Source organism: Myotis yumanensis, unplaced genomic scaffold, assembly GCF_028538775.1.
Source record: "Myotis yumanensis isolate MYYU_CA2020_CCGP unplaced genomic scaffold, mMyoYum1.0.hap1 SCAF_24, whole genome shotgun sequence".
Taxonomy (NCBI): Eukaryota; Metazoa; Chordata; class Mammalia; order Chiroptera; family Vespertilionidae; genus Myotis; species Myotis yumanensis.
The window spans coordinates 7271214-7559571 of record NW_027223775.1 but is presented as its reverse complement, the minus strand read 5'-3'; positions in this window follow the sequence as shown (position 1 = coordinate 7559571).

Genomic DNA, 288358 nt, shown 5'->3' with positions numbered 1-288358 from the left:
GAAAAGCAATTCCTGTGAGGAAACCCTTATTGAAACTGGGGGAAAAGCACTTTCCTGTAGGCGGACCTACCAGCCTGTGATGGAATCAAAACTTTTTGAATAAAAACAGAACTACCGATCGGGGTACATTTCTCTGTGTTGGAAATGTCTCTTTCTGTGTAGAAACCTATCTCCCTGTGGAGAATTGTCCCTTCCGCTGTAGGAACACTTCTTCCTTGGGGCACATCCATTTTACTGTGTGTGGACGTATCTTCCTGTGAGGGCAACTCACCTTCCTGTGGGGGAAATGCCCTTTCTATATGGACATATCTTCCTGTGAGGGAAGGTCACCTTGCTGTGGGGGAATTGATACTTCCTGTGGGAGAACACCTCTTCCTGTTGGGGAAAAGCACTTCCTGTGAGGCAACCCGTCTGCCACTGGGGGAAATGCACTTTCCTGTAGGCGGACCAATCACCCTGTGACCGAATCGACACTTGTTGAAAGAAAACAGAACTACCTGTGGGGTACCCTCCTCTCTGTGGGAGTAATGTCTCCCTGTGTTTGGACCCATAATCCTGTGACGGAATTGCCCCTTCAGGTGTAGGAACCCTACTTTCTTTGTGCAAAATGCATGTTACTGTGTGTAGAACTATCTATCTGTGATGGAATCTCACCTTCCTGAGGGGGGGGAGGGGGGGAATGCACTTTCCTATGTGTTGACTGAACGTCCTGTGAGGGAAGCTCACTTTCCTGTGGGGGAATTGACACTTCCTGTGGGAGAACGCCTCTTTTGTTAGGGAAACGAACTTCCTGTGAGGAAACCCGTCTTCCACTGGGGAAAATGCACTTTCCAGTAAGCGGACCTATCATCCTGTGATGGAATCACAGCTTCTGGAATAAAAACAGAACTCCCTGCGTGGTACATTTCTCTTTGTGGGGGAAATGTCTCTTTCTGTATAGGAACCTATCTTCCTGTGGAGAATTGTCCCTTCCGTTGTAGGAACACTTCATCTTGTGGAGCAAATGCGTTTTACTGTGTGTGGACCTATCTTCCTGTGAGGGCATCTCACCATCCTGTGGGGGAAATGCCCTTTCCTTTTTGTGGACCATACTTCCTGTGAGGGAAGCTCACCTTCCTGTTTGGGAATTGAAACTTCCTGTGAGAGAACGCCGTTTGCTGTGGGGAAAATTCAATTCCTGTGAGGAAACCCGTCTTAAAACTGCGGAAATGCACTTTCCTTTAAGCGGACCTATCATCCTGTGATGGAATCGCAACTTATGGAAGAAAAACAGAACTACCTGTGGGGGTACAATTCTCTCTTTTGGGTAATGTCTCTTTCTGTGTAGGAACCTATCTTCCTGTGGAGAATTGCCCCTTTTGCTGTAGGAACACTTCTTCCTGTGGGGCACATGCATTTTACTGTGTGTGGACCTATCTTGCTGTGAGGGCAACTCACCTTCCTGTGGGGGAAATGCCCTTTCTATGTGGACCTAACTTCCTGTGAGGGAAGGTCACCTTGCTGTGGGGGAATTGATACTTCCTGAGGGAGAACACCTCTTCTTGTGGGGGAAAAGCACTTCCTCTGAGGCAACCCGTCTGCCACTGGAGGAAATGCACTTTCCTGTAGGCGGACCAATCACCCTGTGATCAAATCGACACTTGTTGAAGGGAAACAGAACTACCTGTGGGGGTACAAACCTCTCTGTGGGAGAAATGTCTCTACCTGTGTTGGAATCTATATTCCTGTGACGGAATTGCGCCTTCAGGTGTAGGAACCCTACTTTCTTTGTGCAAAATGCATGTTACGGTGTGCGGAAGTATCTATCTGTGAAGGCATCGCTCCTTCCTGGGGGGGAAATGCACTTTCCTATGTGTTGACTAAACTTTCTGTGAGGGAAGCTCACTTTCCTGTGGGCGAATTGAAACTTCCTGTGGGAGAACGACACTTCTTGTTAGGGAAAAGCGCTTCCTGTTGAGGAAATCCGTCTTCCACTGGGAATAATGCACTTTCCTGTAGGTGGACCTATCATCCTGTGATGGAATCACAACTTATTGAAAAAAAGAGTACTAACGGTGTATTTTTCTCTTTGTGGGGATAATGTCTCTTTCTGTTTAGGAACCTATCTTCATGTGGAGAATTGTCCCTTCCTCTGTAGAAACATTTCTTCCTTGGGGCACAAGCGTTTTACTGTGTGTGGAGCTATCTTCCTGTGAGGGAATCTCACCTTCCTGTGCCAGAAATGCCCTTCCTGTGTGGACCTAACTTCCTGTGAGGGAAGCTCACCTTCCTGTGGGGGAATTGAAACTTCCTGTGGGAGCACGATATTTCTAATGGGGAAAAACACTTCCTGTGAGGCAACCCGTCTCCCACAGGGGGAAATGCAGTTTCCTTTACGCGGAACAATAATACTGTGATCGAATCGACAATTGTTGAAAGGAAATAGAAGGACATGTGGGGGTACCCTCCTCTCTGTGGGGCAAATGTCTCTACCTGTGTTGGAACCCATATTCGTGTGAAGGAATTTTCCCTTCAGATGTAGGAACCCTTCTCCTTTTTGCAAAATGCATGTTACTGTGTGTGGACCTATCTTCCTGTGGTGGTAACTCACCTTCCTGTGGGGGAAATGCCCTTTCCTGTGTCTTCACCTAAATTCCTGTGAGGGAAGCTCACTTTCCTATGGGGGAATTGAGACTTCCTGTGGGAGAACGCCTCTTCCTGTTGGGGAAAACACTTCCTGTAAGGAAACCCGTCTTCGACTGCGGAACATGCACTTTCCAGTAAGCGGACCTATCATCCTGTGATGGAATCACAGCTTGTGGAATAAAAAGAGAACTCCCTGGGTGGTACATTTCTCTTTGTGGGGTAATGTCTCTTTCTGTGTTGGACCCTATCTTCCCGTGGAGAATTGTCCCTTCGGTTGTAGGAACACTTCTTCTTGAGGGGCAAATGCGTTTTACTGTGTGTGGACCTATCTTCCTGTGAGGGCATCTCACCTTCCTGTGGGGGAAATGCCCTTTCCTTTTTGTGGACCTTACTTCCTGTGAGGGCATCTCACCTTCCTGTGGGGGAAATGCCCTTTCTATGTGGACCTAATTTCCTGTAAGGGAAGGTCACCTTCCTGTGGGGGAATTGATACTTCCTGTGCAGAACACCTCTTCCGGTTGGGGAAAAGCACTTCCGGTGAGGCAACACGTCTGCTACTGGGGGAAATGCAATTTCCTGTAGGCTGACCAATCATCCTGTGATCGAATCGACACTTGTTGAAGGGAAACAGAACTACCTGTGTGGGTACCCTCCTCTCTGTGGGAGAAATGTCTCTACCTGTGTTGGAATCCATATTCCTGTGACGGAATTGCGTCTTCAGGTGTAGGAACCCTACTTTCTTTGTGCAAAATGCATGTTACTGTGTGTGGAACTATCTATCTGTGATGGCATCGCTCCTTCCTGGGGGGGGGGAATGCACTTTCCTATGTGTTGACTAAACTTTCTGTGAAGGAAGCTCACTTTCCTGTGGGGGAATAGAAACTTCCTGTGGGAGAACGACACTTCCTGTTAGGGAAAAGCGCTTCCTGTGAGGAAACCCGTCTTCCACTGGGGATAATGCACTTTCCTGTAGGTGGACCTATCATCCTGTGATGGAATCACAACTTATTGAAAAAAAGAGTACTAACGGTGTATTTTTCTCTTTGTGGGGAAAATGTCTCTTTCTGTTTAGGAACCTATATCATGTGGAGAATTGTCCCTTCCGCTGTAGAAACACTTCTTCCTTGGGGCACAAGCATTTTACTGTGTGTGGAGCTATCTTCCTGTGAGGGCATCTCACCTTCCTGTGCCAGAAATGCCCTTTCTGTGTGGACCTAACTTCCTGTGAGGGAAGCTCTCTTTCCTGTGGGGTAATTGTAACTTCCTGTGGGAGAACGCCTTTTGCTGTTGGGGAAAAGCAATTCCTGTGAGGAAACCCTTATTGAAACTGGGGGAAAAGCACTTTCCTGTAGGCGGACCTACCAGCCTGTGATGGAATCAAAACTTTTTGAATAAAAACAGAACTACCGATCGGGGTACATTTCTCTGTGTTGGAAATGTCTCTTTCTGTGTAGAAACCTATCTCCCTGTGGAGAATTGTCCCTTCCGCTGTAGGAACACTTCTTCCTTGGGGCACATCCATTTTACTGTGTGTGGACGTATCTTCCTGTGAGGGCAACTCACCTTCCTGTGGGGGAAATGCCCTTTCTATATGGACATATCTTCCTGTGAGGGAAGGTCACCTTGCTGTGGGGGAATTGATACTTCCTGTGGGAGAACACCTCTTCCTGTTGGGGAAAAGCACTTCCTGTGAGGCAACCCGTCTGCCACTGGGGGAAATGCACTTTCCTGTAGGCGGACCAATCACCCTGTGACCGAATCGACACTTGTTGAAAGAAAACAGAACTACCTGTGGGGTACCCTCCTCTCTGTGGGAGTAATGTCTCCCTGTGTTTGGACCCATATTCCTGTGACGGAATTGCCCCTTCAGGTGTAGGAACCCTACTTTCTTTGTGCAAAATGCATGTTACTGTGTGTAGAACTATCTATCTGTGATGGAATCTCACCTTCCTGAGGGGGGGGAGGGGGGGAATGCACTTTCCTATGTGTTGACTGAACGTCCTGTGAGGGAAGCTCACTTTCCTGTGGGGGAATTGACACTTCCTGTGGGAGAACGCCTCTTTTGTTAGGGAAACGAACTTCCTGTGAGGAAACCCGTCTTCCACTGGGGAAAATGCACTTTCCAGTAAGCGGACCTATCATCCTGTGATGGAATCACAGCTTCTGGAATAAAAACAGAACTCCCTGCATGGTACATTTCTCTTTGTGGGGGAAATGTCTCTTTCTGTATAGGAACCTATCTTCCTGTGGAGAATTGTCCCTTCCGTTGTAGGAACACTTCATCTTGTGGAGCAAATGCGTTTTACTGTGTGTGGACCTATCTTCCTGTGAGGGCATCTCACCATCCTGTGGGGGAAATGCCCTTTCCTTTTTGTGGACCATACTTCCTGTGAGGGAAGCTCACCTTCCTGTTTGGGAATTGAAACTTCCTGTGAGAGAACGCCGTTTGCTGTGGGGAAAATTCAATTCCTGTGAGGAAACCCGTCTTAAAACTGCGGAAATGCACTTTCCTTTAAGCGGACCTATCATCCTGTGATGGAATCGCAACTTATGGAAGAAAAACAGAACTACCTGTGGGGGTACAATTCTCTCTTTTGGGTAATGTCTCTTTCTGTGTAGGAACCTATCTTCCTGTGGAGAATTGCCCCTTTTGCTGTAGGAACACTTCTTCCTGTGGGGCACATGCATTTTACTGTGTGTGGACCTATCTTGCTGTGAGGGCAACTCACCTTCCTGTGGGGGAAATGCCCTTTCTATGTGGACCTAACTTCCTGTGAGGGAAGGTCACCTTGCTGTGGGGGAATTGATACTTCCTGAGGGAGAACACCTCTTCTTGTGGGGGAAAAGCACTTCCTCTGAGGCAACCCGTCTGCCACTGGAGGAAATGCACTTTCCTGTAGGCGGACCAATCACCCTGTGATCAAATCGACACTTGTTGAAGGGAAACAGAACTACCTGTGGGGGTACAAACCTCTCTGTGGGAGAAATGTCTCTACCTGTGTTGGAATCTATATTCCTGTGACGGAATTGCGCCTTCAGGTGTAGGAACCCTACTTTCTTTGTGCAAAATGCATGTTACGGTGTGCGGAAGTATCTATCTGTGAAGGCATCGCTCCTTCCTGGGGGGGAAATGCACTTTCCTATGTGTTGACTAAACTTTCTGTGAGGGAAGCTCACTTTCCTGTGGGCGAATTGAAACTTCCTGTGGGAGAACGACACTTCCTGTTAGGGAAAAGCGCTTCCTGTTGAGGAAATCCGTCTTCCACTGGGAATAATGCACTTTCCTGTAGGTGGACCTATCATCCTGTGATGGAATCACAACTTATTGAAAAAAAGAGTACTAACGGTGTATTTTTCTCTTTGTGGGGATAATGTCTCTTTCTGTTTAGGAACCTATCTTCATGTGGAGAATTGTCCCTTCCTCTGTAGAAACATTTCTTCCTTGGGGCACAAGCGTTTTACTGTGTGTGGAGCTATCTTCCTGTGAGGGAATCTCACCTTGCTGTGCCAGAAATGCCCTTCCTGTGTGGACCTAACTTCCTGTGAGGGAAGCTCACCTTCCTGTGGGGGAATTGAAACTTCCTGTGGGAGCACGATATTTCTAATGGGGAAAAACACTTCCTGTGAGGCAACCCGTCTCCCACAGGGGGAAATGCAGTTTCCTTTACGCGGAACAATAATACTGTGATCGAATCGACAATTGTTGAAAGGAAATAGAAGGACATGTGGGGGTACCCTCCTCTCTGTGGGGCAAATGTCTCTACCTGTGTTGGAACCCATATTCGTGTGAAGGAATTTTCCCTTCAGATGTAGGAACCCTTCTCCTTTTTGCAAAATGCATGTTACTGTGTGTGGACCTATCTTCCTGTGGTGGTAACTCACCTTCCTGTGGGGGAAATGCCCTTTCCTGTGTCTTCACCTAAATTCCTGTGAGGGAAGCTCACTTTCCTATGGGGGAATTGAGACTTCCTGTGGGAGAACGCCTCTTCCTGTTGGGGAAAACACTTCCTGTAAGGAAACCCGTCTTCGACTGCGGAACATGCACTTTCCAGTAAGCGGACCTATCATCCTGTGATGGAATCACAGCTTGTGGAATAAAAAGAGAACTCCCTGGGTGGTACATTTCTCTTTGTGGGGTAATGTCTCTTTCTGTGTTGGACCCTATCTTCCCGTGGAGAATTGTCCCTTCGGTTGTAGGAACACTTCTTCTTGAGGGGCAAATGCGTTTTACTGTGTGTGGACCTATCTTCCTGTGAGGGCATCTCACCTTCCTGTGGGGGAAATGCCCTTTCCTTTTTGTGGACCTTACTTCCTGTGAGGCCATCTCACCTTCCTGTGGGGGAAATGCCCTTTCTATGTGGACCTAATTTCCTGTAAGGGAAGGTCACCTTCCTGTGGGGGAATTGATACTTCCTGTGCAGAACACCTCTTCCGGTTGGGGAAAAGCACTTCCGGTGAGGCAACACGTCTGCTACTGGGGGAAATGCAATTTCCTGTAGGCTGACCAATCATCCTGTGATCGAATCGACACTTGTTGAAGGGAAACAGAACTACCTGTGTGGGTACCCTCCTCTCTGTGGGAGAAATGTCTCTACCTGTGTTGGAATCCATATTCCTGTGACGGAATTGCGCCTTCAGGTGTAGGAACCCTACTTTCTTTGTGCAAAATGCATGTTACTGTGTGTGGAACTATCTATCTGTGATGGCATCGCTCCTTCCTGGGGGGGGAATGCACTTTCCTATGTGTTGACTAAACTTTCTGTGAAGGAAGCTCACTTTCCTGTGGGGGAATAGAAACTTCCTGTGGGAGAACGACACTTCCTGTTAGGGAAAAGCGCTTCCTGTGAGGAAACCCGTCTTCCACTGGGGATAATGCACTTTCCTGTAGGTGGACCTATCATCCTGTGATGGAATCACAACTTATTGAAAAAAAGAGTACTAACGGTGTATTTTTCTCTTTGTGGGGAAAATGTCTCTTTCTGTTTAGGAACCTATATCATGTGGAGAATTGTCCCTTCCGCTGTAGAAACACTTCTTCCTTGGGGCACAAGCATTTTACTGTGTGTGGAGCTATCTTCCTGTGAGGGCATCTCACCTTCCTGTGCCAGAAATGCCCTTTCTGTGTGGACCTAACTTCCTGTGAGGGAAGCTCTCTTTCCTGTGGGGTAATTGTAACTTCCTGTGGGAGAACGCCTTTTGCTGTTGGGGAAAAGCAATTCCTGTGAGGAAACCCTTATTGAAACTGGGGGAAAAGCACTTTCCTGTAGGCGGACCTACCAGCCTGTGATGGAATCAAAACTTTTTGAATAAAAACAGAACTACCGATCGGGGTACATTTCTCTGTGTTGGAAATGTCTCTTTCTGTGTAGAAACCTATCTCCCTGTGGAGAATTGTCCCTTCCGCTGTAGGAACACTTCTTCCTTGGGGCACATCCATTTTACTGTGTGTGGACCTATCTTCCTGTGAGGGCAACTCACCTTCCTGTGGGGGAAATGCCCTTTCTATATGGACATATCTTCCTGTGAGGGAAGGTCACCTTGCTGTGGGGGAATTGATACTTCCTGTGGGAGAACACCTCTTCCTGTTGGGGAAAAGCACTTCCTGTGAGGCAACCCGTCTGCCACTGGGGGAAATGCACTTTCCTGTAGGCGGACCAATCACCCTGTGACCGAATCGACACTTGTTGAAAGAAAACTGAACTACCTGTGGGGTACCCTCCTCTCTGTGGGAGTAATGTCTCCCTGTGTTTGGACCCATAATCCTGTGACGGAATTGCCCCTTCAGGTGTAGGAACCCTACTTTCTTTGTGCAAAATGCATGTTACTGTGTGTAGAACTATCTATCTGTGATGGAATCTCACCTTCCTGAGGGGGGCGAGGGGGGGAATGCACTTTCCTATGTGTTGACTGAACGTCCTGTGAGGGAAGCTCACTTTCCTGTGGGGGAATTGACACTTCCTGTGGGAGAACGCCTCTTTTGTTAGGGAAACGAACTTCCTGTGAGGAAACCCGTCTTCCACTGGGGAAAATGCACTTTCCAGTAAGCGGACCTATCATCCTGTGATGGAATCACAGCTTCTGGAATAAAAACAGAACTCCCTGCGTGGTACATTTCTCTTTGTGGGGGAAATGTCTCTTTCTGTATAGGAACCTATCTTCCTGTGGAGAATTGTCCCTTCCGTTGTAGGAACACTTCATCTTGTGGAGCAAATGCGTTTTACTGTGTGTGGACCTATCTTCCTGTGAGGGCATCTCACCATCCTGTGGGGGAAATGCCCTTTCCTTTTTGTGGACCATACTTCCTGTGAGGGAAGCTCACCTTCCTGTTTGGGAATTGAAACTTCCTGTGAGAGAACGCCGTTTGCTGTGGGGAAAATTCAATTCCTGTGAGGAAACCCGTCTTAAAACTGCGGAAATGCACTTTCCTTTAAGCGGACCTATCATCCTGTGATGGAATCGCAACTTATGGAAGAAAAACAGAACTACCTGTGGGGGTACAATTCTCTCTTTTGGGTAATGTCTCTTTCTGTGTAGGAACCTATCTTCCTGTGGAGAATTGCCCCTTTTGCTGTAGGAACACTTCTTCCTGTGGGGCACATGCATTTTACTGTGTGTGGACCTATCTTGCTGTGAGGGCAACTCACCTTCCTGTGGGGGAAATGCCCTTTCTATGTGGACCTAACTTCCTGTGAGGGAAGGTCACCTTGCTGTGGGGGAATTGATACTTCCTGAGGGAGAACACCTCTTCTTGTGGGGGAAAAGCACTTCCTCTGAGGCAACCCGTCTGCCACTGGAGGAAATGCACTTTCCTGTAGGCGGACCAATCACCCTGTGATCAAATCGACACTTGTTGAAAGAAAACAGAACTACCTGTGGGGGTACAAACCTCTCTGTGGGAGAAATGTCTCTACCTGTGTTGGAATCTATATTCCTGTGACGGAATTGCGCCTTCAGGTGTAGGAACCCTACTTTCTTTGTGCAAAATGCATGTTACGGTGTGCGGAAGTATCTATCTGTGAAGGCATCGCTCCTTCCTGGGGGGGAAATGCACTTTCCTATGTGTTGACTAAACTTTCTGTGAGGGAAGCTCACTTTCCTGTGGGCGAATTGAAACTTCCTGTGGGAGAACGACACTTCCTGTTAGGGAAAAGCGCTTCCTGTTGAGGAAATCCGTCTTCCACTGGGAATAATGCACTTTCCTGTAGGTGGACCTATCATCCTGTGATGGAATCACAACTTATTGAAAAAAAGAGTACTAACGGTGTATTTTTCTCTTTGTGGGGATAATGTCTCTTTCTGTTTAGGAACCTATCTTCATGTGGAGAATTGTCCGTTCCTCTGTAGAAACATTTCTTCCTTGGGGCACAAGCGTTTTACTGTGTGTGGAGCTATCTTCCTGTGAGGGAATCTCACCTTCCTGTGCCAGAAATGCCCTTCCTGTGTGGACCTAACTTCCTGTGAGGGAAGCTCACCTTCCTGTGGGGGAATTGAAACTTCCTGTGGGAGCACGATATTTCTAATGGGGAAAAACACTTCCTGTGAGGCAACCCGTCTCCCACAGGGGGAAATGCAGTTTCCTTTACGCGGAACAATAATACTGTGATCGAATCCACAATTGTTGAAAGGAAATAGAAGGACATGTGGGGGTACCCTCCTCTCTGTGGGGCAAATGTCTCTACCTGTGTTGGAACCCATATTCGTGTGAAGGAATTTTCCCTTCAGATGTAGGAACCCTTCTCCTTTTTGCAAAATGCATGTTACTGTGTGTGGACCTATCTTCCTGTGGTGGTAACTCACCTTCCTGTGGGGGAAATGCTCTTTCCTGTGTCTTCACCTAAATTCCTGTGAGGGAAGCTCACTTTCCTATGGGGGAATTGAGACTTCCTGTGGGAGAACGCCTCTTCCTGTTGGGGAAAACACTTCCTGTAAGGAAACCCGTCTTCGACTGCGGAACATGCACTTTCCAGTAAGCGGACCTATCATCCTGTGATGGAATCACAGCTTGTGGAATAAAAACAGAACTCCCTGGGTGGTACATTTCTCTTTGTGGGGTAATGTCTCTTTCTGTGTTGGACCCTATCTTCCCGTGGAGAATTGTCCCTTCGGTTGTAGGAACACTTCTTCTTGAGGGGCAAATGCGTTTTACTGTGTGTGGACCTATCTTCCTGTGAGGGCATCTCACCTTCCTGTGGGGTAAATGCCCTTTCCTTTTTGTGGACCATACTTCCTGTGAGGGCATCTCACCTTCCTGTGGGGGAAATGCCCTTTCTATGTGGACCTAATTTCCTGTAAGGGAAGGTCACCTTCCTGTGGGGGAATTGATACTTCCTGTGCAGAACACCTCTTCCGGTTGGGGAAAAGCACTTCCGGTGAGGCAACACGTCTGCTACTGGGGGAAATGCAATTTCCTGTAGGCTGACCAATCATCCTGTGATCGAATCGACACTTGTTGAAGGGAAACAGAACTACCTGTGTGGGTACCCTCCTCTCTGTGGGAGAAATGTCTCTACCTGTGTTGGAATCCATATTCCTGTGACGGAATTGCGCCTTCAGGTGTAGGAACCCTACTTTCTTTGTGCAAAATGCATGTTACTGTGTGTGGAACTATCTATCTGTGATGGCATCGCTCCTTCCTGGGGGGGGAATGCACTTTCCTATGTGTTGACTAAACTTTCTGTGAAGGAAGCTCACTTTCCTGTGGGGGAATAGAAACTTCCTGTGGGAGAACGACACTTCCTGTTAGGGAAAAGCGCTTCCTGTGAGGAAACCCGTCTTCCACTGCGGATAATGCACTTTCCTGTAGGTGGACCTATCATCCTGTGATGGAATCACAACTTATTGAAAAAAAGAGTACTAACGGTGTATTTTTCTCTTTGTGGGGAAAATGTCTCTTTCTGTTTAGGAACCTATATCATGTGGAGAATTGTCCCTTCCGCTGTAGAAACACTTCTTCCTTGGGGCACAAGCATTTTACTGTGTGTGGAGCTATCTTCCTGTGAGGGCATCTCACCTTCCTGTGCCAGAAATGCCCTTTCTGTGTGGACCTAACTTCCTGTGAGGGAAGCTCTCTTTCCTGTGGGGTAATTGTAACTTCCTGTGGGAGAACGCCTTTTGCTGTTGGGGAAAAGCAATTCCTGTGAGGAAACCCTTATTGAAACTGGGGGAAAAGCACTTTCCTGTAGGCGGACCTACCAGCCTGTGATGGAATCAAAACTTTTTGAATAAAAACAGAACTACCGATCGGGGTACATTTCTCTGTGTTGGAAATGTCTCTTTCTGTGTAGAAACCTATCTCCCTGTGGAGAATTGTCCCTTCCGCTGTAGGAACACTTCTTCCTTGGGGCACATCCATTTTACTGTGTGTGGACGTATCTTCCTGTGAGGGCAACTCACCTTCCTGTGGGGGAAATGCCCTTTCTATATGGACATATCTTCCTGTGAGGGAAGGTCACCTTGCTGTGGGGGAATTGATACTTCCTGTGGGAGAACACCTCTTCCTGTTGGGGAAAAGCACTTCCTGTGAGGCAACCCGTCTGCCACTGGGGGAAATGCACTTTCCTGTAGGCGGACCAATCACCCTGTGACCGAATCGACACTTGTTGAAAGAAAACAGAACTACCTGTGGGGTACCCTCCTCTCTGTGGGAGTAATGTCTCCCTGTGTTTGGACCCATATTCCTGTGACGGAATTGCCCCTTCAGGTGTAGGAACCCTACTTTCTTTGTGCAAAATGCATGTTACTGTGTGTAGAACTATCTATCTGTGATGGAATCTCACCTTCCTGAGGGGGGGGAGGGGGGGAATGCACTTTCCTATGTGTTGACTGAACGTCCTGTGAGGGAAGCTCACTTTCCTGTGGGGGAATTGACACTTCCTGTGGGAGAACGCCTCTTTTGTTAGGGAAACGAACTTCCTGTGAGGAAACCCGTCTTCCACTGGGGAAAATGCACTTTCCAGTAAGCGGACCTATCATCCTGTGATGGAATCACAGCTTCTGGAATAAAAACAGAACTCCCTGCGTGGTACATTTCTCTTTGTGGGGGAAATGTCTCTTTCTGTATAGGAACCTATCTTCCTGTGGAGAATTGTCCCTTCCGTTGTAGGAACACTTCATCTTGTGGAGCAAATGCGTTTTACTGTGTGTGGACCTATCTTCCTGTGAGGGCATCTCACCATCCTGTGGGGGAAATGCCCTTTCCTTTTTGTGGACCATACTTCCTGTGAGGGAAGCTCACCTTCCTGTTTGGGAATTGAAACTTCCTGTGAGAGAACGCCGTTTGCTGTGGGGAAAATTCAATTCCTGTGAGGAAACCCGTCTTAAAACTGCGGAAATGCACTTTCCTTTAAGCGGACCTATCATCCTGTGATGGAATCGCAACTTATGGAAGAAAAACAGAACTACCTGTGGGGGTACAATTCTCTCTTTTGGGTAATGTCTCTTTCTGTGTAGGAACCTATCTTCCTGTGGAGAATTGCCCCTTTTGCTGTAGGAACACTTCTTCCTGTGGGGCACATGCATTTTACTGTGTGTGGACCTATCTTGCTGTGAGGGCAACTCACCTTCCTGTGGGGGAAATGCCCTTTCTATGTGGACCTAACTTCCTGTGAGGGAAGGTCACCTTGCTGTGGGGGAATTGATACTTCCTGAGGGAGAACACCTCTTCTTGTGGGGGAAAAGCACTTCCTCTGAGGCAACCCGTCTGCCACTGGAGGAAATGCACTTTCCTGTAGGCGGACCAATCACCCTGTGATCAAATCGACACTTGTTGAAGGGAAACAGAACTACCTGTGGGGGTACAAACCTCTCTGTGGGAGAAATGTCTCTACCTGTGTTGGAATCTATATTCCTGTGACGGAATTGCGCCTTCAGGTGTAGGAACCCTACTTTCTTTGTGCAAAATGCATGTTACGGTGTGCGGAAGTATCTATCTGTGAAGGCATCGCTCCTTCCTGGGGGGGAAATGCACTTTCCTATGTGTTGACTAAACTTTCTGTGAGGGAAGCTCACTTTCCTGTGGGCGAATTGAAACTTCCTGTGGGAGAACGACACTTCCTGTTAGGGAAAAGCGCTTCCTGTTGAGGAAATCCGTCTTCCACTGGGAATAATGCACTTTCCTGTAGGTGGACCTATCATCCTGTGATGGAATCACAACTTATTGAAAAAAAGAGTACTAACGGTGTATTTTTCTCTTTGTGGGGATAATGTCTCTTTCTGTTTAGGAACCTATCTTCATGTGGAGAATTGTCCGTTCCTCTGTAGAAACATTTCTTCCTTGGGGCACAAGCGTTTTACTGTGTGTGGAGCTATCTTCCTGTGAGGGAATCTCACCTTCCTGTGCCAGAAATGCCCTTCCTGTGTGGACCTAACTTCCTGTGAGGGAAGCTCACCTTCCTGTGGGGGAATTGAAACTTCCTGTGGGAGCACGATATTTCTAATGGGGAAAAACACTTCCTGTGAGGCAACCCGTCTCCCACAGGGGGAAATGCAGTTTCCTTTACGCGGAACAATAATACTGTGATCGAATCGACAATTGTTGAAAGGAAATAGAAGGACATGTGGGGGTACCCTCCTCTCTGTGGGGCAAATGTCTCTACCTGTGTTGGAACCCATATTCGTGTGAAGGAATTTTCCCTTCAGATGTAGGAACCCTTCTCCTTTTTGCAAAATGCATGTTACTGTGTGTGGACCTATCTTCCTGTGGTGGTAACTCACCTTCCTGTGGGGGAAATGCTCTTTCCTGTGTCTTCACCTAAATTCCTGTGAGGGAAGCTCACTTTCCTATGGGGGAATTGAGACTTCCTGTGGGAGAACGCCTCTTCCTGTTGGGGAAAACACTTCCTGTAAGGAAACCCGTCTTCGACTGCGGAACATGCACTTTCCAGTAAGCGGACCTATCATCCTGTGATGGAATCACAGCTTGTGGAATAAAAACAGAACTCCCTGGGTGGTACATTTCTCTTTGTGGGGTAATGTCTCTTTCTGTGTTGGACCCTATCTTCCCGTGGAGAATTGTCCCTTCGGTTGTAGGAACACTTCTTCTTGAGGGGCAAATGCGTTTTACTGTGTGTGGACCTATCTTCCTGTGAGGGCATCTCACCTTCCTGTGGGGGAAATGCCCTTTCCTTTTTGTGGACCATACTTCCTGTGAGGGCATCTCACCTTCCTGTGGGGGAAATGCCCTTTCTATGTGGACCTAATTTCCTGTAAGGGAAGGTCACCTTCCTGTGGGGGAATTGATACTTCCTGTGCAGAACACCTCTTCCGGTTGGGGAAAAGCACTTCCGGTGAGGCAACACGTCTGCTACTGGGGGAAATGCAATTTCCTGTAGGCAGACCAATCATCCTGTGATCGTATCGACACTTGTTGAAGGGAAACAGAACTACCTGTGTGGGTACCCTCCTCTCTGTGGGAGAAATGTCTCTACCTGTGTTGGAATCCATATTCCTGTGACGGAATTGCGCCTTCAGGTGTAGGAACCCTACTTTCTTTGTGCAAAATGCATGTTACTGTGTGTGGAACTATCTATCTGTGATGGCATCGCTCCTTCCTGGGGGGGGAATGCACTTTCCTATGTGTTGACTAAACTTTCTGTGAGGGAAGCTCACTTTCCTGTGGGGGAATAGAAACTTCCTGTGGGAGAACGACACTTCCTGTTAGGGAAAAGCGCTTCCTGTGAGGAAACCCGTCTTCCACTGGGGATAATGCACTTTCCTCTAGGTGGACCTATCATCCTGTGATGGAATCACAACTTATTGAAAAAAAGAGTACTAACGGTGTATTTTTCTCTTTGTGGGGAAAATGTCTCTTTCTGTTTAGGAACCTATATCATGTGGAGAATTGTCCCTTCCGCTGTAGAAACACTTCTTCCTTGGGGCACAAGCATTTTACTGTGTGTGGAGCTATCTTCCTGTGAGGGCATCTCACCTTCCTGTGCAAGAAATGCCCTTTCTGTGTGGACCTAACTTCCTGTGAGGGAAGCTCTCCTTCCTGTGGGGTAATTGGAACTTCCTGTGGGAGAACGCCTTTTGCTGTTGGGGAAAAGCAATTCCTGTGAGGAAACCCGTATTGAAACTGTGGAAAAGCACTTTCCTGTAGGCGGACCTACCAGCCTGTGATGGAATCAAAACTTTTTGAATAAAAACAGAACTACCGATCGGGGTACATTTCTCTGTGTTGGAAATGTCTCTTTCTGTGTAGAAACCTATCTCCCTGTGGAGAATTGTCCCTTCCGCTGTAGGAACACTTCTTCCTTGGGGCACATCCATTTTACTGTGTGTGGACCTATCTTCCTGTGAGGGCAACTCACCCTCCTGTGGGGGAAATGCCCTTTCTATATGGACATATCTTCCTGTGAGGGAAGGTCACCTTGCTGTGGGGGAATTGATACTTCCTGTGGGAGAACACCTCTTCCTGTTGGGGAAAAGCACTTCCTGTGAGGCAACCCGTCTGCCACTGGGGGAAATGCACTTTCCTGTAGGCGGACCAATCACCCTGTGACCGAATCGACACTTGTTGAAAGAAAACAGAACTACCTGTGGGGTACCCTCCTCTCTGTGGGAGTAATGTCTCCCTGTGTTTGGACCCATATTCCTGTGACGGAATTGCCCCTTCAGGTGTAGGAACCCTACTTTCTTTGTGCAAAATGCATGTTACTGTGTGTAGAACTATCTATCTGTGATGGAATCTCACCTTCCTGAGGGGGGGGAGGGGGGGAATGCACTTTCCTATGTGTTGACTGAACGTCCTGTGAGGGAAGCTCACTTTCCTGTGGGGGAATTGACACTTCCTGTGGGAGAACGCCTCTTTTGTTAGGGAAACGAACTTCCTGTGAGGAAACCCGTCTTCCACTGGGGAAAATGCACTTTCCAGTAAGCGGACCTATCATCCTGTGATGGAATCACAGCTTCTGGAATAAAAACAGAACTCCCTGCGTGGTACATTTCTCTTTGTGGGGGAAATGTCTCTTTCTGTATAGGAACCTATCTTCCTGTGGAGAATTGTCCCTTCCGTTGTAGGAACACTTCATCTTGTGGAGCAAATGCGTTTTACTGTGTGTGGACCTATCTTCCTGTGAGGGCATCTCACCATCCTGTGGGGGAAATGCCCTTTCCTTTTTGTGGACCATACTTCCTGTGAGGGAAGCTCACCTTCCTGTTTGGGAATTGAAACTTCCTGTGAGAGAACGCCGTTTGCTGTGGGGAAAATTCAATTCCTGTGAGGAAACCCGTCTTAAAACTGCGGAAATGCACTTTCCTTTAAGCGGACCTATCATCCTGTGATGGAATCGCAACTTATGGAAGAAAAACAGAACTACCTGTGGGGGTACAATTCTCTCTTTTGGGTAATGTCTCTTTCTGTGTAGGAACCTATCTTCCTGTGGAGAATTGCCCCTTTTGCTGTAGGAACACTTCTTCCTGTGGGGCACATGCATTTTACTGTGTGTGGACCTATCTTGCTGTGAGGGCAACTCACCTTCCTGTGGGGGAAATGCCCTTTCTATGTGGACCTAACTTCCTGTGAGGGAAGGTCACCTTGCTGTGGGGGAATTGATACTTCCTGAGGGAGAACACCTCTTCTTGTGGGGGAAAAGCACTTCCTCTGAGGCAACCCGTCTGCCACTGGAGGAAATGCACTTTCCTGTAGGCGGACCAATCACCCTGTGATCAAATCGACACTTGTTGAAGGGAAACAGAACTACCTGTGGGGGTACAAACCTCTCTGTGGGAGAAATGTCTCTACCTGTGTTGGAATCTATATTCCTGTGACGGAATTGCGCCTTCAGGTGTAGGAACCCTACTTTCTTTGTGCAAAATGCATGTTACGGTGTGCGGAAGTATCTATCTGTGAAGGAATCCTCCTTCCTGGGGGGGAAATGCACTTTCCTATGTGTTGACTAAACTTTCTGTGAGGGAAGCTCACTTTCCTGTGGGCGAATTGAAACTTCCTGTGGGAGAACGACACTTCCTGTTAGGGAAAAGCGCTTCCTGTTGAGGAAATCCGTCTTCCACTGGGAATAATGCACTTTCCTGTAGGTGGACCTATCATCCTGTGATGGAATCACAACTTATTGAAAAAAAGAGTACTAACGGTGTATTTTTCTCTTTGTGGGGATAATGTCTCTTTCTGTTTAGGAACCTATCTTCATGTGGAGAATTGTCCGTTCCTCTGTAGAAACATTTCTTCCTTGGGGCACAAGCGTTTTACTGTGTGTGGAGCTATCTTCCTGTGAGGGAATCTCACCTTCCTGTGCCAGAAATGCCCTTCCTGTGTGGACCTAACTTCCTGTGAGGGAAGCTCACCTTCCTGTGGGGGAATTGAAATTCCTGTGGGAGCACGATATTTCTAATGGGGAAAAACACTTCCTGTGAGGCAACCCGTCTCCCACAGGGGGAAATGCAGTTTCCTTTACGCGGAACAATAATACTGTGATCGAATCGACAATTGTTGAAAGGAAATAGAAGGACATGTGGGGGTACCCTCCTCTCTGAGGGGCAAATGTCTCTACCTGTGTTGGAACCCATATTCGTGTGAAGGAATTTTCCCTTCAGATGTAGGAACCCTTCTCCTTTTTGCAAAATGCATGTTACTGTGTGTGGACCTATCTTCCTGTGGTGGTAACTCACCTTCCTGTGGGGGAAATGCTCTTTCCTGTGTCTTCACCTAAATTCCTGTGAGGGAAGCTCACTTTCCTATGGGGGAATTGAGACTTCCTGTGGGAGAACGCCTCTTCCTGTTGGGGAAAACACTTCCTGTAAGGAAACCCGTCTTCGACTGCGGAACATGCACTTTCCAGTAAGCGGACCTATCATCCTGTGATGGAATCACAGCTTGTGGAATAAAAAGAGAACTCCCTGGGTGGTACATTTCTCTTTGTGGGGTAATGTCTCTTTCTGTGTTGGACCCTATCTTCCCGTGGAGAATTGTCCCTTCGGTTGTAGGAACACTTCTTCTTGAGGGGCAAATGCGTTTTACTGTGTGTGGACCTATCTTCCTGTGAGGGCATCTCACCTTCCTGTGGGGGAAATGCCCTTTCCTTTTTGTGGACCATACTTCCTGTGAGGGCATCTCACCTTCCTGTGGGGGAAATGCCCTTTCTATGTGGACCTAATTTCCTGTAAGGGAAGGTCACCTTCCTGTGGGGGAATTGATACTTCCTGTGCAGAACACCTCTTCCGGTTGGGGAAAAGCACTTCCGGTGAGGCAACACGTCTGCTACTGGGGGAAATGCAATTTCCTGTAGGCTGACCAATCATCCTGTGATCGAATCGACACTTGTTGTAGGGAAACAGAACTACCTGTGTGGGTACCCTCCTCTCTGTGGGAGAAATGTCTCTACCTGTGTTGGAATCCATATTCCTGTGACGGAATTGCGCCTTCAGGTGTAGGAACCCTACTTTCTTTGTGCAAAATGCATGTTACTGTGTGTGGAACTATCTATCTGTGATGGCATCGCTCCTTCCTGGGGGGGGAATGCACTTTCCTATGTGTTGACTAAACTTTCTGTGAAGGAAGCTCACTGTCCTGTGGGGGAATAGAAACTTCCTGTGGGAGAACGACACTTCCTGTTAGGGAAAAGCGCTTCCTGTGAGGAAACCCGTCTTCCACTGGGGATAATGCACTTTCCTGTAGGTGGACCTATCATCCTGTGATGGAATCACAACTTATTGAAAAAAAGAGTACTAACGGTGTATTTTTCTCTTTGTGGGGAAAATGTCTCTTTCTGTTTAGGAACCTATATCATGTGGAGAATTGTCCCTTCCGCTGTAGAAACACTTCTTCCTTGGGGCACAAGCATTTTACTGTGTGTGGAGCTATCTTCCTGTGAGGGCATCTCACCTTCCTGTGCCAGAAATGCCCTTTCTGTGTGGACCTAACTTCCTGTGAGGGAAGCTCTCTTTCCTGTGGGGTAATTGTAACTTCCTGTGGGAGAACGCCTTTTGCTGTTGGGGAAAAGCAATTCCTGTGAGGAAACCCTTATTGAAACTGGGGGAAAAGCACTTTCCTGTAGGCGGACCTACCAGCCTGTGATGGAATCAAAACTTTTTGAATAAAAACAGAACTACCGATCGGGGTACATTTCTCTGTGTTGGAAATGTCTCTTTCTGTGTAGAAACCTATCTCCCTGTGGAGAATTGTCCCTTCCGCTGTAGGAACACTTCTTCCATTTTACTGTGTGTGGACCTATCTTCCTGTGAGGGCAACTCACCTTCCTGTGGGGGAAATGCCCTTTCTATATGGACATATCTTCCTGTGAGGGAAGGTCACCTTGCTGTGGGGGAATTGATACTTCCTGTGGGAGAACACCTCTTCCTGTTGGGGAAAAGCACTTCCTGTGAGGCAACCCGTCTGCCACTGGGGGAAATGCACTTTCCTGTAGGCGGACCAATCACCCTGTGACCGAATCGACACTTGTTGAAAGAAAACAGAACTACCTGTGGGGTACCCTCCTCTCTGTGGGAGTAATGTCTCCCTGTGTTTGGACCCATAATCCTGTGACGGAATTGCCCCTTCAGGTGTAGGAACCCTACTTTCTTTGTGCAAAATGCATGTTACTGTGTGTAGAACTATCTATCTGTGATGGAATCTCACCTTCCTGAGGGGGGGGAGGGGGGGAATGCACTTTCCTATGTGTTGACTGAACGTCCTGTGAGGGAAGCTCACTTTCCTGTGGGGGAATTGACACTTCCTGTGGGAGAACGCCTCTTTTGTTAGGGAAACGAACTTCCTGTGAGGAAACCCGTCTTCCACTGGGGAAAATGCACTTTCCAGTAAGCGGACCTATCATCCTGTGATGGAATCACAGCTTCTGGAATAAAAACAGAACTCCCTGCGTGGTACATTTCTCTTTGTGGGGGAAATGTCTCTTTCTGTATAGGAACCTATCTTCCTGTGGAGAATTGTCCCTTCCGTTGTAGGAACACTTCATCTTGTGGAGCAAATGCGTTTTACTGTGTGTGGACCTATCTTCCTGTGAGGGCATCTCACCATCCTGTGGGGGAAATGCCCTTTCCTTTTTGTGGACCATACTTCCTGTGAGGGAAGCTCACCTTCCTGTTTGGGAATTGAAACTTCCTGTGAGAGAACGCCGTTTGCTGTGGGGAAAATTCAATTCCTGTGAGGAAACCCGTCTTAAAACTGCGGAAATGCACTTTCCTTTAAGCGGACCTATCATCCTGTGATGGAATCGCAACTTATGGAAGAAAAACAGAACTACCTGTGGGGGTACAATTCTCTCTTTTGGGTAATGTCTCTTTCTGTGTAGGAACCTATCTTCCTGTGGAGAATTGCCCCTTTTGCTGTAGGAACACTTCTTCCTGTGGGGCACATGCATTTTACTGTGTGTGGACCTATCTTGCTGTGAGGGCAACTCACCTTCCTGTGGGGGAAATGCCCTTTCTATGTGGACCTAACTTCCTGTGAGGGAAGGTCACCTTGCTGTGGGGGAATTGATACTTCCTGAGGGAGAATACCTCTTCTTGTGGGGGAAAAGCACTTCCTCTGAGGCAACCCGTCTGCCACTGGAGGAAATGCACTTTCCTGTAGGCGGACCAATCACCCTGTGATCAAATCGACACTTGTTGAAGGGAAACAGAACTACCTGTGGGGGTACAAACCTCTCTGTGGGAGAAATGTCTCTACCTGTGTTGGAATCTATATTCCTGTGACGGAATTGCGCCTTCAGGTGTAGGAACCCTACTTTCTTTGTGCAAAATGCATGTTACGGTGTGCGGAAGTATCTATCTGTGAAGGCATCGCTCCTTCCTGGGGGGGAAATGCACTTTCCTATGTGTTGACTAAACTTTCTGTGAGGGAAGCTCACTTTCCTGTGGGCGAATTGAAACTTCCTGTGGGAGAACGACACTTCCTGTTAGGGAAAAGCGCTTCCTGTTGAGGAAATCCGTCTTCCACTGGGAATAATGCACTTTCCTGTAGGTGGACCTATCATCCTGTGATGGAATCACAACTTATTGAAAAAAAGAGTACTAACGGTGTATTTTTCTCTTTGTGGGGATAATGTCTCTTTCTGTTTAGGAACCTATCTTCATGTGGAGAATTGTCCGTTCCTCTGTAGAAACATTTCTTCCTTGGGGCACAAGCGTTTTACTGTGTGTGGAGCTATCTTCCTGTGAGGGAATCTCACCTTCCTGTGCCAGAAATGCCCTTCCTGTGTGGACCTAACTTCCTGTGAGGGAAGCTCACCTTCCTGTGGGGGAATTGAAACTTCCTGTGGGAGCACGATATTTCTAATGGGGAAAAACACTTCCTGTGAGGCAACCCGTCTCCCACAGGGGGAAATGCAGTTTCCTTTACGCGGAACAATAATACTGTGATCGAATCGACAATTGTTGAAAGGAAATAGAAGGACATGTGGGGGTACCCTCCTCTCTGTGGGGCAAATGTCTCTACCTGTGTTGGAACCCATATTCGTGTGAAGGAATTTTCCCTTCAGATGTAGGAACCCTTCTCCTTTTTGCAAAATGCATGTTACTGTGTGTGGACCTATCTTCCTGTGGTGGTAACTCACCTTCCTGTGGGGGAAATGCTCTTTCCTGTGTCTTCACCTAAATTCCTGTGAGGGAAGCTCACTTTCCTATGGGGGAATTGAGACTTCCTGTGGGAGAACGCCTCTTCCTGTTGGGGAAAACACTTCCTGTAAGGAAACCCGTCTTCGACTGCGGAAAATGCACTTTCCAGTAAGCGGACCTATCATCCTGTGATGGAATCACAGCTTGTGGAATAAAAACAGAACTCCCTGGGTGGTACATTTCTCTTTGTGGGGTAATGTCTCTTTCTGTGTTGGACCCTATCTTCCCGTGGAGAATTGTCCCTTCGGTTGTAGGAACACTTCTTCTTGAGGGGCAAATGCGTTTTACTGTGTGTGGACCTATCTTCCTGTGAGGGCATCTCACCTTCCTGTGGGGGAAATGCCCTTTCCTTTTTGTGGACCATACTTCCTGTGAGGGCATCTCACCTTCCTGTGGGGGAAATGCCCTTTCTATGTGGACCTAATTTCCTGTAAGGGAAGGTCACCTTCCTGTGGGGGAATTGATACTTCCTGTGCAGAACACCTCTTCCGGTTGGGGAAAAGCACTTCCGGTGAGGCAACACGTCTGCTACTGGGGGAAATGCAATTTCCTGTAGGCAGACCAATCATCCTGTGATCGAATCGACACTTGTTGTAGGGAAACAGAACTACCTGTGTGGGTACCCTCCTCTCTGTGGGAGAAATGTCTCTACCTGTGTTGGAATCCATATTCCTGTGACGGAATTGCGCCTTCAGGTGTAGGAACCCTACTTTCTTTGTGCAAAATGCATGTTACTGTGTGTGGAACTATCTATCTGTGATGGCATCGCTCCTTCCTGGGGGGGGAATGCACTTTCCTATGTGTTGACTAAACTTTCTGTGAAGGAAGCTCACTGTCCTGTGGGGGAATAGAAACTTCCTGTGGGAGAACGACACTTCCTGTTAGGGAAAAGCGCTTCCTGTGAGGAAACCCGTCTTCCACTGGGGATAATGCACTTTCCTGTAGGTGGACCTATCATCCTGTGATGGAATCACAACTTATTGAAAAAAAGAGTACTAACGGTGTATTTTTCTCTTTGTGGGGAAAATGTCTCTTTCTGTTTAGGAACCTATATCATGTGGAGAATTGTCCCTTCCGCTGTAGAAACACTTCTTCCTTGGGGCACAAGCATTTTACTGTGTGTGGAGCTATCTTCCTGTGAGGGCATCTCACCTTCCTGTGCCAGAAATGCCCTTTCTGTGTGGACCTAACTTCCTGTGAGGGAAGCTCTCTTTCCTGTGGGGTAATTGTAACTTCCTGTGGGAGAACGCCTTTTGCTGTTGGGGAAAAGCAATTCCTGTGAGGAAACCCTTATTGAAACTGGGGGAAAAGCACTTTCCTGTAGGCGGACCTACCAGCCTGTGATGGAATCAAAACTTTTTGAATAAAAACAGAACTACCGATCGGGGTACATTTCTCTGTGTTGGAAATGTCTCTTTCTGTGTAGAAACCTATCTCCCTGTGGAGAATTGTCCCTTCCGCTGTAGGAACACTTCTTCCATTTTACTGTGTGTGGACCTATCTTCCTGTGAGGGCAACTCACCTTCCTGTGGGGGAAATGCCCTTTCTATATGGACATATCTTCCTGTGAGGGAAGGTCACCTTGCTGTGGGGGAATTGATACTTCCTGTGGGAGAACACCTCTTCCTGTTGGGGAAAAGCACTTCCTGTGAGGCAACCCGTCTGCCACTGGGGGAAATGCACTTTCCTGTAGGCGGACCAATCACCCTGTGACCGAATCGACACTTGTTGAAAGAAAACAGAACTACCTGTGGGGTACCCTCCTCTCTGTGGGAGTAATGTCTCCCTGTGTTTGGACCCATATTCCTGTGACGGAATTGCCCCTTCAGGTGTAGGAACCCTACTTTCTTTGTGCAAAATGCATGTTACTGTGTGTAGAACTATCTATCTGTGATGGAATCTCACCTTCCTGAGGGGGGGGAGGGGGGGAATGCACTTTCCTATGTGTTGACTGAACGTCCTGTGAGGGAAGCTCACTTTCCTGTGGGGGAATTGACACTTCCTGTGGGAGAACGCCTCTTTTGTTAGGGAAACGAACTTCCTGTGAGGAAACCCGTCTTCCACTGGGGAAAATGCACTTTCCAGTAAGCGGACCTATCATCCTGTGATGGAATCACAGCTTCTGGAATAAAAACAGAACTCCCTGCGTGGTACATTTCTCTTTGTGGGGGAAATGTCTCTTTCTGTATAGGAACCTATCTTCCTGTGGAGAATTGTCCCTTCCGTTGTAGGAACACTTCATCTTGTGGAGCAAATGCGTTTTACTGTGTGTGGACCTATCTTCCTGTGAGGGCATCTCACCATCCTGTGGGGGAAATGCCCTTTCCTTTTTGTGGACCATACTTCCTGTGAGGGAAGCTCACCTTCCTGTTTGGGAATTGAAACTTCCTGTGAGAGAACGCCGTTTGCTGTGGGGAAAATTCAATTCCTGTGAGGAAACCCGTCTTAAAACTGCGGAAATGCACTTTCCTTTAAGCGGACCTATCATCCTGTGATGGAATCGCAACTTATGGAAGAAAAACAGAACTACCTGTGGGGGTACAATTCTCTCTTTTGGGTAATGTCTCTTTCTGTGTAGGAACCTATCTTCCTGTGGAGAATTGCCCCTTTTGCTGTAGGAACACTTCTTCCTGTGGGGCACATGCATTTTACTGTGTGTGGACCTATCTTGCTGTGAGGGCAACTCACCTTCCTGTGGGGGAAATGCCCTTTCTATGTGGACCTAACTTCCTGTGAGGGAAGGTCACCTTGCTGTGGGGGAATTGATACTTCCTGAGGGAGAACACCTCTTCTTGTGGGGGAAAAGCACTTCCTCTGAGGCAACCCGTCTGCCACTGGAGGAAATGCACTTTCCTGTAGGCGGACCAATCACCCTGTGATCAAATCGACACTTGTTGAAGGGAAACAGAACTACCTGTGGGGGTACAAACCTCTCTGTGGGAGAAATGTCTCTACCTGTGTTGGAATCTATATTCCTGTGACGGAATTGCGCCTTCAGGTGTAGGAACCCTACTTTCTTTGTGCAAAATGCATGTTACGGTGTGCGGAAGTATCTATCTGTGAAGGCATCGCTCCTTCCTGGGGGGGAAATGCACTTTCCTATGTGTTGACTAAACTTTCTGTGAGGGAAGCTCACTTTCCTGTGGGCGAATTGAAACTTCCTGTGGGAGAACGACACTTCCTGTTAGGGAAAAGCGCTTCCTGTTGAGGAAATCCGTCTTCCACTGGGAATAATGCACTTTCCTGTAGGTGGACCTATCATCCTGTGATGGAATCACAACTTATTGAAAAAAAGAGTACTAACGGTGTATTTTTCTCTTTGTGGGGATAATGTCTCTTTCTGTTTAGGAACCTATCTTCATGTGGAGAATTGTCCGTTCCTCTGTAGAAACATTTCTTCCTTGGGGCACAAGCGTTTTACTGTGTGTGGAGCTATCTTCCTGTGAGGGAATCTCACCTTCCTGTGCCAGAAATGCCCTTCCTGTGTGGACCTAACTTCCTGTGAGGGAAGCTCACCTTCCTGTGGGGGAATTGAAACTTCCTGTGGGAGCACGATATTTCTAATGGGGAAAAACACTTCCTGTGAGGCAACCCGTCTCCCACAGGGGGAAATGCAGTTTCCTTTACGCGGAACAATAATACTGTGATCGAATCGACAATTGTTGAAAGGAAATAGAAGGACATGTGGGGGTACCCTCCTCTCTGTGGGGCAAATGTCTCTACCTGTGTTGGAACCCATATTCGTGTGAAGGAATTTTCCCTTCAGATGTAGGAACCCTTCTCCTTTTTGCAAAATGCATGTTACTGTGTGTGGACCTATCTTCCTGTGGTGGTAACTCACCTTCCTGTGGGGGAAATGCTCTTTCCTGTGTCTTCACCTAAATTCCTGTGAGGGAAGCTCACTTTCCTATGGGGGAATTGAGACTTCCTGTGGGAGAACGCCTCTTCCTGTTGGGGAAAACACTTCCTGTAAGGAAACCCGTCTTCGACTGCGGAACATGCACTTTCCAGTAAGCGGACCTATCATCCTGTGATGGAATCACAGCTTGTGGAATAAAAAGAGAACTCCCTGGGTGGTACATTTCTCTTTGTGGGGTAATGTCTCTTTCTGTGTTGGACCCTATCTTCCCGTGGAGAATTGTCCCTTCGGTTGTAGGAACACTTCTTCTTGAGGGGCAAATGCGTTTTACTGTGTGTGGACCTATCTTCCTGTGAGGGCATCTCACCTTCCTGTGGGGGAAATGCCCTTTCCTTTTTGTGGACCATACTTCCTGTGAGGGCATCTCACCTTCCTGTGGGGGAAATGCCCTTTCTATGTGGACCTAATTTCCTGTAAGGGAAGGTCACCTTCCTGTGGGGGAATTGATACTTCCTGTGCAGAACACCTCTTCCGGTTGGGGAAAAGCACTTCCGGTGAGGCAACACGTCTGCTACTGGGGGAAATGCAATTTCCTGTAGGCAGACCAATCATCCTGTGATCGTATCGACACTTGTTGAAGGGAAACAGAACTACCTGTGTGGGTACCCTCCTCTCTGTGGGAGAAATGTCTCTACCTGTGTTGGAATCCATATTCCTGTGACGGAATTGCGCCTTCAGGTGTAGGAACCCTACTTTCTTTGTGCAAAATGCATGTTACTGTGTGTGGAACTATCTATCTGTGATGGCATCGCTCCTTCCTGGGGGGGGAATGCACTTTCCTATGTGTTGACTAAACTTTCTGTGAGGGAAGCTCACTTTCCTGTGGGGGAATAGAAACTTCCTGTGGGAGAACGACACTTCCTGTTAGGGAAAAGCGCTTCCTGTGAGGAAACCCGTCTTCCACTGGGGATAATGCACTTTCCTCTAGGTGGACCTATCATCCTGTGATGGAATCACAACTTATTGAAAAAAAGAGTACTAACGGTGTATTTTTCTCTTTGTGGGGAAAATGTCTCTTTCTGTTTAGGAACCTATATCATGTGGAGAATTGTCCCTTCCGCTGTAGAAACACTTCTTCCTTGGGGCACAAGCATTTTACTGTGTGTGGAGCTATCTTCCTGTGAGGGCATCTCACCTTCCTGTGCAAGAAATGCCCTTTCTGTGTGGACCTAACTTCCTGTGAGGGAAGCTCTCCTTCCTGTGGGGTAATTGGAACTTCCTGTGGGAGAACGCCTTTTGCTGTTGGGGAAAAGCAATTCCTGTGAGGAAACCCGTATTGAAACTGTGGAAAAGCACTTTCCTGTAGGCGGACCTACCAGCCTGTGATGGAATCAAAACTTTTTGAATAAAAACAGAACTACCGATCGGGGTACATTTCTCTGTGTTGGAAATGTCTCTTTCTGTGTAGAAACCTATCTCCCTGTGGAGAATTGTCCCTTCCGCTGTAGGAACACTTCTTCCTTGGGGCACATCCATTTTACTGTGTGTGGACCTATCTTCCTGTGAGGGCAACTCACCTTCCTGTGGGGGAAATGCCCTTTCTATATGGACATATCTTCCTGTGAGGGAAGGTCACCTTGCTGTGGGGGAATTGATACTTCCTGTGGGAGAACACCTCTTCCTGTTGGGGAAAAGCACTTCCTGTGAGGCAACCCGTCTGCCACTGGGGGAAATGCACTTTCCTGTAGGCGGACCAATCACCCTGTGACCGAATCGACACTTGTTGAAAGAAAACAGAACTACCTGTGGGGTACCCTCCTCTCTGTGGGAGTAATGTCTCCCTGTGTTTGGACCCATATTCCTGTGACGGAATTGCCCCTTCAGGTGTAGGAACCCTACTTTCTTTGTGCAAAATGCATGTTACTGTGTGTAGAACTATCTATCTGTGATGGAATCTCACCTTCCTGAGGGGGGGGAGGGGGGGAATGCACTTTCCTATGTGTTGACTGAACGTCCTGTGAGGGAAGCTCACTTTCCTGTGGGGGAATTGACACTTCCTGTGGGAGAACGCCTCTTTTGTTAGGGAAACGAACTTCCTGTGAGGAAACCCGTCTTCCACTGGGGAAAATGCACTTTCCAGTAAGCGGACCTATCATCCTGTGATGGAATCACAGCTTCTGGAATAAAAACAGAACTCCCTGCGTGGTACATTTCTCTTTGTGGGGGAAATGTCTCTTTCTGTATAGGAACCTATCTTCCTGTGGAGAATTGTCCCTTCCGTTGTAGGAACACTTCATCTTGTGGAGCAAATGCGTTTTACTGTGTGTGGACCTATCTTCCTGTGAGGGCATCTCACCATCCTGTGGGGGAAATGCCCTTTCCTTTTTGTGGACCATACTTCCTGTGAGGGAAGCTCACCTTCCTGTTTGGGAATTGAAACTTCCTGTGAGAGAACGCCGTTTGCTGTGGGGAAAATTCAATTCCTGTGAGGAAACCCGTCTTAAAACTGCGGAAATGCACTTTCCTTTAAGCGGACCTATCATCCTGTGATGGAATCGCAACTTATGGAAGAAAAACAGAACTACCTGTGGGGGTACAATTCTCTCTTTTGGGTAATGTCTCTTTCTGTGTAGGAACCTATCTTCCTGTGGAGAATTGCCCCTTTTGCTGTAGGAACACTTCTTCCTGTGGGGCACATGCATTTTACTGTGTGTGGACCTATCTTGCTGTGAGGGCAACTCACCTTCCTGTGGGGGAAATGCCCTTTCTATGTGGACCTAACTTCCTGTGAGGGAAGGTCACCTTGCTGTGGGGGAATTGATACTTCCTGAGGGAGAACACCTCTTCTTGTGGGGGAAAAGCACTTCCTCTGAGGCAACCCGTCTGCCACTGGAGGAAATGCACTTTCCTGTAGGCGGACCAATCACCCTGTGATCAAATCGACACTTGTTGAAGGGAAACAGAACTACCTGTGGGGGTACAAACCTCTCTGTGGGAGAAATGTCTCTACCTGTGTTGGAATCTATATTCCTGTGACGGAATTGCGCCTTCAGGTGTAGGAACCCTACTTTCTTTGTGCAAAATGCATGTTACGGTGTGCGGAAGTATCTATCTGTGAAGGCATCGCTCCTTCCTGGGGGGGAAATGCACTTTCCTATGTGTTGACTAAACTTTCTGTGAGGGAAGCTCACTTTCCTGTGGGCGAATTGAAACTTCCTGTGGGAGAACGACACTTCCTGTTAGGGAAAAGCGCTTCCTGTTGAGGAAATCCGTCTTCCACTGGGAATAATGCACTTTCCTGTAGGTGGACCTATCATCCTGTGATGGAATCACAACTTATTGAAAAAAAGAGTACTAACGGTGTATTTTTCTCTTTGTGGGGATAATGTCTCTTTCTGTTTAGGAACCTATCTTCATGTGGAGAATTGTCCGTTCCTCTGTAGAAACATTTCTTCCTTGGGGCACAAGCGTTTTACTGTGTGTGGAGCTATCTTCCTGTGAGGGAATCTCACCTTCCTGTGCCAGAAATGCCCTTCCTGTGTGGACCTAACTTCCTGTGAGGGAAGCTCACCTTCCTGTGGGGGAATTGAAACTTCCTGTGGGAGCACGATATTTCTAATGGGGAAAAACACTTCCTGTGAGGCAACCCGTCTCCCACAGGGGGAAATGCAGTTTCCTTTACGCGGAACAATAATACTGTGATCGAATCGACAATTGTTGAAAGGAAATAGAAGGACATGTGGGGGTACCCTCCTCTCTGTGGGGCAAATGTCTCTACCTGTGTTGGAACCCATATTCGTGTGAAGGAATTTTCCCTTCAGATGTAGGAACCCTTCTCCTTTTTGCAAAATGCATGTTACTGTGTGTGGACCTATCTTCCTGTGGTGGTAACTCACCTTCCTGTGGGGGAAATGCTCTTTCCTGTGTCTTCACCTAAATTCCTGTGAGGGAAGCTCACTTTCCTATGGGGGAATTGAGACTTCCTGTGGGAGAACGCCTCTTCCTGTTGGGGAAAACACTTCCTGTAAGGAAACCCGTCTTCGACTGCGGAAAATGCACTTTCCAGTAAGCGGACCTATCATCCTGTGATGGAATCACAGCTTGTGGAATAAAAACAGAACTCCCTGGGTGGTACATTTCTCTTTGTGGGGTAATGTCTCTTTCTGTGTTGGACCCTATCTTCCCGTGGAGAATTGTCCCTTCGGTTGTAGGAACACTTCTTCTTGAGGGGCAAATGCGTTTTACTGTGTGTGGACCTATCTTCCTGTGAGGGCATCTCACCTTCCTGTGGGGGAAATGCCCTTTCCTTTTTGTGGACCATACTTCCTGTGAGGGCATCTCACCTTCCTGTGGGGGAAATGCCCTTTCTATGTGGACCTAATTTCCTGTAAGGGAAGGTCACCTTCCTGTGGGGGAATTGATACTTCCTGTGCAGAACACCTCTTCCGGTTGGGGAAAAGCACTTCCGGTGAGGCAACACGTCTGCTACTGGGGGAAATGCAATTTCCTGTAGGCAGACCAATCATCCTGTGATCGAATCGACACTTGTTGTAGGGAAACAGAACTACCTGTGTGGGTACCCTCCTCTCTGTGGGAGAAATGTCTCTACCTGTGTTGGAATCCATATTCCTGTGACGGAATTGCGCCTTCAGGTGTAGGAACCCTACTTTCTTTGTGCAAAATGCATGTTACTGTGTGTGGAACTATCTATCTGTGATGGCATCGCTCCTTCCTGGGGGGGGAATGCACTTTCCTATGTGTTGACTAAACTTTCTGTGAAGGAAGCTCACTGTCCTGTGGGGGAATAGAAACTTCCTGTGGGAGAACGACACTTCCTGTTAGGGAAAAGCGCTTCCTGTGAGGAAACCCGTCTTCCACTGGGGATAATGCACTTTCCTGTAGGTGGACCTATCATCCTGTGATGGAATCACAACTTATTGAAAAAAAGAGTACTAACGGTGTATTTTTCTCTTTGTGGGGAAAATGTCTCTTTCTGTTTAGGAACCTATATCATGTGGAGAATTGTCCCTTCCGCTGTAGAAACACTTCTTCCTTGGGGCACAAGCATTTTACTGTGTGTGGAGCTATCTTCCTGTGAGGGCATCTCACCTTCCTGTGCCAGAAATGCCCTTTCTGTGTGGACCTAACTTCCTGTGAGGGAAGCTCTCTTTCCTGTGGGGTAATTGTAACTTCCTGTGGGAGAACGCCTTTTGCTGTTGGGGAAAAGCAATTCCTGTGAGGAAACCCTTATTGAAACTGGGGGAAAAGCACTTTCCTGTAGGCGGACCTACCAGCCTGTGATGGAATCAAAACTTTTTGAATAAAAACAGAACTACCGATCGGGGTACATTTCTCTGTGTTGGAAATGTCTCTTTCTGTGTAGAAACCTATCTCCCTGTGGAGAATTGTCCCTTCCGCTGTAGGAACACTTCTTCCATTTTACTGTGTGTGGACCTATCTTCCTGTGAGGGCAACTCACCTTCCTGTGGGGGAAATGCCCTTTCTATATGGACATATCTTCCTGTGAGGGAAGGTCACCTTGCTGTGGGGGAATTGATACTTCCTGTGGGAGAACACCTCTTCCTGTTGGGGAAAAGCACTTCCTGTGAGGCAACCCGTCTGCCACTGGGGGAAATGCACTTTCCTGTAGGCGGACCAATCACCCTGTGACCGAATCGACACTTGTTGAAAGAAAACAGAACTACCTGTGGGGTACCCTCCTCTCTGTGGGAGTAATGTCTCCCTGTGTTTGGACCCATATTCCTGTGACGGAATTGCCCCTTCAGGTGTATTAACCCTACTTTCTTTGTGCAAAATGCATGTTACTGTGTGTAGAACTATCTATCTGTGATGGAATCTCACCTTCCTGAGGGGGGGGAGGGGGGGAATGCACTTTCCTATGTGTTGACTGAACGTCCTGTGAGGGAAGCTCACTTTCCTGTGGGGGAATTGACACTTCCTGTGGGAGAACGCCTCTTTTGTTAGGGAAACGAACTTCCTGTGAGGAAACCCGTCTTCCACTGGGGAAAATGCACTTTCCAGTAAGCGGACCTATCATCCTGTGATGGAATCACAGCTTCTGGAATAAAAACAGAACTCCCTGCGTGGTACATTTCTCTTTGTGGGGGAAATGTCTCTTTCTGTATAGGAACCTATCTTCCTGTGGAGAATTGTCCCTTCCGTTGTAGGAACACTTCATCTTGTGGAGCAAATGCGTTTTACTGTGTGTGGACCTATCTTCCTGTGAGGGCATCTCACCATCCTGTGGGGGAAATGCCCTTTCCTTTTTGTGGACCATACTTCCTGTGAGGGAAGCTCACCTTCCTGTTTGGGAATTGAAACTTCCTGTGAGAGAACGCCGTTTGCTGTGGGGAAAATTCAATTCCTGTGAGGAAACCCGTCTTAAAACTGCGGAAATGCACTTTCCTTTAAGCGGACCTATCATCCTGTGATGGAATCGCAACTTATGGAAGAAAAACAGAACTACCTGTGGGGGTACAATTCTCTCTTTTGGGTAATGTCTCTTTCTGTGTAGGAACCTATCTTCCTGTGGAGAATTGCCCCTTTTGCTGTAGGAACACTTCTTCCTGTGGGGCACATGCATTTTACTGTGTGTGGACCTATCTTGCTGTGAGGGCAACTCACCTTCCTGTGGGGGAAATGCCCTTTCTATGTGGACCTAACTTCCTGTGAGGGAAGGTCACCTTGCTGTGGGGGAATTGATACTTCCTGAGGGAGAACACCTCTTCTTGTGGGGGAAAAGCACTTCCTCTGAGGCAACCCGTCTGCCACTGGAGGAAATGCACTTTCCTGTAGGCGGACCAATCACCCTGTGATCAAATCGACACTTGTTGAAGGGAAACAGAACTACCTGTGGGGGTACAAACCTCTCTGTGGGAGAAATGTCTCTACCTGTGTTGGAATCTATATTCCTGTGACGGAATTGCGCCTTCAGGTGTAGGAACCCTACTTTCTTTGTGCAAAATGCATGTTACGGTGTGCGGAAGTATCTATCTGTGAAGGCATCGCTCCTTCCTGGGGGGGAAATGCACTTTCCTATGTGTTGACTAAACTTTCTGTGAGGGAAGCTCACTTTCCTGTGGGCGAATTGAAACTTCCTGTGGGAGAACGACACTTCCTGTTAGGGAAAAGCGCTTCCTGTTGAGGAAATCCGTCTTCCACTGGGAATAATGCACTTTCCTGTAGGTGGACCTATCATCCTGTGATGGAATCACAACTTATTGAAAAAAAGAGTACTAACGGTGTATTTTTCTCTTTGTGGGGATAATGTCTCTTTCTGTTTAGGAACCTATCTTCATGTGGAGAATTGTCCGTTCCTCTGTAGAAACATTTCTTCCTTGGGGCACAAGCGTTTTACTGTGTGTGGAGCTATCTTCCTGTGAGGGAATCTCACCTTCCTGTGCCAGAAATGCCCTTCCTGTGTGGACCTAACTTCCTGTGAGGGAAGCTCACCTTCCTGTGGGGGAATTGAAACTTCCTGTGGGAGCACGATATTTCTAATGGGGAAAAACACTTCCTGTGAGGCAACCCGTCTCCCACAGGGGGAAATGCAGTTTCCTTTACGCGGAACAATAATACTGTGATCGAATCGACAATTGTTGAAAGGAAATAGAAGGACATGTGGGGGTACCCTCCTCTCTGTGGGGCAAATGTCTCTACCTGTGTTGGAACCCATATTCGTGTGAAGGAATTTTCCCTTCAGATGTAGGAACCCTTCTCCTTTTTGCAAAATGCATGTTACTGTGTGTGGACCTATCTTCCTGTGGTGGTAACTCACCTTCCTGTGGGGGAAATGCTCTTTCCTGTGTCTTCACCTAAATTCCTGTGAGGGAAGCTCACTTTCCTATGGGGGAATTGAGACTTCCTGTGGGAGAACGCCTCTTCCTGTTGGGGAAAACACTTCCTGTAAGGAAACCCGTCTTCGACTGCGGAACATGCACTTTCCAGTAAGCGGACCTATCATCCTGTGATGGAATCACAGCTTGTGGAATAAAAAGAGAACTCCCTGGGTGGTACATTTCTCTTTGTGGGGTAATGTCTCTTTCTGTGTTGGACCCTATCTTCCCGTGGAGAATTGTCCCTTCGGTTGTAGGAACACTTCTTCTTGAGGGGCAAATGCGTTTTACTGTGTGTGGACCTATCTTCCTGTGAGGGCATCTCACCTTCCTGTGGGGGAAATGCCCTTTCCTTTTTGTGGACCATACTTCCTGTGAGGGCATCTCACCTTCCTGTGGGGGAAATGCCCTTTCTATGTGGACCTAATTTCCTGTAAGGGAAGGTCACCTTCCTGTGGGGGAATTGATACTTCCTGTGCAGAACACCTCTTCCGGTTGGGGAAAAGCACTTCCGGTGAGGCAACACGTCTGCTACTGGGGGAAATGCAATTTCCTGTAGGCAGACCAATCATCCTGTGATCGTATCGACACTTGTTGAAGGGAAACAGAACTACCTGTGTGGGTACCCTCCTCTCTGTGGGAGAAATGTCTCTACCTGTGTTGGAATCCATATTCCTGTGACGGAATTGCGCCTTCAGGTGTAGGAACCCTACTTTCTTTGTGCAAAATGCATGTTACTGTGTGTGGAACTATCTATCTGTGATGGCATCGCTCCTTCCTGGGGGGGGAATGCACTTTCCTATGTGTTGACTAAACTTTCTGTGAGGGAAGCTCACTTTCCTGTGGGGGAATAGAAACTTCCTGTGGGAGAACGACACTTCCTGTTAGGGAAAAGCGCTTCCTGTGAGGAAACCCGTCTTCCACTGGGGATAATGCACTTTCCTCTAGGTGGACCTATCATCCTGTGATGGAATCACAACTTATTGAAAAAAAGAGTACTAACGGTGTATTTTTCTCTTTGTGGGGAAAATGTCTCTTTCTGTTTAGGAACCTATATCATGTGGAGAATTGTCCCTTCCGCTGTAGAAACACTTCTTCCTTGGGGCACAAGCATTTTACTGTGTGTGGAGCTATCTTCCTGTGAGGGCATCTCACCTTCCTGTGCAAGAAATGCCCTTTCTGTGTGGACCTAACTTCCTGTGAGGGAAGCTCTCCTTCCTGTGGGGTAATTGGAACTTCCTGTGGGAGAACGCCTTTTGCTGTTGGGGAAAAGCAATTCCTGTGAGGAAACCCGTATTGAAACTGTGGAAAAGCACTTTCCTGTAGGCGGACCTACCAGCCTGTGATGGAATCAAAACTTTTTGAATAAAAACAGAACTACCGATCGGGGTACATTTCTCTGTGTTGGAAATGTCTCTTTCTGTGTAGAAACCTATCTCCCTGTGGAGAATTGTCCCTTCCGCTGTAGGAACACTTCTTCCTTGGGGCACATCCATTTTACTGTGTGTGGACCTATCTTCCTGTGAGGGCAACTCACCTTCCTGTGGGGGAAATGCCCTTTCTATATGGACATATCTTCCTGTGAGGGAAGGTCACCTTGCTGTGGGGGAATTGATACTTCCTGTGGGAGAACACCTCTTCCTGTTGGGGAAAAGCACTTCCTGTGAGGCAACCCGTCTGCCACTGGGGGAAATGCACTTTCCTGTAGGCGGACCAATCACCCTGTGACCGAATCGACACTTGTTGAAAGAAAACAGAACTACCTGTGGGGTACCCTCCTCTCTGTGGGAGTAATGTCTCCCTGTGTTTGGACCCATATTCCTGTGACGGAATTGCCCCTTCAGGTGTAGGAACCCTACTTTCTTTGTGCAAAATGCATGTTACTGTGTGTAGAACTATCTATCTGTGATGGAATCTCACCTTCCTGAGGGGGGGGAGGGGGGGAATGCACTTTCCTATGTGTTGACTGAACGTCCTGTGAGGGAAGCTCACTTTCCTGTGGGGGAATTGACACTTCCTGTGGGAGAACGCCTCTTTTGTTAGGGAAACGAACTTCCTGTGAGGAAACCCGTCTTCCACTGGGGAAAATGCACTTTCCAGTAAGCGGACCTATCATCCTGTGATGGAATCACAGCTTCTGGAATAAAAACAGAACTCCCTGCGTGGTACATTTCTCTTTGTGGGGGAAATGTCTCTTTCTGTATAGGAACCTATCTTCCTGTGGAGAATTGTCCCTTCCGTTGTAGGAACACTTCATCTTGTGGAGCAAATGCGTTTTACTGTGTGTGGACCTATCTTCCTGTGAGGGCATCTCACCATCCTGTGGGGGAAATGCCCTTTCCTTTTTGTGGACCATACTTCCTGTGAGGGAAGCTCACCTTCCTGTTTGGGAATTGAAACTTCCTGTGAGAGAACGCCGTTTGCTGTGGGGAAAATTCAATTCCTGTGAGGAAACCCGTCTTAAAACTGCGGAAATGCACTTTCCTTTAAGCGGACCTATCATCCTGTGATGGAATCGCAACTTATGGAAGAAAAACAGAACTTCCTGTGGGGGTACAATTCTCTCTTTTGGGTAATGTCTCTTTCTGTGTAGGAACCTATCTTCCTGTGGAGAATTGCCCCTTTTGCTGTAGGAACACTTCTTCCTGTGGGGCACATGCATTTTACTGTGTGTGGACCTATCTTGCTGTGAGGGCAACTCACCTTCCTGTGGGGGAAATGCCCTTTCTATGTGGACCTAACTTCCTGTGAGGGAAGGTCACCTTGCTGTGGGGGAATTGATACTTCCTGAGGGAGAACACCTCTTCTTGTGGGGGAAAAGCACTTCCTCTGAGGCAACCCGTCTGCCACTGGAGGAAATGCACTTTCCTGTAGGCGGACCAATCACCCTGTGATCAAATCGACACTTGTTGAAGGGAAACAGAACTACCTGTGGGGGTACAAACCTCTCTGTGGGAGAAATGTCTCTACCTGTGTTGGAATCTATATTCCTGTGACGGAATTGCGCCTTCAGGTGTAGGAACCCTACTTTCTTTGTGCAAAATGCATGTTACGGTGTGCGGAAGTATCTATCTGTGAAGGCATCGCTCCTTCCTGGGGGGGAAATGCACTTTCCTATGTGTTGACTAAACTTTCTGTGAGGGAAGCTCACTTTCCTGTGGGCGAATTGAAACTTCCTGTGGGAGAACGACACTTCCTGTTAGGGAAAAGCGCTTCCTGTTGAGGAAATCCGTCTTCCACTGGGAATAATGCACTTTCCTGTAGGTGGACCTATCATCCTGTGATGGAATCACAACTTATTGAAAAAAAGAGTACTAACGGTGTATTTTTCTCTTTGTGGGGATAATGTCTCTTTCTGTTTAGGAACCTATCTTCATGTGGAGAATTGTCCGTTCCTCTGTAGAAACATTTCTTCCTTGGGGCACAAGCGTTTTACTGTGTGTGGAGCTATCTTCCTGTGAGGGAATCTCACCTTCCTGTGCCAGAAATGCCCTTCCTGTGTGGACCTAACTTCCTGTGAGGGAAGCTCACCTTCCTGTGGGGGAATTGAAACTTCCTGTGGGAGCACGATATTTCTAATGGGGAAAAACACTTCCTGTGAGGCAACCCGTCTCCCACAGGGGGAAATGCAGTTTCCTTTACGCGGAACAATAATACTGTGATCGAATCGACAATTGTTGAAAGGAAATAGAAGGACATGTGGGGGTACCCTCCTCTCTGTGGGGCAAATGTCTCTACCTGTGTTGGAACCCATATTCGTGTGAAGGAATTTTCCCTTCAGATGTAGGAACCCTTCTCCTTTTTGCAAAATGCATGTTACTGTGTGTGGACCTATCTTCCTGTGGTGGTAACTCACCTTCCTGTGGGGGAAATGCTCTTTCCTGTGTCTTCACCTAAATTCCTGTGAGGGAAGCTCACTTTCCTATGGGGGAATTGAAACTTCCTGTGGGAGAACGCCTCTTCCTGTTGGGGAAAACACTTCCTGTAAGGAAACCCGTCTTCGACTGCGGAACATGCACTTTCCAGTAAGCGGACCTATCATCCTGTGATGGAATCACAGCTTGTGGAATAAAAACAGAACTCCCTGGGTGGTACATTTCTCTTTGTGGGGTAATGTCTCTTTCTGTGTTGGACCCTATCTTCCCGTGGAGAATTGTCCCTTCGGTTGTAGGAACACTTCTTCTTGAGGGGCAAATGCGTTTTACTGTGTGTGGACCTATCTTCCTGTGAGGGCATCTCACCTTCCTGTGGGGGAAATGCCCTTTCCTTTTTGTGGACCATACTTCCTGTGAGGGCATCTCACCTTCCTGTGGGGGAAATGCCCTTTCTATGTGGACCTAATTTCCTGTAAGGGAAGGTCACCTTCCTGTGGGGGAATTGATACTTCCTGTGCAGAACACCTCTTCCGGTTGGGGAAAAGCACTTCCGGTGAGGCAACACGTCTGCTACTGGGGGAAATGCAATTTCCTGTAGGCTGACCAATCATCCTGTGATCGAATCGACACTTGTTGTAGGGAAACAGAACTACCTGTGTGGGTACCCTCCTCTCTGTGGGAGAAATGTCTCTACCTGTGTTGGAATCCATATTCCTGTGACGGAATTGCGCCTTCAGGTGTAGGAACCCTACTTTCTTTGTGCAAAATGCATGTTACTGTGTGTGGAACTATCTATCTGTGATGGCATCGCTCCTTCCTGGGGGGGGAATGCACTTTCCTATGTGTTGACTAAACTTTCTGTGAAGGAAGCTCACTGTCCTGTGGGGGAATAGAAACTTCCTGTGGGAGAACGACACTTCCTGTTAGGGAAAAGCGCTTCCTGTGAGGAAACCCGTCTTCCACTGGGGATAATGCACTTTCCTGTAGGTGGACCTATCATCCTGTGATGGAATCACAACTTATTGAAAAAAAGAGTACTAACGGTGTATTTTTCTCTTTGTGGGGAAAATGTCTCTTTCTGTTTAGGAACCTATATCATGTGGAGAATTGTCCCTTCCGCTGTAGAAACACTTCTTCCTTGGGGCACAAGCATTTTACTGTGTGTGGAGCTATCTTCCTGTGAGGGCATCTCACCTTCCTGTGCCAGAAATGCCCTTTCTGTGTGGACCTAACTTCCTGTGAGGGAAGCTCTCTTTCCTGTGGGGTAATTGTAACTTCCTGTGGGAGAACGCCTTTTGCTGTTGGGGAAAAGCAATTCCTGTGAGGAAACCCTTATTGAAACTGGGGGAAAAGCACTTTCCTGTAGGCGGACCTACCAGCCTGTGATGGAATCAAAACTTTTTGAATAAAAACAGAACTACCGATCGGGGTACATTTCTCTGTGTTGGAAATGTCTCTTTCTGTGTAGAAACCTATCTCCCTGTGGAGAATTGTCCCTTCCGCTGTAGGAACACTTCTTCCATTTTACTGTGTGTGGACCTATCTTCCTGTGAGGGCAACTCACCTTCCTGTGGGGGAAATGCCCTTTCTATATGGACATATCTTCCTGTGAGGGAAGGTCACCTTGCTGTGGGGGAATTGATACTTCCTGTGGGAGAACACCTCTTCCTGTTGGGGAAAAGCACTTCCTGTGAGGCAACCCGTCTGCCACTGGGGGAAATGCACTTTCCTGTAGGCGGACCAATCACCCTGTGACCGAATCGACACTTGTTGAAAGAAAACAGAACTACCTGTGGGGTACCCTCCTCTCTGTGGGAGTAATGTCTCCCTGTGTTTGGACCCATAATCCTGTGACGGAATTGCCCCTTCAGGTGTAGGAACCCTACTTTCTTTGTGCAAAATGCATGTTACTGTGTGTAGAACTATCTATCTGTGATGGAATCTCACCTTCCTGAGGGGGGGGAGGGGGGGAATGCACTTTCCTATGTGTTGACTGAACGTCCTGTGAGGGAAGCTCACTTTCCTGTGGGGGAATTGACACTTCCTGTGGGAGAACGCCTCTTTTGTTAGGGAAACGAACTTCCTGTGAGGAAACCCGTCTTCCACTGGGGAAAATGCACTTTCCAGTAAGCGGACCTATCATCCTGTGATGGAATCACAGCTTCTGGAATAAAAACAGAACTCCCTGCGTGGTACATTTCTCTTTGTGGGGGAAATGTCTCTTTCTGTATAGGAACCTATCTTCCTGTGGAGAATTGTCCCTTCCGTTGTAGGAACACTTCATCTTGTGGAGCAAATGCGTTTTACTGTGTGTGGACCTATCTTCCTGTGAGGGCATCTCACCATCCTGTGGGGGAAATGCCCTTTCCTTTTTGTGGACCATACTTCCTGTGAGGGAAGCTCACCTTCCTGTTTGGGAATTGAAACTTCCTGTGAGAGAACGCCGTTTGCTGTGGGGAAAATTCAATTCCTGTGAGGAAACCCGTCTTAAAACTGCGGAAATGCACTTTCCTTTAAGCGGACCTATCATCCTGTGATGGAATCGCAACTTATGGAAGAAAAACAGAACTACCTGTGGGGGTACAATTCTCTCTTTTGGGTAATGTCTCTTTCTGTGTAGGAACCTATCTTCCTGTGGAGAATTGCCCCTTTTGCTGTAGGAACACTTCTTCCTGTGGGGCACATGCATTTTACTGTGTGTGGACCTATCTTGCTGTGAGGGCAACTCACCTTCCTGTGGGGGAAATGCCCTTTCTATGTGGACCTAACTTCCTGTGAGGGAAGGTCACCTTGCTGTGGGGGAATTGATACTTCCTGAGGGAGAATACCTCTTCTTGTGGGGGAAAAGCACTTCCTCTGAGGCAACCCGTCTGCCACTGGAGGAAATGCACTTTCCTGTAGGCGGACCAATCACCCTGTGATCAAATCAACACTTGTTGAAGGGAAACAGAACTACCTGTGGGGGTACAAACCTCTCTGTGGGAGAAATGTCTCTACCTGTGTTGGAATCTATATTCCTGTGACGGAATTGCGCCTTCAGGTGTAGGAACCCTACTTTCTTTGTGCAAAATGCATGTTACGGTGTGCGGAAGTATCTATCTGTGAAGGCATCGCTCCTTCCTGGGGGGGAAATGCACTTTCCTATGTGTTGACTAAACTTTCTGTGAGGGAAGCTCACTTTCCTGTGGGCGAATTGAAACTTCCTGTGGGAGAACGACACTTCCTGTTAAGGAAAAGCGCTTCCTGTTGAGGAAATCCGTCTTCCACTGGGAATAATGCACTTTCCTGTAGGTGGACCTATCATCCTGTGATGGAATCACAACTTATTGAAAAAAAGAGTACTAACGGTGTATTTTTCTCTTTGTGGGGATAATGTCTCTTTCTGTTTAGGAACCTATCTTCATGTGGAGAATTGTCCGTTCCTCTGTAGAAACATTTCTTCCTTGGGGCACAAGCGTTTTACTGTGTGTGGAGCTATCTTCCTGTGAGGGAATCTCACCTTCCTGTGCCAGAAATGCCCTTCCTGTGTGGACCTAACTTCCTGTGAGGGAAGCTCACCTTCCTGTGGGGGAATTGAAACTTCCTGTGGGAGCACGATATTTCTAATGGGGAAAAACACTTCCTGTGAGGCAACCCGTCTCCCACAGGGGGAAATGCAGTTTCCTTTACGCGGAACAATAATACTGTGATCGAATCGACAATTGTTGAAAGGAAATAGAAGGACATGTGGGGGTACCCTCCTCTCTGTGGGGCAAATGTCTCTACCTGTGTTGGAACCCATATTCGTGTGAAGGAATTTTCCCTTCAGATGTAGGAACCCTTCTCCTTTTTGCAAAATGCATGTTACTGTGTGTGGACCTATCTTCCTGTGGTGGTAACTCACCTTCCTGTGGGGGAAATGCTCTTTCCTGTGTCTTCACCTAAATTCCTGTGAGGGAAGCTCACTTTCCTATGGGGGAATTGAGACTTCCTGTGGGAGAACGCCTCTTCCTGTTGGGGAAAACACTTCCTGTAAGGAAACCCGTCTTCGACTGCGGAAAATGCACTTTCCAGTAAGCGGACCTATCATCCTGTGATGGAATCACAGCTTGTGGAATAAAAACAGAACTCCCTGGGTGGTACATTTCTCTTTGTGGGGTAATGTCTCTTTCTGTGTTGGACCCTATCTTCCCGTGGAGAATTGTCCCTTCGGTTGTAGGAACACTTCTTCTTGAGGGGCAAATGCGTTTTACTGTGTGTGGACCTATCTTCCTGTGAGGGCATCTCACCTTCCTGTGGGGGAAATGCCCTTTCCTTTTTGTGGACCATACTTCCTGTGAGGGCATCTCACCTTCCTGTGGGGGAAATGCCCTTTCTATGTGGACCTAATTTCCTGTAAGGGAAGGTCACCTTCCTGTGGGGGAATTGATACTTCCTGTGCAGAACACCTCTTCCGGTTGGGGAAAAGCACTTCCGGTGAGGCAACACGTCTGCTACTGGGGGAAATGCAATTTCCTGTAGGCAGACCAATCATCCTGTGATCGAATCGACACTTGTTGTAGGGAAACAGAACTACCTGTGTGGGTACCCTCCTCTCTGTGGGAGAAATGTCTCTACCTGTGTTGGAATCCATATTCCTGTGACGGAATTGCGCCTTCAGGTGTAGGAACCCTACTTTCTTTGTGCAAAATGCATGTTACTGTGTGTGGAACTATCTATCTGTGATGGCATCGCTCCTTCCTGGGGGGGGGATGCACTTTCCTATGTGTTGACTAAACTTTCTGTGAAGGAAGCTCACTGTCCTGTGGGGGAATAGAAACTTCCTGTGGGAGAACGACACTTCCTGTTAGGGAAAAGCGCTTCCTGTGAGGAAACCCGTCTTCCACTGGGGATAATGCACTTTCCTGTAGGTGGACCTATCATCCTGTGATGGAATCACAACTTATTGAAAAAAAGAGTACTAACGGTGTATTTTTCTCTTTGTGGGGAAAATGTCTCTTTCTGTTTAGGAACCTATATCATGTGGAGAATTGTCCCTTCCGCTGTAGAAACACTTCTTCCTTGGGGCACAAGCATTTTACTGTGTGTGGAGCTATCTTCCTGTGAGGGCATCTCACCTTCCTGTGCCAGAAATGCCCTTTCTGTGTGGACCTAACTTCCTGTGAGGGAAGCTCTCTTTCCTGTGGGGTAATTGTAACTTCCTGTGGGAGAACGCCTTTTGCTGTTGGGGAAAAGCAATTCCTGTGAGGAAACCCTTATTGAAACTGGGGGAAAAGCACTTTCCTGTAGGCGGACCTACCAGCCTGTGATGGAATCAAAACTTTTTGAATAAAAACAGAACTACCGATCGGGGTACATTTCTCTGTGTTGGAAATGTCTCTTTCTGTGTAGAAACCTATCTCCCTGTGGAGAATTGTCCCTTCCGCTGTAGGAACACTTCTTCCATTTTACTGTGTGTGGACCTATCTTCCTGTGAGGGCAACTCACCTTCCTGTGGGGGAAATGCCCTTTCTATATGGACATATCTTCCTGTGAGGGAAGGTCACCTTGCTGTGGGGGAATTGATACTTCCTGTGGGAGAACACCTCTTCCTGTTGGGGAAAAGCACTTCCTGTGAGGCAACCCGTCTGCCACTGGGGGAAATGCACTTTCCTGTAGGCGGACCAATCACCCTGTGACCGAATCGACACTTGTTGAAAGAAAACAGAACTACCTGTGGGGTACCCTCCTCTCTGTGGGAGTAATGTCTCCCTGTGTTTGGACCCATATTCCTGTGACGGAATTGCCCCTTCAGGTGTAGGAACCCTACTTTCTTTGTGCAAAATGCATGTTACTGTGTCTAGAACTATCTATCTGTGATGGAATCTCACCTTCCTGAGGGGGGGGAGGGGGGGAATGCACTTTCCTATGTGTTGACTGAACGTCCTGTGAGGGAAGCTCACTTTCCTGTGGGGGAATTGACACTTCCTGTGGGAGAACGCCTCTTTTGTTAGGGAAACGAACTTCCTGTGAGGAAACCCGTCTTCCACTGGGGAAAATGCACTTTCCAGTAAGCGGACCTATCATCCTGTGATGGAATCACAGCTTCTGGAATAAAAACAGAACTCCCTGCGTGGTACATTTCTCTTTGTGGGGGAAATGTCTCTTTCTGTATAGGAACCTATCTTCCTGTGGAGAATTGTCCCTTCCGTTGTAGGAACACTTCATCTTGTGGAGCAAATGCGTTTTACTGTGTGTGGACCTATCTTCCTGTGAGGGCATCTCACCATCCTGTGGGGGAAATGCCCTTTCCTTTTTGTGGACCATACTTCCTGTGAGGGAAGCTCACCTTCCTGTTTGGGAATTGAAACTTCCTGTGAGAGAACGCCGTTTGCTGTGGGGAAAATTCAATTCCTGTGAGGAAACCCGTCTTAAAACTGCGGAAATGCACTTTCCTTTAAGCGGACCTATCATCCTGTGATGGAATCGCAACTTATGGAAGAAAAACAGAACTACCTGTGGGGGTACAATTCTCTCTTTTGGGTAATGTCTCTTTCTGTGTAGGAACCTATCTTCCTGTGGAGAATTGCCCCTTTTGCTGTAGGAACACTTCTTCCTGTGGGGCACATGCATTTTACTGTGTGTGGACCTATCTTGCTGTGAGGGCAACTCACCTTCCTGTGGGGGAAATGCCCTTTCTATGTGGACCTAACTTCCTGTGAGGGAAGGTCACCTTGCTGTGGGGGAATTGATACTTCCTGAGGGAGAACACCTCTTCTTGTGGGGGAAAAGCACTTCCTCTGAGGCAACCCGTCTGCCACTGGAGGAAATGCACTTTCCTGTAGGCGGACCAATCACCCTGTGATCAAATCGACACTTGTTGAAAGAAAACAGAACTACCTGTGGGGGTACAAACCTCTCTGTGGGAGAAATGTCTCTACCTGTGTTGGAATCTATATTCCTGTGACGGAATTGCGCCTTCAGGTGTAGGAACCCTACTTTCTTTGTGCAAAATGCATGTTACTGTGTGCGGAAGTATCTATCTGTGAAGGCATCGCTCCTTCCTGGGGGGGAAATGCACTTTCCTATGTGTTGACTAAACTTTCTGTGAGGGAAGCTCACTTTCCTGTGGGGGAATTGAAACTTCCTGTGGGAGAACGACACTTCCTGTTAGGGAAAAGCGCTTCCTGTTGAGGAAATCCGTCTTCCACTGGGAATAATGCACTTTCCTGTAGGTGGACCTATCATCCTGTGATGGAATCACAACTTATTGAAAAAAAGAGTACTAACGGTGTATTTTTCTCTTTGTGGGGATAATGTCTCTTTCTGTTTAGGAACCTATCTTCATGTGGAGAATTGTCCGTTCCTCTGTAGAAACATTTCTTCCTTGGGGCACAAGCGTTTTACTGTGTGTGGAGCTATCTTCCTGTGAGGGAATCTCACCTTCCTGTGCCAGAAATGCCCTTCCTGTGTGGACCTAACTTCCTGTGAGGGAAGCTCACCTTCCTGTGGGGGAATTGAAACTTCCTGTGGGAGCACGATATTTCTAATGGGGAAAAACACTTCCTGTGAGGCAACCCGTCTCCCACAGGGGGAAATGCAGTTTCCTTTACGCGGAACAATAATACTGTGATCGAATCGACAATTGTTGAAAGGAAATAGAAGGACATGTGGGGGTACCCTCCTCTCTGTGGGGCAAATGTCTCTACCTGTGTTGGAACCCATATTCGTGTGAAGGAATTTTCCCTTCAGATGTAGGAACCCTTCTCCTTTTTGCAAAATGCATGTTACTGTGTGTGGACCTATCTTCCTGTGGTGGTAACTCACCTTCCTGTGGGGGAAATGCTCTTTCCTGTGTCTTCACCTAAATTCCTGTGAGGGAAGCTCACTTTCCTATGGGGGAATTGAGACTTCCTGTGGGAGAACGCCTCTTCCTGTTGGGGAAAACACTTCCTGTAAGGAAACCCGTCTTCGACTGCGGAACATGCACTTTCCAGTAAGCGGACCTATCATCCTGTGATGGAATCACAGCTTGTGGAATAAAAACAGAACTCCCTGGGTGGTACATTTCTCTTTGTGGGGTAATGTCTCTTTCTGTGTTGGACCCTATCTTCCCGTGGAGAATTGTCCCTTCGGTTGTAGGAACACTTCTTCTTGAGGGGCAAATGCGTTTTACTGTGTGTGGACCTATCTTCCTGTGAGGGCATCTCACCTTCCTGTGGGGGAAATGCCCTTTCCTTTTTGTGGACCATACTTCCTGTGAGGGCATCTCACCTTCCTGTGGGGGAAATGCCCTTTCTATGTGGACCTAATTTCCTGTAAGGGAAGGTCACCTTCCTGTGGGGGAATTGATACTTCCTGTGCAGAACACCTCTTCCGGTTGGGGAAAAGCACTTCCGGTGAGGCAACACGTCTGCTACTGGGGGAAATGCAATTTCCTGTAGGCAGACCAATCATCCTGTGATCGAATCGACACTTGTTGTAGGGAAACAGAACTACCTGTGTGGGTACCCTCCTCTCTGTGGGAGAAATGTCTCTACCTGTGTTGGAATCCATATTCCTGTGACGGAATTGCGCCTTCAGGTGTAGGAACCCTACTTTCTTTGTGCAAAATGCATGTTACTGTGTGTGGAACTATCTATCTGTGATGGCATCGCTCCTTCCTGGGGGGGGAATGCACTTTCCTATGTGTTGACTAAACTTTCTGTGAAGGAAGCTCACTGTCCTGTGGGGGAATAGAAACTTCCTGTGGGAGAACGACACTTCCTGTTAGGGAAAAGCGCTTCCTGTGAGGAAACCCGTCTTCCACTGGGGATAATGCACTTTCCTGTAGGTGGACCTATCATCCTGTGATGGAATCACAACTTATTGAAAAAAAGAGTACTAACGGTGTATTTTTCTCTTTGTGGGGAAAATGTCTCTTTCTGTTTAGGAACCTATATCATGTGGAGAATTGTCCCTTCCGCTGTAGAAACACTTCTTCCTTGGGGCACAAGCATTTTACTGTGTGTGGAGCTATCTTCCTGTGAGGGCATCTCACCTTCCTGTGCCAGAAATGCCCTTTCTGTGTGGACCTAACTTCCTGTGAGGGAAGCTCTCTTTCCTGTGGGGTAATTGTAACTTCCTGTGGGAGAACGCCTTTTGCTGTTGGGGAAAAGCAATTCCTGTGAGGAAACCCTTATTGAAACTGGGGGAAAAGCACTTTCCTGTAGGCGGACCTACCAGCCTGTGATGGAATCAAAACTTTTTGAATAAAAACAGAACTACCGATCGGGGTACATTTCTCTGTGTTGGAAATGTCTCTTTCTGTGTAGAAACCTATCTCCCTGTGGAGAATTGTCCCTTCCGCTGTAGGAACACTTCTTCCATTTTACTGTGTGTGGACCTATCTTCCTGTGAGGGCAACTCACCTTCCTGTGGGGGAAATGCCCTTTCTATATGGACATATCTTCCTGTGAGGGAAGGTCACCTTGCTGTGGGGGAATTGATACTTCCTGTGGGAGAACACCTCTTCCTGTTGGGGAAAAGCACTTCCTGTGAGGCAACCCGTCTGCCACTGGGGGAAATGCACTTTCCTGTAGGCGGACCAATCACCCTGTGACCGAATCGACACTTGTTGAAAGAAAACAGAACTACCTGTGGGGTACCCTCCTCTCTGTGGGAGTAATGTCTCCCTGTGTTTGGACCCATATTCCTGTGACGGAATTGCCCCTTCAGGTGTAGGAACCCTACTTTCTTTGTGCAAAATGCATGTTACTGTGTCTAGAACTATCTATCTGTGATGGAATCTCACCTTCCTGAGGGGGGGGAGGGGGGGAATGCACTTTCCTATGTGTTGACTGAACGTCCTGTGAGGGAAGCTCACTTTCCTGTGGGGGAATTGACACTTCCTGTGGGAGAACGCCTCTTTTGTTAGGGAAACGAACTTCCTGTGAGGAAACCCGTCTTCCACTGGGGAAAATGCACTTTCCAGTAAGCGGACCTATCATCCTGTGATGGAATCACAGCTTCTGGAATAAAAACAGAACTCCCTGCGTGGTACATTTCTCTTTGTGGGGGAAATGTCTCTTTCTGTATAGGAACCTATCTTCCTGTGGAGAATTGTCCCTTCCGTTGTAGGAACACTTCATCTTGTGGAGCAAATGCGTTTTACTGTGTGTGGACCTATCTTCCTGTGAGGGCATCTCACCATCCTGTGGGGGAAATGCCCTTTCCTTTTTGTGGACCATACTTCCTGTGAGGGAAGCTCACCTTCCTGTTTGGGAATTGAAACTTCCTGTGAGAGAACGCCGTTTGCTGTGGGGAAAATTCAATTCCTGTGAGGAAACCCGTCTTAAAACTGCGGAAATGCACTTTCCTTTAAGCGGACCTATCATCCTGTGATGGAATCGCAACTTATGGAAGAAAAACAGAACTACCTGTGGGGGTACAATTCTCTCTTTTGGGTAATGTCTCTTTCTGTGTAGGAACCTATCTTCCTGTGGAGAATTGCCCCTTTTGCTGTAGGAACACTTCTTCCTGTGGGGCACATGCATTTTACTGTGTGTGGACCTATCTTGCTGTGAGGGCAACTCACCTTCCTGTGGGGGAAATGCCCTTTCTATGTGGACCTAACTTCCTGTGAGGGAAGGTCACCTTGCTGTGGGGGAATTGATACTTCCTGAGGGAGAACACCTCTTCTTGTGGGGGAAAAGCACTTCCTCTGAGGCAACCCGTCTGCCACTGGAGGAAATGCACTTTCCTGTAGGCGGACCAATCACCCTGTGATCAAATCGACACTTGTTGAAAGAAAACAGAACTACCTGTGGGGGTACAAACCTCTCTGTGGGAGAAATGTCTCTACCTGTGTTGGAATCTATATTCCTGTGACGGAATTGCGCCTTCAGGTTTAGGAACCCTACTTTCTTTGTGCAAAATGCATGTTACTGTGTGCGGAAGTATCTATCTGTGAAGGCATCGCTCCTTCCTGGGGGGGAAATGCACTTTCCTATGTGTTGACTAAACTTTCTGTGAGGGAAGCTCACTTTCCTGTGGGGGAATTGAAACTTCCTGTGGGAGAACGACACTTCCTGTTAGGGAAAAGCGCTTCCTGTTGAGGAAATCCGTCTTCCACTGGGAATAATGCACTTTCCTGTAGGTGGACCTATCATCCTGTGATGGAATCACAACTTATTGAAAAAAAGAGTACTAACGGTGTATTTTTCTCTTTGTGGGGATAATGTCTCTTTCTGTTTAGGAACCTATCTTCATGTGGAGAATTGTCCGTTCCTCTGTAGAAACATTTCTTCCTTGGGGCACAAGCGTTTTACTGTGTGTGGAGCTATCTTCCTGTGAGGGAATCTCACCTTCCTGTGCCAGAAATGCCCTTCCTGTGTGGACCTAACTTCCTGTGAGGGAAGCTCACCTTCCTGTGGGGGAATTGAAACTTCCTGTGGGAGCACGATATTTCTAATGGGGAAAAACACTTCCTGTGAGGCAACCCGTCTCCCACAGGGGGAAATGCAGTTTCCTTTACGCGGAACAATAATACTGTGATCGAATCGACAATTGTTGAAAGGAAATAGAAGGACATGTGGGGGTACCCTCCTCTCTGTGGGGCAAATGTCTCTACCTGTGTTGGAACCCATATTCGTGTGAAGGAATTTTCCCTTCAGATGTAGGAACCCTTCTCCTTTTTGCAAAATGCATGTTACTGTGTGTGGACCTATCTTCCTGTGGTGGTAACTCACCTTCCTGTGGGGGAAATGCTCTTTCCTGTGTCTTCACCTAAATTCCTGTGAGGGAAGCTCACTTTCCTATGGGGGAATTGAGACTTCCTGTGGGAGAACGCCTCTTCCTGTTGGGGAAAACACTTCCTGTAAGGAAACCCGTCTTCGACTGCGGAACATGCACTTTCCAGTAAGCGGACCTATCATCCTGTGATGGAATCACAGCTTGTGGAATAAAAACAGAACTCCCTGGGTGGTACATTTCTCTTTGTGGGGTAATGTCTCTTTCTGTGTTGGACCCTATCTTCCCGTGGAGAATTGTCCCTTCGGTTGTAGGAACACTTCTTCTTGAGGGGCAAATGCGTTTTACTGTGTGTGGACCTATCTTCCTGTGAGGGCATCTCACCTTCCTGTGGGGGAAATGCCCTTTCCTTTTTGTGGACCATACTTCCTGTGAGGGCATCTCACCTTCCTGTGGGGGAAATGCCCTTTCTATGTGGACCTAATTTCCTGTAAGGGAAGGTCACCTTCCTGTGGGGGAATTGATACTTCCTGTGCAGAACACCTCTTCCGGTTGGGGAAAAGCACTTCCGGTGAGGCAACACGTCTGCTACTGGGGGAAATGCAATTTCCTGTAGGCAGACCAATCATCCTGTGATCGAATCGACACTTGTTGTAGGGAAACAGAACTACCTGTGTGGGTACCCTCCTCTCTGTGGGAGAAATGTCTCTACCTGTGTTGGAATCCATATTCCTGTGACGGAATTGCGCCTTCAGGTGTAGGAACCCTACTTTCTTTGTGCAAAATGCATGTTACTGTGTGTGGAACTATCTATCTGTGATGGCATCGCTCCTTCCTGGGGGGGGGGAATGCACTTTCCTATGTGTTGACTAAACTTTCTGTGAAGGAAGCTCACTTTCCTGTGGGGGAATAGAAACTTCCTGTGGGAGAACGACACTTCCTGTTAGGGAAAAGCGCTTCCTGTGAGGAAACCCGTCTTCCACTGGGGATAATGCACTTTCCTGTAGGTGGACCTATCATCCTGTGATGGAATCACAACTTATTGAAAAAAAGAGTACTAACGGTGTATTTTTCTCTTTGTGGGGAAAATGTCTCTTTCTGTTTAGGAACCTATATCATGTGGAGAATTGTCCCTTCCGCTGTAGAAACACTTCTTCCTTGGGGCACAAGCATTTTACTGTGTGTGGAGCTATCTTCCTGTGAGGGCATCTCACCTTCCTGTGCCAGAAATGCCCTTTCTGTGTGGACCTAACTTCCTGTGAGGGAAGCTCTCTTTCCTGTGGGGTAATTGTAACTTCCTGTGGGAGAACGCCATTTGCTGTTGGGGAAAAGCAATTCCTGTGAGGAAACCCTTATTGAAACTGGGGGAAAAGCACTTTCCTGTAGGCGGACCTACCAGCCTGTGATGGAATCAAAGCTTTTTGAATAAAAACAGAACTACCGATCGGGGTACATTTCTCTGTGTTGGAAATGTCTCTTTCTGTGTAGAAACCTATCTCCCTGTGGAGAATTGTCCCTTCCGCTGTAGGAACACTTCTTCCTTGGGGCACATCCATTTTACTGTGTGTGGACGTATCTTCCTGTGAGGGCAACTCACCTTCCTGTGGGGGAAATGCCCTTTCTATATGGACATATCTTCCTGTGAGGGAAGGTCACCTTGCTGTGGGGGAATTGATACTTCCTGTGGGAGAACACCTCTTCCTGTTGGGGAAAAGCACTTCCTGTGAGGCAACCCGTCTGCCACTGGGGGAAATGCACTTTCCTGTAGGCGGACCAATCACCCTGTGACCGAATCGACACTTGTTGAAAGAAAACAGAACTACCTGTGGGGTACCCTCCTCTCTGTGGGAGTAATGTCTCCCTGTGTTTGGACCCATATTCCTGTGACGGAATTGCCCCTTCAGGTGTAGGAACCCTACTTTCTTTGTGCAAAATGCATGTTACTGTGTGTAGAACTATCTATCTGTGATGGAATCTCACCTTCCTGAGGGGGGGGAGGGGGGGGAATGCACTTTCCTATGTGTTGACTGAACGTCCTGTGAGGGAAGCTCACTTTCCTGTGGGGGAATTGACACTTCCTGTGGGAGAACGCCTCTTTTGTTAGGGAAACGAACTTCCTGTGAGGAAACCCGTCTTCCACTGGGGAAAATGCACTTTCCAGTAAGCGGACCTATCATCCTGTGATGGAATCACAGCTTCTGGAATAAAAACAGAACTCCCTGCGTGGTACATTTCTCTTTGTGGGGGAAATGTCTCTTTCTGTATAGGAACCTATCTTCCTGTGGAGAATTGTCCCTTCCGTTGTAGGAACACTTCATCTTGTGGAGCAAATGCGTTTTACTGTGTGTGGACCTATCTTCCTGTGAGGGCATCTCACCATCCTGTGGGGGAAATGCCCTTTCCTTTTTGTGGACCATACTTCCTGTGAGGGAAGCTCACCTTCCTGTTTGGGAATTGAAACTTCCTGTGAGAGAACGCCGTTTGCTGTGGGGAAAATTCAATTCCTGTGAGGAAACCCGTCTTAAAACTGCGGAAATGCACTTTCCTTTAAGCGGACCTATCATCCTGTGATGGAATCGCAACTTATGGAAGAAAAACAGAACTACCTGTGGGGGTACAATTCTCTCTTTTGGGTAATGTCTCTTTCTGTGTAGGAACCTATCTTCCTGTGGAGAATTGCCCCTTTTGCTGTAGGAACACTTCTTCCTGTGGGGCACATGCATTTTACTGTGTGTGGACCTATCTTGCTGTGAGGGCAACTCACCTTCCTGTGGGGGAAATGCCCTTTCTATGTGGACCTAACTTCCTGTGAGGAAGGTCACCTTGCTGTGGGGGAATTGATACTTCCTGAGGGAGAATACCTCTTCTTGTGGGGGAAAAGCACTTCCTCTGAGGCAACCCGTCTGCCACTGGAGGAAATGCACTTTCCTGTAGGCGGACCAATCACCCTGTGATCAAATCGACACTTGTTGAAGGGAAACAGAACTACCTGTGGGGGTACAAACCTCTCTGTGGGAGAAATGTCTCTACCTGTGTTGGAATCTATATTCCTGTGACGGAATTGCGCCTTCAGGTGTAGGAACCCTACTTTCTTTGTGCAAAATGCATGTTACGGTGTGCGGAAGTATCTATCTGTGAAGGCATCGCTCCTTCCTGGGGGGGAAATGCACTTTCCTATGTGTTGACTAAACTTTCTGTGAGGGAAGCTCACTTTCCTGTGGGCGAATTGAAACTTCCTGTGGGAGAACGACACTTCCTGTTAGGGAAAAGCGCTTCCTGTTGAGGAAATCCGTCTTCCACTGGGAATAATGCACTTTCCTGTAGGTGGACCTATCATCCTGTGATGGAATCACAACTTATTGAAAAAAAGAGTACTAACGGTGTATTTTTCTCTTTGTGGGGATAATGTCTCTTTCTGTTTAGGAACCTATCTTCATGTGGAGAATTGTCCGTTCCTCTGTAGAAACATTTCTTCCTTGGGGCACAAGCGTTTTACTGTGTGTGGAGCTATCTTCCTGTGAGGGAATCTCACCTTCCTGTGCCAGAAATGCCCTTCCTGTGTGGACCTAACTTCCTGTGAGGGAAGCTCACCTTCCTGTGGGGGAATTGAAACTTCCTGTGGGAGCACGATATTTCTAATGGGGAAAAACACTTCCTGTGAGGCAACCCGTCTCCCACAGGGGGAAATGCAGTTTCCTTTACGCGGAACAATAATACTGTGATCGAATCGACAATTGTTGAAAGGAAATAGAAGGACATGTGGGGGTACCCTCCTCTCTGTGGGGCAAATGTCTCTACCTGTGTTGGAACCCATATTCGTGTGAAGGAATTTTCCCTTCAGATGTAGGAACCCTTCTCCTTTTTGCAAAATGCATGTTACTGTGTGTGGACCTATCTTCCTGTGGTGGTAACTCACCTTCCTGTGGGGGAAATGCTCTTTCCTGTGTCTTCACCTAAATTCCTGTGAGGGAAGCTCACTTTCCTATGGGGGAATTGAGACTTCCTGTGGGAGAACGCCTCTTCCTGTTGGGGAAAACACTTCCTGTAAGGAAACCCGTCTTCGACTGCGGAAAATGCACTTTCCAGTAAGCGGACCTATCATCCTGTGATGGAATCACAGCTTGTGGAATAAAAACAGAACTCCCTGGGTGGTACATTTCTCTTTGTGGGGTAATGTCTCTTTCTGTGTTGGACCCTATCTTCCCGTGGAGAATTGTCCCTTCGGTTGTAGGAACACTTCTTCTTGAGGGGCAAATGCGTTTTACTGTGTGTGGACCTATCTTCCTGTGAGGGCATCTCACCTTCCTGTGGGGGAAATGCCCTTTCCTTTTTGTGGACCATACTTCCTGTGAGGGCATCTCACCTTCCTGTGGGGGAAATGCCCTTTCTATGTGGACCTAATTTCCTGTAAGGGAAGGTCACCTTCCTGTGGGGGAATTGATACTTCCTGTGCAGAACACCTCTTCCGGTTGGGGAAAAGCACTTCCGGTGAGGCAACACGTCTGCTACTGGGGGAAATGCAATTTCCTGTAGGCAGACCAATCATCCTGTGATCGAATCGACACTTGTTGTAGGGAAACAGAACTACCTGTGTGGGTACCCTCCTCTCTGTGGGAGAAATGTCTCTACCTGTGTTGGAATCCATATTCCTGTGACGGAATTGCGCCTTCAGGTGTAGGAACCCTACTTTCTTTGTGCAAAATGCATGTTACTGTGTGTGGAACTATCTATCTGTGATGGCATCGCTCCTTCCTGGGGGGGGAATGCACTTTCCTATGTGTTGACTAAACTTTCTGTGAAGGAAGCTCACTGTCCTGTGGGGGAATAGAAACTTCCTGTGGGAGAACGACACTTCCTGTTAGGGAAAAGCGCTTCCTGTGAGGAAACCCGTCTTCCACTGGGGATAATGCACTTTCCTGTAGGTGGACCTATCATCCTGTGATGGAATCACAACTTATTGAAAAAAAGAGTACTAACGGTGTATTTTTCTCTTTGTGGGGAAAATGTCTCTTTCTGTTTAGGAACCTATATCATGTGGAGAATTGTCCCTTCCGCTGTAGAAACACTTCTTCCTTGGGGCACAAGCATTTTACTGTGTGTGGAGCTATCTTCCTGTGAGGGCATCTCACCTTCCTGTGCCAGAAATGCCCTTTCTGTGTGGACCTAACTTCCTGTGAGGGAAGCTCTCTTTCCTGTGGGGTAATTGTAACTTCCTGTGGGAGAACGCCTTTTGCTGTTGGGGAAAAGCAATTCCTGTGAGGAAACCCTTATTGAAACTGGGGGAAAAGCACTTTCCTGTAGGCGGACCTACCAGCCTGTGATGGAATCAAAACTTTTTGAATAAAAACAGAACTACCGATCGGGGTACATTTCTCTGTGTTGGAAATGTCTCTTTCTGTGTAGAAACCTATCTCCCTGTGGAGAATTGTCCCTTCCGCTGTAGGAACACTTCTTCCATTTTACTGTGTGTGGACCTATCTTCCTGTGAGGGCAACTCACCTTCCTGTGGGGGAAATGCCCTTTCTATATGGACATATCTTCCTGTGAGGGAAGGTCACCTTGCTGTGGGGGAATTGATACTTCCTGTGGGAGAACACCTCTTCCTGTTGGGGAAAAGCACTTCCTGTGAGGCAACCCGTCTGCCACTGGGGGAAATGCACTTTCCTGTAGGCGGACCAATCACCCTGTGACCGAATCGACACTTGTTGAAAGAAAACAGAACTACCTGTGGGGTACCCTCCTCTCTGTGGGAGTAATGTCTCCCTGTGTTTGGACCCATATTCCTGTGACGGAATTGCCCCTTCAGGTGTATTAACCCTACTTTCTTTGTGCAAAATGCATGTTACTGTGTGTAGAACTATCTATCTGTGATGGAATCTCACCTTCCTGAGGGGGGGGAGGGGGGGAATGCACTTTCCTATGTGTTGACTGAACGTCCTGTGAGGGAAGCTCACTTTCCTGTGGGGGAATTGACACTTCCTGTGGGAGAACGCCTCTTTTGTTAGGGAAACGAACTTCCTGTGAGGAAACCCGTCTTCCACTGGGGAAAATGCACTTTCCAGTAAGCGGACCTATCATCCTGTGATGGAATCACAGCTTCTGGAATAAAAACAGAACTCCCTGCGTGGTACATTTCTCTTTGTGGGGGAAATGTCTCTTTCTGTATAGGAACCTATCTTCCTGTGGAGAATTGTCCCTTCCGTTGTAGGAACACTTCATCTTGTGGAGCAAATGCGTTTTACTGTGTGTGGACCTATCTTCCTGTGAGGGCATCTCACCATCCTGTGGGGGAAATGCCCTTTCCTTTTTGTGGACCATACTTCCTGTGAGGGAAGCTCACCTTCCTGTTTGGGAATTGAAACTTCCTGTGAGAGAACGCCGTTTGCTGTGGGGAAAATTCAATTCCTGTGAGGAAACCCGTCTTAAAACTGCGGAAATGCACTTTCCTTTAAGCGGACCTATCATCCTGTGATGGAATCGCAACTTATGGAAGAAAAACAGAACTACCTGTGGGGGTACAATTCTCTCTTTTGGGTAATGTCTCTTTCTGTGTAGGAACCTATCTTCCTGTGGAGAATTGCCCCTTTTGCTGTAGGAACACTTCTTCCTGTGGGGCACATGCATTTTACTGTGTGTGGACCTATCTTGCTGTGAGGGCAACTCACCTTCCTGTGGGGGAAATGCCCTTTCTATGTGGACCTAACTTCCTGTGAGGGAAGGTCACCTTGCTGTGGGGGAATTGATACTTCCTGAGGGAGAACACCTCTTCTTGTGGGGGAAAAGCACTTCCTCTGAGGCAACCCGTCTGCCACTGGAGGAAATGCACTTTCCTGTAGGCGGACCAATCACCCTGTGATCAAATCGACACTTGTTGAAGGGAAACAGAACTACCTGTGGGGGTACAAACCTCTCTGTGGGAGAAATGTCTCTACCTGTGTTGGAATCTATATTCCTGTGACGGAATTGCGCCTTCAGGTGTAGGAACCCTACTTTCTTTGTGCAAAATGCATGTTACGGTGTGCGGAAGTATCTATCTGTGAAGGCATCGCTCCTTCCTGGGGGGGAAATGCACTTTCCTATGTGTTGACTAAACTTTCTGTGAGGGAAGCTCACTTTCCTGTGGGCGAATTGAAACTTCCTGTGGGAGAACGACACTTCCTGTTAGGGAAAAGCGCTTCCTGTTGAGGAAATCCGTCTTCCACTGGGAATAATGCACTTTCCTGTAGGTGGACCTATCATCCTGTGATGGAATCACAACTTATTGAAAAAAAGAGTACTAACGGTGTATTTTTCTCTTTGTGGGGATAATGTCTCTTTCTGTTTAGGAACCTATCTTCATGTGGAGAATTGTCCGTTCCTCTGTAGAAACATTTCTTCCTTGGGGCACAAGCGTTTTACTGTGTGTGGAGCTATCTTCCTGTGAGGGAATCTCACCTTCCTGTGCCAGAAATGCCCTTCCTGTGTGGACCTAACTTCCTGTGAGGGAAGCTCACCTTCCTGTGGGGGAATTGAAACTTCCTGTGGGAGCACGATATTTCTAATGGGGAAAAACACTTCCTGTGAGGCAACCCGTCTCCCACAGGGGGAAATGCAGTTTCCTTTACGCGGAACAATAATACTGTGATCGAATCGACAATTGTTGAAAGGAAATAGAAGGACATGTGGGGGTACCCTCCTCTCTGTGGGGCAAATGTCTCTACCTGTGTTGGAACCCATATTCGTGTGAAGGAATTTTCCCTTCAGATGTAGGAACCCTTCTCCTTTTTGCAAAATGCATGTTACTGTGTGTGGACCTATCTTCCTGTGGTGGTAACTCACCTTCCTGTGGGGGAAATGCTCTTTCCTGTGTCTTCACCTAAATTCCTGTGAGGGAAGCTCACTTTCCTATGGGGGAATTGAGACTTCCTGTGGGAGAACGCCTCTTCCTGTTGGGGAAAACACTTCCTGTAAGGAAACCCGTCTTCGACTGCGGAACATGCACTTTCCAGTAAGCGGACCTATCATCCTGTGATGGAATCACAGCTTGTGGAATAAAAAGAGAACTCCCTGGGTGGTACATTTCTCTTTGTGGGGTAATGTCTCTTTCTGTGTTGGACCCTATCTTCCCGTGGAGAATTGTCCCTTCGGTTGTAGGAACACTTCTTCTTGAGGGGCAAATGCGTTTTACTGTGTGTGGACCTATCTTCCTGTGAGGGCATCTCACCTTCCTGTGGGGGAAATGCCCTTTCCTTTTTGTGGACCATACTTCCTGTGAGGGCATCTCACCTTCCTGTGGGGGAAATGCCCTTTCTATGTGGACCTAATTTCCTGTAAGGGAAGGTCACCTTCCTGTGGGGGAATTGATACTTCCTGTGCAGAACACCTCTTCCGGTTGGGGAAAAGCACTTCCGGTGAGGCAACACGTCTGCTACTGGGGGAAATGCAATTTCCTGTAGGCAGACCAATCATCCTGTGATCGTATCGACACTTGTTGAAGGGAAACAGAACTACCTGTGTGGGTACCCTCCTCTCTGTGGGAGAAATGTCTCTACCTGTGTTGGAATCCATATTCCTGTGACGGAATTGCGCCTTCAGGTGTAGGAACCCTACTTTCTTTGTGCAAAATGCATGTTACTGTGTGTGGAACTATCTATCTGTGATGGCATCGCTCCTTCCTGGGGGGGGAATGCACTTTCCTATGTGTTGACTAAACTTTCTGTGAGGGAAGCTCACTTTCCTGTGGGGGAATAGAAACTTCCTGTGGGAGAACGACACTTCCTGTTAGGGAAAAGCGCTTCCTGTGAGGAAACCCGTCTTCCACTGGGGATAATGCACTTTCCTCTAGGTGGACCTATCATCCTGTGATGGAATCACAACTTATTGAAAAAAAGAGTACTAACGGTGTATTTTTCTCTTTGTGGGGAAAATGTCTCTTTCTGTTTAGGAACCTATATCATGTGGAGAATTGTCCCTTCCGCTGTAGAAACACTTCTTCCTTGGGGCACAAGCATTTTACTGTGTGTGGAGCTATCTTCCTGTGAGGGCATCTCACCTTCCTGTGCAAGAAATGCCCTTTCTGTGTGGACCTAACTTCCTGTGAGGGAAGCTCTCCTTCCTGTGGGGTAATTGGAACTTCCTGTGGGAGAACGCCTTTTGCTGTTGGGGAAAAGCAATTCCTGTGAGGAAACCCGTATTGAAACTGTGGAAAAGCACTTTCCTGTAGGCGGACCTACCAGCCTGTGATGGAATCAAAACTTTTTGAATAAAAACAGAACTACCGATCGGGGTACATTTCTCTGTGTTGGAAATGTCTCTTTCTGTGTAGAAACCTATCTCCCTGTGGAGAATTGTCCCTTCCGCTGTAGGAACACTTCTTCCTTGGGGCACATCCATTTTACTGTGTGTGGACCTATCTTCCTGTGAGGGCAACTCACCTTCCTGTGGGGGAAATGCCCTTTCTATATGGACATATCTTCCTGTGAGGGAAGGTCACCTTGCTGTGGGGGAATTGATACTTCCTGTGGGAGAACACCTCTTCCTGTTGGGGAAAAGCACTTCCTGTGAGGCAACCCGTCTGCCACTGGGGGAAATGCACTTTCCTGTAGGCGGACCAATCACCCTGTGACCGAATCGACACTTGTTGAAAGAAAACAGAACTACCTGTGGGGTACCCTCCTCTCTGTGGGAGTAATGTCTCCCTGTGTTTGGACCCATATTCCTGTGACGGAATTGCCCCTTCAGGTGTAGGAACCCTACTTTCTTTGTGCAAAATGCATGTTACTGTGTGTAGAACTATCTATCTGTGATGGAATCTCACCTTCCTGAGGGGGGGGAGGGGGGGAATGCACTTTCCTATGTGTTGACTGAACGTCCTGTGAGGGAAGCTCACTTTCCTGTGGGGGAATTGACACTTCCTGTGGGAGAACGCCTCTTTTGTTAGGGAAACGAACTTCCTGTGAGGAAACCCGTCTTCCACTGGGGAAAATGCACTTTCCAGTAAGCGGACCTATCATCCTGTGATGGAATCACAGCTTCTGGAATAAAAACAGAACTCCCTGCGTGGTACATTTCTCTTTGTGGGGGAAATGTCTCTTTCTGTATAGGAACCTATCTTCCTGTGGAGAATTGTCCCTTCCGTTGTAGGAACACTTCATCTTGTGGAGCAAATGCGTTTTACTGTGTGTGGACCTATCTTCCTGTGAGGGCATCTCACCATCCTGTGGGGGAAATGCCCTTTCCTTTTTGTGGACCATACTTCCTGTGAGGGAAGCTCACCTTCCTGTTTGGGAATTGAAACTTCCTGTGAGAGAACGCCGTTTGCTGTGGGGAAAATTCAATTCCTGTGAGGAAACCCGTCTTAAAACTGCGGAAATGCACTTTCCTTTAAGCGGACCTATCATCCTGTGATGGAATCGCAACTTATGGAAGAAAAACAGAACTTCCTGTGGGGGTACAATTCTCTCTTTTGGGTAATGTCTCTTTCTGTGTAGGAACCTATCTTCCTGTGGAGAATTGCCCCTTTTGCTGTAGGAACACTTCTTCCTGTGGGGCACATGCATTTTACTGTGTGTGGACCTATCTTGCTGTGAGGGCAACTCACCTTCCTGTGGGGGAAATGCCCTTTCTATGTGGACCTAACTTCCTGTGAGGGAAGGTCACCTTGCTGTGGGGGAATTGATACTTCCTGAGGGAGAACACCTCTTCTTGTGGGGGAAAAGCACTTCCTCTGAGGCAACCCGTCTGCCACTGGAGGAAATGCACTTTCCTGTAGGCGGACCAATCACCCTGTGATCAAATCGACACTTGTTGAAGGGAAACAGAACTACCTGTGGGGGTACAAACCTCTCTGTGGGAGAAATGTCTCTACCTGTGTTGGAATCTATATTCCTGTGACGGAATTGCGCCTTCAGGTGTAGGAACCCTACTTTCTTTGTGCAAAATGCATGTTACGGTGTGCGGAAGTATCTATCTGTGAAGGCATCGCTCCTTCCTGGGGGGGAAATGCACTTTCCTATGTGTTGACTAAACTTTCTGTGAGGGAAGCTCACTTTCCTGTGGGCGAATTGAAACTTCCTGTGGGAGAACGACACTTCCTGTTAGGGAAAAGCGCTTCCTGTTGAGGAAATCCGTCTTCCACTGGGAATAATGCACTTTCCTGTAGGTGGACCTATCATCCTGTGATGGAATCACAACTTATTGAAAAAAAGAGTACTAACGGTGTATTTTTCTCTTTGTGGGGATAATGTCTCTTTCTGTTTAGGAACCTATCTTCATGTGGAGAATTGTCCGTTCCTCTGTAGAAACATTTCTTCCTTGGGGCACAAGCGTTTTACTGTGTGTGGAGCTATCTTCCTGTGAGGGAATCTCACCTTCCTGTGCCAGAAATGCCCTTCCTGTGTGGACCTAACTTCCTGTGAGGGAAGCTCACCTTCCTGTGGGGGAATTGAAACTTCCTGTGGGAGCACGATATTTCTAATGGGGAAAAACACTTCCTGTGAGGCAACCCGTCTCCCACAGGGGGAAATGCAGTTTCCTTTACGCGGAACAATAATACTGTGATCGAATCGACAATTGTTGAAAGGAAATAGAAGGACATGTGGGGGTACCCTCCTCTCTGTGGGGCAAATGTCTCTACCTGTGTTGGAACCCATATTCGTGTGAAGGAATTTTCCCTTCAGATGTAGGAACCCTTCTCCTTTTTGCAAAATGCATGTTACTGTGTGTGGACCTATCTTCCTGTGGTGGTAACTCACCTTCCTGTGGGGGAAATGCTCTTTCCTGTGTCTTCACCTAAATTCCTGTGAGGGAAGCTCACTTTCCTATGGGGGAATTGAAACTTCCTGTGGGAGAACGCCTCTTCCTGTTGGGGAAAACACTTCCTGTAAGGAAACCCGTCTTCGACTGCGGAACATGCACTTTCCAGTAAGCGGACCTATCATCCTGTGATGGAATCACAGCTTGTGGAATAAAAACAGAACTCCCTGGGTGGTACATTTCTCTTTGTGGGGTAATGTCTCTTTCTGTGTTGGACCCTATCTTCCCGTGGAGAATTGTCCCTTCGGTTGTAGGAACACTTCTTCTTGAGGGGCAAATGCGTTTTACTGTGTGTGGACCTATCTTCCTGTGAGGGCATCTCACCTTCCTGTGGGGGAAATGCCCTTTCCTTTTTGTGGACCATACTTCCTGTGAGGGCATCTCACCTTCCTGTGGGGGAAATGCCCTTTCTATGTGGACCTAATTTCCTGTAAGGGAAGGTCACCTTCCTGTGGGGGAATTGATACTTCCTGTGCAGAACACCTCTTCCGGTTGGGGAAAAGCACTTCCGGTGAGGCAACACGTCTGCTACTGGGGGAAATGCAATTTCCTGTAGGCTGACCAATCATCCTGTGATCGAATCGACACTTGTTGTAGGGAAACAGAACTACCTGTGTGGGTACCCTCCTCTCTGTGGGAGAAATGTCTCTACCTGTGTTGGAATCCATATTCCTGTGACGGAATTGCGCCTTCAGGTGTAGGAACCCTACTTTCTTTGTGCAAAATGCATGTTACTGTGTGTGGAACTATCTATCTGTGATGGCATCGCTCCTTCCTGGGGGGGGAATGCACTTTCCTATGTGTTGACTAAACTTTCTGTGAAGGAAGCTCACTGTCCTGTGGGGGAATAGAAACTTCCTGTGGGAGAACGACACTTCCTGTTAGGGAAAAGCGCTTCCTGTGAGGAAACCCGTCTTCCACTGGGGATAATGCACTTTCCTGTAGGTGGACCTATCATCCTGTGATGGAATCACAACTTATTGAAAAAAAGAGTACTAACGGTGTATTTTTCTCTTTGTGGGGAAAATGTCTCTTTCTGTTTAGGAACCTATATCATGTGGAGAATTGTCCCTTCCGCTGTAGAAACACTTCTTCCTTGGGGCACAAGCATTTTACTGTGTGTGGAGCTATCTTCCTGTGAGGGCATCTCACCTTCCTGTGCCAGAAATGCCCTTTCTGTGTGGACCTAACTTCCTGTGAGGGAAGCTCTCTTTCCTGTGGGGTAATTGTAACTTCCTGTGGGAGAACGCCTTTTGCTGTTGGGGAAAAGCAATTCCTGTGAGGAAACCCTTATTGAAACTGGGGGAAAAGCACTTTCCTGTAGGCGGACCTACCAGCCTGTGATGGAATCAAAACTTTTTGAATAAAAACAGAACTACCGATCGGGGTACATTTCTCTGTGTTGGAAATGTCTCTTTCTGTGTAGAAACCTATCTCCCTGTGGAGAATTGTCCCTTCCGCTGTAGGAACACTTCTTCCATTTTACTGTGTGTGGACCTATCTTCCTGTGAGGGCAACTCACCTTCCTGTGGGGGAAATGCCCTTTCTATATGGACATATCTTCCTGTGAGGGAAGGTCACCTTGCTGTGGGGGAATTGATACTTCCTGTGGGAGAACACCTCTTCCTGTTGGGGAAAAGCACTTCCTGTGAGGCAACCCGTCTGCCACTGGGGGAAATGCACTTTCCTGTAGGCGGACCAATCACCCTGTGACCGAATCGACACTTGTTGAAAGAAAACAGAACTACCTGTGGGGTACCCTCCTCTCTGTGGGAGTAATGTCTCCCTGTGTTTGGACCCATAATCCTGTGACGGAATTGCCCCTTCAGGTGTAGGAACCCTACTTTCTTTGTGCAAAATGCATGTTACTGTGTGTAGAACTATCTATCTGTGATGGAATCTCACCTTCCTGAGGGGGGGGAGGGGGGGAATGCACTTTCCTATGTGTTGACTGAACGTCCTGTGAGGGAAGCTCACTTTCCTGTGGGGGAATTGACACTTCCTGTGGGAGAACGCCTCTTTTGTTAGGGAAACGAACTTCCTGTGAGGAAACCCGTCTTCCACTGGGGAAAATGCACTTTCCAGTAAGCGGACCTATCATCCTGTGATGGAATCACAGCTTCTGGAATAAAAACAGAACTCCCTGCGTGGTACATTTCTCTTTGTGGGGGAAATGTCTCTTTCTGTATAGGAACCTATCTTCCTGTGGAGAATTGTCCCTTCCGTTGTAGGAACACTTCATCTTGTGGAGCAAATGCGTTTTACTGTGTGTGGACCTATCTTCCTGTGAGGGCATCTCACCATCCTGTGGGGGAAATGCCCTTTCCTTTTTGTGGACCATACTTCCTGTGAGGGAAGCTCACCTTCCTGTTTGGGAATTGAAACTTCCTGTGAGAGAACGCCGTTTGCTGTGGGGAAAATTCAATTCCTGTGAGGAAACCCGTCTTAAAACTGCGGAAATGCACTTTCCTTTAAGCGGACCTATCATCCTGTGATGGAATCGCAACTTATGGAAGAAAAACAGAACTACCTGTGGGGGTACAATTCTCTCTTTTGGGTAATGTCTCTTTCTGTGTAGGAACCTATCTTCCTGTGGAGAATTGCCCCTTTTGCTGTAGGAACACTTCTTCCTGTGGGGCACATGCATTTTACTGTGTGTGGACCTATCTTGCTGTGAGGGCAACTCACCTTCCTGTGGGGGAAATGCCCTTTCTATGTGGACCTAACTTCCTGTGAGGGAAGGTCACCTTGCTGTGGGGGAATTGATACTTCCTGAGGGAGAATACCTCTTCTTGTGGGGGAAAAGCACTTCCTCTGAGGCAACCCGTCTGCCACTGGAGGAAATGCACTTTCCTGTAGGCGGACCAATCACCCTGTGATCAAATCAACACTTGTTGAAGGGAAACAGAACTACCTGTGGGGGTACAAACCTCTCTGTGGGAGAAATGTCTCTACCTGTGTTGGAATCTATATTCCTGTGACGGAATTGCGCCTTCAGGTGTAGGAACCCTACTTTCTTTGTGCAAAATGCATGTTACGGTGTGCGGAAGTATCTATCTGTGAAGGCATCGCTCCTTCCTGGGGGGGAAATGCACTTTCCTATGTGTTGACTAAACTTTCTGTGAGGGAAGCTCACTTTCCTGTGGGCGAATTGAAACTTCCTGTGGGAGAACGACACTTCCTGTTAAGGAAAAGCGCTTCCTGTTGAGGAAATCCGTCTTCCACTGGGAATAATGCACTTTCCTGTAGGTGGACCTATCATCCTGTGATGGAATCACAACTTATTGAAAAAAAGAGTACTAACGGTGTATTTTTCTCTTTGTGGGGATAATGTCTCTTTCTGTTTAGGAACCTATCTTCATGTGGAGAATTGTCCGTTCCTCTGTAGAAACATTTCTTCCTTGGGGCACAAGCGTTTTACTGTGTGTGGAGCTATCTTCCTGTGAGGGAATCTCACCTTCCTGTGCCAGAAATGCCCTTCCTGTGTGGACCTAACTTCCTGTGAGGGAAGCTCACCTTCCTGTGGGGGAATTGAAACTTCCTGTGGGAGCACGATATTTCTAATGGGGAAAAACACTTCCTGTGAGGCAACCCGTCTCCCACAGGGGGAAATGCAGTTTCCTTTACGCGGAACAATAATACTGTGATCGAATCGACAATTGTTGAAAGGAAATAGAAGGACATGTGGGGGTACCCTCCTCTCTGTGGGGCAAATGTCTCTACCTGTGTTGGAACCCATATTCGTGTGAAGGAATTTTCCCTTCAGATGTAGGAACCCTTCTCCTTTTTGCAAAATGCATGTTACTGTGTGTGGACCTATCTTCCTGTGGTGGTAACTCACCTTCCTGTGGGGGAAATGCTCTTTCCTGTGTCTTCACCTAAATTCCTGTGAGGGAAGCTCACTTTCCTATGGGGGAATTGAGACTTCCTGTGGGAGAACGCCTCTTCCTGTTGGGGAAAACACTTCCTGTAAGGAAACCCGTCTTCGACTGCGGAAAATGCACTTTCCAGTAAGCGGACCTATCATCCTGTGATGGAATCACAGCTTGTGGAATAAAAACAGAACTCCCTGGGTGGTACATTTCTCTTTGTGGGGTAATGTCTCTTTCTGTGTTGGACCCTATCTTCCCGTGGAGAATTGTCCCTTCGGTTGTAGGAACACTTCTTCTTGAGGGGCAAATGCGTTTTACTGTGTGTGGACCTATCTTCCTGTGAGGGCATCTCACCTTCCTGTGGGGGAAATGCCCTTTCCTTTTTGTGGACCATACTTCCTGTGAGGGCATCTCACCTTCCTGTGGGGGAAATGCCCTTTCTATGTGGACCTAATTTCCTGTAAGGGAAGGTCACCTTCCTGTGGGGGAATTGATACTTCCTGTGCAGAACACCTCTTCCGGTTGGGGAAAAGCACTTCCGGTGAGGCAACACGTCTGCTACTGGGGGAAATGCAATTTCCTGTAGGCAGACCAATCATCCTGTGATCGAATCGACACTTGTTGTAGGGAAACAGAACTACCTGTGTGGGTACCCTCCTCTCTGTGGGAGAAATGTCTCTACCTGTGTTGGAATCCATATTCCTGTGACGGAATTGCGCCTTCAGGTGTAGGAACCCTACTTTCTTTGTGCAAAATGCATGTTACTGTGTGTGGAACTATCTATCTGTGATGGCATCGCTCCTTCCTGGGGGGGGGATGCACTTTCCTATGTGTTGACTAAACTTTCTGTGAAGGAAGCTCACTGTCCTGTGGGGGAATAGAAACTTCCTGTGGGAGAACGACACTTCCTGTTAGGGAAAAGCGCTTCCTGTGAGGAAACCCGTCTTCCACTGGGGATAATGCACTTTCCTGTAGGTGGACCTATCATCCTGTGATGGAATCACAACTTATTGAAAAAAAGAGTACTAACGGTGTATTTTTCTCTTTGTGGGGAAAATGTCTCTTTCTGTTTAGGAACCTATATCATGTGGAGAATTGTCCCTTCCGCTGTAGAAACACTTCTTCCTTGGGGCACAAGCATTTTACTGTGTGTGGAGCTATCTTCCTGTGAGGGCATCTCACCTTCCTGTGCCAGAAATGCCCTTTCTGTGTGGACCTAACTTCCTGTGAGGGAAGCTCTCTTTCCTGTGGGGTAATTGTAACTTCCTGTGGGAGAACGCCTTTTGCTGTTGGGGAAAAGCAATTCCTGTGAGGAAACCCTTATTGAAACTGGGGGAAAAGCACTTTCCTGTAGGCGGACCTACCAGCCTGTGATGGAATCAAAACTTTTTGAATAAAAACAGAACTACCGATCGGGGTACATTTCTCTGTGTTGGAAATGTCTCTTTCTGTGTAGAAACCTATCTCCCTGTGGAGAATTGTCCCTTCCGCTGTAGGAACACTTCTTCCATTTTACTGTGTGTGGACCTATCTTCCTGTGAGGGCAACTCACCTTCCTGTGGGGGAAATGCCCTTTCTATATGGACATATCTTCCTGTGAGGGAAGGTCACCTTGCTGTGGGGGAATTGATACTTCCTGTGGGAGAACACCTCTTCCTGTTGGGGAAAAGCACTTCCTGTGAGGCAACCCGTCTGCCACTGGGGGAAATGCACTTTCCTGTAGGCGGACCAATCACCCTGTGACCGAATCGACACTTGTTGAAAGAAAACAGAACTACCTGTGGGGTACCCTCCTCTCTGTGGGAGTAATGTCTCCCTGTGTTTGGACCCATATTCCTGTGACGGAATTGCCCCTTCAGGTGTAGGAACCCTACTTTCTTTGTGCAAAATGCATGTTACTGTGTCTAGAACTATCTATCTGTGATGGAATCTCACCTTCCTGAGGGGGGGGAGGGGGGGAATGCACTTTCCTATGTGTTGACTGAACGTCCTGTGAGGGAAGCTCACTTTCCTGTGGGGGAATTGACACTTCCTGTGGGAGAACGCCTCTTTTGTTAGGGAAACGAACTTCCTGTGAGGAAACCCGTCTTCCACTGGGGAAAATGCACTTTCCAGTAAGCGGACCTATCATCCTGTGATGGAATCACAGCTTCTGGAATAAAAACAGAACTCCCTGCGTGGTACATTTCTCTTTGTGGGGGAAATGTCTCTTTCTGTATAGGAACCTATCTTCCTGTGGAGAATTGTCCCTTCCGTTGTAGGAACACTTCATCTTGTGGAGCAAATGCGTTTTACTGTGTGTGGACCTATCTTCCTGTGAGGGCATCTCACCATCCTGTGGGGGAAATGCCCTTTCCTTTTTGTGGACCATACTTCCTGTGAGGGAAGCTCACCTTCCTGTTTGGGAATTGAAACTTCCTGTGAGAGAACGCCGTTTGCTGTGGGGAAAATTCAATTCCTGTGAGGAAACCCGTCTTAAAACTGCGGAAATGCACTTTCCTTTAAGCGGACCTATCATCCTGTGATGGAATCGCAACTTATGGAAGAAAAACAGAACTACCTGTGGGGGTACAATTCTCTCTTTTGGGTAATGTCTCTTTCTGTGTAGGAACCTATCTTCCTGTGGAGAATTGCCCCTTTTGCTGTAGGAACACTTCTTCCTGTGGGGCACATGCATTTTACTGTGTGTGGACCTATCTTGCTGTGAGGGCAACTCACCTTCCTGTGGGGGAAATGCCCTTTCTATGTGGACCTAACTTCCTGTGAGGGAAGGTCACCTTGCTGTGGGGGAATTGATACTTCCTGAGGGAGAACACCTCTTCTTGTGGGGGAAAAGCACTTCCTCTGAGGCAACCCGTCTGCCACTGGAGGAAATGCACTTTCCTGTAGGCGGACCAATCACCCTGTGATCAAATCGACACTTGTTGAAAGAAAACAGAACTACCTGTGGGGGTACAAACCTCTCTGTGGGAGAAATGTCTCTACCTGTGTTGGAATCTATATTCCTGTGACGGAATTGCGCCTTCAGGTGTAGGAACCCTACTTTCTTTGTGCAAAATGCATGTTACTGTGTGCGGAAGTATCTATCTGTGAAGGCATCGCTCCTTCCTGGGGGGGAAATGCACTTTCCTATGTGTTGACTAAACTTTCTGTGAGGGAAGCTCACTTTCCTGTGGGGGAATTGAAACTTCCTGTGGGAGAACGACACTTCCTGTTAGGGAAAAGCGCTTCCTGTTGAGGAAATCCGTCTTCCACTGGGAATAATGCACTTTCCTGTAGGTGGACCTATCATCCTGTGATGGAATCACAACTTATTGAAAAAAAGAGTACTAACGGTGTATTTTTCTCTTTGTGGGGATAATGTCTCTTTCTGTTTAGGAACCTATCTTCATGTGGAGAATTGTCCGTTCCTCTGTAGAAACATTTCTTCCTTGGGGCACAAGCGTTTTACTGTGTGTGGAGCTATCTTCCTGTGAGGGAATCTCACCTTCCTGTGCCAGAAATGCCCTTCCTGTGTGGACCTAACTTCCTGTGAGGGAAGCTCACCTTCCTGTGGGGGAATTGAAACTTCCTGTGGGAGCACGATATTTCTAATGGGGAAAAACACTTCCTGTGAGGCAACCCGTCTCCCACAGGGGGAAATGCAGTTTCCTTTACGCGGAACAATAATACTGTGATCGAATCGACAATTGTTGAAAGGAAATAGAAGGACATGTGGGGGTACCCTCCTCTCTGTGGGGCAAATGTCTCTACCTGTGTTGGAACCCATATTCGTGTGAAGGAATTTTCCCTTCAGATGTAGGAACCCTTCTCCTTTTTGCAAAATGCATGTTACTGTGTGTGGACCTATCTTCCTGTGGTGGTAACTCACCTTCCTGTGGGGGAAATGCTCTTTCCTGTGTCTTCACCTAAATTCCTGTGAGGGAAGCTCACTTTCCTATGGGGGAATTGAGACTTCCTGTGGGAGAACGCCTCTTCCTGTTGGGGAAAACACTTCCTGTAAGGAAACCCGTCTTCGACTGCGGAACATGCACTTTCCAGTAAGCGGACCTATCATCCTGTGATGGAATCACAGCTTGTGGAATAAAAACAGAACTCCCTGGGTGGTACATTTCTCTTTGTGGGGTAATGTCTCTTTCTGTGTTGGACCCTATCTTCCCGTGGAGAATTGTCCCTTCGGTTGTAGGAACACTTCTTCTTGAGGGGCAAATGCGTTTTACTGTGTGTGGACCTATCTTCCTGTGAGGGCATCTCACCTTCCTGTGGGGGAAATGCCCTTTCCTTTTTGTGGACCATACTTCCTGTGAGGGCATCTCACCTTCCTGTGGGGGAAATGCCCTTTCTATGTGGACCTAATTTCCTGTAAGGGAAGGTCACCTTCCTGTGGGGGAATTGATACTTCCTGTGCAGAACACCTCTTCCGGTTGGGGAAAAGCACTTCCGGTGAGGCAACACGTCTGCTACTGGGGGAAATGCAATTTCCTGTAGGCAGACCAATCATCCTGTGATCGAATCGACACTTGTTGTAGGGAAACAGAACTACCTGTGTGGGTACCCTCCTCTCTGTGGGAGAAATGTCTCTACCTGTGTTGGAATCCATATTCCTGTGACGGAATTGCGCCTTCAGGTGTAGGAACCCTACTTTCTTTGTGCAAAATGCATGTTACTGTGTGTGGAACTATCTATCTGTGATGGCATCGCTCCTTCCTGGGGGGGGAATGCACTTTCCTATGTGTTGACTAAACTTTCTGTGAAGGAAGCTCACTGTCCTGTGGGGGAATAGAAACTTCCTGTGGGAGAACGACACTTCCTGTTAGGGAAAAGCGCTTCCTGTGAGGAAACCCGTCTTCCACTGGGGATAATGCACTTTCCTGTAGGTGGACCTATCATCCTGTGATGGAATCACAACTTATTGAAAAAAAGAGTACTAACGGTGTATTTTTCTCTTTGTGGGGAAAATGTCTCTTTCTGTTTAGGAACCTATATCATGTGGAGAATTGTCCCTTCCGCTGTAGAAACACTTCTTCCTTGGGGCACAAGCATTTTACTGTGTGTGGAGCTATCTTCCTGTGAGGGCATCTCACCTTCCTGTGCCAGAAAATGCCCTTTCTGTGTGGACCTAACTTCCTGTGAGGGAAGCTCTCTTTCCTGTGGGGTAATTGTAACTTCCAGTGGGAGAACGCCTTTTGCTGTTGGGGAAAAGCAATTCCTGTGAGGAAACCCTTATTGAAACTGGGGGAAAAGCACTTTCCTGTAGGCGGACCTACCAGCCTGTGATGGAATCAAAAACTTTTTGAATAAAAACAGAACTACCGATCGGGGTAACATTTCTCTGTGTTGGAAATGTCTCTTTCTGTGTAGAAACCTATCTCCCTGTGGAGAATTGTCCCTTCCGCTGTAGGAACACTTCTTCCATTTTACTGTGTGTGGACCTATCTTCCTGTGAGGGCAACTCACCTTCCTGTGGGGGAAATGCCCTTTCTATATGGACATATCTTCCTGTGAGGGAAGGTCACCTTGCTGTGGGGGAATTGATACTTCCTGTGGGAGAACACCTCTTCCTGTTGGGGAAAAGCACTTCCTGTGAGGCAACCCGTCTGCCACTTGGGGGAAATGCACTTTCCTGTAGGCGGACCAATCACCCTGTGACCGAATCGACACTTGTTGAAAGAAAACAGAACTAACCTGTGGGGTACCCTCCTCTCTGTGGGAGTAATGTCTCCCTGTGTTTGGACCCATATTCCTGTGACGGAGATTGCCCCTTCAGGTGTAGGAACCCTACTTTCTTTGTGCAAATTGCATGTTACTGTGTCTAGAACTATCTATCTGTGATGGAATCTCACTTCCTGAGGGGGGGTGGAGGGGGGGAATGCACTTTCCTATGTGTTGACTGAACGTCCTGTGAGGGAAGCTCACTTTCCTGTGGGGGAATTGACACTTCCTGTGGGAGAACGCCTCTTTTGTTAGGGGAAACGAACTTCCTGTGAGGAAACCCGTCTTCCACTGGGAAAATGCACTTTCCAGTAAGCGGACCTATCATCCTGTGATGGAATCACAGCTTCTGGAATAAAAACAGAACTCCCTGCGTGGTACATTTCTCTTTGTGGGGGAAATGTCTCTTTCTGTATAGGAACCTATCTTCCTGTGGAGAATTGTCCCTTCCGTTGTAGGAAACACTTCATCTTGTGGAGCAAATGCGTTTTACTGTGTGTGGACCTATCTTCCTGTGAGGGCATCTCACCATCCTGTGGGGGAAATGCCCTTTCCTTTTTGTGGACCATACTTCCTGTGAGGGAAGCTCACCTTCCTGTTTGGGGAATTGAAACTTCCTGTGAGAGAACGCCGTTTGCTGTGGGGAAAAATTCAATTCCTGTGAGGAAACCCGTCTTAAAACTGCGGAAATGCACTTTCCTTTAAGCGGACCTATCATCCTGTGATGGAATCGCAACTTATGGAAGAAAAACAGAACTACCTGTGGGGTACAATTCTCTCTTTTGGGTAATGTCTCTTTCTGTGTAGGAACCTATCTTCCTGTGGAGAATTGCCCCTTTTGCTGTAGGAACACTTCTTCCTGTGGGGCACATGCATTTTACTGTGTGTGGACCTATCTTGCTGTGAGGGCAACTCACCTTCCTGTGGGGGAAATGCCTTTCTATGTGGACCTAACTTCCTGTGAGGGAAGGTCACCTTGCTGTGGGGGGAATTGATACTTCCTGAGGGAGAACACCTCTTCTTGTGGGGGAAAAGCACTTCCTCTGAGGCAACCCGTCTGCCACTGGAGGAAATGCACTTTCCTGTAGGCGGACCAATCACCCTGTGATCAAATCGACACTTGTTGAAAGAAAACAGAACTACCTGTGGGGGTACAAACCTCTCTGTGGGAGAAATGTCTCTACCTGTGTTGGAATCTATATTCCTGTGACGGAATTGCGCCTTCAGGTGTAGGAACCCTACTTTCTTTGTGCAAAATGCATGTTACTGTGTGCGGAAGTATCTATCTGTGAAGGCATCGCTCCTTCCTGGGGGGGAAATGCACTTTCCTATGTGTTGACTAAACTTTCTGTGAGGGAAGCTCACTTTCCTGTGGGGGAATTGAAACTTCCTGTGGGAGAACGACACTTCCTGTTAGGGAAAAGCGCTTCCTGTTGAGGAAATCCGTCTTCCACTGGGAATAATGCACTTTCCTGTAGGTGGACCTATCATCCTGTGATGGAATCACAACTTATTGAAAAAAAGAGTACTAACGGTGTATTTTTCTCTTTGTGGGGATAATGTCTCTTTCTGTTTAGGAACCTATCTTCATGTGGAGAATTGTCCGTTCCTCTGTAGAAACATTTCTTCCTTGGGGCACAAGCGTTTTACTGTGTGTGGAGCTATCTTCCTGTGAGGGAATCTCACCTTCCTGTGCCAGAAATGCCCTTCCTGTGTGGACCTAACTTCCTGTGAGGGAAGCTCACCTTCCTGTGGGGGAATTGAAACTTCCTGTGGGAGCACGATATTTCTAATGGGGAAAAACACTTCCTGTGAGGCAACCCGTCTCCCACAGGGGGAAATGCAGTTTCCTTTACGCGGAACAATAATACTGTGATCGAATCGACAATTGTTGAAAGGAAATAGAAGGACATGTGGGGGTACCCTCCTCTCTGTGGGGCAAATGTCTCTACCTGTGTTGGAACCCATATTCGTGTGAAGGAATTTTCCCTTCAGATGTAGGAACCCTTCTCCTTTTTGCAAAATGCATGTTACTGTGTGTGGACCTATCTTCCTGTGGTGGTAACTCACCTTCCTGTGGGGGAAATGCTCTTTCCTGTGTCTTCACCTAAATTCCTGTGAGGGAAGCTCACTTTCCTATGGGGGAATTGAGACTTCCTGTGGGAGAACGCCTCTTCCTGTTGGGGAAAACACTTCCTGTAAGGAAACCCGTCTTCGACTGCGGAACATGCACTTTCCAGTAAGCGGACCTATCATCCTGTGATGGAATCACAGCTTGTGGAATAAAAACAGAACTCCCTGGGTGGTACATTTCTCTTTGTGGGGTAATGTCTCTTTCTGTGTTGGACCCTATCTTCCCGTGGAGAATTGTCCCTTCGGTTGTAGGAACACTTCTTCTTGAGGGGCAAATGCGTTTTACTGTGTGTGGACCTATCTTCCTGTGAGGGCATCTCACCTTCCTGTGGGGGAAATGCCCTTTCCTTTTTGTGGACCATACTTCCTGTGAGGGCATCTCACCTTCCTGTGGGGGAAATGCCCTTTCTATGTGGACCTAATTTCCTGTAAGGGAAGGTCACCTTCCTGTGGGGGAATTGATACTTCCTGTGCAGAACACCTCTTCCGGTTGGGGAAAAGCACTTCCGGTGAGGCAACACGTCTGCTACTGGGGGAAATGCAATTTCCTGTAGGCAGACCAATCATCCTGTGATCGAATCGACACTTGTTGTAGGGAAACAGAACTACCTGTGTGGGTACCCTCCTCTCTGTGGGAGAAATGTCTCTACCTGTGTTGGAATCCATATTCCTGTGACGGAATTGCGCCTTCAGGTGTAGGAACCCTACTTTCTTTGTGCAAAATGCATGTTACTGTGTGTGGAACTATCTATCTGTGATGGCATCGCTCCTTCCTGGGGGGGGGGAATGCACTTTCCTATGTGTTGACTAAACTTTCTGTGAAGGAAGCTCACTTTCCTGTGGGGGAATAGAAACTTCCTGTGGGAGAACGACACTTCCTGTTAGGGAAAAGCGCTTCCTGTGAGGAAACCCGTCTTCCACTGGGGATAATGCACTTTCCTGTAGGTGGACCTATCATCCTGTGATGGAATCACAACTTATTGAAAAAAAGAGTACTAACGGTGTATTTTTCTCTTTGTGGGGAAAATGTCTCTTTCTGTTTAGGAACCTATATCATGTGGAGAATTGTCCCTTCCGCTGTAGAAACACTTCTTCCTTGGGGCACAAGCATTTTACTGTGTGTGGAGCTATCTTCCTGTGAGGGCATCTCACCTTCCTGTGCCAGAAATGCCCTTTCTGTGTGGACCTAACTTCCTGTGAGGGAAGCTCTCTTTCCTGTGGGGTAATTGTAACTTCCTGTGGGAGAACGCCATTTGCTGTTGGGGAAAAGCAATTCCTGTGAGGAAACCCTTATTGAAACTGGGGGAAAAGCACTTTCCTGTAGGCGGACCTACCAGCCTGTGATGGAATCAAAGCTTTTTGAATAAAAACAGAACTACCGATCGGGGTACATTTCTCTGTGTTGGAAATGTCTCTTTCTGTGTAGAAACCTATCTCCCTGTGGAGAATTGTCCCTTCCGCTGTAGGAACACTTCTTCCTTGGGGCACATCCATTTTACTGTGTGTGGACGTATCTTCCTGTGAGGGCAACTCACCTTCCTGTGGGGGAAATGCCCTTTCTATATGGACATATCTTCCTGTGAGGGAAGGTCACCTTGCTGTGGGGGAATTGATACTTCCTGTGGGAGAACACCTCTTCCTGTTGGGGAAAAGCACTTCCTGTGAGGCAACCCGTCTGCCACTGGGGGAAATGCACTTTCCTGTAGGCGGACCAATCACCCTGTGACCGAATCGACACTTGTTGAAAGAAAACAGAACTACCTGTGGGGTACCCTCCTCTCTGTGGGAGTAATGTCTCCCTGTGTTTGGACCCATATTCCTGTGACGGAATTGCCCCTTCAGGTGTAGGAACCCTACTTTCTTTGTGCAAAAATGCATGTTACTGTGTGTAGAACTATCTATCTGTGATGGAATCTCACCTTCCTGAGGGGGGGGCAGGAGGGGGGAATGCACTTTCCTATGTGTTGACTGAACGTCCTGTGAGGGAAGCTCACTTTCCTGTGGGGGGAATTGACACTTCCTGTGGGAGAACGCCTCTTTTGTTAGGGAAACGAACTTCCTGTGAGGAAACCCGTCTTCCACTGGGGAAAATGCACTTTCCAGTAAGCGGACCTATCATCCTGTGATGGAATCACAGCTTCTGGAATAAAAACAGAACTCCCTGCGTGGTACATTTCTCTTTGTGGGGGAAATGTCTCTTTCTGTATAGGAACCTATCTTCCTGTGGAGAATTGTCCCCTTCCGTTGTAGGAACACTTCATCTTGTGGAGCAAATGCGTTTTACTGTGTGTGGACCTATCTTCCTGTGAGGGCATCTCACCATCCTGTGGGGGAAATGCCCTTTCCTTTTTGTGGATCATACTTCCTGTGAGGGAAGCTCACCTTCCTGTTTGGGAATTGAAACTTCCTGTGAGAGAACAGCCGTTTGCTGTGGGGAAAATTCAATTCCTGTGAGGAAACCCGTCTTAAAACTGCGGAAATGCACTTTCCTTTAAGCGGACCTATCATCCTGTGATGGAATCGCAACTTATGGAAGAAAAACAGAACTACCTGTGGGGGTACAATTCTCTCTTTTGGGTAATGTCTCTTTCTGTGTAGGAACCTATCTTCCCGTGGAGAATTGCCCCTTTTGCTGTAGGAACACTTCTTCCTGTGGGGCACATGCATTTTACTGTGTGTGGACCTATCTTGCTGTGAGGGCAACTCACCTTCCTGTGGGGGAAATGCCCTTTCTATGTGGACCTAACTTCCTGTGAGGGAAGGTCACCTTGCTGTGGGGGAATTGATACTTCCTGAGGGAGAATACCTCTTCTTGTGGGGGAAAAGCACTTCCTCTGAGGCAACCCGTCTGCCACTGGAGGAAATGCACTTTCCTGTAGGCGGACCAATCACCCTGTGATCAAATCAACACTTGTTGAAGGGAAACAGAACTACCTGTGGGGGTACAAACCTCTCTGTGGGAGAAATGTCTCTACCTGTGTTGGAATCTATATTCCTGTGACGGAATTGCGCCTTCAGGTGTAGGAACCCTACTTTCTTTGTGCAAAATGCATGTTACGGTGTGCGGAAGTATCTATCTGTGAAGGCATCGCTCCTTCCTGGGGGGGAAATGCACTTTCCTATGTGTTGACTAAACTTTCTGTGAGGGAAGCTCACTTTCCTGTGGGCGAATTGAAACTTCCTGTGGGAGAACGACACTTCCTGTTAGGGAAAAGCGCTTCCTGTTGAGGAAATCCGTCTTCCACTGGGAATAATGCACTTTCCTGTAGGTGGACCTATCATCCTGTGATGGAATCACAACTTATTGAAAAAAAGAGTACTAACGGTGTATTTTTCCTCTTTGTGGGGATAATGTCTCTTCTGTTTAGGAACCTATCTTCATGTGGAGAATTGTCCGTTCCTCTGTAGAAACATTTCTTCCTTGGGGCACAAGCGTTTTACTGTGTGTGGAGCTATCTTCCTGTGAGGGAATCTCACCTTCCTGTGCCAGAAATGCCCTTCCTGTGTGGACCTAACTTCCTGTGAGGGAAGCTCACCTTCCTGTGGGGGAATTGAAACTTTCCTGTGGGAGCACGATATTTCTAATGGGGAAAAACACTTCCTGTGAGGCAACCCGTCTCCCACAGGGGGAAATGCAGTTTCCTTTACGCGGAACAATAATACTGTGATCGAATCGACAATTGTTGAAAGGAAATAGAAGGACATGTGGGGGTACCCTCCTCTCTGTGGGGCAAAATGTCTCTACCTGTGTTGGAACCCATATTCGTGTGAAGGAATTTTCCCTTCAGATGTAGGAACCCTTCTCCTTTTTGCAAAATGCATGTTACTGTGTGTGGACCTATCTTCCTGTGGTGGTAACTCACCTTCCTGTGGGGGAAATGCTCTTTCCTGTGTCTTCACCTAAATTCCTGTGAGGGAAGCTCACTTTTCCTATGGGGGAATTGAGACTTCCTGTGGGAGAACGCCTCTTCCTGTTGGGGAAAACACTTCCTGTAAGGAAACCCGTCTTCGACTGCGGAAATGCACTTTCCAGTAAGCGGACCTATCATCCTGTGATGGAATCACAGCTTGTGGAATAAAAAGAGAACTCCCTGGGTGGTACATTTCTCTTTGTGGGGTAATGTCTCTTTCTGTGTTGGACCCTATCTTCCCGTGGAGAATTGTCCCTTCGGTTGTAGGAACACTTCTTCTTGAGGGGCAAATGCGTTTTACTGTGTGTGGACCTATCTTCCTGTGAGGGCATCTCACCTTCCTGTGGGGGAAATGCCCTTTCCTTTTTGTGGACCATACTTCCTGTGAGGGCATCTCACCTTCCTGTGGGGGAAATGCCCTTTCTATGTGGACCTAATTTCCTGTAAGGGAAGGTCACCTTCCTGTGGGGGAATTGATACTTCCTGTGCAGAACACCTCTTCCGGTTGGGGAAAAGCACTTCCGGTGAGGCAACACGTCTGCTACTGGGGGAAATGCAATTTCCTGTAGGCAGACCAATCATCCTGTGATCGAATCGACACTTGTTGTAGGGAAACAGAACTACCTGTGTGGGTACCCTCCTCTCTGTGGGAGAAATGTCTCTACCTGTGTTGGAATCCATATTCCTGTGACGGAATTGCGCCTTCAGGTGTAGGAACCCTACTTTCTTTGTGCAAAATGCATGTTACTGTGTGTGGAACTATCTATCTGTGATGGCATCGCTCCTTCCTGGGGGGGGAATGCACTTTCCTATGTGTTGACTAAACTTTCTGTGAAGGAAGCTCACTGTCCTGTGGGGGAATAGAAACTTCCTGTGGGAGAACGACACTTCCTGTTAGGGAAAAGCGCTTCCTGTGAGGAAACCCGTCTTCCACTGGGGATAATGCACTTTCCTGTAGGTGGACCTATCATCCTGTGATGGAATCACAACTTATTGAAAAAAAGAGTACTAACGGTGTATTTTTCTCTTTGTGGGGAAAATGTCTCTTTCTGTTTAGGAACCTATATCATGTGGAGAATTGTCCCTTCCGCTGTAGAAACACTTCTTCCTTGGGGCACAAGCATTTTACTGTGTGTGGAGCTATCTTCCTGTGAGGGCATCTCACCTTCCTGTGCCAGAAATGCCCTTTCTGTGTGGACCTAACTTCCTGTGAGGGAAGCTCTCTTTCCTGTGGGGTAATTGTAACTTCCTGTGGGAGAACGCCTTTCGCTGTTGGGGAAAAGCAATTCCTGTGAGGAAACCCTTATTGAAACTGGGGGAAAAGCACTTTCCTGTAGGCGGACCTACCAGCCTGTGATGGAATCAAAACTTTTTGAATAAAAACAGAACTACCGATCGGGGTACATTTCTCTGTGTTGGAAATGTCTCTTTCTGTGTAGAAACCTATCTCCCTGTGGAGAATTGTCCCTTCCGCTGTAGGAACACTTCTTCCATTTTACTGTGTGTGGACCTATCTTCCTGTGAGGGCAACTCACCTTCCTGTGGGGGAAATGCCCTTTCTATATGGACATATCTTCCTGTGAGGGAAGGTCACCTTGCTGTGGGGGAATTGATACTTCCTGTGGGAGAACACCTCTTCCTGTTGGGGAAAAGCACTTCCTGTGAGGCAACCCGTCTGCCACTGGGGGAAATGCACTTTCCTGTAGGCGGACCAATCACCCTGTGACCGAATCGACACTTGTTGAAAGAAAACAGAACTACCTGTGGGGTACCCTCCTCTCTGTGGGAGTAATGTCTCCCTGTGTTTGGACCCATATTCCTGTGACGGAATTGCCCCTTCAGGTGTAGGAACCCTACTTTCTTTGTGCAAAATGCATGTTACTGTGTCTAGAACTATCTATCTGTGATGGAATCTCACCTTCCTGAGGGGGGGGAGGGGGGGAATGCACTTTCCTATGTGTTGACTGAACGTCCTGTGAGGGAAGCTCACTTTCCTGTGGGGGAATTGACACTTCCTGTGGGAGAACGCCTCTTTTGTTAGGGAAACGAACTTCCTGTGAGGAAACCCGTCTTCCACTGGGGAAAATGCACTTTCCAGTAAGCGGACCTATCATCCTGTGATGGAATCACAGCTTCTGGAATAAAAACAGAACTCCCTGCGTGGTACATTTCTCTTTGTGGGGGAAATGTCTCTTTCTGTATAGGAACCTATCTTCCTGTGGAGAATTGTCCCTTCCGTTGTAGGAACACTTCATCTTGTGGAGCAAATGCGTTTTACTGTGTGTGGACCTATCTTCCTGTGAGGGCATCTCACCATCCTGTGGGGGAAATGCCCTTTCCTTTTTGTGGACCATACTTCCTGTGAGGGAAGCTCACCTTCCTGTTTGGGAATTGAAACTTCCTGTGAGAGAACGCCGTTTGCTGTGGGGAAAATTCAATTCCTGTGAGGAAACCCGTCTTAAAACTGCGGAAATGCACTTTCCTTTAAGCGGACCTATCATCCTGTGATGGAATCGCAACTTATGGAAGAAAAACAGAACTACCTGTGGGGGTACAATTCTCTCTTTTGGGTAATGTCTCTTTCTGTGTAGGAACCTATCTTCCTGTGGAGAATTGCCCCTTTTGCTGTAGGAACACTTCTTCCTGTGGGGCACATGCATTTTACTGTGTGTGGACCTATCTTGCTGTGAGGGCAACTCACCTTCCTGTGGGGGAAATGCCCTTTCTATGTGGACCTAACTTCCTGTGAGGGAAGGTCACCTTGCTGTGGGGGAATTGATACTTCCTGAGGGAGAACACCTCTTCTTGTGGGGGAAAAGCACTTCCTCTGAGGCAACCCGTCTGCCACTGGAGGAAATGCACTTTCCTGTAGGCGGACCAATCACCCTGTGATCAAATCGACACTTGTTGAAAGAAAACAGAACTACCTGTGGGGGTACAAACCTCTCTGTGGGAGAAATGTCTCTACCTGTGTTGGAATCTATATTCCTGTGACGGAATTGCGCCTTCAGGTGTAGGAACCCTACTTTCTTTGTGCAAAATGCATGTTACTGTGTGCGGAAGTATCTATCTGTGAAGGCATCGCTCCTTCCTGGGGGGGAAATGCACTTTCCTATGTGTTGACTAAACTTTCTGTGAGGGAAGCTCACTTTCCTGTGGGGGAATTGAAACTTCCTGTGGGAGAACGACACTTCCTGTTAGGGAAAAGCGCTTCCTGTTGAGGAAATCCGTCTTCCACTGGGAATAATGCACTTTCCTGTAGGTGGACCTATCATCCTGTGATGGAATCACAACTTATTGAAAAAAAGAGTACTAACGGTGTATTTTTCTCTTTGTGGGGATAATGTCTCTTTCTGTTTAGGAACCTATCTTCATGTGGAGAATTGTCCGTTCCTCTGTAGAAACATTTCTTCCTTGGGGCACAAGCGTTTTACTGTGTGTGGAGCTATCTTCCTGTGAGGGAATCTCACCTTCCTGTGCCAGAAATGCCCTTCCTGTGTGGACCTAACTTCCTGTGAGGGAAGCTCACCTTCCTGTGGGGGAATTGAAACTTCCTGTGGGAGCACGATATTTCTAATGGGGAAAAACACTTCCTGTGAGGCAACCCGTCTCCCACAGGGGGAAATGCAGTTTCCTTTACGCGGAACAATAATACTGTGATCGAATCGACAATTGTTGAAAGGAAATAGAAGGACATGTGGGGGTACCCTCCTCTCTGTGGGGCAAATGTCTCTACCTGTGTTGGAACCCATATTCGTGTGAAGGAATTTTCCCTTCAGATGTAGGAACCCTTCTCCTTTTTGCAAAATGCATGTTACTGTGTGTGGACCTATCTTCCTGTGGTGGTAACTCACCTTCCTGTGGGGGAAATGCTCTTTCCTGTGTCTTCACCTAAATTCCTGTGAGGGAAGCTCACTTTCCTATGGGGGAATTGAGACTTCCTGTGGGAGAACGCCTCTTCCTGTTGGGGAAAACACTTCCTGTAAGGAAACCCGTCTTCGACTGCGGAACATGCACTTTCCAGTAAGCGGACCTATCATCCTGTGATGGAATCACAGCTTGTGGAATAAAAACAGAACTCCCTGGGTGGTACATTTCTCTTTGTGGGGTAATGTCTCTTTCTGTGTTGGACCCTATCTTCCCGTGGAGAATTGTCCCTTCGGTTGTAGGAACACTTCTTCTTGAGGGGCAAATGCGTTTTACTGTGTGTGGACCTATCTTCCTGTGAGGGCATCTCACCTTCCTGTGGGGGAAATGCCCTTTCCTTTTTGTGGACCATACTTCCTGTGAGGGCATCTCACCTTCCTGTGGGGGAAATGCCCTTTCTATGTGGACCTAATTTCCTGTAAGGGAAGGTCACCTTCCTGTGGGGGAATTGATACTTCCTGTGCAGAACACCTCTTCCGGTTGGGGAAAAGCACTTCCGGTGAGGCAACACGTCTGCTACTGGGGGAAATGCAATTTCCTGTAGGCAGACCAATCATCCTGTGATCGAATCGACACTTGTTGTAGGGAAACAGAACTACCTGTGTGGGTACCCTCCTCTCTGTGGGAGAAATGTCTCTACCTGTGTTGGAATCCATATTCCTGTGACGGAATTGCGCCTTCAGGTGTAGGAACCCTACTTTCTTTGTGCAAAATGCATGTTACTGTGTGTGGAACTATCTATCTGTGATGGCATCGCTCCTTCCTGGGGGGGGAATGCACTTTCCTATGTGTTGACTAAACTTTCTGTGAAGGAAGCTCACTGTCCTGTGGGGGAATAGAAACTTCCTGTGGGAGAACGACACTTCCTGTTAGGGAAAAGCGCTTCCTGTGAGGAAACCCGTCTTCCACTGGGGATAATGCACTTTCCTGTAGGTGGACCTATCATCCTGTGATGGAATCACAACTTATTGAAAAAAAGAGTACTAACGGTGTATTTTTCTCTTTGTGGGGAAAATGTCTCTTTCTGTTTAGGAACCTATATCATGTGGAGAATTGTCCCTTCCGCTGTAGAAACACTTCTTCCTTGGGGCACAAGCATTTTACTGTGTGTGGAGCTATCTTCCTGTGAGGGCATCTCACCTTCCTGTGCCAGAAATGCCCTTTCTGTGTGGACCTAACTTCCTGTGAGGGAAGCTCTCTTTCCTGTGGGGTAATTGTAACTTCCTGTGGGAGAACGCCTTTTGCTGTTGGGGAAAAGCAATTCCTGTGAGGAAACCCTTATTGAAACTGGGGGAAAAGCACTTTCCTGTAGGCGGACCTACCAGCCTGTGATGGAATCAAAACTTTTTGAATAAAAACAGAACTACCGATCGGGGTACATTTCTCTGTGTTGGAAATGTCTCTTTCTGTGTAGAAACCTATCTCCCTGTGGAGAATTGTCCCTTCCGCTGTAGGAACACTTCTTCCATTTTACTGTGTGTGGACCTATCTTCCTGTGAGGGCAACTCACCTTCCTGTGGGGGAAATGCCCTTTCTATATGGACATATCTTCCTGTGAGGGAAGGTCACCTTGCTGTGGGGGAATTGATACTTCCTGTGGGAGAACACCTCTTCCTGTTGGGGAAAAGCACTTCCTGTGAGGCAACCCGTCTGCCACTGGGGGAAATGCACTTTCCTGTAGGCGGACCAATCACCCTGTGACCGAATCGACACTTGTTGAAAGAAAACAGAACTACCTGTGGGGTACCCTCCTCTCTGTGGGAGTAATGTCTCCCTGTGTTTGGACCCATATTCCTGTGACGGAATTGCCCCTTCAGGTGTAGGAACCCTACTTTCTTTGTGCAAAATGCATGTTACTGTGTCTAGAACTATCTATCTGTGATGGAATCTCACCTTCCTGAGGGGGGGGAGGGGGGGAATGCACTTTCCTATGTGTTGACTGAACGTCCTGTGAGGGAAGCTCACTTTCCTGTGGGGGAATTGACACTTCCTGTGGGAGAACGCCTCTTTTGTTAGGGAAACGAACTTCCTGTGAGGAAACCCGTCTTCCACTGGGGAAAATGCACTTTCCAGTAAGCGGACCTATCATCCTGTGATGGAATCACAGCTTCTGGAATAAAAACAGAACTCCCTGCGTGGTACATTTCTCTTTGTGGGGGAAATGTCTCTTTCTGTATAGGAACCTATCTTCCTGTGGAGAATTGTCCCTTCCGTTGTAGGAACACTTCATCTTGTGGAGCAAATGCGTTTTACTGTGTGTGGACCTATCTTCCTGTGAGGGCATCTCACCATCCTGTGGGGGAAATGCCCTTTCCTTTTTGTGGACCATACTTCCTGTGAGGGAAGCTCACCTTCCTGTTTGGGAATTGAAACTTCCTGTGAGAGAACGCCGTTTGCTGTGGGGAAAATTCAATTCCTGTGAGGAAACCCGTCTTAAAACTGCGGAAATGCACTTTCCTTTAAGCGGACCTATCATCCTGTGATGGAATCGCAACTTATGGAAGAAAAACAGAACTACCTGTGGGGGTACAATTCTCTCTTTTGGGTAATGTCTCTTTCTGTGTAGGAACCTATCTTCCTGTGGAGAATTGCCCCTTTTGCTGTAGGAACACTTCTTCCTGTGGGGCACATGCATTTTACTGTGTGTGGACCTATCTTGCTGTGAGGGCAACTCACCTTCCTGTGGGGGAAATGCCCTTTCTATGTGGACCTAACTTCCTGTGAGGGAAGGTCACCTTGCTGTGGGGGAATTGATACTTCCTGAGGGAGAACACCTCTTCTTGTGGGGGAAAAGCACTTCCTCTGAGGCAACCCGTCTGCCACTGGAGGAAATGCACTTTCCTGTAGGCGGACCAATCACCCTGTGATCAAATCGACACTTGTTGAAAGAAAACAGAACTACCTGTGGGGGTACAAACCTCTCTGTGGGAGAAATGTCTCTACCTGTGTTGGAATCTATATTCCTGTGACGGAATTGCGCCTTCAGGTGTAGGAACCCTACTTTCTTTGGGCAAAATGCATGTTACTGTGTGCGGAAGTATCTATCTGTGAAGGCATCGCTCCTTCCTGGGGGGGAAATGCACTTTCCTATGTGTTGACTAAACTTTCTGTGAGGGAAGCTCACTTGCCTGTGGGGGAATTGAAACTTCCTGTGGGAGAACGACACTTCCTGTTAGGGAAAAGCGCTTCCTGTTGAGGAAATCCGTCTTCCACTGGGAATAATGCACTTTCCTGTAGGTGGACCTATCATCCTGTGATGGAATCACAACTTATTGAAAAAAAGAGTACTAACGGTGTATTTTTCTCTTTGTGGGGATAATGTCTCTTTCTGTTTAGGAACCTATCTTCATGTGGAGAATTGTCCGTTCCTCTGTAGAAACATTTCTTCCTTGGGGCACAAGCGTTTTACTGTGTGTGGAGCTATCTTCCTGTGAGGGAATCTCACCTTCCTGTGCCAGAAATGCCCTTCCTGTGTGGACCTAACTTCCTGTGAGGGAAGCTCACCTTCCTGTGGGGGAATTGAAACTTCCTGTGGGAGCACGATATTTCTAATGGGGAAAAACACTTCCTGTGAGGCAACCCGTCTCCCACAGGGGGAAATGCAGTTTCCTTTACGCGGAACAATAATACTGTGATCGAATCGACAATTGTTGAAAGGAAATAGAAGGACATGTGGGGGTACCCTCCTCTCTGTGGGGCAAATGTCTCTACCTGTGTTGGAACCCATATTCGTGTGAAGGAATTTTCCCTTCAGATGTAGGAACCCTTCTCCTTTTTGCAAAATGCATGTTACTGTGTGTGGACCTATCTTCCTGTGGTGGTAACTCACCTTCCTGTGGGGGAAATGCTCTTTCCTGTGTCTTCACCTAAATTCCTGTGAGGGAAGCTCACTTTCCTATGGGGGAATTGAGACTTCCTGTGGGAGAACACCTCTTCCTGTTGGGGAAAACACTTCCTGTAAGGAAACCCGTCTTCGACTGCGGAACATGCACTTTCCAGTAAGCGGACCTATCATCCTGTGATGGAATCACAGCTTGTGGAATAAAAAGAGAACTCCCTGGGTGGTACATTTCTCTTTGTGGGGTAATGTCTCTTTCTGTGTTGGACCCTATCTTCCCGTGGAGAATTGTCCCTTCGGTTGTAGGAACACTTCTTCTTGAGGGGCAAATGCGTTTTACTGTGTGTGGACCTATCTTCCTGTGAGGGCATCTCACCTTCCTGTGGGGGAAATGCCCTTTCCTTTTTGTGGACCATACTTCCTGTGAGGGCATCTCACCTTCCTGTGGGGGAAATGCCCTTTCTATGTGGACCTAATTTCCTGTAAGGGAAGGTCACCTTCCTGTGGGGGAATTGATACTTCCTGTGCAGAACACCTCTTCCGGTTGGGGAAAAGCACTTCCGGTGAGGCAACACGTCTGCTACTGGGGGAAATGCAATTTCCTGTAGGCAGACCAATCATCCTGTGATCGAATCGACACTTGTTGTAGGGAAACAGAACTACCTGTGTGGGTACCCTCCTCTCTGTGGGAGAAATGTCTCTACCTGTGTTGGAATCCATATTCCTGTGACGGAATTGCGCCTTCAGGTGTAGGAACCCTACTTTCTTTGTGCAAAATGCATGTTACTGTGTGTGGAACTATCTATCTGTGATGGCATCGCTCCTTCCTGGGGGGGGGGAATGCACTTTCCTATGTGTTGACTAAACTTTCTGTGAAGGAAGCTCACTTTCCTGTGGGGGAATAGAAACTTCCTGTGGGAGAACGACACTTCCTGTTAGGGAAAAGCGCTTCCTGTGAGGAAACCCGTCTTCCACTGGGGATAATGCACTTTCCTGTAGGTGGACCTATCATCCTGTGATGGAATCACAACTTATTGAAAAAAAGAGTACTAACGGTGTATTTTTCTCTTTGTGGGGAAAATGTCTCTTTCTGTTTAGGAACCTATATCATGTGGAGAATTGTCCCTTCCGCTGTAGAAACACTTCTTCCTTGGGGCACAAGCATTTTACTGTGTGTGGAGCTATCTTCCTGTGAGGGCATCTCACCTTCCTGTGCCAGAAATGCCCTTTCTGTGTGGACCTAACTTCCTGTGAGGGAAGCTCTCTTTCCTGTGGGGTAATTGTAACTTCCTGTGGGAGAACGCCTTTTGCTGTTGGGGAAAAGCAATTCCTGTGAGGAAACCCTTATTGAAACTGGGGGAAAAGCACTTTCCTGTAGGCGGACCTACCAGCCTGTGATGGAATCAAAGCTTTTTGAATAAAAACAGAAATACCGATCGGGGTACATTTCTCTGTGTTGGAAATGTCTCTTTCTGTGTAGAAACCTATCTCCCTGTGGAGAATTGTCCCTTCCGCTGTAGGAACACTCCTTCCTTGGGGCACATCCATTTTACTGTGTGTGGACGTATCTTCCTGTGAGGGCAACTCACCTTCCTGTGGGGGAAATGCCCTTTCTATATGGACATATCTTCCTGTGAGGGAAGGTCACCTTGCTGTGGGGGAATTGATACTTCCTGTGGGAGAACACCTCTTCCTGTTGGGGAAAAGCACTTCCTGTGAGGCAACCCGTCTGCCACTGGGGGAAATGCACTTTCCTGTAGGCGGACCAATCACCCTGTGACCGAATCGACACTTGTTGAAAGAAAACAGAACTACCTGTGGGGTACCCTCCTCTCTGTGGGAGTAATGTCTCCCTGTGTTTGGACCCATATTCCTGTGACGGAATTGCCCCTTCAGGTGTAGGAACCCTACTTTCTTTGTGCAAAATGCATGTTACTGTGTGTAGAACTATCTATCTGTGATGGAATCTCACCTTCCTGAGGGGGGGGAGGGGGGGAATGCACTTTCCTATGTGTTGACTGAACGTCCTGTGAGGGAAGCTCACTTTCCTGTGGGGGAATTGACACTTCCTGTGGGAGAACGCCTCTTTTGTTAGGGAAACGAACTTCCTGTGAGGAAACCCGTCTTCCACTGGGGAAAATGCACTTTCCAGTAAGCGGACCTATCATCCTGTGATGGAATCACAGCTTCTGGAATAAAAACAGAACTCCCTGCGTGGTACATTTCTCTTTGTGGGGGAAATGTCTCTTTCTGTATAGGAACCTATCTTCCTGTGGAGAATTGTCCCTTCCGTTGTAGGAACACTTCATCTTGTGGAGCAAATGCGTTTTACTGTGTGTGGACCTATCTTCCTGTGAGGGCATCTCACCATCCTGTGGGGGAAATGCCCTTTCCTTTTTGTGGACCATACTTCCTGTGAGGGAAGCTCACCTTCCTGTTTGGGAATTGAAACTTCCTGTGAGAGAACGCCGTTTGCTGTGGGGAAAATTCAATTCCTGTGAGGAAACCCGTCTTAAAACTGCGGAAATGCACTTTCCTTTAAGCGGACCTATCATCCTGTGATGGAATCGCAACTTATGGAAGAAAAACAGAACTACCTGTGGGGGTACAATTCTCTCTTTTGGGTAATGTCTCTTTCTGTGTAGGAACCTATCTTCCTGTGGAGAATTGCCCCTTTTGCTGTAGGAACACTTCTTCCTGTGGGGCACATGCATTTTACTGTGTGTGGACCTATCTTGCTGTGAGGGCAACTCACCTTCCTGTGGGGGAAATGCCCTTTCTATGTGGACCTAACTTCCTGTGAGGGAAGGTCACCTTGCTGTGGGGGAATTGATACTTCCTGAGGGAGAACACCTCTTCTTGTGGGGGAAAAGCACTTCCTCTGAGGCAACCCGTCTGCCACTGGAGGAAATGCACTTTCCTGTAGGCGGACCAATCACCCTGTGATCAAATCGACACTTGTTGAAGGGAAACAGAACTACCTGTGGGGGTACAAACCTCTCTGTGGGAGAAATGTCTCTACCTGTGTTGGAATCTATATTCCTGTGACGGAATTGCGCCTTCAGGTGTAGGAACCCTACTTTCTTTGTGCAAAATGCATGTTACGGTGTGCGGAAGTATCTATCTGTGAAGGCATCGCTCCTTCCTGGGGGGGAAATGCACTTTCCTATGTGTTGACTAAACTTTCTGTGAGGGAAGCTCACTTTCCTGTGGGCGAATTGAAACTTCCTGTGGGAGAACGACACTTCCTGTTAGGGAAAAGCGCTTCCTGTTGAGGAAATCCGTCTTCCACTGGGAATAATGCACTTTCCTGTAGGTGGACCTATCATCCTGTGATGGAATCACAACTTATTGAAAAAAAGAGTACTAACGGTGTATTTTTCTCTTTGTGGGGATAATGTCTCTTTCTGTTTAGGAACCTATCTTCATGTGGAGAATTGTCCCTTCCTCTGTAGAAACATTTCTTCCTTGGGGCACAAGCGTTTTACTGTGTGTGGAGCTATCTTCCTGTGAGGGAATCTCACCTTCCTGTGCCAGAAATGCCCTTCCTGTGTGGACCTAACTTCCTGTGAGGGAAGCTCACCTTCCTGTGGGGGAATTGAAATTCCTGTGGGAGCACGATATTTCTAATGGGGAAAAACACTTCCTGTGAGGCAACCCGTCTCCCACAGGGGGAAATGCAGTTTCCTTTACGCGGAACAATAATACTGTGATCGAATCGACAATTGTTGAAAGGAAATAGAAGGACATGTGGGGGTACCCTCCTCTCTGTGGGGCAAATGTCTCTACCTGTGTTGGAACCCATATTCGTGTGAAGGAATTTTCCCTTCAGATGTAGGAACCCTTCTCCTTTTTGCAAAATGCATGTTACTGTGTGTGGACCTATCTTCCTGTGGTGGTAACTCACCTTCCTGTGGGGGAAATGCTCTTTCCTGTGTCTTCACCTAAATTCCTGTGAGGGAAGCTCACTTTCCTATGGGGGAATTGAGACTTCCTGTGGGAGAACGCCTCTTCCTGTTGGGGAAAACACTTCCTGTAAGGAAACCCGTCTTCGACTGCGGAACATGCACTTTCCAGTAAGCGGACCTATCATCCTGTGATGGAATCACAGCTTGTGGAATAAAAACAGAACTCCCTGGGTGGTACATTTCTCTTTGTGGGGTAATGTCTCTTTCTGTGTTGGACCCTATCTTCCCGTGGAGAATTGTCCCTTCGGTTGTAGGAACACTTCTTCTTGAGGGGCAAATGCGTTTTACTGTGTGTGGACCTATCTTCCTGTGAGGGCATCTCACCTTCCTGTGGGGGAAATGCCCTTTCCTTTTTGTGGACCATACTTCCTGTGAGGGCATCTCACCTTCCTGTGGGGGAAATGCCCTTTCTATGTGGACCTAATTTCCTGTAAGGGAAGGTCACCTTCCTGTGGGGGAATTGATACTTCCTGTGCAGAACACCTCTTCCGGTTGGGGAAAAGCACTTCCGGTGAGGCAACACGTCTGCTACTGGGGGAAATGCAATTTCCTGTAGGCAGACCAATCATCCTGTGATCGAATCGACACTTGTTGTAGGGAAACAGAACTACCTGTGTGGGTACCTTCCTCTCTGTGGGAGAAATGTCTCTACCTGTGTTGGAATCCATATTCCTGTGACGGAATTGCGCCTTCAGGTGTAGGAACCCTACTTTCTTTGTGCAAAATGCATGTTACTGTGTGTGGAACTATCTATCTGTGATGGCATCGCTTCTTCCTGGGGGGGGAATGCACTTTCCTATGTGTTGACTAAACTTTCTGTGAAGGAAGCTCACTTTCCTGTGGGGGAATAGAAACTTCCTGTGGGAGAACGACACTTCCTGTTAGGGAAAAGCGCTTCCTGTGAGGAAACCCGTCTTCCACTGCGGATAATGCACTTTCCTGTAGGTGGACCTATCATCCTGTGATGGAATCACAACTTATTGAAAAAAAGAGTACTAACGGTGTATTTTTCTCCTTGTGGGGAAAATGTCTCTTTCTGTTTAGGAACCTATATCATGTGGAGAATTGTCCCTTCCGCTGTAGAAACACTTCTTCCTTGGGGCACAAGCATTTTACTGTGTGTGGAGCTATCTTCCTGTGAGGGCATCTCACCTTCCTGTGCCAGAAATGCCCTTTCTGTGTGGACCTAACTTCCTGTGAGGGAAGCTCTCTTTCCTGTGGGGTAATTGTAACTTCCTGTGGGAGAACGCCTTTTGCTGTTGGGGAAAAGCAATTCCTGTGAGTAAACCCTTATTGAAACTGGGGGAAAAGCACTTTCCTGTAGGCGGACCTACCAGCCTGTGATGGAATCAAAACTTTTTGAATAAAAACAGAACTACCGATCGGGGTACATTTCTCTGTGTTGGAAATGTCTCTTTCTGTGTAGAAACCTATCTTCCTGTGGAGAATTGTCCCTTCCGCTGTAGGAACACTTCTTCCTTGGGGCACATCCATTTTACTGTGTGTGGACGTATCTTCCTGTGAGGGCAACTCACCTTCCTGTGGGGGAAATGCCCTTTCTATATGGACATATCTTCCTGTGAGGGAAGGTCACCTTGCTGTGGGGGAATTGATACTTCCTGTGGGAGAACACCTCTTCCTGTTGGGGAAAAGCACTTCCTGTGAGGCAACCCGTCTGCCACTGGGGGAAATGCACTTTCCTGTAGGCGGACCAATCACCCTGTGACCGAATCGACACTTGTTGAAAGAAAACAGAACTACCTGTGGGGTACCCTCCTCTCTGTGGGAGTAATGTCTCCCTGTGTTTGGACCCATATTCCTGTGACGGAATTGCCCCTTCAGGTGTAGGAACCCTACTTTCTTTGTGCAAAATGCATGTTACTGTGTGTAGAACTATCTATCTGTGATGGAATCTCACCTTCCTGAGGGGGGGGAGGGGGGGAATGCACTTTCCTATGTGTTGACTGAACGTCCTGTGAGGGAAGCTCACTTTCCTGTGGGGGAATTGACACTTCCTGTGGGAGAACGCCTCTTTTGTTAGGGAAACGAACTTCCTGTGAGGAAACCCGTCTTCCACTGGGGAAAATGCACTTTCCAGTAAGCGGACCTATCATCCTGTGATGGAATCACAGCTTCTGGAATAAAAACAGAACTCCCTGCGTGGTACATTTCTCTTTGTGGGGGAAATGTCTCTTTCTGTATAGGAACCTATCTTCCTGTGGAGAATTGTCCCTTCCGTTGTAGGAACACTTCATCTTGTGGAGCAAATGCGTTTTACTGTGTGTGGACCTATCTTCCTGTGAGGGCATCTCACCATCCTGTGGGGGAAATGCCCTTTCCTTTTTGTGGATCATACTTCCTGTGAGGGAAGCTCACCTTCCTGTTTGGGAATTGAAACTTCCTGTGAGAGAACGCCGTTTGCTGTGGGGAAAATTCAATTCCTGTGAGGAAACCCGTCTTAAAACTGCGGAAATGCACTTTCCTTTAAGCGGACCTATCATCCTGTGATGGAATCGCAACTTATGGAAGAAAAACAGAACTACCTGTGGGGGTACAATTCTCTCTTTTGGGTAATGTCTCTTTCTGTGTAGGAACCTATCTTCCTGTGGAGAATTGCCCCTTTTGCTGTAGGAACACTTCTTCCTGTGGGGCACATGCATTTTACTGTGTGTGGACCTATCTTGCTGTGAGGGCAACTCACCTTCCTGTGGGGGAAATGCCCTTTCTATGTGGACCTAACTTCCTGTGAGGGAAGGTCACCTTGCTGTGGGGGAATTGATACTTCCTGAGGGAGAACACCTCTTCTTGTGGGGGAAAAGCACTTCCTCTGAGGCAACCCGTCTGCCACTGGAGGAAATGCACTTTCCTGTAGGCGGACCAATCACCCTGTGATCAAATCGACACTTGTTGAAAGAAAACAGAACTACCTGTGGGGGTACAAACCTCTCTGTGGGAGAAATGTCTCTACCTGTGTTGGAATCTATATTCCTGTGACGGAATTGCGCCTTCAGGTGTAGGAACCCTACTTTCTTTGTGCAAAATGCATGTTACTGTTTGCAGAAGTATCTATCTGTGAAGGCATCGCTCCTTCCTGGGGGGGAAATGCACTTTCCTATGTGTTGAATAAACTTTCTGTGAGGGAAGCTCACTTTCCTGTGGGCGAATTGAAACTTCCTGTGGGAGAACGACACTTCCTGTTAGGGAAAAGCGCTTCCTGTTGAGGAAATCCGTCTTCCACTGGGAATAATGCACTTTCCTGTAGGTGGACCTATCATCCTGTGATGGAATCACAACTTATTGAAAAAAAGAGTACTAACGGTGTATTTTTCTCTTTGTGGGGATAATGTCTCTTTCTGTTTAGGAACCTATCTTCATGTGGAGAATTGTCCCTTCCTCTGTAGAAACATTTCTTCCTTGGGGCACAAGCGTTTTACTGTGTGTGGAGCTATCTTCCTGTGAGGGAATCTCACCTTCCTGTGCCAGAAATGCCCTTTCTGTGTGGACCTAACTTCCTGTGAGGGAAGCTCACCTTCCTGTGGGGGAATTGAAACTTCCTGTGGGAGCACGATATTTCTAATGGGGAAAAACACTTCCTGTGAGGCAACCCGTCTCCCACAGGGGGAAATGCAGTTTCCTTTACGCGGAACAATAATACTGTGATCGAATCGACAATTGTTGAAAGGAAATAGAAGGACATGTGGGGTTACCCTCCTCTCTGTGGGGCAAATGTCTCTACCTGTGTTGGAACCCATATTCGTGTGAAGGAATTTTCCCTTCAGATGTAGGAACCCTTCTCCTTTTTGCAAAATGCATGTTACTGTGTGTGGACCTATCTTCCTGTGGTGGTAACTCACCTTCCTGTGGGGGAAATGCTCTTTCCTGTGTCTTCACCTAAATTCCTGTGAGGGAAGCTCACTTTCCTATGGGGGAATTGAAACTTCCTGTGGGAGAACGCCTCTTCCTGTTGGGGAAAACACTTCCTGTAAGGAAACTCGTCTTCGACTGCGGAAAATGCACTTTCCAGTAAGCGGACCTATCATCCTGTGATGGAATCACAGCTTGTGGAATAAAAACAGAACTCCCTGGGTGGTACAGTTCTCTTTGTGGGGTAATGTCTCTTTCTGTGTTGGACCCTATCTTCCCGTGGAGAATTGTCCCTTCGGTTGTAGGAACACTTCTTCTTGAGGGGCAAATGCGTTTTACTGTGTGTGGACCTATCTTCCTGTGAGGGCATCTCACCTTCCTGTGGGGGAAATGCCCTTTCCTTGTTGTGGACCATACTTCCTGTGAGGGCATCTCACCTTCCTGTGGGGGAAATGCCCTTTCTATGTGGACCTAATTTCCATAAGGGAAGGTCACCTTCCTGTGGGGGAATTGATACTTCCTGTGCAGAACACCTCTTCCGGTTGGGGAAAAGCACTTCCGGTGAGGCAACACGTCTGCTACTGGGGGAAATGCAATTTCCTGTAGGCTGACCAATCATCCTGTGATCGAATCGACACTTGTTGAAGGGAAACAGAACTACCTGTGTGGGTACCCTCCTCTCTGTGGGAGAAATGTCTCTACCTGTGTTGGAATCCATATTCCTGTGACGGAATTGCGCCTTCAGGTGTAGGAACCCTACTTTCTTTGTGCAAAATGCATGTTACTGTGTGTGGAACTATCTATCTGTGATGGCATCGCTCCTTCCTGGGGGGGGGAATGCACTTTCCTATGTGTTGACTAAACTTTCTGTGAAGGAAGCTCACTTTCCTGTGGGGGAATAGAAACTTCCTGTGGGAGAACGACACTTCCTGTTAGGGAAAAGCGCTTCCTGTGAGGAAACCCGTCTTCCACTGGGGATAATGCACTTTCCTGTAGGTGGACCTATCATCCTGTGATGGAATCACAACTTATTGAAAAAAAGAGTACTAACGGTGTATTTTTCTCTTTGTGGGGATAATGTCTCTTTCTGTTTAGGAACCTATCTTCATGTGGAGAATTGTCCCTTCCTCTGTAGAAACATTTCTTCCTTGGGGCACAAGCGTTTTACTGTGTGTGGAGCTATCTTCCTGTGAGGGAATCTCACCTTCCTGTGCCAGAAATGCCCTTCCTGTGTGGACCTAACTTCCTGTGAGGGAAGCTCACCTTCCTGTGGGGGAATTGAAATTCCTGTGGGAGCACGATATTTCTAATGGGGAAAAACACTTCCTGTGAGGCAACCCGTCTCCCACAGGGGGAAATGCAGTTTCCTTTACGCGGAACAATAATACTGTGATCGAATCGACAATTGTTGAAAGGAAATAGAAGGACATGTGGGGGTACCCTCCTCTCTGTGGGGCAAATGTCTCTACCTGTGTTGGAACCCATATTCGTGTGAAGGAATTTTCCCTTCAGATGTAGGAACCCTTCTCCTTTTTGCAAAATGCATGTTACTGTGTGTGGACCTATCTTCCTGTGGTGGTAACTCACCTTCCTGCGGGGGAAATGCTCTTTCCTGTGTCTTCACCTAAATTCCTGTGAGGGAAGCTCACTTTCCTATGAGGGAATTGAGACTTCCTGTGGGAGAACGCCTCTTCCTGTTGGGGAAAACACTTCCTGTAAGGAAACCCGTCTTCGACTGCGGAACATGCACTTTCCAGTAAGCGGACCTATCATCCTGTGATGGAATCACAGCTTGTGGAATAAAAACAGAACTCCCTGGGTGGTACATTTCTCTTTGTGGGGTAATGTCTCTTTCTGTGTTGGACCCTATCTTCCCGTGGAGAATTGTCCCTTCGGTTGTAGGAACACTTCTTCTTGAGGGGCAAATGCGTTTTACTGTGTGTGGACCTATCTTCCTGTGAGGGCATCTCACCTTCCTGTGGGGGAAATGCCCTTTCCTTTTTGTGGACCATACTTCCTGTGAGGGCATCTCACCTTCCTGTGGGGGAAATGCCCTTTCTATGTGGACCTAATTTCCTGTAAGGGAAGGTCACCTTCCTGTGGGGGAATTGATACTTCCTGTGCAGAACACCTCTTCCGGTTGGGGAAAAGCACTTCCGGTGAGGCAACACGTCTGCTACTGGGGGAAATGCAATTTCCTGTAGGCAGACCAATCATCCTGTGATCGAATCGACACTTGTTGTAGGGAAACAGCACTACCTGTGTGGGTACCCTCCTCTCTGTGGGAGAAATGTCTCTACCTGTGTTGGAATCCATATTCCTGTGACGGAATTGCGCCTTCAGGTGTAGGAACCCTACTTTCTTTGTGCAAAATGCATGTTACTGTGTGTGGAACTATCTATCTGTGATGGCATCCCTCCTTCCTGGGGGGGGAATGCACTTTCCTATGTGTTGACTAAACTTTCTGTGAAGGAAGCTCACTTTCCTGTGGGGAATTGAAACTTCCTGTGGGAGAACGACACTTCCTGTTAGGGAAAAGCGCTTCCTGTGAGGAAACCCGTCTTCCACTGCGGATAATGCACTTTCCTGTAGGTGGACCTATCATCCTGTGATGGAATCACAACTTATTGAAAAAAAGAGTACTAACGGTGTATTTTTCTCTTTGTGGGGAAAATGTCTCTTTCTGTTTAGGAACCTATATCATGTGGAGAATTGTCCCTTCCGCTGTAGAAACACTTCTTCCTTGGGGCACAAGCATTTTACTGTGTGTGGAGCTATCTTCCTGTGAGGGCATCTCACCTTCCTGTGCCAGAAATGCCCTTTCTGTGTGGACCTAACTTCCTGTGAGGGAAGCTCTCTTTCCTGTGGGGTAATTGTAACTTCCTGTGGGAGAACGCCTTTTGCTGTTGGGGAAAAGCAATTCCTGTGAGGAAACCCTTATTGAAACTGGGGGAAAAGCACTTTCCTGTAGGCGGACCTACCAGCCTGTGATGGAATCAAAACTTTTTGAATAAAAACAGAACTACCGATCGGGGTACATTTCTCTGTGTTGGAAATGTCTCTTTCTGTGTAGAAACCTATCTCCCTGTGGAGAATTGTCCCTTCCGCTGTAGGAACACTTCTTCCTTGGGGCACATCCATTTTACTGTGTGTGGACGTATCTTCCTGTGAGGGCAACTCACCTTCCTGTGGGGGAAATGCCCTTTCTATATGGACATATCTTCCTGTGAGGGAAGGTCACCTTGCTGTGGGGGAATTGATACTTCCTGTGGGAGAACACCTCTTCCTGTTGGGGAAAAGCACTTCCTGTGAGGCAACCCGTCTGCCACTGGGGGAAATGCACTTTCCTGTAGGCGGACCAATCACCCTGTGACCGAATCGACACTTGTTGAAAGAAAACAGAACTACCTGTGGGGTACCCTCCTCTCTGTGGGAGTAATGTCTCCCTGTGTTTGGACCCATATTCCTGTGACGGAATTGCCCCTTCAGGTGTAGGAACCCTACTTTCTTTGTGCAAAATGCATGTTACTGTGTGTAGAACTATCTATCTGTGATGGAATCTCACCTTCCTGAGGGGGGGGGAGGGGGGGAATGCACTTTCCTATGTGTTGACTGAACGTCCTGTGAGGGAAGCTCACTTTCCTGTGGGGGAATTGACACTTCCTGTGGGAGAACGCCTCTTTTGTTAGGGAAACGAACTTCCTGTGAGGAAACCCGTCTTCCACTGGGGAAAATGCACTTTCCAGTAAGCGGACCTATCATCCTGTGATGGAATCACAGCTTCTGGAATAAAAACAGAACTCCCTGCGTGGTACATTTCTCTTTGTGGGGGAAATGTCTCTTTCTGTATAGGAACCTATCTTCCTGTGGAGAATTGTCCCTTCCGTTGTAGGAACACTTCATCTTGTGGAGCAAATGCGTTTTACTGTGTGTGGACCTATCTTCCTGTGAGGGCATCTCACCATCCTGTGGGGGAAATGCCCTTTCCTTTTTGTGGATCATACTTCCTGTGAGGGAAGCTCACCTTCCTGTTTGGGAATTGAAACTTCCTGTGAGAGAACGCCGTTTGCTGTGGGGAAAATTCAATTCCTGTGAGGAAACCCGTCTTAAAACTGCGGAAATGCACTTTCCTTTAAGCGGACCTATCATCCTGTGATGGAATCGCAACTTATGGAAGAAAAACAGAACTACCTGTGGGGGTACAATTCTCTCTTTTGGGTAATGTCTCTTTCTGTGTAGGAACCTATCTTCCTGTGGAGAATTGCCCCTTTTGCTGTAGGAACACTTCTTCCTGTGGGGCACATGCATTTTACTGTGTGTGGACCTATCTTGCTGTGAGGGCAACTCATCTTCCTGTGGGGGAAATGCCCTTTCTATGTGGACCTAACTTCCTGTGAGGGAAGGTCACCTTGCTGTGGGGGAATTGATACTTCCTGAGGGAGAACACCTCTTCTTGTGGGGGAAAAGCACTTCCTCTGAGGCAACCCGTCTGCCACTGGAGGAAATGCACTTTCCTGTAGGCGGACCAATCACCCTGTGATCAAATCGACACTTGTTGAAAGAAAACAGAACTACCTGTGGGGGTACAAACCTCTCTGTGGGAGAAATGTCTCTACCTGTGTTGGAATCTATATTCCTGTGACGGAATTGCGCCTTCAGGTGTAGGAACCCTACTTTCTTTGTGCAAAATGCATGTTACTGTTTGCGGAAGTATCTATCTGTGAAGGCATCGCTCCTTCCTGGGGGGGAAATGCACTTTCCTATGTGTTGACTAAACTTTCTGTGAGGGAAGCTCACTTTCCTGTGGGCGAATTGAAACTTCCTGTGGGAGAACGACACTTCCTGTTAGGGAAAAGCGCTTCCTGTTGAGGAAATCCGTCTTCCACTGGGAATAATGCACTTTCCTGTAGGTGGACCTATCATCCTGTGATGGAATCACAACTTATTGAAAAAAAGAGTACTAACGGTGTATTTTTCTCTTTGTGGGGATAATGTCTCTTTCTGTTTAGGAACCTATCTTCATGTGGAGAATTGTCCCTTCCTCTGTAGAAACATTTCTTCCTTGGGGCACAAGCGTTTTACTGTGTGTGGAGCTATCTTCCTGTGAGGGAATCTCACCTTCCTGTGCCAGAAATGCCCTTTCTGTGTGGACCTAACTTCCTGTGAGGGAAGCTCACCTTCCTGTGGGGGAATTGAAACTTCCTGTGGGAGCACGATATTTCTAATGGGGAAAAACACTTCCTGTGAGGCAACCCGTCTCCCACAGGGGGAAATGCAGTTTCCTTTACGCGGAACAATAATACTGTGATCGAATCGACAATTGTTGAAAGGAAATAGAAGGACATGTGGGGGTACCCTCCTCTCTGTGGGGCAAATGTCTCTACCTGTGTTGGAACCCATATTCGTGTGAAGGAATTTTCCCTTCAGATGTAGGAACCCTTCTCCTTTTTGCAAAATGCATGTTACTGTGTGTGGACCTATCTTCCTGTGGTGGTAACTCACCTTCCTGTGGGGGAAATGCTCTTTCCTGTGTCTTCACCTAAATTCCTGTGAGGGAAGCTCACTTTCCTATGGGGGAATTGAAACTTCCTGTGGGAGAACGCCTCTTCCTGTTGGGGAAAACACTTCCTGTAAGGAAACTCGTCTTCGACTGCGGAAAATGCACTTTCCAGTAAGCGGACCTATCATCCTGTGATGGAATCACAGCTTGTGGAATAAAAACAGAACTCCCTGGGTGGTACAGTTCTCTTTGTGGGGTAATGTCTCTTTCTGTGTTGGACCCTATCTTCCCGTGGAGAATTGTCCCTTCGGTTGTAGGAACACTTCTTCTTGAGGGGCAAATGCGTTTTACTGTGTGTGGACCTATCTTCCTGTGAGGGCATCTCACCTTCCTGTGGGGGAAATGCCCTTTCCTTGTTGTGGACCATACTTCCTGTGAGGGCATCTCACCTTCCTGTGGGGGAAATGCCCTTTCTATGTGGACCTAATTTCCATAAGGGAAGGTCACCTTCCTGTGGGGGAATTGATACTTCCTGTGCAGAACACCTCTTCCGGTTGGGGAAAAGCACTTCCGGTGAGGCAACACGTCTGCTACTGGGGGAAATGCAATTTCCTGTAGGCTGACCAATCATCCTGTGATCGAATCGACACTTGTTGAAGGGAAACAGAACTACCTGTGTGGGTACCCTCCTCTCTGTGGGAGAAATGTCTCTACCTGTGTTGGAATCCATATTCCTGTGACGGAATTGCGCCTTCAGGTGTAGGAACCCTACTTTCTTTGTGCAAAATGCATGTTACTGTGTGTGGAACTATCTATCTGTGATGGCATCGCTCCTTCCTGGGGGGGGGAATGCACTTTCCTATGTGTTGACTAAACTTTCTGTGAAGGAAGCTCACTTTCCTGTGGGGGAATAGAAACTTCCTGTGGGAGAACGACACTTCCTGTTAGGGAAAAGCGCTTCCTGTGAGGAAACCCGTCTTCCACTGGGGATAATGCACTTTCCTGTAGGTGGACCTATCATCCTGTGATGGAATCACAACTTATTGAAAAAAAGAGTACTAACGGTGTATTTTTCTCTTTGTGGGGATAATGTCTCTTTCTGTTTAGGAACCTATCTTCATGTGGAGAATTGTCCCTTCCTCTGTAGAAACATTTCTTCCTTGGGGCACAAGCGTTTTACTGTGTGTGGAGCTATCTTCCTGTGAGGGAATCTCACCTTCCTGTGCCAGAAATGCCCTTCCTGTGTGGACCTAACTTCCTGTGAGGGAAGCTCACCTTCCTGTGGGGGAATTGAAATTCCTGTGGGAGCACGATATTTCTAATGGGGAAAAACACTTCCTGTGAGGCAACCCGTCTCCCACAGGGGGAAATGCAGTTTCCTTTACGCGGAACAATAATACTGTGATCGAATCGACAATTGTTGAAAGGAAATAGAAGGACATGTGGGGGTACCCTCCTCTCTGTGGGGCAAATGTCTCTACCTGTGTTGGAACCCATATTCGTGTGAAGGAATTTTCCCTTCAGATGTAGGAACCCTTCTCCTTTTTGCAAAATGCATGTTACTGTGTGTGGACCTATCTTCCTGTGGTGGTAACTCACCTTCCTGCGGGGGAAATGCTCTTTCCTGTGTCTTCACCTAAATTCCTGTGAGGGAAGCTCACTTTCCTATGAGGGAATTGAGACTTCCTGTGGGAGAACGCCTCTTCCTGTTGGGGAAAACACTTCCTGTAAGGAAACCCGTCTTCGACTGCGGAACATGCACTTTCCAGTAAGCGGACCTATCATCCTGTGATGGAATCACAGCTTGTGGAATAAAAACAGAACTCCCTGGGTGGTACATTTCTCTTTGTGGGGTAATGTCTCTTTCTGTGTTGGACCCTATCTTCCCGTGGAGAATTGTCCCTTCGGTTGTAGGAACACTTCTTCTTGAGGGGCAAATGCGTTTTACTGTGTGTGGACCTATCTTCCTGTGAGGGCATCTCACCTTCCTGTGGGGGAAATGCCCTTTCCTTTTTGTGGACCATACTTCCTGTGAGGGCATCTCACCTTCCTGTGGGGGAAATGCCCTTTCTATGTGGGCCTAATTTCCTGTAAGGGAAGGTCACCTTCCTGTGGGGGAATTGATACTTCCTGTGCAGAACACCTCTTCCGGTTGGGGAAAAGCACTTCCGGTGAGGCAACACGTCTGCTACTGGGGGAAATGCAATTTCCTGTAGGCAGACCAATCATCCTGTGATCGAATCGACACTTGTTGTAGGGAAACAGAACTACCTGTGTGGGTACCCTCCTCTCTGTGGGAGAAATGTCTCTACCTGTGTTGGAATCCATATTCCTGTGACGGAATTGCGCCTTCAGGTGTAGGAACCCTACTTTCTTTGTGCAAAATGCATGTTACTGTGTGTGGAACTATCTATCTGTGATGGCATCCCTCCTTCCTGGGGGGGGAATGCACTTTCCTATGTGTTGACTAAACTTTCTGTGAAGGAAGCTCACTTTCCTGTGGGGGAATAGAAACTTCCTGTGGGAGAACGACACTTCCTGTTAGGGAAAAGCGCTTCCTGTGAGGAAACCCGTCTTCCACTGCGGATAATGCACTTTCCTGTAGGTGGACCTATCATCCTGTGATGGAATCACAACTTATTGAAAAAAAGAGTACTAACGGTGTATTTTTCTCTTTGTGGGGAAAATGTCTCTTTCTGTTTAGGAACCTATATCATGTGGAGAATTGTCCCTTCCGCTGTAGAAACACTTCTTCCTTGGGGCACAAGCATTTTACTGTGTGTGGAGCTATCTTCCTGTGAGGGCATCTCACCTTCCTGTGCCAGAAATGCCCTTTCTGTGTGGACCTAACTTCCTGTGAGGGAAGCTCTCTTTCCTGTGGGGTAATTGTAACTTCCTGTGGGAGAACGCCTTTTGCTGTTGGGGAAAAGCAATTCCTGTGAGGAAACCCTTATTGAAACTGGGGGAAAAGCACTTTCCTGTAGGCGGACCTACCAGCCTGTGATGGAATCAAAACTTTTTGAATAAAAACAGAACTACCGATCGGGGTACATTTCTCTGTGTTGGAAATGTCTCTTTCTGTGTAGAAACCTATCTCCCTGTGGAGAATTGTCCCTTCCGCTGTAGGAACACTTCTTCCTTGGGGCACATCCATTTTACTGTGTGTGGACGTATCTTCCTGTGAGGGCAACTCACCTTCCTGTGGGGGAAATGCCCTTTCTATATGGACATATCTTCCTGTGAGGGAAGGTCACCTTGCTGTGGGGGAATTGATACTTCCTGTGGGAGAACACCTCTTCCTGTTGGGGAAAAGCACTTCCTGTGAGGCAACCCGTCTGCCACTGGGGGAAATGCACTTTCCTGTAGGCGGACCAATCACCCTGTGACCGAATCGACACTTGTTGAAAGAAAACAGAACTACCTGTGGGGTACCCTCCTCTCTGTGGGAGTAATGTCTCCCTGTGTTTGGACCCATATTCCTGTGACGGAATTGCCCCTTCAGGTGTAGGAACCCTACTTTCTTTGTGCAAAATGCATGTTACTGTGTGTAGAACTATCTATCTGTGATGGAATCTCACCTTCCTGAGGGGGGGGAGGGGGGGAATGCACTTTCCTATGTGTTGACTGAACGTCCTGTGAGGGAAGCTCACTTTCCTGTGGGGGAATTGACACTTCCTGTGGGAGAACGCCTCTTTTGTTAGGGAAACGAACTTCCTGTGAGGAAACCCGTCTTCCACTGGGGAAAATGCACTTTCCAGTAAGCGGACCTATCATCCTGTGATGGAATCACAGCTTCTGGAATAAAAACAGAACTCCCTGCGTGGTACATTTCTCTTTGTGGGGGAAATGTCTCTTTCTGTATAGGAACCTATCTTCCTGTGGAGAATTGTCCCTTCCGTTGTAGGAACACTTCATCTTGTGGAGCAAATGCGTTTTACTGTGTGTGGACCTATCTTCCTGTGAGGGCATCTCACCATCCTGTGGGGGAAATGCCCTTTCCTTTTTGTGGATCATACTTCCTGTGAGGGAAGCTCACCTTCCTGTTTGGGAATTGAAACTTCCTGTGAGAGAACGCCGTTTGCTGTGGGGAAAATTCAATTCCTGTGAGGAAACCCGTCTTAAAACTGCGGAAATGCACTTTCCTTTAAGCGGACCTATCATCCTGTGATGGAATCGCAACTTATGGAAGAAAAACAGAACTACCTGTGGGGGTACAATTCTCTCTTTTGGGTAATGTCTCTTTCTGTGTAGGAACCTATCTTCCTGTGGAGAATTGCCCCTTTTGCTGTAGGAACACTTCTTCCTGTGGGGCACATGCATTTTACTGTGTGTGGACCTATCTTGCTGTGAGGGCAACTCATCTTCCTGTGGGGGAAATGCCCTTTCTATGTGGACCTAACTTCCTGTGAGGGAAGGTCACCTTGCTGTGGGGGAATTGATACTTCCTGAGGGAGAACACCTCTTCTTGTGGGGGAAAAGCACTTCCTCTGAGGCAACCCGTCTGCCACTGGAGGAAATGCACTTTCCTGTAGGCGGACCAATCACCCTGTGATCAAATCGACACTTGTTGAAAGAAAACAGAACTACCTGTGGGGGTACAAACCTCTCTGTGGGAGAAATGTCTCTACCTGTGTTGGAATCTATATTCCTGTGACGGAATTGCGCCTTCAGGTGTAGGAACCCTACTTTCTTTGTGCAAAATGCATGTTACTGTTTGCGGAAGTATCTATCTGTGAAGGCATCGCTCCTTCCTGGGGGGGAAATGCACTTTCCTATGTGTTGACTAAACTTTCTGTGAGGGAAGCTCACTTTCCTGTGGGCGAATTGAAACTTCCTGTGGGAGAACGACACTTCCTGTTAGGGAAAAGCGCTTCCTGTTGAGGAAATCCGTCTTCCACTGGGAATAATGCACTTTCCTGTAGGTGGACCTATCATCCTGTGATGGAATCACAACTTATTGAAAAAAAGAGTACTAACGGTGTATTTTTCTCTTTGTGGGGATAATGTCTCTTTCTGTTTAGGAACCTATCTTCATGTGGAGAATTGTCCCTTCCTCTGTAGAAACATTTCTTCCTTGGGGCACAAGCGTTTTACTGTGTGTGGAGCTATCTTCCTGTGAGGGAATCTCACCTTCCTGTGCCAGAAATGCCCTTTCTGTGTGGACCTAACTTCCTGTGAGGGAAGCTCACCTTCCTGTGGGGGAATTGAAACTTCCTGTGGGAGCACGATATTTCTAATGGGGAAAAACACTTCCTGTGAGGCAACCCGTCTCCCACAGGGGGAAATGCAGTTTCCTTTACGCGGAACAATAATACTGTGATCGAATCGACAATTGTTGAAAGGAAATAGAAGGACATGTGGGGGTACCCTCCTCTCTGTGGGGCAAATGTCTCTACCTGTGTTGGAACCCATATTCGTGTGAAGGAATTTTCCCTTCAGATGTAGGAACCCTTCTCCTTTTTGCAAAATGCATGTTACTGTGTGTGGACCTATCTTCCTGTGGTGGTAACTCACCTTCCTGTGGGGGAAATGCTCTTTCCTGTGTCTTCACCTAAATTCCTGTGAGGGAAGCTCACTTTCCTATGGGGGAATTGAAACTTCCTGTGGGAGAACGCCTCTTCCTGTTGGGGAAAACACTTCCTGTAAGGAAACTCGTCTTCGACTGCGGAAAATGCACTTTCCAGTAAGCGGACCTATCATCCTGTGATGGAATCACAGCTTGTGGAATAAAAACAGAACTCCCTGGGTGGTACAGTTCTCTTTGTGGGGTAATGTCTCTTTCTGTGTTGGACCCTATCTTCCCGTGGAGAATTGTCCCTTCGGTTGTAGGAACACTTCTTCTTGAGGGGCAAATGCGTTTTACTGTGTGTGGACCTATCTTCCTGTGAGGGCATCTCACCTTCCTGTGGGGGAAATGCCCTTTCCTTGTTGTGGACCATACTTCCTGTGAGGGCATCTCACCTTCCTGTGGGGGAAATGCCCTTTCTATGTGGACCTAATTTCCATAAGGGAAGGTCACCTTCCTGTGGGGGAATTGATACTTCCTGTGCAGAACACCTCTTCCGGTTGGGGAAAAGCACTTCCGGTGAGGCAACACGTCTGCTACTGGGGGAAATGCAATTTCCTGTAGGCTGACCAATCATCCTGTGATCGAATCGACACTTGTTGAAGGGAAACAGAACTACCTGTGTGGGTACCCTCCTCTCTGTGGGAGAAATGTCTCTACCTGTGTTGGAATCCATATTCCTGTGACGGAATTGCGCCTTCAGGTGTAGGAACCCTACTTTCTTTGTGCAAAATGCATGTTACTGTGTGTGGAACTATCTATCTGTGATGGCATCGCTCCTTCCTGGGGGGGGGAATGCACTTTCCTATGTGTTGACTAAACTTTCTGTGAAGGAAGCTCACTTTCCTGTGGGGGAATAGAAACTTCCTGTGGGAGAACGACACTTCCTGTTAGGGAAAAGCGCTTCCTGTGAGGAAACCCGTCTTCCACTGGGGATAATGCACTTTCCTGTAGGTGGACCTATCATCCTGTGATGGAATCACAACTTATTGAAAAAAAGAGTACTAACGGTGTATTTTTCTCTTTGTGGGGATAATGTCTCTTTCTGTTTAGGAACCTATCTTCATGTGGAGAATTGTCCCTTCCTCTGTAGAAACATTTCTTCCTTGGGGCACAAGCGTTTTACTGTGTGTGGAGCTATCTTCCTGTGAGGGAATCTCACCTTCCTGTGCCAGAAATGCCCTTCCTGTGTGGACCTAACTTCCTGTGAGGGAAGCTCACCTTCCTGTGGGGGAATTGAAATTCCTGTGGGAGCACGATATTTCTAATGGGGAAAAACACTTCCTGTGAGGCAACCCGTCTCCCACAGGGGGAAATGCAGTTTCCTTTACGCGGAACAATAATACTGTGATCGAATCGACAATTGTTGAAAGGAAATAGAAGGACATGTGGGGGTACCCTCCTCTCTGTGGGGCAAATGTCTCTACCTGTGTTGGAACCCATATTCGTGTGAAGGAATTTTCCCTTCAGATGTAGGAACCCTTCTCCTTTTTGCAAAATGCATGTTACTGTGTGTGGACCTATCTTCCTGTGGTGGTAACTCACCTTCCTGCGGGGGAAATGCTCTTTCCTGTGTCTTCACCTAAATTCCTGTGAGGGAAGCTCACTTTCCTATGAGGGAATTGAGACTTCCTGTGGGAGAACGCCTCTTCCTGTTGGGGAAAACACTTCCTGTAAGGAAACCCGTCTTCGACTGCGGAACATGCACTTTCCAGTAAGCGGACCTATCATCCTGTGATGGAATCACAGCTTGTGGAATAAAAACAGAACTCCCTGGGTGGTACATTTCTCTTTGTGGGGTAATGTCTCTTTCTGTGTTGGACCCTATCTTCCCGTGGAGAATTGTCCCTTCGGTTGTAGGAACACTTCTTCTTGAGGGGCAAATGCGTTTTACTGTGTGTGGACCTATCTTCCTGTGAGGGCATCTCACCTTCCTGTGGGGGAAATGCCCTTTCCTTTTTGTGGACCATACTTCCTGTGAGGGCATCTCACCTTCCTGTGGGGGAAATGCCCTTTCTATGTGGGCCTAATTTCCTGTAAGGGAAGGTCACCTTCCTGTGGGGGAATTGATACTTCCTGTGCAGAACACCTCTTCCGGTTGGGGAAAAGCACTTCCGGTGAGGCAACACGTCTGCTACTGGGGGAAATGCAATTTCCTGTAGGCAGACCAATCATCCTGTGATCGAATCGACACTTGTTGTAGGGAAACAGAACTACCTGTGTGGGTACCCTCCTCTCTGTGGGAGAAATGTCTCTACCTGTGTTGGAATCCATATTCCTGTGACGGAATTGCGCCTTCAGGTGTAGGAACCCTACTTTCTTTGTGCAAAATGCATGTTACTGTGTGTGGAACTATCTATCTGTGATGGCATCCCTCCTTCCTGGGGGGGGAATGCACTTTCCTATGTGTTGACTAAACTTTCTGTGAAGGAAGCTCACTTTCCTGTGGGGGAATAGAAACTTCCTGTGGGAGAACGACACTTCCTGTTAGGGAAAAGCGCTTCCTGTGAGGAAACCCGTCTTCCACTGCGGATAATGCACTTTCCTGTAGGTGGACCTATCATCCTGTGATGGAATCACAACTTATTGAAAAAAAGAGTACTAACGGTGTATTTTTCTCTTTGTGGGGAAAATGTCTCTTTCTGTTTAGGAACCTATATCATGTGGAGAATTGTCCCTTCCGCTGTAGAAACACTTCTTCCTTGGGGCACAAGCATTTTACTGTGTGTGGAGCTATCTTCCTGTGAGGGCATCTCACCTTCCTGTGCCAGAAATGCCCTTTCTGTGTGGACCTAACTTCCTGTGAGGGAAGCTCTCTTTCCTGTGGGGTAATTGTAACTTCCTGTGGGAGAACGCCTTTTGCTGTTGGGGAAAAGCAATTCCTGTGAGGAAACCCTTATTGAAACTGGGGGAAAAGCACTTTCCTGTAGGCGGACCTACCAGCCTGTGATGGAATCAAAACTTTTTGAATAAAAACAGAACTACCGATCGGGGTACATTTCTCTGTGTTGGAAATGTCTCTTTCTGTGTAGAAACCTATCTCCCTGTGGAGAATTGTCCCTTCCGCTGTAGGAACACTTCTTCCTTGGGGCACATCCATTTTACTGTGTGTGGACGTATCTTCCTGTGAGGGCAACTCACCTTCCTGTGGGGGAAATGCCCTTTCTATATGGACATATCTTCCTGTGAGGGAAGGTCACCTTGCTGTGGGGGAATTGATACTTCCTGTGGGAGAACACCTCTTCCTGTTGGGGAAAAGCACTTCCTGTGAGGCAACCCGTCTGCCACTGGGGGAAATGCACTTTCCTGTAGGCGGACCAATCACCCTGTGACCGAATCGACACTTGTTGAAAGAAAACAGAACTACCTGTGGGGTACCCTCCTCTCTGTGGGAGTAATGTCTCCCTGTGTTTGGACCCATATTCCTGTGACGGAATTGCCCCTTCAGGTGTAGGAACCCTACTTTCTTTGTGCAAAATGCATGTTACTGTGTGTAGAACTATCTATCTGTGATGGAATCTCACCTTCCTGAGGGGGGGGAGGGGGGGAATGCACTTTCCTATGTGTTGACTGAACGTCCTGTGAGGGAAGCTCACTTTCCTGTGGGGGAATTGACACTTCCTGTGGGAGAACGCCTCTTTTGTTAGGGAAACGAACTTCCTGTGAGGAAACCCGTCTTCCACTGGGGAAAATGCACTTTCCAGTAAGCGGACCTATCATCCTGTGATGGAATCACAGCTTCTGGAATAAAAACAGAACTCCCTGCGTGGTACATTTCTCTTTGTGGGGGAAATGTCTCTTTCTGTAAAGGAACCTATCTTCCTGTGGAGAATTGTACCTTCCGTTGTAGGAACACTTCATCTTGTGGAACAAATGCGTTTTACTGTGTGTGGACCTATCTTCCTGTGAGGGCATCTCACCATCCTGTGGGGGAAATGCCCTTTCCTTTTTGTGGATCATACTTCCTGTGAGGGAAGCTCACCTTCCTGTTTGGGAATTGAAACTTCCTGTGAGAGAACGCCGTTTGCTGTGGGGAAAATTCAATTCCTGTGAGGAAACCCGTCTTAAAACTGCGGAAATGCACTTTCCTTTAAGCGGACCTATCATCCTGTGATGGAATCGCAACTTATGGAAGAAAAACAGAACTACCTGTGGGGGTACAATTCTCTCTTTTGGGTAATGTCTCTTTCTGTGTAGGAACCTATCTTCCTGTGGAGAATTGCCCCTTTTGCTGTAGGAACACTTCTTCCTGTGGGGCACATGCATTTTACTGTGTGTGGACCTATCTTGCTGTGAGGGCAACTCACCTTCCTGTGGGGGAAATGCCCTTTCTATGTGGACCTAACTTCCTGTGAGGGAAGGTCACCTTGCTGTGGGGGAATTGATACTTCCTGAGGGAGAACACCTCTTCTTGTGGGGGAAAAGCACTTCCTCTGAGGCAACCCGTCTGCCACTGGAGGAAATGCACTTTCCTGTAGGCGGACCAATCACCCTGTGATCAAATCGACACTTGTTGAAAGAAAACAGAACTACCTGTGGGGGTACAAACCTCTCTGTGGGAGAAATGTCTCTACCTGTGTTGGAATCTATATTCCTGTGACGGAATTGCGCCTTCAGGTGTAGGAACCCTACTTTCTTTGTGCAAAATGCATGTTACGGTGTGCGGAAGTATCTATCTGTGAAGGCATCGCTCCTTCCTGGGGGGGAAATGCACTTTCCTATGTGTTGACTAAACTTTCTGTGAGGGAAGCTCACTTTCCTGTGGGCGAATTGAAACTTCCTGTGGGAGAACGACACTTCCTGTTAGGGAAAAGCGCTTCCTGTTGAGGAAATCCGTCTTCCACTGGGAATAATGCACTTTCCTGTAGGTGGACCTATCATCCTGTGATGGAATCACAACTTATTGAAAAAAAGAGTACTAACGGTGTATTTTTCTCTTTGTGGGGATAATGTCTCTTTCTGTTTAGGAACCTATCTTCATGTGGAGAATTGTCCGTTCCTCTGTAGAAACATTTCTTCCTTGGGGCACAAGCGTTTTACTGTGTGTGGAGCTATCTTCCTGTGAGGGAATCTCACCTTCCTGTGCCAGAAATGCCCTTTCTGTGTGGACCTAACTTCCTGTGAGGGAAGCTCACCTTCCTGTGGGGGAATTGAAACTTCCTGTGGGAGCACGATATTTCTAATGGGGAAAAACACTTCCTGTGAGGCAACCCGTCTCCCACAGGGGGAAATGCAGTTTCCTTTACGCGGAACAATAATACTGTGATCGAATCCACAATAGTTGAAAGGAAATAGAAGGACATGTGGGGGTACCCTCCTCTCTGTGGGGCAAATGTCTCTACCTGTGTTGGAACCCATATTCGTGTGAAGGAATTTTCCCTTCAGATGTAGGAACCCTTCTCCTTTTTGCAAAATGCATGTTACTGTGTGTGGACCTATCTTCCTGTGGTGGTAACTCACCTTCCTGTGGGGGAAATGCTCTTTCCTGTGTCTTCACCTAAATTCCTGTGAGGGAAGCTCACTTTCCTATGGGGGAATTGAAACTTCCTGTGGGAGAACGCCTCTTCCTGTTGGGGAAAACACTTCCTGTAAGGAAACCCGTCTTCGACTGCGGAAAATGCACTTTCCAGTAAGCGGACCTATCATCCTGTGATGGAATCACAGCTTGTGGAATAAAAACAGAACTCCCTGGGTGGTACATTTCTCTTTGTGGGGTAATGTCTCTTTCTGTTTTGGACCCTATCTACCCGTGGAGAATTGTCCCTTCGGTTGTAGGAACACTTCTTCTTGAGGGGCAAATGCGTTTTACTGTGTGTGGACCTATCTTCCTGTGAGGGCATCTCACCTTCCTGTGGGGGAAATGCCCTTTCCTTTTTGTGGACCATACTTCCTGTGAGGGCATCTCACCTTCCTGTGGGGGAAATGCCCTTTCTATGTGGACCTAATTTCCTGTAAGGGAAGGTCACCTTCCTGTGGGGGAATTGATACTTCCTGTGCAGAACACCTCTTCCGGTTGGGGAAAAGCACTTCCGGTGAGGCAACACGTCTGCTACTGGGGGAAATGCAATTTCCTGTAGGCTGACCAATCATCCTGTGATCGAATCGACACTTGTTGAAGGGAAACAGAACTACCTGTGTGGGTACCCTCCTCTCTGTGGGAGAAATGTCTCTACCTGTGTTGGAATCCATATTCCTGTGACGGAATTGCGCCTTCAGGTGTAGGAACCCTACTTTCTTTGTGCAAAATGCATGTTACTGTGTGTGGAACTATCTATCTGTGATGGCATCGCTCCTTCCTGGGGGGGGAATGCACTTTCCTATGTGTTGACTAAACTTTCTGTGAAGGAAGCTCACTTTCCTGTGGGGGAATAGAAACTTCCTGTGGGAGAACGACACTTCCTGTTAGGGAAAAGCGCTTCCTGTGAGGAAACCCGTCTTCCACTGGGGATAATGCACTTTCCTGTAGGTGGACCTGTCATCCTGTGATGGAATCACAACTTATTGAAAAAAAGAGTACTAACGGTGTATTTTTCTCTTTGTGGGGAAAATGTCTCTTTCTGTTTAGGAACCTATATCATGTGGAGAATTGTCCCTTCCGCTGTAGAAACACTTCTTCCTTGGGGCACAAGCATTTTACTGTGTGTGGAGCTATCTTCCTGTGAGGGCATCTCACCTTCCTGTGCCAGAAATGCCCTTTCTGTGTGGACCTAACTTCCTGTGAGGGAAGCTCTCTTTCCTGTGGGGTAATTGTAACTTCCTGTGGGAGAACGGCTTTTGCTGTTGGGGAAAAGCAATTCCTGTGAGGAAACCCTTATTGAAACTGGGGGAAAAGCACTTTCCTGTAGGCGGACCTACCAGCCTGTGATGGAATCAAAACTTTTTGAATAAAAACAGAACTACCGATCGGGGTACATTTCTCTGTGTTGGAAATGTCTCTTTCTGTGTAGAAACCTATCTCCCTGTGGAGAATTGTCCCTTCCGCTGTAGGAACACTTCTTCCTTGGGGCACATCCATTTTACTGTGTGTGGACGTATCTTCCTGTGAGGGCAACTCACCTTCCTGTGGGGGAAATGCCCTTTCTATATGGACATATCTTCCTGTGAGGGAAGGTCACCTTGCTGTGGGGGAATTGATACTTCCTGTGGGAGAACACCTCTTCCTGTTGGGGAAAAGCACTTCCTGTGAGGCAACCCGTCTGCCACTGGGGGAAATGCACTTTCCTGTAGGCGGACCAATCACCCTGTGACCGAATCGACACTTGTTGAAAGAAAACAGAACTACCTGTGGGGTACCCTCCTCTCTGTGGGAGTAATGTCTCCCTGTGTTTGGACCCATATTCCTGTGAAGGAATTGCCCCTTCAGGTGTAGGAACCCTACTTTCTTTGTGCAAAATGCATGTTACTGTGTGTAGAACTATCTATCTGTGATGGAATCTCACCTTCCTGAGGGGGGGGAGGGGGGGAATGCACTTTCCTATGTGTTGACTGAACGTCCTGTGAGGGAAGCTCACTTTCCTGTGGGGGAATTGACACTTCCTGTGGGAGAACGCCTCTTTTGTTAGGGAAACGAACTTCCTGTGAGGAAACCCGTCTTCCACTGGGGAAAATGCACTTTCCAGTAAGCGGACCTATCATCCTGTGATGGAATCACAGCTTCTGGAATAAAAACAGAACTCCCTGCGTGGTACATTTCTCTTTGTGGGGGAAATGTCTCTTTCTGTATAGGAACCTATCTTCCTGTGGAGAATTGTCCCTTCCGTTGTAGGAACACTTCATCTTGTGGAGCAAATGCGTTTTACTGTGTGTGGACCTATCTTCCTGTGAGGGCATCTCACCATCCTGTGGGGGAAATGCCCTTTCCTTTTTGTGGACCATACTTCCTGTGAGGGAAGCTCACCTTCCTGTTTGGGAATTGAAGCTTCCTGTGAGAGAACGCCGTTTGCTGTGGGGAAAATTCAATTCCTGTGAGGAAACCCGTCTTAAAACTGCGGAAATGCACTTTCCTTTAAGCGGACCTATCATCCTGTGATGGAATCGCAACTTATGGAAGAAAAACAGAACTACCTGTGGGGGTACAATTCTCTCTTTTGGGTAATGTCTCTTTCTGTGTAGGAACCTATCTTCCTGTGGAGAATTGCCCCTTTTGCTGTAGGAACACTTCTTCCTGTGGGGCACATGCATTTTACTGTGTGTGGACCTATCTTGCTGTGAGGGCAACTCACCTTCCTGTGGGGGAAATGCCCTTTCTATGTGGACCTAACTTCCTGTGAGGGAAGGTCACCTTGCTGTGGGGGAATTGATACTTCCTGAGGGAGAACACCTCTTCTTGTGGGGGAAAAGCACTTCCTCTGAGGCAACCCGTCTGCCACTGGAGGAAATGCACTTTCCTGTAGGCGGACCAATCACCCTGTGATCAAATCGACACTTGTTGAAAGAAAACAGAACTACCTGTGGGGGTACAAACCTCTCTGTGGGAGAAATGTCTCTACCTGTGTTGGAATCTATATTCCTGTGACGGAATTGCGCCTTCAGGTGTAGGAACCCTACTTTCTTTGTGCAAAATGCATGTTACGGTGTGCGGAAGTATCTATCTGTGAAGGCATCGCTCCTTCCTGGGGGGGAAATGCACTTTCCTATGTGTTGACTAAACTTTCTGTGAGGGAAGCTCACTTTCCTGTGGGCGAATTGAAACTTCCTGTGGGAGAACGACACTTCCTGTTAGGGAAAAGCGCTTCCTGTTGAGGAAATCCGTCTTCCACTGGGAATAATGCACTTTCCTGTAGGTGGACCTATCATCCTGTGATGGAATCACAACTTATTGAAAAAAAGAGTACTAACGGTGTATTTTTCTCTTTGTGGGGATAATGTCTCTTTCTGTTTAGGAACCTATCTTCATGTGGAGAATTGTCCGTTCCTCTGTAGAAACATTTCTTCCTTGGGGCACAAGCGTTTTACTGTGTGTGGAGCTATCTTCCTGTGAGGGAATCTCACCTTCCTGTGCCAGAAATGCCCTTTCTGTGTGGACCTAACTTCCTGTGAGGGAAGCTCACCTTCCTGTGGGGGAATTGAAACTTCCTGTGGGAGCACGATATTTCTAATGGGGAAAAACACTTCCTGTGAGGCAACCCGTCTCCCACAGGGGGAAATGCAGTTTCCTTTACGCGGAACAATAATACTGTGATCGAATCCACAATAGTTGAAAGGAAATAGAAGGACATGTGGGGGTACCCTCCTCTCTGTGGGGCAAATGTCTCTACCTGTGTTGGAACCCATATTCGTGTGAAGGAATTTTCCCTTCAGATGTAGGAACCCTTCTCCTTTTTGCAAAATGCATGTTACTGTGTGTGGACCTATCTTCCTGTGGTGGTAACTCACCTTCCTGTGGGGGAAATGCTCTTTCCTGTGTCTTCACCTAAATTCCTGTGAGGGAAGCTCACTTTCCTATGGGGGAATTGAAACTTCCTGTGGGAGAACGCCTCTTCCTGTTGGGGAAAACACTTCCTGTAAGGAAACCCGTCTTCGACTGCGGAAAATGCACTTTCCAGTAAGCGGACCTATCATCCTGTGATGGAATCACAGCTTGTGGAATAAAAACAGAACTCCCTGGGTGGTACATTTCTCTTTGTGGGGTAATGTCTCTTTCTGTTTTGGACCCTATCTACCCGTGGAGAATTGTCCCTTCGGTTGTAGGAACACTTCTTCTTGAGGGGCAAATGCGTTTTACTGTGTGTGGACCTATCTTCCTGTGAGGGCATCTCACCTTCCTGTGGGGGAAATGCCCTTTCCTTTTTGTGGACCATACTTCCTGTGAGGGCATCTCACCTTCCTGTGGGGGAAATGCCCTTTCTATGTGGACCTAATTTCCTGTAAGGGAAGGTCACCTTCCTGTGGGGGAATTGATACTTCCTGTGCAGAACACCTCTTCCGGTTGGGGAAAAGCACTTCCGGTGAGGCAACACGTCTGCTACTGGGGGAAATGCAATTTCCTGTAGGCTGACCAATCATCCTGTGATCGAATCGACACTTGTTGAAGGGAAACAGAACTACCTGTGTGGGTACCCTCCTCTCTGTGGGAGAAATGTCTCTACCTGTGTTGGAATCCATATTCCTGTGACGGAATTGCGCCTTCAGGTGTAGGAACCCTACTTTCTTTGTGCAAAATGCATGTTACTGTGTGTGGAACTATCTATCTGTGATGGCATCGCTCCTTCCTGGGGGGGGGAATGCACTTTCCTATGTGTTGACTAAACTTTCTGTGAAGGAAGCTCACTTTCCTGTGGGGGAATAGAAACTTCCTGTGGGAGAACGACACTTCCTGTTAGGGAAAAGCGCTTCCTGTGAGGAAACCCGTCTTCCACTGGGGATAATGCACTTTCCTGTAGGTGGACCTATCATCCTGTGATGGAATCACAACTTATTGAAAAAAAGAGTACTAACGGTGTATTTTTCTCTTTGTGGGGAAAATGTCTCTTTCTGTTTAGGAACCTATATCATGTGGAGAATTGTCCCTTCCGCTGTAGAAACACTTCTTCCTTGGGGCACAAGCATTTTACTGTGTGTGGAGCTATCTTCCTGTGAGGGCATCTCACCTTCCTGTGCCAGAAATGCCCTTTCTGTGTGGACCTAACTTCCTGTGAGGGAAGCTCTCTTTCCTGTGGGGTAATTGTAACTTCCTGTGGGAGAACGGCTTTTGCTGTTGGGGAAAAGCAATTCCTGTGAGGAAACCCTTATTGAAACTGGGGGAAAAGCACTTTCCTGTAGGCGGACCTACCAGCCTGTGATGGAATCAAAACTTTTTGAATAAAAACAGAACTACCGATCGGGGTACATTTCTCTGTGTTGGAAATGTCTCTTTCTGTGTAGAAACCTATCTCCCTGTGGAGAATTGTCCCTTCCGCTGTAGGAACACTTCTTCCTTGGGGCACATCCATTTTACTGTGTGTGGACGTATCTTCCTGTGAGGGCAACTCACCTTCCTGTGGGGGAAATGCCCTTTCTATATGGACATATCTTCCTGTGAGGGAAGGTCACCTTGCTGTGGGGGAATTGATACTTCCTGTGGGAGAACACCTCTTCCTGTTGGGGAAAAGCACTTCCTGTGAGGCAACCCGTCTGCCACTGGGGGAAATGCACTTTCCTGTAGGCGGACCAATCACCCTGTGACCGAATCGACACTTGTTGAAAGAAAACAGAACTACCTGTGGGGTACCCTCCTCTCTGTGGGAGTAATGTCTCCCTGTGTTTGGACCCATATTCCTGTGACGGAATTGCCCCTTCAGGTGTAGGAACCCTACTTTCTTTGTGCAAAATGCATGTTACTGTGTGTAGAACTATCTATCTGTGATGGAATCTCACCTTCCTGAGGGGGGGTGAGGGGGGGAATGCACTTTCCTATGTGTTGACTGAACGTCCTGTGAGGGAAGCTCACTTTCCTGTGGGGGAATTGACACTTCCTGTGGGAGAACGCCTCTTTTGTTAGGGAAACGAACTTCCTGTGAGGAAACCCGTCTTCCACTGGGGAAAATGCACTTTCCAGTAAGCGGACCTATCATCCTGTGATGGAATCACAGCTTCTGGAATAAAAACAGAACTCCCTGCGTGGTACATTTCTCTTTGTGGGGGAAATGTCTCTTTCTGTATAGGAACCTATCTTCCTGTGGAGAATTGTCCCTTCCGTTGTAGGAACACTTCATCTTGTGGAGCAAATGCGTTTTACTGTGTGTGGACCTATCTTCCTGTGAGGGCATCTCACCATCCTGTGGGGGAAATGCCCTTTCCTTTTTGTGGACCATACTTCCTGTGAGGGAAGCTCACCTTCCTGTTTGGGAATTGAAACTTCCTGTGAGAGAACGCCGTTTGCTGTGGGGAAAATTCAATTCCTGTGAGGAAACCCGTCTTAAAACTGCGGAAATGCACTTTCCTTTAAGCGGACCTATCATCCTGTGATGGAATCGCAACTTATGGAAGAAAAACAGAACTACCTGTGGGGGTACAATTCTCTCTTTTGGGTAATGTCTCTTTCTGTGTAGGAACCTATCTTCCTGTGGAGAATTGCCCCTTTTGCTGTAGGAACACTTCTTCCTGTGGGGCACATGCATTTTACTGTGTGTGGACCTATCTTGCTGTGAGGGCAACTCACCTTCCTGTGGGGGAAATGCCCTTTCTATGTGGACCTAACTTCCTGTGAGGGAAGGTCACCTTGCTGTGGGGGAATTGATACTTCCTGAGGGAGAACACCTCTTCTTGTGGGGGAAAAGCACTTCCTCTGAGGCAACCCGTCTGCCACTGGAGGAAATGCACTTTCCTGTAGGCGGACCAATCACCCTGTGATCAAATCGACACTTGTTGAAAGAAAACAGAACTACCTGTGGGGGTACAAACCTCTCTGTGGGAGAAATGTCTCTACCTGTGTTGGAATCTATATTCCTGTGACGGAATTGCGCCTTCAGGTGTAGGAACCCTACTTTCTTTGTGCAAAATGCATGTTACGGTGTGCGGAAGTATCTATCTGTGAAGGCATCGCTCCTTCCTGGGGGGGAAATGCACTTTCCTATGTGTTGACTAAACTTTCTGTGAGGGAAGCTCACTTTCCTGTGGGCGAATTGAAACTTCCTGTGGGAGAACGACACTTCCTGTTAGGGAAAAGCGCTTCCTGTTGAGGAAATCCGTCTTCCACTGGGAATAATGCACTTTCCTGTAGGTGGACCTATCATCCTGTGATGGAATCACAACTTATTGAAAAAAAGAGTACTAACGGTGTATTTTTCTCTTTGTGGGGATAATGTCTCTTTCTGTTTAGGAACCTATCTTCATGTGGAGAATTGTCCGTTCCTCTGTAGAAACATTTCTTCCTTGGGGCACAAGCGTTTTACTGTGTGTGGAGCTATCTTCCTGTGAGGGAATCTCACCTTCCTGTGCCAGAAATGCCCTTTCTGTGTGGACCTAACTTCCTGTGAGGGAAGCTCACCTTCCTGTGGGGGAATTGAAACTTCCTGTGGGAGCACGATATTTCTAATGGGGAAAAACACTTCCTGTGAGGCAACCCGTCTCCCACAGGGGGAAATGCAGTTTCCTTTACGCGGAACAATAATACTGTGATCGAATCCACAATAGTTGAAAGGAAATAGAAGGACATGTGGGGGTACCCTCCTCTCTGTGGGGCAAATGTCTCTACCTGTGTTGGAACCCATATTCGTGTGAAGGAATTTTCCCTTCAGATGTAGGAACCCTTCTCCTTTTTGCAAAATGCATGTTACTGTGTGTGGACCTATCTTCCTGTGGTGGTAACTCACCTTCCTGTGGGGGAAATGCTCTTTCCTGTGTCTTCACCTAAATTCCTGTGAGGGAAGCTCACTTTCCTATGGGGGAATTGAAACTTCCTGTGGGAGAACGCCTCTTCCTGTTGGGGAAAACACTTCCTGTAAGGAAACCCGTCTTCGACTGCGGAAAATGCACTTTCCAGTAAGCGGACCTATCATCCTGTGATGGAATCACAGCTTGTGGAATAAAAACAGAACTCCCTGGGTGGTACATTTCTCTTTGTGGGGTAATGTCTCTTTCTGTTTTGGACCCTATCTACCCGTGGAGAATTGTCCCTTCGGTTGTAGGAACACTTCTTCTTGAGGGGCAAATGCGTTTTACTGTGTGTGGACCTATCTTCCTGTGAGGGCATCTCACCTTCCTGTGGGGGAAATGCCCTTTCCTTTTTGTGGACCATACTTCCTGTGAGGGCATCTCACCTTCCTGTGGGGGAAATGCCCTTTCTATGTGGACCTAATTTCCTGTAAGGGAAGGTCACCTTCCTGTGGGGGAATTGATACTTCCTGTGCAGAACACCTCTTCCGGTTGGGGAAAAGCACTTCCGGTGAGGCAACACGTCTGCTACTGGGGGAAATGCAATTTCCTGTAGGCTGACCAATCATCCTGTGATCGAATCGACACTTGTTGAAGGGAAACAGAACTACCTGTGTGGGTACCCTCCTCTCTGTGGGAGAAATGTCTCTACCTGTGTTGGAATCCATATTCCTGTGACGGAATTGCGCCTTCAGGTGTAGGAACCCTACTTTCTTTGTGCAAAATGCATGTTACTGTGTGTGGAACTATCTATCTGTGATGGCATCGCTCCTTCCTGGGGGGGGAATGCACTTTCCTATGTGTTGACTAAACTTTCTGTGAAGGAAGCTCACTTTCCTGTGGGGGAATAGAAACTTCCTGTGGGAGAACGACACTTCCTGTTAGGGAAAAGCGCTTCCTGTGAGGAAACCCGTCTTCCACTGGGGATAATGCACTTTCCTGTAGGTGGACCTGTCATCCTGTGATGGAATCACAACTTATTGAAAAAAAGAGTACTAACGGTGTATTTTTCTCTTTGTGGGGAAAATGTCTCTTTCTGTTTAGGAACCTATATCATGTGGAGAATTGTCCCTTCCGCTGTAGAAACACTTCTTCCTTGGGGCACAAGCATTTTACTGTGTGTGGAGCTATCTTCCTGTGAGGGCATCTCACCTTCCTGTGCCAGAAATGCCCTTTCTGTGTGGACCTAACTTCCTGTGAGGGAAGCTCTCTTTCCTGTGGGGTAATTGTAACTTCCTGTGGGAGAACGGCTTTTGCTGTTGGGGAAAAGCAATTCCTGTGAGGAAACCCTTATTGAAACTGGGGGAAAAGCACTTTCCTGTAGGCGGACCTACCAGCCTGTGATGGAATCAAAACTTTTTGAATAAAAACAGAACTACCGATCGGGGTACATTTCTCTGTGTTGGAAATGTCTCTTTCTGTGTAGAAACCTATCTCCCTGTGGAGAATTGTCCCTTCCGCTGTAGGAACACTTCTTCCTTGGGGCACATCCATTTTACTGTGTGTGGACGTATCTTCCTGTGAGGGCAACTCACCTTCCTGTGGGGGAAATGCCCTTTCTATATGGACATATCTTCCTGTGAGGGAAGGTCACCTTGCTGTGGGGGAATTGATACTTCCTGTGGGAGAACACCTCTTCCTGTTGGGGAAAAGCACTTCCTGTGAGGCAACCCGTCTGCCACTGGGGGAAATGCACTTTCCTGTAGGCGGACCAATCACCCTGTGACCGAATCGACACTTGTTGAAAGAAAACAGAACTACCTGTGGGGTACCCTCCTCTCTGTGGGAGTAATGTCTCCCTGTGTTTGGACCCATATTCCTGTGAAGGAATTGCCCCTTCAGGTGTAGGAACCCTACTTTCTTTGTGCAAAATGCATGTTACTGTGTGTAGAACTATCTATCTGTGATGGAATCTCACCTTCCTGAGGGGGGGGAGGGGGGGAATGCACTTTCCTATGTGTTGACTGAACGTCCTGTGAGGGAAGCTCACTTTCCTGTGGGGGAATTGACACTTCCTGTGGGAGAACGCCTCTTTTGTTAGGGAAACGAACTTCCTGTGAGGAAACCCGTCTTCCACTGGGGAAAATGCACTTTCCAGTAAGCGGACCTATCATCCTGTGATGGAATCACAGCTTCTGGAATAAAAACAGAACTCCCTGCGTGGTACATTTCTCTTTGTGGGGGAAATGTCTCTTTCTGTATAGGAACCTATCTTCCTGTGGAGAATTGTCCCTTCCGTTGTAGGAACACTTCATCTTGTGGAGCAAATGCGTTTTACTGTGTGTGGACCTATCTTCCTGTGAGGGCATCTCACCATCCTGTGGGGGAAATGCCCTTTCCTTTTTGTGGACCATACTTCCTGTGAGGGAAGCTCACCTTCCTGTTTGGGAATTGAAGCTTCCTGTGAGAGAACGCCGTTTGCTGTGGGGAAAATTCAATTCCTGTGAGGAAACCCGTCTTAAAACTGCGGAAATGCACTTTCCTTTAAGCGGACCTATCATCCTGTGATGGAATCGCAACTTATGGAAGAAAAACAGAACTACCTGTGGGGGTACAATTCTCTCTTTTGGGTAATGTCTCTTTCTGTGTAGGAACCTATCTTCCTGTGGAGAATTGCCCCTTTTGCTGTAGGAACACTTCTTCCTGTGGGGCACATGCATTTTACTGTGTGTGGACCTATCTTGCTGTGAGGGCAACTCACCTTCCTGTGGGGGAAATGCCCTTTCTATGTGGACCTAACTTCCTGTGAGGGAAGGTCACCTTGCTGTGGGGGAATTGATACTTCCTGAGGGAGAACACCTCTTCTTGTGGGGGAAAAGCACTTCCTCTGAGGCAACCCGTCTGCCACTGGAGGAAATGCACTTTCCTGTAGGCGGACCAATCACCCTGTGATCAAATCGACACTTGTTGAAAGAAAACAGAACTACCTGTGGGGGTACAAACCTCTCTGTGTGAGAAATGTCTCTACCTGTGTTGGAATCTATATTCCTGTGACGGAATTGCGCCTTCAGGTGTAGGAACCCTACTTTCTTTGTGCAAAATGCATGTTACTGTGTGCGGAAGTATCTATCTGTGAAGGCATCGCTCCTTCCTGGGGGGGAAATGCACTTTCCTATGTGTTGACTAAACTTTCTGTGAGGGAAGCTCACTTTCCTGTGGGGGAATTGAAACTTCCTGTGGGAGAACGACACTTCCTGTTAGGGAAAAGCGCTTCCTGTTGAGGAAATCCGTCTTCCACTGGGAATAATGCACTTTCCTGTAGGTGGACCTATCATCCTGTGATGGAATCACAACTTATTGAAAAAAAGAGTACTAACGGTGTATTTTTCTCTTTGTGGGGATAATGTCTCTTTCTGTTTAGGAACCTATCTTCATGTGGAGAATTGTCCGTTCCTCTGTAGAAACATTTCTTCCTTGGGGCACAAGGGTTTTACTGTGTGTGGAGCTATCTTCCTGTGAGGGAATCTCACCTTCCTGTGCCAGAAATGCCCTTTCTGTGTGGACCTAACTTCCTGTGAGGGAAGCTCACCTTCCTGTGGGGGAATTGAAATTCCTGTGGGAGCACGATATTTCTAATGGGGAAAAACACTTCCTGTGAGGCAACCCGTCTCCCACAGGGGGAAATGCAGTTTCCTTTACGCGGAACAATAATACTGTGATCGAATCGACAATTGTTGAAAGGAAATAGAAGGACATGTGGGGGTACCCTCCTCTCTGTGGGGCAAATGTCTCTACCTGTGTTGGAACCCATATTCGTGTGAAGGAATTTTCCCTTCAGATGTAGGAACCCTTCTCCTTTTTGCAAAATGCATGTTACTGTGTGTGGACCTATCTTCCTGTGGTGGTAACTCACCTTCCTGTGGGGGAAATGCTCTTTCCTGTGTCTTCACCTAAATTCCTGTGAGGGAAGCTCACTTTCCTATGGGGGAATTGAGACTTCCTGTGGGAGAACGCCTCTTCCTGTTGGGGAAAACACTTCCTGTAAGGAAACCCGTCTTCGACTGCGGAACATGCACTTTCCAGTAAGCGGACCTATCATCCTGTGATGGAATCACAGCTTGTGGAATAAAAAGAGAACTCCCTGGGTGGTACATTTCTCTTTGTGGGGTAATGTCTCTTTCTGTGTTGGACCCTATCTTCCCGTGGAGAATTGTCCCTTCGGTTGTAGGAACACTTCTTCTTGAGGGGCAAATGCGTTTTACTGTGTGTGGACCTATCTTCCTGTGAGGGCATCTCACCTTCCTGTGGGGGAAATGCCCTTTCCTTTTTGTGGACCATACTTCCTGTGAGGGCATCTCACCTTCCTGTGGGGGAAATGCCCTTTCTATGTGGACCTAATTTCCTGTAAGGGAAGGTCACCTTCCTGTGGGGGAATTGATACTTCCTGTGCAGAACACCTCTTCCTGTTGGGGAAAAGCACTTCCGGTGAGGCAACACGTCTGCTACTGGGGGAAATGCAATTTCCTGTAGGCAGACCAATCATCCTGTGATCGAATCGACACTTCTTGTAGGGAAACAGAACTACCTGTGTGGGTACCCTCCTCTCTGTGGGAGAAATGTCTCTACCTGTGTTGGAATCCATATTCCTGTGACGGAATTGCGCCTTCAGGTGTAGGAACCCTACTTTCTTTGTGCAAAATGCATGTTACTGTGTGTGGAACTATCTATCTGTGATGGCATCGCTCCTTCCTGGGGGGGGGAATGCACTTTCCTATGTGTTGACTAAACTTTGTGTGAAGGAAGCTCACTTTCCTGTGGGGGAATAGAAACTTCCTGTGGGAGAACGACACTTCCTGTTAGGGAAAAGCGCTTCCTGTGAGGAAACCCGTCTTCCACTGGGGATAATGCACTTTCCTGTAGGTGGACCTATCATCCTGTGATGGAATCACAACTTATTGAAAAAAAGAGTACTAACGGTGTATTTTTCTCTTTGTGGGGAAAATGTCTCTTTCTGTTTAGGAACCTATATCATGTGGAGAATTGTCCCTTCCGCTGTAGAAACACTTCTTCCTTGGGGCACAAGCATTTTACTGTGTGTGGAGCTATCTTCCTGTGAGGGCATCTCACCTTCCTGTGCCAGAAATGCCCTTTCTGTGTGGACCTAACTTCCTGTGAGGGAAGCTCTCTTTCCTGTGGGGTAATTGTAACTTCCTGTGGGAGAACGCCTTTTGCTGTTGGGGAAAAGCAATTCCTGTGAGGAAACCCTTATTGAAACTGGGGGAAAAGCACTTTCCTGTAGGCGGACCTACCAGCCTGTGATGGAATCAAAACTTTTTGAATAAAAACAGAACTACCGATCGGGGTACATTTCTCTGTGTTGGAAATGTCTCTTTCTGTGTAGAAACCTATCTCCCTGTGGAGAATTGTCCCTTCCGCTGTAGGAACACTTCTTCCTTGGGGCACATCCATTTTACTGTGTGTGGACGTATCTTCCTGTGAGGGCAACTCACCTTCCTGTGGGGGAAATGCCCTTTCTATATGGACATATCTTCCTGTGAGGGAAGGTCACCTTCCTGTGGGGGAATTGATACTTCCTGTGGGAGAACACCTCTTCCTGTTGGGGAAAAGCACTTCCTGTGAGGCAACCCGTCTGCCACTGGGGGAAATGCACTTTCCTGTAGGCGGACCAATCACCCTGTGACCGAATCGACACTTGTTGAAAGAAAACAGAACTACCTGTGGGGTACCCTCCTCTCTGTGGGAGTAATGTCTCCCTGTGTTTGGACCCATATTCCTGTGACGGAATTGCCCCTTCAGGTGTAGGAACCCTACTTTCTTTGTGCAAAATGCATGTTACTGTGTGTAGAACTATCTATCTGTGATGGAATCTCACCTTCCTGAGGGGGGGGAGGGGGGGAATGCACTTTCCTATGTGTTGACTGAACGTCCTGTGAGGGAAGCTCACTTTCCTGTGGGGGAATTGACACTTCCTGTGGGAGAACGCCTCTTTTGTTAGGGAAACGAACTTCCTGTGAGGAAACCCGTCTTCCACTGGGGAAAATGCACTTTCCAGTAAGCGGACCTATCATCCTGTGATGGAATCACAGCTTCTGGAATAAAAACAGAACTCCCTGCGTGGTACATTTCTCTTTGTGGGGGAAATGTCTCTTTCTGTATAGGAACCTATCTTCCTGTGGAGAATTGTCCCTTCCGTTGTAGGAACACTTCATCTTGTGGAGCAAATGCGTTTTACTGTGTGTGGACCTATCTTCCTGTGAGGGCATCTCACCATCCTGTGGGGGAAATGCCCTTTCCTTTTTGTGGACCATACTTCCTGTGAGGGAAGCTCACCTTCCTGTTTGGGAATTGAAGCTTCCTGTGAGAGAACGCCGTTTGCTGTGGGGAAAATTCAATTCCTGTGAGGAAACCCGTCTTAAAACTGCGGAAATGCACTTTCCTTTAAGCGGACCTATCATCCTGTGATGGAATCGCAACTTATGGAAGAAAAACAGAACTACCTGTGGGGGTACAATTCTCTCTTTTGGGTAATGTCTCTTTCTGTGTAGGAACCTATCTTCCTGTGGAGAATTGCCCCTTTTGCTGTAGGAACACTTCTTCCTGTGGGGCACATGCATTTTACTGTGTGTGGACCTATCTTGCTGTGAGGGCAACTCACCTTCCTGTGGGGGAAATGCCCTTTCTATGTGGACCTAACTTCCTGTGAGGGAAGGTCACCTTGCTGTGGGGGAATTGATACTTCCTGAGGGAGAACACCTCTTCTTGTGGGGGAAAAGCACTTCCTGTGAGGCAACCCGTCTGCCACTGGAGGAAATGCACTTTCCTGTAGGCGGACCAATCACCCTGTGATCAAATCGACACTTGTTGAAAGAAAACAGAACTACCTGTGGGGGTACAAACCTCTCTGTGTGAGAAATGTCTCTACCTGTGTTGGAATCTATATTCCTGTGACGGAATTGCGCCTTCAGGTGTAGGAACCCTACTTTCTTTGTGCAAAATGCATGTTACTGTGTGCGGAAGTATCTATCTGTGAAGGCATCGCTCCTTCCTGGGGGGGAAATGCACTTTCCTATGTGTTGACTAAACTTTCTGTGAGGGAAGCTCACTTTCCTGTGGGGGAATTGAAACTTCCTGTGGGAGAACGACACTTCCTGTTAGGGAAAAGCGCTTCCTGTTGAGGAAATCCGTCTTCCACTGGGAATAATGCACTTTCCTGTAGGTGGACCTATCATCCTGTGATGGAATCACAACTTATTGAAAAAAAGAGTACTAACGGTGTATTTTTCTCTTTGTGGGGATAATGTCTCTTTCTGTTTAGGAACCTATCTTCATGTGGAGAATTGTCCGTTCCTCTGTAGAAACATTTCTTCCTTGGGGCACAAGCGTTTTACTGTGTGTGGAGCTATCTTCCTGTGAGGGAATCTCACCTTCCTGTGCCAGAAATGCCCTTTCTGTGTGGACCTAACTTCCTGTGAGGGAAGCTCACCTTCCTGTGGGGGAATTGAAACTTCCTGTGGGAGCACGATATTTCTAATGGGGAAAAACACTTCCTGTGAGGCAACCCGTCTCCCACAGGGGGAAATGCAGTTTCCTTTACGCGGAACAATAATACTGTGATCGAATCCACAATTGTTGAAAGGAAATAGAAGGACATGTGGGGGTACCCTCCTCTCTGTGGGGCAAATGTCTCTACCTGTGTTGGAACCCATATTCGTGTGAAGGAATTTTCCCTTCAGATGTAGGAACCCTTCTCCTTTTTGCAAAATGCATGTTACTGTGTGTGGACCTATCTTCCTGTGGTGGTAACTCACCTTCCTGTGGGGGAAATGCTCTTTCCTGTGTCTTCACCTAAATTCCTGTGAGGGAAGCTCACTTTCCTATGACGGAATTGAAACTTCCTGTGGGAGAACGCCTCTTCCTGTTGGGGAAAACACTTCCTGTAAGGAAACCCGTCTTCGACTGCGGAAAATGCACTTTCCAGTAAGCGGACCTATCATCCTGTGATGGAATCACAGCTTGTGGAATAAAAACAGAACTCCCTGGGTGGTACAGTTCTCTTTGTGGGGTAATGTCTCTTTCTGTGTTGGACCCTATCTTCCCGTGGAGAATTGTCCCTTCGGTTGTAGGAACACTTCTTCTTGAGGGGCAAATGCGTTTTACTGTGTGTGGACCTATCTTCCTGTGAGGGCATCTCACCTTCCTGTGGGGGAAATGCCCTTTCCTTTTTGTGGACCATACTTCCTGTGAGGGCATCTCACCTTCCTGTGGGGGAAATGCCCTTTCTATGTGGACCTAATTTCCTGTAAGGGAAGGTCACCTTCCTGTGGGGGAATTGATACTTCCTGTGCAGAACACCTCTTCCGGTTGGGGAAAAGCACTTCCGGTGAGGCAACACGTCTGCTACTGGGGGAAATGCAATTTCCTGTAGGCTGACCAATCATCCTGTGATCGAATCGACACTTGTTGAAGGGAAACAGAACTACCTGTGTGGGTACCCTCCTCTCTGTGGGAGAAATGTCTCTACCTGTGTTGGAATCCATATTCCTGTGACGGAATTGCGCCTTCAGGTGTAGGAACCCTACTTTCTTTGTGCAAAATGCATGTTACTGTGTGTGGAACTATCTATATGTGATGGCATCGCTCCTTCCTGGGGGGGAATGCACTTTCCTATGTGTTGACTAAACTTTCTGTGAAGGAAGCTCACTGTCCTGTGGGGGAATAGAAACTTCCTGTGGGAGAACGACACTTCCTGTTAGGGAAAAGCGCTTCCTGTGAGGAAACCCGTCTTCCACTGGGGATAATGCACTTTCCTGTAGGTGGACCTATCATCCTGTGATGGAATCACAACTTATTGAAAAAAAGAGTACTAACGGTGTATTTTTCTCTTTGTGGGGAAAATGTCTCTTTCTGTTTAGGAACCTATATCATGTGGAGAATTGTCCCTTCCGCTGTAGAAACACTTCTTCCTTGGGGCACAAGCATTTTACTGTGTGTGGAGCTATCTTCCTGTGAGGGCATCTCACCTTCCTGTGCCAGAAATGCCCTTTCTGTGTGGACCTAACTTCCTGTGAGGGAAGCTGTCTTTCCTGTGGGGTAATTGTAACTTCCTGTGGGAGAACGCCTTTTGCTGTTGGGGAAAAGCAATTCCTGTGAGGAAACCCTTATTGAAACTGGGGGTAAAGCACTTTCCTGTAGGCGGACCTACCAGCCTGTGATGGAATCAAAACTTTTTGAATAAAAACAGAACTACCGATCGGGGTACATTTCTCTGTGTTGGAAATGTCTCTTTCTGTGTAGAAACCTATCTCCCTGTGGAGAATTGTCCCTTCCGCTGTAGGAACACTTCTTCCTTGGGGCACATCCATTTTACTGTGTGTGGACGTATCTTCCTGTGAGGGCAACTCACCTTCCTGTGGGGGAAATGCCCTTTCTATATGGACATATCTTCCTGTGAGGGAAGGTCACCTTGCTGTGGGGGAATTGATACTTCCTGTGGGAGAACACCTCTTCCTGTTGGGGAAAAGCACTTCCTGTGAGGCAACCCGTCTGCCACTGGGGGAAATGCACTTTCCTGTAGGCGGACCAATCACCCTGTGACCGAATCGACACTTGTTGAAAGAAAACAGAACTACCTGTGGGGTACCCTCCTCTCTGTGGGAGTAATGTCTCCCTGTGTTTGGACCCATATTCCTGTGACGGAATTGCCCCTTCAGGTGTAGGAACCCTACTTTCTTTGTGCAAAATGCATGTTACTGTGTGTAGAACTATCTATCTGTGATGGAATCTCACCTTCCTGAGGGGGGGGAGGGGGGGAATGCACTTTCCTATGTGTTGACTGAACGTCCTGTGAGGGAAGCTCACTTTCCTGTGGGGGAATTGACACTTCCTGTGGGAGAACGCCTCTTTTGTTAGGGAAACGAACTTCCTGTGAGGAAACCCGTCTTCCACTGGGGAAAATGCACTTTCCAGTAAGCGGACCTATCATCCTGTGATGGAATCACAGCTTCTGGAATAAAAACAGAACTCCCTGCGTGGTACATTTCTCTTTGTGGGGGAAATGTCTCTTTCTGTATAGGAACCTATCTTCCTGTGGAGAATTGTCCCTTCCGTTGTAGGAACACTTCATCTTGTGGAGCAAATGCGTTTTACTGTGTGTGGACCTATCTTCCTGTGAGGGCATCTCACCATCCTGTGGGGGAAATGCCCTTTCCTTTTTGTGGACCATACTTCCTGTGAGGGAAGCTCACCTTCCTGTTTGGGAATTGAAACTTCCTGTGAGAGAACGCCGTTTGCTGTGGGGAAAATTCAATTCCTGTGAGGAAACCCGTCTTAAAACTGCGGAAATGCACTTTCCTTTAAGCGGACCTATCATCCTGTGATGGAATCGCAACTTATGGAAGAAAAACAGAACTACCTGTGGGGGTACAATTCTCTCTTTTGGGTAATGTCTCTTTCTGTGTAGGAACCTATCTTCCTGTGGAGAATTGCCCCTTTTGCTGTAGGAACACTTCTTCCTGTGGGGCACATGCATTTTACTGTGTGTGGACCTATCTTGCTGTGAGGGCAACTCACCTTCCTGTGGGGGAAATGCCCTTTCTATGTGGACCTAACTTCCTGTGAGGGAAGGTCACCTTGCTGTGGGGGAATTGATACTTCCTGAGGGAGAACACCTCTTCTTGTGGGGGAAAAGCACTTCCTCTGAGGCAACCCGTCTGCCACTGGAGGAAATGCACTTTCCTGTAGGCGGACCAATCACCCTGTGATCAAATCGACACTTGTTGAAAGAAAACAGAACTACTTGTGGGGGTACAAACCTCTCTGTGTGAGAAATGTCTCTACCTGTGTTGGAATCTATATTCCTGTGACGGAATTGCGCCTTCAGGTGTAGGAACCCTACTTTCTTTGTGCAAAATGCATGTTACTGTGTGCGGAAGTATCTATCTGTGAAGGCATCGCTCCTTCCTGGGGGGGAAATGCACTTTCCTATGTGTTGACTAAACTTTCTGTGAGGGAAGCTCACTTTCCTGTGGGGGAATTGAAACTTCCTGTGGGAGAACGACACTTCCTGTTAGGGAAAAGCGCTTCCTGTTGAGGAAATCCGTCTTCCACTGGGAATAATGCACTTTCCTGTAGGTGGACCTATCATCCTGTGATGGAATCACAACTTATTGAAAAAAAGAGTACTAACGGTGTATTTTTCTCTTTGTGGGGATAATGTCTCTTTCTGTTTAGGAACCTATCTTCATGTGGAGAATTGTCCCTTCCTCTGTAGAAACATTTCTTCCTTGGGGCACAAGCGTTTTACTGTGTGTGGAGCTATCTTCCTGTGAGGGAATCTCACCTTCCTGTGCCAGAAATGCCCTTTCTGTGTGGACCTAACTTCCTGTGAGGGAAGCTCACCTTCCTGTGGGGGAATTGAAACTTCCTGTGGGAGCACGATATTTCTAATGGGGAAAAACACTTCCTGTGAGGCAACCCGTCTCCCACAGGGGGAAATGCAGTTTCCTTTACGCGGAACAATAATACTGTGATCGAATCGACAATTGTTGAAAGGAAATAGAAGGACATGTGAGGGTACCCTCCTCTCTGTGGGGCAAATGTCTCTACCTGTGTTGGAACCCATATTCGTGTGAAGGAATTTTCCCTTCAGATGTAGGAACCCTTCTCCTTTTTGCAAAATGCATGTTACTGTGTGTGGACCTATCTTCCTGTGGTGGTAACTCACCTTCCTGTGGGGGAAATGCTCTTTCCTGTGTCTTCACCTAAATTCCTGTGAGGGAAGCTCACTTTCCTATGGGGGAATTGAAACTTCCTGTGGGAGAACGCCTCTTCCTGTTGGGGAAAACACTTCCTGTAAGGAAACCCGTCTTCGACTGCGGAAAATGCACTTTCCAGTAAGCGGACCTATCATCCTGTGATGGAATCACAGCTTGTGGAATAAAAACAGAACTCCCTGGGTGGTACAGTTCTCTTTGTGGGGTAATGTCTCTTTCTGTGTTGGACCCTATCTTCCCGTGGAGAATTGTCCCTTCGGTTGTAGGAACACTTCTTCTTGAGGGGCAAATGCGTTTTACTGTGTGTGGACCTATCTTCCTGTGAGGGCATCTCACCTTCCTGTGGGGGAAATGCCCTTTCCTTTTTGTGGACCATACTTCCTGTGAGGGCATCTCACCTTCCTGTGGGGGAAATGGCCTTTCTATGTGGACCTAATTTCCTGTAAGGGAAGGTCACCTTCCTGTGGGGGAATTGATACTTCCTGTGCAGAACACCTCTTCCGGTTGGGGAAAAGCACTTCCGGTGAGGCAACACGTCTGCTACTGGGGGAAATGCAATTTCCTGTAGGCTGACCAATCATCCTGTGATCGAATCGACACTTGTTGAAGGGAAACAGAACTACCTGTGTGGGTACCCTCCTCTCTGTGGGAGAAATGTCTCTACCTGTGTTGGAATCCATATTCCTGTGACGGAATTGCGCCTTCAGGTGTAGGAACCCTACTTTCTTTGTGCAAAATGCATGTTACTGTGTGTGGAACTATCTATCTGTGATGGCATCGCTCCTTCCTGGGGGGGGAATGCACTTTCCTATGTGTTGACTAAACTTTCTGTGAAGGAAGCTCACTTTCCTGTGGGGGAATAGAAACTTCCTGTGGGAGAACGACACTTCCTGTTAGGGAAAAGCGCTTCCTGTGAGGAAACCAGTCTTCCACTGGGGATAATGCACTTTCCTGTAGGTGGACCTATCATCCTGTGATGGAATCACAACTTATTGAAAAAAAGAGTACTAACGGTGTATTTTTCTCTTTGTGGGGAAAATGTCTCTTTCTGTTTAGGAACCTATATCATGTGGAGAATTGTCCCTTCCGCTGTAGAAACACTTCTTCCTTGGGGCACAAGCATTTTACTGTGTGTGGAGCTATCTTCCTGTGAGGGCATCTCACCTTCCTGTGCCAGAAATGCCCTTTCTGTGTGGACCTAACTACCTGTGAGGGAAGCTCTCTTTCCTGTGGGGTAATTGTAACTTCCTGTGGGAGAACGCCTTTTGCTGTTGGGGAAAAGCAATTCCTGTGAGGAAACCCTTATTGAAACTGGGGGAAAAGCACTTTCCTGTAGGCGGACCTACCAGCCTGTGATGGAATCAAAACTTTTTGAATAAAAACAGAACTACCGATCGGGGTACATTTCTCTGTGTTGGAAATGTCTCTTTCTGTGTAGAAACCTATCTCCCTGTGGAGAATTGTCCCTTCCGCTGTAGGAACACTTCTTCCTTGGGGCACATCCATTTTACTGTGTGTGGACGTATCTTCCTGTGAGGGCAACTCACCTTCCTGTGGGGGAAATGCCCTTTCTATATGGACATATCTTCCTGTGAGGGAAGGTCACCTTGCTGTGGGGGAATTGATACTTCCTGTGGGAGAACACCTCTTCCTGTTGGGGAAAAGCACTTCCTGTGAGGCAACCCGTCTGCCACTGGGGGAAATGCACTTTCCTGTAGGCGGACCAATCACCCTGTGACCGAATCGACACTTGTTGAAAGAAAACAGAACTACCTGTGGGGTACCCTCATCTCTGTGCGAGTAATGTCTCCCTGTGTTTGGACCCATAATCCTGTGACGGAATTGCCCCTTCAGGTGTAGGAACCCTACTTTCTTTGTGCAAAATGCATGTTACTGTGTGTAGAACTATCTATCTGTGATGGAATCTCACCTTCCTGAGGGGGGGGAGGGGGGGAATGCACTTTCCTATGTGTTGACTGAACGTCCTGTGAGGGAAGCTCACTTTCCTGTGGGGGAATTGACACTTCCTGTGGGAGAACGCCTCTTTTGTTAGGGAAACGAACTTCCTGTGAGGAAACCCGTCTTCCACTGGGGAAAATGCACTTTCCAGTAAGCGGACCTATCATCCTGTGATGGAATCACAGCTTCTGGAATAAAAACAGAACTCCCTGTGTGGTACATTTCTCTTTGTGGGGGAAATGTCTCTTTCTGTATAGGAACCTATCTTCCTGTGGAGAATTGTCCCTTCCGTTGTAGGAACACTTCATCTTGTGGAACAAATGCGTTTTACTGTGTGTGGACCTATCTTCCTGTGAGGGCATCTCACCATCCTGTGGGGGAAATGCCCTTTCCTTTTTCTGGACCATACTTCCTGTGAGGGAAGCTCACCTTCCTGTTTGGGAATTGAAGCTTCCTGTGAGAGAACGCCGTTTGCTGTGGGGAAAATTCAATTCCTGTGAGGAAACCCGTCTTAAAACTGCGGAAATGCACTTTCCTTTAAGCGGACCTATCATCCTGTGATGGAATCGCAACTTATGGAAGAAAAACAGAACTACCTGTGGGGGTACAATTCTCTCTTTTGGGTAATGTCTCTTTCTGTGTAGGAACCTATCTTCCTGTGGAGAATTGCCCCTTTTGCTGTAGGAACACTTCTTCCTGTGGGGCACATGCATTTTACTGTGTGTGGACCTATCTTGCTGTGAGGGCAACTCACCTTCCTGTGGGGGAAATGCCCTTTCTATGTGGACCTAACTTCCTGTGAGGGAAGGTCACCTTGCTGTGGGGGAATTGATACTTCCTGAGGGAGAACACCTCTTCTTGTGGGGGAAAAGCACTTCCTCTGAGGCAACCCGTCTGCCACTGGAGGAAATGCACTTTCCTGTAGGCGGACCAATCACCCTGTGATCAAATCGACACTTGTTGAAGGGAAACAGAACTACCTGTGGGGGTACAAACCTCTCTGTGGGAGAAATGTCTCTACCTGTGTTGGAATCTATATTCCTGTGACGGAATTGCGCCTTCAGGTGTAGGAACCCTACTTTCTTTGTGCAAAATGCATGTTACTGTGTGTGGAACTATCTATCTGTGATGGCATCGCTCCTTCCTGGGGGGGGGAATGCACTTTTCTATGTGTTGACTAAACTTTCTGTGAGGGAAGCTCACTTTCCTGTGGGGGAATAGAAACTTCCTGTGGGAGAACGACACTTCCTGTTAGGGAAAAGCGCTTCCTGTGAGGAAACCCGTCTTCCACTGGGGATAATGCACTTTCCTGTAGGTGGACCTATCATCCTGTGATGGAATCACAACTTATTGAAAAAAAGAGTACTAACGGTGTATTTTTCTCTTTGTGGGGAAAATGTCTCTTTCTGTTTAGGAACCTATATCATGTGGAGAATTGTCCCTTCCGCTGTAGAAACACTTCTTCCTTGGGGCACAAGCATTTTACTGTGTGTGGAGCTATCTTCCTGTGAGGGCATCTCACCTTCCTGTGCCAGAAATGCCCTTTCTGTGTGGACCTAACTTCCTGTGAGGGAAGCTCTCTTTCCTGTGGGGTAATTGTAACTTCCTGTGGGAGAACGCCTTTTGCTGTTGGGGAAAAGCAATTCCTGTGAGGAAACCCTTATTGAAACTGGGGGAAAAGCACTTTCCTGTAGGCGGACCTACCAGCCTGTGATGGAATCAAAACTTTTTGAATAAAAACAGAACTACCGATCGGGGTACATTTCTCTGTGTTGGAAATGTCTCTTTCTGTGTAGAAACCTATCTCCCTGTGGAGAATTGTCCCTTCCGCTGTAGGAACACTTCTTCCTTGGGGCACATCCATTTTACTGTGTGTGGACGTATCTTCCTGTGAGGGCAACTCACCTTCCTGTGGGGGAAATGCCCTTTCTATATGGACATATCTTCCTGTGAGGGAAGGTCACCTTGCTGTGGGGGAATTGATACTTCCTGTGGGAGAACACCTCTTCCTGTTGGGGAAAAGCACTTCCTGTGAGGCAACCCGTCTGCCACTGGGGGAAATGCACTTTCCTGTAGGCGGACCAATCACCCTGTGACCGAATCGACACTTGTTGAAAGAAAACAGAACTACCTGTGGGGTACCCTCCTCTCTGTGGGAGTAATGTCTCCCTGTGTTTGGACCCATATTCCTGTGACGGAATTGCCCCTTCAGGTGTAGGAACCCTACTTTCTTTGTGCAAAATGCATGTTACTGTGTGTAGAACTATCTATCTGTGATGGAATCTCACCTTCCTGAGGGGGGGGGAGGGGGGGAATGCACTTTCCTATGTGTTGACTGAACGTCCTGTGAGGGAAGCTCACTTTCCTGTGGGGGAATTGACACTTCCTGTGGGAGAACGCCTCTTTTGTTAGGGAAACGAACTTCCTGTGAGGAAACCCGTCTTCCACTGGGGAAAATGCACTTTCCAGTAAGCGGACCTATCATCCTGTGATGGAATCACAGCTTCTGGAATAAAAACAGAACTCCCTGCGTGGTACATTTCTCTTTGTGGGGGAAATGTCTCTTTCTGTATAGGAACCTATCTTCCTGTGGAGAATTGTCCCTTCCGTTGTAGGAACACTTCATCTTGTGGAGCAAATGCGTTTTACTGTGTGTGGACCTATCTTCCTGTGAGGGCATCTCACCATCCTGTGGGGGAAATGCCCTTTCCTTTTTGTGGACCATACTTCCTGTGAGGGAAGCTCACCTTCCTGTTTGGGAATTGAAACTTCCTGTGAGAGAACGCCGTTTGCTGTGGGGAAAATTCAATTCCTGTGAGGAAACCCGTCTTAAAACTGCGGAAATGCACTTTCCTTTAAGCGGACCTATCATCCTGTGATGGAATCGCAACTTATGGAAGAAAAACAGAACTACCTGTGGGGGTACAATTCTCTCTTTTGGGTAATGTCTCTTTCTGTGTAGGAACCTATCTTCCTGTGGAGAATTGCCCCTTTTGCTGTAGGAACACTTCTTCCTGTGGGGCACATGCATTTTACTGTGTGTGGACCTATCTTGCTGTGAGGGCAACTCACCTTCCTGTGGGGGAAATGCCCTTTCTATGTGGACCTAACTTCCTGTGAGGGAAGGTCACCTTGCTGTGGGGGAATTGATACTTCCTGAGGGAGAACACCTCTTCTTGTGGGGGAAAAGCACTTCCTGTGAGGCAACCCGTCTGCCACTGGAGGAAATGCACTTTCCTGTAGGCGGACCAATCACCCTGTGATCAAATCGACACTTGTTGAAAGAAAACAGAACTACCTGTGGGGGTACAAACCTCTCTGTGTGAGAAATGTCTCTACCTGTGTTGGAATCTATATTCCTGTGACGGAATTGCGCCTTCAGGTGTAGGAACCCTACTTTCTTTGTGCAAAATGCATGTTACTGTGTGCGGAAGTATCTATCTGTGAAGGCATCGCTCCTTCCTGGGGGGGAAATGCACTTTCCTATGTGTTGACTAAACTTTCTGTGAGGGAAGCTCACTTTCCTGTGGGGGAATTGAAACTTCCTGTGGGAGAACGACACTTCCTGTTAGGGAAAAGCGCTTCCTGTTGAGGAAATCCGTCTTCCACTGGGAATAATGCACTTTCCTGTAGGTGGACCTATCATCCTGTGATGGAATCACAACTTATTGAAAAAAAGAGTACTAACGGTGTATTTTTCTCTTTGTGGGGATAATGTCTCTTTCTGTTTAGGAACCTATCTTCATGTGGAGAATTGTCCGTTCCTCTGTAGAAACATTTCTTCCTTGGGGCACAAGCGTTTTACTGTGTGTGGAGCTATCTTCCTGTGAGGGAATCTCACCTTCCTGTGCCAGAAATGCCCTTTCTGTGTGGACCTAACTTCCTGTGAGGGAAGCTCACCTTCCTGTGGGGGAATTGAAACTTCCTGTGGGAGCACGATATTTCTAATGGGGAAAAACACTTCCTGTGAGGCAACCCGTCTCCCACAGGGGGAAATGCAGTTTCCTTTACGCGGAACAATAATACTGTGATCGAATCCACAATTGTTGAAAGGAAATAGAAGGACATGTGGGGGTACCCTCCTCTCTGTGGGGCAAATGTCTCTACCTGTGTTGGAACCCATATTCGTGTGAAGGAATTTTCCCTTCAGATGTAGGAACCCTTCTCCTTTTTGCAAAATGCATGTTACTGTGTGTGGACCTATCTTCCTGTGGTGGTAACTCACCTTCCTGTGGGGGAAATGCTCTTTCCTGTGTCTTCACCTAAATTCCTGTGAGGGAAGCTCACTTTCCTATGACGGAATTGAAACTTCCTGTGGGAGAACGCCTCTTCCTGTTGGGGAAAACACTTCCTGTAAGGAAACCCGTCTTCGACTGCGGAAAATGCACTTTCCAGTAAGCGGACCTATCATCCTGTGATGGAATCACAGCTTGTGGAATAAAAACAGAACTCCCTGGGTGGTACAGTTCTCTTTGTGGGGTAATGTCTCTTTCTGTGTTGGACCCTATCTTCCCGTGGAGAATTGTCCCTTCGGTTGTAGGAACACTTCTTCTTGAGGGGCAAATGCGTTTTACTGTGTGTGGACCTATCTTCCTGTGAGGGCATCTCACCTTCCTGTGGGGGAAATGCCCTTTCCTTTTTGTGGACCATACTTCCTGTGAGGGCATCTCACCTTCCTGTGGGGGAAATGCCCTTTCTATGTGGACCTAATTTCCTGTAAGGGAAGGTCACCTTCCTGTGGGGGAATTGATACTTCCTGTGCAGAACACCTCTTCCGGTTGGGGAAAAGCACTTCCGGTGAGGCAACACGTCTGCTACTGGGGGAAATGCAATTTCCTGTAGGCTGACCAATCATCCTGTGATCGAATCGACACTTGTTGAAGGGAAACAGAACTACCTGTGTGGGTACCCTCCTCTCTGTGGGAGAAATGTCTCTACCTGTGTTGGAATCCATATTCCTGTGACGGAATTGCGCCTTCAGGTGTAGGAACCCTACTTTCTTTGTGCAAAATGCATGTTACTGTGTGTGGAACTATCTATATGTGATGGCATCGCTCCTTCCTGGGGGGGGAATGCACTTTCCTATGTGTTGACTAAACTTTCTGTGAAGGAAGCTCACTGTCCTGTGGGGGAATAGAAACTTCCTGTGGGAGAACGACACTTCCTGTTAGGGAAAAGCGCTTCCTGTGAGGAAACCCGTCTTCCACTGGGGATAATGCACTTTCCTGTAGGTGGACCTATCATCCTGTGATGGAATCACAACTTATTGAAAAAAAGAGTACTAACGGTGTATTTTTCTCTTTGTGGGGAAAATGTCTCTTTCTGTTTAGGAACCTATATCATGTGGAGAATTGTCCCTTCCGCTGTAGAAACACTTCTTCCTTGGGGCACAAGCATTTTACTGTGTGTGGAGCTATCTTCCTGTGAGGGCATCTCACCTTCCTGTGCCAGAAATGCCCTTTCTGTGTGGACCTAACTTCCTGTGAGGGAAGCTGTCTTTCCTGTGGGGTAATTGTAACTTCCTGTGGGAGAACGCCTTTTGCTGTTGGGGAAAAGCAATTCCTGTGAGGAAACCCTTATTGAAACTGGGGGTAAAGCACTTTCCTGTAGGCGGACCTACCAGCCTGTGATGGAATCAAAACTTTTTGAATAAAAACAGAACTACCGATCGGGGTACATTTCTCTGTGTTGGAAATGTCTCTTTCTGTGTAGAAACCTATCTCCCTGTGGAGAATTGTCCCTTCCGCTGTAGGAACACTTCTTCCTTGGGGCACATCCATTTTACTGTGTGTGGACGTATCTTCCTGTGAGGGCAACTCACCTTCCTGTGGGGGAAATGCCCTTTCTATATGGACATATCTTCCTGTGAGGGAAGGTCACCTTGCTGTGGGGGAATTGATACTTCCTGTGGGAGAACACCTCTTCCTGTTGGGGAAAAGCACTTCCTGTGAGGCAACCCGTCTGCCACTGGGGGAAATGCACTTTCCTGTAGGCGGACCAATCACCCTGTGACCGAATCGACACTTGTTGAAAGAAAACAGAACTACCTGTGGGGTACCCTCCTCTCTGTGGGAGTAATGTCTCCCTGTGTTTGGACCCATATTCCTGTGACGGAATTGCCCCTTCAGGTGTAGGAACCCTACTTTCTTTGTGCAAAATGCATGTTACTGTGTGTAGAACTATCTATCTGTGATGGAATCTCACCTTCCTGAGGGGGGGGAGGGGGGGGGAATGCACTTTCCTATGTGTTGACTGAACGTCCTGTGAGGGAAGCTCACTTTCCTGTGGGGGAATTGACACTTCCTGTGGGAGAACGCCTCTTTTGTTAGGGAAACGAACTTCCTGTGAGGAAACCCGTCTTCCACTGGGGGAAAATGCACTTTCCAGTAAGCGGACCTATCATCCTGTGATGGAATCACAGCTTCTGGAATAAAAACAGAACTCCCTGCGTGGTACATTTCTCTTTGTGGGGGAAATGTCTCTTTCTGTATAGGAACCTATCTTCCTGTGGAGAATTGTCCCTTCCGTTGTAGGAACACTTCATCTTGTGGAGCAAATGCGTTTTACTGTGTGTGGACCTATCTTCCTGTGAGGGCATCTCACCATCCTGTGGGGGAAATGCCCTTTCCTTTTTGTGGACCATACTTCCTGTGAGGGAAGCTCACCTTCCTGTTTGGGAATTGAAGCTTCCTGTGAGAGAACGCCGTTTGCTGTGGGGAAAATTCAATTCCTGTGAGGAAACCCGTCTTAAAACTGCGGAAATGCACTTTCCTTTAAGCGGACCTATCATCCTGTGATGGAATCGCAACTTATGGAAGAAAAACAGAACTACCTGTGGGGGGTACAATTCTCTCTTTTGGGTAATGTCTCTTTCTGTGTAGGAACCTATCTTCCTGTGGAGGAATTGCCCCTTTTGCTGTAGGAACACTTCTTCCTGTGGGGCACATGCATTTTACTGTGTGTGGACCTATCTTGCTGTGAGGGCAACTCACCTTCCTGTGGGGGAAATGCCCTTTCTATGTGGACCTAACTTCCTGTGAGGGAAGGTCACCTTGCTGTGGGGGAATTGATACTTCCTGAGGGAGAACACCTCTTCTTGTGGGGGGAAAAGCACTTCCTGTGAGGCAACCCGTCTGCCACTGGAGGAAATGCACTTTCCTGTAGGCGGACCAATCACCCTGTGATCAAATCGACACTTGTTGAAAGAAAACAGAACTACCTGTGGGGGTACAAACCTCTCTGTGTGAGAAATGTCTCTACCTGTGTTGGAATCTATATTCCTGTGACGGAATTGCGCCTTCAGGTGTAGGAACCCTACTTTCTTTGTGCAAAATGCATGTTACTGTGTGCGGAAGTATCTATCTGTGAAGGCATCGCTCCTTCCTGGGGGGGGAGAATGCACTTTTCCTATGTGTTTGACTAAACTTTCTGTGAGGGGAAGCTCACTTTCCTGTGGGGGAATTGAAACTTCCTGTGGGAGAACGACACTTCCTGTTAGGGAGAAAAGCGCTTCCTGTTGAGGAAATCCGTCTTCCACTGGGAATAATGCACTTTCCTGTAGGTGGACCTATCATCCTGTGATGGAATCACAACTTATTGAAAAAAAGAGTACTAACGGTGTATTTTTCTCTTTGTGGGGATAATGTCTCTTTCTGTTTAGGAACCTATCTTCATGTGGAGAATTGTCCGTTCCTCTGTAGAAACATTTCTTCCTTGGGGCACAAGCGTTTTACTGTGTGTGGAGCTATCTTCCTGTGAGGGAATCTCACCTTCCTGTGCCAGAAATGCCCTTTCTGTGTGGACCTAACTTCCTGTGAGGGAAGCTCACCTTCCTGTGGGGGGAATTGAAACTTCCTGTGGGAGCACGATATTTCTAATGGGGAAAAAAAACACTTCCTGTGAGGCAACCCGTCTCCCACAGGGGGAAATGCAGTTTCCTTTACGCGGAACAATAATACTGTGATCGAATCCACAATTGTTGAAAGGAAATAGAAGGACATGTGGGGGTACCCTCCTCTCTGTGGGGCAAATGTCTCTACCTGTGTTGGAACCCATATTCGTGGTGAAGGAATTTTCCCTTCAGATGTAGGAACCCCTTCTCCTTTTTTGCAAAATGCATGTTACTGTGTGTGGACCTATCTTCCTGTGGTGGTAACTCACCTTCCTGTGGGGGGGAAATGCTCTTTCCTGTGTCTTCACCTAAATTCCTGTGAGGGAAGCTCACTTTCCTATGACGGAATTGAAACTTCCTGTGGGAGAACGCCTCTTCCTGTTGGGGAAAACACTTCCTGTAAGGAAACCCCGTCTTCGACTGCGGAAAATGCACTTTCCAGTAAGCGGACCTATCATCCTGTGATGGAATCACAGCTTGTGGAATAAAAACAGAACTCCCTGGGTGGTACAGTTCTCTTTGTGGGGTAATGTCTCTTTCTGTGTTGGACCCTATCTTCCCGTGGAGAATTGTCCCTTCGGTTGTAGGAACACTTCTTCTTGAGGGGCAAATGCGTTTTATTCCTGTGAGGGCATCTCACCTTCCTGTGGGGGAAATGCCCTTTCCTTTTTGTGGACCATACTTCCTGTGAGGGCATCTCACCTTCCTGTGGGGGAAATGCCCTTTCTATGTGGACCTAATTTCCTGTAAGGGAAGGTCACCTTCCTGTGGGGGAATTGATACTTCCTGTGCAGAACACCTCTTCCGGTTGGGGAAAAGCACTTCCGGTGAGGCAACACGTCTGCTACTGGGGGAAATGCAATTTCCTGTAGGCTGACCAATCATCCTGTGATCGAATCGACACTTGTTGAAGGGAAACAGAACTACCTGTGTGGGTACCCTCCTCTCTGTGGGAGAAATGTCTCTACCTGTGTTGGAATCCATATTCCTGTGACGGAATTGCGCCTTCAGGTGTAGGAACCCTACTTTCTTTGTGCAAAATGCATGTTACTGTGTGTGGAACTATCTATATGTGATGGCATCGCTCCTTCCTGGGGGGGAATGCACTTTCCTATGTGTTGACTAAACTTTCTGTGAAGGAAGCTCACTGTCCTGTGGGGGAATAGAAACTTCCTGTGGGAGAACGACACTTCCTGTTAGGGAAAAGCGCTTCCTGTGAGGAAACCCGTCTTCCACTGGGGATAATGCACTTTCCTGTAGGTGGACCTATCATCCTGTGATGGAATCACAACTTATTGAAAAAAAGAGTACTAACGGTGTATTTTTCTCTTTGTGGGGAAAATGTCTCTTTCTGTTTAGGAACCTATATCATGTGGAGAATTGTCCCTTCCGCTGTAGAAACACTTCTTCCTTGGGGCACAAGCATTTTACTGTGTGTGGAGCTATCTTCCTGTGAGGGCATCTCACCTTCCTGTGCCAGAAATGCCCTTTCTGTGTGGACCTAACTTCCTGTGAGGGAAGCTGTCTTTCCTGTGGGGTAATTGTAACTTCCTGTGGGAGAACGCCTTTTGCTGTTGGGGAAAAGCAATTCCTGTGAGGAAACCCTTATTGAAACTGGGGGTAAAGCACTTTCCTGTAGGCGGACCTACCAGCCTGTGATGGAATCAAAACTTTTTGAATAAAAACAGAACTACCGATCGGGGTACATTTCTCTGTGTTGGAAATGTCTCTTTCTGTGTAGAAACCTATCTCCCTGTGGAGAATTGTCCCTTCCGCTGTAGGAACACTTCTTCCTTGGGGCACATCCATTTTACTGTGTGTGGACGTATCTTCCTGTGAGGGCAACTCACCTTCCTGTGGGGGAAATGCCCTTTCTATATGGACATATCTTCCTGTGAGGGAAGGTCACCTTGCTGTGGGGGAATTGATACTTCCTGTGGGAGAACACCTCTTCCTGTTGGGGAAAAGCACTTCCTGTGAGGCAACCCGTCTGCCACTGGGGGAAATGCACTTTCCTGTAGGCGGACCAATCACCCTGTGACCGAATCGACACTTGTTGAAAGAAAACAGAACTACCTGTGGGGTACCCTCCTCTCTGTGGGAGTAATGTCTCCCTGTGTTTGGACCCATATTCCTGTGACGGAATTGCCCCTTCAGGTGTAGGAACCCTACTTTCTTTGTGCAAAATGCATGTTACTGTGTGTAGAACTATCTATCTGTGATGGAATCTCACCTTCCTGAGGGGGGGGAGGGGGGGGAATGCACTTTCCTATGTGTTGACTGAACGTCCTGTGAGGGAAGCTCACTTTCCTGTGGGGGAATTGACACTTCCTGTGGGAGAACGCCTCTTTTGTTAGGGAAACGAACTTCCTGTGAGGAAACCCGTCTTCCACTGGGGAAAATGCACTTTCCAGTAAGCGGACCTATCATCCTGTGATGGAATCACAGCTTCTGGAATAAAAACAGAACTCCCTGCGTGGTACATTTCTCTTTGTGGGGGAAATGTCTCTTTCTGTATAGGAACCTATCTTCCTGTGGAGAATTGTCCCTTCCGTTGTAGGAACACTTCATCTTGTGGAGCAAATGCGTTTTACTGTGTGTGGACCTATCTTCCTGTGAGGGCATCTCACCATCCTGTGGGGGAAATGCCCTTTCCTTTTTGTGGACCATACTTCCTGTGAGGGAAGCTCACCTTCCTGTTTGGGAATTGAAACTTCCTGTGAGAGAACGCCGTTTGCTGTGGGGAAAATTCAATTCCTGTGAGGAAACCCGTCTTAAAACTGCGGAAATGCACTTTCCTTTAAGCGGACCTATCATCCTGTGATGGAATCGCAACTTATGGAAGAAAAACAGAACTACCTGTGGGGGTACAATTCTCTCTTTTGGGTAATGTCTCTTTCTGTGTAGGAACCTATCTTCCTGTGGAGAATTGCCCCTTTTGCTGTAGGAACACTTCTTCCTGTGGGGCACATGCATTTTACTGTGTGTGGACCTATCTTGCTGTGAGGGCAACTCACCTTCCTGTGGGGGAAATGCCCTTTCTATGTGGACCTAACTTCCTGTGAGGGAAGGTCACCTTGCTGTGGGGGAATTGATACTTCCTGAGGGAGAACACCTCTTCTTGTGGGGGAAAAGCACTTCCTCTGAGGCAACCCGTCTGCCACTGGAGGAAATGCACTTTCCTGTAGGCGGACCAATCACCCTGTGATCAAATCGACACTTGTTGAAAGAAAACAGAACTACTTGTGGGGGTACAAACCTCTCTGTGTGAGAAATGTCTCTACCTGTGTTGGAATCTATATTCCTGTGACGGAATTGCGCCTTCAGGTGTAGGAACCCTACTTTCTTTGTGCAAAATGCATGTTACTGTGTGCGGAAGTATCTATCTGTGAAGGCATCGCTCCTTCCTGGGGGGGAAATGCACTTTCCTATGTGTTGACTAAACTTTCTGTGAGGGAAGCTCACTTTCCTGTGGGGGAATTGAAACTTCCTGTGGGAGAACGACACTTCCTGTTAGGGAAAAGCGCTTCCTGTTGAGGAAATCCGTCTTCCACTGGGAATAATGCACTTTCCTGTAGGTGGACCTATCATCCTGTGATGGAATCACAACTTATTGAAAAAAAGAGTACTAACGGTGTATTTTTCTCTTTGTGGGGATAATGTCTCTTTCTGTTTAGGAACCTATCTTCATGTGGAGAATTGTCCCTTCCTCTGTAGAAACATTTCTTCCTTGGGGCACAAGCGTTTTACTGTGTGTGGAGCTATCTTCCTGTGAGGGAATCTCACCTTCCTGTGCCAGAAATGCCCTTTCTGTGTGGACCTAACTTCCTGTGAGGGAAGCTCACCTTCCTGTGGGGGAATTGAAACTTCCTGTGGGAGCACGATATTTCTAATGGGGAAAAACACTTCCTGTGAGGCAACCCGTCTCCCACAGGGGGAAATGCAGTTTCCTTTACGCGGAACAATAATACTGTGATCGAATCGACAATTGTTGAAAGGAAATAGAAGGACATGTGAGGGTACCCTCCTCTCTGTGGGGCAAATGTCTCTACCTGTGTTGGAACCCATATTCGTGTGAAGGAATTTTCCCTTCAGATGTAGGAACCCTTCTCCTTTTTGCAAAATGCATGTTACTGTGTGTGGACCTATCTTCCTGTGGTGGTAACTCACCTTCCTGTGGGGGAAATGCTCTTTCCTGTGTCTTCACCTAAATTCCTGTGAGGGAAGCTCACTTTCCTATGGGGGAATTGAAACTTCCTGTGGGAGAACGCCTCTTCCTGTTGGGGAAAACACTTCCTGTAAGGAAACCCGTCTTCGACTGCGGAAAATGCACTTTCCAGTAAGCGGACCTATCATCCTGTGATGGAATCACAGCTTGTGGAATAAAAACAGAACTCCCTGGGTGGTACAGTTCTCTTTGTGGGGTAATGTCTCTTTCTGTGTTGGACCCTATCTTCCCGTGGAGAATTGTCCCTTCGGTTGTAGGAACACTTCTTCTTGAGGGGCAAATGCGTTTTACTGTGTGTGGACCTATCTTCCTGTGAGGGCATCTCACCTTCCTGTGGGGGAAATGCCCTTTCCTTTTTGTGGACCATACTTCCTGTGAGGGCATCTCACCTTCCTGTGGGGGAAATGGCCTTTCTATGTGGACCTAATTTCCTGTAAGGGAAGGTCACCTTCCTGTGGGGGAATTGATACTTCCTGTGCAGAACACCTCTTCCGGTTGGGGAAAAGCACTTCCGGTGAGGCAACACGTCTGCTACTGGGGGAAATGCAATTTCCTGTAGGCTGACCAATCATCCTGTGATCGAATCGACACTTGTTGAAGGGAAACAGAACTACCTGTGTGGGTACCCTCCTCTCTGTGGGAGAAATGTCTCTACCTGTGTTGGAATCCATATTCCTGTGACGGAATTGCGCCTTCAGGTGTAGGAACCCTACTTTCTTTGTGCAAAATGCATGTTACTGTGTGTGGAACTATCTATCTGTGATGGCATCGCTCCTTCCTGGGGGGGGAATGCACTTTCCTATGTGTTGACTAAACTTTCTGTGAAGGAAGCTCACTTTCCTGTGGGGGAATAGAAACTTCCTGTGGGAGAACGACACTTCCTGTTAGGGAAAAGCGCTTCCTGTGAGGAAACCAGTCTTCCACTGGGGATAATGCACTTTCCTGTAGGTGGACCTATCATCCTGTGATGGAATCACAACTTATTGAAAAAAAGAGTACTAACGGTGTATTTTTCTCTTTGTGGGGAAAATGTCTCTTTCTGTTTAGGAACCTATATCATGTGGAGAATTGTCCCTTCCGCTGTAGAAACACTTCTTCCTTGGGGCACAAGCATTTTACTGTGTGTGGAGCTATCTTCCTGTGAGGGCATCTCACCTTCCTGTGCCAGAAATGCCCTTTCTGTGTGGACCTAACTACCTGTGAGGGAAGCTCTCTTTCCTGTGGGGTAATTGTAACTTCCTGTGGGAGAACGCCTTTTGCTGTTGGGGAAAAGCAATTCCTGTGAGGAAACCCTTATTGAAACTGGGGGAAAAGCACTTTCCTGTAGGCGGACCTACCAGCCTGTGATGGAATCAAAACTTTTTGAATAAAAACAGAACTACCGATCGGGGTACATTTCTCTGTGTTGGAAATGTCTCTTTCTGTGTAGAAACCTATCTCCCTGTGGAGAATTGTCCCTTCCGCTGTAGGAACACTTCTTCCTTGGGGCACATCCATTTTACTGTGTGTGGACGTATCTTCCTGTGAGGGCAACTCACCTTCCTGTGGGGGAAATGCCCTTTCTATATGGACATATCTTCCTGTGAGGGAAGGTCACCTTGCTGTGGGGGAATTGATACTTCCTGTGGGAGAACACCTCTTCCTGTTGGGGAAAAGCACTTCCTGTGAGGCAACCCGTCTGCCACTGGGGGAAATGCACTTTCCTGTAGGCGGACCAATCACCCTGTGACCGAATCGACACTTGTTGAAAGAAAACAGAACTACCTGTGGGGTACCCTCATCTCTGTGCGAGTAATGTCTCCCTGTGTTTGGACCCATAATCCTGTGACGGAATTGCCCCTTCAGGTGTAGGAACCCTACTTTCTTTGTGCAAAATGCATGTTACTGTGTGTAGAACTATCTATCTGTGATGGAATCTCACCTTCCTGAGGGGGGGGAGGGGGGGAATGCACTTTCCTATGTGTTGACTGAACGTCCTGTGAGGGAAGCTCACTTTCCTGTGGGGGAATTGACACTTCCTGTGGGAGAACGCCTCTTTTGTTAGGGAAACGAACTTCCTGTGAGGAAACCCGTCTTCCACTGGGGAAAATGCACTTTCCAGTAAGCGGACCTATCATCCTGTGATGGAATCACAGCTTCTGGAATAAAAACAGAACTCCCTGTGTGGTACATTTCTCTTTGTGGGGGAAATGTCTCTTTCTGTATAGGAACCTATCTTCCTGTGGAGAATTGTCCCTTCCGTTGTAGGAACACTTCATCTTGTGGAACAAATGCGTTTTACTGTGTGTGGACCTATCTTCCTGTGAGGGCATCTCACCATCCTGTGGGGGAAATGCCCTTTCCTTTTTCTGGACCATACTTCCTGTGAGGGAAGCTCACCTTCCTGTTTGGGAATTGAAGCTTCCTGTGAGAGAACGCCGTTTGCTGTGGGGAAAATTCAATTCCTGTGAGGAAACCCGTCTTAAAACTGCGGAAATGCACTTTCCTTTAAGCGGACCTATCATCCTGTGATGGAATCGCAACTTATGGAAGAAAAACAGAACTACCTGTGGGGGTACAATTCTCTCTTTTGGGTAATGTCTCTTTCTGTGTAGGAACCTATCTTCCTGTGGAGAATTGCCCCTTTTGCTGTAGGAACACTTCTTCCTGTGGGGCACATGCATTTTACTGTGTGTGGACCTATCTTGCTGTGAGGGCAACTCACCTTCCTGTGGGGGAAATGCCCTTTCTATGTGGACCTAACTTCCTGTGAGGGAAGGTCACCTTGCTGTGGGGGAATTGATACTTCCTGAGGGAGAACACCTCTTCTTGTGGGGGAAAAGCACTTCCTCTGAGGCAACCCGTCTGCCACTGGAGGAAATGCACTTTCCTGTAGGCGGACCAATCACCCTGTGATCAAATCGACACTTGTTGAAGGGAAACAGAACTACCTGTGGGGGTACAAACCTCTCTGTGGGAGAAATGTCTCTACCTGTGTTGGAATCTATATTCCTGTGACGGAATTGCGCCTTCAGGTGTAGGAACCCTACTTTCTTTGTGCAAAATGCATGTTACTGTGTGTGGAACTATCTATCTGTGATGGCATCGCTCCTTCCTGGGGGGGGGAATGCACTTTTCTATGTGTTGACTAAACTTTCTGTGAGGGAAGCTCACTTTCCTGTGGGGGAATAGAAACTTCCTGTGGGAGAACGACACTTCCTGTTAGGGAAAAGCGCTTCCTGTGAGGAAACCCGTCTTCCACTGGGGATAATGCACTTTCCTGTAGGTGGACCTATCATCCTGTGATGGAATCACAACTTATTGAAAAAAAGAGTACTAACGGTGTATTTTTCTCTTTGTGGGGAAAATGTCTCTTTCTGTTTAGGAACCTATATCATGTGGAGAATTGTCCCTTCCGCTGTAGAAACACTTCTTCCTTGGGGCACAAGCATTTTACTGTGTGTGGAGCTATCTTCCTGTGAGGGCATCTCACCTTCCTGTGCCAGAAATGCCCTTTCTGTGTGGACCTAACTTCCTGTGAGGGAAGCTCTCTTTCCTGTGGGGTAATTGTAACTTCCTGTGGGAGAACGCCTTTTGCTGTTGGGGAAAAGCAATTCCTGTGAGGAAACCCTTATTGAAACTGGGGGAAAAGCACTTTCCTGTAGGCGGACCTACCAGCCTGTGATGGAATCAAAACTTTTTGAATAAAAACAGAACTACCGATCGGGGTACATTTCTCTGTGTTGGAAATGTCTCTTTCTGTGTAGAAACCTATCTCCCTGTGGAGAATTGTCCCTTCCGCTGTAGGAACACTTCTTCCTTGGGGCACATCCATTTTACTGTGTGTGGACGTATCTTCCTGTGAGGGCAACTCACCTTCCTGTGGGGGAAATGCCCTTTCTATATGGACATATCTTCCTGTGAGGGAAGGTCACCTTGCTGTGGGGGAATTGATACTTCCTGTGGGAGAACACCTCTTCCTGTTGGGGAAAAGCACTTCCTGTGAGGCAACCCGTCTGCCACTGGGGGAAATGCACTTTCCTGTAGGCGGACCAATCACCCTGTGACCGAATCGACACTTGTTGAAAGAAAACAGAACTACCTGTGGGGTACCCTCCTCTCTGTGGGAGTAATGTCTCCCTGTGTTTGGACCCATATTCCTGTGACGGAATTGCCCCTTCAGGTGTAGGAACCCTACTTTCTTTGTGCAAAATGCATGTTACTGTGTGTAGAACTATCTATCTGTGATGGAATCTCACCTTCCTGAGGGGGGGGAGGGGGGGAATGCACTTTCCTATGTGTTGACTGAACGTCCTGTGAGGGAAGCTCACTTTCCTGTGGGGGAATTGACACTTCCTGTGGGAGAACGCCTCTTTTGTTAGGGAAACGAACTTCCTGTGAGGAAACCCGTCTTCCACTGGGGAAAATGCACTTTCCAGTAAGCGGACCTATCATCCTGTGATGGAATCACAGCTTCTGGAATAAAAACAGAACTCCCTGCGTGGTACATTTCTCTTTGTGGGGGAAATGTCTCTTTCTGTATAGGAACCTATCTTCCTGTGGAGAATTGTCCCTTCCGTTGTAGGAACACTTCATCTTGTGGAGCAAATGCGTTTTACTGTGTGTGGACCTATCTTCCTGTGAGGGCATCTCACCATCCTGTGGGGGAAATGCCCTTTCCTTTTTGTGGACCATACTTCCTGTGAGGGAAGCTCACCTTCCTGTTTGGGAATTGAAACTTCCTGTGAGAGAACGCCGTTTGCTGTGGGGAAAATTCAATTCCTGTGAGGAAACCCGTCTTAAAACTGCGGAAATGCACTTTCCTTTAAGCGGACCTATCATCCTGTGATGGAATCGCAACTTATGGAAGAAAAACAGAACTACCTGTGGGGGTACAATTCTCTCTTTTGGGTAATGTCTCTTTCTGTGTAGGAACCTATCTTCCTGTGGAGAATTGCCCCTTTTGCTGTAGGAACACTTCTTCCTGTGGGGCACATGCATTTTACTGTGTGTGGACCTATCTTGCTGTGAGGGCAACTCACCTTCCTGTGGGGGAAATGCCCTTTCTATGTGGACCTAACTTCCTGTGAGGGAAGGTCACCTTGCTGTGGGGGAATTGATACTTCCTGAGGGAGAACACCTCTTCTTGTGGGGGAAAAGCACTTCCTGTGAGGCAACCCGTCTGCCACTGGAGGAAATGCACTTTCCTGTAGGCGGACCAATCACCCTGTGATCAAATCGACACTTGTTGAAAGAAAACAGAACTACCTGTGGGGGTACAAACCTCTCTGTGTGAGAAATGTCTCTACCTGTGTTGGAATCTATATTCCTGTGACGGAATTGCGCCTTCAGGTGTAGGAACCCTACTTTCTTTGTGCAAAATGCATGTTACTGTGTGCGGAAGTATCTATCTGTGAAGGCATCGCTCCTTCCTGGGGGGGAAATGCACTTTCCTATGTGTTGACTAAACTTTCTGTGAGGGAAGCTCACTTTCCTGTGGGGGAATTGAAACTTCCTGTGGGAGAACGACACTTCCTGTTAGGGAAAAGCGCTTCCTGTTGAGGAAATCCGTCTTCCACTGGGAATAATGCACTTTCCTGTAGGTGGACCTATCATCCTGTGATGGAATCACAACTTATTGAAAAAAAGAGTACTAACGGTGTATTTTTCTCTTTGTGGGGATAATGTCTCTTTCTGTTTAGGAACCTATCTTCATGTGGAGAATTGTCCGTTCCTCTGTAGAAACATTTCTTCCTTGGGGCACAAGCGTTTTACTGTGTGTGGAGCTATCTTCCTGTGAGGGAATCTCACCTTCCTGTGCCAGAAATGCCCTTTCTGTGTGGACCTAACTTCCTGTGAGGGAAGCTCACCTTCCTGTGGGGGAATTGAAACTTCCTGTGGGAGCACGATATTTCTAATGGGGAAAAACACTTCCTGTGAGGCAACCCGTCTCCCACAGGGGGAAATGCAGTTTCCTTTACGCGGAACAATAATACTGTGATCGAATCCACAATTGTTGAAAGGAAATAGAAGGACATGTGGGGGTACCCTCCTCTCTGTGGGGCAAATGTCTCTACCTGTGTTGGAACCCATATTCGTGTGAAGGAATTTTCCCTTCAGATGTAGGAACCCTTCTCCTTTTTGCAAAATGCATGTTACTGTGTGTGGACCTATCTTCCTGTGGTGGTAACTCACCTTCCTGTGGGGGAAATGCTCTTTCCTGTGTCTTCACCTAAATTCCTGTGAGGGAAGCTCACTTTCCTATGACGGAATTGAAACTTCCTGTGGGAGAACGCCTCTTCCTGTTGGGGAAAACACTTCCTGTAAGGAAACCCGTCTTCGACTGCGGAAAATGCACTTTCCAGTAAGCGGACCTATCATCCTGTGATGGAATCACAGCTTGTGGAATAAAAACAGAACTCCCTGGGTGGTACAGTTCTCTTTGTGGGGTAATGTCTCTTTCTGTGTTGGACCCTATCTTCCCGTGGAGAATTGTCCCTTCGGTTGTAGGAACACTTCTTCTTGAGGGGCAAATGCGTTTTACTGTGTGTGGACCTATCTTCCTGTGAGGGCATCTCACCTTCCTGTGGGGGAAATGCCCTTTCCTTTTTGTGGACCATACTTCCTGTGAGGGCATCTCACCTTCCTGTGGGGGAAATGGCCTTTCTATGTGGACCTAATTTCCTGTAAGGGAAGGTCACCTTCCTGTGGGGGAATTGATACTTCCTGTGCAGAACACCTCTTCCGGTTGGGGAAAAGCACTTCCGGTGAGGCAACACGTCTGCTACTGGGGGAAATGCAATTTCCTGTAGGCTGACCAATCATCCTGTGATCGAATCGACACTTGTTGAAGGGAAACAGAACTACCTGTGTGGGTACCCTCCTCTCTGTGGGAGAAATGTCTCTACCTGTGTTGGAATCCATATTCCTGTGACGGAATTGCGCCTTCAGGTGTAGGAACCCTACTTTCTTTGTGCAAAATGCATGTTACTGTGTGTGGAACTATCTATATGTGATGGCATCGCTCCTTCCTGGGGGGGGAATGCACTTTCCTATGTGTTGACTAAACTTTCTGTGAAGGAAGCTCACTGTCCTGTGGGGGAATAGAAACTTCCTGTGGGAGAACGACACTTCCTGTTAGGGAAAAGCGCTTCCTGTGAGGAAACCCGTCTTCCACTGGGGATAATGCACTTTCCTGTAGGTGGACCTATCATCCTGTGATGGAATCACAACTTATTGAAAAAAAGAGTACTAACGGTGTATTTTTCTCTTTGTGGGGAAAATGTCTCTTTCTGTTTAGGAACCTATATCATGTGGAGAATTGTCCCTTCCGCTGTAGAAACACTTCTTCCTTGGGGCACAAGCATTTTACTGTGTGTGGAGCTATCTTCCTGTGAGGGCATCTCACCTTCCTGTGCCAGAAATGCCCTTTCTGTGTGGACCTAACTTCCTGTGAGGGAAGCTGTCTTTCCTGTGGGGTAATTGTAACTTCCTGTGGGAGAACGCCTTTTGCTGTTGGGGAAAAGCAATTCCTGTGAGGAAACCCTTATTGAAACTGGGGGTAAAGCACTTTCCTGTAGGCGGACCTACCAGCCTGTGATGGAATCAAAACTTTTTGAATAAAAACAGAACTACCGATCGGGGTACATTTCTCTGTGTTGGAAATGTCTCTTTCTGTGTAGAAACCTATCTCCCTGTGGAGAATTGTCCCTTCCGCTGTAGGAACACTTCTTCCTTGGGGCACATCCATTTTACTGTGTGTGGACGTATCTTCCTGTGAGGGCAACTCACCTTCCTGTGGGGGAAATGCCCTTTCTATATGGACATATCTTCCTGTGAGGGAAGGTCACCTTGCTGTGGGGGAATTGATACTTCCTGTGGGAGAACACCTCTTCCTGTTGGGGAAAAGCACTTCCTGTGAGGCAACCCGTCTGCCACTGGGGGAAATGCACTTTCCTGTAGGCGGACCAATCACCCTGTGACCGAATCGACACTTGTTGAAAGAAAACAGAACTACCTGTGGGGTACCCTCCTCTCTGTGGGAGTAATGTCTCCCTGTGTTTGGACCCATATTCCTGTGACGGAATTGCCCCTTCAGGTGTAGGAACCCTACTTTCTTTGTGCAAAATGCATGTTACTGTGTGTAGAACTATCTATCTGTGATGGAATCTCACCTTCCTGAGGGGGGGGAGGGGGGGAATGCACTTTCCTATGTGTTGACTGAACGTCCTGTGAGGGAAGCTCACTTTCCTGTGGGGGAATTGACACTTCCTGTGGGAGAACGCCTCTTTTGTTAGGGAAACGAACTTCCTGTGAGGAAACCCGTCTTCCACTGGGGAAAATGCACTTTCCAGTAAGCGGACCTATCATCCTGTGATGGAATCACAGCTTCTGGAATAAAAACAGAACTCCCTGCGTGGTACATTTCTCTTTGTGGGGGAAATGTCTCTTTCTGTATAGGAACCTATCTTCCTGTGGAGAATTGTCCCTTCCGTTGTAGGAACACTTCATCTTGTGGAGCAAATGCGTTTTACTGTGTGTGGACCTATCTTCCTGTGAGGGCATCTCACCATCCTGTGGGGGAAATGCCCTTTCCTTTTTGTGGACCATACTTCCTGTGAGGGAAGCTCACCTTCCTGTTTGGGAATTGAAACTTCCTGTGAGAGAACGCCGTTTGCTGTGGGGAAAATTCAATTCCTGTGAGGAAACCCGTCTTAAAACTGCGGAAATGCACTTTCCTTTAAGCGGACCTATCATCCTGTGATGGAATCGCAACTTATGGAAGAAAAACAGAACTACCTGTGGGGGTACAATTCTCTCTTTTGGGTAATGTCTCTTTCTGTGTAGGAACCTATCTTCCTGTGGAGAATTGCCCCTTTTGCTGTAGGAACACTTCTTCCTGTGGGGCACATGCATTTTACTGTGTGTGGACCTATCTTGCTGTGAGGGCAACTCACCTTCCTGTGGGGGAAATGCCCTTTCTATGTGGACCTAACTTCCTGTGAGGGAAGGTCACCTTGCTGTGGGGGAATTGATACTTCCTGAGGGAGAACACCTCTTCTTGTGGGGGAAAAGCACTTCCTCTGAGGCAACCCGTCTGCCACTGGAGGAAATGCACTTTCCTGTAGGCGGACCAATCACCCTGTGATCAAATCGACACTTGTTGAAAGAAAACAGAACTACCTGTGGGGGTACAAACCTCTCTGTGTGAGAAATGTCTCTACCTGTGTTGGAATCTATATTCCTGTGACGGAATTGCGCCTTCAGGTGTAGGAACCCTACTTTCTTTGTGCAAAATGCATGTTACTGTGTGCGGAAGTATCTATCTGTGAAGGCATCGCTCCTTCCTGGGGGGGAAATGCACTTTCCTATGTGTTGACTAAACTTTCTGTGAGGGAAGCTCACTTTCCTGTGGGGGAATTGAAACTTCCTGTGGGAGAACGACACTTCCTGTTAGGGAAAAGCGCTTCCTGTTGAGGAAATCCGTCTTCCACTGGGAATAATGCACTTTCCTGTAGGTGGACCTATCATCCTGTGATGGAATCACAACTTATTGAAAAAAAGAGTACTAACGGTGTATTTTTCTCTTTGTGGGGATAATGTCTCTTTCTGTTTAGGAACCTATCTTCATGTGGAGAATTGTCCCTTCCTCTGTAGAAACATTTCTTCCTTGGGGCACAAGCGTTTTACTGTGTGTGGAGCTATCTTCCTGTGAGGGAATCTCACCTTCCTGTGCCAGAAATGCCCTTTCTGTGTGGACCTAACTTCCTGTGAGGGAAGCTCACCTTCCTGTGGGGGAATTGAAACTTCCTGTGGGAGCACGATATTTCTAATGGGGAAAAACACTTCCTGTGAGGCAACCCGTCTCCCACAGGGGTAAATGCAGTTTCCTTTACGCGGAACAATAATACTGTGATCGAATCGACAATTGTTGAAAGGAAATAGAAGGACATGTGAGGGTACCCTCCTCTCTGTGGGGCAAATGTCTCTACCTGTGTTGGAACCCATATTCGTGTGAAGGAATTTTCCCTTCAGATGTAGGAACCCTTCTCCTTTTTGCAAAATGCATGTTACTGTGTGTGGACCTATCTTCCTGTGGTGGTAACTCACCTTCCTGTGGGGGAAATGCTCTTTCCTGTGTCTTCACCTAAATTCCTGTGAGGGAAGCTCACTTTCCTATGGGGGAATTGAAACTTCCTGTGGGAGAACGCCTCTTCCTGTTGGGGAAAACACTTCCTGTAAGGAAACCCGTCTTCGACTGCGGAAAATGCACTTTCCAGTAAGCGGACCTATCATCCTGTGATGGAATCACAGCTTGTGGAATAAAAACAGAACTCCCTGGGTGGTACAGTTCTCTTTGTGGGGTAATGTCTCTTTCTGTGTTGGACCCTATCTTCCCGTGGAGAATTGTCCCTTCGGTTGTAGGAACACTTCTTCTTGAGGGGCAAATGCGTTTTACTGTGTGTGGACCTATCTTCCTGTGAGGGCATCTCACCTTCCTGTGGGGGAAATGCCCTTTCCTTTTTGTGGACCATACTTCCTGTGAGGGCATCTCACCTTCCTGTGGGGGAAATGGCCTTTCTATGTGGACCTAATTTCCTGTAAGGGAAGGTCACCTTCCTGTGGGGGAATTGATACTTCCTGTGCAGAACACCTCTTCCGGTTGGGGAAAAGCACTTCCGGTGAGGCAACACGTCTGCTACTGGGGGAAATGCAATTTCCTGTAGGCTGACCAATCATCCTGTGATCGAATCGACACTTGTTGAAGGGAAACAGAACTACCTGTGTGGGTACCCTCCTCTCTGTGGGAGAAATGTCTCTACCTGTGTTGGAATCCATATTCCTGTGACGGAATTGCGCCTTCAGGTGTAGGAACCCTACTTTCTTTGTGCAAAATGCATGTTACTGTGTGTGGAACTATCTATCTGTGATGGCATCGCTCCTTCCTGGGGGGGGAATGCACTTTCCTATGTGTTGACTAAACTTTCTGTGAAGGAAGCTCACTTTCCTGTGGGGGAATAGAAACTTCCTGTGGGAGAACGACACTTCCTGTTAGGGAAAAGCGCTTCCTGTGAGGAAACCCGTCTTCCACTGGGGATAATGCACTTTCCTGTAGGTGGACCTATCATCCTGTGATGGAATCACAACTTATTGAAAAAAAGAGTACTAACGGTGTATTTTTCTCTTTGTGGGGAAAATGTCTCTTTCTGTTTAGGAACCTATATCATGTGGAGAATTGTCCCTTCCGCTGTAGAAACACTTCTTCCTTGGGGCACAAGCATTTTACTGTGTGTGGAGCTATCTTCCTGTGAGGGCATCTCACCTTCCTGTGCCAGAAATGCCCTTTCTGTGTGGACCTAACTACCTGTGAGGGAAGCTCTCTTTCCTGTGGGGTAATTGTAACTTCCTGTGGGAGAACGCCTTTTGCTGTTGGGGAAAAGCAATTCCTGTGAGGAAACCCTTATTGAAACTGGGGGAAAAGCACTTTCCTGTAGGCGGACCTACCAGCCTGTGATGGAATCAAAACTTTTTGAATAAAAACAGAACTACCGATCGGGGTACATTTCTCTGTGTTGGAAATGTCTCTTTCTGTGTAGAAACCTATCTCCCTGTGGAGAATTGTCCCTTCCGCTGTAGGAACACTTCTTCCTTGGGGCACATCCATTTTACTGTGTGTGGACGTATCTTCCTGTGAGGGCAACTCACCTTCCTGTGGGGGAAATGCCCTTTCTATATGGACATATCTTCCTGTGAGGGAAGGTCACCTTGCTGTGGGGGAATTGATACTTCCTGTGGGAGAACACCTCTTCCTGTTGGGGAAAAGCACTTCCTGTGAGGCAACCCGTCTGCCACTGGGGGAAATGCACTTTCCTGTAGGCGGACCAATCACCCTGTGACCGAATCGACACTTGTTGAAAGAAAACAGAACTACCTGTGGGGTACCCTCATCTCTGTGCGAGTAATGTCTCCCTGTGTTTGGACCCATAATCCTGTGACGGAATTGCCCCTTCAGGTGTAGGAACCCTACTTTCTTTGTGCAAAATGCATGTTACTGTGTGTAGAACTATCTATCTGTGATGGAATCTCACCTTCCTGAGGGGGGGGGAGGGGGGGGAATGCACTTTCCTATGTGTTGACTGAACGTCCTGTGAGGGAAGCTCACTTTCCTGTGGGGGAATTGACACTTCCTGTGGGAGAACGCCTCTTTTGTTAGGGAAACGAACTTCCTGTGAGGAAACCCGTCTTCCACTGGGGAAAATGCACTTTCCAGTAAGCGGACCTATCATCCTGTGATGGAATCACAGCTTCTGGAATAAAAACAGAACTCCCTGTGTGGTACATTTCTCTTTGTGGGGGAAATGTCTCTTTCTGTATAGGAACCTATCTTCCTGTGGAGAATTGTCCCTTCCGTTGTAGGAACACTTCATCTTGTGGAACAAATGCGTTTTACTGTGTGTGGACCTATCTTCCTGTGAGGGCATCTCACCATCCTGTGGGGGAAATGCCCTTTCCTTTTTCTGGACCATACTTCCTGTGAGGGAAGCTCACCTTCCTGTTTGGGAATTGAAGCTTCCTGTGAGAGAACGCCGTTTGCTGTGGGGAAAATTCAATTCCTGTGAGGAAACCCGTCTTAAAACTGCGGAAATGCACTTTCCTTTAAGCGGACCTATCATCCTGTGATGGAATCGCAACTTATGGAAGAAAAACAGAACTACCTGTGGGGGTACAATTCTCTCTTTTGGGTAATGTCTCTTTCTGTGTAGGAACCTATCTTCCTGTGGAGAATTGCCCCTTTTGCTGTAGGAACACTTCTTCCTGTGGGGCACATGCATTTTACTGTGTGTGGACCTATCTTGCTGTGAGGGCAACTCACCTTCCTGTGGGGGAAATGCCCTTTCTATGTGGACCTAACTTCCTGTGAGGGAAGGTCACCTTGCTGTGGGGGAATTGATACTTCCTGAGGGAGAACACCTCTTCTTGTGGGGGAAAAGCACTTCCTCTGAGGCAACCCGTCTGCCACTGGAGGAAATGCACTTTCCTGTAGGCGGACCAATCACCCTGTGATCAAATCGACACTTGTTGAAGGGAAACAGAACTACCTGTGGGGGTACAAACCTCTCTGTGGGAGAAATGTCTCTACCTGTGTTGGAATCTATATTCCTGTGACGGAATTGCGCCTTCAGGTGTAGGAACCCTACTTTCTTTGTGCAAAATGCATGTTACTGTGTGTGGAACTATCTATCTGTGATGGCATCGCTCCTTCCTGGGGGGGGGAATGCACTTTTCTATGTGTTGACTAAACTTTCTGTGAGGGAAGCTCACTTTCCTGTGGGGGAATAGAAACTTCCTGTGGGAGAACGACACTTCCTGTTAGGGAAAAGCGCTTCCTGTGAGGAAACCCGTCTTCCACTGGGGATAATGCACTTTCCTGTAGGTGGACCTATCATCCTGTGATGGAATCACAACTTATTGAAAAAAAGAGTACTAACGGTGTATTTTTCTCTTTGTGGGGAAAATGTCTCTTTCTGTTTAGGAACCTATATCATGTGGAGAATTGTCCCTTCCGCTGTAGAAACACTTCTTCCTTGGGGCACAAGCATTTTACTGTGTGTGGAGCTATCTTCCTGTGAGGGCATCTCACCTTCCTGTGCCAGAAATGCCCTTTCTGTGTGGACCTAACTTCCTGTGAGGGAAGCTCTCTTTCCTGTGGGGTAATTGTAACTTCCTGTGGGAGAACGCCTTTTGCTGTTGGGGAAAAGCAATTCCTGTGAGGAAACCCTTATTGAAACTGGGGGAAAAGCACTTTCCTGTAGGCGGACCTACCAGCCTGTGATGGAATCAAAACTTTTTGAATAAAAACAGAACTACCGATCGGGGTACATTTCTCTGTGTTGGAAATGTCTCTTTCTGTGTAGAAACCTATCTCCCTGTGGAGAATTGTCCCTTCCGCTGTAGGAACACTTCTTCCTTGGGGCACATCCATTTTACTGTGTGTGGACGTATCTTCCTGTGAGGGCAACTCACCTTCCTGTGGGGGAAATGCCCTTTCTATATGGACATATCTTCCTGTGAGGGAAGGTCACCTTGCTGCGGGGGAATTGATACTTCCTGTGGGAGAACACCTCTTCCGGTTGGGGAAAAGCACTTCCTGTGAGGCAACCCGTCTGCCACTGGGGGAAATGCACTTTCCTGTAGGCGGACCAATCACCCTGTGACCGAATCGACACTTCTTGAAAGAAAACAGAACGACCTGTGGGGTACCCTCCTCTCTGTGGGAGTAATGTCTCCCTGTGTTTGGACCCATATTCCTGTGACGGAATTGCCCCTTCAGGTGTAGGAACCCTACTTTCTTCGTGCAAAATGCATGTTACCGTGGGTAGAACTATCTATCTGTGTTGGAATCTCACCTTCCTGAGGGGGGGAAGGGGGGGAATGCACTTTCCTATGTGTTGACTGAACGTCCTGTGAGGGAAGCTCACTTTCCTGTGGGGGAATTGACACTTCCTGTGGGAGAACGCCTCTTTTGTTAGGGAAACGAACTTCCTGTGAGGAAACCCGTCTTCCACTGGGGAAAATGCACTTTCCAGTAAGCGGACCTATCATCCTGTGATGGAATCACAGCTTCTGGAATAAAAACAGAACTCCCTGCGTGGTACATTTCTCTTTGTGGGGGAAATGTCTCTTTCTGTATAGGAACCTATCTTCCTGTGGAGAATTGTCCCTTCCGTTGTAGGAACACTTCATCTTGTGGAGCAAATGCGTTTTACTGTGTGTGGACCTATCTTCCTGTGAGGGCATCTCACCATCCTGTGGGGGAAATGCCCTTTCCTTTTTGTGGACCATACTTCCTGTGAGGGAAGCTCACCTTCCTGTTTGGGAATTGAAACTTCCTGTGAGAGAACGCCGTTTGCTGTGGGGAAAATTCAATTCCTGTGAGGAAACCCGTCTTAAAACTGCGGAAATGCACTTTCCTTTAAGCGGACCTATCATCCTGTGATGGAATCGCAACTTATGGAAGAAAAACAGAACTACCTGTGGGGGTACAATTCTCTCTTTTGGGTAATGTCTCTTTCTGTGTAGGAACCTATCTTCCTGTGGAGAATTGCCCCTTTTGCTGTAGGAACACTTCTTCCTGTGGGGCACATGCATTTTACTGTGTGTGGACCTATCTTGCTGTGAGGGCAACTCACCTTCCTGTGGGGGAAATGCCCTTTCTATGTGGACCTAACTTCCTGTGAGGGAAGGTCACCTTGCTGTGGGGGAATTGATACTTCCTGAGGGAGAACACCTCTTCTTGTGGGGGAAAAGCACTTCCTCTGAGGCAACCCGTCTGCCACTGGAGGAAATGCACTTTCCTGTAGGCGGACCAATCACCCTGTGATCAAATCAACACTTGTTGAAAGAAAACAGAACTACCTGTGGGGGTACAAACCTCTCTGTGGGAGAAATGTCTCTACCTGTGTTGGAATCTATATTCCTGTGACGGAATTGCGCCTTCAGGTGTAGGAACCCTACTTTCTTTGTGCAAAATGCATGTTACGGTGTGCGGAAGTATCTATATGTGAAGGCATCGCTCCTTCCTGGGGGGGAAATGCACTTTCCTATGTGTTGACTAAACTTTCTGTGAGGGAAGCTCACTTTCCTGTGGGCGAATTGAAACTTCCTGTGGGAGAACGACACTTCCTGTTAGGGAAAAGCGCTTCCTGTTGAGGAAATCCGTCTTCCACTGGGAATAATGCACTTTCCTGTAGGTGGACCTATCATCCTGTGATGGAATCACAACGTATTGAAAAAAAGAGTACTAACGGTGCATTTTTCTCTTTGTGGGGATAATGTCTCTTTCTGTTTAGGAACCTATCTTCATGTGGAGAATTGTCCGTTCCTCTGTAGAAACATTTCTTCCTTGGGGCACAAGCGTTTTACTGTGTGTGGAGCTATCTTCCTGTGAGGGAATCTCACCTTCCTGTGCCAGAAATGCCCTTCCTGTGTGGACCTAACTTCCTGTGAGGGAAGCTCACCTTCCTGTGGGGGAATTGAAATTCCTGTGGGAGCACGATATTTCTAATGGGGAAAAACACTTCCTGTGAGGCAACCCGTCTCCCACAGGGGGAAATGCAGTTTCCTTTACGCGGAACAATAACACTGTGATCGAATCGACAATTGTTGAAAGGAAATAGAAGGACATGTGGGGGTACCCTCCTCTCTGTGGGGCAAATGTCTCTACCTGTGTTGGAACCCATATTCGTGTGAAGGAATTTTCCCTTCAGATGTAGGAACCCTTCTCCTTTTTGCAAAATGCATGTTACTGTGTGTGGACCTATCTTCCTGTGGTGGTAACTCACCTTCCTGTGGGGGAAATGCTCTTTCCTGTGTCTTCACCTAAATTCCTGTGAGGGAAGCTCACTTTCCTATGGGGGAATTGAGACTTCCTGTGGGAGAACGCCTCTTCCTGTTGGGGAAAACACTTCCTGTAAGGAAACCCGTCTTCGACTGCGGAACATGCACTTTCCAGTAATCGGACCTATCATCCTGTGATGGAATCACAGCTTGTGGAATAAAAACAGAACTCCCTGGGTGGTACATTTCTCTTTGTGGGGTAATGTCTCTTTCTGTGTTGGACCCTATCTTCCCGTGGAGAATTGTCCCTTCGGTTGTAGGAGCACTTCTTCTTGAGGGGCAAATGCGTTTTACTGTGTGTGGACCTATCTTCCTGTGAGGGCATCTCACCTTCCTGTGGGGGAAATGCCCTTTCCTTTTTGTGGACCATACTTCCTGTGAGGGCATCTCACCTTCCTGTGGGGGAAATGCCCTTTCTATGTGGACCTAATTTCCTGTAAGGGAAGGTCACCTTCCTGTGGGGGAATTGATACTTCCTGTGCGAACACCTCTTCCGGTTGGGGAAAAGCACTTCCGGTGAGGCAACACGTCTGCTACTGGGGGAAATGCAATTTCCTGTAGGCTGACCAATCATCCTGTGATCGAATCGACACTTGTTGAAGGGAAACAGAACTACCTGTGTGGGTACCCTCCTCTCTGTGGGAGAAATGTCTCTACCTGTGTTGGAATCCATATTCCTGTGACGGAATTGCGCCTTCAGGTGTAGGAACCCTACTTTCTTTGTGCAAAATGCATGTTACTGTGTGTGGAACTATCTATCTGTGATGGCATCGCTCCTCCCTGGGGGGGGGGAATGCACTTTCCTATGTGTTGACTAAACTTTCTGTGAAGGAAGCTCACTTTCCTGTGGGGGAATAGAAACTTCCTGTGGGAGAACGACACTTCCTGTTAGGGAAAAGCGCTTCCTGTGAGGAAACCCGTCTTCCACTGCGGATAATGCACTTTCCTGTAGGTGGACCTATCATCCTGTGATGGAATCACAACTTATTGAAAAAAAGAGTACTAACGGTGTATTTTTCTCTTTGTGGGGAAAATGTCTCTTTCTGTTTAGGAACCTATCTTCATGTGGAGAATTGTCCCTTCCGCTGTAGAAACACTTCTTCCTTGGGGCACAAGCATTTTACTGTGTGTGGAGCTATCTTGCTGTGAGGGCAACTCACCTTCCTGTGGGGGAAATGCCCTTTCTATGTGGACCTAACTTCCTGTGAGGGAAGGTCACCTTGCTGTGGGGGAATTGATACTTCCTGAGGGAGAACACCTCTTCTTGTGGGGGAAAAGCACTTCCTCTGAGGCAACCCGTCTGCCACTGGAGGAAATGCACTTTCCTGTAGGCGGACCAATCACCCTGTGATCAAATCGACACTTGTTGAAAGAAAACAGAACTACCTGTGGGGGTACAAACCTCTCTGTGGGAGAAATGTCTCTACCTGTGTTGGAATCTATATTCCTGTGACGGAATTGCGCCTTCAGGTGTAGGAACCCTACTTTCTTTGTGCAAAATGCATGTTACGGTGTGCGGAAGTATCTATCTGTGAAGGCATCGCTCCTTCCTGGGGGGGAAATGCACTTTCCTATGTGTTGACTAAACTTTCTGTGAGGGAAGCTCACTTTCCTGTGGGGGAATTGAAACTTCCTGTTGGAGAACGACACTTCCTGTTAGGGAAAAGCGCTTCCTGTTGAGGAAATCCGTCTTCCACTGTGAATAATGCACTTTCCTGTAGGTGGACCTATCATCCTGTGATGGAATCACAACTTATTGAAAAAAAGAGTACTAACGGTGTATTTTTCTCTTTGTGGGGATAATGTCTCTTTCTGTTTAGGAACCTATCTTCATGTGGAGAATTGTCCCTTCCTCTGTAGAAACATTTCTTCCTTGGGGCACAAGCGTTTTACTGTGTGTGGAGCTATCTTCCTGTGAGGGAATCTCACCTTCCTGTGCCAGAAATGCCCTTTCTGTGTGGATCTAACTTCCTGTGAGGGAAGCTCACCTTCCTGTGGGGGAATTGAAACTTCCTGTGGGAGCACAATATTTCTAATGGGGAAAAACACTTCCTGTGAGGCAACCCGTCTCCCACAGGGGGAAATGCAGTTTCCTTTACGCGGAACAATAATACTGTGATCGAATCGACAATTGTTGAAAGGAAATAGAAGGACATGTGGGGGTACCCTCCTCTCTGTGGGGCAAATGTCTCTACCTGTGTTGGAACCCATATTCGTGTGAAGGAATTTTCCCTTCAGATGTAGGAACCCTTCTCCTTTTTGCAAAATGCATGTTACTGTGTGTGGACCTATCTTCCTGTGGTGGTAACTCACCTTCCTGTGGGGGAAATGCTCTTTCCTGTGTCTTCACCTAAATTCCTGTGAGGGAAGCTCACTTTCCTATGGGGGAATTGAGACTTCCTGTGGGAGAACGCCTCTTCCTGTTGGGGAAAACACTTCCTGTAAGGAAACCCGTCTTCGACTGCGGAAAATGCACTTTCCAGTAAGCGGACCTATCATCCTGTGATGGAATCACAGCTTGTGGAATAAAAACAGAACTCCCTGGGTGGTACATTTCTCTTTGTGGGGTAATGTCTCTTTCTGTGTTGGACCCTATCTTCCCGTGGAGAATTGTCCCTTCGGTTGTAGGAACACTTCTTCTTGAGGGGCAAATGCGTTTTACTGTGTGTGGACCTATCTTCCTGTGAGGGCATCTCACCTTCCTGTGGGGGAAATGCCCTTTCCTTTTTGTGGACCATACTTCCTGTGAGGGCATCTCACCTTCCTGTGGGGGAAATGCCCTTTCTATGTGGACCTAATTTCCTGTAAGGGAAGGTCACCTTCCTGTGGGGGAATTGATACTTCCTGTGCAGAACACCTCTTCCGGTTGGGGAAAAGCACTTCCGGTGAGGCAACACGTCTGCTACTGGGGGAAATGCAATTTCCTGTAGGCTGACCAATCATCCTGTGATCGAATCGACACTTGTTGAAGGGAAACAGAACTACCTGTGTGGGTACCCTCCTCTCTGTGGGAGAAATGTCTCTACCTGTGTTGGAATCCATATTCCTGTGACGGAATTGCGCCTTCAGGTGTAGGAACCCTACTTTCTTTGTGCAAAATGCATGTTACTGTGTGTGGAACTATCTATCTGTGATGGCATCGCTCCTTCCTGGGGGGGGGGAATGCACTTTCCTATGTGTTGACTAAACTTTCTGTGAAGGAAGCTCACTTTCCTGTGGGGGAATAGAAACTTCCTGTGGGAGAACGACACTTCCTGTTAGGGAAAAGCGCTTCCTGTGAGGAAACCCGTCTTCCACTGCGGATAATGCACTTTCCTGTAGGTGGACCTATCATCCTGTGATGGAATCACAACTTATTGAAAAAAAGAGTACTAACGGTGTATTTTTCTCTTTGTGGGGAAAATGTCTCTTTCTGTTTAGGAACCTATCTTCAATTGGAGAATTGTCCCTTCCAATGTAGAAACACTTCTTCCTTGGGGCACAAGCATTTTACTGTGTGTGGAGCTATCTTCCTGTGAGGGCATCTCACCTTCCTGTGGGGGAAATGCCCTTTCCTTTTTGTGGACCATACTTCCTGTGAGGGAAGCTCACCTTCCTGCGGGGGAATTGAAACTTCCAGTGAGAGAACGCCTTTGGCTGTGGGGAAAATTCAATTCCTGGGAGGAATCCCGTCTTAAAACTCTGGAAATGCACTTTCCTTTAGGGGGACCTATCATCCTGTGATGGAATCGCAACTTATTGAAGAAAAACAGAACTACCTGTGGGGGTACATTACTCTCTTTTGGGTAATGTCTCTTTCTGTGTGGGAACCTATCTTCCTGTGGAGAATTGCCCCTTCTGCTGTAGGAACACTTCTTCCTGTGGGGCACATGCATTTAACTGTGTGTGGAACTATCTTACTGTGAGGGCAACTCACCTTCCTGTGGGGGAAATGCGCTTACTATATGGACATATCTTCCTGTGAGGGAAGGTCACCTTGCTGTGGGGGAATTGATACTTCCTGAGGGAGAACACCTCTTCCTGTTGGGGAAAAGCACTTCCTGTGAGGCAACCCGTCTGCCACTGGGGGAAATGCACTTTCCTGTAGGCGGACTAATCACCCTGTGACCGAATCGACACTTGTTGAAAGAAAACAGAGCTACCTGTGGGGTACCCTCCTCTCTGTGAGAGAAATGTCTCCCTGTGTTTGGACCCATATTCCTGTGACGGAATTGCCCCTTCAGGTGTAGGAACCCTACTTTCTTTGTGCAAAATGCATGTTACTGTGTGTAGAACTATCTATCTGTGATGGCATCTCACCTTGCTGGGGGGGGAAATGCACTTTCCTATGTGTTGCCTGAACGTCCTGTGAGGGAAGCTCACTTTCCAGTGGGGGAATTGCAACTTCCTGTGGGAGAACGCCTCTTCCTGTTAGGGAAAAGCACTTCCTTTGAGGAAACCAGTCTTCCAATGGGGAAAATGCACTTTCCTGTAGGTGGACCTATCATCCTGTGATGGAATCACAACTTGTTGAAAAAAAGAGTACTACCAGTGGGGGTATTTTTCTCTTTGTGGGGGAAATGTCTCTTTCTGTGTAGGAACCTATCAACCTGTGGAGAATTGTCCCTTCCTCTGTAGGAACACTTCTTCCTTGGGGCACATGCATTTTACTGTGTGTGGACCCATATTCCTGTGAGGGCATCTCACCTTCCTGTGCTGGAAATGCCCTTTCTGTGCCAGAAATGCCCTTTCTGCCCCTAAAAGGGAAGATCACCTTCCTGTAGTGAATTGAAACTTCCTGTGGGAGAACGTTGTTCCTATTTGGGAAAAACACTTCCTGTGAGGCAACCCGTCTCCCACAGGAGGAAATGTAGTTTCTTTACGCGGAACAATAATACTGTGATAGATTCGACAATTGTTGAAAGGAAATAGAAGGACATGTGGGGGTACCCTCCTCTCTGTGGGGCAAATGTCTCTACCTGTGTTGGAACCCATATTCCTGTGAAGGAATTTTCCCTTCAGGTGTAGGAACCCGTCTCCTTTTTGCAAAATGCATGTTACTGTGTGTGGACCTATCTTCCTTTGATGGCAACTCACCTTCCTGTGGGGGAAATGCTCTTTCCTGTCTGTTGACCTAAATTCCTGTTAGGGAAGCTCACTCTCCTGTGGGGGAATTGACACTTCCTGTGGGAGAACGCCTCTTCCTGTTGGGGAAAAGCACTTCCTGTAAGGAAACCCGTCTTCGACTGCGGAAAATGCACTTTCCAGTAAGCGGACCTATCATCCTGTGATGGAATCACAACTTGTAGAATAAAAACAGAACTCCCTTGGTGGTACATTTCTATTTGTGGGGGAAATGTCTCTTTCTGTATAGGAACCTATCTTCCTGTGGAGAATTATCCCTTCGGTTGTAGGAACACTTCATCTTGTGGAGCAAATGCGTTTTACTGTGTGTGGACCTATCTTCCTGTGAGGGCATCTCACCTTCCTGTGGGGGAAATGCCCTTTCCTTTTTGTGGACCATACTTCCTGTGAGGGAAGCTCACCTTCCTGTTTGGGAATTGAAACTTCCTGTGAGAGAATGCCTTTTGCTGTGGGGAAAATTCAACTCCTGTGAGGAAACCCGACTTAAAACTGCGGAAATGCACTTTCCTTTAGGCGGACCTATCATCCTGTGATGGAATCGCAACTTATGGAAGAAAAACAGAACTACCTGTGGGGGTACAATTCTCTCTTTTGGGTAATGTCTCTTTCTGTGTAGGAACCTATCTTCCTGTGGAGAATTGCCCCTTTTGCTGTAGGAACACTTCTTCCTGTGGGGCACATGCATTTTACTGTGTGTGGACCTATATTGCTGTGAGGGCAACTCACCTTCCTGTGGGGGCAATGCCCTTTCTATGTGGACCTAACTTCCTGTGAGGGAAGGTCACCTTGCGTTGGGGGGAATTGATACTTCCTGAGGGAGAACACCTCTACTTGTTGGGGAAAAGCACTTCCTGTGAGGCAACCCGTCTGCCACTGGAGGAAATGCACTTTCCTGTAGGCGGACCAATCACCCTTTGATCAAATGGACACTTGGTGAAAGAAAACAGAACTACCTGTGGGGGTACAAACCTCTCTGTGGGAGAAGTGTCTTTACCTGTGTTGGAACCCATATTCCTGTGACGGAATTGCCCCTTCATGTGTAGGAACCCTACTTTCTTTGTGCAAAATGCATGTAACTGTGTGTGGAACTATATCTGTGATGCCATCTCACCTTCCTGGGGGGGGGGGGGAGGGGAGGAAGCACTTTCCTATGTGTTGACTAAACTTTCTGTGAGGGAAGCTCACTTTCCAGTGGGGGAATTGCAACTTCCTGTGGGAGAACGACACTTCCTGTTAGGGAAAAGCGCTTCCTGTGAGGAAACCCGTCTTCCACTGGGGATAATGCACTTTCCTGTAGGTGGACCTATCATCCTGTGATGGAATCACAACTTATTGAAAAAAAGAGTACTAACGGTGTATTTTTCTCTTTGTGGGGAAAATGTCTCTTTCTGTTTAGGAACCTATCTTCATGTGGAGAATTGTCCCTTCCGCTGTAGAAACAATTATTCCTTGGGGCACAAGCATTTTACTGTGTTTGGAGCTATCTTCCTGTGAGGGCATCTCACCTTCCTGTGCCAGAAATGCCCTTTCTGTGTGGACCTAACTTCCTGTGAGGGAAGCTCTCCTTCCTGTGGGGTAATTGCAACTTCCTGTGGGAGCATGCCTTTTGCTGTTGGGGAAAAGCAATTCCTGTCAGGAAACCCGTATTGAAACTGGGGGAAAAGCACTTTCCTGTCGGCGGACCTACCAGCCTGTGATGGAATCAAAACTTTTTGAATAAAAACAGAACTACCGATCGGGGTACATTTCTCTGTGTTGGAAATGTCTCTTTCTGTGTAGAAACCTATCTTCCTGTGGAGAATTGTCCCTTCCGCTGTAGTAACACTTCTTCCTTGGGGCACATCCATTTTACTGTGTGTGGACCTATCTTCCTGTCAGGGCAACTCACCTTCCTTAACCAGAAATGCCCTTTCTGTGTGGACCTAACTTCCTGTGAGGGAAGCTCACCTTCCTGTGGGGGAATTGAAACTTCCTGTTGGAGCACGATGATCTAATGGGGAAAAACACTTCCTGTGAGGCAACCCGTCTCCCACAGGAGGAAATGCAGTTTCTTTACACGGAACAATAATACTGTGATCGAATCGACAATTGTTGAAAGGAAATAGAAGGACATGTGGGGGTACCCTCCTCTCTGTGGGGCAAATGTCTCTACCTGTGTTGGAACCCATATTTCTGTGAAGGAATTTTCCCTTCAGGTGTAGGAACCCTTCTCCTTTTTGCAAAATGCATGTTACTGTGTGTGGACCTATCTTCCTTTGATGGCAACTCACCTTCCTGTGGGGGAAATGCTCTTTCCTGTGTGTTGACCTAAATTCCTGTTAGGGAAGCTCACTCTCCTGTGGGGGAATTGACACTTCCTGTGGGAGAACGCCTCTTCCTGTTGGGGAAAAGCACTTCCTGTAAGGAAACCTGTCTTCGACTGCGGAAAATGCACTTTCCAGTAAGCGGACCTATCATCCTGTGATGGAATCACAACTTGTAGAATAAAAACAGAACTCCCTTGGTGGTACATTTCTATTTGTGGGGGAAATGTCTCTTTCTGTATAGGAACCTATCTTCCTGTGGAGAATTATCCCTTCGGTTGTAGGAACACTTCTTCTGTGGGGCAAATGCGTTTTACTGTGTGTGGACCTATCTTCCTGTGAGGGCATCTCACCTTCCTGTGGGGGAAATGCCCTTTCCTTTTTGTGGACCATACTTCCTGTGAGGGAAGCTCACCTTCCTGCGGGGGAATTGAAACTTCCAGTGAGAGAACGCCTTTGGCTGTGGGGAAAATTCAATTCCTGGGAGGAAACCCGTCTTAAAACTCTGGAAATGCACTTTCCTTTAGGCGGACCTATCATCCTGTGATGGAATCGCAACTTATTGAAGAAAAACAGAACTACCTGTGGGGGTACATTACTCTCTTTTGGGTAATGTCTCTTTCTGTGTGGGAACCTATCTTCCTGTGGAGAATTGCCCCTTCTGCTGTAGGAACACTTCTTCCTGTGGGGCACATGCATTTAACTGTGTGTGGAACTATCTTACTGTGAGGGCAACTCACCTTCCTGTGGGGGAAATGCGCTTACTATATGGACATATCTTCCTGTGAGGGAAGGTCACCTTGCTGTGGGGGAATTGATACTTCCTGTGGGAGAACACCTCTTCTTGTTGGGGAAAAGCACTTCCTGTGAGGCAACCCGTCTGCCACTGGGGGAAATGCACTTTCCTGGAGGCGGACCAATCACCCTGTGACCGAATCGACACTTGTTGAAAGAAAACAGAACTACCTGTGGGGTACCCTCCTCTCTGTGGGAGAAATGTCTCCCTGTGTTTGGACCCATATTCCTGTGACGGAATTGCCCCTTCAGGTGTAGGAACCCTACTTTCTTTGTGCAAAATGCATGTTACTGTGTGTAGAACTATCTATCTGTGATGGCATCTCACCTTGCTGGGGGGGTAATGCACTTTCCTATGTGTTGACTGAACGTCCTGTGAGGGAAGCTCACTTTCCTGTGGGGGAATTGACACTTCCTGTGGGAGAACGCCTCTTTTGTTAGGGAAACGAACTTCCTGTGAGGAAACCCGTCTTCCACTGGGGAAAATGCACTTTCCAGTAAGCGGACCTATCATCCTGTGATGGAATCACAGGTTCTGGAATAAAAACAGAACTCCCTGGGTGGTAAATTTCTCTTTGTGGGGGAAATGTCTCTTTCTGTATAGGAACCTATCTTCCTGTGGAGAATTATCCCTTCGGTTGTAGGAACACTTCATCTTGTGGAGCAAATGCGTTTTACTGTGTGTGGACCTATCTTCCTGTGAGGGCATCTCACCTTCCTGTGGGGGAAATGCCCTTTCCTTTTTGTGGACCATACTTCCTGTGAGGGAAGCTCACCTTCCTGTTTGGGAATTGAAACTTCCTGTGAGAGAATGCCTTTTGCTGTGGGGAAAATTCAACTCCTGTGAGGAAACCCGTCTTAAAACTGCGGAAATGCACTTTCCTTTAGGCGGACCTATCATCCTGTGATGGAATCGCAACTTATTGAAGAAAAACAGAACTACCGGTGGGGGTACAATTCTCTCTTTTGGGTAATGTCTCTTTCTGTGTAGGAACCTATCTTCCTGTGGAGAATTGCCCCTTTTGCTGTAGGAACACTTCTTCCTGTGGGGCACATGCATTTTACTGTGTGTGGACCTATCTTGCTGTGAGGGCAACTCACCTTCCTGTGGGGGCAATGCCCTTTCTATGTGGACCTAACTTCCTGTGAGGTAAGGTCACCTTGCGGTGGGGGAATTGATACTTCCTGAGGGAGAACACCTCTTCTTGTTGGGGAAAAGCACTTCCTGTGAGGCAACCTGTCTGCCACTGGAGGAAATGCACTTTCCTGTAGGTGGACCAATCACCCTGTGAGCAAATGGACACTTGGTGAAAGAAAACAGAACTACCTGTGGAGGTACAAACCTCTCTGTGGGAGAAGTGTCTCTACCTGTGTTGGAACCCATATTCCTGTGACGGAATTGCCCCTTCAGGTGTAGGAACCCTACTTTTTTGTGCAAAATGCATGTAACTGTGTGTGGAACTATATCTGTGATGCCATCTCACCTTCCTGGGGGGGGGGGGGAGGGGGGGAAGCACTTTCCTATGTGTTGACTGAACTTCCTGTGAGGGAAGCTCACTTTCCAGTGGGGGAATTGCAACTTCCTGTGGGAGAACGCCTCTTCCTGTTAGGGAAAAGCACTTCCTTTGAGGAAACCAGTCTTCCACTGGGGAAAATGCACTTTCCTGTAGGTGGACCTATCATCCTGTGATGGAATCACAACTTGTTGAAAAAAAGAGTACTACCAGTGGGTGTATTTTTCTTTTTGTGGGGGAAATGTCTCTTTCTGTGTAGGAACCTATCAACCTGTGGAGAATTGTCCCTTCCTCTGTAGGAACACTTCTTCCTTGGGGCACATGCATTTTACTGTGTGTGGACCTATCTTCCTTTGAGGGCATCTCACCTTCCTGTGCTGGTAATGCCCTTTCTGGGCCAGAAATGCCCTTTCTGCCCCTAAAAGGGAAGATCACCTTCCTGTAGTGAATTGAAACTTCCTGTGGGAGAACGTTGTTCCTATTGGGGAAAAACACTTATTGTGCGGCAACCCATCTCCCACTGGGTAAATGCAGTTTCCCTTAGGCGGACCAATATCCTGTGATTGAATCGACAATTGTTGAAAGGAAATAGAAGTACATGTGGGGGTACCCTCTCTCTGTGGGGCAAATGTCTCTACCTGTGTTGGAACCCACATTCCTGTGAAGCAATTTTCCCTTCAGGTGTAGGAACCCTTCCACCATTTTACAAAATGCATGTTACTGTGTGTGGACCTATCTTCCTGTGATGGTAACTCACCTTCCTGTGGGGGAAATGCTCTTTCCTGTGTCTTCACCTAAATTCCTGTGAGGGAAGCTCACTTTCCTATGGGGGAATTGAAACTTCCTGTGGGAGAACGCCTCTTCCTGTTGGGGAAAACACTTCCTGTATGGAAACCCGTGTTCGACTGCGGAAAATGCACTTTCCAGTAAGCGGACCTATCATCCTGTGATGGAATCACAGCTTGTGGAATAAAAACAGAACTCCCTGGGTGGTACATTTCTCTTTGTGGGGAAATGTCTCTTTCTGTGTTGGACCCTATCTTCCCGTGGAGAATTGTCCCTTCGGTAGTGGGAGCACTTCTTCTTGAGGGGCAAATGCGTTTTACTGTGTGTGGACCTATCTTCCTGTGAGGGCATCTCACCTTCCTGTGGGGGAAATGCCCTTTCTATGTGGACCTAACTTCCTGTAAGGGAAGGTCACCTTCCTGTGGGGGAATTGATACTTCCTGTGCAGAACACCTCTTCCGGTTGGGGAAAAGCACTTCCAGTGAGGCAACCCGTCTGCTACTGGGGGAAATGCAATTTCCTGTAGGCGGACCAATCATCCTGTGATCGAATCGACACTTGTTGAAGGGAAACAGAACTACCTGTGGGGGTACCCTCCTCTCTGTGGGAGAAATGTCTCTACCTGTGTTGGAATCCATACTCCTGTGACGGAATTGCGCCTTCAGGTGTAGGAACCCTACTTTCTTTGTGCAAAATGCATGTTACTGTGTGTGGAACTATCTATCTGTGATGGCATCGCTCCTTCCTGGGGGGGAAATGCACTTTCCTATGTGTTGACTAAACTTTCTCTGAGGGAAGCTTACTTTCCTGTGGGGGAATTGAAACTTCCTGTGGGAGAACGACACTTCCTGTTAGGGAAAAGCGCTTCCTGTGAGGAAAACCGTCTTCCACTGGGGATAATGCACTTTCCTGTAGGTGGACCTATCATCCTGTGATGGAATCACAACTTATTGAAAAAAAGAGTACTAACGGTGTATTTTTCTCTTTGTGGGGAAAATGTCTCTTTCTGTTTAGGAACCTATCTTCATGTGGAGAATTGTCCCTTCCGCTGTAGAAACACTTCTTCCTTGGGGCACAAGCATTTTACTGTGTGTGGAGCTATCTTCCTGTGAGGGAATCTCACCTTCCTGTGCCAGAAATGCCCTTTCTGTGTGGACCTAACTTCCTGTGAGGGAAGCTCACCTTCCTGTGGGGGAATTGAAACTTCCTGTGGGAGCACGATATTTCTAATGGGGAAAAACACTTCCTGTGAGGCAACCCGTCTCCCACAGGGGGAAATGCAGTTTCCTTTACGCGGAACAATAATACTGTGATCGAATCGACAATTGTTGAAAGGAAATAGAAGGACATGTGGGGGTACCCTCCTCTCTGTGGGGCAAATGTCTCTACCTGTGTTGGAACCCATATTCGTGTGAAGGAATTTTCCCTTCAGATGTAGGAACCCTTCTCCTTTTTGCAAAATGCATGTTACTGTGTGTGGACCTATCTTCCTGTGGTGGTAACTCACCTTCCTGTGGGGGAAATGCTCTTTCCTGTGTCTTCACCTAAATTCCTGTGAGGGAAGCTCACTTTCCTATGGGGGAATTGAGACTTCCTGTGGGAGAACGCCTCTTCCTGTTGGGGAAAACACTTCCTGTAAGGAAACCCGTCTTCTACTGCGGAACATGCACTTTCCAGTAAGCGGACCTATCATCCTGTGATGGAATCACAGCTTGTGGAATAAAAAGAGAACTCCCTGGGTGGTACATTTCTCTTTGTGGGGTAATGTCTCTTTCTGTGTTGGACCCTATCTTCCCGTGGAGAATTGTCCCTTCGGTTGTAGGAACACTTCTTCTTGAGGGGCAAATGCGTTTTACTGTGTGTGGACCTATCTTCCTGTGAGGGCATCTCACCTTCCTGTGGGGGAAATGCCCTTTCCTTTTTGTGGACCATACTTCCTGTGAGGGCATCTCACCTTCCTGTGGGGGAAATGCCCTTTCTATGTGGACCTAATTTCCTGTAAGGGAAGGTCACCTTCCTGTGGGGGAATTGATACTTCCTGTGCAGAACACCTCTTCCGGTTGGGGAAAAGCACTTCCGGTGAGGCAACACGTCTGCTACTGGGGGAAATGCAATTTCCTGTAGGCAGACCAATCATCCTGTGATCGAATCGACACTTCTTGTAGGGAAACAGAACTACCTGTGTGGGTACCCTCCTCTCTGTGGGAGAAATGTCTCTACCTGTGTTGGAATCCATATTCCTGTGACGGAATTGCGCCTTCAGGTGTAGGAACCCTACTTTCTTTGTGCAAAATGCATGTTACTGTGTGTGGAACTATCTATCTGTGATGGCATCGCTCCTTCCTGGGGGGGGAATGCACTTTCCTATGTGTTGACTAAACTTTCTGTGAAGGAAGCTCACTTTCCTGTGGGGGAATAGAAACTTCCTGTGGGAGAACGACACTTCCTGTTAGGGAAAAGCGCTTCCTGTGAGGAAAACCGTCTTCCACTGGGGATAATGCACTTTCCTGTAGGTGGACCTATCATCCTGTGATGGAATCACAACTTATTGAAAAAAAGAGTACTAACGGTGTATTTTTCTCTTTGTGGGGAAAATGTCTCTTTCTGTTTAGGAACCTATCTTCATGTGGAGAATTGTCCCTTCCGCTGTAGAAACACTTCTTCCTTGGGGCACAAGCATTTTACTGTGTGTGGAGCTATCTTCCTGTGAGGGAATCTCACCTTCCTGTGCCAGAAATGCCCTTTCTGTGTGGACCTAACTTCCTGTGAGGGAAGCTCACCTTCCTGTGGGGGAATTGAAACTTCCTGTGGGAGCACGATATTTCTAATGGGGAAAAACACTTCCTGTGAGGCAACCCGTCTCCCACAGGGGGAAATGCAGTTTCCTTTACGCGGAACAATAATACTGTGATCGAATCGACAATTGTTGAAAGGAAATAGAAGGACATGTGGGGGTACCCTCCTCTCTGTGGGGCAAATGTCTCTACCTGTGTTGGAACCCATATTCGTGTGAAGGAATTTTCCCTTCAGATGTAGGAACCCTTCTCCTTTTTGCAAAATGCATGTTACTGTGTGTGGACCTATCTTCCTGTGGTGGTAACTCACCTTCCTGTGGGGGAAATGCTCTTTCCTGTGTCTTCACCTAAATTCCTGTGAGGGAAGCTCACTTTCCTATGGGGGAATTGAGACTTCCTGTGGGAGAACGCCTCTTCCTGTTGGGGAAAACACTTCCTGTAAGGAAACCCGTCTTCGACTGCGGAACATACACTTTCCAGTAAGCGGACCTATCATCCTGTGATGGAATCACAGCTTGTGGAATAAAAAGAGAACTCCCTGGGTGGTACATTTCTCTTTGTGGGGTAATGTCTCTTTCTGTGTTGGACCCTATCTTCCCGTGGAGAATTGTCCCTTCGGTTGTAGGAACACTTCTTCTGTGGGGCAAATGCGTTTTACTGTGTGTGGACCTATCTTCCTGTGAGGGCATCTCACCTTCCTGTGGGGGAAATGCCCTTTCCTTTTTGTGGACCATACTTCCTGTGAGGGCATCTCACCTTCCTGTGGGGGAAATGCCCTTTCTATGTGGACCTAATTTCCTGTAAGGGAAGGTCACCTTCCTGTGGGGGAATTGATACTTCCTGTGCAGAACACCTCTTCCGGTTGGGGAAAAGCACTTCCAGTGAGGCAACCCGTCTGCTACTGGGGGAAATGCAATTTCCTGTAGGCGGACCAATCATCCTGTGATCGAATCGACACTTGTTGAAGGGAAACAGAACTACCTGTGGGGGTACCCTCCTCTCTGTGGGAGAAATGTCTCTACCTGTGTTGGAATCCATACTCCTGTGACGGAATTGCGCCTTCAGGTGTAGGAACCCTACTTTCTTTGTGCAAAATGCATGTTACTGTGTGTGGAACTATCTATCTGTGATGGCATCGCTCCTTCCTGGGGGGGAAATGCACTTTCCTATGTGTTGACTAAACTTTCTCTGAGGGAAGCTTACTTTCCTGTGGGGGAATTGAAACTTCCTGTGGGAGAACGACACTTCCTGTTAGGGAAAAGCGCTTCCTGTGAGGAAAACCGTCTTCCACTGGGGATAATGCACTTTCCTGTAGGTGGACCTATCATCCTGTGATGGAATCACAACTTATTGAAAAAAAGAGTACTAACGGTGTATTTTTCTCTTTGTGGGGAAAATGTCTCTTTCTGTTTAGGAACCTATCTTCATGTGGAGAATTGTCCCTTCCGCTGTAGAAACACTTCTTCCTTGGGGCACAAGCATTTTACTGTGTGTGGAGCTATCTTCCTGTGAGGGCATCTCACCTTCCTGTGCCAGAAATGCCCTTTCTGTGTGGACCTAACTTCCTGTGAGGGAAGCTCTCCTTCCTGTGGCGTAATTGGAACTTCCTGTGGGAGAACGCCTTTTGCTGTTGGGGAAAAGCAATTCCTGTGAGGAAACCCGTATTGAAACTGGGGGAAAAGCACTTTCCTGTAGGCGGACCTACCAGCCTGTGATGGAATCAAAACTTGTTGAATAAAAACAGAACTACCGATCGGGGTACATTTCTCTGTGTTGGAAATGTCTCTTTCTGTGTAGAAACCATTCTTCCTGTGGAGAATTGTCCCTTCCGCTGTAGGAACACTTCTTCCTTGGGGCACATCCATTTTACTGTGTGTGGACCTATCTTCCTGTGAGGGCAACTCACCTTCCTTAACCAGAAATGCCCTTTCTGTGTAGACCTAACTTCCTGTGAGGGAAGCTCACCTTCCTGTGGGGGAATTGAAACTTCCTGTGGGAGCACGATGTTTCTAATGGGGAAAAACACTTCCTGTGAGGCAACCCGTCTCCCACAGGGGGAAATGCAGTTTCCTTTACTCGGAACAATAATACTGTGATCGAATCGACAATTCTTGAAAGGAAATAGAAGGACATGTGGGGGTACCCTCCTCTCTGTGGGGCAAATGTCTCTACCTGTGTTGGAACCCATATTCCTGTGAAGGAATTTTCCCTTCAGGTGTAGGAACCCTTCTCCTTTTTGCAAAATGCATGTTACTGTGTGTGGACCTACTTCCTTTGATGGCAACTCACCTTCCTGTGGGGGAAATGCTCTTTCCTGTGTGTTGACCTAAATTCCTGTTAGGGAAGCTCACTTTCCTGTGGCGGAATTGACACTTCCTGTGGGAGAATGCCTCTTCCTGTTGGGGAAAAGCACTTCCTGTAAGGAAACCTGTCTTCGACTGCGGAAAATGCACTTTCCAGTAAGCTGACCTATCATCCTGTGATGGAATCACAACTTGTAGAATAAAAACAGAACTCCCTTGGTGGTACATTTCTATTTGTGGGGGAAATGTCTCTTTCTGTATAGGAACCTATCTTCCTGTGGAGAATTATCCCTTCGGTTGTAGGAACACTTCTTCTGTGGGGCAAATGCGTTTTACTGTGTGTGGACCTATCTTCCTGTGAGGGCATCTCACCTTCCTGTGGGGGAAATGCCCTTTCCTTTTTGTGGACCATACTTCCTGTGAGGGAAGCTCACCTTCCTGCGGGGGAATTGAAACTTCCAGTGAGAGAACGCCTTTTGCTGTGGGGAAAATTCAATTCCTGGGAGGAAACCCGTCTTAAAACTCTGGAAATGCACTTTCCTTTAGGCGGACCTATCATCCTGTGATGGAATCGCAACTTATTGAAGAAAAACAGAACTACCTGTGGGGGTACATTACTCTCTTTTGGGTAATGTCTCTTTCTGTGTGGGAACCTATCTTCCTGTGGAGATTTGCCCCTTCTGCTGTAGGAACACTTCTTCCTGTGGGGCACATGCATTTAACTGTGTGTGGAACTATCTTACTGTGAGGGCAACTCACCTTCCTGTGGGGGAAATGCGCTTACTATATGGACATATCTTCCTGTGAGGGAAGGTCACCTTGCTGTGGGGGAATTGATACTTCCTGTGGGAGAACACCTCTTCTTGTTGGGGAAAAGCACTTCCTGTGAGGCAACCCGTCTGCCACTGGGGGAAATGCACTTTCCTGTAGGCGGACCAATCACCCTGTGACCGAATCGACACTTGTTGAAAGAAAACAGAACTACCTGTGGGGTACCCTCCTCTCTGTGGGAGAAATGTCTCCCTGTGTTTGGACCCATATTCCTGTGACGGAATTGCCCCTTCAGGTGTAGGAACCCTACTTTCTTTGTGCAAAATGCATGTTACTGTGTGTAGAACTATCTATCTGTGATGGCATCTCACCTTTCTGGGGGGGTAATGCACTTTCCTATGTGTTGACTGAACGTCCTGTGAGGGAAGCTCACTTTCCTGTGGGGGAATTGACACTTCCTGTGGGAGAACGCCTCTTTTGTTAGGGAAACGAACTTCCTGTGAGGAAACCCGTCTTCCACTGGGGAAAATGCACTTTCCAGTAAGCGGACCTATCATCCTGTGATGGAATCACAGGTTCTGGAATAAAAACAGAACTCCCTGGGTGGTAAATTTCTCTGTGTGGGGGAAATGTCTCTTTCTGTATAGGAACCTATCTTCCTGTGGAGAATTATCCCTTCGGTTGTAGGAACACTTCATCTTGTGGAGCAAATGCGTTTTACTGTGTGTGGACCTATCTTCCTGTGAGGGCATCTCACCTTCCTGTGGGGGAAATGCCCTTTCCTTTTTGTGGACCATACTTCCTGTGAGGGAAGCTCACCTTCCTGTTTGGGAATTGAAACTTCCTGTGAGAGAATGACTTTTGCTGTGGGGAAAATTCAACTCCTGTGAGGAAACCCGTCTTAAAACTGCGGAAATGCACTTTCCTTTAGGCGGACCTATCATCCTGTGATGGAATCGCAACTTATTTAAGAAAAACAGAACTACCTGTGGGGGTACAATTCTCTCTTTTGGGTAATGTCTCTTTCTGTGTAGGAACCTATCTTCCTGTGGAGAATTGCCCCTTTTGCTGTAGGAACACTTCTTCCTGTGGGGCACATGCATTTTACTGTGTGTGGACCTATCTTGCTGTGAGGGCAACTCACCTTCCTGTGGGGGAAATGCCCTTTCTATGTGGACCTAACTTCCTGTGAGGGAAGGTCACCTTGCTGTGGGGGAATTGATACTTCCTGAGGGAGAACACCTCTTCTTGTGGGGGAAAAGCACTTCCTCTGAGGCAACCCGTCTGCCACTGGAGGAAATGCACTTTCCTGTAGGCGGACCAATCACCCTGTGATCAAATCGACACTTGTTGAAGGGAAACAGAACTACCTGTGGGGGTACAAACCTCTCTGTGGGAGAAATGTCTCTACCTGTGTTGGAATCTATATTCCTGTGACGGAATTGCGCCTTCAGGTGTAGGAACCCTACTTTCTTTGTGCAAAATGCATGTTACGGTGTGCGGAAGTATCTATCTGTGAAGGCATCGCTCCTTCCTGGGGGGGAAATGCACTTTCCTATGTGTTGACTAAACTTTCTGTGAGGGAAGCTCACTTTCCTGTGGGCGAATTGAAACTTCCTGTGGGAGAACGACACTTCCTGTTAGGGAAAAGCGCTTCCTGTTGAGGAAATCCGTCTTCCACTGGGAATAATGCACTTTCCTGTAGGTGGACCTATCATCCTGTGATGGAATCACAACGTATTGAAAAAAATAGTACTAACGGTGCATTTTTCTCTTTGTGGGGATAATGTCTCTTTCTGTTTAGGAACCTATCTTCATGTGGAGAATTGTCCGTTCCTCTGTAGAAACATTTCTTCCTTGGGGCACAAGCGTTTTACTGTGTGTGGAGCTATCTTCCTGTGAGGGAATCTCACCTTCCTGTCCCAGAAATGCCCTTCCTGTGTGGACCTAATTTCCTGTGAGGGAAGCTCACCTTCCTGTGGGGGAATTGAAATTCCTGTGGGAGCACGATATTTCTAATGGGGAAAAACACTTCCTGTGAGGCAACCCGTCTCCCACAGGGGGAAATGCAGTTTCCATTACGCGGAACAATAACACTGTGATCGAATCGACAATTGTTGAAAGGAAATAGAAGGACATGTGGGGGTACCCTCCTCTCTGTGGGGCAAATGTCTCTACCTGTGTTGGAACCCATATTCGTGTGAAGGAATTTTCCCTTCAGATGTAGGAACCCTTCTCCTTTTTGCAAAATGCATGTTACTGTGTGTGGACCTATCTTCCTGTGGTGGTAACTCACCTTCCTGTGGGGGAAATGCTCTTTCCTGTGTCTTCACCTAAATTCCTGTGAGGGAAGCTCACTTTCCTATGGGGGAATTGAGACTTCCTGTGGGAGAACGCCTCTTCCTGTTGGGGAAAACACTTCCTGTAAGGAAACCCGTCTTCGACTGCGGAACATGCACTTTCCAGTAAGCGGACCTATCATCCTGTGATGGAATCACAGCTTGTGGAATAAAAAGAGAACTCCCTGGGTGGTACATTTCTCTTTGTGGGGTAATGTCTCTTTCTGTGTTGGACCCTATCTTCCCGTGGAGAATTGTCCCTTCGGTTGTAGGAACACTTCTTCTTGAGGGGCAAATGCGTTTTACTGTGTGTGGACCTATCTTCCTGTGAGGGCATCTCACCTTCCTGTGGGGGAAATGCCCTTTCCTTTTTGTGGACCATACTTCCTGTGAGGGCATCTCACCTTCCTGTGGGGGAAATGCCCTTTCTATGTGGACCTAATTTCCTGTAAGGGAAGGTCACCTTCCTGTGGGGGAATTGATACTTCCTGTGCAGAACACCTCTTCCGGTTGGGGAAAAGCACTTCCGGTGAGGCAACACGTCTGCTACTGGGGGAAATGCAATTTCCTGTAGGCAGACCAATCATCCTGTGATCGAATCGACACTTCTTGTAGGGAAACAGAACTACCTGTGTGGGTACCCTCCTCTCTGTGGGAGAAATGTCTCTACCTGTGTTGGAATCCATATTCCTGTGACGGAATTGCGCCTTCAGGTGTAGGAACCCTACTTTCTTTGTGCAAAATGCATGTTACTGTGTGTGGAACTATCTATCTGTGATGGCATCGCTCCTTCCTGGGGGGGGAATGCACTTTCCTATGTGTTGACTAAACTTTCTGTGAAGGAAGCTCACTTTCCTGTGGGGGAATAGAAACTTCCTGTGGGAGAACGACACTTCCTGTTAGGGAAAAGCGCTTCCTGTGAGGAAACCCGTCTTCCACTGGGGATAATGCACTTTCCTGTAGGTGGACCTATCATCCTGTGATGGAATCACAACTTATTGAAAAAAAGAGTACTAACGGTGTATTTTTCTCTTTGTGGGGAAAATGTCTCTTTCTGTTTAGGAACCTATATCATGTGGAGAATTGTCCCTTCCGCTGTAGAAACACTTCTTCCTTGGGGCACAAGCATTTTACTGTGTGTGGAGCTATCTTCCTGTGAGGGCATCTCACCTTCCTGTGCCAGAAATGCCCTTTCTGTGTGGACCTAACTTCCTGTGAGGGAAGCTCTCTTTCCTGTGGGGTAATTGTAACTTCCTGTGGGAGAACGCCTTTTGCTGTTGGGGAAAAGCAATTCCTGTGAGGAAACCCTTATTGAAACTGGGGGAAAAGCACTTTCCTGTAGGCGGACCTACCAGCCTGTGATGGAATCAAAACTTTTTGAATAAAAACAGAACTACCGATCGGGGTACATTTCTCTGTGTTGGAAATGTCTCTTTCTGTGTAGAAACCTATCTCCCTGTGGAGAATTGTCCCTTCCGCTGTAGGAACACTTCTTCCTTGGGGCACATCCATTTTACTGTGTGTGGACGTATCTTCCTGTGAGGGCAACTCACCTTCCTGTGGGGGAAATGCCCTTTCTATATGGACATATCTTCCTGTGAGGGAAGGTCACCTTGCTGCGGGGGAATTGATACTTCCTGTGGGAGAACACCTCTTCCGGTTGGGGAAAAGCACTTCCTGTGAGGCAACCCGTCTGCCACTGGGGGAAATGCACTTTCCTGTAGGCGGACCAATCACCCTGTGACCGAATCGACACTTCTTGAAAGAAAACAGAACGACCTGTGGGGTACCCTCCTCTCTGTGGGAGTAATGTCTCCCTGTGTTTGGACCCATATTCCTGTGACGGAATTGCCCCTTCAGGTGTAGGAACCCTACTTTCTTCGTGCAAAATGCATGTTACCGTGGGTAGAACTATCTATCTGTGTTGGAATCTCACCTTCCTGAGGGGGGGAAGGGGGGGAATGCACTTTCCTATGTGTTGACTGAACGTCCTGTGAGGGAAGCTCACTTTCCTGTGGGGGAATTGACACTTCCTGTGGGAGAACGCCTCTTTTGTTAGGGAAACGAACTTCCTGTGAGGAAACCCGTCTTCCACTGGGGAAAATGCACTTTCCAGTAAGCGGACCTATCATCCTGTGATGGAATCACAGCTTCTGGAATAAAAACAGAACTCCCTGCGTGGTACATTTCTCTTTGTGGGGGAAATGTCTCTTTCTGTATAGGAACCTATCTTCCTGTGGAGAATTGTCCCTTCCGTTGTAGGAACACTTCATCTTGTGGAGCAAATGCGTTTTACTGTGTGTGGACCTATCTTCCTGTGAGGGCATCTCACCATCCTGTGGGGGAAATGCCCTTTCCTTTTTGTGGACCATACTTCCTGTGAGGGAAGCTCACCTTCCTGTTTGGGAATTGAAACTTCCTGTGAGAGAACGCCGTTTGCTGTGGGGAAAATTCAATTCCTGTGAGGAAACCCGTCTTAAAACTGCGGAAATGCACTTTCCTTTAAGCGGACCTATCATCCTGTGATGGAATCGCAACTTATGGAAGAAAAACAGAACTACCTGTGGGGGTACAATTCTCTCTTTTGGGTAATGTCTCTTTCTGTGTAGGAACCTATCTTCCTGTGGAGAATTGCCCCTTTTGCTGTAGGAACACTTCTTCCTGTGGGGCACATGCATTTTACTGTGTGTGGACCTATCTTGCTGTGAGGGCAACTCACCTTCCTGTGGGGGAAATGCCCTTTCTATGTGGACCTAACTTCCTGTGAGGGAAGGTCACCTTGCTGTGGGGGAATTGATACTTCCTGAGGGAGAACACCTCTTCTTGTGGGGGAAAAGCACTTCCTCTGAGGCAACCCGTCTGCCACTGGAGGAAATGCACTTTCCTGTAGGCGGACCAATCACCCTGTGATCAAATCAACACTTGTTGAAAGAAAACAGAACTACCTGTGGGGGTACAAACCTCTCTGTGGGAGAAATGTCTCTACCTGTGTTGGAATCTATATTCCTGTGACGGAATTGCGCCTTCAGGTGTAGGAACCCTACTTTCTTTGTGCAAAATGCATGTTACGGTGTGCGGAAGTATCTATATGTGAAGGCATCGCTCCTTCCTGGGGGGGAAATGCACTTTCCTATGTGTTGACTAAACTTTCTGTGAGGGAAGCTCACTTTCCTGTGGGCGAATTGAAACTTCCTGTGGGAGAACGACACTTCCTGTTAGGGAAAAGCGCTTCCTGTTGAGGAAATCCGTCTTCCACTGGGAATAATGCACTTTCCTGTAGGTGGACCTATCATCCTGTGATGGAATCACAACGTATTGAAAAAAAGAGTACTAACGGTGCATTTTTCTCTTTGTGGGGATAATGTCTCTTTCTGTTTAGGAACCTATCTTCATGTGGAGAATTGTCCGTTCCTCTGTAGAAACATTTCTTCCTTGGGGCACAAGCGTTTTACTGTGTGTGGAGCTATCTTCCTGTGAGGGAATCTCACCTTCCTGTGCCAGAAATGCCCTTCCTGTGTGGACCTAACTTCCTGTGAGGGAAGCTCACCTTCCTGTGGGGGAATTGAAATTCCTGTGGGAGCACGATATTTCTAATGGGGAAAAACACTTCCTGTGAGGCAACCCGTCTCCCACAGGGGGAAATGCAGTTTCCTTTACGCGGAACAATAACACTGTGATCGAATCGACAATTGTTGAAAGGAAATAGAAGGACATGTGGGGGTACCCTCCTCTCTGTGGGGCAAATGTCTCTACCTGTGTTGGAACCCATATTCGTGTGAAGGAATTTTCCCTTCAGATGTAGGAACCCTTCTCCTTTTTGCAAAATGCATGTTACTGTGTGTGGACCTATCTTCCTGTGGTGGTAACTCACCTTCCTGTGGGGGAAATGCTCTTTCCTGTGTCTTCACCTAAATTCCTGTGAGGGAAGCTCACTTTCCTATGGGGGAATTGAGACTTCCTGTGGGAGAACGCCTCTTCCTGTTGGGGAAAACACTTCCTGTAAGGAAACCCGTCTTCGACTGCGGAACATGCACTTTCCAGTAATCGGACCTATCATCCTGTGATGGAATCACAGCTTGTGGAATAAAAACAGAACTCCCTGGGTGGTACATTTCTCTTTGTGGGGTAATGTCTCTTTCTGTGTTGGACCCTATCTTCCCGTGGAGAATTGTCCCTTCGGTTGTAGGAGCACTTCTTCTTGAGGGGCAAATGCGTTTTACTGTGTGTGGACCTATCTTCCTGTGAGGGCATCTCACCTTCCTGTGGGGGAAATGCCCTTTCCTTTTTGTGGACCATACTTCCTGTGAGGGCATCTCACCTTCCTGTGGGGGAAATGCCCTTTCTATGTGGACCTAATTTCCTGTAAGGGAAGGTCACCTTCCTGTGGGGGAATTGATACTTCCTGTGCGAACACCTCTTCCGGTTGGGGAAAAGCACTTCCGGTGAGGCAACACGTCTGCTACTGGGGGAAATGCAATTTCCTGTAGGCTGACCAATCATCCTGTGATCGAATCGACACTTGTTGAAGGGAAACAGAACTACCTGTGTGGGTACCCTCCTCTCTGTGGGAGAAATGTCTCTACCTGTGTTGGAATCCATATTCCTGTGACGGAATTGCGCCTTCAGGTGTAGGAACCCTACTTTCTTTGTGCAAAATGCATGTTACTGTGTGTGGAACTATCTATCTGTGATGGCATCGCTCCTCCCTGGGGGGGGGGAATGCACTTTCCTATGTGTTGACTAAACTTTCTGTGAAGGAAGCTCACTTTCCTGTGGGGGAATAGAAACTTCCTGTGGGAGAACGACACTTCCTGTTAGGGAAAAGCGCTTCCTGTGAGGAAACCCGTCTTCCACTGCGGATAATGCACTTTCCTGTAGGTGGACCTATCATCCTGTGATGGAATCACAACTTATTGAAAAAAAGAGTACTAACGGTGTATTTTTCTCTTTGTGGGGAAAATGTCTCTTTCTGTTTAGGAACCTATCTTCATGTGGAGAATTGTCCCTTCCGCTGTAGAAACACTTCTTCCTTGGGGCACAAGCATTTTACTGTGTGTGGAGCTATCTTGCTGTGAGGGCAACTCACCTTCCTGTGGGGGAAATGCCCTTTCTATGTGGACCTAACTTCCTGTGAGGGAAGGTCACCTTGCTGTGGGGGAATTGATACTTCCTGAGGGAGAACACCTCTTCTTGTGGGGGAAAAGCACTTCCTCTGAGGCAACCCGTCTGCCACTGGAGGAAATGCACTTTCCTGTAGGCGGACCAATCACCCTGTGATCAAATCGACACTTGTTGAAAGAAAACAGAACTACCTGTGGGGGTACAAACCTCTCTGTGGGAGAAATGTCTCTACCTGTGTTGGAATCTATATTCCTGTGACGGAATTGCGCCTTCAGGTGTAGGAACCCTACTTTCTTTGTGCAAAATGCATGTTACGGTGTGCGGAAGTATCTATCTGTGAAGGCATCGCTCCTTCCTGGGGGGGAAATGCACTTTCCTATGTGTTGACTAAACTTTCTGTGAGGGAAGCTCACTTTCCTGTGGGGGAATTGAAACTTCCTGTTGGAGAACGACACTTCCTGTTAGGGAAAAGCGCTTCCTGTTGAGGAAATCCGTCTTCCACTGTGAATAATGCACTTTCCTGTAGGTGGACCTATCATCCTGTGATGGAATCACAACTTATTGAAAAAAAGAGTACTAACGGTGTATTTTTCTCTTTGTGGGGATAATGTCTCTTTCTGTTTAGGAACCTATCTTCATGTGGAGAATTGTCCCTTCCTCTGTAGAAACATTTCTTCCTTGGGGCACAAGCGTTTTACTGTGTGTGGAGCTATCTTCCTGTGAGGGAATCTCACCTTCCTGTGCCAGAAATGCCCTTTCTGTGTGGATCTAACTTCCTGTGAGGGAAGCTCACCTTCCTGTGGGGGAATTGAAACTTCCTGTGGGAGCACAATATTTCTAATGGGGAAAAACACTTCCTGTGAGGCAACCCGTCTCCCACAGGGGGAAATGCAGTTTCCTTTACGCGGAACAATAATACTGTGATCGAATCGACAATTGTTGAAAGGAAATAGAAGGACATGTGGGGGTACCCTCCTCTCTGTGGGGCAAATGTCTCTACCTGTGTTGGAACCCATATTCGTGTGAAGGAATTTTCCCTTCAGATGTAGGAACCCTTCTCCTTTTTGCAAAATGCATGTTACTGTGTGTGGACCTATCTTCCTGTGGTGGTAACTCACCTTCCTGTGGGGGAAATGCTCTTTCCTGTGTCTTCACCTAAATTCCTGTGAGGGAAGCTCACTTTCCTATGGGGGAATTGAGACTTCCTGTGGGAGAACGCCTCTTCCTGTTGGGGAAAACACTTCCTGTAAGGAAACCCGTCTTCGACTGCGGAAAATGCACTTTCCAGTAAGCGGACCTATCATCCTGTGATGGAATCACAGCTTGTGGAATAAAAACAGAACTCCCTGGGTGGTACATTTCTCTTTGTGGGGTAATGTCTCTTTCTGTGTTGGACCCTATCTTCCCGTGGAGAATTGTCCCTTCGGTTGTAGGAACACTTCTTCTTGAGGGGCAAATGCGTTTTACTGTGTGTGGACCTATCTTCCTGTGAGGGCATCTCACCTTCCTGTGGGGGAAATGCCCTTTCCTTTTTGTGGACCATACTTCCTGTGAGGGCATCTCACCTTCCTGTGGGGGAAATGCCCTTTCTATGTGGACCTAATTTCCTGTAAGGGAAGGTCACCTTCCTGTGGGGGAATTGATACTTCCTGTGCAGAACACCTCTTCCGGTTGGGGAAAAGCACTTCCGGTGAGGCAACACGTCTGCTACTGGGGGAAATGCAATTTCCTGTAGGCTGACCAATCATCCTGTGATCGAATCGACACTTGTTGAAGGGAAACAGAACTACCTGTGTGGGTACCCTCCTCTCTGTGGGAGAAATGTCTCTACCTGTGTTGGAATCCATATTCCTGTGACGGAATTGCGCCTTCAGGTGTAGGAACCCTACTTTCTTTGTGCAAAATGCATGTTACTGTGTGTGGAACTATCTATCTGTGATGGCATCGCTCCTTCCTGGGGGGGGGGAATGCACTTTCCTATGTGTTGACTAAACTTTCTGTGAAGGAAGCTCACTTTCCTGTGGGGGAATAGAAACTTCCTGTGGGAGAACGACACTTCCTGTTAGGGAAAAGCGCTTCCTGTGAGGAAACCCGTCTTCCACTGCGGATAATGCACTTTCCTGTAGGTGGACCTATCATCCTGTGATGGAATCACAACTTATTGAAAAAAAGAGTACTAACGGTGTATTTTTCTCTTTGTGGGGAAAATGTCTCTTTCTGTTTAGGAACCTATCTTCAATTGGAGAATTGTCCCTTCCAATGTAGAAACACTTCTTCCTTGGGGCACAAGCATTTTACTGTGTGTGGAGCTATCTTCCTGTGAGGGCATCTCACCTTCCTGTGGGGGAAATGCCCTTTCCTTTTTGTGGACCATACTTCCTGTGAGGGAAGCTCACCTTCCTGCGGGGGAATTGAAACTTCCAGTGAGAGAACGCCTTTGGCTGTGGGGAAAATTCAATTCCTGGGAGGAATCCCGTCTTAAAACTCTGGAAATGCACTTTCCTTTAGGGGGACCTATCATCCTGTGATGGAATCGCAACTTATTGAAGAAAAACAGAACTACCTGTGGGGGTACATTACTCTCTTTTGGGTAATGTCTCTTTCTGTGTGGGAACCTATCTTCCTGTGGAGAATTGCCCCTTCTGCTGTAGGAACACTTCTTCCTGTGGGGCACATGCATTTAACTGTGTGTGGAACTATCTTACTGTGAGGGCAACTCACCTTCCTGTGGGGGAAATGCGCTTACTATATGGACATATCTTCCTGTGAGGGAAGGTCACCTTGCTGTGGGGGAATTGATACTTCCTGAGGGAGAACACCTCTTCCTGTTGGGGAAAAGCACTTCCTGTGAGGCAACCCGTCTGCCACTGGGGGAAATGCACTTTCCTGTAGGCGGACTAATCACCCTGTGACCGAATCGACACTTGTTGAAAGAAAACAGAGCTACCTGTGGGGTACCCTCCTCTCTGTGAGAGAAATGTCTCCCTGTGTTTGGACCCATATTCCTGTGACGGAATTGCCCCTTCAGGTGTAGGAACCCTACTTTCTTTGTGCAAAATGCATGTTACTGTGTGTAGAACTATCTATCTGTGATGGCATCTCACCTTGCTGGGGGGGGAAATGCACTTTCCTATGTGTTGCCTGAACGTCCTGTGAGGGAAGCTCACTTTCCAGTGGGGGAATTGCAACTTCCTGTGGGAGAACGCCTCTTCCTGTTAGGGAAAAGCACTTCCTTTGAGGAAACCAGTCTTCCAATGGGGAAAATGCACTTTCCTGTAGGTGGACCTATCATCCTGTGATGGAATCACAACTTGTTGAAAAAAAGAGTACTACCAGTGGGGGTATTTTTCTCTTTGTGGGGGAAATGTCTCTTTCTGTGTAGGAACCTATCAACCTGTGGAGAATTGTCCCTTCCTCTGTAGGAACACTTCTTCCTTGGGGCACATGCATTTTACTGTGTGTGGACCCATATTCCTGTGAGGGCATCTCACCTTCCTGTGCTGGAAATGCCCTTTCTGTGCCAGAAATGCCCTTTCTGCCCCTAAAAGGGAAGATCACCTTCCTGTAGTGAATTGAAACTTCCTGTGGGAGAACGTTGTTCCTATTTGGGAAAAACACTTCCTGTGAGGCAACCCGTCTCCCACAGGAGGAAATGTAGTTTCTTTACGCGGAACAATAATACTGTGATAGATTCGACAATTGTTGAAAGGAAATAGAAGGACATGTGGGGGTACCCTCCTCTCTGTGGGGCAAATGTCTCTACCTGTGTTGGAACCCATATTCCTGTGAAGGAATTTTCCCTTCAGGTGTAGGAACCCGTCTCCTTTTTGCAAAATGCATGTTACTGTGTGTGGACCTATCTTCCTTTGATGGCAACTCACCTTCCTGTGGGGGAAATGCTCTTTCCTGTCTGTTGACCTAAATTCCTGTTAGGGAAGCTCACTCTCCTGTGGGGGAATTGACACTTCCTGTGGGAGAACGCCTCTTCCTGTTGGGGAAAAGCACTTCCTGTAAGGAAACCCGTCTTCGACTGCGGAAAATGCACTTTCCAGTAAGCGGACCTATCATCCTGTGATGGAATCACAACTTGTAGAATAAAAACAGAACTCCCTTGGTGGTACATTTCTATTTGTGGGGGAAATGTCTCTTTCTGTATAGGAACCTATCTTCCTGTGGAGAATTATCCCTTCGGTTGTAGGAACACTTCATCTTGTGGAGCAAATGCGTTTTACTGTGTGTGGACCTATCTTCCTGTGAGGGCATCTCACCTTCCTGTGGGGGAAATGCCCTTTCCTTTTTGTGGACCATACTTCCTGTGAGGGAAGCTCACCTTCCTGTTTGGGAATTGAAACTTCCTGTGAGAGAATGCCTTTTGCTGTGGGGAAAATTCAACTCCTGTGAGGAAACCCGACTTAAAACTGCGGAAATGCACTTTCCTTTAGGCGGACCTATCATCCTGTGATGGAATCGCAACTTATGGAAGAAAAACAGAACTACCTGTGGGGGTACAATTCTCTCTTTTGGGTAATGTCTCTTTCTGTGTAGGAACCTATCTTCCTGTGGAGAATTGCCCCTTTTGCTGTAGGAACACTTCTTCCTGTGGGGCACATGCATTTTACTGTGTGTGGACCTATATTGCTGTGAGGGCAACTCACCTTCCTGTGGGGGCAATGCCCTTTCTATGTGGACCTAACTTCCTGTGAGGGAAGGTCACCTTGCGTTGGGGGGAATTGATACTTCCTGAGGGAGAACACCTCTACTTGTTGGGGAAAAGCACTTCCTGTGAGGCAACCCGTCTGCCACTGGAGGAAATGCACTTTCCTGTAGGCGGACCAATCACCCTTTGATCAAATGGACACTTGGTGAAAGAAAACAGAACTACCTGTGGGGGTACAAACCTCTCTGTGGGAGAAGTGTCTTTACCTGTGTTGGAACCCATATTCCTGTGACGGAATTGCCCCTTCATGTGTAGGAACCCTACTTTCTTTGTGCAAAATGCATGTAACTGTGTGTGGAACTATATCTGTGATGCCATCTCACCTTCCTGGGGGGGGGGGGGAGGGGAGGAAGCACTTTCCTATGTGTTGACTAAACTTTCTGTGAGGGAAGCTCACTTTCCAGTGGGGGAATTGCAACTTCCTGTGGGAGAACGACACTTCCTGTTAGGGAAAAGCGCTTCCTGTGAGGAAACCCGTCTTCCACTGGGGATAATGCACTTTCCTGTAGGTGGACCTATCATCCTGTGATGGAATCACAACTTATTGAAAAAAAGAGTACTAACGGTGTATTTTTCTCTTTGTGGGGAAAATGTCTCTTTCTGTTTAGGAACCTATCTTCATGTGGAGAATTGTCCCTTCCGCTGTAGAAACAATTATTCCTTGGGGCACAAGCATTTTACTGTGTTTGGAGCTATCTTCCTGTGAGGGCATCTCACCTTCCTGTGCCAGAAATGCCCTTTCTGTGTGGACCTAACTTCCTGTGAGGGAAGCTCTCCTTCCTGTGGGGTAATTGCAACTTCCTGTGGGAGCATGCCTTTTGCTGTTGGGGAAAAGCAATTCCTGTCAGGAAACCCGTATTGAAACTGGGGGAAAAGCACTTTCCTGTCGGCGGACCTACCAGCCTGTGATGGAATCAAAACTTTTTGAATAAAAACAGAACTACCGATCGGGGTACATTTCTCTGTGTTGGAAATGTCTCTTTCTGTGTAGAAACCTATCTTCCTGTGGAGAATTGTCCCTTCCGCTGTAGTAACACTTCTTCCTTGGGGCACATCCATTTTACTGTGTGTGGACCTATCTTCCTGTCAGGGCAACTCACCTTCCTTAACCAGAAATGCCCTTTCTGTGTGGACCTAACTTCCTGTGAGGGAAGCTCACCTTCCTGTGGGGGAATTGAAACTTCCTGTTGGAGCACGATGATCTAATGGGGAAAAACACTTCCTGTGAGGCAACCCGTCTCCCACAGGAGGAAATGCAGTTTCTTTACACGGAACAATAATACTGTGATCGAATCGACAATTGTTGAAAGGAAATAGAAGGACATGTGGGGGTACCCTCCTCTCTGTGGGGCAAATGTCTCTACCTGTGTTGGAACCCATATTTCTGTGAAGGAATTTTCCCTTCAGGTGTAGGAACCCTTCTCCTTTTTGCAAAATGCATGTTACTGTGTGTGGACCTATCTTCCTTTGATGGCAACTCACCTTCCTGTGGGGGAAATGCTCTTTCCTGTGTGTTGACCTAAATTCCTGTTAGGGAAGCTCACTCTCCTGTGGGGGAATTGACACTTCCTGTGGGAGAACGCCTCTTCCTGTTGGGGAAAAGCACTTCCTGTAAGGAAACCTGTCTTCGACTGCGGAAAATGCACTTTCCAGTAAGCGGACCTATCATCCTGTGATGGAATCACAACTTGTAGAATAAAAACAGAACTCCCTTGGTGGTACATTTCTATTTGTGGGGGAAATGTCTCTTTCTGTATAGGAACCTATCTTCCTGTGGAGAATTATCCCTTCGGTTGTAGGAACACTTCTTCTGTGGGGCAAATGCGTTTTACTGTGTGTGGACCTATCTTCCTGTGAGGGCATCTCACCTTCCTGTGGGGGAAATGCCCTTTCCTTTTTGTGGACCATACTTCCTGTGAGGGAAGCTCACCTTCCTGCGGGGGAATTGAAACTTCCAGTGAGAGAACGCCTTTGGCTGTGGGGAAAATTCAATTCCTGGGAGGAAACCCGTCTTAAAACTCTGGAAATGCACTTTCCTTTAGGCGGACCTATCATCCTGTGATGGAATCGCAACTTATTGAAGAAAAACAGAACTACCTGTGGGGGTACATTACTCTCTTTTGGGTAATGTCTCTTTCTGTGTGGGAACCTATCTTCCTGTGGAGAATTGCCCCTTCTGCTGTAGGAACACTTCTTCCTGTGGGGCACATGCATTTAACTGTGTGTGGAACTATCTTACTGTGAGGGCAACTCACCTTCCTGTGGGGGAAATGCGCTTACTATATGGACATATCTTCCTGTGAGGGAAGGTCACCTTGCTGTGGGGGAATTGATACTTCCTGTGGGAGAACACCTCTTCTTGTTGGGGAAAAGCACTTCCTGTGAGGCAACCCGTCTGCCACTGGGGGAAATGCACTTTCCTGGAGGCGGACCAATCACCCTGTGACCGAATCGACACTTGTTGAAAGAAAACAGAACTACCTGTGGGGTACCCTCCTCTCTGTGGGAGAAATGTCTCCCTGTGTTTGGACCCATATTCCTGTGACGGAATTGCCCCTTCAGGTGTAGGAACCCTACTTTCTTTGTGCAAAATGCATGTTACTGTGTGTAGAACTATCTATCTGTGATGGCATCTCACCTTGCTGGGGGGGTAATGCACTTTCCTATGTGTTGACTGAACGTCCTGTGAGGGAAGCTCACTTTCCTGTGGGGGAATTGACACTTCCTGTGGGAGAACGCCTCTTTTGTTAGGGAAACGAACTTCCTGTGAGGAAACCCGTCTTCCACTGGGGAAAATGCACTTTCCAGTAAGCGGACCTATCATCCTGTGATGGAATCACAGGTTCTGGAATAAAAACAGAACTCCCTGGGTGGTAAATTTCTCTTTGTGGGGGAAATGTCTCTTTCTGTATAGGAACCTATCTTCCTGTGGAGAATTATCCCTTCGGTTGTAGGAACACTTCATCTTGTGGAGCAAATGCGTTTTACTGTGTGTGGACCTATCTTCCTGTGAGGGCATCTCACCTTCCTGTGGGGGAAATGCCCTTTCCTTTTTGTGGACCATACTTCCTGTGAGGGAAGCTCACCTTCCTGTTTGGGAATTGAAACTTCCTGTGAGAGAATGCCTTTTGCTGTGGGGAAAATTCAACTCCTGTGAGGAAACCCGTCTTAAAACTGCGGAAATGCACTTTCCTTTAGGCGGACCTATCATCCTGTGATGGAATCGCAACTTATTGAAGAAAAACAGAACTACCGGTGGGGGTACAATTCTCTCTTTTGGGTAATGTCTCTTTCTGTGTAGGAACCTATCTTCCTGTGGAGAATTGCCCCTTTTGCTGTAGGAACACTTCTTCCTGTGGGGCACATGCATTTTACTGTGTGTGGACCTATCTTGCTGTGAGGGCAACTCACCTTCCTGTGGGGGCAATGCCCTTTCTATGTGGACCTAACTTCCTGTGAGGTAAGGTCACCTTGCGGTGGGGGAATTGATACTTCCTGAGGGAGAACACCTCTTCTTGTTGGGGAAAAGCACTTCCTGTGAGGCAACCTGTCTGCCACTGGAGGAAATGCACTTTCCTGTAGGTGGACCAATCACCCTGTGAGCAAATGGACACTTGGTGAAAGAAAACAGAACTACCTGTGGAGGTACAAACCTCTCTGTGGGAGAAGTGTCTCTACCTGTGTTGGAACCCATATTCCTGTGACGGAATTGCCCCTTCAGGTGTAGGAACCCTACTTTTTTGTGCAAAATGCATGTAACTGTGTGTGGAACTATATCTGTGATGCCATCTCACCTTCCTGGGGGGGGGGGGAGGGGGGGAAGCACTTTCCTATGTGTTGACTGAACTTCCTGTGAGGGAAGCTCACTTTCCAGTGGGGGAATTGCAACTTCCTGTGGGAGAACGCCTCTTCCTGTTAGGGAAAAGCACTTCCTTTGAGGAAACCAGTCTTCCACTGGGGAAAATGCACTTTCCTGTAGGTGGACCTATCATCCTGTGATGGAATCACAACTTGTTGAAAAAAAGAGTACTACCAGTGGGTGTATTTTTCTTTTTGTGGGGGAAATGTCTCTTTCTGTGTAGGAACCTATCAACCTGTGGAGAATTGTCCCTTCCTCTGTAGGAACACTTCTTCCTTGGGGCACATGCATTTTACTGTGTGTGGACCTATCTTCCTTTGAGGGCATCTCACCTTCCTGTGCTGGTAATGCCCTTTCTGGGCCAGAAATGCCCTTTCTGCCCCTAAAAGGGAAGATCACCTTCCTGTAGTGAATTGAAACTTCCTGTGGGAGAACGTTGTTCCTATTGGGGAAAAACACTTATTGTGCGGCAACCCATCTCCCACTGGGTAAATGCAGTTTCCCTTAGGCGGACCAATATCCTGTGATTGAATCGACAATTGTTGAAAGGAAATAGAAGTACATGTGGGGGTACCCTCTCTCTGTGGGGCAAATGTCTCTACCTGTGTTGGAACCCACATTCCTGTGAAGCAATTTTCCCTTCAGGTGTAGGAACCCTTCCACCATTTTACAAAATGCATGTTACTGTGTGTGGACCTATCTTCCTGTGATGGTAACTCACCTTCCTGTGGGGGAAATGCTCTTTCCTGTGTCTTCACCTAAATTCCTGTGAGGGAAGCTCACTTTCCTATGGGGGAATTGAAACTTCCTGTGGGAGAACGCCTCTTCCTGTTGGGGAAAACACTTCCTGTATGGAAACCCGTGTTCGACTGCGGAAAATGCACTTTCCAGTAAGCGGACCTATCATCCTGTGATGGAATCACAGCTTGTGGAATAAAAACAGAACTCCCTGGGTGGTACATTTCTCTTTGTGGGGAAATGTCTCTTTCTGTGTTGGACCCTATCTTCCCGTGGAGAATTGTCCCTTCGGTAGTGGGAGCACTTCTTCTTGAGGGGCAAATGCGTTTTACTGTGTGTGGACCTATCTTCCTGTGAGGGCATCTCACCTTCCTGTGGGGGAAATGCCCTTTCTATGTGGACCTAACTTCCTGTAAGGGAAGGTCACCTTCCTGTGGGGGAATTGATACTTCCTGTGCAGAACACCTCTTCCGGTTGGGGAAAAGCACTTCCAGTGAGGCAACCCGTCTGCTACTGGGGGAAATGCAATTTCCTGTAGGCGGACCAATCATCCTGTGATCGAATCGACACTTGTTGAAGGGAAACAGAACTACCTGTGGGGGTACCCTCCTCTCTGTGGGAGAAATGTCTCTACCTGTGTTGGAATCCATACTCCTGTGACGGAATTGCGCCTTCAGGTGTAGGAACCCTACTTTCTTTGTGCAAAATGCATGTTACTGTGTGTGGAACTATCTATCTGTGATGGCATCGCTCCTTCCTGGGGGGGAAATGCACTTTCCTATGTGTTGACTAAACTTTCTCTGAGGGAAGCTTACTTTCCTGTGGGGGAATTGAAACTTCCTGTGGGAGAACGACACTTCCTGTTAGGGAAAAGCGCTTCCTGTGAGGAAAACCGTCTTCCACTGGGGATAATGCACTTTCCTGTAGGTGGACCTATCATCCTGTGATGGAATCACAACTTATTGAAAAAAAGAGTACTAACGGTGTATTTTTCTCTTTGTGGGGAAAATGTCTCTTTCTGTTTAGGAACCTATCTTCATGTGGAGAATTGTCCCTTCCGCTGTAGAAACACTTCTTCCTTGGGGCACAAGCATTTTACTGTGTGTGGAGCTATCTTCCTGTGAGGGAATCTCACCTTCCTGTGCCAGAAATGCCCTTTCTGTGTGGACCTAACTTCCTGTGAGGGAAGCTCACCTTCCTGTGGGGGAATTGAAACTTCCTGTGGGAGCACGATATTTCTAATGGGGAAAAACACTTCCTGTGAGGCAACCCGTCTCCCACAGGGGGAAATGCAGTTTCCTTTACGCGGAACAATAATACTGTGATCGAATCGACAATTGTTGAAAGGAAATAGAAGGACATGTGGGGGTACCCTCCTCTCTGTGGGGCAAATGTCTCTACCTGTGTTGGAACCCATATTCGTGTGAAGGAATTTTCCCTTCAGATGTAGGAACCCTTCTCCTTTTTGCAAAATGCATGTTACTGTGTGTGGACCTATCTTCCTGTGGTGGTAACTCACCTTCCTGTGGGGGAAATGCTCTTTCCTGTGTCTTCACCTAAATTCCTGTGAGGGAAGCTCACTTTCCTATGGGGGAATTGAGACTTCCTGTGGGAGAACGCCTCTTCCTGTTGGGGAAAACACTTCCTGTAAGGAAACCCGTCTTCTACTGCGGAACATGCACTTTCCAGTAAGCGGACCTATCATCCTGTGATGGAATCACAGCTTGTGGAATAAAAAGAGAACTCCCTGGGTGGTACATTTCTCTTTGTGGGGTAATGTCTCTTTCTGTGTTGGACCCTATCTTCCCGTGGAGAATTGTCCCTTCGGTTGTAGGAACACTTCTTCTTGAGGGGCAAATGCGTTTTACTGTGTGTGGACCTATCTTCCTGTGAGGGCATCTCACCTTCCTGTGGGGGAAATGCCCTTTCCTTTTTGTGGACCATACTTCCTGTGAGGGCATCTCACCTTCCTGTGGGGGAAATGCCCTTTCTATGTGGACCTAATTTCCTGTAAGGGAAGGTCACCTTCCTGTGGGGGAATTGATACTTCCTGTGCAGAACACCTCTTCCGGTTGGGGAAAAGCACTTCCGGTGAGGCAACACGTCTGCTACTGGGGGAAATGCAATTTCCTGTAGGCAGACCAATCATCCTGTGATCGAATCGACACTTCTTGTAGGGAAACAGAACTACCTGTGTGGGTACCCTCCTCTCTGTGGGAGAAATGTCTCTACCTGTGTTGGAATCCATATTCCTGTGACGGAATTGCGCCTTCAGGTGTAGGAACCCTACTTTCTTTGTGCAAAATGCATGTTACTGTGTGTGGAACTATCTATCTGTGATGGCATCGCTCCTTCCTGGGGGGGGAATGCACTTTCCTATGTGTTGACTAAACTTTCTGTGAAGGAAGCTCACTTTCCTGTGGGGGAATAGAAACTTCCTGTGGGAGAACGACACTTCCTGTTAGGGAAAAGCGCTTCCTGTGAGGAAAACCGTCTTCCACTGGGGATAATGCACTTTCCTGTAGGTGGACCTATCATCCTGTGATGGAATCACAACTTATTGAAAAAAAGAGTACTAACGGTGTATTTTTCTCTTTGTGGGGAAAATGTCTCTTTCTGTTTAGGAACCTATCTTCATGTGGAGAATTGTCCCTTCCGCTGTAGAAACACTTCTTCCTTGGGGCACAAGCATTTTACTGTGTGTGGAGCTATCTTCCTGTGAGGGAATCTCACCTTCCTGTGCCAGAAATGCCCTTTCTGTGTGGACCTAACTTCCTGTGAGGGAAGCTCACCTTCCTGTGGGGGAATTGAAACTTCCTGTGGGAGCACGATATTTCTAATGGGGAAAAACACTTCCTGTGAGGCAACCCGTCTCCCACAGGGGGAAATGCAGTTTCCTTTACGCGGAACAATAATACTGTGATCGAATCGACAATTGTTGAAAGGAAATAGAAGGACATGTGGGGGTACCCTCCTCTCTGTGGGGCAAATGTCTCTACCTGTGTTGGAACCCATATTCGTGTGAAGGAATTTTCCCTTCAGATGTAGGAACCCTTCTCCTTTTTGCAAAATGCATGTTACTGTGTGTGGACCTATCTTCCTGTGGTGGTAACTCACCTTCCTGTGGGGGAAATGCTCTTTCCTGTGTCTTCACCTAAATTCCTGTGAGGGAAGCTCACTTTCCTATGGGGGAATTGAGACTTCCTGTGGGAGAACGCCTCTTCCTGTTGGGGAAAACACTTCCTGTAAGGAAACCCGTCTTCGACTGCGGAACATACACTTTCCAGTAAGCGGACCTATCATCCTGTGATGGAATCACAGCTTGTGGAATAAAAAGAGAACTCCCTGGGTGGTACATTTCTCTTTGTGGGGTAATGTCTCTTTCTGTGTTGGACCCTATCTTCCCGTGGAGAATTGTCCCTTCGGTTGTAGGAACACTTCTTCTGTGGGGCAAATGCGTTTTACTGTGTGTGGACCTATCTTCCTGTGAGGGCATCTCACCTTCCTGTGGGGGAAATGCCCTTTCCTTTTTGTGGACCATACTTCCTGTGAGGGCATCTCACCTTCCTGTGGGGGAAATGCCCTTTCTATGTGGACCTAATTTCCTGTAAGGGAAGGTCACCTTCCTGTGGGGGAATTGATACTTCCTGTGCAGAACACCTCTTCCGGTTGGGGAAAAGCACTTCCAGTGAGGCAACCCGTCTGCTACTGGGGGAAATGCAATTTCCTGTAGGCGGACCAATCATCCTGTGATCGAATCGACACTTGTTGAAGGGAAACAGAACTACCTGTGGGGGTACCCTCCTCTCTGTGGGAGAAATGTCTCTACCTGTGTTGGAATCCATACTCCTGTGACGGAATTGCGCCTTCAGGTGTAGGAACCCTACTTTCTTTGTGCAAAATGCATGTTACTGTGTGTGGAACTATCTATCTGTGATGGCATCGCTCCTTCCTGGGGGGGAAATGCACTTTCCTATGTGTTGACTAAACTTTCTCTGAGGGAAGCTTACTTTCCTGTGGGGGAATTGAAACTTCCTGTGGGAGAACGACACTTCCTGTTAGGGAAAAGCGCTTCCTGTGAGGAAAACCGTCTTCCACTGGGGATAATGCACTTTCCTGTAGGTGGACCTATCATCCTGTGATGGAATCACAACTTATTGAAAAAAAGAGTACTAACGGTGTATTTTTCTCTTTGTGGGGAAAATGTCTCTTTCTGTTTAGGAACCTATCTTCATGTGGAGAATTGTCCCTTCCGCTGTAGAAACACTTCTTCCTTGGGGCACAAGCATTTTACTGTGTGTGGAGCTATCTTCCTGTGAGGGCATCTCACCTTCCTGTGCCAGAAATGCCCTTTCTGTGTGGACCTAACTTCCTGTGAGGGAAGCTCTCCTTCCTGTGGCGTAATTGGAACTTCCTGTGGGAGAACGCCTTTTGCTGTTGGGGAAAAGCAATTCCTGTGAGGAAACCCGTATTGAAACTGGGGGAAAAGCACTTTCCTGTAGGCGGACCTACCAGCCTGTGATGGAATCAAAACTTGTTGAATAAAAACAGAACTACCGATCGGGGTACATTTCTCTGTGTTGGAAATGTCTCTTTCTGTGTAGAAACCATTCTTCCTGTGGAGAATTGTCCCTTCCGCTGTAGGAACACTTCTTCCTTGGGGCACATCCATTTTACTGTGTGTGGACCTATCTTCCTGTGAGGGCAACTCACCTTCCTTAACCAGAAATGCCCTTTCTGTGTAGACCTAACTTCCTGTGAGGGAAGCTCACCTTCCTGTGGGGGAATTGAAACTTCCTGTGGGAGCACGATGTTTCTAATGGGGAAAAACACTTCCTGTGAGGCAACCCGTCTCCCACAGGGGGAAATGCAGTTTCCTTTACTCGGAACAATAATACTGTGATCGAATCGACAATTCTTGAAAGGAAATAGAAGGACATGTGGGGGTACCCTCCTCTCTGTGGGGCAAATGTCTCTACCTGTGTTGGAACCCATATTCCTGTGAAGGAATTTTCCCTTCAGGTGTAGGAACCCTTCTCCTTTTTGCAAAATGCATGTTACTGTGTGTGGACCTACTTCCTTTGATGGCAACTCACCTTCCTGTGGGGGAAATGCTCTTTCCTGTGTGTTGACCTAAATTCCTGTTAGGGAAGCTCACTTTCCTGTGGCGGAATTGACACTTCCTGTGGGAGAATGCCTCTTCCTGTTGGGGGAAAAGCACTTCCTGTAAGGAAACCTGTCTTCGACTGCGGAAAATGCACTTTCCAGTAAGCTGACCTATCATCCTGTGATGGAATCACAACTTGTAGAATAAAAACAGAACTCCCTTGGTGGTACATTTCTATTTGTGGGGGAAATGTCTCTTTCTGTATAGGAACCTATCTTCCTGTGGAGAATTATCCCTTCGGTTGTAGGAACACTTCTTCTGTGGGGCAAATGCGTTTTACTGTGTGTGGACCTATCTTCCTGTGAGGGCATCTCACCTTCCTGTGGGGGAAATGCCCTTTCCTTTTTGTGGACCATACTTCCTGTGAGGGAAGCTCACCTTCCTGCGGGGGAATTGAAACTTCCAGTGAGAGAACGCCTTTTGCTGTGGGGAAAATTCAATTCCTGGGAGGAAACCCGTCTTAAAACTCTGGAAATGCACTTTCCTTTAAGCGGACCTATCATCCTGTGATGGAATCGCAACTTATTGAAGAAAAACAGAACTACCTGTGGGGGTACATTACTCTCTTTTGGGTAATGTCTCTTTCTGTGTGGGAACCTATCTTCCTGTGGAGATTTGCCCCTTCTGCTGTAGGAACACTTCTTCCTGTGGGGCACATGCATTTAACTGTGTGTGGAACTATCTTACTGTGAGGGCAACTCACCTTCCTGTGGGGGAAATGCGCTTACTATATGGACATATCTTCCTGTGAGGGAAGGTCACCTTGCTGTGGGGGAATTGATACTTCCTGTGGGAGAACACCTCTTCTTGTTGGGGAAAAGCACTTCCTGTGAGGCAACCCGTCTGCCACTGGGGGAAATGCACTTTCCTGTAGGCGGACCAATCACCCTGTGACCGAATCGACACTTGTTGAAAGAAAACAGAACTACCTGTGGGGTACCCTCCTCTCTGTGGGAGAAATGTCTCCCTGTGTTTGGACCCATATTCCTGTGACGGAATTGCCCCTTCAGGTGTAGGAACCCTACTTTCTTTGTGCAAAATGCATGTTACTGTGTGTAGAACTATCTATCTGTGATGGCATCTCACCTTTCTGGGGGGGTAATGCACTTTCCTATGTGTTGACTGAACGTCCTGTGAGGGAAGCTCACTTTCCTGTGGGGGAATTGACACTTCCTGTGGGAGAACGCCTCTTTTGTTAGGGAAACGAACTTCCTGTGAGGAAACCCGTCTTCCACTGGGGAAAATGCACTTTCCAGTAAGCGGACCTATCATCCTGTGATGGAATCACAGGTTCTGGAATAAAAACAGAACTCCCTGGGTGGTAAATTTCTCTGTGTGGGGGAAATGTCTCTTTCTGTATAGGAACCTATCTTCCTGTGGAGAATTATCCCTTCGGTTGTAGGAACACTTCATCTTGTGGAGCAAATGCGTTTTACTGTGTGTGGACCTATCTTCCTGTGAGGGCATCTCACCTTCCTGTGGGGGAAATGCCCTTTCCTTTTTGTGGACCATACTTCCTGTGAGGGAAGCTCACCTTCCTGTTTGGGAATTGAAACTTCCTGTGAGAGAATGACTTTTGCTGTGGGGAAAATTCAACTCCTGTGAGGAAACCCGTCTTAAAACTGCGGAAATGCACTTTCCTTTAGGCGGACCTATCATCCTGTGATGGAATCGCAACTTATTTAAGAAAAACAGAACTACCTGTGGGGGTACAATTCTCTCTTTTGGGTAATGTCTCTTTCTGTGTAGGAACCTATCTTCCTGTGGAGAATTGCCTCTTTTGCTGTAGGAACACTTCTTCCTGTGGGGCACATGCATTTTACTGTGTGTGGACCTATCTTGCTGTGAGGGCAACTCACCTTCCTGTGGGGGCAATGCCCTTTCTATGTGGACCTAACTTCCTGTGAGGGAAGGTCACCTTGCGGTGGGGGAATTGATACTTCCTGAGGGAGAACACCTCTTCTTGTTGGGGAAAAGCACTTCCTGTGAGGCAAACCGTCTGCCACTGGAGGAAATGCACTTTCCTGTAGGCGGACCAATCACCCTGTGAGCAAATGGACACTTGGTGAAAGAAAGCAGAACTACCTGTGGGGGTACAAACCTCTCTGTGGGAGAAGTGTCTCTACCTGTTTTGGAACCCATATTCCTGTGACGGAATTGCCCCTTCAGGTGTAGGAACCCTACTTTTTTGTGCAAAATGCATGTAACTGTGTGTGGAACTATATCTGTGATGCCATCTCACATTCCTGGGGGGGGGAGGGGGGGAAGCACTTTCCTATGTGTTGACTGTACTTCCTGTGAGGGAAGCTCACTTTCCAGTGGGGGAATTGCAACTTCCTGTGGGAGAACGCCTCTTACTGTTAGGGAAAAGCACTTCCTTTGAGGAAACCAGTCTTCCACTGGGGAAAATGCACTTTCCTGTAGGTGGACCTATCATCCTGTGATGGAATCACAACTTGTTGAAAAAAAGAGTACTACCAGTGGGTGTATTTTTCTCTTTGTGGGGGAAATGTCTCTTTCTATGTAGGAACCTATCAACCTGTGGATAATTGTCTCTTCCTCTGTAGGAACACTTCTTCCTTGGGGCACATGCATTTTACTGTGTGTGGACCTATCTTCCTGTGAGGGCATCTCACCTTCCTGTGCTGGAAATGCCCTTTCTGGGCCAGAAATGCCCTTTCTGCCCCTAAAAGGGAAGATCACCTTCCTGTAGTGAATTGAAACTTCCTGTGGGAGAACGCCTCTTCCTGTTAGGGAAAAGCACTTCCTTTGAGGAAACCAGTCTTCCACTGGGGAAAATGCACTTTCCTGTAGGTGGACCTATCATCCTGTGATGGAATCACAACTTGTTGAAAAAAAGAGTACTACCAGTGGGTGTATTTTTCTCTCTGTGGGGGAAATGTCTCTTTCTGTGTAGGAACCTATCAACCTGTGGAGAATTGTCCCTTCCTCTGTAGGAACACTTCTTCCTTGGGGCACATGCATTTTACTGTGTGTGGACCTATCTTCCTGTGAGGGCATCTCACCTTCCTGTGCTGGAAATGCCCTTTCAGGGCCAGAAATGCCCTTTCTGCCCCTAAAAGGGAAGATCACCTTCCTGTAGTGAATTGAAACTTCCTGTGGGAGAACGTTGTTCCTATTGGGGGAAAAACACTTATTGTGAGGCAACCCATCTACCACTGGGTAAATGCAGTTTCCCTTAGGCGGACCAATATCCTGTGATTGAATCGACAATTGTTGAAAGGAAATAGAAGTACATGTGGGGGTACCCTCTCTCTGTGGGGCAAATGTCTCTACCTGTGTTGGAACCCACATTTCTGTGAAGCAATTTTCCCTTCAGGTGTAGGAACCCTTCCACCATTTTACAAAATGCATGTTACTGTGTGTGGACCTATCTTCCTGTGATGGTAACTCACCTTCCTGTGGGGGAAATCCTCTTTCCTGTGTCTTCACCTAAATTCCTGTGAGGGAAGCTCACTTTCCTATGGGGGAATTGAAACTTCCTGTGGGAGAACGCCTCTTCCTGTTGGGGAAAACACTTCCTGTATGGAAACCCGTCTTCGACTGCGGAAAATGCACTTTCCAGTAAGCGGACCTATCATCCTATGATGGAATCACAGCTTGTGGAATAAAAACAGAACTCCCTGGGTGGTACATTTCTCTTTGTGGGGAAATGTCTCTTTCTGTGTTGGACCCTATCTTCCCGTGGAGAATTGTCCCTTCGGTTGTAGGAGCACTTCTTCTTGAGGGGCAAATGCGTTTTACTGTGTGTGGACCTATCTTCCTGTGAGGGCATCTCACCTTCCTGTGGGGGAAATGCCCTTTCCTTTTTGTGGACCATACTTCCTGTGAGGGCATCTCACCTTCCTGTGGGGGAAATGCCCTTTCTATGTGGACCTAACTTCCTGTAAGGGAAGGTCACCTTCCTGTGGGGGAATTGATACTTCCTGTGCAGAACACCTCTTCCGGTTGGGGAAAAGCACTTCCAGTGAGGCAACCCGTCTGCTACTGGGGGAAATGCAATTTCCTGTAGGCGGACCAATCATCCTGTGATCGAATCGACACTTGTTGAAGGGAAACAGAACTACCTGTGGGGGTACCCTCCTCTCTGTGGGAGAAATGTCTCTACCTGTGTTGGAATCCATACTCCTGTGACGGAATTGCGCCTTCAGGTGTAGGAACCCTACTTTCTTTGTGCAAAATGCATGTTACTGTGTGTGGAACTATCTATCTGTGATGGCATCGCTCCTTCCTGGGGGGGAAATGCACTTTCCTATGTGTTGACTAAACTTTCTCTGAGGGAAGCTTACTTTCCTGTGGGGGAATTGAAACTTCCTGTGGGAGAACGACACTTCCTGTTAGGGAAAAGCGCTTCCTGTGAGGAAAACCGTCTTCCACTGGGGATAATGCACTTTCCTGTAGGTGGACCTATCATCCTGTGATGGAATCACAACTTATTGAAAAAAAGAGTACTAACGGTGTATTTTTCTCTTTGTGGGGAAAATGTCTCTTTCTGTTTAGGAACCTATCTTCATGTGGAGAATTGTCCCTTCCGCTGTAGAAACACTTCTTCCTTGGGGCACAAGCATTTTACTGTGTGTGGAGCTATCTTCCTGTGAGGGCATCTCACCTTCCTGTGCCAGAAATGCCCTTTCTGTGTGGACCTAACTTCCTGTGAGGGAAGCTCTCCTTCCTGTGGCGTAATTGGAACTTCCTGTGGGAGAACGCCTTTTGCTGTTGGGGAAAAGCAATTCCTGTGAGGAAACCCGTATTGAAACTGGGGGAAAAGCACTTTCCTGTAGGCGGACCTACCAGCCTGTGATGGAATCAAAACTTGTTGAATAAAAACAGAACTACCGATCGGGGTACATTTCTCTGTGTTGGAAATGTCTCTTTCTGTGTAGAAACCATTCTTCCTGTGGAGAATTGTCCCTTCCGCTGTAGGAACACTTCTTCCTTGGGGCACATCCATTTTACTGTGTGTGGACCTATCTTCCTGTGAGGGCAACTCACCTTCCTTAACCAGAAATGCCCTTTCTGTGTAGACCTAACTTCCTGTGAGGGAAGCTCACCTTCCTGTGGGGGAATTGAAACTTCCTGTGGGAGCACGATGTTTCTAATGGGGAAAAACACTTCCTGTGAGGCAACCCGTCTCCCACAGGGGGAAATGCAGTTTCCTTTACTCGGAACAATAATACTGTGATCGAATCGACAATTCTTGAAAGGAAATAGAAGGACATGTGGGGGTACCCTCCTCTCTGTGGGGCAAATGTCTCTACCTGTGTTGGAACCCATATTCCTGTGAAGGAATTTTCCCTTCAGGTGTAGGAACCCTTCTCCTTTTTGCAAAATGCATGTTACTGTGTGTGGACCTACTTCCTTTGATGGCAACTCACCTTCCTGTGGGGGAAATGCTCTTTCCTGTGTGTTGACCTAAATTCCTGTTAGGGAAGCTCACTTTCCTGTGGCGGAATTGACACTTCCTGTGGGAGAATGCCTCTTCCTGTTGGGGAAAAGCACTTCCTGTAAGGAAACCTGTCTTCGACTGCGGAAAATGCACTTTCCAGTAAGCGGACCTATCATCCTGTGATGGAATCACAACTTGTAGAATAAAAACAGAACTCCCTTGGTGGTACATTTCTATTTGTGGGGGAAATGTCTCTTTCTGTATAGGAACCTATCTTCCTGTGGAGAATTATCCCTTCGGTTGTAGGAACACTTCTTCTGTGGGGCAAATGCGTTTTACTGTGTGTGGACCTATCTTCCTGTGAGGGCATCTCACCTTCCTGTGGGGGAAATGCCCTTTCCTTTTTGTGGACCATACTTCCTGTGAGGGAAGCTCACCTTCCTGCGGGGGAATTGAAACTTCCAGTGAGAGAACGACTTTTGCTGTGGGGAAAATTCAATTCCTGGGAGGAAACCCGTCTTAAAACTCTGGAAATGCACTTTCCTTTAGGCGGACCTATCATCCTGTGATGGAATCGCAACTTATTGAAGAAAAACAGAACTACCTGTGGGGGTACATTACTCTCTTTTGGGTAATGTCTCTTTCTGTGTGGGAACCTATCTTCCTGTGGAGAATTGCCCCTTCTGCTGTAGGAACACTTCTTCCTGTGGGGCACATGCATTTAACTGTGTGTGGAACTATCTTACTGTGAGGGCAACTCACCTTCCTGTGGGGGAAATGCGCTTACTATATGGACATATCTTCCTGTGTGGGAAGGTCACCTTGCTGTGGGGGAATTGATACTTCCTGTGGGAGAACACCTCTTCTTGTTGGGGAAAAGCACTTCCTGTGAGGCAACCCGTCTGCCACTGGGGGAAATGCACTTTCCTGTAGGCGGACCAATCACCCTGTGACCGAATCGACACTTGTTGAAAGAAAACAGAACTACCTGTGGGGTACCCTCCTCTCTGTGGGAGAAATGTCTCCCTGTGTTTGGACCCATATTCCTGTGACAGAATTGCCCCTTCAGGTGTAGGAACCCTACTTTCTTTGTGCAAAATGCATGTTACTGTGTGTAGAACTATCTATCTGTGATGGCATCTCACCTTGCTGGGGGGGTAATGCACTTTCCTATGTGTTGACTGAACGTCCTGTGAGGGAAGATCACGTTCCTGTGGGGGAATTGACACTTCCTCTGGGAGAACGCCTCTTTTGTTAGGGAAACGAACTTCCTGTGAGGAAACCCGTCTTCCACTGGGGAAAATGCACTTTCCAGTAAGCGGACCTATCATCCTGTGATGGAATCACAGGTTCTGGAATAAAAACAGAACTCCCTGGGTGGTAAATTTCTCTGTGTGGGGGAAATGTCTCTTTCTGTATAGGAACCTATCTTCCTGTGGAGAATTATCCCTTCGGTTGTAGGAACACTTCATCTTGTGGAGCAAATGCGTTTTACTGTGTGTGGACCTATCTTCCTGTGAGGGCATCTCACCTTCCTGTGGGGGAAATGCCCTTTCCTTTTTGTGGACCATACTTCCTGTGAGGGAAGCTCACCTTCCTGTTTGGGAATTGAAACTTCCTGTGAGAGAATGCCTTTTGCTGTGGGGAAAATTCAACTCCTGTGAGGAAACCCGTCTTAAAACTGCGGAAATGCACTTTCCTTTAGGCGGACCTATCATCCTGTGATGGAATCGCAACTTATGGAAGAAAAACAGAACTACCTGTGGGGGTACAATTCTCTCTTTTGGGTAATGTCTCTTTCTGTGTAGGAACCTATCTTCCCGTGGAGAATTATCCCTTCGGTTGTAGGAGCACTTCTTCTTGAGGGGCAAATGCGTTTTACTGTGTGTGGACCTATCTTCCTGTGAGGGCATCTCACCTTCCTGTGGGGGAAATGCCCTTTCCTTTTTGTGGACCATACTTCCTGTGAGGGCATCTCACCTTCCTGTGGGGGAAATGCCCTTTCTATGTGGACCTAACTTCCTGTAAGGGAAGGTCACCTTCCTGTGGGGGAATTGATACTTCCTGTGCAGAACACCTCTTCCGGTTGGGGAAAAGCACTTCCAGTGAGGCAACCCGTCTGCTACTGGGGGAAATGCAATTTCCTGTAGGCGGACCAATCATCCTGTGATCGAATCGACACTTGTTGAAGGGAAACAGAACTACCTGTGGGGGTACCCTCCTCTCTGTGGGAGAAATGTCTCTACCTGTGTTGGAATCCATACTCCTGTGACGGAATTGCGCCTTCAGGTGTAGGAACCCTACTTTCTTTGTGCAAAATGCATGTTACTGTGTGTGGAACTATCTATCTGTGATGGCATCGCTCCTTCCTGGGGGGGAAATGCACTTTCCTATGTGTTGACTAAACTTTCTCTGAGGGAAGCTTACTTTCCTGTGGGGGAATTGAAACTTCCTGTGGGAGAACGACACTTCCTGTTAGGGAAAAGCGCTTCCTGTGAGGAAAACCGTCTTCCACTGGGGATAATGCACTTTCCTGTAGGTGGACCTATCATCCTGTGATGGAATCACAACTTATTGAAAAAAAGAGTACTAACGGTGTATTTTTCTCTTTGTGGGGAAAATGTCTCTTTCTGTTTAGGAACCTATCTTCATGTGGAGAATTGTCCCTTCCGCTGTAGAAACACTTCTTCCTTGGGGCACAAGCATTTTACTGTGTGTGGAGCTATCTTCCTGTGAGGGCATCTCACCTTCCTGTGCCAGAAATGCCCTTTCTGTGTGGACCTAACTTCCTGTGAGGGAAGCTCTCCTTCCTGTGGCGTAATTGGAACTTCCTGTGGGAGAACGCCTTTTGCTGTTGGGGAAAAGCAATTCCTGTGAGGAAACCCGTATTGAAACTGGGGGAAAAGCACTTTCCTGTAGGCGGACCTACCAGCCTGTGATGGAATCAAAACTTGTTGAATAAAAACAGAACTACCGATCGGGGTACATTTCTCTGTGTTGGAAATGTCTCTTTCTGTGTAGAAACCATTCTTCCTGTGGAGAATTGTCCCTTCCGCTGTAGGAACACTTCTTCCTTGGGGCACATCCATTTTACTGTGTGTGGACCTATCTTCCTGTGAGGGCAACTCACCTTCCTTAACCAGAAATGCCCTTTCTGTGTAGACCTAACTTCCTGTGAGGGAAGCTCACCTTCCTGTGGGGGAATTGAAACTTCCTGTGGGAGCACGATGTTTCTAATGGGGAAAAACACTTCCTGTGAGGCAACCCGTCTCCCACAGGGGGAAATGCAGTTTCCTTTACTCGGAACAATAATACTGTGATCGAATCGACTATTCTTGAAAGGAAATAGAAGGACATGTGGGGGTACCCTCCTCTCTGTGGGGCAAATGTCTCTACCTGTGTTGGAACCCATATTCCTGTGAAGGAATTTTCCCTTCAGGTGTAGGAACCCTTCTCCTTTTTGCAAAATGCATGTTACTGTGTGTGGACCTACTTCCTTTGATGGCAACTCACCTTCCTGTGGGGGAAATGCTCTTTCCTGTGTGTTGACCTAAATTCCTGTTAGGGAAGCTCACTTTCCTGTGGCGGAATTGACACTTCCTGTGGGAGAATGCCTCTTCCTGTTGGGGAAAAGCACTTCCTGTAAGGAAACCTGTCTTCGACTGCGGAAAATGCACTTTCCAGTAAGTGGACCTATCATCCTGTGATGGAATCACAACTTGTAGAATAAAAACAGAACTCCCTTGGTGGTACATTTCTATTTGTGGGGGAAATGTCTCTTTCTGTATAGGAACCTATCTTCCTGTGGAGAATTATCCCTTCGGTTGTAGGAACACTTCTTCTGTGGGGCAAATGCGTTTTACTGTGTGTGGACCTATCTTCCTGTGAGGGCATCTCACCTTCCTGTGGGGGAAATGCCCTTTCCTTTTTGTGGACCATACTTCCTGTGAGGGAAGCTCACCTTCCTGCGGGGGAATTGAAACTTCCAGTGAGAGAACGCCTTTTGCTGTGGGGAAAATTCAATTCCTGGGAGGAAACCCGTCTTAAAACTCTGGAAATGCACTTTCCTTTAGGCGGACCTATCATCCTGTGATGGAATCGCAACTTATTGAAGAAAAACAGAACTACCTGTGGGGGTACATTACTCTCTTTTGGGTAATGTCTCTTTCTGTGTGGGAACCTATCTTCCTGTGGAGAATTGCCCCTTCTGCTGTAGGAACACTTCTTCCTGTGGGGCACATGCATTTAACTGTGTGTGGAACTATCTTACTGTGAGGGCAACTCACCTTCCTGTGGGGGAAATGCGCTTACTATATGGACATATCTTCCTGTGTGGGAAGGTCACCTTGCTGTGGGGGAATTGATACTTCCTGTGGGAGAACCCTCTTCCTGTTGGGGAAAAGCACTTCCTGTGAGGCAACCCGTCTGCCACTGGGGGAAATGCACTTTCCTGTAGGCGGCCAATCACCCTGTGACCGAATCGACACTTGTTGAAAGAAAACAGAACTACCTGTGGGGTACCCTCCTCTCTGTGGGAGTAATGTCTCCCTGTGTTTGGACCCATATTCCTGTGACGGAATTGCCCCTTCAGGTGTAGGAACCCTACTTTCTTTGTGCAAAATGCATGTTACTGTGTGTAGAACTATCTATCTGTGATGGAATCTCACCTTCCTGAGGGGGGGGAGGGGGGGAATGCACTTTCCTATGTGTTGACTGAACGTCCTGTGAGGGAAGCTCACTTTCCTGTGGGGGAATTGACACTTCCTGTGGGAGAACGCCTCTTTTGTTAGGGAAACGAACTTCCTGTGAGGAAACCCGTCTTCCACTGGGGAAAATGCACTTTCCAGTAAGCGGACCTATCATCCTGTGATGGAATCACAGCTTCTGGAATAAAAACAGAACTCCCTGCGTGGTACATTTCTCTTTGTGGGGGAAATGTCTCTTTCTGTATAGGAACCTATCTTCCTGTGGAGAATTGTCCCTTCCGTTGTAGGAACACTTCATCTTGTGGAGCAAATGCGTTTTACTGTGTGTGGACCTATCTTCCTGTGAGGGCATCTCACCATCCTGTGGGGGAAATGCCCTTTCCTTTTTGTGGATCATACTTCCTGTGAGGGAAGCTCACCTTCCTGTTTGGGAATTGAAACTTCCTGTGAGAGAACGCCGTTTGCTGTGGGGAAAATTCAATTCCTGTGAGGAAACCCGTCTTAAAACTGCGGAAATGCACTTTCCTTTAAGCGGACCTATCATCCTGTGATGGAATCGCAACTTATGGAAGAAAAACAGAACTACCTGTGGGGGTACAATTCTCTCTTTTGGGTAATGTCTCTTTCTGTGTAGGAACCTATCTTCCTGTGGAGAATTGCCCCTTTTGCTGTAGGAACACTTCTTCCTGTGGGGCACATGCATTTTACTGTGTGTGGACCTATCTTGCTGTGAGGGCAACTCACCTTCCTGTGGGGGAAATGCCCTTTCTATGTGGACCTAACTTCCTGTGAGGGAAGGTCACCTTGCTGTGGGGGAATTGATACTTCCTGAGGGAGAACACCTCTTCTTGTGGGGGAAAAGCACTTCCTCTGAGGCAACCCGTCTGCCACTGGAGGAAATGCACTTTCCTGTAGGCGGACCAATCACCCTGTGATCAAATCGACACTTGTTGAAAGAAAACAGAACTACCTGTGGGGGTACAAACCTCTCTGTGGGAGAAATGTCTCTACCTGTGTTGGAATCTATATTCCTGTGACGGAATTGCGCCTTCAGGTGTAGGAACCCTACTTTCTTTGTGCAAAATGCATGTTACTGTGTGCGGAAGTATCTATCTGTGAAGGCATCGCTCCTTCCTGGGGGGGAAATGCACTTTCCTATGTGTTGAATAAACTTTCTGTGAGGGAAGCTCACTTTCCTGTGGGCGAATTGAAACTTCCTGTGGGAGAACGACACTTCCTGTTAGGGAAAAGCGCTTCCTGTTGAGGAAATCCGTCTTCCACTGGGAATAATGCACTTTCCTGTAGGTGGACCTATCATCCTGTGATGGAATCACAACTTATTGAAAAAAAGAGTACTAACGGTGTATTTTTCTCTTTGTGGGGATAATGTCTCTTTCTGTTTAGGAACCTATCTTCATGTGGAGAATTGTCCCTTCCTCTGTAGAAACATTTCTTCCTTGGGGCACAAGCGTTTTACTGTGTGTGGAGCTATCTTCCTGTGAGGGAATCTCACCTTCCTGTGCCAGAAATGCCCTTTCTGTGTGGACCTAACTTCCTGTGAGGGAAGCTCACCTTCCTGTGGGGGAATTGAAACTTCCTGTGGGAGCACGATATTTCTAATGGGGAAAAACACTTCCTGTGAGGCAACCCGTCTCCCACAGGGGGAAATGCAGTTTCCTTTACGCGGAACAATAATACTGTGATCGAATCCACAATTGTTGAAAGGAAATAGAAGGACATGTGGGGGTACCCTCCTCTCTGTGGGGCAAATGTCTCTACCTGTGTTGGAACCCATATTCGTGTGAAGGAATTTTCCCTTCAGATGTAGGAACCCTTCTCCTTTTTGCAAAATGCATGTTACTGTGTGTGGACCTATCTTCCTGTGGTGGTAACTCACCTTCCTGTGGGGGAAATGCTCTTTCCTGTGTCTTCACCTAAATTCCTGTGAGGGAAGCTCACTTTCCTATGGGGGAATTGAAACTTCCTGTGGGAGAACGCCTCTTCCTGTTGGGGAAAACACTTCCTGTAAGGAAACTCGTCTTCGACTGCGGAAAATGCACTTTCCAGTAAGCGGACCTATCATCCTGTGATGGAATCACAGCTTGTGGAATAAAAACAGAACTCCCTGGGTGGTACAGTTCTCTTTGTGGGGTAATGTCTCTTTCTGTGTTGGACCCTATCTTCCCGTGGAGAATTGTCCCTTCGGTTGTAGGAACACTTCTTCTTGAGGGGCAAATGCGTTTTACTGTGTGTGGACCTATCTTCCTGTGAGGGCATCTCACCTTCCTGTGGGGGAAATGCCCTTTTTTTGTTGTGGACCATACTTCCTGTGAGGGCATCTCACCTTCCTGTGGGGGAAATGCCCTTTCTATGTGGACCTAATTTCCATAAGGGAAGGTCACCTTCCTGTGGGGGAATTGATACTTCCTGTGCAGAACACCTCTTCCGGTTGGGGAAAAGCACTTCCGGTGAGGCAACACGTCTGCTACTGGGGGAAATGCAATTTCCTGTAGGCTGACCAATCATCCTGTGATCGAATCGACACTTGTTGAAGGGAAACAGAACTACCTGTGTGGGTACCCTCCTCTCTGTGGGAGAAATGTCTCTACCTGTGTTGGAATCCATATTCCTGTGACGGAATTGCGCCTTCAGGTGTAGGAACCCTACTTTCTTTGTGCAAAATGCATGTTACTGTGTGTGGAACTATCTATCTGTGATGGCATCGCTCCTTCCTGGGGGGGGGAATGCACTTTCCTATGTGTTGACTAAACTTTCTGTGAAGGAAGCTCACTTTCCTGTGGGGGAATAGAAACTTCCTGTGGGAGAACGACACTTCCTGTTAGGGAAAAGCGCTTCCTGTGAGGAAACCCGTCTTCCACTGGGGATAATGCACTTTCCTGTAGGTGGACCTATCATCCTGTGATGGAATCACAACTTATTGAAAAAAAGAGTACTAACGGTGTATTTTTCTCTTTGTGGGGATAATGTCTCTTTCTGTTTAGGAACCTATCTTCATGTGGAGAATTGTCTGTTCCTCTGTAGAAACATTTCTTCCTTGGGGCACAAGCGTTTTACTGTGTGTGGAGCTATCTTCCTGTGAGGGAATCTCACCTTCCTGTGCCAGAAATGCCCTTCCTGTGTGGACCTAACTTCCTGTGAGGGAAGCTCACCTTCCTGTGGGGGAATTGAAATTCCTGTGGGAGCACGATATTTCTAATGGGGAAAAACACTTCCTGTGAGGCAACCCGTCTCCCACAGGGGGAAATGCAGTTTCCTTTACGCGGAACAATAATACTGTGATCGAATCGACAATTGTTGAAAGGAAATAGAAGGACATGTGGGGGTACCCTCCTCTCTGTGGGGCAAATGTCTCTACCTGTGTTGGAACCCATATTCGTGTGAAGGAATTTTCCCTTCAGATGTAGGAACCCTTCTCCTTTTTGCAAAATGCATGTTACTGTGTGTGGACCTATCTTCCTGTGGTGGTAACTCACCTTCCTGCGGGGGAAATGCTCTTTCCTGTGTCTTCACCTAAATTCCTGTGAGGGAAGCTCACTTTCCTATGAGGGAATTGAGACTTCCTGTGGGAGAACGCCTCTTCCTGTTGGGGAAAACACTTCCTGTAAGGAAACCCGTCTTCGACTGCGGAACATGCACTTTCCAGTAAGCGGACCTATCATCCTGTGATGGAATCACAGCTTGTGGAATAAAAACAGAACTCCCTGGGTGGTACATTTCTCTTTGTGGGGTAATGTCTCTTTCTGTGTTGGACCCTATCTTCCCGTGGAGAATTGTCCCTTCGGTTGTAGGAACACTTCTTCTTGAGGGGCAAATGCGTTTTACTGTGTGTGGACCTATCTTCCTGTGAGGGCATCTCACCTTCCTGTGGGGGAAATGCCCTTTCCTTTTTGTGGACCATACTTCCTGTGAGGGCATCTCACCTTCCTGTGGGGGAAATGCCCTTTCTATGTGGACCTAATTTCCTGTAAGGGAAGGTCAACTTCCTGTGGGGGAATTGATACTTCCTGTGCAGAACACCTCTTCCGGTTGGGGAAAAGCACTTCCGGTGAGGCAACACGTCTGCTACTGGGGGAAATGCAATTTCCTGTAGGCAGACCAATCATCCTGTGATCGAATCGACACTTCTTGTAGGGAAACAGAACTACCTGTGTGGGTACCCTCCTCTCTGTGGGAGAAATGTCTCTACCTGTGTTGGAATCCATATTCCTGTGACGGAATTGCGCCTTCAGGTGTAGGAACCCTACTTTCTTTGTGCAAAATGCATGTTACTGTGTGTGGAACTATCTATCTGTGATGGCATCGCTCCTTCCTGGGGGGGAAATGCACTTTCCTATGTGTTGACTAAACTTTCTGTGAAGGAAGCTCACTTTCCTGTGGGGGAATAGAAACTTCCTGTGGGAGAACGACACTTCCTGTTAGGGAAAAGCGCTTCCTGTGAGGAAACCCGTCTTCCACTGCGGATAATGCACTTTCCTGTAGGTGGACCTATCATCCTGTGATGGAATCACAACTTATTGAAAAAAAGAGTACTAACGGTGTATTTTTCTCTTTGTGGGGAAAATGTCTCTTTCTGTTTAGGAACCTATATCATGTGGAGAATTGTCCCTTCCGCTGTAGAAACACTTCTTCCTTGGGGCACAAGCATTTTACTGTGTGTGGAGCTATCTTCCTGTGAGGGCATCTCACCTTCCTGTGCCAGAAATGCCCTTTCTGTGTGGACCTAACTTCCTGTGAGGGAAGCTCTCTTTCCTGTGGGGTAATTGTAACTTCCTGTGGGAGAACGCCTTTTGCTGTTGGGGAAAAGCAATTCCTGTGAGGAAACCCTTATTGAAACTGGGGGAAAAGCACTTTCCTGTAGGCGGACCTACCAGCCTGTGATGGAATCAAAACTTTTTGAATAAAAACAGAACTACCGATCGGGGTACATTTCTCTGTGTTGGAAATGTCTCTTTCTGTGTAGAAACCTATCTCCCTGTGGAGAATTGTCCCTTCCGCTGTAGGAACACTTCTTCCTTGGGGCACATCCATTTTACTGTGTGTGGACGTATCTTCCGGTGAGGGCAACTCACCTTCCTGTGGGGGAAATGCCCTTTCTATATGGACATATCTTCCTGTGAGGGAAGGTCACCTTGCTGTGGGGGAATTGATACTTCCTGTGGGAGAACACCTCTTCCTGTTGGGGAAAAGCACTTCCTGTGAGGCAACCCGTCTGCCACTGGGGGAAATGCACTTTCCTGTAGGCGGACCAATCACCCTGTGACCGAATCGACACTTGTTGAAAGAAAACAGAACTACCTGTGGGGTACCCTCCTCTCTGTGGGAGTAATGTCTCCCTGTGTTTGGACCCATATTCCTGTGACGGAATTGCCCCTTCAGGTGTAGGAACCCTACTTTCTTTGTGCAAAATGCATGTTACTGTGTGTAGAACTATCTATCTGTGATGGAATCTCACCTTCCTGAGGGGGGGGAGGGGGGGAATGCACTTTCCTGTGTGTTGACTGAACGTCCTGTGAGGGAAGCTCACTTTCCTGTGGGGGAATTGACACTTCCTGTGGGAGAACGCCTCTTTTGTTAGGGAAACGAACTTCCTGTGAGGAAACCCGTCTTCCACTGGGGAAAATGCACTTTCCAGTAAGCGGACCTATCATCCTGTGATGGAATCACAGCTTCTGGAATAAAAACAGAACTCCCTGCGTGGTACATTTCTCTTTGTGGGGGAAATGTCTCTTTCTGTATAGGAACCTATCTTCCTGTGGAGAATTGTACCTTCCGTTGTAGGAACACTTCATCTTGTGGAGCAAATGCGTTTTACTGTGTGTGGACCTATCTTCCTGTGAGGGCATCTCACCATCCTGTGGGGGAAATGCCCTTTCCTTTTTGTGGATCATACTTCCTGTGAGGGAAGCTCACCTTCCTGTTTGGGAATTGAAACTTCCTGTGAGAGAACGCCGTTTGCTGTGGGGAAAATTCAATTCCTGTGAGGAAACCCGTCTTAAAACTGCGGAAATGCACTTTCCTTTAAGCGGACCTATCATCCTGTGATGGAATCGCAACTTATGGAAGAAAAACAGAACTACCTGTGGGGGTACAATTCTCTCTTTTGGGTAATGTCTCTTTCTGTGTAGGAACCTATCTTCCTGTGGAGAATTGCCCCTTTTGCTGTAGGAACACTTCTTCCTGTGGGGCACATGCATTTTACTGTGTGTGGACCTATCTTGCTGTGAGGGCAACTCACCTTCCTGTGGGGGAAATGCCCTTTCTATGTGGACCTAACTTCCTGTGAGGGAAGGTCACCTTGCTGTGGGGGAATTGATACTTCCTGAGGGAGAACACCTCTTCTTGTGGGGGAAAAGCACTTCCTCTGAGGCAACCCGTCTGCCACTGGAGGAAATGCACTTTCCTGTAGGCGGACCAATCACCCTGTGATCAAATCGACACTTGTTGAAAGAAAACAGAACTACCTGTGGGGGTACAAACCTCTCTGTGGGAGAAATGTCTCTACCTGTGTTGGAATCTATATTCCTGTGACGGAATTGCGCCTTCAGGTGTAGGAACCCTACTTTCTTTGTGCAAAATGCATGTTACGGTGTGCGGAAGTATCTATCTGTGAAGGCATCGCTCCTTCCTGGGGGGGAAATGCACTTTCCTATGTGTTGACTAAACTTTCTGTGAGGGAAGCTCACTTTCCTGTGGGCGAATTGAAACTTCCTGTGGGAGAACGACACTTCCTGTTAGGGAAAAGCGCTTCCTGTTGAGGAAATCCGTCTTCCACTGGGAATAATGCACTTTCCTGTAGGTGGACCTATCATCCTGTGATGGAATCACAACTTATTGAAAAAAAGAGTACTAACGGTGTATTTTTCTCTTTGTGGGGATAATGTCTCTTTCTGTTTAGGAACCTATCTTCATGTGGAGAATTGTCCATTCCTCTGTAGAAACATTTCTTCCTTGGGGCACAAGCGTTTTACTGTGTGTGGAGCTATCTTCCTGTGAGGGAATCTCACCTTCCTGTGCCAGAAATGCCCTTTCTGTGTGGACCTAACTTCCTGTGAGGGAAGCTCACCTTCCTGTGGGGGAATTGAAACTTCCTGTGGGAGCACGATATTTCTAATGGGGAAAAACACTTCCTGTGAGGCAACCCGTCTCCCACAGGGGGAAATGCAGTTTCCTTTACGCGGAACAATAATACTGTGATCGAATCGACAATTGTTGAAAGGAAATAGAAGGACATGTGGGGGTACCCTCCTCTCTGTGGGGCAAATGTCTCTACCTGTGTTGGAACCCATATTCGTGTGAAGGAATTTTCCCTTCAGATGTAGGAACCCTTCTCCTTTTTGCAAAATGCATGTTACTGTGTGTGGACCTATCTTCCTGTGGTGGTAACTCACCTTCCTGTGGGGGAAATGCTCTTTCCTGTGTCTTCACCTAAATTCCTGTGAGGGAAGCTCACTTTACTATGGGGGAATTGAAACTTCCTGTGGGAGAACGCCTCTTCCTGTTGGGGAAAACACTTCCTGTAAGGAAACCCGTCTTCGACTGCGGAAAATGCACTTTCCAGTAAGCGGACCTATCATCCTGTGATGGAATCACAGCTTGTGGAATAAAAACAGAACTCCCTGGGTGGTACATTTCTCTTTGTGGGGTAATGTCTCTTTCTGTTTTGGACCCTATCTACCCGTGGAGAATTGTCCCTTCGGTTGTAGGAACACTTCTTCTTGAGGGGCAAATGCGTTTTACTGTGTGTGGACCTATCTTCCTGTGAGGGCATCTCACCTTCCTGTGGGGGAAATGCCCTTTCCTTTTTGTGGACCATACTTCCTGTGAGGGCATCTCACCTTCCTGTGGGGGAAATGCCCTTTCTATGTGGACCTAATTTCCTGTAAGGGAAGGTCACCTTCCTGTGGGGGAATTGATACTTCCTGTGCAGAACACCTCTTCCGGTTGGGGAAAAGCACTTCCGGTGAGGCAACACGTCTGCTACTGGGGGAAATGCAATTTCCTGTAGGCTGACCAATCATCCTGTGATCGAATCGACACTTGTTGAAGGGAAACAGAACTACCTGTGTGGGTACCCTCCTCTCTGTGGGAGAAATGTCTCTACCTGTGTTGGAATCCATATTCCTGTGACGGAATTGCGCCTTCAGGTGTAGGAACCCTACTTTCTTTGTGCAAAATGCATGTTACTGTGTGTGGAACTATCTATCTGTGATGGCATCGCTCCTTCCTGGGGGGGGAATGCACTTTCCTATGTGTTGACTAAACTTTCTGTGAAGGAAGCTCACTTTCCTGTGGGGGAATAGAAACTTCCTGTGGGAGAACGACACTTCCTGTTAGGGAAAAGCGCTTCCTGTGAGGAAACCCGTCTTCCACTGGGGATAATGCACTTTCCTGTAGGTGGACCTATCATCCTGTGATGGAATCACAACTTATTGAAAAAAAGAGTACTAACGGTGTATTTTTCTCTTTGTGGAGAAAATGTCTCTTTCTGTTTAGGAACCTATATCATGTGGAGAATTGTCCCTTCCGCTGTAGAAACACTTCTTCCTTGGGGCACAAGCATTTTACTGTGTGTGGAGCTATCTTCCTGTGAGGGCATCTCACCTTCCTGTGCCAGAAATGCCCTTTCTGTGTGGACCTAACTTCCTGTGAGGGAAGCTCTCTTTCCTGTGGGGTAATTGTAACTTCCTGTGGGAGAACGGCTTTTGCTGTTGGGGAAAAGCAATTCCTGTGAGGAAACCCTTATTGAAACTGGGGGAAAAGCACTTTCCTGTAGGCGGACCTACCAGCCTGTGATGGAATCAAAACTTTTTGAATAAAAACAGAACTACCGATCGGGGTACATTTCTCTGTGTTGGAAATGTCTCTTTCTGTGTAGAAACCTATCTCCCTGTGGAGAATTGTCCCTTCCGCTGTAGGAACACTTCTTCCTTGGGGCACATCCATTTTACTGTGTGTGGACGTATCTTCCTGTGAGGGCAACTCACCTTCCTGTGGGGGAAATGCCCTTTCTATATGGACATATCTTCCTGTGAGGGAAGGTCACCTTGCTGTGGGGGAATTGATACTTCCTGTGGGAGAACACCTCTTCCTGTTGGGGAAAAGCACTTCCTGTGAGGCAACCCGTCTGCCACTGGGGGAAATGCACTTTCCTGTAGGCGGACCAATCACCCTGTGACCGAATCGACACTTGTTGAAAGAAAACAGAACTACCTGTGGGGTACCCTCCTCTCTGTGGGAGTAATGTCTCCCTGTGTTTGGACCCATATTCCTGTGACGGAATTGCCCCTTCAGGTGTAGGAACCCTACTTTCTTTGTGCAAAATGCATGTTACTGTGTGTAGAACTATCTATCTGTGATGGAATCTCACCTTCCTGAGGGGGGGGAGGGGGGGAATGCACTTTCCTATGTGTTGACTGAACGTCCTGTGAGGGAAGCTCACTTTCCTGTGGGGGAATTGACACTTCCTGTGGGAGAACGCCTCTTTTGTTAGGGAAACGAACTTCCTGTGAGGAAACCCGTCTTCCACTGGGGAAAATGCACTTTCCAGTAAGCGGACCTATCATCCTGTGATGGAATCACAGCTTCTGGAATAAAAACAGAACTCCCTGCGTGGTACATTTCTCTTTGTGGGGGAAATGTCTCTTTCTGTATAGGAACCTATCTTCCTGTGGAGAATTGTCCCTTCCGTTGTAGGAACACTTCATCTTGTGGAGCAAATGCGTTTTACTGTGTGTGGACCTATCTTCCTGTGAGGGCATCTCACCATCCTGTGGGGGAAATGCCCTTTCCTTTTTGTGGACCATACTTCCTGTGAGGGAAGCTCACCTTCCTGTTTGGGAATTGAAACTTCCTGTGAGAGAACGCCGTTTGCTGTGGGGAAAATTCAATTCCTGTGAGGAAACCCGTCTTAAAACTGCGGAAATGCACTTTCCTTTAAGCGGACCTATCATCCTGTGATGGAATCGCAACTTATGGAAGAAAAACAGAACTACCTGTGGGGGTACAATTCTCTCTTTTGGGTAATGTCTCTTTCTGTGTAGGAACCTATCTTCCTGTGGAGAATTGCCCCTTTTGCTGTAGGAACACTTCTTCCTGTGGGGCACATGCATTTTACTGTGTGTGGACCTATCTTGCTGTGAGGGCAACTCACCTTCCTGTGGGGGAAATGCCCTTTCTATGTGGACCTAACTTCCTGTGAGGGAAGGTCACCTTGCTGTGGGGGAATTGATACTTCCTGAGGGAGAACACCTCTTCTTGTGGGGGAAAAGCACTTCCTCTGAGGCAACCCGTCTGCCACTGGAGGAAATGCACTTTCCTGTAGGCGGACCAATCACCCTGTGATCAAATCGACACTTGTTGAAAGAAAACAGAACTACCTGTGGGGGTACAAACCTCTCTGTGGGAGAAATGTCTCTACCTGTGTTGGAATCTATATTCCTGTGACGGAATTGCGCCTTCAGGTGTAGGAACCCTACTTTCTTTGTGCAAAATGCATGTTACGGTGTGCGGAAGTATCTATCTGTGAAGGCATCGCTCCTTCCTGGGGGGGAAATGCACTTTCCTATGTGTTGACTAAACTTTCTGTGAGGGAAGCTCACTTTCCTGTGGGCGAATTGAAACTTCCTGTGGGAGAACGACACTTCCTGTTAGGGAAAAGCGCTTCCTGTTGAGGAAATCCGTCTTCCACTGGGAATAATGCACTTTCCTGTAGGTGGACCTATCATCCTGTGATGGAATCACAACTTATTGAAAAAAAGAGTACTAACGGTGTATTTTTCTCTTTGTGGGGATAATGTCTCTTTCTGTTTAGGAACCTATCTTCATGTGGAGAATTGTCCGTTCCTCTGTAGAAACATTTCTTCCTTGGGGCACAAGCGTTTTACTGTGTGTGGAGCTATCTTCCTGTGAGGGAATCTCACCTTCCTGTGCCAGAAATGCCCTTTCTGTGTGGACCTAACTTCCTGTGAGGGAAGCTCACCTTCCTGTGGGGGAATTGAAACTTCCTGTGGGAGCACGATATTTCTAATGGGGAAAAACACTTCCTGTGAGGCAACCCGTCTCCCACAGGGGGAAATGCAGTTTCCTTTACGCGGAACAATAATACTGTGATCGAATCGACAATTGTTGAAAGGAAATAGAAGGACATGTGGGGGTACCCTCCTCTCTGTGGGGCAAATGTCTCTACCTGTGTTGGAACCCATATTCGTGTGAAGAAATTTTCCCTTCAGATGTAGGAACCCTTCTCCTTTTTGCAAAATGCATGTTACTGTGTGTGGACCTATCTTCCTGTGGTGGTAACTCACCTTCCTGTGGGGGAAATGCTCTTTCCTGTGTCTTCACCTAAATTCCTGTGAGGGAAGCTCACTTTCCTATGGGGGAATTGAAACTTCCTGTGGGAGAACGCCTCTTCCTGTTGGGGAAAACACTTCCTGTAAGGAAACCCGACTTCGACTGCGGAAAATGCACTTTCCAGTAAGCGGACCTATCATCCTGTGATGGAATCACAGCTTGTGGAATAAAAACAGAACTCCCTGGGTGGTACATTTCTCTTTGTGGGGTAATGTCTCTTTCTGTTTTGGACCCTATCTACCCGTGGAGAATTGTCCCTTCGGTTGTAGGAACACTTCTTCTTGAGGGGCAAATGCGTTTTACTGTGTGTGGACCTATCTTCCTGTGAGGGCATCTCACCTTCCTGTGGGGGAAATGCCCTTTCCTTTTTGTGGACCATACTTCCTGTGAGGGCATCTCACCTTCCTGTGGGGGAAATGCCCTTTCTATGTGGACCTAATTTCCTGTAAGGGAAGGTCACCTTCCTGTGGGGGAATTGATACTTCCTGTGCAGAACACCTCTTCCGGTTGGGGAAAAGCACTTCCGGTGAGGCAACACGTCTGCTACTGGGGGAAATGCAATTTCCTGTAGGCTGACCAATCATCCTGTGATCGAATCGACACTTGTTGAAGGGAAACAGAACTACCTGTGTGGGTACCCTCCTCTCTGTGGGAGAAATGTCTCTACCTGTGTTGGAATCCATATTCCTGTGACGGAATTGCGCCTTCAGGTGTAGGAACCCTACTTTCTTTGTGCAAAATGCATGTTACTGTGTGTGGAACTATCTATCTGTGATGGCATCGCTCCTTCCTGGGGGGGGAATGCACTTTCCTATGTGTTGACTAAACTTTCTGTGAAGGAAGCTCACTTTCCTGTGGGGGAATAGAAACTTCCTGTGGGAGAACGACACTTCCTGTTAGGGAAAAGCGCTTCCTGTGAGGAAACCCGTCTTCCACTGGGGATAATGCACTTTCCTGTAGGTGGACCTATCATCCTGTGATGGAATCACAACTTATTGAAAAAAAGAGTACTAACGGTGTATTTTTCTCTTTGTGGGGAAAATGTCTCTTTCTGTTTAGGAACCTATATCATGTGGAGAATTGTCCCTTCCGCTGTAGAAACACTTCTTCCTTGGGGCACAAGCATTTTACTGTGTGTGGAGCTATCTTCCTGTGAGGGCATCTCACCTTCCTGTGCCAGAAATGCCCTTTCTGTGTGGACCTAACTTCCTGTGAGGGAAGCTCTCTTTCCTGTGGGGTAATTGTAACTTCCTGTGGGAGAACGCCTTTTGCTGTTGGGGAAAAGCAATTCCTGTGAGGAAACCCTTATTGAAACTGGGGGAAAAGCACTTTCCTGTAGGCGGACCTACCAGCCTGTGATGGAATCAAAACTTTTTGAATAAAAACAGAACTACCGATCGGGGTACATTTCTCTGTGTTGGAAATGTCTCTTTCTGTGTAGAAACCTATCTCCCTGTGGAGAATTGTCCCTTCCGCTGTAGGAACACTTCTTCCTTGGGGCACATCCATTTTACTGTGTGTGGACGTATCTTCCTGTGAGGGCAACTCACCTTCCTGTGGGGGAAATGCCCTTTCTATATGGACATATCTTCCTGTGAGGGAAGGTCACCTTGCTGTGGGGGAATTGATACTTCCTGTGGGAGAACACCTCTTCCTGTTGGGGAAAAGCACTTCCTGTGAGGCAACCCGTCTGCCACTGGGGGAAATGCACTTTCCTGTAGGCGGACCAATCACCCTGTGACCGAATCGACACTTGTTGAAAGAAAACAGAACTACCTGTGGGGTACCCTCCTCTCTGTGGGAGTAATGTCTCCCTGTGTTTGGACCCATAATCCTGTGACGGAATTGCCCCTTCAGGTGTAGGAACCCTACTTTCTTTGTGCAAAATGCATGTTACTGTGTGTAGAACTATCTATCTGTGATGGAATCTCACCTTCCTGAGGGGGGGGGAGGGGGGGAATGCACTTTCCTATGTGTTGACTGAACGTCCTGTGAGGGAAGCTCACTTTCCTGTGGGGGAATTGACACTTCCTGTGGGAGAACGCCTCTTTTGTTAGGGAAACGAACTTCCTGTGAGGAAACCCGTCTTCCACTGGGGAAAATGCACTTTCCAGTAAGCGGACCTATCATCCTGTGATGGAATCACAGCTTCTGGAATAAAAACAGAACTCCCTGTGTGGTACATTTCTCTTTGTGGGGGAAATGTCTCTTTCTGTATAGGAACCTATCTTCCTGTGGAGAATTGTCCCTTCCGTTGTAGGAACACTTCATCTTGTGGAACAAATGCGTTTTACTGTGTGTGGACCTATCTTCCTGTGAGGGCATCTCACCATCCTGTGGGGGAAATGCCCTTTCCTTTTTGTGGACCATACTTCCTGTGAGGGAAGCTCACCTTCCTGTTTGGGAATTGAAGCTTCCTGTGAGAGAACGCCGTTTGCTGTGGGGAAAATTCAATTCCTGTGAGGAAACCCGTCTTAAAACTGCGGAAATGCACTTTCCTTTAAGCGGACCTATCATCCTGTGATGGAATCGCAACTTATGGAAGAAAAACAGAACTACCTGTGGGGGTACAATTCTCTCTTTTGGGTAATGTCTCTTTCTGTGTAGGAACCTATCTTCCTGTGGAGAATTGCCCCTTTTGCTGTAGGAACACTTCTTCCTGTGGGGCACATGCATTTTACTGTGTGTGGACCTATCTTGCTGTGAGGGCAACTCACCTTCCTGTGGGGGAAATGCCCTTTCTATGTGGACCTAACTTCCTGTGAGGGAAGGTCACCTTGCTGTGGGGGAATTGATACTTCCTGAGGGAGAACACCTCTTCTTGTGGGGGAAAAGCACTTCCTCTGAGGCAACCCGTCTGCCACTGGAGGAAATGCACTTTCCTGTAGGCGGACCAATCACCCTGTGATCAAATCGACACTTGTTGAAGGGAAACAGAACTACCTGTGGGGGTACAAACCTCTCTGTGGGAGAAATGTCTCTACCTGTGTTGGAATCTATATTCCTGTGACGGAATTGCGCCTTCAGGTGTAGGAACCCTACTTTCTTTGTGCAAAATGCATGTTACGGTGTGCGGAAGTATCTATCTGTGAAGGCATCGCTCCTTCCTGGGGGGGAAATGCACTTTCCTATGTGTTGACTAAACTTTCTGTGAGGGAAGCTCACTTTCCTGTGGGCGAATTGAAACTTCCTTTGGGAGAACGACACTTCCTGTTAGGGAAAAGCGCTTCCTGTTGAGGAAATCCGTCTTCCACTGGGAATAATGCACTTTCCTGTAGGTGGACCTATCATCCTGTGATGGAATCACAACTTATTGAAAAAAAGAGTACTAACGGTGTATTTTTCTCTTTGTGGGGATAATGTCTCTTTCTGTTTAGGAACCTATCTTCATGTGGAGAATTGTCCGTTCCTCTGTAGAAACATTTCTTCCTTGGGGCACAAGCGTTTTACTGTGTGTGGAGCTATCTTCCTGTGAGGGAATCTCACCTTCCTGTGCCAGAAATGCCCTTTCTGTGTGGACCTAACTTCCTGTGAGGGAAGCTCACCTTCCTGTGGGGGAATTGAAATTCCTGTGGGAGCACGATATTTCTAATGGGGAAAAACACTTCCTGTGAGGCAACCCGTCTCCCACAGGGGGAAATGCAGTTTCCTTTACGCGGAACAATAATACTGTGATCGAATCGACAATTGTTGAAAGGAAATAGAAGGACATGTGGGGGTACCCTCCTCTCTGTGGGGCAAATGTCTCTACCTGTGTTGGAACCCATATTCGTGTGAAGGAATTTTCCCTTCAGATGTAGGAACCCTTCTCCTTTTTGCAAAATGCATGTTACTGTGTGTGGACCTATCTTCCTGTGGTGGTAACTCACCTTCCTGTGGGGGAAATGCTCTTTCCTGTGTCTTCACCTAAATTCCTGTGAGGGAAGCTCACTTTCCTATGGGGGAATTGAGACTTCCTGTGGGAGAACGCCTCTTCCTGTTGGGGAAAACACTTCCTGTAAGGAAACCCGTCTTCGACTGCGGAACATGCACTTTCCAGTAAGCGGACCTATCATCCTGTGATGGAATCACAGCTTGTGGAATAAAAAGAGAACTCCCTGGGTGGTACATTTCTCTTTGTGGGGTAATGTCTCTTTCTGTGTTGGACCCTATCTTCCCGTGGAGAATTGTCCCTTCGGTTGTAGGAACACTTCTTCTTGAGGGGCAAATGCGTTTTACTGTGTGTGGACCTATCTTCCTGTGAGGGCATCTCACCTTCCTGTGGGGGAAATGCCCTTTCCTTTTTGTGGACCATACTTCCTGTGAGGGCATCTCACCTTCCTGTGGGGGAAATGCCCTTTCTATGTGGACCTAATTTCCTGTAAGGGAAGGTCACCTTCCTGTGGGGGAATTGATACTTCCTGTGCAGAACACCTCTTCCTGTTGGGGAAAAGCACTTCCGGTGAGGCAACACGTCTGCTACTGGGGGAAATGCAATTTCCTCTAGGCAGACCAATCATCCTGTGATCGAATCGACACTTCTTGTAGGGAAACAGAACTACCTGTGTGGGTACCCTCCTCTCTGTGGGAGAAATGTCTCTACCTGTGTTGGAATCCATATTCCTGTGACGGAATTGCGCCTTCAGGTGTAGGAACCCTACTTTCTTTGTGCAAAATGCATGTTACTGTGTGTGGAACTATCTATCTGTGATGGCATTGCTCCTTCCTGGGGGGGGGAATGCACTTTCCTATGTGTTGACTAAACTTTCTGTGAAGGAAGCTCACTTTCCTGTGGGGGAATAGAAACTTCCTGTGGGAGAACGACACTTCCTGTTAGGGAAAAGCGCTTCCTGTGAGGAAACCCGTCTTCCACTGCGGATAATGCACTTTCCTGTAGGTGGACCTATCATCCTGTGATGGAATCACAACTTATTGAAAAAAAGAGTACTAACGGTGTATTTTTCTCTTTGTGGGGAAAATGTCTCTTTCTGTTTAGGAACCTATATCATGTGGAGAATTGTCCCTTCCGCTGTAGAAACACTTCTTCCTTGGGGCACAAGCATTTTACTGTGTGTGGAGCTATCTTCCTGTGAGGGCATCTCACCTTCCTGTGCCAGAAATGCCCTTTCTGTGTGGACCTAACTTCCTGTGAGGGAAGCTCTCTTTCCTGTGGGGTAATTGTAACTTCCTGTGGGAGAACGCCTTTTGCTGTTGGGGAAAAGCAATTCCTGTGAGGAAACCCTTATTGAAACTGGGGGAAAACACTTTCCTGTAGGCGGACCTACCAGCCTGTGATGGAATCAAAACTTTTTGAATAAAAACAGAACTACCGATCGGGGTACATTTCTCTGTGTTGGAAATGTCTCTTTCTGTGTAGAAACCTATCTCCCTGTGGAGAATTGTCCCTTCCGCTGTAGGAACACTTCTTCCTTGGGGCACATCCATTTTACTGTGTGTGGACGTATCTTCCTGTGAGGGCAACTCACCTTCCTGTGGGGGAAATGCCCTTTCTATATGGACATATCTTCCTGTGAGGGAAGGTCACCTTCCTGTGGGGGAATTGATACTTCCTGTGGGAGAACACCTCTTCCTGTTGGGGAAAAGCACTTCCTGTGAGGCAACCCGTCTGCCACTGGGGGAAATGCACTTTCCTGTAGGCGGACCAATCACCCTGTGACCGAATCGACACTTGTTGAAAGAAAACAGAACTACCTGTGGGGTACCCTCCTCTCTGTGGGAGTAATGTCTCCCTGTGTTTGGACCCATATTCCTGTGACGGAATTGCCCCTTCAGGTGTAGGAACCCTACTTTCTTTGTGCAAAATGCATGTTACTGTGTGTAGAACTATCTATCTGTGATGGAATCTCACCTTCCTGAGGGGGGGGAGGGGGGGAATGCACTTTCCTATGTGTTGACTGAACGTCCTGTGAGGGAAGCTCACTTTCCTGTGGGGGAATTGACACTTCCTGTGGGAGAACGCCTCTTTTGTTAGGGAAACGAACTTCCTGTGAGGAAACCCGTCTTCCACTGGGGAAAATGCACTTTCCAGTAAGCGGACCTATCATCCTGTGATGGAATCACAGCTTCTGGAATAAAAACAGAACTCCCTGCGTGGTACATTTCTCTTTGTGGGGGAAATGTCTCTTTCTGTATAGGAACCTATCTTCCTGTGGAGAATTGTCCCTTCCGTTGTAGGAACACTTCATCTTGTGGAGCAAATGCGTTTTACTGTGTGTGGACCTATCTTCCTGTGAGGGCATCTCACCATCCTGTGGGGGAAATGCCCTTTCCTTTTTGTGGACCATACTTCCTGTGAGGGAAGCTCACCTTCCTGTTTGGGAATTGAAACTTCCTGTGAGAGAACGCCGTTTGCTGTGGGGAAAATTCAATTCCTGTGAGGAAACCCGTCTTAAAACTGCGGAAATGCACTTTCCTTTAAGCGGACCTATCATCCTGTGATGGAATCGCAACTTATGGAAGAAAAACAGAACTACCTGTGGGGGTACAATTCTCTCTTTTGGGTAATGTCTCTTTCTGTGTAGGAACCTATCTTCCTGTGGAGAATTGCCCCTTTTGCTGTAGGAACACTTCTTCCTGTGGGGCACATGCATTTTACTGTGTGTGGACCTATCTTGCTGTGAGGGCAACTCACCTTCCTGTGGGGGAAATGCCCTTTCTATGTGGACCTAACTTCCTGTGAGGGAAGGTCACCTTGCTGTGGGGGAATTGATACTTCCTGAGGGAGAACACCTCTTCTTGTGGGGGAAAAGCACTTCCTCTGAGGCAACCCGTCTGCCACTGGAGGAAATGCACTTTCCTGTAGGCGGACCAATCACCCTGTGATCAAATCGACACTTGTTGAAAGAAAACAGAACTACCTGTGGGGGTACAAACCTCTCTGTGTGAGAAATGTCTCTACCTGTGTTGGAATCTATATTCCTGTGACGGAATTGCGCCTTCAGGTGTAGGAACCCTACTTTCTTTGTGCAAAATGCATGTTACTGTGTGCGGAAGTATCTATCTGTGAAGGCATCGCTCCTTCCTGGGGGGGAAATGCACTTTCCTATGTGTTGACTAAACTTTCTGTGAGGGAAGCTCACTTTCCTGTGGGGGAATTGAAACTTCCTGTGGGAGAACGACACTTCCTGTTAGGGAAAAGCGCTTCCTGTTGAGGAAATCCGTCTTCCACTGGGAATAATGCACTTTCCTGTAGGTGGACCTATCATCCTGTGATGGAATCACAACTTATTGAAAAAAAGAGTACTAACGGTGTATTTTTCTCTTTGTGGGGATAATGTCTCTTTCTGTTTAGGAACCTATCTTCATGTGGAGAATTGTCCGTTCCTCTGTAGAAACATTTCTTCCTTGGGGCACAAGCGTTTTACTGTGTGTGGAGCTATCTTCCTGTGAGGGAATCTCACCTTCCTGTGCCAGAAATGCCCTTTCTGTGTGGACCTAACTTCCTGTGAGGGAAGCTCACCTTCCTGTGGGGGAATTGAAACTTCCTGTGGGAGCACGATATTTCTAATGGGGAAAAACACTTCCTGTGAGGCAACCCGTCTCCCACAGGGGGAAATGCAGTTTCCTTTACGCGGAACAATAATACTGTGATCGAATCGACAATTGTTGAAAGGAAATAGAAGGACATGTGGGGGTACCCTCCTCTCTGTGGGGCAAATGTCTCTACCTGTGTTGGAACCCATATTCGTGTGAAGGAATTTTCCCTTCAGATGTAGGAACCCTTCTCCTTTTTGCAAAATGCATGTTACTGTGTGTGGACCTATCTTCCTGTGGTGGTAACTCACCTTCCTGTGGGGGAAATGCTCTTTCCTGTGTCTTCACCTAAATTCCTGTGAGGGAAGCTCACTTTCCTATGGGGGAATTGAAACTTCCTGTGGGAGAACGCCTCTTCCTGTTGGGGAAAACACTTCCTGTAAGGAAACCCGTCTTCGACTGCGGAAAATGCACTTTCCAGTAAGCGGACCTATCATCCTGTGATGGAATCACAGCTTGTGGAATAAAAACAGAACTCCCTGGGTGGTACATTTCTCTTTGTGGGGTAATGTCTCTTTCTGTTTTGGACCCTATCTACCCGTGGAGAATTGTCCCTTCGGTTGTAGGAACACTTCTTCTTGAGGGGCAAATGCGTTTTACTGTGTGTGGACCTATCTTCCTGTGAGGGCATCTCACCTTCCTGTGGGGGAAATGCCCTTTCCTTTTTGTGGACCATACTTCCTGTGAGGGCATCTCACCTTCCTGTGGGGGAAATGCCCTTTCTATGTGGACCTAATTTCCTGTAAGGGAAGGTCACCTTCCTGTGGGGGAATTGATACTTCCTGTGCAGAACACCTCTTCCTGTTGGGGAAAAGCACTTCCGGTGAGGCAACACGTCTGCTACTGGGGGAAATGCAATTTCCTGTAGGCAGACCAATCATCCTGTGATCGAATCGACACTTCTTGTAGGGAAACAGAACTACCTGTGTGGGTACCCTCCTCTCTGTGGGAGAAATGTCTCTACCTGTGTTGGAATCCATATTCCTGTGACGGAATTGCGCCTTCAGGTGTAGGAACCCTACTTTCTTTGTGCAAAATGCATGTTACTGTGTGTGGAACTATCTATCTGTGATGGCATCGCTCCTTCCTGGGGGGGGGAATGCACTTTCCTATGTGTTGACTAAACTTTCTGTGAAGGAAGCTCACTTTCCTGTGGGGGAATAGAAACTTCCTGTGGGAGAACGACACTTCCTGTTAGGGAAAAGCGCTTCCTGTGAGGAAACCCGTCTTCCACTGCGGATAATGCACTTTCCTGTAGGTGGACCTATCATCCTGTGATGGAATCACAACTTATTGAAAAAAAGAGTACTAACGGTGTATTTTTCTCTTTGTGGGGAAAATGTCTCTTTCTGTTTAGGAACCTATATCATGTGGAGAATTGTCCCTTCCGCTGTAGAAACACTTCTTCCTTGGGGCACAAGCATTTTACTGTGTGTGGAGCTATCTTCCTGTGAGGGCATCTCACCTTCCTGTGCCAGAAATGCCCTTTCTGTGTGGACCTAACTTCCTGTGAGGGAAGCTCTCTTTCCTGTGGGGTAATTGTAACTTCCTGTGGGAGAACGCCTTTTGCTGTTGGGGAAAAGCAATTCCTGTGAGGAAACCCTTATTGAAACTGGGGGAAAAGCACTTTCCTGTAGGCGGACCTACCAGCCTGTGATGGAATCAAAACTTTTTGAATAAAAACAGAACTACCGATCGGGGTACATTTCTCTGTGTTGGAAATGTCTCTTTCTGTGTAGAAACCTATCTCCCTGTGGAGAATTGTCCCTTCCGCTGTAGGAACACTTCTTCCTTGGGGCACATCCATTTTACTGTGTGTGGACGTATCTTCCTGTGAGGGCAACTCACCTTCCTGTGGGGGAAATGCCCTTTCTATATGGACATATCTTCCTGTGAGGGAAGGTCACCTTCCTGTGGGGGAATTGATACTTCCTGTGGGAGAACACCTCTTCCTGTTGGGGAAAAGCACTTCCTGTGAGGCAACCCGTCTGCCACTGGGGGAAATGCACTTTCCTGTAGGCGGACCAATCACCCTGTGACCGAATCGACACTTGTTGAAAGAAAACAGAACTACCTGTGGGGTACCCTCCTCTCTGTGGGAGTAATGTCTCCCTGTGTTTGGACCCATATTCCTGTGACGGAATTGCCCCTTCAGGTGTAGGAACCCTACTTTCTTTGTGCAAAATGCATGTTACTGTGTGTAGAACTATCTATCTGTGATGGAATCTCACCTTCCTGAGGGGGGGAAGGGGGGGAATGCACTTTCCTATGTGTTGACTGAACGTCCTGTGAGGGAAGCTCACTTTCCTGTGGGGGAATTGACACTTCCTGTGGGAGAACGCCTCTTTTGTTAGGGAAACGAACTTCCTGTGAGGAAACCCGTCTTCCACTGGGGAAAATGCACTTTCCAGTAAGCGGACCTATCATCCTGTGATGGAATCACAGCTTCTGGAATAAAAACAGAACTCCCTGCGTGGTACATTTCTCTTTGTGGGGGAAATGTCTCTTTCTGTATAGGAACCTATCTTCCTGTGGAGAATTGTCCCTTCCGTTGTAGGAACACTTCATCTTGTGGAGCAAATGCGTTTTACTGTGTGTGGACCTATCTTCCTGTGAGGGCATCTCACCATCCTGTGGGGGAAATGCCCTTTCCTTTTTGTGGACCATACTTCCTGTGAGGGAAGCTCACCTTCCTGTTTGGGAATTGAAGCTTCCTGTGAGAGAACGCCGTTTGCTGTGGGGAAAATTCAATTCCTGTGAGGAAACCCGTCTTAAAACTGCGGAAATGCACTTTCCTTTAAGCGGACCTATCATCCTGTGATGGAATCGCAACTTATGGAAGAAAAACAGAACTACCTGTGGGGGTACAATTCTCTCTTTTGGGTAATGTCTCTTTCTGTGTAGGAACCTATCTTCCTGTGGAGAATTGCCCCTTTTGCTGTAGGAACACTTCTTCCTGTGGGGCACATGCATTTTACTGTGTGTGGACCTATCTTGCTGTGAGGGCAACTCACCTTCCTGTGGGGGAAATGCCCTTTCTATGTGGACCTAACTTCCTGTGAGGGAAGGTCACCTTGCTGTGGGGGAATTGATACTTCCTGAGGGAGAACACCTCTTCTTGTGGGGGAAAAGCACTTCCTCTGAGGCAACCCGTCTGCCACTGGAGGAAATGCACTTTCCTGTAGGCGGACCAATCACCCTGTGATCAAATCGACACTTGTTGAAAGAAAACAGAACTACCTGTGGGGGTACAAACCTCTCTGTGTGAGAAATGTCTCTACCTGTGTTGGAATCTATATTCCTGTGACGGAATTGCGCCTTCAGGTGTAGGAACCCTACTTTCTTTGTGCAAAATGCATGTTACTGTGTGCGGAAGTATCTATCTGTGAAGGCATCGCTCCTTCCTGGGGGGGAAATGCACTTTCCTATTTGTTGACTAAACTTTCTGTGAGGGAAGCTCACTTTCCTGTGGGGGAATTGAAACTTCCTGTGGGAGAACGACACTTCCTGTTAGGGAAAAGCGCTTCCTGTTGAGGAAATCCGTCTTCCACTGGGAATAATGCACTTTCCTGTAGGTGGACCTATCATCCTGTGATGGAATCACAACTTATTGAAAAAAAGAGTACTAACGGTGTATTTTTCTCTTTGTGGGGATAATGTCTCTTTCTGTTTAGGAACCTATCTTCATGTGGAGAATTGTCCGTTCCTCTGTAGAAACATTTCTTCCTTGGGGCACAAGCGTTTTACTGTGTGTGGAGCTATCTTCCTGTGAGGGAATCTCACCTTCCTGTGCCAGAAATGCCCTTTCTGTGTGGACCTAACTTCCTGTGAGGGAAGCTCACCTTCCTGTGGGGGAATTGAAACTTCCTGTGGGAGCACGATATTTCTAATGGGGAAAAACACTTCCTGTGAGGCAACCCGTCTCCCACAGGGGGAAATGCAGTTTCCTTTACGCGGAACAATAATACTGTGATCGAATCCACAATTGTTGAAAGGAAATAGAAGGACATGTGGGGGTACCCTCCTCTCTGTGGGGCAAATGTCTCTACCTGTGTTGGAACCCATATTCGTGTGAAGGAATTTTCCCTTCAGATGTAGGAACCCTTCTCCTTTTTGCAAAATGCATGTTACTGTGTGTGGACCTATCTTCCTGTGGTGGTAACTCACCTTCCTGTGGGGGAAATGCTCTTTCCTGTGTCTTCACCTAAATTCCTGTGAGGGAAGCTCACTTTCCTATGACGGAATTGAAACTTCCTGTGGGAGAACGCCTCTTCCTGTTGGGGAAAACACTTCCTGTAAGGAAACCCGTCTTCGACTGCGGAAAATGCACTTTCCAGTAAGCGGACCTATCATCCTGTGATGGAATCACAGCTTGTGGAATAAAAACAGAACTCCCTGGGTGGTACAGTTCTCTTTGTGGGGTAATGTCTCTTTCTGTGTTGGACCCTATCTTCCCGTGGAGAATTGTCCCTTCGGTTGTAGGAACACTTCTTCTTGAGGGGCAAATGCGTTTTACTGTGTGTGGACCTATCTTCCTGTGAGGGCATCTCACCTTCCTGTGGGGGAAATGCCCTTTCCTTTTTGTGGACCATACTTCCTGTGAGGGCATCTCACCTTCCTGTGGGGGAAATGCCCTTTCTATGTGGACCTAATTTCCTGTAAGGGAAGGTCACCTTCCTGTGGGGGAATTGATACTTCCTGTGCAGAACACCTCTTCCGGTTGGGGAAAAGCACTTCCGGTGAGGCAACACGTCTGCTACTGGGGGAAATGCAATTTCCTGTAGGCTGACCAATCATCCTGTGATCGAATCGACACTTGTTGAAGGGAAACAGAACTACCTGTGTGGGTACCCTCCTCTCTGTGGGAGAAATGTCTCTACCTGTGTTGGAATCCATATTCCTGTGACGGAATTGCGCCTTCAGGTGTAGGAACCCTACTTTCTTTGTGCAAAATGCATGTTACTGTGTGTGGAACTATCTATATGTGATGGCATCGCTCCTTCCTGGGGGGGGAATGCACTTTCCTATGTGTTGACTAAACTTTCTGTGAAGGAAGCTCACTTTCCTGTGGGGGAATAGAAACTTCCTGTGGGAGAACGACACTTCCTGTTAGGGAAAAGCGCTTCCTGTTAGGAAACCCGTCTTCCACTGGGGATAATGCACTTTCCTGTAGGTGGACCTATCATCCTGTGATGGAATCACAACTTATTGAAAAAAAGAGTACTAACGGTGTATTTTTCTCTTTGTGGGGAAAATGTCTCTTTCTGTTTAGGAACCTATATCATGTGGAGAATTGTCCCTTCCGCTGTAGAAACACTTCTTCCTTGGGGCACAAGCATTTTACTGTGTGTGGAGCTATCTTCCTGTGAGGGCATCTCACCTTCCTGTGCCAGAAATGCCCTTTCTGTGTGGACCTAACTTCCTGTGAGGGAAGCTGTCTTTCCTGTGGGGTAATTGTAACTTCCTGTGGGAGAATGCCTTTTGCTGTTGGGGAAAAGCAATTCCTGTGAGGAAACCCTTATTGAAACTGGGGGAAAAGCACTTTCCTGTAGGCGGACCTACCAGCCTGTGATGGAATCAAAACTTTTTGAATAAAAACAGAACTACCGATCGGGGTACATTTCTCTGTGTTGGAAATGTCTCTTTCTGTGTAGAAACCTATCTCCCTGTGGAGAATTGTCCCTTCCGCTGTAGGAACACTTCTTCCTTGGGGCACATCCATTTTACTGTGTGTGGACGTATCTTCCTGTGAGGGCAACTCACCTTCGTGTGGGGGAAATGCCCTTTCTATATGGACATATCTTCCTGTGAGGGAAGGTCACCTTGCTGTGGGGGAATTGATACTTCCTGTGGGAGAACACCTCTTCCTGTTGGGGAAAAGCACTTCCTGTGAGGCAACCCGTCTGCCACTGGGGGAAATGCACTTTCCTGTAGGCGGACCAATCACCCTGTGACCGAATCGACACTTGTTGAAAGAAAACAGAACTACCTGTGGGGTACCCTCCTCTCTGTGGGAGTAATGTCTCCCTGTGTTTGGACCCATATTCCTGTGACGGAATTGCCCCTTCAGGTGTAGGAACCCTACTTTCTTTGTGCAAAATGCATGTTACTGTGTGTAGAACTATCTATCTGTGATGGAATCTCACCTTCCTGAGGGGGGGGGAGGGGGGGAATGCACTTTCCTATGTGTTGACTGAACGTCCTGTGAGGGAAGCTCACTTTCCTGTGGGGGAATTGACACTTCCTGTGGGAGAACGCCTCTTTTGTTAGGGAAACGAACTTCCTGTGAGGAAACCCGTCTTCCACTGGGGAAAATGCACTTTCCAGTAAGCGGACCTATCATCCTGTGATGGAATCACAGCTACTGGAATAAAAACAGAACTCCCTGCGTGGTACATTTCTCTTTGTGGGGGAAATGTCTCTTTCTGTATAGGAACCTATCTTCCTGTGGAGAATTGTCCCTTCCGTTGTAGGAACACTTCATCTTGTGGAGCAAATGCGTTTTACTGTGTGTGGACCTATCTTCCTGTGAGGGCATCTCACCATCCTGTGGGGGAAATGCCCTTTCCTTTTTGTGGACCATACTTCCTGTGAGGGAAGCTCACCTTCCTGTTTGGGAATTGAAACTTCCTGTGAGAGAACGCCGTTTGCTGTGGGGAAAATTCAATTCCTGTGAGGAAACCCGTCTTAAAACTGCGGAAATGCACTTTCCTTTAAGCGGACCTATCATCCTGTGATGGAATCGCAACTTATGGAAGAAAAACAGAACTACCTGTGGGGGTACAATTCTCTCTTTTGGGTAATGTCTCTTTCTGTGTAGGAACCTATCTTCCTGTGGAGAATTGCCCCTTTTGCTGTAGGAACACTTCTTCCTGTGGGGCACATGCATTTTACTGTGTGTGGACCTATCTTGCTGTGAGGGCAACTCACCTTCCTGTGGGGGAAATGCCCTTTCTATGTGGACCTAACTTCCTGTGAGGGAAGGTCACCTTGCTGTGGGGGAATTGATACTTCCTGAGGGAGAACACCTCTTCTTGTGGGGGAAAAGCACTTCCTGTGAGGCCACCCGTCTGCCACTGGAGGAAATGCACTTTCCTGTAGGCGGACCAATCACCCTGTGATCAAATCGACACTTGTTGAAAGAAAACAGAACTACCTGTGGGGGTACAAACCTCTCTGTGGGAGAAATGTCTCTACCTGTGTTGGAATCTATATTCCTGTGACGGAATTGCGCCTTCAGGTGTAGGAACCCTACTTTCTTTGTGCAAAATGCATGTTACGGTGTGCGGAAGTATCTATCTGTGAAGGCATCGCTCCTTCCTGGCGGGGAAATGCACTTTCCTATGTGTTGACTAAACTTTCTGTGAGGGAAGCTCACTTTCCTGTGGGCGAATTGAAACTTCCTGTGGGAGAACGACACTTCCTGTTAGGGAAAAGCGCTTCCTGTTGAGGAAATCCGTCTTCCACTGGGAATAATGCACTTTCCTGTAGGTGGACCTATCATCCTGTGATGGAATCACAACTTATTGAAAAAAAGAGTACTAACGGTGTATTTTTCTCTTTGTGGGGATAATGTCTCTTTCTGTTTAGGAACCTATCTTCATGTGGAGAATTGTCCCTTCCTCTGTAGAAACATTTCTTCCTTGGGGCACAAGCGTTTTACTGTGTGTGGAGCTATCTTCCTGTGAGGGAATCTCACCTTCCTGTGCCAGAAATGCCCTTTCTGTGTGGACCTAACTTCCTGTGAGGGAAGCTCACCTTCCTGTGGGGGAATTGAAACTTCCTGTGGGAGCACGATATTTCTAATGGGGAAAAACACTTCCTGTGAGGCAACCCGTCTCCCACAGGGGGAAATGCAGTTTCCTTTACGCGGAACAATAATACTGTGATCGAATCGACAATTGTTGAAAGGAAATAGAAGGACATGTGGGGGTACCCTCCTCTCTGTGGGGCAAATGTCTCTACCTGTGTTGGAACCCATATTCGTGTGAAGGAATTTTCCCTTCAGATGTAGGAACCCTTCTCCTTTTTGCAAAATGCATGTTACTGTGTGTGGACCTATCTTCCTGTGGTGGTAACTCACCTTCCTGTGGGGGAAATGCTCTTTCCTGTGTCTTCACCTAAATTCCTGTGAGGGAAGCTCACTTTCCTATGGGGGAATTGAAACTTCCTGTGGGAGAACGCCTCTTCCTGTTGGGGAAAACACTTCCTGTAAGGAAACCCGTCTTCGACTGCGGAAAATGCACTTTCCAGTAAGCGGACCTATCATCCTGTGATGGAATCACAGCTTGTGGAATAAAAACAGAACTCCCTGGGTGGTACAGTTCTCTTTGTGGGGTAATGTCTCTTTCTGTGTTGGACCCTATCTTCCCGTGGAGAATTGTCCCTTCGGTTGTAGGAACACTTCTTCTTGAGGGGCAAATGCGTTTTACTGTGTGTGGACCTATCTTCCTGTGAGGGCATCTCACCTTCCTGTGGGGGAAATGCCCTTTCCTTTTTGTGGACCATACTTCCTGTGAGGGCATCTCACCTTCCTGTGGGGGAAATGCCCTTTCTATGTGGACCTAATTTCCTGTAAGGGAAGGTCACCTTCCTGTGGGGGAATTGATACTTCCTGTGCAGAACACCTCTTCCTGTTGGGGAAAAGCACTTCCGGTGAGGCAACACGTCTGCTACTGGGGGAAATGCAATTTCCTGTAGGCTGACCAATCATCCTGTGATCGAATCGACACTTGTTGAAGGGAAACAGAACTACCTGTGTGGGTACCCTCCTCTCTGTGGGAGAAATGTCTCTACCTGTGTTGGAATCCATATTCCTGTGACGGAATTGCGCCTTCAGGTGTAGGAACCCTACTTTCTTTGTGCAAAATGCATGTTACTGTGTGTGGAACTATCTATCTGTGATGGAATCGCTCCTTCCTGGGGGGGGAATGCACTTTCCTATGTGTTGACTAAACTTTCTGTGAAGGAAGCTCACTTTCCTGTGGGGGAATAGAAACTTCCTGTGGGAGAACGACACTTCCTGTTAGGGAAAAGCGCTTCCTGTGAGGAAACCCGTCTTCCACTGTGGATAATGCACTTTCCTGTAGGTGGACCTATCATCCTGTGATGGAATCACAACTTATTGAAAAAAAGAGTACTAACGGTGTATTTTTCTCTTTGTGGGGAAAATGTCTCTTTCTGTTTAGGAACCTATATCATGTGGAGAATTGTCCCTTCCGCTGTAGAAACACTTCTTCCTTGGGGCACAAGCATTTTACTGTGTGTGGAGCTATCTTCCTGTGAGGGCATCTCACCTTCCTGTGCCAGAAATGCCCTTTCTGTGTGGACCTAACTTCCTGTGAGGGAAGCTCTCTTTCCTGTGGGGTAATTGTAACTTCCTGTGGGAGAACGCCTTTTGCTGTTGGGGAAAAGCAATTCCTGTGAGGAAATCCTTATTGAAACTGGGGGAAAAGCACTTTCCTGTAGGCGGACCTACCAGCCTGTGATGGAATCAAAACTTTTTGAATAAAAACAGAACTACCGATCGGGGTACATTTCTCTGTGTTGGAAATGTCTCTTTCTGTGTAGAAACCTATCTCCCTGTGGAGAATTGTCCCTTCCGCTGTAGGAACACTTCTTCCTTGGGGCACATCCATTTTACTGTGTGTGGACGTATCTTCCTGTGAGGGCAACTCACCTTCCTGTGGGGGAAATGCCCTTTCTATATGGACATATCTTCCTGTGAGGGAAGGTCACCTTGCTGTGGGGGAATTGATACTTCCTGTGGGAGAACACCTCTTCCTGTTGGGGAAAAGCACTTCCTGTGAGGCAACCCGTCTGCCACTGGGGGAAATGCACTTTCCTGTAGGCGGACCAATCACCCTGTGACCGAATCGACACTTGTTGAAAGAAAACAGAACTACCTGTGGGGTACCCTCCTCTCTGTGGGAGTAATGTCTCCCTGTGTTTGGACCCATATTCCTGTGACGGAATTGCCCCTTCAGGTGTAGGAACCCTACTTTCTTTGTGCAAAATGCATGTTACTGTGTGTAGAACTATCTATCTGTGATGGAATCTCACCTTCCTGAGGGGGGGGGAGGGGGGGAATGCACTTTCCTATGTGTTGACTGAACGTCCTGTGAGGGAAGCTCACTTTCCTGTGGGGGAATTGACACTTCCTGTGGGAGAACGCCTCTTTTGTTAGGGAAACGAACTTCCTGTGAGGAAACCCGTCTTCCACTGGGAAAATGCACTTTCCAGTAAGCGGACCTATCATCCTGTGATGGAATCACAGCTTCTGGAATAAAAACAGAACTCCCTGCGTGGTACATTTCTCTTTGTGGGGGAAATGTCTCTTTCTGTATAGGAACCTATCTTCCTGTGGAGAATTGTCCCTTCCGTTGTAGGAACACTTCATCTTGTGGAGCAAATGCGTTTTACTGTGTGTGGACCTATCTTCCTGTGAGGGCATCTCACCATCCTGTGGGGGAAATGCCCTTTCCTTTTTGTGGACCATACTTCCTGTGAGGGAAGCTCACCTTCCTGTTTGGGAATTGAAGCTTCCTGTGAGAGAACGCCGTTTGCTGTGGGGAAAATTCAATTCCTGTGAGGAAACCCGTCTTAAAACTGCGGAAATGCACTTTCCTTTAAGCGGACCTATCATCCTGTGATGGAATCGCAACTTATGGAAGAAAAACAGAACTACCTGTGGGGGTACAATTCTCTCTTTTGGGTAATGTCTCTTTCTGTGTAGGAACCTATCTTCCTGTGGAGAATTGCCCCTTTTGCTGTAGGAACACTTCTTCCTGTGGGGCACATGCATTTTACTGTGTGTGGACCTATCTTGCTGTGAGGGCAACTCACCTTCCTGTGGGGGAAATGCCCTTTCTATGTGGACCTAACTTCCTGTGAGGGAAGGTCACCTTGCTGTGGGGGAATTGATACTTCCTGAGGGAGAACACCTCTTCTTGTGGGGGAAAAGCACTTCCTCTGAGGCAACCCGTCTGCCACTGGAGGAAATGCACTTTCCTGTAGGCGGACCAATCACCCTGTGATCAAATCGACACTTGTTGAAAGAAAACAGAACTACCTGTGGGGGTACAAACCTCTCTGTGGGAGAAATGTCTCTACCTGTGTTGGAATCTATATTCCTGTGACGGAATTGCGCCTTCAGGTGTAGGAACCCTACTTTCTTTGTGCAAAATGCATGTTACGGTGTGCGGAAGTATCTATCTGTGAAGGCATCGCTCCTTCCTGGGGGGGAAATGCACTTTCCTATGTGTTGACTAAACTTTCTGTGAGGGAAGCTCACTTTCCTGTGGGCGAATTGAAACTTCCTGTGGGAGAACGACACTTCCTGTTAGGGAAAAGCGCTTCCTGTTGAGGAAATCCGTCTTCCACTGGGAATAATGCACTTTCCTGTAGGTGGACCTATCATCCTGTGATGGAATCACAACTTATTGAAAAAAAGAGTACTAACGGTGTATTTTTCTCTTTGTGGGGATAATGTCTCTTTCTGTTTAGGAACCTATCTTCATGTGGAGAATTGTCCGTTCCTCTGTAGAAACATTTCTTCCTTGGGGCACAAGCGTTTTACTGTGTGTGGAGCTATCTTCCTGTGAGGGAATCTCACCTTCCTGTGCCAGAAATGCCCTTTCTGTGTGGACCTAACTTCCTGTGAGGGAAGCTCACCTTCCTGTGGGGGAATTGAAACTTCCTGTGGGAGCACGATATTTCTAATGGGGAAAAACACTTCCTGTGAGGCAACCCGTCTCCCACAGGGGGAAATGCAGTTTCCTTTATGCGGAACAATAATACTGTGATCGAATCGACAATTGTTGAAAGGAAATAGAAGGACATGTGGGGGTACCCTCCTCTCTGTGGGGCAAATGTCTCTACCTGTGTTGGAACCCATATTCGTGTGAAGGAATTTTCCCTTCAGATGTAGGAACCCTTCTCCTTTTTGCAAAATGCATGTTACTGTGTGTGGACCTATCTTCCTGTGGTGGTAACTCACCTTCCTGTGGGGGAAATGCTCTTTCCTGTGTCTTCACCTAAATTCCTGTGAGGGAAGCTCACTTTCCTATGGGGGAATTGAAACTTCCTGTGGGAGAACACCTCTTCCTGTTGGGGAAAACACTTCCTGTAAGGAAACCCGTCTTCGACTGCGGAAAATGCACTTTCCAGTAAGCGGACCTATCATCCTGTGATGGAATCACAGCTTGTGGAATAAAAACAGAACTCCCTGGGTGGTACATTTCTCTTTGTGGGGTAATGTCTCTTTCTGTTTTGGACCCTATCTACCCGTGGAGAATTGTCCCTTCGGTTGTAGGAACACTTCTTCTTGAGGGGCAAATGCGTTTTACTGTGTGTGGACCTATCTTCCTGTGAGGGCATCTCACCTTCCTGTGGGGGAAATGCCCTTTCCTTTTTGTGGACCATACTTCCTGTGAGGGCATCTCACCTTCCTGTGGGGGAAATGCCCTTTCTATGTGGACCTAATTTCCTGTAAGGGAAGGTCACCTTCCTGTGGGGGAATTGATACTTCCTGTGCAGAACACCTCTTCCGGTTGGGGAAAAGCACTTCCGGTGAGGCAACACGTCTGCTACTGGGGGAAATGCAATTTCCTGTAGGCTGACCAATCATCCTGTGATCGAATCGACACTTGTTGAAGGGAAACAGAACTACCTGTGTGGGTACCCTCCTCTCTGTGGGAGAAATGTCTCTACCTGTGTTGGAATCCATATTCCTGTGACGGAATTGCGCCTTCAGGTGTAGGAACCCTACTTTCTTTGTGCAAAATGCATGTTACTGTGTGTGGAACTATCTATATGTGATGGCATCGCTCCTTCCTGGGGGAGAATGCACTTTCCTATGTGTTGACTAAACTTTCTGTGAAGGAAGCTCACTTTCCTGTGGGGGAATAGAAACTTCCTGTGGGAGAACGACACTTCCTGTTAGGGAAAAGCGCTTCCTGTGAGGAAACCCGTCTTCCACTGGGGATAATGCACTTTCCTGTAGGTGGACCTATCATCCTGTGATGGAATCACAACTTATTGAAAAAAAGAGTACTAACGGTGTATTTTTCTCTTTGTGGGGAAAATGTCTCTTTCTGTTTAGGAACCTATATCATGTGGAGAATTGTCCCTTCCGCTGTAGAAACACTTCTTCCTTGGGGCACAAGCATTTTACTGTGTGTGGAGCTATCTTCCTGTGAGGGCATCTCACCTTCCTGTGCCAGAAATGCCCTTTCTGTGTGGACCTAACTTCCTGTGAGGGAAGCTCTCTTTCCTGTGGGGTAATTGTAACTTCCTGTGGGAGAACGCCTTTTGCTGTTGGGGAAAAGCAATTCCTGTGAGGAAACCCTTATTGAAACTGGGGGAAAAGCACTTTCCTGTAGGCGGACCTACCAGCCTGTGATGGAATCAAAACTTTTTGAATAAAAACAGAACTACCGATCGGGGTACATTTCTCTGTGTTGGAAATGTCTCTTTCTGTGTAGAAACCTATCTCCCTGTGGAGAATTGTCCCTTCCGCTGTAGGAACACTTCTTCCTTGGGGCACATCCATTTTACTGTGTGTGGACGTATCTTCCTGTGAGGGCAACTCACCTTCCTGTGGGGGAAATGCCCTTTCTATATGGACATATCTTCCTGTGTGGGAAGGTCACCTTGCTGTGGGGGAATTGATACTTCCTGTGGGAGAACACCTCTTCCTGTTGGGGAAAAGCACTTCCTGTGAGGCAACCCGTCTGCCACTGGGGGAAATGCACTTTCCTGTAGGCGGACCAATCACCCTGTGACCGAATCGACACTTGTTGAAAGAAAACAGAACTACCTGTGGGGTACCCTCCTCTCTGTGGGAGTAATGTCTCCCTGTGTTTGGACCCATAATCCTGTGACGGAATTGCCCCTTCAGGTGTAGGAACCCTACTTTCTTTGTGCAAAATGCATGTTACTGTGTGTAGAACTATCTATCTGTGATGGAATCTCACCTTCCTGAGGGGGGGGGAGGGGGGGAATGCACTTTCCTATGTGTTGACTGAACGTCCTGTGAGGGAAGCTCACTTTCCTGTGGGGGAATTGACACTTCCTGTGGGAGAACGCCTCTTTTGTTAGGGAAACGAACTTCCTGTGAGGAAACCCGTCTTCCACTGGGGAAAATGCACTTTCCAGTAAGCGGACCTATCATCCTGTGATGGAATCACAGCTTCTGGAATAAAAACAGAACTCCCTGTGTGGTACATTTCTCTTTGTGGGGGAAATGTCTCTTTCTGTATAGGAACCTATCTTCCTGTGGAGAATTGTCCCTTCCGTTGTAGGAACACTTCATCTTGTGGAACAAATGCGTTTTACTGTGTGTGGACCTATCTTCCTGTGAGGGCATCTCACCATCCTGTGGGGGAAATGCCCTTTCCTTTTTGTGGACCATACTTCCTGTGAGGGAAGCTCACCTTCCTGTTTGGGAATTGAAGCTTCCTGTGAGAGAACGCCGTTTGCTGTGGGGAAAATTCAATTCCTGTGAGGAAACCCGTCTTAAAACTGCGGAAATGCACTTTCCTTTAAGCGGACCTATCATCCTGTGATGGAATCGCAACTTATGGAAGAAAAACAGAACTACCTGTGGGGGTACAATTCTCTCTTTTGGGTAATGTCTCTTTCTGTGTAGGAACCTATCTTCCTGTGGAGAATTGCCCCTTTTGCTGTAGGAACACTTCTTCCTGTGGGGCACATGCATTTTACTGTGTGTGGACCTATCTTGCTGTGAGGGCAACTCACCTTCCTGTGGGGGAAATGCCCTTTCTATGTGGACCTAACTTCCTGTGAGGGAAGGTCACCTTGCTGTGGGGGAATTGATACTTCCTGAGGGAGAACACCTCTTCTTGTGGGGGAAAAGCACTTCCTCTGAGGCAACCCGTCTGCCACTGGAGGAAATGCACTTTCCTGTAGGCGGACCAATCACCCTGTGATCAAATCGACACTTGTTGAAGGGAAACAGAACTACCTGTGGGGGTACAAACCTCTCTGTGGGAGAAATGTCTCTACCTGTGTTGGAATCTATATTCCTGTGACGGAATTGCGCCTTCAGGTGTAGGAACCCTACCTTCTTTGTGCAAAATGCATGTTACTGTGTGTGGAACTATCTATCTGTGATGGCATCGCTCCTTCCTGGGGGGGGAATGCACTTTCCTATGTGTTGACTAAACTTTCTGTGAAGGAAGCTCACTTTCCTGTGGGGGAATAGAAACTTCCTGTGGGAGAACGACACTTCCTGTTAGGGAAAAGCGCTTCCTGTGAGGAAACCCGTCTTCCACTGGGGATAATGCACTTTCCTGTAGGTGGACCTATCATCCTGTGATGGAATCACAACTTATTGAAAAAAAGAGTACTAACGGTGTATTTTTCTCTTTGTGGGGAAAATGTCTCTTTCTGTTTAGGAACCTATATCATGTGGAGAATTGTCCCTTCCGCTGTAGAAACACTTCTTCCTTGGGGCACAAGCATTTTACTGTGTGTGGAGCTATCTTCCTGTGAGGGCATCTCACCTTCCTGTGCCAGAAATGCCCTTTCTGTGTGGACCTAACTTCCTGTGAGGGAAGCTCTCTTTCCTGTGGGGTAATTGTAACTTACTGTGGGAGAACGCCTTTTGCTGTTGGGGAAAAGCAATTCCTGTGAGGAAACCCTTATTGAAACTGGGGGAAAAGCACTTTCCTGTAGGCGGACCTACCAGCCTGTGATGGAATCAGAACTTTTTGAATAAAAACAGAACTACCGATCGGGGTACATTTCTCTGTGTTGGAAATGTCTCTTTCTGTGTAGAAACCTATCTCCCTGTGGAGAATTGTCCCTTCCGCTGTAGGAACACTTCTTCCTTGGGGCACATCCATTTTACTGTGTGTGGACGTATCTTCCTGTGAGGGCAACTCACCTTCCTGTGGGGGAAATGCCCTTTCTATATGGACATATCTTCCTGTGAGGGAAGGTCACCTTGCTGTGGGGGAATTGATACTTCCTGTGGGAGAACACCTCTTCCTGTTGGGGAAAAGCACTTCCTGTGAGGCAACCCGTCTGCCACTGGGGGAAATGCACTTTCCTGTAGGCGGACCAATCACCCTGTGACCGAATCGACACTTGTTGAAAGAAAACAGAACTACCTGTGGGGTACCCTCCTCTCTGTGGGAGTAATGTCTCCCTGTGTTTGGACCCATAATCCTGTGACGGAATTGCCCCTTCAGGTGTAGGAACCCTACTTTCTTTGTGCAAAATGCATGTTACTGTGTGTAGAACTATCTATCTGTGATGGAATCTCACCTTCCTGAGGGGGGGGAGGGGGGGAATGCACTTTCCTATGTGTTGACTGAACGTCCTGTGAGGGAAGCTCACTTTCCTGTGGGGGAATTGACACTTCCTGTGGGAGAACGCCTCTTTTGTTAGGGAAACGAACTTCCTGTGAGGAAACCCGTCTTCCACTGGGGAAAATGCACTTTCCAGTAAGCGGACCTATCATCCTGTGATGGAATCACAGCTTCTGGAATAAAAACAGAACTCCCTGTGTGGTACATTTCTCTTTGTGGGGGAAATGTCTCTTTCTGTATAGGAACCTATCTTCCTGTGGAGAATTGTCCCTTCCGTTGTAGGAACACTTCATCTTGTGGAACAAATGCGTTTTACTGTGTGTGGACCTATCTTCCTGTGAGGGCATCTCACCATCCTGTGGGGGAAATGCCCTTTCCTTTTTGTGGACCATACTTCCTGTGAGGGAAGCTCACCTTCCTGTTTGGGAATTGAAGCTTCCTGTGAGAGAACGCCGTTTGCTGTGGGGAAAATTCAATTCCTGTGAGGAAACCCGTCTTAAAACTGCGGAAATGCACTTTCCTTTAAGCGGACCTATCATCCTGTGATGGAATCGCAACTTATGGAAGAAAAACAGAACTACCTGTGGGGGTACAATTCTCTCTTTTGGGTAATGTCTCTTTCTGTGTAGGAACCTATCTTCCTGTGGAGAATTGCCCCTTTTGCTGTAGGAACACTTCTTCCTGTGGGGCACATGCATTTTACTGTGTGTGGACCTATCTTGCTGTGAGGGCAACTCACCTTCCTGTGGGGGAAATGCCCTTTCTATGTGGACCTAACTTCCTGTGAGGGAAGGTCACCTTGCTGTGGGGGAATTGATACTTCCTGAGGGAGAACACCTCTTCTTGTGGGGGAAAAGCACTTCCTCTGAGGCAACCCGTCTGCCACTGGAGGAAATGCACTTTCCTGTAGGCGGACCAATCACCCTGTGATCAAATCGACACTTGTTGAAGGGAAACAGAACTACCTGTGGGGGTACAAACCTCTCTGTGGGAGAAATGTCTCTACCTGTGTTGGAATCTATATTCCTGTGACGGAATTGCGCCTTCAGGTGTAGGAACCCTACTTTCTTTGTGCAAAATGCATGTTACTGTGTGTGGAACTATCTATCTGTGATGGCATCGCTCCTTCCTGGGGGGGGAATGCACTTTCCTATGTGTTGACTAAACTTTCTGTGAAGGAAGCTCACTTTCCTGTGGGGGAATAGAAACTTCCTGTGGGAGAACGACACTTCCTGTTAGGGAAAAGCGCTTCCTGTGAGGAAACCCGTCTTCCACTGGGGATAATGCACTTTCCTGTAGGTGGACCTATCATCCTGTGATGGAATCACAACTTATTGAAAAAAAGAGTACTAACGGTGTATTTTTCTCTTTGTGGGGAAAATGTCTCTTTCTGTTTAGGAACCTATATCATGTGGAGAATTGTCCCTTCCGCTGTAGAAACACTTCTTCCTTGGGGCACAAGCATTTTACTGTGTGTGGAGCTATCTTCCTGTGAGGGCATCTCACCTTCCTGTGCCAGAAATGCCCTTTCTGTGTGGACCTAACTTCCTGTGAGGGAAGCTCTCTTTCCTGTGGGGTAATTGTAACTTACTGTGGGAGAACGCCTTTTGCTGTTGGGGAAAAGCAATTCCTGTGAGGAAACCCTTATTGAAACTGGGGGAAAAGCACTTTCCTGTAGGCGGACCTACCAGCCTGTGATGGAATCAGAACTTTTTGAATAAAAACAGAACTACCGATCGGGGTACATTTCTCTGTGTTGGAAATGTCTCTTTCTGTGTAGAAACCTATCTCCCTGTGGAGAATTGTCCCTTCCGCTGTAGGAACACTTCTTCCTTGGGGCACATCCATTTTACTGTGTGTGGACGTATCTTCCTGTGAGGGCAACTCACCTTCCTGTGGGGGAAATGCCCTTTCTATATGGACATATCTTCCTGTGAGGGAAGGTCACCTTGCTGTGGGGGAATTGATACTTCCTGTGGGAGAACACCTCTTCCTGTTGGGGAAAAGCACTTCCTGTGAGGCAACCCGTCTGCCACTGGGGGAAATGCACTTTCCTGTAGGCGGACCAATCACCCTGTGACCGAATCGACACTTGTTGAAAGAAAACAGAACTACCTGTGGGGTACCCTCATCTCTGTGGGAGTAATGTCTCCCTGTGTTTGGACCCATAATCCTATGACGGAATTGCCCCTTCAGGTGTAGGAACCCTACTTTCTTTGTGCAAAATGCATGTTACTGTGTGTAGAACTATCTATCTGTGATGGAATCTCACCTTCCTGAGGGGGGGGGAGGGGGGGAATGCACTTTCCTATGTGTTGACTGAACGTCCTGTGAGGGAAGCTCACTTTCCTGTGGGGGAATTGACACTTCCTGTGGGAGAACGCCTCTTTTGTTAGGGAAACGAACTTCCTGTGAGGAAACCCGTCTTCCACTGGGGAAAATGCACTTTCCAGTAAGCGGACCTATCATCCTGTGATGGAATCACAGCTTCTGGAATAAAAACAGAACTCCCTGTGTGGTACATTTCTCTTTGTGGGGGAAATGTCTCTTTCTGTATAGGAACCTATCTTCCTGTGGAGAATTGTCCCTTCCGTTGTAGGAACACTTCATCTTGTGGAACAAATGCGTTTTACTGTGTGTGGACCTATCTTCCTGTGAGGGCATCTCACCATCCTGTGGGGGAAATGCCCTTTCCTTTTTGTGGACCATACTTCCTGTGAGGGAAGCTCACCTTCCTGTTTGGGAATTGAAGCTTCCTGTGAGAGAACGCCGTTTGCTGTGGGGAAAATTCAATTCCTGTGAGGAAACCCGTCTTAAAACTGCGGAAATGCACTTTCCTTTAAGCGGACCTATCATCCTGTGATGGAATCGCAACTTATGGAAGAAAAACAGAACTACCTGTGGGGGTACAATTCTCTCTTTTGGGTAATGTCTCTTTCTGTGTAGGAACCTATCTTCCTGTGGAGAATTGCCCCTTTTGCTGTAGGAACACTTCTTCCTGTGGGGCACATGCATTTTACTGTGTGTGGACCTATCTTGCTGTGAGGGCAACTCACCTTCCTGTGGGGGAAATGCCCTTTCTATGTGGACCTAACTTCCTGTGAGGGAAGGTCACCTTGCTGTGGGGGAATTGATACTTCCTGAGGGAGAACACCTCTTCTTGTGGGGGAAAAGCACTTCCTCTGAGGCAACCCGTCTGCCACTGGAGGAAATGCACTTTCCTGTAGGCGGACCAATCACCCTGTGATCAAATCGACACTTGTTGAAGGGAAACAGAACTACCTGTGGGGGTACAAACCTCTCTGTGGGAGAAATGTCTCTACCTGTGTTGGAATCTATATTCCTGTGACGGAATTGCGCCTTCAGGTGTAGGAACCCTACTTTCTTTGTGCAAAATGCATGTTACGGTGTGCGGAAGTATCTATCTGTGAAGGCATCGCTCCTTCCTGGTGGGGAAATGCACTTCCCTATGTGTTGACTAAACTTTCTGTGAGGGAAGCTCACTTTCCTGTGGGCGAATTGAAACTTCCTTTGGGAGAACGACACTTCCTGTTAGGGAAAAGCGCTTCCTGTTGAGGAAATCCGTCTTCCACTGGGAATAATGCACTTTCCTGTAGGTGGACCTATCATCCTGTGATGGAATCACAACTTATTGAAAAAAAGAGTACTAACGGTGCATTTTTCTCTTTGTGGGGATAATGTCTCTTTCTGTTTAGGAACCTATCTTCATGTGGAGAATTGTCCGTTCCTCTGTAGAAACATTTCTTCCTTGGGGCACAAGCGTTTTACTGTGTGTGGAGCTATCTTCCTGTGAGGGAATCTCACCTTCCTGTGCCAGAAATGCCCTTCCTGTGTGGACCTAACTTCCTGTGAGGGAAGCTCACCTTCCTGTGGGGGAATTGAAATTCCTGTGGGAGCACGATATTTCTAATGGGGAAAAACACTTCCTGTGAGGCAACCCGTCTCCCACAGGGGGAAATGCAGTTTCCTTTACGCGGAACAATAATACTGTGATCGAATCGACAATTGTTGAAAGGAAATAGAAGGACATGTGGGGGTACCCTCCTCTCTGTGGGGCAAATGTCTCTACCTGTGTTGGAACCCATATTCGTGTGAAGGAATTTTCCCTTCAGATGTAGGAACCCTTCTCCTTTTTGCAAAATGCATGTTACTGTGTGTGGACCTATCTTCCTGTGGTGGTAACTCACCTTCCTGTGGGGGAAATGCTCTTTCCTGTGTCTTCACCTAAATTCCTGTGAGGGAAGCTCACTTTCCTATGGGGGAATTGAGACTTCCTGTGGGAGAACGCCTCTTCCTGTTGGGGAAAACACTTCCTGTAAGGAAACCCGTCTTCGACTGCGGAACATGCACTTTCCAGTAAGCGGACCTATCATCCTGTGATGGAATCACAGCTTGTGGAATAAAAAGAGAACTCCCTGGGTGGTACATTTCTCTTTGTGGGGTAATGTCTCTTTCTGTGTTGGACCCTATCTTCCCGTGGAGAATTGTCCCTTCGGTTGTAGGAACACTTCTTCTTGAGGGGCAAATGCGTTTTACTGTGTGTGGACCTATCTTCCTGTGAGGGCATCTCACCTTCCTGTGGGGGAAATGCCCTTTCCTTTTTGTGGACCATACTTCCTGTGAGGGCATCTCACCTTCCTGTGGGGGAAATGCCCTTTCTATGTGGACCTAATTTCCTGTAAGGGAAGGTCACCTTCCTGTGGGGGAATTGATACTTCCTGTGCAGAACACCTCTTCCGGTTGGGGAAAAGCACTTCCGGTGAGGCAACACGTCTGCTACTGGGGGAAATGCAATTTCCTGTAGGCAGACCAATCATCCTGTGATCGAATCGACACTTCTTGTAGGGAAACAGAACTACCTGTGTGGGTACCCTCCTCTCTGTGGGAGAAATGTCTCTACCTGTGTTGGAATCCATATTCCTGTGACGGAATTGCGCCTTCAGGTGTAGGAACCCTACTTTCTTTGTGCAAAATGCATGTTACTGTGTGTGGAACTATCTATCTGTGATGGCATCGCTCCTTCCTGGGGGGGGAATGCACTTTCCTATGTGTTGACTAAACTTTCTGTGAAGGAAGCTCACTTTCCTGTTGGGGAATAGAAACTTCCTGTGGGAGAACGACACTTCCTGTTAGGGAAAAGCGCTTCCTGTGAGGAAACCCGTCTTCCACTGCGGATAATGCACTTTCCTGTAGGTGGACCTATCATCCTGTGATGGAATCACAACTTATTGAAAAAAAGAGTACTAACGGTGTATTTTTCTCTTTGTGGGGAAAATGTCTCTTTCTGTTTAGGAACCTATATCATGTGGAGAATTGTCCCTTCCGCTGTAGAAACACTTCTTCCTTGGGGCACAAGCATTTTACTGTGTGTGGAGCTATCTTCCTGTGAGGGCATCTCACCTTCCTGTGCCAGAAATGCCCTTTCTGTGTGGACCTAACTTCCTGTGAGGGAAGCTCTCTTTCCTGTGGGGTAATTGTAACTTCCTGTGGGAGAACGCCTTTTGCTGTTGGGGAAAAGCAATTCCTGTGAGGAAACCCTTATTGAAACTGGGGGAAAAGCACTTTCCTGTAGGCGGACCTACCAGCCTGTGATGGAATCAAAACTTTTTGAATAAAAACAGAACTACCGATCGGGGTACATTTCTCTGTGTTGGAAATGTCTCTTTCTGTGTAGAAACCTATCTCCCTGTGGAGAATTGTCCCTTCCGCTGTAGGAACACTTCTTCCTTGGGGCACATCCATTTTACTGTGTGTGGACGTATCTTCCTGTGAGGGCAACTCACCTTCCTGTGGGGGAAATGCCCTTTCTATATGGACATATCTTCCTGTGAGGGAAGGTCACCTTGCTGTGGGGGAATTGATACTTCCTGTGGGAGAACACCTCTTCCGGTTGGGGAAAAGCACTTCCTGTGAGGCAACCCGTCTGCCACTGGGGGAAATGCACTTTCCTGTAGGCGGACCAATCACCCTGTGACCGAATCGACACTTCTTGAAAGAAAACAGAACGACCTGTGGGGTACCCTCCTCTCTGTGGGAGTAATGTCTCCCTGTGTTTGGACCCATATTCCTGTGACGGAATTGCCCCTTCAGGTGTAGGAACCCTACTTTCTTCGTGCAAAATGCATGTTACTGTGGGTAGAACTATCTATCTGTGATGGAATCTCACCTTCCTGAGGGGGGGAAGGGGGGGAATGCACTTTCCTATGTGTTGACTGAACGTCCTGTGAGGGAAGCTCACTTTCCTGTGGGGGAATTGACACTTCCTGTGGGAGAACGCCTCTTTTGTTAGGGAAACGAACTTCCTGTGAGGAAACCCGTCTTCCACTGGGGAAAATGCACTTTCCAGTAAGCGGACCTATCATCCTGTGATGGAATCACAGCTTCTGGAATAAAAACAGAACTCCCTGCGTGGTACATTTCTCTTTGTGGGGGAAATGTCTCTTTCTGTATAGGAACCTATCTTCCTGTGGAGAATTGTCCCTTCCGTTGTAGGAACACTTCATCTTGTGGAGCAAATGCGTTTTACTGTGTGTGGACCTATCTTCCTGTGAGGGCATCTCACCATCCTGTGGGGGAAATGCCCTTTCCTTTTTGTGGACCATACTTCCTGTGAGGGAAGCTCACCTTCCTGTTTGGGAATTGAAGCTTCCTGTGAGAGAACGCCGTTTGCTGTGGGGAAAATTCAATTCCTGTGAGGAAACCCGTCTTAAAACTGCGGAAATGCACTTTCCTTTAAGCGGACCTATCATCCTGTGATGGAATCGCAACTTATGGAAGAAAAACAGAACTACCTGTGAGGGTACAATTCTCTCTTTTGGGTAATGTCTCTTTCTGTGTAGGAACCTATCTTCCTGTGGAGAATTGCCCCTTTTGCTGTAGGAACACTTCTTCCTGTGGGGCACATGCATTTTACTGTGTGTGGACCTATCTTGCTGTGAGGGCAACTCACCTTCCTGTGGGGGAAATGCCCTTTCTATGTGGACCTAACTTCCTGTGAGGGAAGGTCACCTTGCTGTGGGGGAATTGATACTTCCTGAGGGAGAACACCTCTTCTTGTGGGGGAAAAGCACTTCCTCTGAGGCAACCCGTCTGCCACTGGAGGAAATGCACTTTCCTGTAGGCGGACCAATCACCCTGTGATCAAATCGACACTTGTTGAAAGAAAACAGAACTACCTGTGGGGGTACAAACCTCTCTGTGGGAGAAATGTCTCTACCTGTGTTGGAATCTATATTCCTGTGACGGAATTGCGCCTTCAGGTGTAGGAACCCTACTTTCTTTGTGCAAAATGCATGTTACTGTGTGCGGAAGTATCTATCTGTGAAGGCATCGCTCCTTCCTGGGGGGGAAATGCACTTTCCTATGTGTTGACTAAACTTTCTGTGAGGGAAGCTCACTTTCCTGTGGGGGAATTGAAACTTCCTGTGGGAGAACGACACTTCCTGTTAGGGAAAAGCGCTTCCTGTTGAGGAAATCCGTCTTCCACTGGGAATAATGCACTTTCCTGTAGGTGGACCTATCATCCTGTGATGGAATCACAACTTATTGAAAAAAAGAGTACTAACGGTGTATTTTTCTCTTTGTGGGGATAATGTCTCTTTCTGTTTAGGAACCTATCTTCATGTGGAGAATTGTCCCTTCCTCTGTAGAAACATTTCTTCCTTGGGGCACAAGCGTTTTACTGTGTGTGGAGCTATCTTCCTGTGAGGGAATCTCACCTTCCTGTGCCAGAAATGCCCTTTCTGTGTGGACCTAACTTCCTGTGAGGGAAGCTCACCTTCCTGTGGGGGAATTGAAACTTCCTGTGGGAGCACGATATTTCTAATGGGGAAAAACACTTCCTGTGAGGCAACCCGTCTCCCACAGGGGGAAATGCAGTTTCCTTTACGCGGAACAATAATACTGTGATCGAATCGACAATTGTTGAAAGGAAATAGAAGGACATGTGGGGGTACCCTCCTCTCTGTGGGGCAAATGTCTCTACCTGTGTTGGAACCCATATTCGTGTGAAGGAATTTTCCCTTCAGATGTAGGAACCCTTCTCCTTTTTGCAAAATGCATGTTACTGTGTGTGGACCTATCTTCCTGTGGTGGTAACTCACCTTCCTGTGGGGGAAATGCTCTTTCCTGTGTCTTCACCTAAATTCCTGTGAGGGAAGCTCACTTTCCTATGGGGGAATTGAAACTTCCTGTGGGAGAACGCCTCTTCCTGTTGGGGAAAACACTTCCTGTAAGGAAACCTGTCTTCGACTGCGGAAAATGCACTTTCCAGTAAGCGGACCTATCATCCTGTGATGGAATCACAGCTTGTGGAATAAAAACAGAACTCCCTGGGTGGTACAGTTCTCTTTGTGGGGTAATGTCTCTTTCTGTGTTGGACCCTATCTTCCCGTGGAGAATTGTCCCTTCGGTTGTAGGAACACTTCTTCTTGAGGGGCAAATGCGTTTTACTGTGTGTGGACCTATCTTCCTGTGAGGGCATCTCACCTTCCTGTGGGGGAAATGCCCTTTCCTTTTTGTGGACCATACTTCCTGTGAGGGCATCTCACCTTCCTGTGGGGGAAATGCCCTTTCTATGTGGACCTAATTTCCTGTAAGGGAAGGTCACCTTCCTGTGGGGGAATTGATACTTCCTGTGCAGAACACCTCTTCCGGTTGGGGAAAAGCACTTCCGGTGAGGCAACACGTCTGCTACTGGGGGAAATGCAATTTCCTGTAGGCTGACCAATCATCCTGTGATCGAATCGACACTTGTTGAAGGGAAACAGAACTACCTGTGTGGGTACCCTCCTCTCTGTGGGAGAAATGTCTCTACCTGTGTTGGAATCCATATTCCTGTGACGGAATTGCGCCTTCAGGTGTAGGAACCCTACTTTCTTTGTGCAAAATGCATGTTACTGTGTGTGGAACTATCTATATGTGATGGCATCGCTCCTTCCTGGGGGGGGAATGCACTTTCCTATGTGTTGACTAAACTTTCTGTGAAGGAAGCTCACTTTCCTGTGGGGGAATAGAAACTTCCTGTGGGAGAACGACACTTCCTGTTAGGGAAAAGCGCTTCCTGTGAGGAAACCCGTCTTCCACTGGGGATAATGCACTTTCCTGTAGGTGGACCTATCATCCTGTGATGGAATCACAACTTATTGAAAAAAAGAGTACTAACGGTGTATTTTTCTCTTTGTGGGGAAAATGTCTCTTTCTGTTTAGGAACCTATATCATGTGGAGAATTGTCCCTTCCGCTGTAGAAACACTTCTTCCTTGGGGCACAAGCATTTTACTGTGTGTGGAGCTATCTTCCTGTGAGGGCATCTCACCTTCCTGTGCCAGAAATGCCCTTTCTGTGTGGACCTAACTTCCTGTGAGGGAAGCTCTCTTTCCTGTGGGGTAATTGTAACTTCCTGTGGGAGAACGCCTTTTGCTGTTGGGGAAAAGCAATTCCTGTGAGGAAATCCTTATTGAAACTGGGGGAAAAGCACTTTCCTGTAGGCGGACCTACCAGCCTGTGATGGAATCAAAACTTTTTGAATAAAAACAGAACTACCGATCGGGGTACATTTCTCTGTGTTGGAAATGTCTCTTTCTGTGTAGAAACCTATCTCCCTGTGGAGAATTGTCCCTTCCGCTGTAGGAACACTTCTTCCTTGGGGCACATCCATTTTACTGTGTGTGGACGTATCTTCCTGTGAGGGCAACTCACCTTCCTGTGGGGGAAATGCCCTTTCTATATGGACATATCTTCCTGTGAGGGAAGGTCACCTTGCTGTGGGGGAATTGATACTTCCTGTGGGAGAACACCTCTTCCTGTTGGGGAAAAGCACTTCCTGTGAGGCAACCCGTCTGCCACTGGGGGAAATGCACTTTCCTGTAGGCGGACCAATCACCCTGTGACCGAATCGACACTTGTTGAAAGAAAACAGAACTACCTGTGGGGTACCCTCCTCTCTGTGGGAGTAATGTCTCCCTGTGTTTGGACCCATATTCCTGTGACGGAATTGCCCCTTCAGGTGTAGGAACCCTACTTTCTTTGTGCAAAATGCATGTTACTGTGTGTAGAACTATCTATCTGTGATGGAATCTCACCTTCCTGAGGGGGGGGGAGGGGGGGAATGCACTTTCCTATGTGTTGACTGAACGTCCTGTGAGGGAAGCTCACTTTCCTGTGGGGGAATTGACACTTCCTGTGGGAGAACGCCTCTTTTGTTAGGGAAACGAACTTCCTGTGAGGAAACCCGTCTTCCACTGGGAAAATGCACTTTCCAGTAAGCGGACCTATCATCCTGTGATGGAATCACAGCTTCTGGAATAAAAACAGAACTCCCTGCGTGGTACATTTCTCTTTGTGGGGGAAATGTCTCTTTCTGTATAGGAACCTATCTTCCTGTGGAGAATTGTCCCTTCCGTTGTAGGAACACTTCATCTTGTGGAGCAAATGCGTTTTACTGTGTGTGGACCTATCTTCCTGTGAGGGCATCTCACCATCCTGTGGGGGAAATGCCCTTTCCTTTTTGTGGACCATACTTCCTGTGAGGGAAGCTCACCTTCCTGTTTGGGAATTGAAGCTTCCTGTGAGAGAACGCCGTTTGCTGTGGGGAAAATTCAATTCCTGTGAGGAAACCCGTCTTAAAACTGCGGAAATGCACTTTCCTTTAAGCGGACCTATCATCCTGTGATGGAATCGCAACTTATGGAAGAAAAACAGAACTACCTGTGGGGGTACAATTCTCTCTTTTGGGTAATGTCTCTTTCTGTGTAGGAACCTATCTTCCTGTGGAGAATTGCCCCTTTTGCTGTAGGAACACTTCTTCCTGTGGGGCACATGCATTTTACTGTGTGTGGACCTATCTTGCTGTGAGGGCAACTCACCTTCCTGTGGGGGAAATGCCCTTTCTATGTGGACCTAACTTCCTGTGAGGGAAGGTCACCTTGCTGTGGGGGAATTGATACTTCCTGAGGGAGAACACCTCTTCTTGTGGGGGAAAAGCACTTCCTCTGAGGCAACCCGTCTGCCACTGGAGGAAATGCACTTTCCTGTAGGCGGACCAATCACCCTGTGATCAAATCGACACTTGTTGAAAGAAAACAGAACTACCTGTGGGGGTACAAACCTCTCTGTGGGAGAAATGTCTCTACCTGTGTTGGAATCTATATTCCTGTGACGGAATTGCGCCTTCAGGTGTAGGAACCCTACTTTCTTTGTGCAAAATGCATGTTACGGTGTGCGGAAGTATCTATCTGTGAAGGCATCGCTCCTTCCTGGGGGGGAAATGCACTTTCCTATGTGTTGACTAAACTTTCTGTGAGGGAAGCTCACTTTCCTGTGGGCGAATTGAAACTTCCTGTGGGAGAACGACACTTCCTGTTAGGGAAAAGCGCTTCCTGTTGAGGAAATCCGTCTTCCACTGGGAATAATGCACTTTCCTGTAGGTGGACCTATCATCCTGTGATGGAATCACAAGTTATTGAAAAAAAGAGTACTAACGGTGTATTTTTCTCTTTGTGGGGAAAATGTCTGTTTCTGTTTAGGAACCTATCTTCATGTGGAGAATTGTCCCTTCCGCTGTAGAAACACTTCTTCCTTGGGGCACAAGCATTTTACTGTGTGTGGAGCTATCTTCCTGTGAGGGCATCTCACCTTCCTGTGCCAGAAATGCCCTTTCTGTGTGGACCTAACTTCCTGTGAGGGAAGCTCTCCTTCCTGTGGCGTAATTGGAACTTCCTGTGGGAGAACGCCTTTTGCTGTTGGGGAAAAGCAATTCCTGTGAGGAAACCCGTATTGAAACTGGGGGAAAAGCACTTTCCTGTAGGCGGACCTACCAGCCTGTGATGGAATCAAAACTTGTTGAATAAAAACAGAACTACCGATCGGGGTACATTTCTCTGTGTTGGAAATGTCTCTTTCTGTGTAGAAACCATTCTTCCTGTGGAGAATTGTCCCTTCCGCTGTAGGAACACTTCTTCCTTGGGGCACATCCATTTTACTGTGTGTGGACCTATCTTCCTGTGAGGGCAACTCACCTTCCTTAACCAGAAATGCCCTTTCTGTGTAGACCTAACTTCCTGTGAGGGAAGCTCACCTTCCTGTGGGGGAATTGAAACTTCCTGTGGGAGCACGATGTTTCTAATGGGGAAAAACACTTCCTGTGAGGCAACCCGTCTCCCACAGGGGGAAATGCAGTTTCCTTTACTCGGAACAATAATACTGTGATCGAATCGACAATTCTTGAAAGGAAATAGAAGGACATGTGGGGGTACCCTCCTCTCTGTGGGGCAAATGTCTCTACCTGTGTTGGAACCCATATTCCTGTGAAGGAATTTTCCCTTCAGGTGTAGGAACCCTTCTCCTTTTTGCAAAATGCATGTTACTGTGTGTGGACCTACTTCCTTTGATGGCAACTCACCTTCCTGTGGGGGAAATGCTCTTTCCTGTGTGTTGACCTAAATTCCTGTTAGGGAAGCTCACTTTCCTGTGGCGGAATTGACACTTCCTGTGGGAGAATGCCTCTTCCTGTTGGGGAAAAAGCACTTCCTGTAAGGAAACCTGTCTTCGACTGCGGAAAATGCACTTTCCAGTAAGCGGACCTATCATCCTGTGATGGAATCACAACTTGTAGAATAAAAACAGAACTCCCTTGGTGGTACATTTCTATTTGTGGGGGAAATGTCTCTTTCTGTATAGGAACCTATCTTCCTGTGGAGAATTATCCCTTCGGTTGTAGGAACACTTCTTCTGTGGGGCAAATGCGTTTTACTGTGTGTGGACCTATCTTCCTGTGAGGGCATCTCACCTTCCTGTGGGGGAAATGCCCTTTCCTTTTTGTGGACCATACTTCCTGTGAGGGAAGCTCACCTTCCTGCGGGGGAATTGAAACTTCCAGTGAGAGAACGCCTTTTGCTGTGGGGAAAATTCAATTCCTGGGAGGAAACCCGTCTTAAAACTCTGGAAATGCACTTTCCTTTAGGCGGACCTATCATCCTGTGATGGAATCGCAACTTATTGAAGAAAAACAGAACTACCTGTGGGGGTACATTACTCTCTTTTGGGTAATGTCTCTTTCTGTGTGGGAACCTATCTTCCTGTGGAGATTTGCCCCTTCTGCTGTAGGAACACTTCTTCCTGTGGGGCACATGCATTTAACTGTGTGTGGAACTATCTTACTGTGAGGGCAACTCACCTTCCTGTGGGGGAAATGCGCTTAATATATGGACATATGTTCCTGTGAGGGAAGGTCACCTTGCTGTGGGGGAATTGATACTTCCTGTGGGAGAACACCTCTTCTTGTTGGGGAAGAGCACTTCCTGTGAGGCAACCCGTCTGCCACTGGGGGAAATGCACTTTCCTGTAGGCGGACCAATCACCCTGTGACCGAATCGACACTTGGTGAAAGATAACAGAACTACCTGTGGGGTACCCTCCTCTCTGTGGGAGAAATGTCTCCCTGTGTTTGGACCCATATTCCTGTGACGGAATTGCCCCTTCAGGTGTAGGAACCCTACTTTCTTTGTGCAAAATGCATGTTACTGTGTGTAGAACTATCTATCTGTGATGGCATCTCACCTTTCTGGGGGGGTAATGCACTTTCCTATGTGTTGACTGAACGTCCTGTGAGGGAAGCTCACTTTCCTGTGGGGGAATTGACACTTCCTGTGGGAGAACGCCTCTTTTGTTAGGGAAACGAACTTCCTGTGAGGAAACCCGTCTTCCACTGGGGAAAATGCACTTTCCAGTAAGCGGACCTATCATCCTGTGATGGAATCACAGGTTCTGGAATAAAAACAGAACTCCCTGGGTGGTAAATTTCTCTGTGTGGGGGAAATGTCTCTTTCTGTATAGGAACCTATCTTCCTGTGGAGAATTATCCCTTCGGTTGTAGGAACACTTCATCTTGTGGAGCAAATGCGTTTTACTGTGTGTGGACCTATCTTCCTGTGAGGGCATCTCACCTTCCTGTGGGGGAAATGCCCTTTCCTTTTTGTGGACCATACTTCCTGTGAGGGAAGCTCACCTTCCTGTTTGGGAATTGAAACTTCCTGTGAGAGAATGACTTTTGCTGTGGGGAAAATTCAACTCCTGTGAGGAAACCCGTCTTAAAACTGCGGAAATGCACTTTCCTTTAGGCGGACCTATCATCCTGTGATGGAATCGCAACTTATTTAAGAAAAACAGAACTACCTGTGGGGGTACAATTCTCTCTTTTGGGTAATGTCTCTTTCTGTGTAGGAACCTATCTTCCTGTGGAGAATTGCCTCTTTTGCTGTAGGAACACTTCTTCCTGTGGGGCACATGCATTTTACTGTGTGTGGACCTATCTTGCTGTGAGGGCAACTCACCTTCCTGTGGGGGCAATGCCCTTTCTATGTGGACCTAACTTCCTGTGAGGGAAGGTCACCTTGCGGTGGGGGAATTGATACTTCCTGAGGGAGAACACCTCTTCTTGTTGGGGAAAAGCACTTCCTGTGAGGCAAACCGTCTGCCACTGGAGGAAATGCACTTTCCTGTAGGCGGACCAATCACCCTGTGAGCAAATGGACACTTGGTGAAAGAAAGCAGAACTACCTGTGGGGGTACAAACCTCTCTGTGGGAGAAGTGTCTCTACCTGTTTTGGAACCCATATTCCTGTGACGGAATTGCCCCTTCAGGTGTAGGAACCCTACTTTTTTGTGCAAAATGCATGTAACTGTGTGTGGAACTATATCTGTGATGCCATCTCACCTTCCTGGGGGGGGGGGAGGGGGGGAAGCACTTTCCTATGTGTTGACTGTACTTCCTGTGAGGGAAGCTCACTTTCCAGTGGGGGAATTGCAACTTCCTGTGGGAGAACGCCTCTTACTGTTAGGGAAAAGCACTTCCTTTGAGGAAACCAGTCTTCCACTGGGGAAAATGCACTTTCCTGTAGGTGGACCTATCATCCTGTGATGGAATCACAACTTGTTGAAAAAAAGAGTACTACCAGTGGGTGTATTTTTCTCTTTGTGGGGGAAATGTCTCTTTCTATGTAGGAACCTATCAACCTGTGGAGAATTGTCCCTTCCTCTGTAGGAACACTTCTTCCTTGGGGCACATGCATTTTACTGTGTGTGGACCTATCTTCCTGTGAGGGCATCTCACCTTCCTGTGCTGGAAATGCCCTTTCTGGGCCAGAAATGCCCTTTCTGCCCCTAAAAGGGAAGATCACCTTCCTGTAGTGAATTGAAACTTCCTGTGGGAGAACGCCTCTTCCTGTTAGGGAAAAGCACTTCCTTTGAGGAAACCAGTCTTCCACTGGGGAAAATGCACTTTCCTGTAGGTGGACCTATCATCCTGTGATGGAATCACAACTTGTTGAAAAAAAGAGTACTACCAGTGGGTGTATTTTTCTCTCTGTGGGGGAAATGTCTCTTTCTGTGTAGGAACCTATCAACCTGTGGAGAATTGTCCCTTCCTCTGTAGGAACACTTCTTCCTTGGGGCACATGCATTTTACTGTGTGTGGACCTATCTTCCTGTGAGGGCATCTCACCTTCCTGTGCTGGAAATGCCCTTTCAGGGCCAGAAATGCCCTTTCTGCCCCTAAAAGGGAAGATCACCTTCCTGTAGTGAATTGAAACTTCCTGTGGGAGAACGTTGTTCCTATTGGGGAAAAACACTTATTGTGAGGCAACCCATCTACCACTGGGTAAATGCAGTTTCCCTTAGGCGGACCAATATCCTGTGATTGAATCGACAATTGTTGAAAGGAAATAGAAGTACATGTGGGGGTACCCTCTCTCTGTGGGGCAAATGTCTCTACCTGTGTTGGAACCCACATTTCTGTGAAGCAATTTTCCCTTCAGGTGTAGGAACCCTTCCACCATTTTACAAAATGCATGTTACTGTGTGTGGACCTATCTTCCTGTGATGGTAACTCACCTTCCTGTGGGGGAAATCCTCTTTCCTGTGTCTTCACCTAAATTCCTGTGAGGGAAGCTCACTTTCCTATGGGGGAATTGAAACTTCCTGTGGGAGAACGCCTCTTCCTGTTGGGGAAAACACTTCCTGTATGGAAACCCGTCTTCGACTGCGGAAAATGCACTTTCCAGTAAGCGGACCTATCATCCTATGATGGAATCACAGCTTGTGGAATAAAAACAGAACTCCCTGGGTGGTACATTTCTCTTTGTGGGGAAATGTCTCTTTCTGTGTTGGACCCTATCTTCCCGTGGAGAATTGTCCCTTCGGTTGTAGGAGCACTTCTTCTTGAGGGGCAAATGCGTTTTACTGTGTGTGGACCTATCTTCCTGTGAGGGCATCTCACCTTCCTGTGGGGGAAATGCCCTTTCCTTTTTGTGGACCATACTTCCTGTGAGGGCATCTCACCTTCCTGTGGGGGAAATGCCCTTTCTATGTGGACCTAACTTCCTGTAAGGGAAGGTCACCTTCCTGTGGGGGAATTGATACTTCCTGTGCAGAACACCTCTTCCGGTTGGGGAAAAGCACTTCCAGTGAGGCAACCCGTCTGCTACTGGGGGAAATGCAATTTCCTGTAGGCGGACCAATCATCCTGTGATCGAATCGACACTTGTTGAAGGGAAACAGAACTACCTGTGGGGGTACCCTCCTCTCTGTGGGAGAAATGTCTCTACCTGTGTTGGAATCCATACTCCTGTGACGGAATTGCGCCTTCAGGTGTAGGAACCCTACTTTCTTTGTGCAAAATGCATGTTACTGTGTGTGGAACTATCTATCTGTGATGGCATCGCTCCTTCCTGGGGGGGAAATGCACTTTCCTATGTGTTGACTAAACTTTCTCTGAGGGAAGCTTACTTTCCTGTGGGGGAATTGAAACTTCCTGTGGGAGAACGACACTTCCTGTTAGGGAAAAGCGCTTCCTGTGAGGAAAACCGTCTTCCACTGGGGATAATGCACTTTCCTGTAGGTGGACCTATCATCCTGTGATGGAATCACAACTTATTGAAAAAAAGAGTACTAACGGTGTATTTTTCTCTTTGTGGGGAAAATGTCTCTTTCTGTTTAGGAACCTATCTTCATGTGGAGAATTGTCCCTTCCGCTGTAGAAACACTTCTTCCTTGGGGCACAAGCATTTTACTGTGTGTGGAGCTATCTTCCTGTGAGGGCATCTCACCTTCCTGTGCCAGAAATGCCCTTTCTGTGTGGACCTAACTTCCTGTGAGGGAAGCTCTCCTTCCTGTGGCGTAATTGGAACTTCCTGTGGGAGAACGCCTTTTGCTGTTGGGGAAAAGCAATTCCTGTGAGGAAACCCGTATTGAAACTGGGGGAAAAGCACTTTCCTGTAGGCGGACCTACCAGCCTGTGATGGAATCAAAACTTGTTGAATAAAAACAGAACTACCGATCGGGGTACATTTCTCTGTGTTGGAAATGTCTCTTTCTGTGTAGAAACCATTCTTCCTGTGGAGAATTGTCCCTTCCGCTGTAGGAACACTTCTTCCTTGGGGCACATCCATTTTACTGTGTGTGGACGTATCTTCCTGTGAGGGCAACTCACCTTCCTGTGGGGGAAATGCCCTTTCTATATGGACATATCTTCCTGTGAGGGAAGGTCACCTTGCTGTGGGGGAATTGATACTTCCTGTGGGAGAACACCTCTTCCTGTTGGGGAAAAGCACTTCCTGTGAGGCATCCCGTCTGCCACTGGGGGAAATGCACTTTCCTGTAGGCGGACCAATCACCCTGTGACCGAATCGACACTTGTTGAAAGAAAACAGAACTACCTGTGGGGTACCCTCCTCTCTGTGGGAGTAATGTCTCCCTGTGTTTGGACCCATAATCCTGTGACGGAATTTTCCCTTCAGGTGTAGGAACCCTACTTTCTTTGTGCAAAATGCATGTTACTGTGTGTAGAACTATCTATCTGTGATGGAATCTCACCTTCCTGAGGGGGGGGAGGGGGTCAATGCACTTTCCTATGTGTTGACTGAACGTCCTGTGAGGGAAGCTCACTTTCCTGTGGGGGAATTGACACTTCCTGTGGGAGAACGCCTCTTTTGTTAGGGAAACGAACTTCCTGTGAGGAAACCCGTCTTCCACTGGGGAAAATGCACTTTCCAGTAAGCGGACCTATCATCCTGTGATGGAATCACAGCTTCTGGAATAAAAACAGAACTCCCTGCGTGGTACATTTCTCTTTGTGGGGGAAATGTCTCTTTCTGTATAGGAACCTATCTTCCTGTGGAGAATTGTCCCTTCCGTTGTAGGAACACTTCATCTTGTGGAGCAAATGCGTTTTACTGTGTGTGGACCTATCTTCCTGTGAGGGCATCTCACCATCCTGTGGGGGAAATGCCCTTTCCTTTTTGTGGACCATACTTCCTGTGAGGGAAGCTCACCTTCCTGTTTGGGAATTGAAACTTCCTGTGAGAGAACGCCGTTTGCTGTGGGGAAAATTCAATTCCTGTGAGGAAACCCGTCTTAAAACTGCGGAAATGCACTTTCCTTTAAGCGGACCTATCATCCTGTGATGGAATCGCAACTTATGGAAGAAAAACAGAACTACCTGTGGGGGTACAATTCTCTCTTTTGGGTAATGTCTCTTTCTGTGTAGGAACCTATCTTCCTGTGGAGAATTGCCCCTTTTGCTGTAGGAACACTTCTTCCTGTGGGGCACATGCATTTTACTGTGTGTGGACCTATCTTGCTGTGAGGGCAACTCACCTTCCTGTGGGGGAAATGCCCTTTCTATGTGGACCTAACTTCCTGTGAGGGAAGGTCACCTTGCTGTGGGGGAATTGATACTTCCTGAGGGAGAACACCTCTTCTTGTGGGGGAAAAGCACTTCCTCTGAGGCAACCCGTCTGCCACTGGAGGAAATGCACTTTCCTGTAGGCGGACCAATCACCCTGTGATCAAATCGACACTTGTTGAAGGGAAACAGAACTACCTGTGGGGGTACAAACCTCTCTGTGGGAGAAATGTCTCTACCTGTGTTGGAATCTATATTCCTGTGACGGAATTGCGCCTTCAGGTGTAGGAACCCTACTTTCTTTGTGCAAAATGCATGTTACGGTGTGCGGAAGTATCTATCTGTGAAGGCATCGCTCCTTCCTGGGGGGGAAATGCACTTTCCTATGTGTTGACTAAACTTTCTGTGAGGGAAGCTCACTTTCCTGTGGGCGAATTGAAACTTCCTGTGGGAGAACGACACTTCCTGTTAGGGAAAAGCGCTTCCTGTTGAGGAAATCCGTCTTCCACTGGGAATAATGCACTTTCCTGTAGGTGGACCTATCATCCTGTGATGGAATCACAACGTATTGAAAAAAAGAGTACTAACGGTGCATTTTTCTCTTTGTGGGGATAATGTCTCTTTCTGTTTAGGAACCTATCTTCATGTGGAGAATTGTCCGTTCCTCTGTAGAAACATTTCTTCCTTGGGGCACAAGCGTTTTACTGTGTGTGGAGCTATCTTCCTGTGAGGGAATCTCACCTTCCTGTCCCAGAAATGCCCTTCCTGTGTGGACCTAATTTCCTGTGAGGGAAGCTCACCTTCCTGTGGGGGAATTGAAATTCCTGTGGGAGCACGATATTTCTAATGGGGAAAAACACTTCCTGTGAGGCAACCCGTCTCCCACAGGGGGAAATGCAGTTTCCTTTACGCGGAACAATAACACTGTGATCGAATCGACAATTGTTGAAAGGAAATAGAAGGACATGTGGGGGTACCCTCCTCTCTGTGGGGCAAATGTCTCTACCTGTGTTGGAACCCATATTCGTGTGAAGGAATTTTCCCTTCAGATGTAGGAACCCTTCTCCTTTTTGCAAAATGCATGTTACTGTGTGTGGACCTATCTTCCTGTGGTGGTAACTCACCTTCCTGTGGGGGAAATGCTCTTTCCTGTGTCTTCACCTAAATTCCTGTGAGGGAAGCTCACTTTCCTATGGGGGAATTGAGACTTCCTGTGGGAGAACGCCTCTTCCTGTTGGGGAAAACACTTCCTGTAAGGAAACCCGTCTTCGACTGCGGAACATGCACTTTCCAGTAAGCGGACCTATCATCCTGTGATGGAATCACAGCTTGTGGAATAAAAAGAGAACTCCCTGGGTGGTACATTTCTCTTTGTGGGGTAATGTCTCTTTCTGTGTTGGACCCTATCTTCCCGTGGAGAATTGTCCCTTCGGTTGTAGGAACACTTCTTCTTGAGGGGCAAATACGTTTTACTGTGTGTGGACCTATCTTCCTGTGAGGGCATCTCACCTTCCTGTGGGGGAAATGCCCTTTCCTTTTTGTGGACCATACTTCCTGTGAGGGCATCTCACCTTCCTGTGGGGGAAATGCCCTTTCTATGTGGACCTAATTTCCTGTAAGGGAAGGTCACCTTCCTGTGGGGGAATTGATACTTCCTGTGCAGAACACCTCTTCCGGTTGGGGAAAAGCACTTCCGGTGAGGCAACACGTCTGCTACTGGGGGAAATGCAATTTCCTGTAGGCAGACCAATCATCCTGTGATCGAATCGACACTTCTTGTAGGGAAACAGAACTACCTGTGTGGGTACCCTCCTCTCTGTGGGAGAAATGTCTCTACCTGTGTTGGAATCCATATTCCTGTGACGGAATTGCGCCTTCAGGTGTAGGAACCCTACTTTCTTTGTGCAAAATGCATGTTACTGTGTGTGGAACTATCTATCTGTGATGGCATCGCTCCTTCCTGGGGGGGGAATGCACTTTCCTATGTGTTGACTAAACTTTCTGTGAAGGAAGCTCACTTTCCTGTTGGGGAATAGAAACTTCCTGTGGGAGAACGACACTTCCTGTTAGGGAAAAGCGCTTCCTGTGAGGAAACCCGTCTTCCACTGCGGATAATGCACTTTCCTGTAGGTGGACCTATCATCCTGTGATGGAATCACAACTTATTGAAAAAAAGAGTACTAACGGTGTATTTTTCTCTTTGTGGGGAAAATGTCTCTTTCTGTTTAGGAACCTATATCATGTGGAGAATTGTCCCTTCCGCTGTAGAAACACTTCTTCCTTGGGGCACAAGCATTTTACTGTGTGTGGAGCTATCTTCCTGTGAGGGCATCTCACCTTCCTGTGCCAGAAATGCCCTTTCTGTGTGGACCTAACTTCCTGTGAGGGAAGCTCTCTTTCCTGTGGGGTAATTGTAACTTCCTGTGGGAGAACGCCTTTTGCTGTTGGGGAAAAGCAATTCCTGTGAGGAAACCCTTATTGAAACTGGGGGAAAAGCACTTTCCTGTAGGCGGACCTACCAGCCTGTGATGGAATCAAAACTTTTTGAATAAAAACAGAACTACCGATCGGGGTACATTTCTCTGTGTTGGAAATGTCTCTTTCTGTGTAGAAACCTATCTCCCTGTGGAGAATTGTCCCTTCCGCTGTAGGAACACTTCTTCCTTGGGGCACATCCATTTTACTGTGTGTGGACGTATCTTCCTGTGAGGGCAACTCACCTTCCTGTGGGGGAAATGCCCTTTCTATATGGACATATCTTCCTGTGAGGGAAGGTCACCTTGCTGTGGGGGAATTGATACTTCCTGTGGGAGAACACCTCTTCCGGTTGGGGAAAAGCACTTCCTGTGAGGCAACCCGTCTGCCACTGGGGGAAATGCACTTTCCTGTAGGCGGACCAATCACCCTGTGACCGAATCGACACTTCTTGAAAGAAAACAGAACGACCTGTGGGGTACCCTCCTCTCTGTGGGAGTAATGTCTCCCTGTGTTTGGACCCATATTCCTGTGACGGAATTGCCCCTTCAGGTGTAGGAACCCTACTTTCTTCGTGCAAAATGCATGTTACTGTGGGTAGAACTATCTATCTGTGATGGAATCTCACCTTCCTGAGGGGGGGAAGGGGGGGAATGCACTTTCCTATGTGTTGACTGAACGTCCTGTGAGGGAAGCTCACTTTCCTGTGGGGGAATTGACACTTCCTGTGGGAGAACGCCTCTTTTGTTAGGGAAACGAACTTCCTGTGAGGAAACCCGTCTTCCACTGGGGAAAATGCACTTTCCAGTAAGCGGACCTATCATCCTGTGATGGAATCACAGCTTCTGGAATAAAAACAGAACTCCCTGCGTGGTACATTTCTCTTTGTGGGGGAAATGTCTCTTTCTGTATAGGAACCTATCTTCCTGTGGAGAATTGTCCCTTCCGTTGTAGGAACACTTCATCTTGTGGAGCAAATGCGTTTTACTGTGTGTGGACCTATCTTCCTGTGAGGGCATCTCACCATCCTGTGGGGGAAATGCCCTTTCCTTTTTGTGGACCATACTTCCTGTGAGGGAAGCTCACCTTCCTGTTTGGGAATTGAAGCTTCCTGTGAGAGAACGCCGTTTGCTGTGGGGAAAATTCAATTCCTGTGAGGAAACCCGTCTTAAAACTGCGGAAATGCACTTTCCTTTAAGCGGACCTATCATCCTGTGATGGAATCGCAACTTATGGAAGAAAAACAGAACTACCTGTGGGGGTACAATTCTCTCTTTTGGGTAATGTCTCTTTCTGTGTAGGAACCTATCTTCCTGTGGAGAATTGCCCCTTTTGCTGTAGGAACACTTCTTCCTGTGGGGCACATGCATTTTACTGTGTGTGGACCTATCTTGCTGTGAGGGCAACTCACCTTCCTGTGGGGGAAATGCCCTTTCTATGTGGACCTAACTTCCTGTGAGGGAAGGTCACCTTGCTGTGGGGGAATTGATACTTCCTGAGGGAGAACACCTCTTCTTGTGGGGGAAAAGCACTTCCTCTGAGGCAACCCGTCTGCCACTGGAGGAAATGCACTTTCCTGTAGGCGGACCAATCACCCTGTGATCAAATCGACACTTGTTGAAAGAAAACAGAACTACCTGTGGGGGTACAAACCTCTCTGTGGGAGAAATGTCTCTACCTGTGTTGGAATCTATATTCCTGTGACGGAATTGCGCCTTCAGGTGTAGGAACCCTACTTTCTTTGTGCAAAATGCATGTTACTGTGTGCGGAAGTATCTATCTGTGAAGGCATCGCTCCTTCCTGGGGGGGAAATGCACTTTCCTATGTGTTGACTAAACTTTCTGTGAGGGAAGCTCACTTTCCTGTGGGGGAATTGAAACTTCCTGTGGGAGAACGACACTTCCTGTTAGGGAAAAGCGCTTCCTGTTGAGGAAATCCGTCTTCCACTGGGAATAATGCACTTTCCTGTAGGTGGACCTATCATCCTGTGATGGAATCACAACTTATTGAAAAAAAGAGTACTAACGGTGTATTTTTCTCTTTGTGGGGATAATGTCTCTTTCTGTTTAGGAACCTATCTTCATGTGGAGAATTGTCCCTTCCTCTGTAGAAACATTTCTTCCTTGGGGCACAAGCGTTTTACTGTGTGTGGAGCTATCTTCCTGTGAGGGAATCTCACCTTCCTGTGCCAGAAATGCCCTTTCTGTGTGGACCTAACTTCCTGTGAGGGAAGCTCACCTTCCTGTGGGGGAATTGAAACTTCCTGTGGGAGCACGATATTTCTAATGGGGAAAAACACTTCCTGTGAGGCAACCCGTCTCCCACAGGGGGAAATGCAGTTTCCTTTACGCGGAACAATAATACTGTGATCGAATCGACAATTGTTGAAAGGAAATAGAAGGACATGTGGGGGTACCCTCCTCTCTGTGGGGCAAATGTCTCTACCTGTGTTGGAACCCATATTCGTGTGAAGGAATTTTCCCTTCAGATGTAGGAACCCTTCTCCTTTTTGCAAAATGCATGTTACTGTGTGTGGACCTATCTTCCTGTGGTGGTAACTCACCTTCCTGTGGGGGAAATGCTCTTTCCTGTGTCTTCACCTAAATTCCTGTGAGGGAAGCTCACTTTCCTATGGGGGAATTGAAACTTCCTGTGGGAGAACGCCTCTTCCTGTTGGGGAAAACACTTCCTGTAAGGAAACCTGTCTTCGACTGCGGAAAATGCACTTTCCAGTAAGCGGACCTATCATCCTGTGATGGAATCACAGCTTGTGGAATAAAAACAGAACTCCCTGGGTGGTACAGTTCTCTTTGTGGGGTAATGTCTCTTTCTGTGTTGGACCCTATCTTCCCGTGGAGAATTGTCCCTTCGGTTGTAGGAACACTTCTTCTTGAGGGGCAAATGCGTTTTACTGTGTGTGGACCTATCTTCCTGTGAGGGCATCTCACCTTCCTGTGGGGGAAATGCCCTTTCCTTTTTGTGGACCATACTTCCTGTGAGGGCATCTCACCTTCCTGTGGGGGAAATGCCCTTTCTATGTGGACCTAATTTCCTGTAAGGGAAGGTCACCTTCCTGTGGGGGAATTGATACTTCCTGTGCAGAACACCTCTTCCGGTTGGGGAAAAGCACTTCCGGTGAGGCAACACGTCTGCTACTGGGGGAAATGCAATTTCCTGTAGGCTGACCAATCATCCTGTGATCGAATCGACACTTGTTGAAGGGAAACAGAACTACCTGTGTGGGTACCCTCCTCTCTGTGGGAGAAATGTCTCTACCTGTGTTGGAATCCATATTCCTGTGACGGAATTGCGCCTTCAGGTGTAGGAACCCTACTTTCTTTGTGCAAAATGCATGTTACTGTGTGTGGAACTATCTATATGTGATGGCATCGCTCCTTCCTGGGGGGGGAATGCACTTTCCTATGTGTTGACTAAACTTTCTGTGAAGGAAGCTCACTTTCCTGTGGGGGAATAGAAACTTCCTGTGGGAGAACGACACTTCCTGTTAGGGAAAAGCGCTTCCTGTGAGGAAACCCGTCTTCCACTGGGGATAATGCACTTTCCTGTAGGTGGACCTATCATCCTGTGATGGAATCACAACTTATTGAAAAAAAGAGTACTAACGGTGTATTTTTCTCTTTGTGGGGAAAATGTCTCTTTCTGTTTAGGAACCTATATCATGTGGAGAATTGTCCCTTCCGCTGTAGAAACACTTCTTCCTTGGGGCACAAGCATTTTACTGTGTGTGGAGCTATCTTCCTGTGAGGGCATCTCACCTTCCTGTGCCAGAAATGCCCTTTCTGTGTGGACCTAACTTCCTGTGAGGGAAGCTCTCTTTCCTGTGGGGTAATTGTAACTTCCTGTGGGAGAACGCCTTTTGCTGTTGGGGAAAAGCAATTCCTGTGAGGAAATCCTTATTGAAACTGGGGGAAAAGCACTTTCCTGTAGGCGGACCTACCAGCCTGTGATGGAATCAAAACTTTTTGAATAAAAACAGAACTACCGATCGGGGTACATTTCTCTGTGTTGGAAATGTCTCTTTCTGTGTAGAAACCTATCTCCCTGTGGAGAATTGTCCCTTCCGCTGTAGGAACACTTCTTCCTTGGGGCACATCCATTTTACTGTGTGTGGACGTATCTTCCTGTGAGGGCAACTCACCTTCCTGTGGGGGAAATGCCCTTTCTATATGGACATATCTTCCTGTGAGGGAAGGTCACCTTGCTGTGGGGGAATTGATACTTCCTGTGGGAGAACACCTCTTCCTGTTGGGGAAAAGCACTTCCTGTGAGGCAACCCGTCTGCCACTGGGGGAAATGCACTTTCCTGTAGGCGGACCAATCACCCTGTGACCGAATCGACACTTGTTGAAAGAAAACAGAACTACCTGTGGGGTACCCTCCTCTCTGTGGGAGTAATGTCTCCCTGTGTTTGGACCCATATTCCTGTGACGGAATTGCCCCTTCAGGTGTAGGAACCCTACTTTCTTTGTGCAAAATGCATGTTACTGTGTGTAGAACTATCTATCTGTGATGGAATCTCACCTTCCTGAGGGGGGGGAGGGGGGGAATGCACTTTCCTATGTGTTGACTGAACGTCCTGTGAGGGAAGCTCACTTTCCTGTGGGGGAATTGACACTTCCTGTGGGAGAACGCCTCTTTTGTTAGGGAAACGAACTTCCTGTGAGGAAACCCGTCTTCCACTGGGAAAATGCACTTTCCAGTAAGCGGACCTATCATCCTGTGATGGAATCACAGCTTCTGGAATAAAAACAGAACTCCCTGCGTGGTACATTTCTCTTTGTGGGGGAAATGTCTCTTTCTGTATAGGAACCTATCTTCCTGTGGAGAATTGTCCCTTCCGTTGTAGGAACACTTCATCTTGTGGAGCAAATGCGTTTTACTGTGTGTGGACCTATCTTCCTGTGAGGGCATCTCACCATCCTGTGGGGGAAATGCCCTTTCCTTTTTGTGGACCATACTTCCTGTGAGGGAAGCTCACCTTCCTGTTTGGGAATTGAAGCTTCCTGTGAGAGAACGCCGTTTGCTGTGGGGAAAATTCAATTCCTGTGAGGAAACCCGTCTTAAAACTGCGGAAATGCACTTTCCTTTAAGCGGACCTATCATCCTGTGATGGAATCGCAACTTATGGAAGAAAAACAGAACTACCTGTGGGGGTACAATTCTCTCTTTTGGGTAATGTCTCTTTCTGTGTAGGAACCTATCTTCCTGTGGAGAATTGCCCCTTTTGCTGTAGGAACACTTCTTCCTGTGGGGCACATGCATTTTACTGTGTGTGGACCTATCTTGCTGTGAGGGCAACTCACCTTCCTGTGGGGGAAATGCCCTTTCTATGTGGACCTAACTTCCTGTGAGGGAAGGTCACCTTGCTGTGGGGGAATTGATACTTCCTGAGGGAGAACACCTCTTCTTGTGGGGGAAAAGCACTTCCTCTGAGGCAACCCGTCTGCCACTGGAGGAAATGCACTTTCCTGTAGGCGGACCAATCACCCTGTGATCAAATCGACACTTGTTGAAAGAAAACAGAACTACCTGTGGGGGTACAAACCTCTCTGTGGGAGAAATGTCTCTACCTGTGTTGGAATCTATATTCCTGTGACGGAATTGCGCCTTCAGGTGTAGGAACCCTACTTTCTTTGTGCAAAATGCATGTTACTGTGTGCGGAAGTATCTATCTGTGAAGGCATCGCTCCTTCCTGGGGGGGAAATGCACTTTCCTATGTGTTGACTAAACTTTCTGTGAGGGAAGCTCACTTTCCTGTGGGCGAATTGAAACTTCCTGTGGGAGAACGACACTTCCTGTTAGGGAAAAGCGCTTCCTGTTGAGGAAATCCGTCTTCCACTGGGAATAATGCACTTTCCTGTAGGTGGACCTATCATCCTGTGATGGAATCACAACTTATTGAAAAAAAGAGTACTAACGGTGTATTTTTCTCTTTGTGGGGAAAATGTCTCTTTCTGTTTAGGAACCTATCTTCATGTGGAGAATTGTCCCTTCCGCTGTAGAAACACTTCTTCCTTGGGGCACAAGCATTTTACTGTGTGTGGAGCTATCTTCCTGTGAGGGCATCTCACCTTCCTGTGCCAGAAATGCCCTTTCTGTGTGGACCTAACTTCCTGTGAGGGAAGCTCTCCTTCCTGTGGCGTAATTGGAACTTCCTGTGGGAGAACGCCTTTTGCTGTTGGGGAAAAGCAATTCCTGTGAGGAAACCCGTATTGAAACTGGGGGAAAAGCACTTTCCTGTAGGCGGACCTACCAGCCTGTGATGGAATCAAAACTTGTTGAATAAAAACAGAACTACCGATCGGGGTACATTTCTCTGTGTTGGAAATGTCTCTTTCTGTGTAGAAACCATTCTTCCTGTGGAGAATTGTCCCTTCCGCTGTAGGAACACTTCTTCCTTGGGGCACATCCATTTTACTGTGTGTGGACCTATCTTCCTGTGAGGGCAACTCACCTTCCTTAACCAGAAATGCCCTTTCTGTGTAGACCTAACTTCCTGTGAGGGAAGCTCACCTTCCTGTGGGGGAATTGAAACTTCCTGTGGGAGCACGATGTTTCTAATGGGGAAAAACACTTCCTGTGAGGCAACCCGTCTCCCACAGGGGGAAATGCAGTTTCCTTTACTCGGAACAATAATACTGTGATCGAATCGACTATTCTTGAAAGGAAATAGAAGGACATGTGGGGGTACCCTCCTCTCTGTGGGGCAAATGTCTCTACCTGTGTTGGAACCCATATTCCTGTGAAGGAATTTTCCCTTCAGGTGTAGGAACCCTTCTCCTTTTTGCAAAATGCATGTTACTGTGTGTGGACCTACTTCCTTTGATGGCAACTCACCTTCCTGTGGGGGAAATGCTCTTTCCTGTGTGTTGACCTAAATTCCTGTTAGGGAAGCTCACTTTCCTGTGGCGGAATTGACACTTCCTGTGGGAGAATGCCTCTTCCTGTTGGGGAAAAGCACTTCCTGTAAGGAAACCTGTCTTCGACTGCGGAAAATGCACTTTCCAGTAAGCGGACCTATCATCCTGTGATGGAATCACAACTTGTAGAATAAAAACAGAACTCCCTTGGTGGTACATTTCTATTTGTGGGGGAAATGTCTCTTTCTGTATAGGAACCTATCTTCCTGTGGAGAATTATCCCTTCGGTTGTAGGAACACTTCTTCTGTGGGGCAAATGCGTTTTACTGTGTGTGGACCTATCTTCCTGTGAGGGCATCTCACCTTCCTGTGGGGGAAATGCCCTTTCCTTTTTGTGGACCATACTTCCTGTGAGGGAAGCTCACCTTCCTGCGGGGGAATTGAAACTTCCAGTGAGAGAACGCCTTTTGCTGTGGGGAAAATTCAATTCCTGGGAGGAAACCCGTCTTAAAACTCTGGAAATGCACTTTCCTTTAGGCGGACCTATCATCCTGTGATGGAATCGCAACTTATTGAAGAAAAACAGAACTACCTGTGGGGGTACATTACTCTCTTTTGGGTAATGTCTCTTTCTGTGTGGGAACCTATCTTCCTGTGGAGATTTGCCCCTTCTGCTGTAGGAACACTTCTTCCTGTGGGGCACATGCATTTAACTGTGTGTGGAACTATCTTACTGTGAGGGCAACTCACCTTCCTGTGGGGGAAATGCGCTTAATATATGGACATATGTTCCTGTGAGGGAAGGTCACCTTGCTGTGGGGGAATTGATACTTCCTGTGGGAGAACACCTCTTCTTGTTGGGGAAAAGCACTTCCTGTGAGGCAACCCGTCTGCCACTGGGGGAAATGCACTTTCCTGTAGGCGGACCAATCACCCTGTGACCGAATCGACACTTGGTGAAAGATAACAGAACTACCTGTGGGGTACCCTCCTCTCTGTGGGAGAAATGTCTCCCTGTGTTTGGACCCATATTCCTGTGACGGAATTGCCCCTTCAGGTGTAGGAACCCTACTTTCTTTGTGCAAAATGCATGTTACTGTGTGTAGAACTATCTATCTGTGATGGCATCTCACCTTTCTGGGGGGGTAATGCACTTTCCTATGTGTTGACTGAACGTCCTGTGAGGGAAGCTCACTTTCCTGTGGGGGAATTGACACTTCCTGTGGGAGAACGCCTCTTTTGTTAGGGAAACGAACTTCCTGTGAGGAAACCCGTCTTCCACTGGGGAAAATGCACTTTCCAGTAAGCGGACCTATCATCCTGTGATGGAATCACAGGTTCTGGAATAAAAACAGAACTCCCTGGGTGGTAAATTTCTCTGTGTGGGGGAAATGTCTCTTTCTGTATAGGAACCTATCTTCCTGTGGAGAATTATCCCTTCGGTTGTAGGAACACTTCATCTTGTGGAGCAAATGCGTTTTACTGTGTGTGGACCTATCTTCCTGTGAGGGCATCTCACCTTCCTGTGGGGGAAATGCCCTTTCCTTTTTGTGGACCATACTTCCTGTGAGGGAAGCTCACCTTCCTGTTTGGGAATTGAAACTTCCTGTGAGAGAATGACTTTTGCTGTGGGGAAAATTCAACTCCTGTGAGGAAACCCGTCTTAAAACTGCGGAAATGCACTTTCCTTTAGGCGGACCTATCATCCTGTGATGGAATCGCAACTTATTTAAGAAAAACAGAACTACCTGTGGGGGTACAATTCTCTCTTTTGGGTAATGTCTCTTTCTGTGTAGGAACCTATCTTCCTGTGGAGAATTGCCTCTTTTGCTGTAGGAACACTTCTTCCTGTGGGGCACATGCATTTTACTGTGTGTGGACCTATCTTGCTGTGAGGGCAACTCACCTTCCTGTGGGGGCAATGCCCTTTCTATGTGGACCTAACTTCCTGTGAGGGAAGGTCACCTTGCGGTGGGGGAATTGATACTTCCTGAGGGAGAACACCTCTTCTTGTTGGGGAAAAGCACTTCCTGTGAGGCAAACCGTCTGCCACTGGAGGAAATGCACTTTCCTGTAGGCGGACCAATCACCATGTGAGCAAATGGACACTTGGTGAAAGAAAGCAGAACTACCTGTGGGGGTACAAACCTCTCTGTGGGAGAAGTGTCTCTACCTGTTTTGGAACCCATATTCCTGTGACGGAATTGCCCCTTCAGGTGTAGGAACCCTACTTTTTTGTGCAAAATGCATGTAACTGTGTGTGGAACTATATCTGTGATGCCATCTCACCTTCCTGGGGGGGGGAGGGGGGGAAGCACTTTCCTATGTGTTGACTGTACTTCCTGTGAGGGAAGCTCACTTTCCAGTGGGGGAATTGCAACTTCCTGTGGGAGAACGCCTCTTACTGTTAGGGAAAAGCACTTCCTTTGAGGAAACCAGTCTTCCACTGGGGAAAATGCACTTTCCTGTAGGTGGACCTATCATCCTGTGATGGAATCACAACTTGTTGAAAAAAAGAGTACTACCAGTGGGTGTATTTTTCTCTTTGTGGGGGAAATGTCTCTTTCTATGTAGGAACCTATCAACCTGTGGAGAATTGTCCCTTCCTCTGTAGGAACACTTCTTCCTTGGGGCACATGCATTTTACTGTGTGTGGACCTATCTTCCTGTGAGGGCATCTCACCTTCCTGTGCTGGAAATGCCCTTTCTGGGCCAGAAATGCCCTTTCTGCCCCTAAAAGGGAAGATCACCTTCCTGTAGTGAATTGAAACTTCCTGTGGGAGAACGCCTCTTCCTGTTAGGGAAAAGCACTTCCTTTGAGGAAACCAGTCTTCCACTGGGGAAAATGCACTTTCCTGTAGGTGGACCTATCATCCTGTGATGGAATCACAACTTGTTGAAAAAAAGAGTACTACCAGTGGGTGTATTTTTCTCTCTGTGGGGGAAATGTCTCTTTCTGTGTAGGAACCTATCAACCTGTGGAGAATTGTCCCTTCCTCTGTAGGAACACTTCTTCCTTGGGGCACATGCATTTTACTGTGTGTGGACCTATCTTCCTGTGAGGGCATCTCACCTTCCTGTGCTGGAAATGCCCTTTCAGGGCCAGAAATGCCCTTTCTGCCCCTAAAAGGGAAGATCACCTTCCTGTAGTGAATTGAAACTTCCTGTGGGAGAACGTTGTTCCTATTGGGGAAAAACACTTATTGTGAGGCAACCCATCTACCACTGGGTAAATGCAGTTTCCCTTAGGCGGACCAATATCCTGTGATTGAATCGACAATTGTTGAAAGGAAATAGAAGTACATGTGGGGGTACCCTCTCTCTGTGGGGCAAATGTCTCTACCTGTGTTGGAACCCACATTTCTGTGAAGCAATTTTCCCTTCAGGTGTAGGAACCCTTCCACCATTTTACAAAATGCATGTTACTGTGTGTGGACCTATCTTCCTGTGATGGTAACTCACCTTCCTGTGGGGGAAATCCTCTTTCCTGTGTCTTCACCTAAATTCCTGTGAGGGAAGCTCACTTTCCTATGGGGGAATTGAAACTTCCTGTGGGAGAACGCCTCTTCCTGTTGGGGAAAACACTTCCTGTATGGAAACCCGTCTTCGACTGCGGAAAATGCACTTTCCAGTAAGCGGACCTATCATCCTATGATGGAATCACAGCTTGTGGAATAAAAACAGAACTCCCTGGGTGGTACATTTCTCTTTGTGGGGAAATGTCTCTTTCTGTGTTGTACCCTATCTTCCCGTGGAGAATTGTCCCTTCGGTTGTAGGAGCACTTCTTCTTGAGGGGCAAATGCGTTTTACTGTGTGTGGACCTATCTTCCTGTGAGGGCATCTCACCTTCCTGTGGGGGAAATGCCCTTTCCTTTTTGTGGACCATACTTCCTGTGAGGGCATCTCACCTTCCTGTGGGGGAAATGCCCTTTCTATGTGGACCTAACTTCCTGTAAGGGAAGGTCACCTTCCTGTGGGGGAATTGATACTTCCTGTGCAGAACACCTCTTCCGGTTGGGGAAAAGCACTTCCAGTGAGGCAACCCGTCTGCTACTGGGGGAAATGCAATTTCCTGTAGGCGGACCAATCATCCTGTGATCGAATCGACACTTGTTGAAGGGAAACAGAACTACCTGTGGGGGTACCCTCCTCTCTGTGGGAGAAATGTCTCTACCTGTGTTGGAATCCATACTCCTGTGACGGAATTGCGCCTTCAGGTGTAGGAACCCTACTTTCTTTGTGCAAAATGCATGTTACTGTGTGTGGAACTATCTATCTGTGATGGCATCGCTCCTTCCTGGGGGGGAAATGCACTTTCCTATGTGTTGACTAAACTTTCTCTGAGGGAAGCTTACTTTCCTGTGGGGGAATTGAAACTTCCTGTGGGAGAACGACACTTCCTGTTAGGGAAAAGCGCTTCCTGTGAGGAAAACCGTCTTCCACTGGGGATAATGCACTTTCCTGTAGGTGGACCTATCATCCTGTGATGGAATCACAACTTATTGAAAAAAAGAGTACTAACGGTGTATTTTTCTCTTTGTGGGGAAAATGTCTCTTTCTGTTTAGGAACCTATCTTCATGTGGAGAATTGTCCCTTCCGCTGTAGAAACACTTCTTCCTTGGGGCACAAGCATTTTACTGTGTGTGGAGCTATCTTCCTGTGAGGGCATCTCACCTTCCTGTGCCAGAAATGCCCTTTCTGTGTGGACCTAACTTCCTGTGAGGGAAGCTCTCCTTCCTGTGGCGTAATTGGAACTTCCTGTGGGAGAACGCCTTTTGCTGTTGGGGAAAAGCAATTCCTGTGAGGAAACCCGTATTGAAACTGGGGGAAAAGCACTTTCCTGTAGGCGGACCTACCAGCCTGTGATGGAATCAAAACTTGTTGAATAAAAACAGAACTACCGATCGGGGTACATTTCTCTGTGTTGGAAATGTCTCTTTCTGTGTAGAAACCATTCTTCCTGTGGAGAATTGTCCCTTCCGCTGTAGGAACACTTCTTCCTTGGGGCACATCCATTTTACTGTGTGTGGACCTATCTTCCTGTGAGGGCAACTCACCTTCCTTAACCAGAAATGCCCTTTCTGTGTAGACCTAACTTCCTGTGAGGGAAGCTCACCTTCCTGTGGGGGAATTGAAACTTCCTGTGGGAGCACGATGTTTCTAATGGGGAAAAACACTTCCTGTGAGGCAACCCGTCTCCCACAGGGGGAAATGCAGTTTCCTTTACTCGGAACAATAATACTGTGATCGAATCGACTATTCTTGAAAGGAAATAGAAGGACATGTGGGGGTACCCTCCTCTCTGTGGGGCAAATGTCTCTACCTGTGTTGGAACCCATATTCCTGTGAAGGAATTTTCCCTTCAGGTGTAGGAACCCTTCTCCTTTTTGCAAAATGCATGTTACTGTGTGTGGACCTACTTCCTTTGATGGCAACTCACCTTCCTGTGGGGGAAATGCTCTTTCCTGTGTGTTGACCTAAATTCCTGTTAGGGAAGCTCACTTTCCTGTGGCGGAATTGACACTTCCTGTGGGAGAATGCCTCTTCCTGTTGGGGAAAAGCACTTCCTGTAAGGAAACCTGTCTTCGACTGCGGAAAATGCACTTTCCAGTAAGCGGACCTATCATCCTGTGATGGAATCACAACTTGTAGAATAAAAACAGAACTCCCTTGGTGTTACGTTTCTATTTGTGGGGGAAATGTCTCTTTCTGTATAGGAACCTATCTTCCTGTGGAGAATTATCCCTTCGGTTGTAGGAACACTTCTTCTGTGGGGCAAATGCGTTTTACTGTGTGTGGACCTATCTTCCTGTGAGGGCATCTCACCTTCCTGTGGGGGAAATGCCCTTTCCTTTTTGTGGACCATACTTCCTGTGAGGGAAGCTCACCTTCCTGCGGGGGAATTGAAACTTCCAGTGAGAGAACGACTTTTGCTGTGGGGAAAATTCAATTCCTGGGAGGAAACCCGTCTTAAAACTCTGGAAATGCACTTTCCTTTAGGCGGACCTATCATCCTGTGATGGAATCGCAACTTATTGAAGAAAAACAGAACTACCTGTGGGGGTACATTACTCTCTTTTGGGTAATGTCTCTTTCTCTGTGGGAACCTATCTTCCTGTGGAGAATTGCCCCTTCTGCTGTAGGAACACTTCTTCCTGTGGGGCACATGCATTTAACTGTGTGTGGAACTATCTTACTGTGAGGGCAACTCACCTTCCTGTGGGGGAAATGCGCTTACTATATGGACATATCTTCCTGTGTGGGAAGGTCACCTTGCTGTGGGGGAATTGATACTTCCTGTGGGAGAACACCTCTTCTTGTTGGGGAAAAGCACTTCCTGTGAGGCAACCCGTCTGCCACTGGGGGAAATGCACTTTCCTGTAGGCGGACCAATCACCCTGTGACCGAATCGACACTTGTTGAAAGAAAACAGAACTACCTGTGGGGTACCCTCCTCTCTGTGGGAGAAATGTCTCCCTGTGTTTGGACCCATATTCCTGTGACGGAATTGCCCCTTCAGGTGTAGGAACCCTACTTTCTTTGTGCAAAATGCATGTTACTGTGTGTAGAACTATCTATCTGTGATGGCATCTCACCTTGCTGGGGGGGTAATGCACTTTCCTATGTGTTGACTGAACGTCCTGTGAGGGAAGATCACGTTCCTGTGGGGGAATTGACACTTCCTCTGGGAGAACGCCTCTTTTGTTAGGGAAACGAACTTCCTGTGAGGAAACCCGTCTTCCACTGGGGAAAATGCACTTTCCAGTAAGCGGACCTATCATCCTGTGATGGAATCACAGGTTCTGGAATAAAAACAGAACTCCCTGGGTGGTAAATTTCTCTGTGTGGGGGAAATGTCTCTTTCTGTATAGGAACCTATCTTCCTGTGGAGAATTATCCCTTCGGTTGTAGGAACACTTCATCTTGTGGAGCAAATGCGTTTTACTGTGTGTGGACCTATCTTCCTGTGAGGGCATCTCACCTTCCTGTGGGGGAAATGCCCTTTCCTTTTTGTGGACCATACTTCCTGTGAGGGAAGCTCACCTTCCTGTTTGGGAATTGAAACTTCCTGTGAGAGAATGCCTTTTGCTGTGGGGAAAATTCAACTCCTGTGAGGAAACCCGTCTTAAAACTGCGGAAATGCACTTTCCTTTAGGCGGACCTATCATCCTGTGATGGAATCGCAACTTATTGAAGAAAAACAGAACTACCTGTGGGGGTACAATTCTCTCTTTTGGGTAATGTCTCTTTCTGTGTAGGAACCTATCTTCCCGTGGAGAATTATCCCTTCGGTTGTAGGAGCACTTCTTCTTGAGGGGCAAATGCGTTTTACTGTGTGTGGACCTATCTTCCTGTGAGGGCATCTCACCTTCCTGTGGGGGAAATGCCCTTTCCTTTTTGTGGACCATACTTCCTGTGAGGGCATCTCACCTTCCTGTGGGGGAAATGCCCTTTCTATGTGGACCTAACTTCCTGTAAGGGAAGGTCACCTTCCTGTGGGGGAATTGATACTTCCTGTGCAGAACACCTCTTCCGGTTGGGGAAAAGCACTTCCAGTGAGGCAACCCGTCTGCTACTGGGGGAAATGCAATTTCCTGTAGGCGGACCAATCATCCTGTGATCGAATCGACACTTGTTGAAGGGAAACAGAACTACCTGTGGGGGTACCCTCCTCTCTGTGGGAGAAATGTCTCTACCTGTGTTGGAATCCATACTCCTGTGACGGAATTGCGCCTTCAGGTGTAGGAACCCTACTTTCTTTGTGCAAAATGCATGTTACTGTGTGTGGAACTATCTATCTGTGATGGCATCGCTCCTTCCTGGGGGGGAAATGCACTTTCCTATGTGTTGACTAAACTTTCTCTGAGGGAAGCTTACTTTCCTGTGGGGGAATTGAAACTTCCTGTGGGAGAACGACACTTCCTGTTAGGGAAAAGCGCTTCCTGTGAGGAAAACCGTCTTCCACTGGGGATAATGCACTTTCCTGTAGGTGGACCTATCATCCTGTGATGGAATCACAACTTATTGAAAAAAAGAGTACTAACGGTGTATTTTTCTCTTTGTGGGGAAAATGTCTCTTTCTGTTTAGGAACCTATCTTCATGTGGAGAATTGTCCCTTCCGCTGTAGAAACACTTCTTCCTTGGGGCACAAGCATTTTACTGTGTGTGGAGCTATCTTCCTGTGAGGGCATCTCACCTTCCTGTGCCAGAAATGCCCTTTCTGTGTGGACCTAACTTCCTGTGAGGGAAGCTCTCCTTCCTGTGGCGTAATTGGAACTTCCTGTGGGAGAACGCCTTTTGCTGTTGGGGAAAAGCAATTCCTGTGAGGAAACCCGTATTGAAACTGGGGGAAAAGCACTTTCCTGTAGGCGGACCTACCAGCCTGTGATGGAATCAAAACTTGTTGAATAAAAACAGAACTACCGATCGGGGTACATTTCTCTGTGTTGGAAATGTCTCTTTCTGTGTAGAAACCATTCTTCCTGTGGAGAATTGTCCCTTCCGCTGTAGGAACACTTCTTCCTTGGGGCACATCCATTTTACTGTGTGTGGACCTATCTTCCTGTGAGGGCAACTCACCTTCCTTAACCAGAAATGCCCTTTCTGTGTAGACCTAACTTCCTGTGAGGGAAGCTCACCTTCCTGTGGGGGAATTGAAACTTCCTGTGGGAGCACGATGTTTCTAATGGGGAAAAACACTTCCTGTGAGGCAACCCGTCTCCCACAGGGGGAAATGCAGTTTCCTTTACTCGGAACAATAATACTGTGATCGAATCGACTATTCTTGAAAGGAAATAGAAGGACATGTGGGGGTACCCTCCTCTCTGTGGGGCAAATGTCTCTACCTGTGTTGGAACCCATATTCCTGTGAAGGAATTTTCCCTTCAGGTGTAGGAACCCTTCTCCTTTTTGCAAAATGCATGTTACTGTGTGTGGACCTACTTCCTTTGATGGCAACTCACCTTCCTGTGGGGGAAATGCTCTTTCCTGTGTGTTGACCTAAATTCCTGTTAGGGAAGCTCACTTTCCTGTGGCGGAATTGACACTTCCTGTGGGAGAATGCCTCTTCCTGTTGGGGAAAAGCACTTCCTGTAAGGAAACCTGTCTTCGACTGCGGAAAATGCACTTTCCAGTAAGCGGACCTATCATCCTGTGATGGAATCACAACTTGTAGAATAAAAACAGAACTCCCTTGGTGGTACATTTCTATTTGTGGGGGAAATGTCTCTTTCTGTATAGGAACCTATCTTCCTGTGGAGAATTATCCCTTCGGTTGTAGGAACACTTCTTCTGTGGGGCAAATGCGTTTTACTGTGTGTGGACCTATCTTCCTGTGAGGGCATCTCACCTTCCTGTGGGGGAAATGCCCTTTCCTTTTTGTGGACCATACTTCCTGTGAGGGAAGCTCACCTTCCTGCGGGGGAATTGAAACTTCCAGTGAGAGAACGCCTTTTGCTGTGGGGAAAATTCAATTCCTGGGAGGAAACCCGTCTTAAAACTCTGGAAATGCACTTTCCTTTAGGCGGACCTATCATCCTGTGATGGAATCGCAACTTATTGAAGAAAAACAGAACTACCTGTGGGGGTACATTACTCTCTTTTGGGTAATGTCTCTTTCTCTGTGGGAACCTATCTTCCTGTGGAGAATTGCCCCTTCTGCTGTAGGAACACTTCTTCCTGTGGGGCACATGCATTTAACTGTGTGTGGAATTATCTTACTGTGAGGGCAACTCACCTTCCTGTGGGGGAAATGCACTTACTATATGGACATATCTTCCTGTGTGGGAAGGTCACCTTGCTGTGGGGGAATTGATACTTCCTGTGGGAGAACACCTCTTCTTGTTGGGGAAAAGCACTTCCTTTGAGGCAACCCGTCTGCCACTGGGGGAAATGCACTTTCCTGTAGGCGGACCAATCACCCTGTGACCGAATCGACACTTGTTGAAAGAAAACAGAACTACCTGTGGGGTACCCTCCTCTCTGTGGGAGAAATGTCTCCCTGTGTTTGGACCCATATTCCTGTGACGGAATTGCCCCTTCAGGTGTAGGAACCCTACTTTCTTTGTGCAAAATGCATGTTACTGTGTGTAGAACTATCTATCTGTGATGGCATCTCACCTTGCTGGGGGGGTAATGCACTTTCCTATGTGTTGACTGAACGTCCTGTGAGGGAAGATCACGTTCCTGTGGGGGAATTGACACTTCCTCTGGGAGAACGCCTCTTTTGTTAGGGAAACGAACTTCCTGTGAGGAAACCCGTCTTCCACTGGGGAAAATGCACTTTCCAGTAAGCGGACCTATCATCCTGTGATGGAATCACAGGTTCTGGAATAAAAACAGAACTCCCTGGGTGGTAAATTTCTCTGTGTGGGGGAAATGTCTCTTTCTGTATAGGAACCTATCTTCCTGTGGAGAATTATCCCTTCGGTTGTAGGAACACTTCATCTTGTGGAGCAAATGCGTTTTACTGTGTGTGGACCTATCTTCCTGTGAGGGCATCTCACCTTCCTGTGGGGGAAATGCCCTTTCCTTTTTGTGGACCATACTTCCTGTGAGGGAAGCTCACCTTCCTGTTTGGGAATTGAAACTTCCTGTGAGAGAATGCCTTTTGCTGTGGGGAAAATTCAACTCCTGTGAGGAAACCCGTCTTAAAACTGCGGAAATGCACTTTCCTTTAGGCGGACCTATCATCCTGTGATGGAATCGCAACTTATTGAAGAAAAACAGAACTACCTGTGGGGGTACAATTCTCTCTTTTGGGTAATGTCTCTTTCTGTGTAGGAACCTATCTTCCCGTGGAGAATTATCCCTTCGGTTGTAGGAGCACTTCTTCTTGAGGGGCAAATGCGTTTTACTGTGTGTGGACCTATCTTCCTGTGAGGGCATCTCACCTTCCTGTGGGGGAAATGCCCTTTCCTTTTTGTGGACCATACTTCCTGTGAGGGCATCTCACCTTCCTGTGGGGGAAATGCCCTTTCTATGTGGACCTAACTTCCTGTAAGGGAAGGTCACCTTCCTGTGGGGGAATTGATACTTCCTGTGCAGAACACCTCTCCCGGTTGAGGAAAAGCACTTCCGGTGAGGCAACCCGTCTGCTACTGGGGGAAATGCAATTTCCTGTAGGCGGACCAATCATCCTGTGATCGAATCGACACTTGTTGAAGGGAAACAGAACTACCTGTGGGGGTACCCTCCTCTCTGTGGGAGAAATGTCTCTACCTGTGTTGGAATCCATATTCCTGTGACGGAATTGCGCCTTCAGGTGTAGGAACCCTACTTTCTTTGTGCAAAATGCATGTTACTGTGTGTGGAACTATCTATCTGTGATGGCATCGCTCCTTTCTGGGGGGGAAATGCACTTTCCTATGTGTTGACTAGACTTTCTCTGAGGGAAGCTTACTTTCCTGTGGGGAATTGAAACTTCCTGTGGGAGAACGACACTTCCTGTTAGGGAAAAGCGCTTCCTGTGAGGAAACCCGTATTCCACTGGGGATAATGCACTTTCCTGTAGGTGGACCTATCATCCTGTGATGGAATCACAAGTTATTGAAAAAAAGAGTACTAACGGTGTATTTTTCTCTTTGTGGGGAAAATGTCTGTTTCTGTTTAGGAACCTATCTTCATGTGGAGAATTGTCCCTTCCGCTGTAGAAACACTTCTTCCTTGGGGCACAAGCATTTTACTGTGTGTGGAGCTATCTTCCTGTGAGGGCATCTCACCTTCCTGTGCCAGAAATGCCCTTTCTGTGTGGACCTAACTTCCTGTGAGGGAAGCTCTCCTTCCTGTGGCGTAATTGGAACTTCCTGTGGGAGAACGCCTTTTGCTGTTGGGGAAAAGCAATTCCTGTGAGGAAACCCGTATTGAAACTGGGGGAAAAGCACTTTCCTGTAGGCGGACCTACCAGCCTGTGATGGAATCAAAACTTGTTGAATAAAAACAGAACTACCGATCGGGGTACATTTCTCTGTGTTGGAAATGTCTCTTTCTGTGTAGAAACCATTCTTCCTGTGGAGAATTGTCCCTTCCGCTGTAGGAACACTTCTTCCTTGGGGCACATCCATTTTACTGTGTGTGGACCTATCTTCCTGTGAGGGCAACTCACCTTCCTTAACCAGAAATGCCCTTTCTGTGTAGACCTAACTTCCTGTGAGGGAAGCTCACCTTCCTGTGGGGGAATTGAAACTTCCTGTGGGAGCAGGATGTTTCTAATGGGGAAAAACACTTCCTTTGAGGCAACCCATCTCCCACAGGGGGAAATGCAGTTTCCTTTACTCGGAACAATTATACTGTGATCGAATCGACTATTCTTGAAAGGAAATAGAAGGACATGTGGGGGTACCGTCCTTTCTGTGGGGCAAATGTCTCTACCTGTGTTGGAACCCATATTCCTGTGAAGGAATTTTCCCTTCAGGTGTAGGAACCCTTCTCCTTTTTGCAAAATGCATGTTACTGTGTGTGGACCTACTTCCTTTGATGGCAACTCACCTTCCTGTGGGGGAAATGCTCTTTCCTGTGTGTTGACCTAAATTCCTGTTAGGGAAGCTCACTTTCCTGTGGCGGAATTGACACTTCCTGTGGGAGAATGCCTCTTCCTGTTGGGGAAAAGCACTTCCTGTAAGGAAACCTGTCTTCGACTGCGGAAAATGCACTTTCCAGTAAGCGGACCTATCATCCTGTGATGGAATCACAACTTGTAGAATAAAAACAGAACTCCCTTGGTGGTACATTTCTATTTGTGGGGGAAATGTCTCTTTCTGTATAGGAACCTATCTTCCTGTGGAGAATTATCCCTTCGGTTGTAGGAACACTTCTTCTGTGGGGCAAATGCGTTTTACTGTGTGTGGACCTATCTTCCTGTGAGGGCATCTCACCTTCCTGTGGGGGAAATGCCCTTTCCTTTTTGTGGACCATACTTCCTGTGAGGGAAGCTCACCTTCCTGCGGGGGAATTGAAACTTCCAGTGAGAAAACGCCTTTTGCTGTGGGGAAAATTCAATTCCTGGGAGGAAACCCGTCTTAAAACTCTGGAAATGCACTTTCCTTTAGGCGGACCTATCATCCTGTGATGGAATCGCAACTTATTGAAGAAAAACAGAACTACCTGTGGGGGTACATTACTCTCTTTTGGGTAATGTCTCTTTCTGTGTGGGAACCTATCTTCCTGTGGAGAATTGCCCCTTCTGCTGTAGGAACACTTCTTCCTGTGGGGCACATGCATTTAACTGTGTGTGGAACTATCTTACTGTGAGGGCAACTCACCTTCCTGTGGGGGAAATGCGCTTACTATATGGACATATCTTCCTGTGAGGGAAGGTCACCTTGCTGTGGGGGAATTGATACTTCCTGTGGGAGAACACCTCTTCTTGTTGGGGAAAAGCACTTCCTGTGAGGCAACCCGTCTGCCACTGGGGGAAATGCACTTTCCTGTAGGCGGACCAATCACCCTGTGACCGAATCGACACTTGTTGAAAGAAAACAGAACTACCTGTGGGGTACCCTCCTCTCTGTGGGAGAAATGTCTCCCTGTGTTTGGACCCATATTCCTGTGACGGAATTGCCCCTTCAGGTGTAGGAACCCTACTTTCTTTGTGCAAAATGCATGTTACTGTGTGTAGAACTATCTATCTGTGATGGCATCTCACCTTGCTGGGGGGGTAATGCACTTTCCTATGTGTTGACTGAACGTCCTGTGAGGGAAGATCACGTTCCTGTGGGGGAATTGACACTTCCTCTGGGAGAACGCCTCTTTTGTTAGGGAAACGAACTTCCTGTGAGGAAACCCGTCTTCCACTGGGGAAAATGCACTTTCCAGTAAGCGGACCTATCATCCTGTGATGGAATCACAGGTTCTGGAATAAAAACAGAACTCCCTGGGTGGTAAATTTCTCTGTGTGGGGGAAATGTCTCTTTCTGTATAGGAACCTATCTTCCTGTGGAGAATTATCCCTTCGGTTGTAGGAACACTTCATCTTGTGGAGCAAATGCGTTTTACTGTGTGTGGACCTATCTTCCTGTGAGGGCATCTCACCTTCCTGTGGGGGAAATGCCCTTTCCTTTTTGTGGACCATACTTCCTGTGAGGGAAGCTCACCTTCCTGTTTGGGAATTGAAACTTCCTGTGAGAGAATGCCTTTTGCTGTGGGGAAAATTCAACTCCTGTGAGGAAACCCGTCTTAAAACTGCGGAAATGCACTTTCCTTTAGGCGGACCTATCATCCTGTGATGGAATCGCAACTTATTGAAGAAAAACAGAACTACCTGTGGGGGTACAATTCTCTCTTTTGGGTAATGTCTCTTTCTGTGTAGGAACCTATCTTCCCGTGGAGAATTATCCCTTCGGTTGTAGGAGCACTTCTTCTTGAGGGGCAAATGCGTTTTACTGTGTGTGGACCTATCTTCCTGTGAGGGCATCTCACCTTCCTGTGGGGGAAATGCCCTTTCCTTTTTGTGGACCATACTTCCTGTGAGGGCATCTCACCTTCCTGTGGGGGAAATGCCCTTTCTATGTGGACCTAACTTCCTGTAAGGGAAGGTCACCTTCCTGTGGGGGAATTGATACTTCCTGTGCAGAACACCTCTCCCGGTTGAGGAAAAGCACTTCCGGTGAGGCAACCCGTCTGCTACTGGGGGAAATGCAATTTCCTGTAGGCGGACCAATCATCCTGTGATCGAATCGACACTTGTTGAAGGGAAACAGAACTACCTGTGGGGGTACCCTCCTCTCTGTGGGAGAAATGTCTCTACCTGTGTTGGAATCCATATTCCTGTGACGGAATTGCGCCTTCAGGTGTAGGAACCCTACTTTCTTTGTGCAAAATGCATGTTACTGTGTGTGGAACTATCTATCTGTGATGGCATCGCTCCTTTCTGGGGGGGAAATGCACTTTCCTATGTGTTGACTAGACTTTCTCTGAGGGAAGCTTACTTTCCTGTGGGGAATTGAAACTTCCTGTGGGAGAACGACACTTCCTGTTAGGGAAAAGCGCTTCCTGTGAGGAAACCCGTATTCCACTGGGGATAATGCACTTTCCTGTAGGTGGACCTATCATCCTGTGATGGAATCACAAGTTATTGAAAAAAAGAGTACTAACGGTGTATTTTTCTCTTTGTGGGGAAAATGTCTGTTTCTGTTTAGGAACCTATCTTCATGTGGAGAATTGTCCCTTCCGCTGTAGAAACACTTCTTCCTTGGGGCACAAGCATTTTACTGTGTGTGGAGCTATCTTCCTGTGAGGGCATCTCACCTTCCTGTGCCAGAAATGCCCTTTCTGTGTGGACCTAACTTCCTGTGAGGGAAGCTCTCCTTCCTGTGGCGTAATTGGAACTTCCTGTGGGAGAACGCCTTTTGCTGTTGGGGAAAAGCAATTCCTGTGAGGAAACCCGTATTGAAACTGGGGGAAAAGCACTTTCCTGTAGGCGGACCTACCAGCCTGTGATGGAATCAAAACTTGTTGAATAAAAACAGAACTACCGATCGGGGTACATTTCTCTGTGTTGGAAATGTCTCTTTCTGTGTAGAAACCATTCTTCCTGTGGAGAATTGTCCCTTCCGCTGTAGGAACACTTCTTCCTTGGGGCACATCCATTTTACTGTGTGTGGACCTATCTTCCTGTGAGGGCAACTCACCTTCCTTAACCAGAAATGCCCTTTCTGTGTAGACCTAACTTCCTGTGAGGGAAGCTCACCTTCCTGTGGGGGAATTGAAACTTCCTGTGGGAGCACGATGTTTCTAATGGGGAAAAACACTTCCTGTGAGGCAACCCGTCTCCCACAGGGGGAAATGCAGTTTCCTTTACTCGGAACAATAATACTGTGATCGAATCGACTATTCTTGAAAGGAAATAGAAGGACATGTGGGGGTACCCTCCTCTCTGTGGGGCAAATGTCTCTACCTGTGTTGGAACCCATATTCCTGTGAAGGAATTTTCCCTTCAGGTGTAGGAACCCTTCTCCTTTTTGCAAAATGCATGTTACTGTGTGTGGACCTACTTCCTTTGATGGCAACTCACCTTCCTGTGGGGGAAATGCTCTTTCCTGTGTGTTGACCTAAATTCCTGTTAGGGAAGCTCACTTTCCTGTGGCGGAATTGACACTTCCTGTGGGAGAATGCCTCTTCCTGTTGGGGAAAAGCACTTCCTGTAAGGAAACCTGTCTTCGACTGCGGAAAATGCACTTTCCAGTAAGCGGACCTATCATCCTGTGATGGAATCACAACTTGTAGAATAAAAACAGAACTCCCTTGGTGGTACATTTCTATTTGTGGGGGAAATGTCTCTTTCTGTATAGGAACCTATCTTCCTGTGGAGAATTATCCCTTCGGTTGTAGGAACACTTCTTCTGTGGGGCAAATGCGTTTTACTGTGTGTGGACCTATCTTCCTGTGAGGGCATCTCACCTTCCTGTGGGGGAAATGCCCTTTCCTTTTTGTGGACCATACTTCCTGTGAGGGAAGCTCACCTTCCTGCGGGGGAATTGAAACTTCCAGTGAGAGAACGACTTTTGCTGTGGGGAAAATTCAATTCCTGGGAGGAAACCCGTCTTAAAACTCTGGAAATGCACTTTCCTTTAGGCGGACCTATCATCCTGTGATGGAATCGCAACTTATTGAAGAAAAACAGAACTACCTGTGGGGGTACATTACTCTCTTTTGGGTAATGTCTCTTTCTGTGTGGGAACCTATCTTCCTGTGGAGAATTGCCCCTTCTGCTGTAGGAACACTTCTTCCTGTGGGGCACATGCATTTAACTGTGTGTGGAACTATCTTACTGTGAGGGCAACTCACCTTCCTGTGGGGGAAATGCGCTTACTATATGGACATATCTTCCTGTGTGGGAAGGTCACCTTGCTGTGGGGGAATTGATACTTCCTGTGGGAGAACACCTCTTCTTGTTGGGGAAAAGCACTTCCTGTGAGGCAACCCGTCTGCCACTGGGGGAAATGCACTTTCCTGTAGGCGGACCAATCACCCTGTGACCGAATCGACACTTGTTGAAAGAAAACAGAACTACCTGTGGGGTACCCTCCTCTCTGTGGGAGAAATGTCTCCCTGTGTTTGGACCCATATTCCTGTGACGGAATTGCCCCTTCAGGTGTAGGAACCCTACTTTCTTTGTGCAAAATGCATGTTACTGTGTGTAGAACTATCTATCTGTGATGGCATCTCACCTTGCTGGGGGGGTAATGCACTTTCCTATGTGTTGACTGAACGTCCTGTGAGGGAAGATCACGTTCCTGTGGGGGAATTGACACTTCCTCTGGGAGAACGCCTCTTTTGTTAGGGAAACGAACTTCCTGTGAGGAAACCCGTCTTCCACTGGGGAAAATGCACTTTCCAGTAAGCGGACCTATCATCCTGTGATGGAATCACAGGTTCTGGAATAAAAACAGAACTCCCTGGGTGGTAAATTTCTCTGTGTGGGGGAAATGTCTCTTTCTGTATAGGAACCTATCTTCCTGTGGAGAATTATCCCTTCGGTTGTAGGAACACTTCATCTTGTGG